Below are 208447 nucleotides of genomic sequence, written 5' to 3' on the forward strand. Positions count from 1 at the left end.
ATTCTCATATTGAAGGTTTACAATACTTTGGCATTGCCAAACATAAAAACATTCTGTGCCCATGGCACCCTTAAGTAAATGTACATGCTGTTCCAGAATGTCCAGATAAATTTGGTTCTGATTTGAACACTCAGATCTGTTCTTGAGCCCACTATGATTCCACCTCAAACAAGACGTCCTGCGATACCCTATGTGTCGTGCAATGATATTGTTTTTGTGGTAACTAGGTTTGGCGATCTCCATATGATAGTGCGACTTGAATCGAAGGACAAGTTAAACCTTTGCTCGTTGAAAAAAATCTCAAGCTTACCATGAAAACGTCCACATTGCATGTTCTCTACTGGTGATAGTGAAAGACCGTGAACGGAACAAATCTGCCAGGCCTGTGAGCATATATATAGACCAATACTTCCCAAACGTCTTTACGTGGTTGCAAATAACTGACGAGGCAGGTCGAATGCTGTGCTCAATCTGCTTTCAGCAATTACTGCAAAATACCTCTCTTCCTACTGCGTTGTAACTCGATTGGTGACCTGTACACCTACGTTTAATGACATTATATCAACTTGGAATCGTCAAAGCTTGGGCAATTCCAAGTTCCTCGTATACTTTTGAGTGCCTCCTAATTCCCGTCCACCTAAAATTCTACCACGTAAACGTTTAATCACATGCGTCCCCGGTGTCATAGCTATTCGGTTATGGCCCTGAGTGATTTGCAGAACTCGTGTGAACGATCTTACATCTTTGCAACCACATTCCTTGTATACTCCTCTCTTGCACTCTCGTCATTGTGATCAGCGTCGTCTGTTGGCTTCCTGCAATTTGTAAACTATTCTTGAAAAAGAGTGATAATTCTACAGGTGAAATCTTTACTTTAGAATTCCAATTTCAGCGTGATTCCGGTGTGTTTGGACATCAACTTATTTAATATACATTCATTTACACTGAGTGGCCAAATTATTATGACCACCCCTTCAGTCGCCTGCTTCCATACCCTATACGGCGCAATGTGCGTCGAACAGTACGTTGAGAGACGTTCACAGTTGCTCCTTGATTAAGATCACTTGCAATTTGTCGCACTGTTGCTCTCCTGTTGCGCTGCACATCCCTGGCCAGCCTTCTCTCTGATCGAGCATTCAGTACCCTGTGTGTACCTGAAAAGAAAAAAAATATCTGAGCAAGCAACACAGTATATAACTGATGACTCACTTATCCAGCATTCCCGTGTTATGATTATCTTGCCCTCTAGCGGCAACGCAGTGACGCAATAACACATTCGCATAAAACTCTGAGGTGGTCAAAATAATTTGGCCACTCAGTGTATATTACCTAATACGAGTACATATTCATTCACATTTTCTTTGAATCTAATTATAGAGCGAAATCAAATTGGTTTTATTAAATGTGGGGAATAATATTAAGTAGAGGAGAGTCGGGTAGCCCCGCCCACTTAAGGAGCATTGCTTATATTTCTGTATAATATTGAGTAATAATCAATATTTTTGTATGTTTCTATTGTTTTATCATCTAATTAAATAATGCAAAAAGAATAAACCAAAAAAAGAATAGTTTAATTTGAAAAAATAGAAATTTGACCACTGTATTCAACATATTTTCAAAACTATTGTTTACCATGATACCAGCTGCATAAATACTTGAAACTTTGAAAATAATCTTTTTTTAATATAACAATTAATGTCCGATGGCCCATTGACTTGAAAAAATATTCTATACATATGAAATTGACAGTGGGCGGGGGTTCCCGACACTCCCCTACTACTTTAAAAAAATTATTTCTGTTCAGAGTCTGTTACTGATGAGGTTATTTCATTTCGGTTCGCTCTTGTATTTTATTCATTCCCGATAATATGTATAATCTAAACCTCTACTAGATTAAGTTTTACATGCTACCGTGAAAAAGCTAACTTCGCAAAAAAAAAAATTTAGGGATATTATTTTATTTCAAACATTAATTCAGAAAATAACATTTGATTATAAGTTCACCCATAATTTAACAATGCAGAAAAAAAAAACTATGCGCGAACCTATAAATTACCTTGTGAAAGGGACAAGAGCAGAGATATTGTTAATCAATGTTATTTCCTCCCCTCTAGAATCTTATGAAACAAGCAAAAATAAAGGTCTTCGCCCTATCAGAATCGGAGAAAATTGAAAATTTCACGGTATTTTAAAAGTTCAATTGATTTTTTATGACAAAATTATTCCATATATATATATATATATATATATATATATATATATATATATATATATATATATATATATATATATATATATATATATATATATATATATATATATATATATATATATATATATATATATATATATATATATATATATATATATATATATATATATATATATAACATATATATATATAGCAAACACTTTTTCTTTAATCAAAATTTGGGTCTGGAATTATACTTCATTATCAAAATTTTATTAAAAGCAAAACGCATTGATAAAACAAGCCAAAAGTCTAATATGTCGAGGTACCAAAATAAAATCTAATATGTCGAGCCAAAAGTCTAATATACGATATACTTCGGTATTTTGTAGCCTGCATCTACATAATGTTAAGTTTTATAATTCCCATAAAACTTACGATAATTAAAATTTACAAGTTAATTGTTGGTTAAAATTAAATTATAAGATATTCCTTAATGAAGGATAAGCCTCAAAAAGTGGGAAATTTTATTTTAAAGACGCGAAGAAAGAAAAAAAAATTGAAATCTGAAAATGGGCTTAGTCTTACAAATATCAGTAAGGCAATCGTTTTATCATAAAATGTGTAATTAGACCTATTGAATAAGAAGTAGTCTTTATAAGATAGTTTAAAGCTGTGATAAATAGACATTTATTAAAAAGAAAAAAAAACATATTTATGCTTTTGGATGATATCTAATGATTTTAACTTAATAAATTTAGACTTTTTTCCACACAGAAAAGCTAGTTATAGCTGCCCTGCTGCTAAATTTAAATCATTAAATAATTTTTATTTTATTATAAAAAAAGTTTCTCTACATTGTCAAAGAAGAAAAAAATTAATCTTTTAAATGGTGAAAATACAAATAAGATTAGAAGTAAAATGTGCAATGCTACGAAAAATCATAAATAATTTTTTTTATCATTTCTATTTCTTCTTTTTAGATAATGCAGTCATGTCTTTTAAGTATGCTTCTTCTTTTTTCTTATTTGTGTTATAATTAAATAGATTTACTTCTGCCTTTATCTTTTAATAAATACAAGGAAAGAAAGGTGTGCGCATGCCCAGTTGTAAACAGACAGGTGTGCCAAGAATGAAAACTACTTTTTGATTCTCTCAGCATCGAGTTCACCAGCTAGTTCGGAGTTTAGTCATTCAGATGGTAACGATATTTTTGTTTGGTTCTATTTTCTATGCCTTAAGGGGGAGCAACATTGTGATTATCTAAAATATTATGTTATTTCCAATAACTTTTCTTATCGTTAATAAAATTAATTGAGTGTGTTCAATACGTTTATATGTACATGAGTAAGGCATTATTTTAATTTTAAAAATTACAACTTTTCTTATCATTAAGAAAATTAATTGAGTGGATTTAATACGTTTATATATACATGAGTAAGGCATTATTTCAATTTTAAAAATTACTTGAAATTTACTGTATTCCAGAAAACGTAGACATTTTCTTCGGAAAAATTAAGATTCAAGATTTTTTTTAAACATAAAGCTTTGTTATGTATTGATAAATGTTATTTGAAAACTTCTTAATTCTTCCCCTTATGTTCCCCCCCCCCTTTTATGAAGGAAATGGGGGAGGGTGAATTAAGGAAAAGAATTGTATTTCTTCCAGACAGGCAAGTGAGGCATTAGTTTATGATATATTTTTCCACAATGAATTGGACAAAATCAACTCTGAAACGATGAGATTAGTAGTTTAGAAGTTATAAGCGTTTAATGTACAAGATGTAGAATCTTGTATTAGCACATATTTACGCTTCTTACATTTCTTTACAAAAAGTATATCCTGTATTGTTTCCTGTGTATGAGAAGCAAGTAAAATTTCAATACTGACAAAATCAAAAGAAATACGTCTGTTGTATTTATTTATTCGAATACATTCTTAAGAAATGCTTGTAATAGAGTTTTCAAAACTTATCATTCCGTCATCAGAAAGTTCTAAATCTAATAAAGAGAAATTTATATTTGTTTTAACCAACATGCAGGCGAAGAAATTTGCTTTCCTGCAAAACTTATTCCTCAGTTATTATAGGGCTTACTATGTTATGGGGGCCACGAGCAGATATTTGCATCGCTTTTTAAAATTTAACAAACTTTCTAAAATTAAATAAATATCAAGTAGAATTTGTATAAGATTTTTTTTAGTTTATTTCACAAATTTAATATTAACGAAAAATAGTCATCTTTGCATTAATGGGTAACTGGTAATTAGAAAAAATTTTTCTTCTTTTTTTTTGGGGGGGGGAGGGTAATAAGTAATTACTATAACTAATTAGGAGGTTAATGGATGGTAAAAGAGCATATAATCCAGTTTTTATAAAAAAATTTATTTTATGGAAAAAATTAATACCCAAGTTTTTCTTACACTGAAGGCTTTGTTACGTTAAGCCTTCAGTGTAAGAAAAACTTGGAATAAATGATACCTGAGAACTCCCCTAATCTCTTCTGTACATTTCCTCCTTTTTTAAGAGAAATTAGGGTGATTTGAATTTCTTCTAGACAGGAAGGCATTGTTTCAATTCTTTTTTTTAATGCTAATTGAATGAAAACAATTCAGATGATCGGACTAATATTTTAAAAGTTATAAGGACATAAAGTACAAAATTGTACTTGTACCTATTTTACGCATCTGACATTGCTATCAATTTACGTTGAATCGAGTGAAACTATTCAAGAGTCAACCGAACCAATAGTTTAAAAGTGCAAGTATTTTCACATATAACAAGTATTACTTTTGACGTGCATTTATTATTTAGGTCAAAGAGATATTTAAACGCAAAAGGTACAATTTTAAATGTGATCTATCATGCAGAATGAAATGAAATAAAATTAAAATTTTTAGCATAATAGTAATAAGAGGTCTTTATAATAAGTACAATCCAAAATTAGTTCTTTTTTATACAAAAGAAGCTCATTGCAACTTTTTAGATTCTAGCTCTTTTGATTTGTGTTTAGTCTTAATCGGTTAAGCGAGAGAAAAAATAAATCTAACTTTATCAGTTTCCTAAAAACTAGTAATTTACAAATGCACATGCACTAATAACTCAAATAAATTAAAGATTTTTTCCCCTCCTACATAGCATTTTATTTTAAACAACATAACCTGATAAACATTCATTTTTGCTATGTAATAATTAAAAGTTTATTTTTGAAACTTAAAAATATTATTTTTACTTACATTATACGTGCTATCAGAAGGCTGGTGAACAGTGCGCAGTGAATTTTAAATGTATGACTTTTTTTAAATTAGATTTCCCAGGAACTATTTGAGCAATTTCGCTCAAATTTTGTAATTTGCCATGCAAAATTATATTCTTTAAAATGATGGAAAAAATTTTATACCTTACCATTCAAAAAATTTCAACTATTGTTAAACAAAATAGTAAATATTTACTTAAAGTTTTTTTTTTTTGCCGGAAATTATCTTTGGACAAATGAATTTTATAATTGTGTGCAAAAATTTCGCTAAAAAAGTTCTCGAGATATGGTGAAATACTCAAAAAAGTAAAATTAGCATTAATAGATCCAAATTTTGAATCGCTCTCCTTTACGGCTACCCCCTATATTTTGGAGGTCAGAAAGCGGAATCCGACCGTATGCTTATTCAGAGAAAGTACGCTTTTATGCCAGATTTCGTAACTTATAATATTGTCTCCACTGATTAATTAGAATATTGAGCTAATTAATTAACATTAGCATACTAATTAATTAGCATAATGATCAGATTTTAATATTTTTATTTTCGGAACTATAATATATATATGAAAATAATTGATGCACAAAATGAAATATGTAAAGTTTTTTTTTATTTATATTTTTTTATTTATTTTGTAAAAGGTGTTGTTTGATGTGTAATTTAATACAAAACAAACATCGAATTTGTTATCAAGTTTGTTATACTCATTTTGCACTTTAACACTATCGATGATTCCTGAAGTTGCAAAACTAAGTTCTTTAAGTTAAACTAAGACTAACTTTACTAAGAATAAGGATGCAACTGAAAAATACGAAGGTTTAAAAATTAATATAAAAATATGACTAATCATTACGAAGATCAATTAAAGTAAAGGCTGCATTAAAGGCCACGAAACTAGTTTGGTTGCCTGAAGGGCGTTTCGAATATTCACCTTTAACCCTTTGACACAGAATTTTTATTAAATATATCTTTCATACGTTTTCATTATTTCGTCTTAAAAATTCAAAATAAAGGAAAAGTATTACATCGAGCCTTTCAAAATTTATGGTTACGAAATGCCGGTATCTTTTTCTAAAAGTAAAATCTTCCTAACACGGCTCATTTCCAAGCAATATATATATATATTTTTTTAATTTGCACTTATTTACAGCTAATTAAATCTAAGTGAAACTTTCCTCATTGAAATTGCTTTAATTTACAAAATGAATTATTGATAAATTTTTGAATTTCAATGAAAGAAAAATTAAAACTATTTCTTATGGATTTTATATTTTCGTACCAATATAATTCCGATAATCTACCAGATTATTTATAGCTACTATTAAACTGTTTTTTATAATTCAAAAATAGTAAAATATATATTTGCTGGTAAATGGAGAGTTAGAAAAAATACTTTTCCTATACTTTTAATCTCTTCTACATTTTGCTTGACTTCAAGAATAATTTGATAGATTTTGATAATGTTTTTTGCCTCGCCTAAACATTAATTTTCAATTCGTAATGCTTGAATTTTTAAAAACTTCCTTCTTTTTGTAAAACTTTAGATTTGAAAACCACCATCTTATCTATCTTATTAATCGTTTTAATTTATACCTTTTTCAGGTTTTTCTATCTACAAGTATTCCACGTATTTTATAAAATTAATTTGTGAAGTATCACGATGAAAAAGCTTTCATACCTCCTTCAAAAGGGATTCCAGATTTGTGCGAAGAGATCGTTTGCTGCTTCGACTTTCAACACTCCATTATCTGGAAATGATATGCCTAGGGCTGGTGGAATAGCCACATTTATGAGGCTCCCTTTCCAACCTGCTGCCGAGGGTATTTATAACTTCATGTAATACATCTAAAATTGGCTATCCTTTGATATTTTTTATTTAAAGATTTAAAATTATTTTTGAAAACTTTCTTTTTAAAATAATAAAAGATGTTTTAAGTTTTTTTCGTTATTTTAATGTACGAGGCGCATCCAGAAAGTAAGTTTCCCTAATTTATTTAAAAAATAAAAAGAACTCACACTTTCTGGAACATATTTATTGGCAACAAGTACAGCAATGTTTCAGCTATTTTTCAACATAGTCACCACCAGAATTGAGACACTTGTCGTATCGTGGGATCAACTTTTGTATCCCTCTGTCATAGAAATCTGCCGCTTGTAAATAGAACCAGCGTGTGACAGACGTCTACCGTTACTGTGACCGTTACTGCAAAACACTGCGGAAATTGTGACTTGCTATTCAAAACAAGAATCGTGGAATGTTTACTGCAGGTGTTGCGCTCCTCCATGACAATGCTTGTCCACATACGGCATGACGCACAGCAACTGTTTTGACGGAATTTGGCCGGGAGTTGTTTGATCATCCACCGTACAGCCCTGATATTGCTCTCAGTGATTTTCACGTTTTCTGCACCTCAAGAAATTCCCGTCCTTCGGTGAGCGTTTTGGCAACGACGAAGAACTGAAGACGTCTGTCACACGTTGGATCCATTCACAGGCGGCAGCGTTATACAAAAGTTAATTCCACGATACGACAAGTGTCTCAATTCTGGTGGTGGCTATGTTGAAAAATAGCTGAAACATTGTTCGACTTGTTGCCAATAAATATGTTCTTTCAGGAACATATTTATTGCGAGTTCGTTTTTTTTTTTATAAATTAGGGAAACTTACTTTCTGAATGCGCCTCGTAACTGTGTAAATGGTTTATCGTAAATGGTTAATCACTTAAATACAGCTAGAGAGTTGGCTGTTTTTGATTTCTACAAAAGAAATCTGCTCTCATTTTTCCAAGTTTATTTTTTAAAGAAACTACTTTTGACACCTGAAAAACCACTGGTTTGTAATATACTTTGATTGTGAATGATAGTAAGTGCCTTTTCTTTTCCTTTTTATTATTTTAACCACCAGAAAAGAATATATATCTTGGGTTTCCTGATGATATACTCTTGAGCCGCGATGGCTCAGGGGATAGATCGTTTGTCTCCCACTCAGGTGGCTGGTTGAAACGAATTCGGCTCCCAGCTCGCACTTGCCACAGTGCTGACGCTAAATACTCTCTGTGGTATATGTATTATGAGTTAGAATCTCCTTGCGCACGGGCTCTCCATGTATCGCAAATGTGGACTAGTTCCGTCAAAAAGTCTTCCGCGAAGACTAGTTAGTCCCGATGCTTAATCCAGAAGTTCCCTTGTCTTCTAGGTTAGGTTCAAATTTGCAAGGCAACGGAGTTGAACATTGATAGCCGTACACTTGGAATTGAGTCGGTTGTTCAACGTCAGTTATAAAATAGTTACCCTTGCTAGTTAACAATAAGCAAGCGTATGAATGCAGTATGTATGGCGTACCTTAAAGCGCGACCTCCCCCTCCCCGCTGTTTACGTGTTTTTAAAACCGATTTTGTTTGAAATTTAAAATTTTGCACTTATATTCTTTCTTATTATTAGTTTTCATATGTTTTTAGGGAACTAGGATTTCGAAATGAAAATTGCTTAAAATTTTATTACGCTGATCAATATAATGTATTCATTTGCTAATTAATTTAATGAATTCATTAAACAATTTAATGTATTTATTTAAAAGAAAATGCATTCTCTATATTTCTGAGAAAGAGGTTCACGAGGAAGATGTTTCAAAGTCATGAATGAAGAAAATTTTTAAAATCTTAACCAATATTAATTATTTTATTATATTTCATATTTTAATCAGTAAATAATATGAAAAATTGAATTAATAAAAAGCAGTTTTTAGACAATATTTTTTTAAAAACTGCACAAATATTCTAAAAAAATACTTTTCAGGAGGTAAAATCAAAAAACGTTAAGGAAACGAGGCATATTTTACTTCAATATACTACCAGAAAGTCCCTTTTTTTGTATTTTCTATTCTTCTTTAAATTTTTTTAATAATACATTATTTTCCAGTTTTTGATTCTTTTCACAATAAAAAAGTGGTTTGAAATACCTCTTTTTGTAATTAGTTTTATTTCATACTTACGTCTAAGTTTGTAAATGAAGGAATCACATTTTTACAAACAAACTATAACTTAGGCTAATTTTTTTTTTTTTTTTCATTCTCTCTCTCTTTTTGTAATTTTCTTAGGTTTAGACGTTGGTATATTAGGCATACCAATGGACTGCGGTACATCTAATCGATCCGGTACTCGATTTGGACCTCGTCAAATACGAGCGGAATCATCACTTTTGAGACCTTGCAATTCTAGTACAGGTATATGAATAAAATTGACTGTTATTATTCCAATTCAATTAAAAAACAAAACAATTAAATGAGATATTTTTATTTAGTTAGTGAATGAATTGTAATAAGTTTTTAAAAAAAGTTGTTTTTTTTTTTAATATTTATCCTTTTTAACAACTACAGTGCATAAGAAAAAATCAAATGATCAAAAGAAGATTATGCTATGTGTTAAAACAGTGGTTCCAGCAGTGTACATGCTTCTAAAGGAATGGTAAATCATTCTGAATAATTTTTTAAGATAATAATCGGTTTTTTGTGTGAGCAGTTGTAATTCTTAGTTAGTTATAACTAAGTTATAACTCAATTTATTAAATACGTGAAAAAAAGTACTCAAAATAAAGTTTTTTTTTAATAATTTATTAGTCATCCAAAATAATAAAAGTAACCAATATTCCAAAAAATTCCATCAATAAAAAAAATATCGAAAATCCAATAATGCTTATTTTTTTGTTTTTAATGTTCTATTTTTTCACTATTTTTCGATAATTAAACATGTGAGTGTAAAAGCTTTGACTCATGATTATTAAACGTGTTAACTTCAAGTATTCTATAAAACAAAACCATTTTTTATGCTTTGATTAAATTACTATTTAATATATTTCAGCTCATAATTATTCAAATTTAACAAATAAGTTTTGCAAAATGTTAAGTCACAAAATATTCTTTTGCCAATATATAAAAATTAAAAAATTTTACAAATAATAACACATTAACCAACAAACATTATGAAAAACTTGTGAAATCGTTTCCAAATTTCGGGCTTTATTATAGAATAACTATGTAGACATTGACATGGCCCATGTATAAACTTGTACTACAATTGAGAAAATTTCCATTATTATTAAATTAGGTAAAAAAAAAAAAATTTAATAACTTAGCATTGAAAAGTTTCATTATTTTAATAGTTTTGTAAAAGTTGTAAAGATTTTGTTTGATTTTCTTCCGTTAGTTACAGCAATATGATCAAAAATGAAAATCCAAAGCATCTTACGATTTTTGGTTCTCCGAAAATCTTGCTTCCATATGAAGCAGGAAAGCAATATATATTTCTTTCGGGGGAGGAGGACCTCTCATTTCACACAAGATTTTTGAGCTTTTCTAAATTTTCAAGGAGCCTCAGGTCAAAATTTTTGGATTCTAGAAAAATATATCTGCTGATTTAATACCTAACTTTTGTTGTATTTTGAAAACTTCCCGAGTTATTTATTTATTCCCACATATTCTGAAGCACATAATTATGATAGTTTTACCATTCATCTCAAAGACAATATTTTTAACTTGCGTTCACAATTTCGCCAATTTTATTGTATCTGGCACCTAAAAAATAAGAGAGAACTAAATTTGTGGTTAATTTATCTGACTGAAAATTAAGTAATGTTAAAATTACAAAATGTTTCAAATTTGAAAATATCAAAATTTTTAATGATTTTTATAATAAATAATGAGTTATTTATTATAACTCATTGAGTTTACTTTGTTTAGGCAAGTGGATTTATGCTTAGCTATAGCAAATTTTTTAAACTCTTTTCTGAGTCATAAAACAAATATGTACCTATAGTAAAGTATAACTTTAAATTTTTAAGCAAAAATGAAGAAAAAATTAACATTTGAAGCACGTATTAAGTCAGAAATAAAAGTATTAACAAAACAAAAAAAATCCATGCTACATTTTAAAGAATTCGATCATACTGGGGAACAAATTTTTTTTCTTCTGTTGCATGACATTATTTAACAAATATTAGCTACTTTTGTATTTCTGATTTCAAATCAGCAAATGATTGCTTTCTCCAAGCTACAGTTTTTTTAACAATATTTTTAATCCATTTCTTCTCGAAATGTGCAAGTTTGAAAACGTTATATATAACAGGGGATCGCCTGTTGCGACAAACTTCTGAGGGAGTTAAGGAACGTCTTCAGGATTAAAACTGCATAGGAACCAGTGCCCGGAAATATCATCATACGTTGCTAAGCGAGCTTCCCAATTATAAACTGTTTCTTCGTGTGCTTCTGAATAGGTGTTAATAGGAAAGCGCCGCTAGCCGCGTATAACGACATCTTCGGATTTTATTTTCTATTCATTTCTATTAATTCCTCTAGAAGTTTGTCGCCCCATTTACACGACCCCTGTTATAACTTGTACAGTTCGATAAAAAATAGACAAAAATGTCATTTTAAAAAAAAAAAAATTGTAGCATTAAGAGTAAAGCTAATTTCATATTTGAAATCCCCACACCTGAAATAGGAAAGCTCCAGCATTAGTATAAATGCAACAAAAAATTTACTCCCTAGTGTTATCTATAAACTCATATACACAAAATATAAATCTATCAATAAACCCAACTGTATCGATGGAACGGGATTTCAAAATACTGTTTCTTGGTAAAGGTGATTAAAGTTTACAGTTTCAACTCCTCCAAAAATGAGAATTTCGAAAAATTCTATTTAAATCCTAACACTTGCAAACTTCTTATTTAATTCCTAACTTAATTCTAAACACTTAATCCTACTACATTTTACGTACTACAACATATAAGCTGTAACAAAAAGTAAAATAGAGAAAGAAGCTTTTTAAAAAAAAATGTTTAAGAACGTATTCGACATTAACGAAAGTTTTCGAATACATTCGATGCCTATTAATACCTATTCCTTCTTTTATATTTAAATAAAGCATTTAATACGTACGAAAAGTTGAGATTTTTAAATGCTGGTGCTTTTCCTAAAATATCTGCGAGTGATCAAGAGATCATATCAACTGCTAAAAGGTATAGAAAAAAAGCTATAATTGAATTTAAGTTATGTTTATTTAAAAATAATAACAAAAATACTTATTCATAACATTTTTCTAATGAATGCGAAAAAGTATCTGTTTCCTTCTCCCAAATTTCATAATGAAATTCCTTTCAATAGAAAATGGTAAAATGTTGCAAAATTAAATATATATCACAATCCGCATTGTGAAAAATCCCATAAAAATCAGCTTGATATCTTAGAGAAATATAGTGATATGGCCATTTTTATATCACTGAGATAAATATTTTTTATGTTCTCAAACCTTTGGCAGTATAACACACATAAACATATCAATGACTACTCGGAAATCGTGATGTAGTAAACCAAAAATGTTTTCCTGAACAATTTTAAAATGTGGCTTATCATTACATTGCCCCAAGCTCCTGTAATATGCAAGAAAATAGTTTTGATTTATTTTATTGAATGCTTTGGCAAATAGTTTTGTTTAGCGTTGAATTTCAACACTATTTGTATTGATCAAAAACTACATATGTTTCAAAAATATACAAACCGGAAATAACAGTCGACGTGTTTTAAGCGCTCAAAAACAGGGGCCCATTTTCAAGACTTATCAGGAATGAATGGGGCACCATAGATATGTCCGTTATCAAGAATTCGAAATATCATCAATTGCTAATCATTGTTGGAATCATTGGCGTAAATTTAATTTTGACAATAATAAAATAATTTTCACCGCAATCACGTCAGTTCAACTTGATGTCCCGGAAGCTTGTTTTATTCATATGAATGTTGATTCTATTGTAAAGGCATTAGTTCCTCGCCAATCTCCATAGAGCGTGGAAATGCGTTCTGCCCTGATTTGCCCCTCTCGGCCACTATGGTTTTTTCTTGTTCTGTTTTTCATCTTTCATCTCTTTCGGCTATTGTGGTTTTTCTAGTTTTGTTTCCCACTTTTATTTTTCCATTTTTTGTTAGAAACTTTAAGTTTTATATTTCAAATTACTTCTGCATTTTTCTTTCACGTCTGGCAAGTCTTGAAAATGGGAGCCTGTTTTTGAGCGCTTGAAATATGTCGACTATTATTTCAGATTTGTATATTTTTGAAGCAAATGAAGTTTTCAATCAAATGATACCTAATACCGCTACAGCTTCTTTGGATTATTTATTTAATGTTTGCAATTCTCAGTCATTTCAATAATATTTGAAAAAGCAGGTTTAGGATTTTTAACATTTCGATTTAAAAACATTTAGAATTTTTAATTAATATAACATAAAAAATTAATATCTAATTTTAAAATTATAACCTCTTTTAGGTGTAAATCCATTTTCTGTTTTGCAAATTGCTGACATTGGAGATGTCCCGGTCACCATTTATGATATCCAAAAAGCGATACAAGACATCAGAGCTTTCATTCTTAAAGTGCTGGCCAAAAATTGTACTCCAATAACTATGGGCGGAGACCACACTATTACGTACCCGATACTGCAAGCTATTAAGGTACTGCCAAATTTTAAACATATAAGTTTATCTTAAAAAAGCTGAGAATACCAATTATGATAAAAAGAGATTATATTTACTAAACATGAAATTTACTCCCAATATGTATTTCTCTATTCCCTGAAAATAATTGCTTGAATTGAAAATAACTTCATTCGCTTTAAAAATATATAAATAGAAAATTACAGTCGCCGTGTTTCAAGCGCTCTAAAACAGGCGCCTATATTCAAGACTTGCCGAACGGGAAGGAAAAGAAACAAAAGTGATTTGAAATATAAAAACGCTAAGTCGCTAACGAAAAATAAGGGGGGAAAACAAAATCCACAGTAGCTGAAAAAGGAAAAAAAATAAAAAAACAGAACAAGAAAAACCACAGTGGTCGAGAGGCGCAAATCAAGGTAAAATACATTTCCATGCGCTACGAAGACGTGGTGAAGAAGTAATATCGTTTACAAGGGAATTATTTAAAGAATTTCTGTAGTTAGTGTTGGTTAAATACGCAATTTTACTCAGTGTGATTTGTTTATTTATTTATTTATTTATTTATTTATTTTTTTTTGCAATATGTTAATTAAATTATATAAAGCTAAATTACGAGCCCCACAGGGCCGCTAAATATTAAAAACTAAATGGCAATTAAAAATTTGCTTGTAACTCGCCATCCTATCGTCAGTTTTTTCGCCAGAAATTCACCCCCATTTTCCTTTCCATTTCTCGCTTTTTTTTAAATTTATTTGACAAGAAAACTAATAATTCCAGAAACGTTCAGGTTATCTTACTCTAAGGGGACTAAATTTGGTTATCCAAAGGTTAATTAGGCTGATAATAATTAAAAGTTATCTAAGCAAAAACAAGTTTCTTTTCTTTTTTTTTTTTTTTTTTTTTTTGTTGAATGCGTTCCATACAGTACTTGAATTTTGCGTAGACCTACTTGGAAAGGTCAGAAAAGTATTTCTTTATTTTAGAAATTAACCCTGTAGTGTTTACCATATTTTGAGAAATGCTTCAAGAAAAATGCTTCAGAAATCAAATTTTAAAATAATTTTTAAAAAAAATTCGTATTTATATTTTTAGGAGAAGTACGGACCCGTTGGTTTGATTCATGTTGATGCGCATGCTGACGTGAACGAATCGATGATGGATTGCAAAATTGCTCATGGAACGCCTTTCCGGAGAGCTGTAGAAGAAGGCCTATTGGACAGAAAGAGGGTTGTGCAAATAGGACTAAGAGGAACCTCCTATACTCCACATGATTATCAGTATTGCATCGATCAGGTAAAATGATCGTCTTGCATAAGCAATACAAACTGACATTGTACGACATTGAGGAGAACTCCTCCAGACTGAAAATCTGGGGCTGTCTGCTGCTATGGTAACAAGCGAGAGCGCATTTCTAATGGGGGTGAAATGGTGGAAAGAAGGTGTCGATTGGTTTATTCACGAGAACTTAAGCTAAGATAAAGACAAAACTATTCACCCCACACCCCTATTCGAAGTGACCTTTCCTCGTAACCATAGTTCCGGCCACGACGCGAGACGGGTATCTGGAGGAGTTCTCCTGAAAGCCGCACTGTACATACAATGATATCTCTGTTTTATAAACATTTCATTTAATTTACATATATTATGATTTTGTTCCTACAAGATTATAAACTTAAGTGTTTGAAGAAGCAACATATTTCATATTCTAACATAATCTATCATCTAATTCTAACATCTTCATTCTATAACACGAAAAAAAGCTAAATTAAATGGATAGAAAATGGGGGGAAAAGCATAGCTCGCCGATCTTTGTTGGTAAAACGCATCTCTCTTGAGTGTCATTGAAACTAAAATGTAGCACTTAGTTATTATTGAACCTTCGTAAATTAATAAGTATAACTTAAACAAAAATATTGAACAGTTTATTTGTTTATGGAAACTATTCACCTTTAACCACCAGTTTTTAAACTTTCACTTCTGCCCACCCTATAGTTCAGCTTGTTTTTGCCTTCCGTAATCCATATGAGAAAAGAACTTTCAATCAGAAATGTGTAAGCATGTACATTTTAGTGTTCATGCTATGACTGCTCACTAGCTTGATATATCAGTCTTCATGTCTTTCAAGAGAGAAATGAATTTTATCTGTTTTTTTTAACAATTTTCGCATTAGTAATTTATATAAAATTGATATTTCTCAAACTAAGTTTATTTTTTCTTTTAAGAATTCTTATTTAGTAAATTCTGGAATATTGAATGTAGCATTATAAGACCTGCATAACCCACCATAAATAAAACGTGGATCATTCGAACTTGTTTAATTAAAAATTCTGGATAGTTCAAATTTTTTGCTCTGTCTCTAGAATTCCACATAAAAGTAATGCTAAAAAGTATAGTATCGTTCTAATTTTATTTTGGTTGATTCGAATTTTTTATTCGAAAGCAAAATATTTCCATAAAAATTTTACCTGAACCGATTTTTCTTGGAAAAACAAGGAAGTATACGCACTACCTACAATTGTCCGAGACGCGTTTGGCTGAATATGTAGAAACTATATGCTGCTGGCACATGCGTGAATCGTATTCACATGCGATAGCATTATGCAAATCACATGCAATGAAAATGCTCCATTAGAGACCCGTACGCTTTTTGCGAAAGATTTAAGATGGTTAAGGTTTAAAACTCAAAATGTTAAACATTTTGAGTTTGGAAAATGTATACATTTTGAGAATGCTATTTTTATGCTTTTCTGTCTTTTTTTATGCATCATCATTATTAGTAGTATTTTAAGATTTGAATTTTTTTTTCTTTGAATTTTCTAAAAATTGATTTGAAAAATTTGTACCCAATTAGCTTTCATAAATGAATTTTAAAAAATTATTACTATATCTAGTTCTTTCTATATCTAGTTCTTTCTATATCTAACTCTACTAGATTCTTCTAGATAGAAACTTTTACAGTTAAGAGGAATATTTTCAAACTGAACAAAATAAATTAATTATTCTATTTCCAGGGCTTTCGAATAGTCTTAGCAGATGAGTGCTGGTATACATCCTTAGCACCTCTTATGAATGATATAAAAAAACAGATGGGTAATGGACCAGTGTACGTGTCATTGGATATAGATGCATTAGATCCTTCTTTTGCTCCTGGAACCGGTAAATTAAACTTAATATACTTTACTATAGTTATGCTTTTTTCAACATCTACAATATGCATGTTATTATAAATGCGGACATTTTGACAGTTTTAGTACTTTTTCATATATATCTAGTACAGGGGTCCCCAACCCTATGCCCGCGGGCACCATGGCGCCCGTCGATCGATCTAGGTGCGCCCGCTGCTTGTGCCCAACGATAAAATATTACAGTTTTCCATTTTTCCAATAAATGCTATGCAAATACATACTGAAGTACGCTGGTTCAGTAAAGGCAAAGTACTTGAAAGATTTCTACATTTAATTGGAGAAATAAGAAATTATCTTGCAGACAAAAATCAAACATTTTTACAACTAAGAGGCTCTTTGGCTAGCAGATTTGTCTTTCATAACGGACATAATGGAAAAACAAAATAATTTAAACTTGGAGCTGCAGGGAAAGGACAAACATAAATCAAAAATGATAGAAGCTATAAACTTGTTCTGAGCTAAGCTTGTTTTGTGGATATCACATTTGAAAATGAGTCTTGTGCATTTTCTAAACATGAAAAAAATGATAGGTGACAGTGAAATTGACGTATTAACATTTGTCATCAACCTCCAATTGCTTAAAGATCAATTTAAAAAGCGCTTTCACCAATTTAATATCACCGAACCTTTGATAACTTTTTTGTTAATCCTTTTACCAACCAAATAAACGTAACCGTTATAACAACATACATTTCAGAATTTCTTCAAGTAAAGCGAGATGAATTGGAGATAGAAATTGTGGATCTTCAGAATGATATTATCCTCAAAACTTTTATATCACATGAGAAATTTTGGAATATAATTGAAGTAATAAATTCCATTTTTAAAAACAGCATCATATTCTCTCAATTATGTAGTGCTGGCCAGCGAAATGCCATGCCAAACAACACATTGACTGTATTTTATAAATAATTTTTATACTTCATATGTTTGGAAAGCAATTTAGTAATCCTTTATTTTACACAAGAATATTAATACTAATTATATTTTTAATATATTAGTACTAATTATATTTTTATTTAATTAATTTTGAAAATTAAATTTCTTGTACACTATATGTAGTGTGTATTATTACCTATGTCTACCAACTATAAATTTATCTTGAAAAAATAAATGGTGCCCGCCATTCGACCGATATTCTGGTATTTGCTCTTAGGTACAAAAAGGTTGGGGACCACTGATCTAGTATATTAATTTAGTTCTGTTTTAAATTAAGTTAATTAACTTCGTATTTCCTTTTTTGTTTTATTTCATTATCCTAAATATGCTTTGACTATCATATTGAATAATTATATAGATAAATAGACCAAAAAGTTTTCCGTTTAGAAGACATGCTCTATGCAGTACGTAGTACGTTGAAATGTCATGATTAATTTTTTTTTTGATATTTTAGTTAACACCTATTAAGCTTAAATTTAAAACTTTAGGAACGCCAGAAATTGGTGGCCTGACTACAATACAGATGTTGGAAATCATTAGAGGTCTAAATGGATTGAACATCATTGGAGGAGACTTGGTGGAAGTAAGAAAGCATGCAAAATTAAATATGGCACACTAAATTAAAATGTTGGATAAATGTAACGATTAAATATGGTATAGGGAGAAAGTATCTATATATACTTTCCCCCTATCCCATATTTAATTATTACATTAATCCAACATTTTTATGTATATACATATATTTATATTTATACTAGAGTTATTATTCTGACTTTACTGTACTACAAATAAAAGATAATATGCAACAATTTTGTGGGGGGTGAATTGTTATCGACAATGTCAACCTTCGTCTATGTAAAGGTACCCCAACATAGAATCGAGTTAACTTGTCTTATATACTAGTGAATTGGAATTTTATTTTGTAGTGGTAGACACACTACAGTACTCCCCCACCAGAATTTTATCTGTGATGGAATTCGATGAACGGATACCACTAGTTAATTCATTGCTGTTTTGAGAAAAGCCGGGAGAGCTGTATTAAGATCACCGTACTTTTGAGTGCTGATCGTGAGAGCTGTATTAAGTTCACGGTCGTGGTCGCTCCTGTGTTTGCCTTTAGCAGTCGAGTAATACGTTGTACGTTATGTGTGATCGAGACTGAGTAGCAACAGCACGAGGAATTGGGTAATGTCGCAGTCACAAGTCAACTGTTTAATGTGAACAATCCATCGAAGTAGTCGTGTTCAAATCGAAGTGGGAGTTTCTGTCAAGGTTAGGCGTGTTCAAATCGAAGGAGTTTCTGTCAAGATAGGCGTGTTCACATCACGTCCGAAGGTCACCAATGTGGGGACAGTAGTTATCGATCATGTCAACCTTCATCTATGGAAAGGTATCCTAACGTAGAATCGAGTTAACTTGTCTTATATACTAGTGAATTGGAATTGTATCTTTGTAGTAGTAGTTGCACTACAAATACTACTCTTATTGTATTTTGTAAATACATTTAATTTCAAATTTTAGTTGTGTACTAAAAAAAACATTTCTACTTTTGTATATTATTCATAACTTTTTGTTATATTTTTAAATGAAAGCAACTTGTTTCCTTACAGGTTTCACCTCCTTATGATCCAAGTGGAAACACAGCTTTGACAGCTGCAAATATGATATTTGAATTACTGTGCATTCTTTCTGTTAATAAATAAACATATTAAATTTTTTCAATACTTGTAACATTTTGTGTGATTTTCTGCATATTTTCATTTTAATAAAGAAATATTTTTCTAAACGCAATTTGTTTTATCACATACTAGGTTCTTTAATATTCGAAAAATGTATTTTATTATTTTTAATTTTTTAGGATTTTGATGGGAAAATATAACTTTAGAGAAAATTTAAGCGTCTTTTAACCTCCTCAATAACTAGAAATCTTAAAAATTCCCCTCTAATATTATAAACAAATAAAGAATGATGCATTATCAATTTAAATTTATTAAAGGTATAAATACAAGTTAAGAAATGGAAAAAAATTTATCATTTAACAAGTGGAAGAGATTTTTTATTTTTTAGCGTGTGTAGTTTTGAGAGTTATTGTAACTGTGTGTTTTAAATTCGTCCCCCTCAAAAAAGACTTACACGCCCATCGGGAATTACATAAAAGCGAACTAGATTTTTACATTTTCTAAAGGACCCAGTGGCGTGCGCAGAATTTTTTCAAGGGGGTGTTCATAATTTTCTGAAACTACTAAAAGAAATTCGAGTCTGTAATAAAGCACTATTATTTCCCTAATTTAGACAGCTAGACAATTTTGACTTTTTATTTAAACAACATTGTTTAGTTAAATTTTGATTTGATTTTTTAAGTTTAAGAACGTAATGTAATATCTTCTGAAAAAAGTCCAATGTCATATTGGTGGGAAGTAACACTTTGAGGGCCACTTTCACATTCATCAGATTTTGTTATGCTAGAAACGTTTTCTTCAACGGAAGTATCACATTTCTGTACAACAGAAAAACTTACATTGGTACTAGATGCTGTCACCTCACTAAGTTCAGGTCGTGATTTTTTCTCAAAGTAATTAAAAAGTGTTAAATTCTTGCCTTTTGACATCCTGAAGATCCAAGAGCAGCAAATATATATATATCACGTGATTTTGGTTTCAAAAGTACAACCCTATTATAGTAAATGTTTTTTCTGTATTCTGAGAAATACCATGAGAAAAAAAGTAGGCATAAGCCACATAAAAATATATAGTCTTAAAAAATAATAACTCGCATAATTTCTACTAAAATTTTTATTTTTGCCATTTTGTCTGAGCTCAAGGGGGGTGTTTAAACCCCTAAACCCCTCCCTTGCGTACGCCACTGAAAGGACCCAGGATCTTATGTGCTTCGTAGTTACTGCAAATTTCACGGAAATCAGCCACAAAAACCTTTCTTTTAATAAAAATGTAAGTTGGGTAAAAATGTAATGTTGGGTAAAAATCTATTTTAACCCAACGAATCTAATTTTTAACCATCAAATTTAGAATGGTGAGAAGCAAACTACCATTACGAAAATCTGGTTTTCTGATGTTCCACTTGCTTCCTCAGTGTGCGGTCAACTTTAGTGTAGTCTAATATTTTTTGCAACTTATTTAGAGCAGTGAACAATTTGTTATTTTTTCATTTTGTGATTTAGTGAAATTAACTGTTTACCGAGTTTGCGACATAATAATAAAAATTTGCCTCATTCTTGTCCTAAATCTGAACAAATTCCGGTTTATAGTCTACTTGTTCTGCAGGACTTATTGTGCCATTAATTTCTTTGATTTTTTTATCTACTTAGTTATTCATTTTTGCAACAAATTCATTATTTTACTATTCGCCACGCATTTAATATCAGGTAATTTCTTTTATTAACTGTCTCAAATGAAATTTAAAGTTGTAGAAATTTAATAGAATTGTTTTAATTTTATTATCGGGTGTTGACTCAGAAAGGAGGACTGAGTGACAATCATTGTCCCTTCATAATAAAATCTTACACATCCGAAGAAAATATTTTCCTTTATTTTCTCGTTTTTGCATTTACGTGCGTTGCATTACAAATTTCAAAAAATTTTGAACGATAAACTGAACCATAAAAAAATAGGATGAAAATAAGTTACTATGAAATAAATGAGTTTACTGTTTTACCTTCCTAAAACTACTACTGATTTTTTTCTTTCTTTTAAGCGGAGGAGCCATTCCTTCTGCAGAGAATCAAAATTGTGATTTCATGTCTTCGGATCAACCTCGGGGATATTTCCCAGACCATCGCCAATAACCCATTGTGCAGCTCTAGATCGACGTAAATCAAATACCTACCATAGACATAAAAGAGTACCTACCTTCTTTTTTTTCTTTGCTATGAACGCCATCTAAACGTAGTTTTAAATGATTAATTCCATGAGTGAGCAAAAAGCTACATAGAGATTGATTCAACTAAACCGTAAATTTCAGCTGACAGAAATAGACCGTTGAATACGTTGTTCTTTGAGAACATTGGATGTTTTTGTTTTGGTGTTCAGTTTGTGTTGATAATTTGTGATGATTTAACTTTCATCATGAAGCGTGACAAAACATTTCAAACCAAAGTAAGCCCATTTATTTACTCAATTAAAAAGTTTGCATTTTAATTTGAATCTATGTTTACTTGTTTTGAAATAATCTTTCAGGTTATTATCAGACGTCTTCCTCCAACTATGACTGAGGAGCAGTTTATAGAGCAAATATCCCCTCTTCCTGAACATGACTATATGTATTTTGTGAAAGCTGATATGAGGTGACTTGTTTTAATAGTTCCACTCTTAGTTTTCATACAAAATATATATAAAGACTTTTATATTTCAATAGACTTATTTCTTAGCTGTTGCCTCATTAATATTTGTAAAGTAGTTATAATCACTAATTATAGATCTTATTTAACTTATTTTTTAGAGAATGCCGTTCCAAAGTAAATAAGGTAGCGATATTATGCCAGAAATGCTCTGGAATATGCACATCTTATTTGATCATATCTAAATATTTTATACCCGTCGTTGAACATTCGACCCAATTTTTTGGGTTTACGACTACGAATATTCAACTCCGTAGTTTTGTAATTTAGAACCAATCCAGAAAACAAGGAAACTCCTGAATCAGTACCCCCAGAGGTATTGATTTGTTATGGGAACATGGAGGACTTTGCGACTGGAACAGATTTAACATGCATCAGTCACCATGATCTTGTCCAAGTGTAGTTATTTGGTTCTTGTAATTAGAATTAATTAAAAATGTGGGGATGTTTCCGCATCATGATCTGTCACGCCAACTACAATCGTTAAAGTGCCAAATAGATTTTACAGTTGCAAATTTTAGACCAATAAATAAATACATATAGATGTTTGCCTGGGGGTGGCTACAAGTTTTTCTTTTCGAATTGGGTCTCTTTCTGTGATGTTATTCTCCCCAAAATATATGTATAATGTCACCATATGTATAGTGTTAAATCTCCCCAAAAATATGTATAGTGTTTTACTTAGGGGTGGCTGCATATTTTTTCAAGCAATTTAGAGTTTGTAGCTTCTATGATATTTTGTTTCTTGTGTACTACTGCCCGTTAAATGACTTATCATGTTTTCAAATTGTACTATACACTATTAAAATCTTTGAATATAAACTTTTAGAAAGTAAGGTCTGTTAACAACCTTCCTGGTAGCAGAAACCCTCCAACACGGTAGCTGATGCTACAGATTATCGTGCCATCTGCAAATTATTTTTTTCTCATATTGTTAAAAATAAAATAAAAATGAAGTAAGTAAATCAGAAATCTGTTTAGAAGAAATTTGGGTCTATTAACGAACCCTTCACAAATTATCTTTTCATAAAAATGGACCCTTCACAAAATAATTTATCTTTTAATCGGACCCTTCACAAATTTGTTTATCTTCATTATTATTTTGATAATCAAATAAACCCTTCCCGTGGGGGGATAGAAAGATGGTGTAGTATTCTAAGAAAATATTTCTACTTTTACAAACATTGCGCATTTTTATTAATATTAAATCATAATTTATTTATTTTTTTGTAAGTAAATAATTGATCAATTTATATTTATTATAAAATTAATTGATAGAATATTATGTAAATAAAAATTTCTGGCAATTTTTTAAATGGAATATTAATAATTTAAGAATTGTCTAAGTTTACCTAATATGTAACACATTAAAAGTGATACATTACTAAGTTGTGTTATTTAAAATATGTCAATTGAAATTATTAAAAATGTGAGCGATTTTGTTTCCATTATTCGTTCGAAATGAATATTCTGTGTTGAGCAGTATAGGCTAAATATCAAATATTTGTATGTTGCATCTCTAATTTAGTAACAGCAATTGTTGAGCAGAATCTTCTATCTAATTACAATTTAAAAACTTCTTGAAAAGTTTGTTATCTATTTTTGCAGTAACAGGACCCCGTTTGCACAAATTCACAAAGGCAGGACCCTGATTGAAAGAATGTGACTTAATACTTATTTTATATTCACAAATTATGAGTTTTTTCACAATTTTACCAAAAGAGGACCTTTCACAAAATGTCTGGACAGACGCCTGAGTAAATATAATTAGTTGGTAGTCAGGAAAAAAAAATCTTCTTTGGTTCTTAAAATAGTTAAAATTATTAAATTGAATTGCAAAAGTAATGATTTTTCTTTTCTGTCCTCATTGATGAACAATAAGGAACTATCTCCTTTTTGAAATCTGACACCCAAAATTATTCAGCAGTAAGGTTTAACCTACATGCAGTGCATCTGCAAGGTGCGTAACATTATTAAAAAGTGTGCTTATTTTCTTTTTTTAAAAACCCTTAAAGATGATTTTTTCATTGGGTGTTTTTAAAAAGTGCTCAATTTTCCCTTTTCCAAAATGAAATATTTTTTCTATACTATGTTGATTTTCGCCACGAATTATGCAAAATGATATGGATCTATTCAACATTTTCACTAATTCAACCCCAATCTATTTCCACATGCACTGTCAGCTCGCAGAGTATGAAAACGCTAATAATTTTTCATGTTTGATGAAATACTTACGGGTCCTCATGCGCGTATACTGAGCTGGATTCAGTGGGAAGGATTTTTGTTCTCTCATGTGCAACTCTGCTGCATTTCGCTAGAGATTCTCAATTTCAGTTTTCATTTTCCGCCTTTTGAAATTGAACCGAAAAATCTCTCAAATTTCCGCTGATTACAGTGACTATTGTTAATTTTTTTCTCTAATAGCAATAGAAAATTTTATTTCTCTTGTTAATTTCATCGTTAGTGTTATTGACATGACATTGTCTTTGTCACTGGGAAGGTAATGGTCTACTCGAGATATTCTATTGATAGATCAGCACCATAATCTTTGAACTTGACTTCGGGATCATTCACTAATTACATATTTTCATGTGGGTCCTCAGAGCAGTTCAAGGAATGCTCAAATTTAATCACCTCGAAATTTCCATCTCCCTATTGTTCATTAAATTTAAGAATTAATTGAGAGTAATAAGCATTATATTTTTACTTAAGGGACCATCTACCAATTGCATAAAATTTTTGTAAACTTTTTTGTACTTTATTCCTTTTTTTTTTTTTTTTTGCTTATTACTTTTTATTAATTGTTATATTATTACTTTTTAAATTTTCAGTATTCTTAAGTTGTTTTATGAGATAACTCAATAATATTTAGAACTACGATTTTAAAAAAGTGAGAGGCTTTTAACATTTTAAATGCAGCAAAAAAATCTTATATTTAGTTGTGTAAAAAAAAGTTCAGACTTGTCATTCCAAAAAACTTTAATTCATCTCTTAATGATTTTATTTAAAAACAATTGAAATAAAAAATTCAATTATCTCAGATTTGTTAAATATTAAGATTGTAAGGTAAAAATGTTAGGCTTCAATACTCATTGTATTTACTTTTCATAATTGTTTAAATTTCTTTCAGCATTCTATTCATCAAGAAATTTAAATACAGAACCAAGTCACAAATAATGATAAACATTTTTCGGGACCATTCACTAATTTGTAATATGAATTTTTTTAAAGTTTTTTTTTTTTTTTTTTTGCTTAATTCTTTACATATCTTTATAAATCCGGTGTGATCAATAATATTAATCTCATAATGTTTTGTTGAATATATTTTTATAAATAACTTTTATTTAAATCTAAAAAATACACTCGATAAACTTTTTCAATAATCGTTAATAATTTTGAATTAAATTTTTTTTACATGATTAAATAAAGTAATTATTAATTAAAAAATATATTGAGGCACTTAATATTGAATGTCTTAAAAATTGTGTATAAATTTATGGTGGCTAATGTAATTAAGAAAAGAGTTCTTTGTCAGAAACTAGTTATTTTATCATGATATGACAGTTAAAACTGTCAATTGTCAAAAACTTGCCAACCTAGCCTAATTAGGATACTTTTTTTATGTGCTTAAAAATATTTATGAATGCTTGAAAAGTGCTTAAAAGGTGCTTATTTTTTGTTGTAAAATTACGCACCCTGAATTTTATTACAGTTTCAGAAAATGATTGTGTTATGGACACTGGTACAATTTTGTTTGCTAATATATTCATAATGAGAAAAAACACATTTAAAAAAATGAAGAAGAAAAATTTAACTATTTATTTTGTAATGAACAAAAAATTATTTAAAAAAAAGAAGGAAGAAAAAGGATTTTTGTGAAGATTTTTTTATTTATCCTATGTTTACCAGTTGTATTTATACTATGTTGTTTCAGTAAGCCAAACTTTGATAGTAATTGTCTGAAAAAGTTTTACATTTAATCTTAAAATTTGTCAGTTTTTTTTCTCTTTATTTATTTAGATGCTTTAAATGTGGTTTTGTTCCATCTTTCTTTTAAGCAATATTAATTAATTTCAACTGAAATTTAAATTATTATCCACTATTTTCAAATTTAAATTTTGCTTTAAGTTTTGGGAAACCTAATTGTTGCAGTACTAGTGCCTACTTGAATATATTTTGTACTGCAGAGAGACACAGAAAATTCTGGTATGATCCTATATATGAGGAAATATTGAGCTAATGCTCATCCTGTTTTAGGAGCAGGAAACTTTGATTTTTTCATTTGATAAATTCTTACTATTTTATTTAACAAATTCTTCAATTTCTATCAACAATACATACTATATTTAATTAGTTAATCAAACTAAAAGAAGTATTAGAGATTTTTTTTTCTAGTTGAATTTTGAATTTAATTTCTAGAAAGACAATTTAAGTAAGAAAATTCTTTCTTTCAGTAACTGTATTGTAATACTGATATTAATTATTTTAGGTTGGGATCCCATGCATTTTCTCGAGCTTATATAAATTTTGTTATCCCAGAAGACATATTTTTATTTAAAGATCAATTTGATGGTTATGTCTTCTTAGATAATAAAGGTAATTTTATTTTTAAATTATTTCATCTTTAAAACATGTTATTTTTAATAATTTTGTTATTGATTTTTTATGTATACTTTTTTACTATTCAAGGGCACTGTGAACTTGTATTTTTGAGAAGGGTGGAATTCCCATTTTGTCAAGTGAAATTTTGAATTTGACCAATTCATTATTAAATAATGTAATTTATTAGCTTAAAAAAATGTTGTTATTAACATTTTCACAATATTATAATTTTTTTCACCAAATATTACTGAATTTACGACTTTATATTTAATTATTCTAGTCAATGAACTGCTATTAGTCAATGAGGTAAGGTATTCAACTGTTGTTGGAAACTGGGACTCGATCCCAAGTCGTGCATCACCCAGCTTCAGATCAATGGGTAAAAGTTTGTCTGGGAAGTGCAGGCTGCCTGTGCATTATGCTGACCATATTGCCGCAATCAGCAATTGTCACATTATGGAACCTCCATGAACCCATAACGTAAAGAGCTGTTGTGGGAATGCTTTACTTTTGATCTAGTCAATAAATAAAAAAAAAAACGAACCATTTACTAAATAAATGTAGAAGAAAAAGAAATTAGTATTTGCAGGTAAGGTGAAAACATAATTTTTAACTAAATAACAAATAATTTTGTACTATGCGAATCTCGTCAGATACCAGATAGAAATAAACCAGGTAATCTGAAAATCGTGCTTTGAAATAAAAATATAGTTTCAGCAGTTAAAAATTGATTAAAATATATTTATTTGTTGAATTTAAAAAGGGAAATATAATAAAGTAGATATGAATGTAAATGTGACTTTAGGCATAATTTTTCCAGTTAATATACAAAATTAATTACTAATAATTAATTACTAATAATTAATTACTAATTAATTATTAATTACTAATAATTCAGTTAATGAAAGGAAATCAGCATATAAAGAGATAAAATAGAAATGATTATTTTAAAATTACTGTTGATAATTTGCAGTTTGAATTAATTTCTTCTCAATTTGTTTCCCTTTCCATTTTTTTCTTTTTTCAACTATAGCATGAAAGTGATTTTGCAAGAGCCTCTAAGTTTTATTTAATACTCCAATTTTTTATTCTTGATATTTTTTTTATATTTTATTTTAATCACATTAGAGGCTACACCCTCTGCTATTTATTGCCCCCAAAATCCTTGGAGATTTCCGATTCAATTACTCCAAATAAGTAAGAAATATATACAATGGAAGATGCTTTGTTCATAATTTCATTTGCATTTTCTAAATGAAATAACAGAAAATGATTTTTCATAAATATGCTGATTCGACTAGCAATACCGGATAGTGGAAAGATTGTTTAAAATTTGCCCGATAATGAAAATATTTTATTAGCGTTAAATAATGCTGAATGATGGAAATATATTATTTATTAATTACTTAATTATGTAATGCCAAATAATGAAAATATGTTCACAGCAATCTGCCATGACCTCCCCAATTCCCTGGTTACTTTTAATTTTTTTAAATTTATTGCCATTCATTGTTTATAACTGTATACTAGTATAATTGTTTACTGTTTTGCTTTAGGAAATGAGTACCCTGCAATTGTTGAATTTGCACCCTTTCAGAAAATACCAAAGAAGCGTAGCAAGAAAAGGGATGCAAAATGTGGAACTATAGCCAATGGTAAATGACAATGTAGTTTTCTTTAGATGTTTTTTGTTTTAAAACATTATTCATCGAATATTATATTTATTATTTTTTATGAATTTAAGTGAATCATCATTTTTAACTAAATTAAATCTAATTAAATTGTTCCTTTTATTAAAACTGGTTTTGTATTGGTGCCCGCACACCCCGATAGCAATACAAGATTCTTTAGGTTCATTTATGGGGCTCCTCAGTCTGTTAAACATTATTTTTTAATAAATATTTTTTTTATTTAACTTTGAATATTTAATACTAATTTTAATTACAATTATCATTGAATAATTTAAAGCAGAAGTCGGACCATAATTGGTATTAAACTGGTCATCTAAATACCCTAATTAGTACCTATTTAAACTACTTAGGATTGAATGTGTTAAAACATTTTCAATGATAAAACCATATATTAGTTATGATGTGTCTTTAATAATTCTTAACCTTAAAAAGATTTCTTCTGTCTTTATTGAATATTTTTGAGAAGAAAAAATTAAAATATTCTTCTTATTTTTTTTTTAATAGTTTGAAATGATATTAATACTTAAAATTAGAATAAATCTAAGTAATATTTTGTGAATTATATTGTAACTTAACATATTTTAACAAAACAGAGCTCAGAGCAGGTTTTCTTAAAAAATACCTCGCGCTTTTGTTAGATATCTTGATAGAGTTAGGCAAGATCTACGATGTTTTTTTTCTTTTCTGATTTTCTTTTTAAAAAGAGATAGTTCGGTTTTTGTTCCTTATTTAAAAATTTGTGGATTCATGTATTAAGTTTTTAAATAAATAATAGAACTCACATCATATTTTCTGTTAGTTGTGACACTACAATGTACATAACAAACTTCTATGAATTTCTTATTCAATAGCTTGATGAAATTATTTTATGTTACTATAGTAGTATCACTGTATTGTAACTTTTAGATGTGTGTTCATTGATCTTTTTAATTAATTTTTATTGGTGCAAGATTAGATTAGTAGTTGAGCTCATATTGCGTTTTATGGATATATTACAGGTTTTATATTTGAGTTCACATTATATTTAGTAAGCACATTAAAAAAAATTTTTTTTTTTTATTTTAATTCAGATCCTGATTATTTGAAGTTTCTGGAGAGCATGAAAAATCCTGATGATGTTTCTCTTCCCTCAGCTGAAGTTTATTTAGAAGAAATTGAAAGTAGAGAGAAAGAATTAAAAGGTATATTTTCGCTATTTTCCCCTCATTTTTTTTTAATACGATTTTCCTTTTTTATACAGTTAAAAATATTTTATGCTTTTTTTAAACAAAAAAAAAGTTTCATTTTCATCATTAACGAATTTTTTTTCTTGGAAAGAGCAATGAAAAAATTAACATAAAAACATTTCTAGTTATTTATTAGATTAAGTGCGTCTTTTCTTATGAGTTTAAGCGTTTATGTTTTAAACTTTATTTGCTTGAAAGTTTATTTTTGATTGCAGCAAACAATGGAGTCCCTAAATTGACAACACCATTGATAGAATACCTAAAGGCAAGGAAGATTGAACAGCAGGTAAAGTTTTCACATGAATAATTCTTAATGTAACTTTGGTTAAATTAAAGCAATTTTTTTTAGCTGTGAAGACAAATCAATCTTATTTTTTCGAAAATAATATTTTGTCTGTAATTATTGTATTTTACTTATAGGTTTTTGTTTATTACATTGAAAATGTAGATCACTAATATAGAAGTAGGAATGACTACTATATAAATAGGAATGATTAATATAAAGTACTATGCATATTTTTTAATAACAGCTTTTTAAAATAACTCTTTCTTACATGTATTCATTGAACTTAACTGTACAGTTAAGTTACTACATTTAATGATTTTGCTTGAATTTAAAAATTATGGATGCTTAAGTCACAGTACTGGGAGACTTTTTACATGTACGAGTCATGACCTATTTTCCGCATCCCCTCTACAATTTTTGGCGTATTTGATGCATTAAATCTCATAAGTGTAAGTGCTGTTGAATGTAGTTATTTAATATTGACTATGAATGTAGTTTAATATTGACTCTGGTTTATAATTTAAAAAAAGACATTTCATAAAATCTTATTTTCTTAAAGCTTTGATCTATTATCAGTTTTGTAAGAAAAAAAAATCTTTTTAGTTCTAAATACCTTATTTTGTACACTTGTAATTTATTTATTTATTCATTATGTAATACATATGAACTTTAATGCTCATAATCGACATTAAATGATCCTCCCACCCCCTATATAGTTAGAAAATACTATTTATAGGTTTGAATTTTCTTCTGCTAAAACCATTCAATACTGCTATTTATCTACTGGTTTTGACTTCTGGGAATCATTCTGTATTTTGAAAATTTTTGTTAATTAAGAGAATGATCTTTCTATCTTCCCACTCTTTCCTAACATCTGGACACCTATTCTAATTTCATTTCCACATTCTTGTGCCTTAAGATCCTCATTCAACCTCATTAGTCCTGTTTCTTATCACTGTACTTTTATCTTGTGCAAGCTTGTTCCTTTTCCCCTATTGGTTAAATCACTTTTTTTTCTGATTGCAACATATTTGTTTCTTTTATTTTTGACTCTCATGTTATGTTTCCACATTGAGGAAAATTCTTGGTTATGAAACAAAATTGTGGTATGTCCACATTTGTTCTCTATTTGAACAACATATTATTTTTGCTGAAATTTTCCCGATAATATATTAATTTTATCGTTTCTTAATTGGCTAAAATTTAACGATTAATAAAAGGAAGGTTTATATTTGTTGATCCTTTCTGAGGATATATTTAAAGAATTTATATTTTAAGAAGACTGTTGTTTATTGATTACTTTTTTCCAAAGGAACATGTTACAACCATAGTTCACCTTTATATATGTCTTCACAGTGATGGCTGCTTATGGTATTGGACCATACACCTTCTTTAGTGTTTTTTCAATCAGAATCAGATAATATGGATACACTTATTCATGCTGTGCACAAATATTACACCATAAAGTTTAAAATTTAAGAATACTTTTTTAAAAATGACAAGAGTGTCCACATGATTTAGAAAAATCAAATATTGCAATTCAAATGCCCATGTTTCAAAAATTACATATAGCGATTCAAATTCAAGTGATTTGAAAATCATAAGTCGTGATTGATATTCAACTGGTAAAATAATCATGATTCGTGTTCACAGGATCTAAAAATCTAATATCATGATTTCTATTGATGTGCTTTTAAAATTCAACAATGCGGTTATTATTCACATGATTTTAATATCGAGCATCGATTTACGTGATTTAAATGTTACATATTGTGATTCATATTCGCACATCTTAAAAATTTCATATCATGATTGATTTATATTCACACAATTTCAAAATTAAATATCACAATTCATGCTCACATGATTTATTCCAAGGAGTTTACAAAACTAATTTCAGCCACAAAAGGGTAATCATTTTATTACCAGTGTATAGGTCAATCCCCTGTTTTTTGTAAAATTTTGGGGGAATTCGAAAAATTCATCCCTTAATAACTTACTTTTTGCATGAAGACGAATTATTATTTTTTATTGCAAAAACGTCTTTTTATCACATACATTTTTATATTTGCTTAAAAGGAACTCGTTTTCTAAGCAAACAGATAATAATTTTAAACCGAAATTCTTGTTTGTATTTATAAAATTTGTTTTTATGTTCGGGGACAGTAATTATAAAAAAAAAGGACAGTAATTATAAAAAAAAGGACAGTAATTATAAACTGGAAAAACAAGCAAGATTTTCCTTCTTAACTACACCATATACTCTATAATAATTTAAAAACATGATAGATATTGTTTGTTCTGCATTTCAAAATTTAATTTGTATGCTTCATCTAAATTGTTTACAGTTTAGAAATTGTCTTTTTTTTTGTCATTTTTTTAATAACATATCTTATGCATATGACCAATGAAGCTTTTCATCCTAAAAGACAAGTAAAATTTTTGTTAACTTTTTGCTCAAGAAGACGTTTTATTCTTTATCCTTTTTTTCACTTATGGTTATTTAGTTTATCTCAAATTAAGAAATTTCGACGATTAATTAAAACTAAAATTACAAATTTCTATAATACTTATAAAAAAAAATTTTTTTATGTATCTGAATTCTTATTTTTACTTACAATTTTATTTAATGAAACTGACAAAAAAATATCAAAATTGCAAAATTCAGATTGTAATGTTTTTTAAAATTATAACTTAAAGCACAATTTCATTTGTGCAAACATTCTAAATTATTCAATTCCTAATACGAGTAAAAAGGGAGCACAAATATCCTTGTAAACTTTCAATTATGTATTTAAAAATTAATAAATAAAAATAAAGTAAAAATTAGAAGAAATTTTTTTTTAGCTATTGCCTTTTACTTCGCGAAGTTAATATTTTGATATTTAGATATTTTAGTTGTATTGGAACACAGAATATATCCGTAACTATCTAAATACTCCTCAATATATTATTATGAAAGCCGACCAGCCTGTGTAGGGGTTAGGGAACTGCCCTTGCATCAGAAAGGTTCTGGGTTCGAGTCCCGGGCAAGGCATGGATGTTCTTTCCTTCTCTGTACTATCTTTCCTTACTGTGGGAGCAACGTTGGCCCACCTAATATGATGCCCCTGAAAAAGAGGCCACAAATCTGCCCTGTAAATGCCTGAATTGACAAAAAAATTTAACACAGGTGGCCATTGGAAGAAAAAAAATATTATTATGAAAACCTTAGATAAACTATTGAGAACAATAAATTCATAACTGTTGTGTTCCTCTTATTTATAAATATAGAAATCTATTATTTATAAAGTATAGAAAGTATTTGAGAATAGAGTTTGTAAGTGTAACATTCTCCCTTTATTTAATTTGTGTAATTACCAATAATTTAAGGAGAATAAGTGCATAGGAGAAAATAATTGTTTTAGATGCTTAATTTATTATGAATTAATGTTTATGTACAAAAATTTCATTAATATATATAACTTTAAAAATCCTTTTAAATCTTTTTTTGAAAGATACAGAAGAGAAAATACTTTTCTTTGTATTTATAGAAAATTAGAGAAGAAAAACGAGAAGAAAGGAAGCGCAGGGAATTAGAGAAAAAAAGAATCAGAGAGGAAGAAAGACGAAGAAGAAAGGCTGAAAAAGATAAAGAAAGAGTTAAGGACAAATACAAGGATAAAGAAAGTTTATCAGAGAAAGAAGCTACTGATGAGCTTGAAGAATCTCCTGTATCAGAATCTGTTAACCAATCAGATCAAATTGTTCAGGTATTAATACTATTAATTGAATATTTTTTTAGGAACTAGCTAAGGCAACAATTGTATTTACTGTGATCTGTAAAGATGCAATTGTATTTACTTTTCTTAAAAAAGTGAATTTTAATTTTTTTAACTTCAGTGCTCTAAGGATATAAACGTAAAACATCAAACGAACATGGATTGTGGATGTTGCTTCAAATATTTGTTAAAATGGATGCATCAAGTATTTGTTAAAACTAAATCATGCATTTGTCAAAAAAAAAATTCTTTATTCATTTAAATTAGTCTGCTGCATAAAAAAAAATTAAAATCATAGTAGTACTTAATACTTAGATAAAATGAAAAACTTTCTGCAAACCGCTTTTTGCGAGCTATTTATTTACTCTTGTAACTAGTTTCAATTCTTTCCATTACCTCCTAATTCAGATGAAATTTGTTCGAAAATCACTGATTTGTTTTAAAAGTGTTAAATTTTTAAAAAAAACTATATTGATTAATCTGCAAAAGTCATGATGTTCCAAGCATGCAATCTTTGTGGCTGCTTTTTCCATGAAACACTTTTCTAGCATAAGAGTTTCGTTTTCACACATTTGGCTGGGAACTAAATTTCTACATTTGTAGCATGCAATGGTATTATGACTTAGAAAACTTTCAACTGGAAAAGGGTTATTGGTTGCTAAAATCTAGAACAGATAGAAGGATGGATGGACTTCAAATTTTTTATTTTTATATTTGATTAAGAAATTTATTGGGATAAATAATGTTTGATAATCTCTTATAAATTAATGTTTTTTTATTGTTTATTTGCTTAATCCTTTTTCACCTAGGCTTGTCAAATGAATTTTATTAAACATGTCAGGATTTCAATATTTAATTACACTTAATTAAACTTGTTATTTGTTAAGAATTTGCTGGAAGCAATGGGATTGCTGTTCCGCATGGAAATATTAATGCAATACTAATATACTGCTGTCGTTCCAGAATCTATTTTTAAGGCCCATTTTTGTGAAAAAATTTTCTTTTTTGAAAATTTTTTCATTCATGAAGAACATAAATTTTTAGCATTCACTTTTTTTTGTAAATCCACTTATTTTTCGATTGTTTTTCAGTAGCTTCCCTATTGTTTTTAAAATTCCCATATATTTAATGCATTATTACGATATGCAAATTTTGAGTTTGAGCCATAGATTTTTTTTCGGAACGTTAGATTCGCGACGATTCCATCGTAATTTTAGGTCGTTTGATGATAGTTTAGATAGTCCCTTTTTGACACAATTCATAATGTGTAAATTATAAATATTTTTTCTGTCTCACGGCATATTTTGACCTTTGCTTTGCCTGTATGTGCTATGATACTAAACTGGAATTTTTTTAAATACATCTGGAAACGTTGAGGAATTTTATTCTTCGATTAAACAAGCAACCCTTTTATTGTATCCTAATTTTCTAAAATTGACGGCAAAGTAGAATATGAAATTTCTGACCCTGTTTTTTTTAAATATATATATAATGAGTAGTATTATAATTTTTTCTGCAACTGTGACAAATTTTTTGCAAATAGCGCTTGTGTAAATTATCTGCTTAATACTACAATTTTTTAGTTTTGATGAATTAATCACTCTAAATCTTTCCAAATCTGTAGAAAAAACTTTTGTTTACCACTTAAAAACTGTTTTAAAATACCTTTTTGCAGTTTGCAGATGTTTTTTTTTCTTCTTTTTTTTTAGTTTTATACACATTTTTAAAAGAATATGTTTAATGCATGGGAATATTTGTTGTGAGTTTCGAATGCTCTTTTTATTTTAAAACTGACTCTTAATTTCAGGCTTTTCTTAACCTTCCTTAACTTAATTTTCTAGGTTTTAAAGAACCCTGAAAGAGAAAAAGAAACTAAAGAAGTTACAACACCTCTCAAAGGAAAAGAATATTTCCCTCCTTGGAAATCCAATAGAGATAGAGACAGAGGGAAAAAAGAGTGGGATCGAGATCGAACTCGCCTGAAAGATAAGCAAAAAGTACCTGTCAAAGGATATTATAATGAACGAGAACGAAGTCGTAGAGACAAAACAGATTATAAGTAACTTGCCATTTTTGTTTCAGTATATATACTTACCTTTTTGAATATGCTAATAATTTATATTCATGTACAACTTAAAAATGTTAATTTTTTTTTTCATTTCTTTCTTATTAGACTTTTCTTTCTTTGTTTTAAATTACAACAAAGATTAAGAAGTTCCAGAACTAAAGTGCAAAACATTATGCAATTTTTTCTTTGTTTTATTCTTTGTCCTTTTGGCAAACCTAGAAAAAATAATGCCAGGGTAGCAAATTTGCATTGTATTGTTTGCATATTTTTCACGACTAGAACCTATCTCAAATGTCACAAAGGTTTACAATTACTAAAGCAAATATTATTGAGATAAAAAAAAATTTAGTTATGCGGCACCCTAATGTATTAAAATGTTTCTGTCTCAAACAGTATTTCAATCATCGGCAAAAACCAGATTTTGCATTTTTTTTTTCTGTACTAAATAAAACCTGATAAAATTTATTAACAATACATAATATTATTTAAGAGCAGGATTGTGGCTCAAATAGTTAATATTATGTACTGAAATAGATAATATAATGAATACAAACAAACCAGCGAATAAATAAAATCAGTTATTAGCTTAAATTGCTTATAACAATACTTAATTGCTAAGCTTAAATTGCTAATCAATATTAAAGATTGGGACTAATTTGTCAATTATGTATCCAATGAAGAGTTAAACTTAGAAAACATTACTGAAATAAAAGATTATTTTAAATTACTTAAATTAAATTTTACTTAAAAAATTATTTTACTTTTTTGGGTTGAACAAATCTTTCTTAATTATTGATATGCACTAACTACATATTTGTTCAGTTTTGAAAGCTCTTGTATTTAACTAAACATGAAACTAAATAAGTCAAACTAAAATACGTTTATTGCCAGCAAATTATTTTCAAACCATTAATGAAAAATTATAGTCAAATTTTATATTAATGAAAAATTATAAAAGTTTCATATTAATGAAAAATTATATTTAAAAGTTTCATAAAAAGTCTGAAAGTTCCACTTTAAACCTTTTATTGGTCTATATTGAAATATAATAATTTACATACAGCTCTCTCTTACTATTGATTAGTAAAAAAAAGATAATAAAAAAATCATTGTCGATGAAAAAAAATCAAACCCTAAATAATGTATTTATCAATTTTTTTGTATAAAATATATTTTAGACTTAGATTGATAGATTTAATAAAAAACAGTTTGTTTAAATTAATAATTTTAAAAATCACAGTTGGTTTAAATGAATGATTTTTTTTTTTTTTGTTAAAAAATGAAATGATCATGCCAACTCTGATTTCAATATGTAGAAAAATTTTACTGATTTTAAAAAAATCAGTAGATTTTGCACCTTTTCCATAACATTTTGGAAGAAAAATACTTTCTGAACATGATCTTCAAAATCTTGATGATCCAGTAAATTAGGTATGAATTAACGAAATTGCTTGTATCAGTTGTAGTTTTAGGATTGACTGTAAAATGTCGATTTTGGTTGTATTGTAAAATCGATTACTCAAATATGAGTTAAATAAATCTTGTAACGAATCATAATGTTGCGTTCAGGACGAAAAGAATCTTACTAGTTACTAGTGTGATTTGTAAATTCCAAGTTGTACAAAGAATTGTCATATTAAGAATATCATGTGATAAATATATAAATTTTTTCATCGCTTTTTGCTGAGTAATAAATAAAATTCCTAAATCATTTAAAATTTTCTATTATGAACATTGGAGGAAATACATCCATCCCTAGTTTTAATGATGCATATTTTCCAAACAAAAATAGATTTTCACAGCCATATGATTATACACATATATTTTTTGATTAATAATAAGTTTTTACAAAATATGTAAACTACCTGAAATCTTTATCTAATTCATTAGGAACAGTTAGGTCATCAAGTGTAAGTTTTTACTATCAGAAAGAATTTTATATTATGGTAAAAACTAATTTATTATACCAAAAATATGATAAATATGAAAACATATTTGTGCAATACTACTTGTAGAATTAGAAAATATTTGTATCTAAAAAAAGGGAAGGCAAGGCGTGGGGTTGAGTGTGTGATTGCATCATATTAATTTGATGAGCAGATTTTAATTTTTAACCTATCATGTATGAAACATGTGTCAGAAATCCTGAATTATCCTTCTATTTTTCAGACATTTTACAGTTCTGTAAATATGAAATAAATAAAAAATAAGCTCTTCTAAACAAAATAATCTTTTACTTCAAACATTCTAAAAAAGAAAAAAATTGTATAGATGATAGTTCTGAAAAACCTGACTAGTATTTATCAATAGCATATTTTAATTTGTGAATGAGTTTTAGATATTGAGGAAACTTAATATTTGTGGAAACTTAATATTTGTTCTTAGATTATACAGTGGAAGAAAACAGAGTGATCATGAAACGGCTTCAAAGAAGTCTAAAGAAGAAGGTGTTAAATGTTTGGAACAACCTGAAGAAGAGTTATTAGAGTCCACCAAAGAGAAAAAAGTTGATAGCAAAAAGGACACATCGCCAGTTGCATCACACAGTCAGTGGCCTAAAGACAAGAGAGATAATAGTTGCCCTGGTAATGTGGAAACATTTGGTAGCCAAAAAGATAATGATGACCTTTCATCTCAACTAGGAGATTCTACAAAAAGTGTTTCACGGGAAGATGTCGATCGAAATGAAACATCTAAACAGTTAGATTTTCGAGAACAAGGGAAAGATCCGAGGGCTGAAAGACGAATAAGAAATAAGGTAATTGTGACTTCTAAGCTTTTAATACTATATAAACCTTTTTGTTGGCTTTTTCTTGTTTTGTTCCTGAATACATCTTCCCTTTGTTTTTATTTTGTATTTTTTGTATACACACATCACCTCACCTTACCATGGCAAAGCATCTAGCCCCATTTTTAGGATGACCAAGTTAGGAATGCTGCGTAATTTTGACCCTGGTCAGATGACATGAACAGCGCTTGATCCTTATCTCCTAACTTTCATACCACAACTAGAGAACTTTCAACTGAGACAGATTTAACGTGCACCTTGCAGTGCCTAAACATTACAAGCCGACTGTTTTGTCCACTTCTAGGATCGAACTTCCCGAGCTCTCCACCAACAGTGTGAGAAACGCCTTGCTATGTCACTAGAGCACAGTATTTTTTATACATGTAATTCTTCTTTCAATTCACTTAAAAATTGACTCTTATCTGACAAAATTAAAATTTTCCTCTAATATCCAACTTTCGGCAGTGACGCTTCAGCGACAGTGTGTTGTAACTTTCTTTACTCAGAACGAGCTTTCACTTCCATTAGTATGTGCACATGCGCAACTCATGATGCTCTTTCCTCCATTTCGATCTTTGGAAAATTAATTTTTTTATATTACCCTCTTTCGTTATACTTTTAGATACTAAAAAAATAGCTTTATTTTTTATACTTTTTCCTAACACTTTAAATAACTATTACTAAGCATATTAATATATTAACTCCTTTTCATTTATAAATGCTACACATTCCCAATAAATATAAACGAAATTTTAAGATTTCGTTTACTTTAATACAAATTTAAAAATGCTGCTAAAACTAAACATTCTTTAAAATAATCAGGTTTATTTTTTATTCTTTTATTATAGTAAGAAATTTAATTTGTTAAACTACTTAGTTTTAATTTCATTTCCTGATATCATTTAAGTTGGGTGGTGTCAATTCTAGCTCTTTTATAATTATTTTACACTATACATGCTTAATGTAATTACATATGTAGAGAAATATTTAAAATCAAAGAAAAGAAAAAGTACATTAATCTTTATATTGTTAAAACTGTTTGATTTCAGTTTACATTTAAAAAATACTTGCATTCTGGTTATTTTTAAACTTAAATTGAAAAAAAATATAAATTCTCCTAGACTTATGTCTTGTTAATTTTCATATTCTTCAGGATCGCCCATCTTTAGAAATTTACAGACCTGGTATGAGACGGTTCAGTACTCAAAGGAACAGCCCACAAAAAGAAGTTCCAACATCAACAAGCAATTCTTCGAGTCCTAGTCCCACTCCATCAACTACTAGTGTTACAAAAACACTAAAAGATGATGATAAAAATGACAAGAAAATTGATGAATAAGTTTTCTGACTTTAAATTCACTCGAGTTTTCTTTGTTAACAAGAATTGTATATACTGTGTGTAATTTAAAATTTAAGATAGTTAATCCTACAGGATTTTTCTTTTAGTATTTTACAGTACAAGTTCTATATAACGCAATTCAATAAACCGTAATTCTTCATATACTGCACTTACTTTACAATCTCTTAAGCAAAGAAAAATTGATAAACTTGTTGATTTCCAATATTCTTTATAATTAAGATTTCTTTTTGAAGTGCATATTTTTGTGTTATAAAGACAGACTTCCAGCTCTCAAATTTTTGAACCTCAGGCCAACTAAGTATTTTCTTACGCTTTTTTTAAAAAACTGTATGAGTTGGAGAACCCGAACATACAGCCCCAAAAATCTTTCCTCGAAAAAAGCAATTTTGCAGTTCACGTGTGTTTAGTTTATCGTTAATTACCTTTTAGAGAAAAAAAATTGAATGCTTGATAAACCTACAAAAAAGTATAATACCGTTTTTAGCAAAGTGTATACAGATGGTTTCTTTAAGAATAATATCTTCGTACATGCTAAAATAGCTAGCTTCAGAATATTTTTGTTCTTTTAATGTGATTGATACATAACAATGTAAAGTTAGTAGCTAGAAAAGTAATTCCTACAATTACTGACTCAGTTAATGCTCTTGGTATTAACCGTTCCTTGCAGCGATTCGACCTGTGAGATTAAACCCCATTACAAAAATCCAAACTTAATTCTATTCTTCTTTGTTAAAACTAACTTTGGTGAATTTGTTGGCTGCTAAATCAAACAAAAAGTTTCAGAAAGAATTTTATATAAAGTTCTTAAAAATAGCTATATTATGCTCAGTCTGAGTCACTAATTTTTATGGGTATAAGAATTTCTTAAACAAATTTAATTTCTAGAATGAGAATTTATTATTAGTTTTTATAGTTATGTTTATATTGCACTATGTCATAGTTGTGAAAAGTCTCAAAAGTCTTTTGAATTTCTAAAGAAGCAGGTGTGTAAAGTCTTTTTATTTAAAATTATTTTAAATCAGTTTCAAATTTTGTGTCATAAAGATCTTGTACTGTATTTAAATCTCGGGATATTAATTTAATAAAACTACATATGTTGAAAATTTGGCTTACTTTTTGTTTTAGAACAGGAACAAGAATATTTTTTAAATATTTTATTCATTCCATGAACATTTATGAGATTTTTTCTCACTAAGACAAGGTAATTATGTGTTAAGGTCTAATGCTGCTTTTAATTTTTTTTTGTTGTTAAAAATGGCACTTGTCTATATTGTCATAACATTCACTTGCTAATTACTTTATAATTTGTCTAGATTATAAAATTTTTTCTTATCAATTGGAAACATAGTTTTCATTCTTATTTTAAAATCCAATCTTATCAATTTGAAACATTTTTTTTCCTTATCGATTTGAAACATAGTTTTTATTCTTGTTTTAAAATCCAATCTTATCAATTTGAAACATTTTTTTTTCTTATCAATTTGAAACATAGTTTTCATTCTTGTTTTAAAATCCAATATTCAAGTTGTTCTTTAGAACAATTAAAATTGTTCCTTTTTTTTATCTCCGACTGAATACTGAATTTTAATTCAAATGTACCAAGATATTTGATGAGACAAAATAGTTAAAATATTCTATTACTTAATGTCTCCCCTAGATAGAATACAGTTTGATGTCCTAATGTGTAAACACTAAAAGATTAATAAAATGTCTTATGTTCTAGAAAATATGGTATCTAAAGCAGCGCCTTCTATTTTACGTTGCACAACTTTTATATCCGGTTTTATAAATCTATTGAGTCTTTTAAATTTGTATCATCTCAAATTTTACTTTTTCTCAATATACTTCTGAGAGTATTACAACTAATAATTAAATAATAGCAGAATACTATCATTATTATTTTACTGTAAGCTATATGAATTCATATTACCTCAGAGGTTATCCACACTCCTTAAATTTTGGTACAAGATTTTTAAGTCTTTTTTTTCCGATAAAGTGAGTCAATTCTTTCAATCGAAAGTATCGATAACATCTAATAATCTATAATAAGTCCTTATACCTCAAATAAAAAGTCTAACATTATTTTGTTAAACCCAAACTATAAAAATCAACATGTTATATTAGTGATAAGTCATACAAACTTAAATTTAATTTGGTAGCTAGTTCCAAAAGTAATAGAATATCTTTTTAAAATGTTTTACATGTTACTCGGCAGTTTAATGGGTGAATAACCTAATATAGAAAATTTTTACTCCATTGTTCATTAGCTCTTTTGCAATTAATTGTAATTGAATCATTTTTTTAATGTTAAGATGCTTCTTTTCATAGTAGGAATTTTGCTATTTTTTTAAAATCTATGTATATTTTAGTTTTGCCATTATTAAAAAGTGTTTAAAAAATGAAAATTTGTACTTGTATTCAAAGTTAAAGTATGAATTAGTAAGGCTTACCATCCTTATTATAGTATGCACTCAATTTTAAGGAGAAAAGCTCCAATCCCAGACATAAAAATTCTCCAAGCTTTATATGAATTTCTTTTTCTGCATAAGGTTTTATGGTGTTCATTATTTTCACTTTTTATGGGTGGTAAATGAATTGTAAAAATTATTAAAAGTTAATTGCAAAAATAACACAAATGCAATACTAACATTTTATTTTAAATTATTGCACATTCATTTTAATTTTAAAAACAAGCACAATTATATTTTTAGGTTTAAGTTTTACACCTTTGAGTCATATAAAAGCAGCAATATCACAATAAAATGAGCAATTCACCAAGAATAAAACAAAAGCAGTGTTTTCCCAGAGGGGGAGGGGGCACTTCATGTGTGTCATGATGTAGTTCAAAGTTTGTTATTAAACTAGTGACTAATAAAAAATTTTATTAATTATTTTAACCTTATTTGAATTAACAATTAAATCCAATTAGTGTTTTAAGTATGATAGAAAAAAATTTACTTGTGTGTATATTAAGCAGTTAGACCGAATGAATTTACTATACCAAATCTAACAGTACTTTGTCCACTTACATATTAAGTTATGAAATATACAGTTTATACTGTATGTTTAGTATTTATTTTGTAATTATAAATTAATCAGCCCTCTGTATTAATTTAAACCCTAGCGGATCATCTTTTTATTGCTGTCCATATAACTTTCATAAAATAAAACGATGATTTAAAAAAAAGCGTCAATAAATATTTTATGTTAGCAATTTTAATTAAATTTGCCACTCGTTGTACACAAAAACAATATTTTAGAATCTATGTTGTCACTGAGTATTAACCAACGCTTTCTCTTTGGAATTGCAAGTGACCAAATAAGGTGCATAGTAGATTGTAGCCTACAAACCAATTAAGACTGTCAAAATTTTGCATGATACATCTGCAATCAAATGATTTTAAAAACCGTTTGTTTGGTGCTGCATTATGTCCTTTTTGGACCTTGTGTTAAACTCTATATTCAATTCAATTCTACAAACATATAAAGCTACAACCACAATTTCCTTTCCAAAATTAAGTGATTTATTTATGTCTTAAGTTGTATTGGCACTCAACATCAGATTCCACTTTGACAAGCACACTCAATGGTAGCTGAAATTGAGGTTGTTTAAAATCTACTTGGTAGCTAATAACCTATTTAAATAAAAGTCTTTAAAAGTGGCTTAGGTGGAGCAATGAAAGAAAAAGCTGTAATAGACTGACATGTTTGTGTTCTTATTAAGCATAAAGAGAATGAAGTCAAAATGAAACTTAGTTATAATGACTGAAAAATAAAGTGATGTAACAACTTACGAACCAATATAAAATTTTATTAGGTAGCTAATAACCTATTTAAAAGTCTTTTAAGATGGCTTAGGTGGAGCAATAAAAGAAAGAGCTAAGCTACAATAGACGACAAATTTGTGTTCTTATTAAGCATAAAGAAAATGAAGTGAAATTAATGAAGACAAAATGAAACTTAGTTATAATGACTACAACATAAAGTGAAGTGACAACTTACTAACCAGCATAAAATCTTATTAGGTAGCTAATAACCTATTTAAAAAAAGTCTTTTAAGATGGCTTAGGTGGAGCAATAAAAGAAAGAGCTATAATAGACTGACAAGGTTGTGTTCTTATTAAGCATAAAGAGAATGAATTGAAATTAATGAAGACAAAATGAAACCTAGTAATAAAGACTACAATATAAAGTGAAGCAGCAACTTACTAACCAGCATAAAATCTAATGACTAACTAACAATTTTTATTTTTTCAAATGATTAACAAACATGCAGTTAGAACTTCGGCTTTAAAAATTTATTTCGAATTTAGTCTAAACATTTTGCTGACGAAAAAAGGAAACAATCACTTAAAATATTTATTTGGGGGTGGGGGATAGCTATAATTTAAAAGGTTGATTGAAAAAAAAATTAATTCGCCAGGGTGATTACAATCAAAAAGATATGCGAGATTTAATAGTGTAGATATTCTTTATATGGCCACATGACAGTCTTGAATTAAATTAAAAACTATTCCTCTAGGAGAACACTGACTTAAACTTTGATTTAAACATAACTTTGCACATTTCTCTTTATCCCATGCCTATTAAAATTATATATACATATATACAGAGCTTGGAACATTGAATTCCATTGAAGGTGATAATTTATCCACGCACAGCAGATGGTTGGCAAGTTACAGGATTATTGGGATCATTAGATGTTCCACCAGGTCCTTGTGAAGTCGGCCTATAGAAAAGTAGAGGTATGAGTTTCTCTCTTGTTAGTTATGCATTAAAAATCCCTGTTTAATTCTAACCAAATTTGTTGAACTTTTTATTAAAATCATCAAATAACTTAATGGATGCTAAATATACCGTGTTTAAAAGTAAGATAGAATTGATCCATAAGTTTACCTTCAAATGTTATTTTAATCATATAATTTTTAGTTTTGTCATAAACCCATTTAAGCGAATTATTTTCTTTTAATTCTACAGAATAATAAAAGCAGAGAATACTGCTGATTAATAAATAAAAGGTCTGTACATATAGCAGAGATAAATTCTGGCTCACTTTTTAAAGTTAGAGTTCACCCAAACCCAAAGACTTTAAATCCAAGATTTATTGCTGTATCTGCTGAAAATAATAAATAAGCGTACGATTCTGATTTCATAACCATAAAAATTTTAATGTAAAATTAAATTTTTAATTTTTTTTACAGAAAAGTTTGAAACAAAGAATCCTGCATGTAAGGCTAAATGCCAAAACCATATACATAATTTTCATCAAATTTTGCAGTCCTTAATATTATTGATTCAAATAAAAATAAAAATTTCAGATTGAAAATTCAAATCTTTCGTTTTAAATAGATTTAGTCAGCATTTATATTCATAGAAAATGTGATGTTCTAGAGAGGGATAAGGAATACCAAGACAAAAAGCTAAAAACGGTAACAAATAAGGGCAAAATATTTTATATCTGGAAAATCTTGCAAATCAGCCAAGTGCAGAATATTTTATAATGAAAATGAAGTAATAAATATTATGCTAGTATGAACAAAAAGCTGTTAAGAAAATATTTTCATTTCTAAGTTGACTTTGTCAAAGCATCTAAAAATGTGCTAAAGAAAGCATGATTTAGACAATGCACCATTTTATCTAAGAAAGCTGAAATAAATTTTTTTGACAACTTAGCATAAATTTCGTTGGGAAACTTCTATTTGGACATGTAGTGCATCAGACTATGATGTGGCAGAGAATTCTAACAGAATAAGTAAGCTTTCAACAAATTTGAGAGAAAAAAGGTAGCTTCAGTGTTATAGAATATTTTTAAAATAACTAATGTCAAAAGGTTTTATAAGTTATCTATGTCACTGCTAGAGCTCTTATTAAATATAAACTTGTGATGTTTTTGGCTAACTGCTCTGTGGTTTTGAAGTCGCTTCATAGTAAAGGATGACCTTTTTACAAATAGTGTATAGTTTTTAATTCCTAAGTTTATACAATCAACATTTCCTTTAATTTTAATACATTAACAAAGCTTATGATTATTATAATAATTATTTAATAATATTGTAGTGACCTAATTTGGACTGAGTATAAGAAAATAAGATAAGATATGTAGATTTTATTTGAAAAAGATGCACATTTTTAATAATTAACTTTGCCATAACATCTGCTTTTACTTCAATCTATGGAACAAACATTAAAAGTGTCTATTTAATTCCTTATAGTTTTTTCAAATTATTCTTAATAACTTAATTCTTATTGCAATAGTTCATAACAAATCTATGCTCAGTATCTTGTGGGAGAAAAACATTCTGAAAGATTTCTAGTTTAGTTTTAAAATAGAGGCTTATTTTTAAATATGTATTTTGTTTGATGCTTTACATCTTTAGCAGTAAGTGTTGATTGCATTGATAAGTGCAAGGAAAAAAATTTTTTAGCTTTAAAGTGTTTGTTTTTTTTCTCATAAGGAAGAAATAACTTCAATTGTATATTATCGAGTTTTCCATTAGAACTAAACTAAACAGAACTATTAAAACCAGAACTAAATGATTCGCTTTTAACAAATTATGCAGTTAAATGTTTTAAACTCGCGGAGGACGAAAAAACTGTGCATTTGTTTTTAATACATTTCTAACTAAGAGTACTAAATAACTAACATAAACTTTCAAAAAGTGGCAGAACTTTCACACCGTTTTTTTTTTTTTTTACTTTAAATTAAATGTATATTTTTACAAAATTTATTGTTCATAAAGATAAAAAATTTTTAAAACATGCTTTATTTATTCAATTTTTTGTATTATGGAATCCTCAAACTTGATAGCACGCAATTATTATTTTTCATTGTTATACTAGTGGAGTTATAAAACCTCATTTATATAAATCAAGTGAAACTAGCAGCTTAGCATGAATTGCTCTATTCATAAGCCACATTCAGCAAACACATGAGAGAATTGATTGAAAAATACTTCATAGATTTCTTTTATCTGTTATGCATAACAACCATTGCCAATTTACTAAATCTACAACTACCAAACGTAGATGAAATCATACTTGCATTCTGCAAAAACCAGCATCATTGTGCTTGTTTAAAAGACATGGGGAAAATTTACATTGCAGAGTTAAAGAACTGTGCCTGTTGTACACAAAGATCATGACACCAAGTGCGTAAATAATACTTTATTGTTCACAAATATGGCACAGATTGTTGAATCATGTATCACAGAACATTTGGAAAGAAAATGACTACAAACAAGCACCATGTTAAGGCTGTGTTGATGCAGATGAATTCTCTCTGCATGAATCAGGAACACACGACTTTCTATATTATCTACGGTGTGATGAATTACTATACATCACACCTCTTATATGGTCTAGATCATTTATAGAAGCTATATAGCCAACATTATTAGGTATATACCTAGAGTACAAAAATAGACTTTTAAAGTTTAAACAAATGAAAACATTGCCAAACTATTGCATTTAGAAGAATATTTCAGTTGTAAAATTGAGAAAGGAGAATTGAAAAACATTTTAGTGTGAATGAAATTTATTAGCATACAATATAAAAATATAACGTGCCTGTTTTATTAAATTCTTTTAGCCTTTCTCAATTTTCATAAAATAATTTTACATAGTTATTTATAAGCTCTTAACTTACAAAAGGATGTAAATTTTTTATAAGGTGTAAGAGATTCCCAATCTATCAGTAGAACCCACAAGATTTTAAAAAGCAACGAGAAACAGAAATTAGAATTTTTTTAATGTATTTAAGGTTTTAGTTATAGGTCAAAGCTTTCCCTATGCCAATTAGCATTTTTAAAGCAATGAGAAAAATCAACATATTAATGTTATGGAAATATCACATAACAAGTGTTTTCAATTAACCTCAATGAAGAAAAATGCCATTCCAGAAATCAGTGTGGAGACATAATGATGTGAAAGTTAAGATCAAACAATTTGCTCCATTTTTAAATTATTATATCCCTAAAAGTATTGATTCCTGATAACATATCATATAAAATGCTTAGCAAGTTCTGCAGAAATTTAATTAGTATGTTTCCTGGTGCTTCAAAACCCAATTATCTTAATACGGTTTTTTAAAAAAATTGGTCTTATCCTGACAAAAAAAAATTTTACTTATTGTAACAAATAAAATTTCTTATTATGCACAGATTTATGATATCAAGAAAAAGTACTTTCTGGGAGAAAAATTCATAAATTTATGATAAACATCCACTTTAAAGGCATTATTTTGACTGTTTAACGTATTTTCAAAACAGGCATGATATTTTTTCCTTTTTGATAGGAAGAAAAATAAAATTATATTATAGTATTATCCGTAAAAAAAAGTTGCAATGAGAAAACTAAAATGTTTCCCATTGCTTTGCAGTAAAGGAATATGTGGAAGAAAAAAAGATTTAACTAGAACAAATTTAACACACTTTATGCCTATAATAAATCATTGAAATCCTAAAATTTAAATTCCAAGCTGTCTTGAACATAATCATTTTTTAAAAAAACTTGTTTATTTCTAAATTTTTTTCTGTATACTATGCATGTAATCTTACTATAGTTAAACTCATTAAGAGATTCAAGTTATTAAAAATACCCTATTAAATAACAGTATACAAGAATTTTTTTTACAGAAGTTTTCATCATTGTTGACAAAAAAAGAATAAAAATTATTCTGTAAGTTCTGAAACTTGAATTCATCTAAGAAACTTAATTTTAAAAATTAATCAGCTCATCTATTTTCTCTGATCATTATGCTATTCCTACTTTTTAAAAATTTGAAGAAAACAAAATATTTCGAATTTTAAACCTTATTTTCAATTTTCAGCTAAAAGAAATAAGTTTACTATTTAACTGTTGAGCTCCTTTGGCAAGTTTGGTACAAGAAAGCAACCAAAATTAAGGATAGATTCAGTTCAATTAAACATATTGATAATAAAGATAAAATAATATCTTTTCCGATAAATTTTGTGCCTATGAAAAAAATATGAAGAAGCAGCAATGTTTCTATCTCATTTACATTCCTTATTTTTAAGGGCTATAAATAAAGGTTATTCTTTTAAAAAAATAAGTATCACAATATGGAACTTCCTTTACTGCAGAGGATATAAAGTATTACTCAACATTATATAACAGTTTGTAACAATTAAAAGTAGCCATAAAAATTTCCTGTCATACCTATTTCACTTCAGGTTTTGACATAAACTTAAAAATAATTTTTATCAACAATGAATATTTTCAATAAATATATTAGTTATAAATATAGTTTTATTTTGTCTCTTATGCTTATTAGTACAAGTGTGCTAAATTTGTTTTAAATTTCCAAAATAGGTAAGAGCTGATAAATGATTGGAAATCCCTGTGTAATTAATAAATTTAATATTGTGAAATAGTTGTTGCCACAACTTTTTACATAATGTATTTGCTACCTCAATGAATGAGCAGTTAAATATTTACACTGTCATATAATTGAAGGGGTAACAAACTTTTCATTATAATTTTTTTTTAATTAACATATTTATCAAAATAAAATGTAATGAAACATTTACTTCAGATACGCTCAGCTTATTATGGAGAAAGATAAGAAATACCTAGTAATTAATTTAAAACATTTTATGAAAATAAGAGCTTTAGAGACATTGTAAGTGTATTTAAAGAAAGAAATCGCACAATATGACAATTGATTCTAAACATAAAACAAATTGAAAATTTAGAATCAGTTTCAAAATTCAAGAGCAGGAATGCCTTATGAGTCATAGTAAATGTATCATAGTAAAGTATTATATTTGACATCCTGCAAAGCTTTAAGCTTAAATTTGTAGCCCACATCTTAAAAAAACTATGAATATGGTGAGCAGATTGAAGATTTGAATTAAATAATTCATTCTCATATCTGACATAACAGTCTATGTTAAACCATGGCCTTTAGCTAAAAATTTCACTCGGATGACCTTTTTTTTTTATCTGAACTGACAGTTCTTTTATATGTAGTGATTTAACACAAATGAAAGTTTTAGCTATTGTTATTTTTATAATGTAAGTATTATAACTGTCCAAATCATTTTTTTTTCCTATTGCAAAGTGCTGTTTACTTAATAAAATGGCTCACAAACTAAAATCGCACAAAATAAAAAATAAAGTTGACTAGAGTTTTATATGACTGTAATTAAGATAAAACTCCCTTTTAGCGCTTTCAAAAAAGTTCCTCAATGAATAAAAAAAATCATAAAAGAATCAAATGTATAAAGAAAATGAGTAAAAGGAATGTTAAGATACAATTTCGAAAGAAACATACATTGCAAAAAAAGAACATTTGTTAAATTTAACTATGTGGATTTACTGTCTATTTCTAGTTTTTACTTATTTACGCAAAGTATAAATTTCAATTTTGATTCATATATATATAATACAAAGTGGTGGAGAAAAGAAATGTGAAAATATAAAGATTTCAGTGAATACACAAGTTTAAAATGAATAAGATAACATTTTACATAACAAACTAACATATCACTCATGAATATAGGAGTGCAAGAACTATGGCATGTTGTATAACAGTGCTTCCCATTCAATAATATTAAAAATTTAACATAATTATATAGAACTAGTTCTAAAATATATAGATAATTTAATAGAACTAGCTCTAATTCTAAAGAAATATATATATATATATATATATATATATATATATATATATATATATATATATATATATATATATATATATATATATATATATATATATATATATATAAGTGTTGTTACTTATTGTTACTTATTTATTACAATTGTTACTTATTGTTTTTCTTTACTTTCTTAGTGTTTTCTTGTATTTATTTATTTATTATATATATATATATATATATATATATAAAAACTCTGGATTAGAAGATTATTATGATTAATCAGAGAAAGGAAATAATTTGATAAATTTTAGAAACCTATCAATTCAACAATTTTCTTCAAAAAGAATTTCTTTCATATATTGGTAATAGGTATACAGTAAATAAACTTCTCATTTTTTAGATACAACTTTTTTATGATTTTTTTTTATCTTTACCACAGGGATAAAGGGTATGTTATCTATATTTTTATTGCTAAAAACTTAACAAACTGAATCAACATTTATATTGTGATTTCTTTTCCCAATTAAAATTTAAAAAATAAATTTCTCTCCTAGTGAGTAGAACTGGGAGCATTTTGTTTACTTTTAGCTTCAAATGTCACTAGTTCAATAGCTTTCTTTATTTGAGAGTAGCACAACTGCTATGAACATCCTCTTTCATTAAAACTCATTTATAATGCTTCACCACCTTGAACAAAAAAAACTATTAAGGTACTTATTAAGTTCAACTTGCTCAGACCATGATAGCTTGGCAAATATTATGCTCACATCCCATCAAATCCTAGTGAAGGATAGTGGATTTTCTTCCCTTGTCATCAGACAAAGCATGGTAGGTTTTTGTGGTTTTCCTCTCCATTAAATGCATCATTAAAAAGTCTCCAGTTTGTCCCGATGATTGATCCAAGAGTTCCGTTTTTTATGAATTGGGTTCAAAATCATAACACGACCGAATTGTACTTTAATAGCTGCAAATCCAATCTGAATTGGCTGTTCATGCTGGTAACAATGAATAGAAATGGTCGCTAATGTCAGAATAATGCTAAAATAATGTTTGTGAAAATGGATATAGTATAGATAAAGTCTAGGCTCTTTAGTATGATCCTCATTTCAGCAATCATTTCTTTTTAACAACACACACCACTCAACCATGGCCTAACACCTAATCCCATTTTAAGGGCTCTTATCTTTTAACAATCATGGAAGGAACGCCACAAAATTTTTATCCCAATCAGACAACATGGCCTCCACCTAAGCTGCTACTCCTCTTTCCAAACTTCCACACCACAACCAACACAACAGATTAGCGTGCACTTTGCTGCTGTATACAAACTAGTTGTTTAGTCAGCTGCAAAGGTCAAATTCACTATCTCTAGCAGAGTTAGTGATGCCTTTACCCACTGTACTACCAGAGTACTTCTTTTATCACGACAGAAACCAGGGTGGCCACTCAAATCAGATTTCAAATTTCCCTGATTTTTCCAGGTTTTCCAGATAAAAATCTTAAAATTTCCAGGTTCTTGTTTCTTTTTTCTTATTAAGTGTAGGATGTGTACAAGAAAAGTGTCTATATTATAAAATATTTTATTCAAAATGTTATTTTGACAATTTGGCAAGATTTTTTATTTATTTTTCAAATGTTTTGGTACAAAATTTTGAATCAAAAATCATATATTGACCAACAAAAGAGTAAAATTAAATATTAATATATAGTTGGTTCTTAAAAAAACCATTCTTTAAAAATATGTTATAAAAGGTTAAAATGAAATAGAAAAAATTAGCATTAATGCAACAATTGTAACGATTTATCGACAAACATTGCTGTCAGCGATGGTAAAAAAATGTGTGATTGGTTGGCTTGCTGAAAAAAAATAATTCACAGATTTCCTTGAATGGGAGGAGAAAAAATTTCAGAAAAAGAGTGCAATATAAAATCTATTATCAAATTATAACCAACTAATTTTTGGAGAATTTTATAAAGTTAAAAATACAAAAACATTTTGTCAAAATAGAAAAAAAAATTACCACCAAAGCATCGGAACAAACTTGAGCCATAAATGGATTCAGCCCAAAGACAGTATTTAAAAATAGAAGCTAATATCCTAAATCTTTTTCCACCTACACCAGAATCTTTCCTAAATTGCACAGTCCCATAGCGGTCAAAGGTTTCTGCATTCGTTTAGCAACAGTAGGAGAATTTTATGTGGCATTCTAGTTTAACAGCTGTAATGGAGCAAATTTTGATGCAAGCAAAGTATAGCTAAATTGATGATATTTCAACTGTTTGGCGATACATTTCCGTTAAAAAAAGTGGATATAATGGATGAAATAATTTAAATTAAGAAAATTAGTAAATAATTTAAATTAGTGAAATTAAAAAAATTATCAAAGAAAAAATTTCCATCTTTTCTTTAAAATTCCCTGATTTTTCCAGGTTTTTATCCAAATTTCCCTGATATTTCCAGGTTTCTTCCAGTATAAAAAAATTCCCTGATAATTCCAGGTTTTCAAGGTTTTCCAGGTGGGTGGCCACCCTGGAAACGTCTATTAGTTCTATTCCTTATTCCACTGTTGCAATTTTACTTTGTCGCCCAATAGAACACTCATAGTAAGCTGTTCAGTAAAGAAACTCCAAGTTTCATTTTTGCACCTTTAATTTTGAAGAAAATCATTTTAATAACAACTGTTAAGCATTTTTGTACTTTTGCTGCACTATTGTAAACTAATAAAAGGAATATACTAACGATTAAATTATAAACTATTTTTTATTACTGTTTTAAGCAAAAAGTTATCAAATATTTATTTTAAAATTAAAATAATTCAGTAGTTTCAATAAATTCCTCGTACTAGTTCTACCGTAACTTGTATACAGGATATAAAAAAAAAGATAGAATAAAAGTCAATTCTCATGTAGCTAACAAACTTAAAATAGTTTCATAATTAAAAAACATGTTTTTAAAAATACTGAATATTTTTAAAATTAATGTTTAAATAATTCATCGGAAAAAAAAACCTATAATGAAGTTTCATCAGAAAAGCACTGTCATACAAACACTAAAATATATACTACCACTAAACATAAATCCAACGAAAGAAAAATTATTTCTATAGATTTTCAACACATTTGGCATTTCAAAAAACATTAATACCTGGTAACATTGGTAGGCTGTATCTTTGGTTTGGGAATTTTAGTAAGAAGAGCAGGTACTTCCTTCTTTTCATCAAACTGCTTCCACATATCATAAAGAGAAAGAATCTGTCTCGTAATTTCAAGAATCTGAAACGAAATCAAATTGTATAAAATAAAATTTATTCTTATCCATTATGCAAAATGGGAAATAAATGGGAATTAAATGTAAAAAATGCTTCATTATTTAGCTTTTTTATAATATAAAAATAAATTATTACATATTTATAAAGTCAGAGGTACTCATTGCACAATTTTTAAAGTTTGATTGCAATTTGTATATACAAGCTACATATATATGCGTGGAACATAATATATTTAATATTAAAAAACATAAAATTAATAAATGAACACTTAGATTATTAATATAAATATAGACAGCAAACAAAAAACTTAAATATGAAAGAAAAAGACACTTAAAATAGCAGTGGGTTCACCAAATAGTTCAAAAAGCAGATGATTGTTAGATTTAAAACCTTTTCAACAATTATTCTCATGGTCTCATATGATTAAGAAATGACCACAAACAAGATAATCTCATAAAATTAATTCAGCAACTGATTAAATTTTTCTAAAAAGTTTGGAGAAACCTTTTACGCAGAAGTGAATTGATAATTGTTGAAGATGATGATGATTAATAATATATTTTGTAAATTTTTAAGAAACGAAGAAAAAATACAAATTTATAAACTACAAATATTGAATTTTCTTAATATTTGTACACTTTTTAAAATACGGTAGAACCTTGATCGATTGTTTCTCTAGGAACCATCCATTGATAGATACAGAAAAACGACAAATACAAGTCAACTTAAAATAACAATTTTTAAGTAGTAAACTTACAATATATATAAACATTTTAATTAAAAGAATTATGCAGTTTCTGCAAAAATATTTACAATGCAAAAGAAATATTAATAAGTATATTAAGTTATTTAAAAAGCTTGGAACTTAGATACTGATTGCTTTTAATTTTTTTTTTTTTTTTTTTTTTTAAGTTCCTGTCAATGCAAGAAATCCCTCATTGTTTTAAAGCCTTCTGTTAATATTTGCTCTAATTGATTGCGTTAAATTCAGTCTTCGTGGATATCACTTTGCACTTCTTCAGCTTTTACAACCATTTCTTGAACCAACAAGAACACAAGTTTCAACATTTTCTTCAACTGATACAAAATCATCATAAAACCTGTTATTTTAGACTTTTTACACAACCTGTAACAAATCCACATTTTCATCATTAGCATCTGAAGTAACTGTTTTTTTTTTAAATACAGATTGTCTTTTAATATATAGTGGTATAATTTTTGAACAACAGACAAGGAAATCTGCTAGTTTCAAAAACGATCCAAATTGTTATTATTAATATTTAGAGGGACCATTAAAAAAGTATGATAGATATGATAAAAAAATTAAATGCAGGAACAATGGATCAAGGTTGGGCTGTAATAAAATTTGGTGTCCACACAACATTTGCTCAAACATAAAATAATACTAAAATAACTGCAATTTTAAATAAATTTATTTTATGAAAAAAAAAAAATTTTTTTTTTTTGATTGCTTGTTTGATAAATAAAAAACTAAATTTGTAACTTAGTAAGTTAACTAATATCTAATCATAAAATCAATTCAATTTACGAAGTCAATTTCGATACATAAGAGGTAAATAAACACATTGAAACAAATTGGAAAAGCGCACAAGGCAGCTGAAACCAAATTTGTTTTACATAAAATAGAAATAAGACATATATAAAATCTTTACAATTAAAATAAAAATGAAAATATAAAACACACATTTATACTTTCATTGTACAAACACACATTTATATTTTCATTGTGCAAACACACATTTATATTTTTATTTTAATTGTAAAGATTTTATATATGTCTTATTTCTAAGTTAATTAATAGTAAGTAAGAAAAATAATTTTAAAATGCTAACTGCATCTATTTTTATAGGAAATTTTTATACTGCATATTAAAAGGGTCAAGGAATGACTGAGGTATAAAAAAAACTCATAACATTATTTGCTAAGCTCTATTACCAAACCATGGTACCATAGTACTCAATAATCAAATATATATATATATATATATATATACATTCAATACCTTTTCCATGTCTACATTCAGTTCAGCAAACCATTGCTTACAATCCTTTCCAAGAATAACACAGGCCATATGTAAACAAGCTATAAAGTAAACAAAAATAATAGTCATTTCTGACTCCACAGTTTCAAGTATCAAAAATAGTAGTCATTTTATTTAACTCTAAGATCAAAGTTTCAAGCAACAACAAAAAATTCAACCACTGGATGAATTCAGCAAATTATGAAACCTGTTGCAATTGAGATGCTATATTTCCACTGCATTTTAGATAATTCTCTGTAGTAATATTCAGTGAACATTAATCAATATTCTATAAGCTACATTCTATTTAACAATAAGACTAATTCAATTATATTATAAGAAGATTAGTAATCAGAGCGAAAGTTAATTCAAGACTTTGCCTTTCAAATCAAAATAAGTTTATAATTGGGTGGAAAAATCAGGATTTGTCTCCATATTGCATTGATGTTACAAAAAATAAATAAATAAAGAGATCATGAATGAATGAAATGTACAGGGATATAATGAATTATTTTAAAAAATCAGGAATTTAGTTTTTACCATACATAAAAGAGAAATCTCACTTTAAAATATGGTAAACAAAGCTTGCATGGTAATATATTATCGATGGTAAATACATTTAGACGGTTAAAAAATTTAGATTTTTTTTTTAAATGTAAAATATATTTCAGTTTTTCTTTTGCAAACTATTTAGAAATAATTGAACTATTATTCTTGACACATCATTACTACTCATAAAAGTGGCCCTATAGGTCTTGAAAGAATGTATTACCTAACTTAGAACTCTGAACAGTCAAAAAAGTATTCTATAAATTTAAACACAATGCTAAAATACTAAAGAAAGATATAACAAATATATAAAATAAAGATATATACAAATACTAAAGAAATTAATAAATTTCAAAATAGAAAAGTAAATACTGTTCAAGATTTTCAATTTATATGCTACTAAAAACATTGAGAAAAAAAAATAAAATAAAATTATTTTATGAAATTCAAAATTGTAATTAGTTAAAAACAATTTTTTTAAAGTCTGTAAGTATAAAGTTGAAAAAAGTGCAAGAAAAAAACAACTAAACTATATTGATTACATAAAAATAGTCTTATACTTCATGTAACTTTTATATATACCTAATGCAATTTGATGAGGAGGATAAAGAAGACAAACATCAGTTCGTAAGCTGTCGTTTATCACTTTCCTAGAATTTAAACAAAAAAGAATCTTAGAAACCTATCATATCTGTAATGAACAAACTATTTTGATTATTATTATATACAATGACTTGTTAGATTAAAAATTCTACATTTTGAATGTTTAAAAATCTTTTTCATTCATATAAGGAAAGGTCTTCCATTTTCTGAATGAATTATATGCTACTGCTGCAACAGCTTTTCAACTTGCAACTAAAACATTTAATTCGTTATTTCTGTAATTTGCATGCAAATGTCATACTATAAACTTGACGAGTATGTATATACAATATTCTAGTCTCTTATAAGTGTTACAATATTTACCTCTCTTATGAGTGTTTCAATATATACCTCTTTAAATTGTTCTAAATTTCAAACAAATGTCTAGTTTTCATTTTTATACATAACTGTAACAATTTATTTAAAAGTTCATTGTTTAAAAAAACTATTTAACTATATTTTCTAACTGAATACAAAAATTCTATCACCTTATTGTTAGATTAAACTAAATATTAATGTAGTCATTTATAAAAATATTAAAGTGATTTAAAATTTAATTAACAGCAGAGTTTCATGGAACAAGAACCAAAACCAGCCAAATTACATCAAAACATAAATAAAAATAAAATTTTAGGTTTGTACAAGTTACCAAACAAAATGCACATATAATAAATATACATAATTAAAAATAGTAAAGTTTGAGATACATAGTATACGCTTTTTTTTATACATAAAAAACTATTTACTATTCATACTAAAATACTATTTTGATTATTATTATATACAATGACTTGTTAGATTAAAAATTCTACATTTTGAATGTTTAAAAATCTTTTTCATTCATATAAGGAAAGATCTTCCATTTTCTGAATGAATTATATGCTACTGCTGCAACAGCTTTTCAACTTGCAACTAAAACATTTAATTCGTTATTTCTGTAATTTGCATGCAAATGTCATACTATAAACTTGACGAGTATGTTTATACAATATTCCAGTCTCGTATAAGTGTTACAATATTTACCTCTCTTATGAGTGTTTCAATATATACCTCCTTAAATTGTTCTAAATTTCAAACAAATGTCTAGTTTTCATTTAATTAACAGCAGAGTTTCATGGAACAAGAACCAAAACCAGCCAAATTACATCAAAACATAAATAAAAATAAAATTTTAGGTTTGTACAAGTTACCAAACAAAATGCACATATAATAAATATACATAAATAAAAATAGTAAAGTTTGAGATACATAGTATAAGCTTTTTTTTATACATAAAAAATTTTTTATTTATAAAAAATAACTTAATATAAAACAAAATTAAACCATGTGATATTATTGCCGTAAAAAATGTGTTTGTTTTTGGTGTTAAATTTCTTAGAGTTAAAAAGATTAAATAGGATAGAAAAGAAAGAATAATGGTCATATTCTTACCATGCCATGGGTAAAAGAGCTTCTTCCTTTTTGATATCTTTTACATAATACACTAGAGGCCTGTATGGATGGTATAACACTAGACAGCAGTCCTAATAAAATTTCATACTGAAGTATTAATTTTACTCCCAATTAAAAAATGCAAAAAATTTACAAAATAATTTTTTAACAATATGTGAAAATTACAGCTTCAATAAACATAAAATGCTTGATAAAAAAAATAAAAAATATTAAATGAAATAATAAATTAAAAAATGATCTATTTTTTGGTCTCATACCATTTTAGATTTAGATTTCGTTTATTTATTTATTTTTTTTAAAAGCCACTAATCCCAAAAATAGTATTTATAAATGGTTATGGGGTGATGTCATTCCAGAGCTGAAAAATATAGATTCTTGGAAAACAGTTAAAATAAATTAATTATTTATTTATTTAATTTATTTTCCCATGAAAAGCATAAATAAATTATTTTCAAAAAAGACAACACTTCTTGATTTTATTTAATAAAGTATTGATGAAAATATTAGTTACAATGCTTAGGAAGAAAAAACAAATTATACAACAAAATAATCATATTAAAAAAAAATTTATAGCATTTAATATGAATTTTAAGTTTTTAATTTACTAGTACTGTTTCACTCACATAACTTCATTAAAATGTAACATCATACACATTTTTCAATTTCCAAAAATTTATAGTTCGTAATTTACTATATTTAAAATTCATTTGAAAAAAAAAATTTCAAACACAAAGCAACTGAAATTTCAAAAGGTTTTTAAGAAAAATTTTATTAAATATTAGTACAGTTAGAAATAAATGTTTAATAACCATAATTTGCAAGCTAAATCCATTGTGATTAACACTTCTTGATTAACACTTAATCCATCTTCATTAACACTTACATGAGAAAAAAAAACTTTAATTTTTGAAATAAAATTCCAAAATTAAGATTAAAATTTAATAACCAGAGATTTATCACATCACATGAAAAAGATGGCAATGACATTTTTCAAAGATGGCAAAACAGAATTTTTGAAGGAAAAACAATTTGGAATTACTTTTATTTAAATTTTAAAAAAATTTTACACTTTCCAATTTTCAAACTTTGATTTAAAATTAATTTTATAATTAAAGTATTTAATATTTTTAATTTAAAATGATTACAATTGTTAAATAATTATAACAAACTAATCAATGAATCCCTAAAATCATAATTTTTATTCAAACTCATCATCTTCAAGAATTTATAGACTAAGACCTGATTTCTCAGTTAAATTTTAAATGACGAATAAATTATTTAGATGAGGAAACAAAAAAAAAATAATTTATTCTGAATTATTCTTGACAGAACAAGTCCTCCTTCATGATTCATAGAACCTGAACTACAGATTTAAATAGTTTTAAAAGCTTATTTGTATTTAAATAAACTTTAAAATGGGTATAATTGGAATATGTTTATTGAATAGTAAATTACTTTATAAACAGCCAATGGAAATTTATAATTTAAAAGTAAGAATAAAGATAAATTTAATTAAACTTTTCTTTATTCTGAATGAAAATGCATCAATATTTGGCATTACATCAAAAAATGGTTTGAGTTTTTTCTGAGTTCTAGACTTATTTAGAGCATTGATGTCAGTGGTAACAATTGAAGTAGAAACATTAGAAGACTAATTTTATCTCATCCTTGCTTTTTCAATAGCAAAGTTTCTTTTTAGAGGGGCAAGACATTGATTTATGCCATCACGAATTAATTTAATCCATAATTCAATGAAAACTTTTTAACCCTATTCAAAATTCTAGAAAGAATGTCTTTCCAGAAACAGCAAAAATTAAAAGGTCACAGGGGGAAGCAAATTCAATAGGATCTAACAACATATATTTCTTTTTATCTTTAACAAGGATAGCTTATTTGCTTCATTTTTAATTTAAAACATATTTGTTTAAAAAAGAAAAAATATTTAAGGGATTAAAAAATTAAAATGTTAGCCTAAAATTTCGGCGCAAAATTGAAAAATTTATTTTTAGAGCGACACATAAACGAAGGATGTTTATCATTATTTTCCTATCTAATGTACTGGGACCTATAAAAATCGTCATATAAATGAAAAAGGTGCATAAAAGAGGTGATGCATAGGTGAGAGGTCACTGTACAATGAAACTGAAGAGAAAAAAAAGAAAAGAAAAAAAATATTTTATACAAGTTCGAAAAGGATAGCAAACATCGCAAAAAAAATAAACATAATCAAATGCGAAAATGTAAACTAAAATAAGCTTAAAGTTAATATGATGCTGTCAAAAAAAAAAATTTTTTTTCTTTATTTCCAATGGCTGGGGCATATGAGCAAAGTACAGGACAAATACAGGGTAAAAACAAATACAGGACAAAAACAGAGGAGAGAAAAACAAAAAGTTCCAAGAGATAGAAGGCTATTGCCCTAAAAATCTTCTAGCTTCTCAATATCTGGAAGTATCAGTGCACAGGCATGAAGGTGATGTTTCTCAATGGGCTCACTCTTGTCACACAGGTGACAGGCAGCCTCATTAAAAATAACAACGTGGTTCAGATAAGCAGCAAGACAATCATGTCCAGGGTCAAACATTGTTACAATATACAAATTGAAATATTTTTGATAGAAATATTTAAATTAAACAGAAAAAAAATTTAAAATGTACTTGATAGCAGCAACGTAAACAAACTTGATAGCTTTCAAAACTTCAAAAGGACCACGCCCTCTTTTTAGCAAAATAGCTTTAAAATTGTTGAGAAATTATCGTATCAAAAAAATTCAGACACCACATGATTAAAATTGATTTTCTTCATATTTCTAACAACAAAAAAATTTCATTTTCAAAAATTTTAAGATTTTGAAGTCTTGTGTCCCAATAACATGCTAACATCTGTTATTCTAGTACACCAATTATACTGGCCGAAAGAAAGAATGCAAAAAAGTGATAGTTAAATTGGCATAAAATTTATACTCACCATCATTTCAAGTAAATAAAATTCACACTCTAAAACATGAGTCATTCTATAAGGAAACTCTTGGGGATAAGCATAGGCAAATTTGTTCTTTACTAAAAAAAATGAAAAAATATTAATATAACAACAATCACAGAAAAAGAAACTTTTACAATAGCATGACAAAGACGGGATTGAAACTTATGTATCTCACCGAGAGTTTGGCAAGTAGAAATCAGACGACTATTTGAAATAACACCATATTCCTAAATTAAAACAAACATAAGGTAATATAAGCATTTTTTTTTAATGAAACTGAACTAGTTTTCATAACATAATGAATAATAAAGCATTTCAATATATTAAAATTATGCATACTTACTTCTACTTTAGAAGCTAAAAATATACAAGTAGGAGCCATGAGCAATGGATCAATACACTTCAAGCTATTTCTAAAAACATAAAAATATATATTTTAGTATATGATAACAGAAACAGGGTGCGTAGCCAAATCTTTGAATCAAAAATAAGCACTTTTTAAAAAATTTTCAAGCACTCAAAAAATTTATATTGAATCAATGATATTAATGAAAAACAAAAACTTTTTATGAATAGTTTTAGCATTAAAAAAAAAAAAACTCAAAAAGAAACGGACGTAAACCGAAACAATCAGTACTTTCCCACATCACCGAGTGAATTCAACTTGACTCTGAACTCAGAACAAAAGTACCCTTACCCCCTACATCAAAAAAGTGTTAGAAGTAAAATAAACAAGAATAAAATTATAAATTAAAAAGAAAAACATTTAATAAGGATGTGACTCTATCCGAATTGGAGCACTCGGGTTTCAGTTTCGAGTGTGCGCAAGTCATAACGTGGGTACGACATGAAGTCAGTGTGAATGATTACGTAGCAAACACCCCATTTTTCGTGAAATGCAGGGGATCCGACAGATATCACGGAAGGAAAAAAAAAATTGTGAAAAAAAAGCACTTTTTAAAAACGCCAGCTGAAAAAAGCACCTTTAAAAGCTTTTAAAAATGAAATCTTCCAAAAAGCACCTTTAAGTACTTTTTACAAGCGCTATGCACCCTGAGAAATATAGTAATTTAAGTATAACATAATCAGTGTTCTCTCTAAGCATTTTTTGAAGGGCAGCCTGCCTTGCTTATCCTTTGATCCCGATAAATGTACCCTCTTTTCCCTTTTTGTAAAAAGTAAGCTAACATCTCTTAAAAACACTGACTTTTTATTCATACTCCAATTGAAAAAAAAATTGATTCACTGATTAAATAATAACACATTGGATAAATTATCTGTTTAGGTGTAATTCTGATTACCATTACAAATGTTTAGTTTGAAAGGATTATTCTCAACTGTTTACATTTTTATAAGCATCTTTTTATGGGAGGAGAGGATATTTATAAACTTTTCAATTGATTTTAAAACTATTTTTCAAATAAATACCCTTTAAAAAAATGCACCTCTAAATATGCATTTTCTCATAATTTTTAGTTTAAATTATAGACAAAAGCTTCAAATTTATCAATTAATAAATTTTTTTTTGTTAGTTTATTTTTTTGAAAGAAAAAAAAATGAACAGAGATAGCTTTTTAGCATGCCTTTAATTGTTTTTATAAACTACAAATTTCCCTCATTTTTTGATAAAGAGAGAGAACATTTTGAAATACACTCATAAAATAGTATGAGAAGGTAATTTAAAAATTAAAAGTCATATATTACATAATATAACACATTTGGATAAATATTTACAATGTTACGTGAGTGCGCTTTCAAAACTCAAAGCACCCTTTTCAGGGAGAAAGCGCCCTGCCTTTTTTTATTCCTAGGGAGAACTCTGATGTAATCATACGTCTTACAGTAGGTTTTAATTTCAAAAAGCCCTCTAACTTAAGTATTTACACCTACTATAACAATAGGGACAAGATTTAGCCCAAGAAACAAATTTTATGACTTAACAAATTTTTCTTCAAATAGAATAAAGGCAAAATCCTCTATTTAATGAATAGTAAAATCCTATTTAACAAATTATTACAACAACCAAAAATATTGCTAGTTTGTGTTAGAAAAATATTAAAATGCTTTTTAAATGACAACAGTATTTACTTGTCAGAGACAGAAAAAAATAGGCAATAATGATTACATCACATTTGATGACAGGTTGTCTATCTGTAAGTAATGAAATTGTTGATTTATCTTAAACAATGAATAGTGATTTTGAGGCAAAAATTGATTCTCTTAAAACTGTTCCTTTTTCACAATATTTTTTTCCTTCCAAAAAAATCAAAAAGAGTTTTTTGATACAGGAATCAAGAAAATTCTCAAACATCACACAGTACACACTTTAAACTTTTAGCTTCCGAATAAAAATTCAAAAATTTCTAATGAAAGATATTTTTGAGATGCAGATTACTAGAATGAATGCAGAATTTTTTTTGCTAATTTTTATTATGGTCTGGGAAATTACAAATAACTGTAAAAAAAAACATTTTCCCAGGACTATTTTGAGTCAGGGGTATAATTATACAGAAAAGTGATTTAAATATCCGACTTTTTCGAAATTCAATTTCTCAGGAACTATTAACCAATTTTGCGCAAATTTTGCCATGAAAAATTACCATCTTTAAAATGAAGCAAAAAAATTTTATACCTCGCAATTCAAAATTTTTTCAACCATTATTAAATATAACAATAAAAAATAATACATAAAAGTTATTTTTTGCATGAAATTATCTATGGATAAATAAATTTTATAATAGTGTGCAAAATGTTTTTGATTTGCTTAAAAAGTTTTCAAAATATAACGAAATATGCAAAAAGTAAAATTAGCATTAAGAGGTTCAAACTTCGGTGCTCTTTGCTGTAAAAACTATTAAGACCATATTTTCCAGATTGCGACTACCCCTTATATTTTGGGGGTCAAAAATCTAAAGGGGTTGCAAAAAAACAGAAAGTACGTTTTTATGTCTGATTTCTCAGCTAAAAATTTCGTCGGCACTAATTAACACATTTGAGGTCACTCCCTCAAACCATTAAGATTGAGTCCTAGAACGTGAAGATCTAATCATTAGATCCAAAGTTATTCATGGTAGTCCTTTTGTTCACACTGTACACATACATGCAAATAAACATTTTATTTTTTTACCTGACATAAAATCTCTTAAAATAGACAGTAGCAGTTGCAATAACTTGTTGCTTAACTTTTAGTTGTTCTCCAATTGCTTGAATGACTAAAATAAAAGGCATATTTTGAAAGATACTTTATATAACTTAATTTTTTTAGAAACATTTTTGTAGAAAAATAATTTACAGCAAATAGAACTAAAGTTTTCAAAAGTAAATTCAATAACCTTTGCTTAAAAATAAATAATGTATTGTAATCCTTCTAGAAATGATTGAAGCATACTGCTAAAACATATTGCAGAAAAAAGCTTTTTAAACAATATCTTGGTGTGTGAGTAATTCAAAAAATATATTTTTACTTCCCACCATCGTTAATATAATTTACATATATTTGCTTCAAATGTTTGAATATTGGTCAGGACATTATTTGAGCTTCATTTCATTATGCAAATTTAAAGTACTATGTATATAAAGTTATTTATAAGAACTATGTGTTATACTCTTCCAACAAACCAGGGTTGGCAAGATTTTGCCGCAGGTGGAAAAAACCATGGTAAATACCGGTAAAAACCGTCCTGGCAAAAACAGGTTTTTGCCAAGCAAATTGGCAAAAAGTGGCAAAAACCTATATTTTCCAAGATGAGAGGACAAAAACACAATTTTGGTACAAAATTATTCCTAAAATTGAAATATATACTATAAATATAAATAATTACAAAAAAATTAACAAAATTATTATTCCATAATTAAATGTAATAATATATCATGTTAGTAGTTTAAAACATTATTGATTGGAAAATTTGCGATTATTCTCTTTTTTCCAGTGAAATGAACTTATTTTAAATTAATATAACTATAATTTAAAGCATAAAATATCTATCAAGATGCGTAGTTAATTACTGTACAAATAATAATTTTTTATAATATAATAATAATAATATTATACAAATAATATTATTTATTTGTAAAAAAACATTTATTTAAGGATTCTAAAATAAAAAGAGGTCAAAAACTTTCAATGTTTTAAAAATTATTGCCTTTACATTAATTATTAATATGTTAAAAATATTTTTTTCATGTAATGTATCAAAATTATTATTCCTTATGATTGATTTAAATTTGTTTCAAGTATTTTGTAATAATATTTAATCAGCAATTTAGATAATTTGGTTTTTGCCGGTTTTTACCAGGTTTTTGCCACTGTCCTGGCAAAAAACCCTTTTTGCCGGCAAAATCTCCATCAAACTTCATAGAAATTGGGAGAAATTAATTTCATTACTAATTTATTTAGTTAGTTAAATAAAATATCCCCAAAAAGTGAAGAGGTAAAATATAACTTAATTACAAACTTTAGTTGCTTCAAAAAATTAAAAATAACAATCGACATGTTTCAAACGCTCAAAAATAGGCTCTTATTTTCTGGGCGAATATTTAGAGCGTTATAAGAGCGTTCGAAACAAGTCAACTGTTATTTCCAATTTTTAATTTTTTGAGGTGAATGGAACTTTTAATCAAGAAGTTAGGTGTTTCACTTTGCAAAATTTTTATAATTTTTTTACTAAGAAAATAGTAAAACAAAACAGCGTGCAAAATATCAATCAGACCGAAACATAGTGTCGTTTTTGACATTTAATTCAAGAAAGAGTTAACAGGCTTTAATTTTGCATTATCCAAGTCATCAGAAACCTTTTGACATTTAGCATAGAAAATTTTAATGCTAAAATCTTAAAAACCAATTGTTTCGTGAGCAAAAGCCTTTTGAAAATAATCCACATTTTCAAACTTGGTCACGCAGAAAATATCGTATCGATCAGAATTATAATGATCTGATGGTGCAATGTCAGGCAAATATGGTGGGTGATTGGAGAACTCCAACACCAATTCATCATTGTTTTCACAGATTGTTTAGCATAATGTGGTCTTGCGTTATCAGGCAAAATTCAGTGTTAACTTTAAAGATGAATCTAAGAACAATTTTAATCTGCAATTGCTGATATACTTTTAAAATTTGAGAAATTAATAAAAATTTCGGATGTATGCTTTCGTAAAAAGCACAGTGCTGTAGGAAATTCAAGACATCTTTAAAGAAAAGGCACCTCTTATCACAAAACAAATATTTCTTAGAATACAGTGAGACTGAAAATTACTAAAGTCACGTCGATTTCCTCCCTCACCAAAGGATTTTCTCGATTTTTTTTTAAAAAATCAGTATTTGCAGATCGTAAATTATCACAGGGCCGGATATCATTAGCACAAATGAAAAAGAGATAAAACAAGGAATGGTACACTTTTTGTAGGGTTTTTTGGTTGCCAAAATATTATATATATTTCAACATTTCATTTCTGGAATATAAGTGTATTTTAACTGTTATTTTTAACAAGCAAATGAGAAAAAAAAAAGCTTTTAGAAAGGGAAAAAATAAGATCATAAAAAGCTTTTACTTTTAATCTAGCCTTATCACACTTTGGTACCCCATCTACTCGGCGCCCTAAACAGTCGCTTACCCGGCTTACTCCTCGGACCCGCACTGAATTAATCCTAACTCAAACTACAATAAATAAAATAATAATTTTCTCCATATAAATGAAAAAATATAACTCATATTTTAAACACTTACAATTAGCAAAGAAAATCATTAATTTTTGATATTCTTCTTCAGGAAAAATTTGAAGATCATGGTGGCGCTCTCGTAGCAAATCTTGCCGATCTAGCAGCCATTGTTGACTGAAAAGCAATAGGATAAAATTCTTCAATTATGATAATAATGCCAATTTTATTTTAAAATATATAAATAGTAATAAAGCATGAGTTAAACAATAAAATAAACATATATAATAAATAGTAATAAGCATAAAGTATGGTATATGTTCAACACCTCATAGAAAAGAGAATGCTTACATACAAATAAATGTAATAGTCAGACGTTTGCAAAAACTACGCAGTGTGGAAAATGTGAAAGACGCCACATTGTTCGGAGTATCGTAGGATCGGATTTCTCTGTTATAGAGACAGTCTATTTTCTTACAGATGTCGATCTTTTACAGTCTATATATTTACGTACCTAGCATCTGCTGAAGCCTTATGTACCTAACTTCAGCTCTTATAGATTGGTCTCATAAATGTTAGAAAATATTGGAGTAAATATAAATGACACCCAGAAAACTGGTAGGAGAGATTTCCGTACCATGATCTGTGGAAGAATAATCACAAACTCTTTGCAACTTCCATGCAGAGGCCTGCGAGAAAATTAAAAACAAAAACACAAAAAGGGACCAACTCGAAGGATATAACTCATAACCATCCCCGTGCAAATATCTACATGTTTTTTTTTAATTTTTTAAGTTCAAAATCTATTTAGCACCTTGATGAATGTAGTTGGCGCAACAGATCATGATACAAAAATATCCCCTGCAAGTCTACAATGCAAGAAATTAAATCTGTAACAACGGAATTGCCCATAAATAACTTAACTCATTTAAAGATTTTGTAGCTTGCAGTTTGGAATGATAAATATAAAAGAAAATAAACATAAATTTAATATATATATACATTTTTATTTACTTTATCGATTAATAGAAGTTTCTCTGGTTAAATATTTAAAGTAACTAGAGATGTCGTGATCTGTCCAATATTATAATTGGGTGACCTCTTATTTTTGCAATTTCTCATGTTTTTTGCAGAAAAGAGGGAAAATGACTTAAAAGTAAAATTTTTTAAAAGTAAGAAATAGAGATAGAAAAAATACAAGATTTTTGTTAGAATAAAAGCTCTTATATTCAGTGCCCAATCAAAGGGACATCCAATTCTACTCTCTAAAAAAAAAAAGATCGTTATAATTTTTACAAATTTATAAATTTGCGTCTCCATTCTAATAGAAATTTTTAAAATAACCCTCAATTAATTACATTGGGATTGCTTAATAAAACAACTTTGCTTGTAATGACTAATAAATTGAAAATTCAAGAATCAAACAAATGAAAAACTAAATAAATATAGGATTCAACACAAAATATATTAAATTTAAAAGTAATAAAACAATTAAAGGTTAAAAGTTTAGTAAAATTTAAATGTTTAAGTGGCTGCTTAATCATAGAATAATAATAAATAGAACTTACAAATGTGAACTCTGCCAGAAATTTCCAGCCATTTGTGACTAGCTAAAGCTTACACAAGTTTTTGTTTGTTTCATTATGCCATATTTGAGATACCTGTTATTTATATAACAGGTTTCATTTTTAAAAAGAACAAGTGCATATCGGAACAGCTACAAAATAACCGTTAAAATCCAGAGGTCTTTGCTAAAAAAAATAACTGCGATTGCATTTCTGACACGCCTCTCTGACAGTTCATTGGCCCAACATGTGGCCAATGAAAATTTTGGCATGCCTGAATAAATTTACGATCAAAATGGGATATAGATGGCAGTGATATCTTGGCGTACAAATGCTAAATACGCCTGGGGTGGCACACAGCAGAACTCTTTTTCCTAGGGCAACACTAAGCATGCTTTCATTTTACCATTATGGTGTGGTGACTAGATAGTACGTTAGTTTCTGTCGCGATTTTCAAACCGATTAAAACTTTTCAAGCTTGGATCAGGAACTCAAAGCTGCATTAAAATAATGCATCAAGTAAAAATTGTAAGCATTTTAAATTATATCTTTGAAGGTGAGGTCTCTAAGCATGGAGCCAATCTTATTGGCGATCGAAATGGGTTGCAGATGGCATAAAGCAGAACTCTCTACCTCTGGCAACACTTCACATGTTTTCCCCATTAGCGTGTGGAGGGTCATAGAGGAAGGAAGTATGACTGAAAACAACATTAAACATAGCTCTAAAAAAAGTATCACGGAAATTTTAAAAAATATTTCTATTAAATAAAAAGGGAAAATATCGTAGAACATTCCTATACAACTGAAAGGAGGAGGGAGAAGGGCCAAAGGCATGAAACCGGTCTCTCCCCACATGGCGTATTCGAGCGTTACTATCGCCAATCACGACATCGAAAATTTTAGCAAGTATTAAAAATATGATTTAAATTTAATCCTGCCCATTGTACAGCTCTAGTGCGACGTAAATGAACTGCTACAACTTATTAGAAAAGATAACTGATGAGGGGTTATTCTCCAAAACTCGAAAAAAGTAATGAAGTTTTCAGCAATCGGGAAAATATATGTATGCATACATAATTAATCTTTAACAAAAGACCAACTCTTAATTTAAGATGATTAAGCGAAGAGGTATGGCAAGAATGAGGAAATTGAAACGAATACAAAAAAAAATTATTCTCGATCGCAATGCTTGAATACTTCTGGGGAGAAGACCGGTTTCATATCTAGACCCTCTCCACAGTTGTATGGGAACGTACAACAGTATTTCCCCCTTTTATAATATTTTTTGTATTTAATTGGCAAAAATATTTTCTAAAATATCCACGGCGCTTTCTTTCAGAACTATGTTTAATCTTCCATACAGTTTCCTAACTTAAAAATTCTATATCTATTTGAAAATTAAGACGGAAACTAACGTACTTTCTTTTACAAAGTAATTTGAGAACTACATTAAACATATTTCTAAAAAAAAAAGTGTCACGGAAATTTAAAAAAAATATTTTTAAACATTTAAATATGAAAAATATCGTAGTGCACTCCTAACAACTGAAAACAGGAGAAGGAACCGGTTTTCCCCCCCAGATGGCGTATTCGTGCGTTGCGATCGCCTAATTTTATTATATTAAGGACTTATGTTATTCCCAAAAAGAACAATTTTAATGAACTCTAATGGGAAGTTCGTTTAGAATTGAAAGGATTACTAGTATCGCAGCCATTTTATGACAATTATGAAAAATAACTAACAAGGTTTTAAATTTTTATTGGGAACAGCCAGCAATAAGGAAAAAAGTCAGTAAAGCTCGATTTTTCTAAATATTTAATTAAGTAAAATAAATCAATTATGATCACCGGACAGTAGTTATAATCTGATATTTCTTTTAAAAGAAAAAGGTTATTAGGGCTATTCTGCCAAAATCAGCTGGAACAAAGGGAAAATAATAGTTCAGGGCAGAAATTTCTCACCCAATTAGCAATACTTTTTTGCGGGTTCCCCTCAAGATAATTCATATATGAGAATGAAAAATTATTATATAAGAGTATAACTTCCCCTCATTAAAAAAAAAAAAGTACAAGTTCAAAAATATACTACTGTCACGAAAAGAAAATAATTGTAAAACGTTTAATATTTTTTATAGACTCAACTCTAAACATTCTTTCAGAAATATGTTGGCAGATAAAAAAACAATCCGATTTTAGCAAATATTAATAAAACTCATAATGTAGGAAGATATTAAATTAAAACAGTAATTGCCATTGTCAACAAGAACGCCAACATAATAGGAAAATCCTAAGCTTCTTGTTATTAAGTTGTAGTGCGCACTTTTTTACAAACATTTTTATTTAAATAAAATTCTTTTTTTCAATAATAATTGTTAGATGAATTTTTTAAAATTCCGTTATACCTAAAAACACCTATTAACGAGTCACACTTTTTACATTTATGTTTGAATTAAATAATTTACACACTATTTGTAAAAATTATTTAAATCAAACTAAATTAAATTAAGAATGAAATATCAAATCAAAAATTTTGTAACCATTTTTAATATAAAATTTGCAAGAAACACAGAAGAGCTGAGTGACAGCTATATAGTTGGAGTTTCCATCAAGCGTTAATGAAAGTTTTTAATTTGTTTCTAATGCTGCAGATAAAATAGATTGTGCACAGGTTGTTGTGTTTCCATTACCTCAAGGAGTAAAAATTGCTAAAAATTATCAATTGTGATAATTGAATAAATTTTTCAAAAGAAATTCTTTGGAAAAAAAAAAGAGCTTGCAAATAAAGAACATTTAAAATTACTTCATAAGCATGTCTGGGAAACTCATTTAATTATGATCACCAGATAAAATAGATTGCGCACAGGTTGTTGTTTCCATTACCTCAAGGAGTAAAAATTGCTAAAAAATATCAATTGTTATAATTGAATAAATTTTTTCAAAAGAAATTCTTTGAAAAAAAAAAGGAGCTGGCAAATAAAGAACATTTAAAATTACTTCATAAGCATGTCTGGGAAGCTCATTTAATTACGATCACCGGACAGCTCCCCCCCTCACCATTATTAAAGAAAACAAGTCTTCTTGAATCTTCTGAATTCTGTACATTACTTTTCGATTGAATAATGCATGGTAGCTACAGAAATTGAGGGGAAAAAAATTCCTATACTCTGTTGATAGTTTTAACCAAAATTCTATTTTCATAACTACAAACATAAATTTAAAATTATTTAGATTTTTATAGTTCAATTTCATACAAAATTGCATAAAAGCAGATGTTAAATGGCTGTAAAAACAACACTTTTAAACATACTTAGATAGTGACTATAACAAATTGTTTAAGATATTTTTTATTGTAATTTCACATTATATTCATTAAAAACTCCAGCAAGACAATTTTAAGTCACTACTCTTTAATTCTTTTACGATGGAAGCAGAGGTAGTAAAAATAACTGAACTAAAAACAAGAAGGAAATTTTTTTTTATTCAGTTATGAAATTCACATACAGCTTCATTTAACGTGAGAAACAGCAACATTTGTTTGATCAATCGATTTATAATAGTAATTATTAATTTTAAACAAGCAGAACTATTTTCTTAAAAAAAACTGAACAGAAATTTTTACGTTTGCTTCTTTAACCTAAGCTACTAACACATTAAATTTAGATTTTCCATGACAAATATGAATTATCCTAATAATTGTACAAATTACACCTTCCAAAAAACTATATTTTCAGAAAAAGAATCATTGGAGAAAAAATTTAAAATTTTGCCATTAATAATCCTGTTTTATTTATATTTGAATTGGTTTAAGCGTATATTTTTACAAACTTAATGGAAAACAAATTTTTAAATTGCGTTTCCCTTTTTGCAGCTATTGCTTGAAAGTTGTATTGCAAATGAAGTATTTAAGCCGAGTTCTGAAGTTCTTTAGCAAAATAGCACAAAACTTAAACAAATGAGATTGTATACCATTCTAAAACCAGGATTTCCAATTTTTATTAGAATTTATTCTCTTAATAAGATTTATAGCAGGTATCAAAGTTTTATACTTCTTCAGGCTAATTCTATTATTTGTATGCGACACAGGATTTTCTTTTTCTCTAATTTAATCAGCTATTTCACATACTTATGTATGAAGAAACAATTCTATGAAAGATGTGGTAAATTAATTTTCTTCATGAATTATTTGGTCATGAATGAACTCTTCCCGTTATATTTGAGCTTTTTTTTATGATATTCTTTTAAATATCTAATTTGTAGACACACTAATAACATTAGTAAAAAGTAGACACATAAAAATTCAAATAATAGAGCTGAGAATCATGAAATATACTAATTTTAAATCACAAAGCATATTTAATCATTTTTATTATAATTCAACCAAGTTATATGCTTCAGTACAAATTGCTTTATTATGCTAGTTGGAAAAAAAAAATAGTAGGTAAAAAAATGTACGCATTTAACTTAGATATTCAATTTACAAAGAGTTAATAATGTAATTTAATGCAAAAATAATAATTTTAGAAATTTAGATATGGTCAAATAAAGATTTCAATAAAATAAAGTTTTTTTCCCTGAAAAAGTAAAAAACAAAAAGTCAGAATTATAGAACTTTATTATACAAGCTGATGACTATATCACACTGTAATAGAAAGAAATGGTGGCAAATTCAAGCATTGAAGCAGAGGAGTTCCATTAACAGGGATTTCATACTATTTGTCCATCACTTAACTATTATACACATTTATTTTTCTACATTTTAAGATGTGGCCCATCTCCTTTGCCCCAATGCAATTTAAATTTACATACTAATATACATAAGCCCTTTCAATTGTCAATTCTACAGAAAGCATGAGCTACATATGATACATCACAGTAAGAAATACTTGTGATTTAGGAACGGTAAAACTCATGATCACAATAGCACCTAACAGGTCAAGAAACACAAGTGCACCGAAAAAAAATATATATATACAGCACCAACGTAAGGAGTACGGAATGTTCTATTTTAAGTGACTTAGTATAAAACCATAGAAAAAAGGAGAAAGTGGTGGGAAAACTGAAAGAAAAAAAATGGGTATATTTTTATATTTAATACACTTATCACATTCTTTATGTGGGTTGCTGTTGAATTTCCCTTGGCATTTTAAGGTAACAATATACAATACCACAACCTCTACAGTAATTAATTTTATCACATTTTTTTTAACCTATAAGGCTTGTTTGAGAGAGAACTGTTTTTTGTTTTCTTCTCCACAGAAAAGGTGAGAAAAAGTTCCTCAGCAGATCATTTTTCAAAGAATTCAATAACACTCTGACAGGAGTGAATGAACTCCTTTAGTTCACATAGTGATTATTCCAAGAAATACAAAAAAATTTTTATTTTTCTGTACAGCTTGCATTGGTCCAACTGCAGCGACACTTCTTTTCAACACATACATTCTCTCACAGACATGACACAGACATAAATTGTGGCACATTGTTCGTTCACACTTAAGGAATGAATTTTTTTTTTCCCCTCTTATTCAAAAAAAATACCATGTGTAAGACCAGCATACACTATAAGCATATTTAACCCAACAATAATTAATACTGATTGAAATAAATATTACATTGAACAGCCTGCAATGAATAATGTACAACTATTTCTGAAAATTAAGAATGAGCTAATAGTAGAAGGAGAAATGCTTTTTTTATAACTAAAATGTTTAATGAAATCCCCTTAGAAATAAAGAAATTCTATAAATAATGAGAAAAAATTACTACATAATTTCTTTACACTAACATGTATTTTATAATAAAATATTATGATAAAAAAAATAGCCTCCAAAGCTTTGCATTTTTGTTGCAGACTATTGGAACCAATTTAAATTTGTTTCACCTAAATTCATGCTACAGAAAAAAAAAGCTTTAAATAAAAATAGGACAAAGTTGCATAGCTGTAGTAATGTCTAGATGGAAAGATAGAAGAATTTAAAATGATTACTAATGATAGTTTTTAGTTTATTTTATAAATTTGAATCAAACGGTTAAAAAGAAAAAGAAGCTAATTCGATTTCACAATCAATTTAAAATGAATGAAAGCATATACATGACATTAAAGCAATATGAAATTAAAAGCTTTAGAAGCAAATGATGTCTGGTTATTCAAACAAAGTAAAGCTACTGATATCTGAAACCAGAATTTCTTTTAAAATCCTACATATATTACAAAACAGAATATATATATATAGATATATATATATTAAATACGTATAACTAAGACCCTATATACAATACGTTAATTATTCTAAAAGCTGACCATAATGCAAAACTACCAAAAATAATTTTATATAATTGGAGCATTAATAAAGAAAGCTTTTGTTATGATGTTGGCTGTTGATCTTGAATATTTAATTGATGGGATTGCAGAGGCTGTTGAGATATCTGCGACACAGAGTTCAACGACACAGTAGAAGAAATATTTTGTTGTTGTTGTTGCTGCTGCTGTTGAAGAAGTTGAGAATGATTTAATTGCTCAAGAGTTTGTTGGCTAGCATTTGCTCTCAGGAATCCATTTTCATATTCTAATTGAGATATTCTATCCATTAATTCAGTAATCTTTTCCTTTAAGACATCTACCTCTTCTCTGACAGCAAACATCAAATGACTCTTCACCAAATCCTGCAAAATTAAAAACAATTGTAAGATAGTAAGAATGGCAAAAACACAATTGATCTCAATCAGACATTTTTCATATTAAAGACTGGAATCATATATATATTTTTCATTATTGAAGAGAGAATAACATGCAAAATTTAGCATTAACTAGGCTTATCTTCAGGCACCCCATCTAGTGCTAAAAATCGAAGCTCATGCCCAAACTTTAATAAAATTTAACCTGAAAAGAAAAAAACTAAAAATCTGAATATTTTAGAGAAAAAAATTTCTTTTCAACATTACATCCAACCAAAATATTGTAAAATTCAGTTTTTCAATCAACTTGGATGACTTTATATCTCAGCACTAAGTTCCATCTTTAGATAACGTAGATTTAATTTTATTGCATTCTGGTTATTTTTTATTATCCCCTTTATTTTCAGATTTTAAAAATAATATTATGCATTTATGCAATTTTATAAAAGCGAAAAGCAGTTACAAGGCTTCCCATTCGATAAAATGCCTGTTTCTAAATACTGAACCAGATTGGTGAATTTCTCTTTTTGGAACTTTTGTAGTTCCCTGCTTATTAAAGTAAAAGAACAATATAATTTTGTCCCAACCTATTACTTAAAGTTTAATTGCTTTCTTTTTTTTTTTTAATTGCAGCAGTAACACTTAATACATTCATTGAAATGCATGAGGAGGGCATACACCACACTAACCCATGAAGTAAGGAAACAGCATGAAATATCAGAATGCAAAATAAAAACAAGTTAAGATTTAATAAAAGTCTACCAGTCTAGACAGTGTTTTCACTACAGCGCGAGAACCTCACATATTTTTTCTTTTCTCGCATTAAAAAATGATTACCGCGAGAAATTCGCATAAATAAATTTTAAAATTCGCAAATTTCTCGCAATTTGGAAAAAGCTTCGAATTACGCCATTTAGAATAAAATCCATTTCACTTTTCTTCCTGGTTCTTTCATAATTTTCAACATCTGCCCCGTTATCTAGCTTCTCTATTTACCAGTATTGTTCAGAAACTTTTCGAACAATAGAACACAACCATGGAACCCCTTTCAGAACACATTTTTCTGCAACCACGTGTTTACCGTAGGTAAGGTTTCTTCATGTAAGACGTTCAAATTTTTTATGCACTTATGTAAGATGGGCAAATACCTTGTAAAGGCAAAATTTTCTATGATGATGCACCAAAAATATTCAATGCTTTAAAAAATAGAAGACGTTAAAAATGTATTATAATTAAAGAAATGATTTTTTTTCAAGAGTTTGTGTTTTTTTTAGAAATCTCACTTAACTTTTTGAAATCTCACCCTGTTTTTGAGAAACGGTGAGAAATTCTCACCCATTTTTTTTCTATGATGAAAACACTGCTAGAGATCTTGAAGTTTCTGTTTTGCCAGCCAGCTTTTGTTATATAAATGTCCAAGTATCACAGGACATTATTTAATATGAGATGCACTATCTAAATGTTAACTTTCAAATCTTACAATTGATAATTATTAACCAGTTTTGTTAAAAATATTTGTTGAAAATGTTAATGATTATATGACCATGTAAATAAATGCTACATAGGCACAAATGTCAATTTCTAATGATTTTGAACATGGTTTTCTAAAATGTGACAATAAGGACAAATTACCATTAATACAAAAGCTTAATTCCACAGCCAAAATGACATGCTTCTGAAAATACTGCTAAGAGGTAATTGGAATAAATAAGGTAACAGGAAGTACAGTCAGAGCTCGATATAAGGTCACCCTAATGGACATCGCAAAAGTGACCTTATAAGCAGGGTGACCTTTTAACCGATTTATTAGTAGTTCGTAACTAAGCACATAAATAGTACACATTATGTTTTTTTTTAAAATAATAATACAAACGAAAACAATTGGTCATAAATTAAATATTTGAGTCAATAAATTTTAACAGAATTAATAAAGAATTAAAGAAGGTTAGATTTTTAAAAAAAATCTTAATTTAAAATAAAGCTGTTTACATATTTCCTCAAAATGTATGTACATACATACATTACATCTTACCTAATTTAAAATAATAATTTATGCACGTGTGTCTCGCTTTTGATTTCATTTCTCGAACTATGTTTTCTAGATTTTGTAACTTCTCAAAATGTTCCCCAGTGGTTTGTAAAAAAAATTTCGTATGACATTTATTTCATTGAAGGCTTCCACTTGGGTTACAGCTACAGTCTCAGGATCACTGTCACTGTCCTCAACTTGTGAAACAATTTCAGAAATTGTAGCTTGTTCGTTGGCTGCGACATTTTCCTAGAACTCGATAGGGGCAATAGCCTTGTAAGGAAGTTAAATAGGTTTTGTTAGAAAAGAGTTCCCCTCGCCTCAGATAAAAATGACCTTATAAGAGATACTGATTTTTAAAACTTGACCATATATCCGATAATCCGTAACAAAGAATTCCTATTCAGTGAGTCGAGACTTTGGAAAAGTGACCTTATATGCGGGGTGACCTTATATCGAGGTCTGACTGTATTAGAAACACTACATATAGGCAATGAAATTCTAGAGCCCGATTGAATTATCTTATTCAGGTTGAAACAATAGTTCACTAAAAAAATATTGAAAACAGAAGAATGAAAATTATTTCAGATATTTGGTAGAGCAAAATGTGTGGCTGATGGTAATAAAAGGATGAATTAATTAGACCATTTTAGTGCTTTATTTAGACCAAGTAATAAAACATTAAAAGAGTAATTTGGTTAATACAAAATTGAAAACAAAAGCATGCGTGTCAGATCAACATTTGAGGGATACTTTAAAATTCTAACTTCCTTTGTATCTTTACTTAATTTTATTTATTTATAATTGCTTTTTTTTTTGCACTCCATTACTATGGATTTATTTGATATTTTAGTACAATAATATGTCTATTTCAAGCAATAACAAAAATGAAAACACATAAAATAAAATACTAACGCGCTAAAAATCGAAACTTAACTTACTCTGAACCTATTATCTCCTTTATGAATTTCTCCTTTGAATATTTATTAAATTATCTAGCAAATATAGTACCTGAGGGACCTCTGGAATTAATTAATGTGAACCTCTTTGGCAAAAAGCATAAGACCCATCTCTATTTTAACTGTCATCAATAGCTGAATGTATTTAGTTAATAATGTAGTTTTCATTTGATAATAAAGTTTTTTTTTTTTTTTTTTTTTTTAAATGTAACTTGGAGATAGTTATGTGTAATATGAAAAAGAAAATGTTATTTTTGTTTCATATTTCATCAATTAACTTATTTGCTACTTAATACTTTTTTTTACAATTTCTTATTTTATTATTTTTCTACAGTATTTTTCAGGACAGTTCAATATTTAATAAATTTTTCACTTTTTCATCCAAAAACAAGAAGTTTTCAGACAGAACTAATTTTCAGTTGATTTTTATGAAATTCAAACATCAGTGTTCAAAACATAAGAAAAAAAAATCAAAAATATTGACCTGGACATTAATGTGTTCAATTAGAACAAGTTCAAATCAGAATTAAAATATTTAAGTACTCAATATAAAATAAAAGTGTTTAGGGGTGCACAACCTGTGGCCCACTAATCTTTGATGTGTGTCCTGCGGACGCAATCTGACGCAAATGAAAAAAAAATTTCAATTTTCTTTTTGAAAAATAAAAAAAATCCGTAAATTTGAAATTTTCGCATTTAAGTTTTTGATGCACCCAATTTCAATCAATGTAGTTTTTTTAATCTCTTTTTTCGATGCTTAACGCTACAGACTTAAGCATAGTTTTGAAAATTCCAATATTTTCAATACAACATTATTACAATAGGCGAATTTCGAATTTAGTTATCACTTTTAACACTCTTCGTGTGTGCTGATTTCATCGTAAATCCAGTGACTTTTTGGTAGTTATTAATATTCATTTTTATGTAGTTTATGAAATCACAATTTTTGGAAGTTATGAAAAGGTTTTTTTGTGCTAACTTTATGGAAAATCTAAATGACATTTGATCATTTTTTCGGCAGTTATAGCTATGTATTTCCACATGGTATTTAAAATTTCAATATTTTAGCACGATATTATTACAAATTGTGAGTAAAGAATCACTCATTAATATAAACAATTTTTGACGTGGTTTATTTGTATCAATTTTATCGCAAATTAAATTATTTTTTCGTTATTTTTTTAACTATTGCTACACATTTCCAAAAGGTTTTGAAAGTCCTAATATTTTATATACGCTATTGCTATACTTTAACTTCGGATCCAGCATTTAAATATATAAAATTTTGATGCGCTTTCTGTAAACGAATTTATCGTAAATATGAAGGGATTTTGATAATTTTTTTGGTAGTTATTACTACTCTTTCCCCTGTGATTTAAAAAAAATCTAATATTTTTAATACTATAATTTGAACGCACGCAAGTTTTGAATCACGCACTAAAATAATTAACCTTTACATGTTTTATTTGGCCGATTTGAACATAAATATAATAGTTTTTTCGAACATGTTTCTCCCCACCGTCATTGCGCCATGTGATTTAGAATATCCCGATAATTTAACACAATATTACAACTCGTGAAATTTGATTCTGTTTGAAAAAAATTTTGTAACTTAAAAAATAATTACTTATCTTAGCAAAATCGACACCTTCCTGAAGAGAATGGAAAAAAAAAAAAAAAAAAAAAAACGGGGGGGGGGGGGAACTCGAGATGTGTACATCTATATTAAACTCATCCCTTTTGCAAAAAAAATAATTCAAAACACGTGCATATTTCTTTAGTCCCATGAACATGTGCAAGTTATACAGCACACACCCAACCTATTCTTTTTGTTATCACATGATTCAAAAAATCACATGTTGGGATTCGTATTTACGGATTTTAAAATTTTTATGTTTTAATTCCTCTCGTAATTTAAAATTCAAACATCGTAATTCCTATTTACGTGATCGTAAAATTGCGCATCACATTTCGTACTAACATAATCGGGATTTAAGAATCACCCATCGCGATTCGGATTCAAGAGGTTTTAAATCACATATCGCGATTCGGATTCTGACACTTAAAATATCGAACGTTACTCTTCTCACGATTCATATTCATACATTTGAAAAATCATGCGTTGTGAGTAGTTTCGCAATTTAAAGATCACACATCTCGAATTGTATTCACGATATTTGAAAACCATGCATCGCGTTTTTTATTTACGTAATTTAAAAATCACACATAGCAATTCGTATTCAAGCCAATTCAAAAATTACACATTGCTATTTGTATTCATGTGATTTAAAAATCCGGAAAGGAAGAAGACCATCTAGGACAAATTCCAAAGCTGCTTATGTTATTGCCCTAAGTTTAATACTACCCACAACAACAGCTTGTCAGAAGACTATTTTCCAGAATGAGTTTTGCAGATTCAATATTACAGATCAGTATTTAAACAAAATCATTCGATTTTAATTTAATGGCTCGAAAAAGTTATCTCATGATCAAGTGCATAAAACTATCACAATATTTAAAACTTTTGCAAATTACAGGAAAACCATTAGGAATTAAATTAAAATAAATGTCATAGAGTTAATGTAAATTTTATTGATTGTTAATATATGAATATGTGTGTATTAATTGTAAATAGCATGTGTCATGTTAAAAAAATATTCCTCACAAAAATTGTAAACAAGTATCTTAATAGTTTTTTATTATAAAGGAAAATAGTTCCTTCAAAATTAATGCTTTCTTTCTTTTTAATTTTTTTTTAAGTAATCAGTTTTGAAGTTTCTAATTTTAAACATTTAAAAGTATTTAATTTTATGCAAGATATTACAAAGTTAAGTGACAAAAATAATTTAGTGCCTAGAACAATTACTACCTACAATTACTGTCAATATGTCTAAATACTCTAGCATGCAGCCCTTCATTGGTCAATCTCCTGTGCATGTTGCCCTTCACTCAAAAAGGTTGTGCACCCCTATCTTCATGTTTTATTTATTGAAATAAAAATAGCACATAATAAACATTTGTTGTTGAATTGTTAACTACAATATGGCCTGTTTGTTAAAAATTTAAAATAAGACAGGTTATTTTCTTAATTAAATATAACCTGAGATTAGATTCATATGGGAATAAACGATAAATTTTTATGTTAAAATGTTATAACGATAAATTTAGAAGATAAAAATAGGACTTTGATAAAGTTTTATTAGAAGAGTGGTCATATCCTTGCATAAAGTAAAACATCATAAATAAATGACGTAGGACAATAATAAATTAGATTTAAGCATGATTTATTATATAAATTTAAAAAAAAAAAAAAACTGATTAAGAATTTACTATTAATATTTTTAACAATTTTCTATTCATTTTAAACTGTGGCAGTGTGAGTAGAAAATAATCCAACCTTTAAAAAATTTAACCAACTTTAGTTTTAAAGACTCAATGAAAATACAAAATATAAATTATAGACGTTTTAATGAAAATTCAAATAATGTTTTGATATTGAACTTAATCCAAAATTTTTTTAGACTCTTAGTTAAATCTGCTTAACTATTCCTTGAGATAGTTTTACAAGTCTTAGTTATACCAATTTTTAAACATTGGTTTATAACAGAAACCAAAAATACAGTTAGTTTTTCTAAAAAAATTGATAACATAACAACAAGATAAGCAGCACTTATACTTCAAAATAGTAGCTAATATAAAAATATGGGACTCACCATTGCTTGCTCTATTTTGTTGTCAATAGCAACAGTACTGGTTCCACTGGGTACACTGAAAAATATATAATAATTAATAAATTTATTTATAACATTAAAAAACTTAATTATGACTAACAAAATAAATTAACACCGTTGATAAACTTTTCCATGAGAAGCAGCCATTGTTGATTTACTAAGCTTCACTTAAGACTGTTCAAAGTCTACTGATTACCAAATAGAGATATGATCGTAAACAAAGATTTCTTACAATCCAATTTAAGATACTAGTCAGAAACTACAGTATTAAAATTTTTTTTTAAAAATATTAATGTTTCTTAAAATCATTTTTACTTTTATCATTGAATATTTATTTATTATTAAGAATTTTTTTCTGTAGACAAATTGAACCTAAAATTAAATATTTTGATTTCAGTTATGGAGTTGATCCTGAAACTTACACAAACATATAATTAATGATAAATGTAGAGTTCTCACTAGGAATAAAAAAGAGCAGGGTGCTTCCTCATGGAAAAGGATAGTTAAAGAGTTTTGCAAGGTCACTCACTTAACACCATAAAAATGCATCAAAACTTCTAATATTATGTAATAAATTAATTTGCAGAGCTCATTCTAGGCAGAAAAAAGGGCTGGGTGCAAAAGTTTGAAAAAGGGGCATTATTATTCTAAAAAGGCAATAATTTCTTTCTAAGGGGCTTTACACGTTCTATTAAAAAACATTGTCAATTAGTAAAAGAAATTTTCTATTTTTTTTTTATTTTACTGAAAGTAGTAGAGCAATCATATTAATTACTAATTTTGAGTAATAAATTAACATATAAATTGAGTTTATGAGCTAATTAGCTTAGTAATTTATTTAAAATGCATGCATATATTAATAAAATAATAAATGTATGTTTTTAGTCTCTGTAGTTATGATTTAATAATTAATAATAATTATGATTTAATGATAGTGGAAGTAACTGCAAACTTTCAAAGACAAGTGCAACAAGGGGGTGTGATGGCTATTTTTCCTTTCCTATATAAATCTATGTATTGACAGTAATGACAAACTAAATAAAAAAAGTTGAAAATCCATTGTAGAGTTTGGGGAAAAAATAAAGAAGGGTTGAGGAAAGAAAGAGTATGGAGTCTATTACATCAGGGCACTAATTTACTTCAGGGGCAACAGGGTGGATTCTTTTGACTAAAAGGGCAGCAGGGTGCTGCGACCTGCCCTGTTTACTCTGCCTAGAATGAGCTCTGTAATTTGATCCTCAACCATTTTTAAATTACCCTCTCATATTATCTCATGTGCAGATTTCAAAATGTAATTCTCACTCATTACCAAAATAAGAGAAGAATTTGTTGTTTAAAAAAAAAAATTTTAAAGGCAAAAATTGTATCATCAGAATTAATTATTAAATTAACAAATACTAAGCATAACTGTAAATCAAATACTGAATTGACATGTGAATAACTTGAAAATAGGTTGTACCGTGATGGATAAAAAACCCTTCCTGTCCGTAGGCAAGAGATTCCAACTACTACAGATTCTATGTAGTTTTGAATTATTTTTCTTAGTGGTAGTGAACTAAAGCAGAATTTTTTGAAAGAGATATTTTAAAAACATAATTATTAAAACTTAAGAACTAAAGATTCTTCTATCCGAAAATAAGCTTTTTTAAAAAAAATGCTACAAAATATTTTATTCTTAATCTCCTACCAACTTACTATCTAAAAAGAAAAGGAATATTTTTCATTATTTTAAATCTAACACAAATAACTTTATATGACAGTTTGAAGTCCCTTTCTATACTAATCACTTTAACTTTAATTCACTTAAGTGAAAACATATATAATATAAAATTATTGAATCATAAAATTTTATTTCAAAAATTATATTGCTATTTTAATAATATATGTGTTTTTTGATTTCTATTACTTTCAACACATCAAGTTAGTTCAGTTAATGTTTAGTTTTAATTAATGTTAAAGAAATATTATTAGAAACTTTAACAAAATACAGATTTTACTTTCGAAAAATATTTTGAAAAATTATTGTAACTAAAAAGAAAGGGTTATAATTTATCGGGGAAATTTTAAAGTGACAAACCTATGTGTTGGGGAAAAATTAGGCTCTGAAAATTTTTTGCACCTCTCTCTGCTTGCTACCACTAGGAAAAAATGCTTCTGAAGCTGAAATCTCTGAATTTGTATTTTCTCTGAATCAGCATTCATGAATATACCGTTCTTCCCCTCTGGTATTCAAATAAAAAACAAATTTTAATAATCAATTATGTTAAAATGAAGAATACTCAAAACCAGTGATTAGTTTAGAAGGGGAGAGGGCAAAAGGGCAACAGAACTAAGCATCAAACCAAAAGTAATAATCTAATTTACAAATTCAGACATAAAAACTTAAAATCTATTATTATTAAAGATAATGAAATTAAGTTTTTTAAGAGGTAAAAATTTGACAAGAAAAATGTTTTATAAAGAATATAAAGTTTTAGAATGGTGACATAAAGAGAATAACCACCTAAAAAATTTAAATATTATTAAAAATATAAAAATATTTTATTTAAAATAATTCATTTTTACTAAACCAAAGATTAATTTCAGCTCAAGCTTTAATAAAATTTTGGTTTAGATTTTTGGATCAATTACATATTTTTCCAATGTTTTTTCAGCGAAATAGGATATTTATATCCTTGTATTTTTCACTAGAAATTCCGAACAGTATCATAGAACAAAAATGTTTAGTTAACTTATCCACTGCTTACTATCTTAGTATGAACAAAAAAAAAAAAAAAAAAAAAGGAAAAATAAGCAATTTGTTTTCTTTTCTTTCTGAAATAAATTGTGTTCTCCAGATTCTTTATGATATTCCTACAAATTTCATAATAATTATATGCACAATAATTTTGTGAACATTCTTTTTTTATGAGGATGAGGTTAAATATCTCAGATGAACCCTAAATAGATTGCTTAATTAGAAAATTTGCAAGAAAGTCTCATAATTGTAACGTAATAAATATAGAAAAATGACATTTAATGCATACTTTATGGCAGGTAGTTACTTTATTTACATTGCACTAGAGCTGCACATTGGGCTATTGATGACAGTCAGGGAGACGTCCCATCACAATTTTGATATCTTGCTTTGGTAACTTGACGACCTGCGTGCGAAGTTGAGCACTTTATGACATAACAATTTAATGGGGACTGATACCGCACACCCTCGTCTTTAGCCAGGCTGATCAAAGTGGTCAATCACTCGCTTACTGACTGCAGCCAGTGATGCTTGACCTCGGTGTTCTATTGTTTGGAGACATATTTGTGGACTATTGATAATCTTAGCGACCTATTTTTGCATCAAAATAATAGTTCTTGAAAATTCTGAGTTTCAAAGAGATAATTATAGAGTTCTACATCTACAAGAATTGTCTAAAATCATGTCAAAAGTTTCTAGGTTTCCTCGCCAAACCTATATAGACAGGAATGCTACATAGGTTTATAGGATAGCCTATGTTATGCTGTTTACTAGACTTATTTCAGCCATAATTGAGTGCTAGGAAATAGCTGCATTTTCTAGAAGTTTCTGGTAGTAAATTTTTGAAGTCGTAAGGATTGTTTTGTTCATCTCCAATTGAAACAAATCCTTGTGCTCAGTACTATATGAATAGTTTCTGGGTACAGTTCTTCATTGTCATTACTGTGAACAAAAATCTAAATGTCACAACAATTGTCAAATAACGTTTTTATGCTAAAGTAACTATCAAATTTGGTAACTTCTTTTCCAACATCATCTACTAACTCATCTTCAACAAAGTTCTTATTGTAGTGTTTCTTAAATAGTTAAAAACAGCTTATTTTTATAAATATTAACAAAATAATAAAATATGATACGTTCACTTGAAGGGGATATTTCCGTAATGTGATCTGTTACGCCAACTACAATCACCAAGGCGCCAAATTGATTTTAAACTGAAAATTGCTTTTAAAAAGAAATATGTACAGGTTTGCCAAGGATTGACTTAAGTTATACCCTTCAAGTTGGTCTCTTTGTGTGATTTTTTGTTAGTTACTCATGATCCGCTGCCCGGAATTTGCCAAGACTTGGCAATTATCCTGCCCTATATCATGATACGGAAATCTTCTCCATTTGAAATCATAGGAATTAACAGGTGACAAGTGAAAAAAATTACTTAAAGATACATTGATAAATAAAATTCACAAGAGAAACTGATGGTCGTTGTCCAGAAATCATAGTTCAGAGGTTCATCCTAACATAAATCCTATTGAAAATTTCAGATTCCATTACAGAATGGGAGTGCTTCAAAGGTTGAAGTAGTCACTTCAAAATGTTTAACTGTATTATTTTTTAGTCTAAAATAAATATTTCCATACCTCTAATTGTTTGATCCAACTGAAACTGAGTTTTTGTACTTGCAATAAAATTTTATAAAAGTATAATAGCTTGCCGAAAGCTATTTGTCAAATATTTTGGACCATGTACTGGCATAATTATAGTCTAAAAAAAACCGGACCATATAATCGAACATTACCATGGGAGAAAAAAAAAACATCACGGAAAAGGACTAACTTGAACGCCATAATTCATGGTATTCCTGGGCAAACCGTTACATATATTTATAAATATATATTTCTGCAAATTGAAAAATCCTTTGGAACTTCAGCAAAAGTAGTTAGCATGAACAGTTACAAAAAAAAATAAATCACCCTCACAAATATAACTTAATATAAATATAATTACCAGCTTTTTTAATTTTTTAGGAAATAGAGGAATCTTTTCCTGCTTTTTCCTATAAACAGAAAAACCCAATTGGGTTGAGTTTGACAAAGAAACCACTTTTTTATAACCCTGGTAGCATCCTTTGATTAAATTAAATATCAATCAAATAAATAACATTCAACTCAATTTATTGTGTAAACAATATTCAAAAATAAAATTAGAAAAAAAAAGCTTAACAAAAAAACTTAGTGCTTAAAATAGTTTTACGACAAGAAATGGTACTGAAAGAATATAAATATTAGAAGATTTTATTTACACAAAAAATTCTGTTTAATTTTATTAAATAAATAAAAATTAGTGAAATAATTCAAAAAAATACCTTTCTGTTTCTTCACCATTTACATCACTTTTTGCTGATTGAGTTTCTTGTGAAATATCTTGCAAAATTTGAACATTCGTAGAAGGTGGTGTTCCGAGCTCTTTTGCCTCAACGTGATTTTGAATAATTTGACTAGGAACAACTATTTCTTGAGGTTTAGAATTTGAAACTAACATTACTTCTGGAGTGGTAGCAGTAGGTAGTGCCTGACTTCCAATAGTTGAAGTAGTCAATGTTAACTGAACTGAGGGCTGTACAACAGACTCTTGAGTTAACACTACTTGTGAAATGTCATTAACTTGAATAGAGGAAGTAACTACTGGTTGTGTTACAGTTTCAATATTAACTTGTATAGTTGGTGCTGCTGACATAGTTTGACTTTGTGAGGAGCCTAAAATTTGCATCTGTGGTTGCATAGATGGTTGAGATTCTTGCGTCTGTAAAATAGATACTGGCTTTACGAGTGGAATAGATTCACTAGTTACTGTTTGTTGTTGTCCCGCAACATTTTGTACAACTTGTACAGGTGACTGAGATTGAGGAGGAGAACTAGAGTGTCCAAGTAAAACAGACTGAGAAGACATATCCTGAATTTGATTTGAAATATTTTGCGCTCCAATATTTGCTTGACCAGTTGGTTTAATATATTCAACTGATGTAGCTTGCGTGTTTGATATTGACTGCTGTTGAATACCTTGACTTGATACAGGAACACTGGAGGTCTGGTGAATTCCTTGAGCTACTGTCGACTGAATACTGGAAACATTTTGATGTTGAGACGAAACAGAAGTATGCATAACATTAACATTTTGCTGATGTTGAATTCCTTGAGAAAGAACTGTTTGCTGTATACTCGGAACATTTTGAATCTGAGTTGTTGGTGTTTGAGAAACAGGCAAATTTGGTTGAATTCCTAAAGCAGAATTTGAAGACTGAACTACTGATGCATTTTGTTGAACTCCTTGGTTAGAAACAACAGACTGAGTACCAGACACATTTTGTTGAACTCCTGGAGTAGCAGACTGAATATTAGAAGTAGATGGAATTCCTTGACTTGAAATAACAGTTTGTGCATTATTATAAGGGTGCTGTATTACTTGAGTAGAAGACTGAGAACTAGATGTAAGCTGATTACATTGAGTTGATACTGTAGACTGCGTATTTGAGATAGTTTGTTGCATTCCTTGCGATGTAACTGGAGACTGAGTACTAGAAACAGGTTGAATAATTCCTAGATTAGATACTGGCGTTTGAACACCAGGCAAACTTTGTTGATGTTGAATTCCTTGACTGGAAACAGCAGACTGAGTATTAGAAACATTTTGCTGATGCTGAAATCCTAGAGTTGATACAGTAGACTGGGTGCTAATATTTTGTTGATGTTGACCTCCTTGAGTAGGAATTGCATTTGGAATACTTAAGTTTTGTTGTTGGACAACTTGAGGAGAAATTGATGTTTGCGTTGGAGGTATATTTTGTTGATGTTGGATACCTTGTGCAGGAGTCAAAGATTGGGAAGACTCGTGAGTTTTAGTTTCGGCATGAAGTGGAGAAGCAACAGGTTTTGAATTGACACCTGTCATAAATGGATATTGACCATTACTAATTGGCCAAAATATACCATACATTGGCTGCAACCTTTCATCCGGACGAACAGCCATAGACAATGTGCCAGGATAAGCATCTCCAGGTGGTATTTCATACACATGAGCCACTCTATCAGTTGGAATAGATTCTCCAGGTAAGATACTAGAGCCAATCGAGACATCAATAGATTCAGGTTTCGCCTCTACAGCAGGAACTGGAGGATCCATGAAATCCATACATAACCATCGACCCCTTTTGAATGGAACACTGCTGACAATTTTAACAACACGAAATCTATGTTGCCACTGGTCTGGAAGTGTAGGAGGTTTAACATCTGGAGTATTATCAGATGTTATATCCAATTTGTCAATTTGGGGTGGTTCGGATGGAAATAAAGTATTATCTTGTGCACATTTTTTTATAGGCAAGTTTTTCTTACTTTCTATAGGAATGGATGGAGCTTGTGTTGACAGATCGTCGTTGTGGATAGTGTTACTGTTATCTTGTGAAAATTGATCATTATCTAAATCAGTCGTTCTTGAGCTGTCCAAAATATCTGAACTTGTATCTTCTGTATGACTCTCATCTAAATCATCTGCACTATCTTCACCACCATCAGTACTTAGACGAGAGCCTTTAACAGTAACACTAGTTATTTGAAAAGAAGTTTGTTTTCTTTTTAACGTTGATGGTTCACTGACAGCAGTATTCGGCATTGTGTTTTTTTCATTATGTACAGTTCCCGATGTAATGGGTATAATATTAGGTGCACTAGATTTCCGATTATCATTACTAAAATTAATATCTTTTTTTAACGTTTTGTCACTTTCAGCCATGACAAAAAAATATTTAAAGTAAAGTATGTTATTGATACACTTCACTATACAGTGGAATTCCACCACCGCTTTTAGTTTGACACGGCAAAATATATAATTATCGTGAAGCAACATATGTAGTTGATCATAGTGAGATCACTGAAATTTAAAAAAAATGTTAGGTCTGTAATTATCCACCGACTTATTAAAAGTATCAACAAACACAAGCACCACTATTCAGCACGAAAATGGCGACCATGTGTGTGTGTGAGAAGCCCAATCTCAATATAATACGCAACTCCATTACGACAGCAGGAAGCCAGATGACAGTCGAAGAACAAATACGGTACCAGATGTCACTGCCGAATACTTTTGAAAATGAAAAAATAATGAACTAAATATTAAAATCTCTAAAATATAATATTATTATAGTGTTCCAAATAGCCAATCATTAACTAACATTATTAACTGATGAGTAATACTCAATTTGAATTCTCTTATTTATTTTCTCAATTCCTAATTATTGGAAACTGGCAATATCAAAATCAGATAAAAGAGAAAGAAATAAAAAAGACCTCCATGACAAAAGAGAGTTGCCCTTTCGCCTAACGATATGCAGTATAAGAACAATGGGTTAAATTCCAAAAACAACTCTGGAACCGTTTTTACTGTATGCAATACGCACGCCTCGTAACGCCATTGAGTAAGAGAATCCGATTGGTGAGTTTTTTATGCCAGAATATATTACACCAATTAGGTTCTCATCTTTCCCTGATAGCGATTGGGGAGAGACTGGTTTCAAGCCTTTAGCCCTTCTCCCTTCCCTCTCCTCCTCTTTTCAGTTACATGGGAATGTACTACGATATTTTCCCTTTTCTTAATATTTTTCCTTTTTATTTAAAAAAAATATTTTTTTAAATTTCCGTGATACTTTTCTTTAGAGCTATGCTTAATGTAGATTTCAGTTCCGTATAGTTTTCCAACTTAAAAGATTTTAATCTATATGAAAATCAAGAGAGAAACTAGCATACTTCCTTCCTCTGGGACTTTCCACACGCTAATGGGGAACGCATTAGAAGTGTTGCATAGGTACAGAGTTCTGCTCTACGCCATCTGCTGCCCATTTCAATCGCCTATAGCTCCTCTTGATTACAAAAATGACCTCACACCTTTTATTGTTATAGCTGTAGTTCATTTACGTCGCACTAGAGCTGTACAATGGGCTATTGGCGACGGTCTGGGAAACATCCCTGAGGATGATCCGAAGACATGCCATCTCAATTTTTATCCTCTGCAGAGGGGATGGCACCCCCACTTCGGTAGCCCAATGACCTGCACGGGAAGTCGAGCAATTTACTGTAGAACAGTTTAACGAGGACCAATACCGCACACCTTCGGTCCCTACGCACACTGACCAGTAGCTAGTGATGTTTGATTTCTGTGATCTGCTGGGAACCGTGTCTCAACGATCAGTCCACTGCGGGACACTCGATAATTGGGTACTTGCACTTGAAGAAGATCACAATACCCACACATGGGACCTATGACGTCATGTTGAAGTTGAGCTAAGTTTCTCTAAGGATCCTATAATATGTTCTAATTCAGGGGCTCTAAGACCTAAGTTTCTCCATATAAGTTAGAAAGTTAATTATGGTGAAATTAAATAAAGTGCCGTATCGCACATCGAATTTATTGAAATGTAATTCTTTCTTGTCTACGTATTTTACTTAACTTAGTGTTATTATTTGTTCATGTAACAGTAACATATTTTTGTTTTGTGTATTACATGACAACTTGATCAAGTTGTATATTATTCGAATTTATTACTTAGTTTATTGCTTAGAAAATTATTTTATTGCTTAGATTTTCAAAACGTTAATTTCTTTCCACCAATGTATTGCTGATTTAATTATATACTTAATTATTTAAGTCAATAAATAATGAACCATTTGAGAAATATTCGCGATCGCAACACTCGAATACGCCATCTGGGGAGAGACCGGTTTCATGCCTTTAGCCCTTCTCCCTTCCCTCTCCTCCTCTTTTCAGTTATATAGGAATGTACTACGATAATTTCCCTTTTTACTTAATAAAAATATTTTTAAAAATTTCCGTGATACTTTTCTTTAGAACTATGTTTAATGTAGTTTTCAGTTCCATATAGTTTTTCAAGTTAAAAGATTTTAATCTATATGAAAATCAAGAGAGAAACTAACGTACTTCCTTCCTCTATGACTTTCCACACGCTAATGGGGAAAGCATGTGAAGTGTTGCCATAGGAAAAGAGTTCTGCTCTACTCCACCTGCAGCCCATTTCGATCGCCAATAACAATTACGATTACGAGGGTTGCTATTTATATTTCTGGCCTTGGCAACAGTAAGTGTTGCTAGGCGACCGCAGACGATTTTAATCGAAAGTTTGAGGGGCCTCCCTGGCCGAGCGGTATTGCCGGTCCAAACGCTCTGTTAAGCGTGGAGGTAGCGGGTTCGAATCCCGCCGCAACCCTGGATGTATTCTTTGTGATGTCTTTCTCTGAATTGTTCCATCTGTATTTTCTACTTGACAATGACTTATAAGCCTATATTGAGCACACAAGTCAGCAAATGTATGTAATTTCAATAAATCAATCAAAATCAATCGAAAGTTTGATATTTTTAAACATAAATTCAGCAGAAGATTTACCATTATAGCTTCATTTGTGTTGTTGACAGTAAATTGAAAAGTTCTTCTCTTTCAAAAAATGGAATTGAAGCGTGAACATTTTCGCACCATTATTTTTCATAACTTTCGACGTGGATTCTCAAGACAAGAGTGCTTCGATGAACTTAATTCTTTATTCAGCGATAAAGCGCCATCCTACAGCACTGTAAAAAATTGGTTTAACGAATTTAATCGTGGTCGATGTTCGATCCAGGACGAATCCCGTGCAGGTCGTCCAAAATCCGTTGTTGTGCCAGAAAAGATCGATGCTGTGCGTGAACTGATAAAGCAAGATCGTCATGTGACATATCGTGAGATAAAGGCGTCTTTGGACATTATAATGTCCAAAGACGCCTCCATACTATAGTATGACTAGCATCAATAAAATATTACATGAACATTTGAGCGTAAAAAAAATTTGTTCACGTTGGATCCCGCATAATCTGACAAACGCTCAAAAAAAGGCTCGTGTCGATTGGTGCAAGGAAATGTTGGAAAAATACGTTCAAGGTACATCAAAGGCTGTGTATAACATCTACACAGGTGACGAATCATGGATCTATCTATGCATATGAGCCGGAAACAAAACAGCAATCAACTGTATGGGTCTTTCAAGACGAGGCAAAACCAACAAAAGTTGTTCGAGGAAGAAGCACATCGAAACAAATGATTGGCTGTTTCTTCGGCATTAACGGTCATGTGGCAACAGTGGCGTTAGAGCAACGCAGGGCGGTCAATTCTGAATGGTACACGACCATTTGTTTGCCAGAAGTCATCGGAGAAATTCGAAAAAAGCAGAGGAACAGGCGAATCATTCTTCATCATGACAATGCGAGCTCTCACACATCGACTCAAACAAAGGCATTTCTGACGGAGCGAAAGATCGAACTGATGGGTCATCCGCCGTACAGTCCTGATTTGGCACCCAATGACTTCTTATTCCGACACATCAAAAATAAATTACGTGGACAACGATTTTCGACCACCGAAGAAGCGGTTGATGCATTCAAAACGCATGTTTTGGAGTTACCTCAATCGGACTGGAAAAAGTGCTTTGAAAATTGGTTCAAACGCATGCAAAAGTGTATTGATCATCATGGAGAATATTTTGAAAAACAACAAAACAAATTTCGATCCTACATATTTGTTTTTTCATTATTAGGCCAGAAATATAAATAGCAACCCTCGTAGAAATAGAATATTCAGGAATCGATCGTTCCGAATTAAAATAAACAAATTTTTTTCTTAACCTTTCAGGATTCTGTAAAAAAAAAACACACACCATAATTTTTAAAATTTATTTAATTGAGCGGAAACTAATTTTTGATTAGGAGAGAGTAATTTTTTTGAAGCATATATTATACTTTTATTGTGATTAATTTTTCTAAAATCCGATAAACCGTCAATAAAAACTATTTTGTTACTTCTAAACAGATTCGAAAGCATCGAGCTATCCATTTAAAGACATAAAAACGAGTTTCTTCTTAAAAAAAAAAATCTTTAAATGTGATGTAAAATATTCGTATCATTAACATTTTGGTATCAGATTTATTTCTCTAGAAATAAGCAAAATCTTATACTGTTTCATCGATTAGTTTTCGAGTTATGAGTCTTCAGCGAATATTTTCTGAAATAGTAGCGATTGCAGCAACAACTTTCTTTTAATATGAGATAATAATAATAAAAAAAATACTTGCATAAATTGAACATTCAACTTGGTCCTTTATCGTCTTTTAATCGCAAAAATTATGTATTTAAAAATTAAAATAAATTTCTGCAGAATGTAATTAACTCAATATATATTTTTTTTTATCTTCGTGCAACATTCGCCTACATTTCTAACCTACTTACACTTTTTGAATTTTTCTTATTCATAAATAAAAAATGAGGGAGCTTTTAAAGATGAGCTATTATTCCTCTTAGCTCTCTTTCTGATGAAACTGGCTCGTTTGTACTCGAAAATAGAAGCTTCATGACGATTGTTTGAAAAATGAACTTGTTAATGGCAAGAACGGGATTGGATTTGTTAAGGAAAATATGAGAAATGTGAAATGAATATATGATAAATGATACTAATGAATTATTTTTTTTCATCCCTATTTAAAATTTTTAATAAAGATGCAATATTGACTAATCTTATTTGTGTTTTTCAGAAATACGTGAGAAGATGAAATTTCGTCAATATGCCGATTAGTGAAATTCTTTGAGAGGTAATAATGACACCCCAGCGCCCCTGTGCACACACTTGAAAACGTTACTACTATAGATAGTAGTAGTTCATTTTTAAGTTCTTTTCTTCCAATGCTCACCTGGAGAATGACCTTTCGCCATACAGTCTCCTGAAGGCCAGATTGTTGGCCTCTCTTTCAAGGGTACCATATTAGGTGGCCCAACGTTGCCCCCACAGTAAGGACAGATAGTACAGAGAATGAAAGAACATCCATGCCTTGCCCGAGATTCGAATCCAGAACCTTTCCGATGTAAGGCCGATACGTGCTCATTCTTAAGTACGTTTTATTATTTTTCGTTTGCGATGAATTGCCATAAGGGTATCTAGGTGAAACAGTACCCATGGCAGATCTCGAACTGGCGTCTTTTAAGGAATATTATATTTCCTATGCAAAATAAAAGCACTATTGAAGAATGTAATTATCTTTTCCATACAGTAAAAGATTGTATTATATATAATCAAAATTTTGCAAAAAAAAAAAACAAGTCTAATTTTAATAATTTTGCATTTATGCATATTTAAAATCATCGTTGATTCAAAATTACAAAATATTTATGCCATTCACTATTATATAAGATAAAATGAAACAAAAGTAAAGAATAACTGATTTAATGAAGCACAGTTCAATTTTGAAAAAATATTAGTCTGGGTTTCTTTTGAAAAGGACAATAACACAATTTCGAAATAAATATCCCTCATTATTAGAAATTAAACTAAAGGAAGCTATTATTTGGAAAAATATTCATTTTTATTAACAGCCAAATTATAAAAATTTAAGAAGTTTCTGGTTATACATATTCTGATCAAGTCGAATAAAATTCTCACAATTCTAAACAAATTACAACTGATTACGACAATTGCTTATGAAAGTATAATAATTTTTAGAACTATTAAAGCTCTCAACGCTTTTGTTTAAATTTTATTGCGAAGAACAACAGAAAAAAATGGACCTGGTGATTAAAAATTCACAAATTGCTATATTATATTTGTTTGTTTTTACTATTTTCCTAAATCTGTACAACGCTCAAAATAAAAAAGTGAACACCCTGAAGAACTTTTGATCTAATGACCAGATTTTTTTCTTCCGATTTTTATGACTCAATCTTAATGGTACCTAGCTACTTTCTTGAAATATACATACCTTTTTTTGGATTTCTGAAATCCAAAATATGGGTTAGCAGAAATCAGGAAGATATGATCCCAATAGTTTAAGCTGGAAAAATATCACAAGTTTGGAATCCTTAATATTAATTTAAATTTCTGTACATTTAAAAATACCTCGAGAACTAGCAAAGCAAAAGTTTTGCTTACAGTCATAAAATTTAATAATCCAAATATAAGTTGAGTAAAATATAATGTTTAAGAAATATTTATTATTTAATAAGGTGATTGTTGAAAAAGCCTTGATTTATGCGGCAAAAATAATTCTTACATCATTTTAAAGTATCCAATTTTAGATGATAAAATACGAAATTCAAACATTATAGGTCGAATAGTTCTCGTGCAATCAAATTTTGAACATATGACCTTAAAGTATTACTTTTAAGTGATTTTGAAATTATTTCTGTGACCAATATCAAAGTTTGTAATGTAAGGATAACCAATATCAAATCTTGATGATGAGTTCTTAAACTTTCTCTCTTTTCTTTAAAAAAAAAAACTTTGGACTAGTGATAAAGTTTGAAATCTATATTTTTATAAATAACGAAAACTTCTTTTTAGCACTATTAACGGGACAATGCTATGCAATAATCACTAAACTACTTATTTTCACAAAAATTTCACTACTTAGACTAAAACATTAGTTGTTGTAATGTACTAGCAACCAAGGATATCGACAGAAAATTTTTCAGGGAGAGTTGGAAATAGAAAAAAATTCATCAAAATATTTCAATAAACATGTAATTATTTTTTAATTTAAAGAAAGAGACTTTTATTTGAGTTCATATACTATTTCAAAAATTTGTTCATAACTACTAAACCAAAGGTATGAATTTCAGTTTTTTTGATATTTCAACTTAGTGGCAAAAAATAAATAAAAATTATAATACTTTAAACTGCATAAAAAATAAAGTAAAAAATAATTTTTACGCAAAAAAAATAAATAAAGTTCTATTGTTGTGTTAATATTTTGTGAAATGCAAACCTATAAGTTGTTTATAGTAATATATTTATTTTTTTTTGTCATGAAATAAACTTTAAAAATTATTATCAGAAAGAAAAAATTTTGTCTATTAAAACTAAAAAAAAGTGACACTTAAAAATTTCAAATATGATTTTTAATTTATTAGATATTAAGGGAGGAAGGACAGATGCGTGTGCTTCTTTTTAATCCCTCTGCCTCCATATCATAGATAGTAGTAACAAATCTTGCATACAAATCGGGTATGACTCAATACATTTACTTAAATAGTTAGAAAATTATTTACAGTCATTATTGCTTTTCATGATAAAATAGAAAATAAAAGTTCCATTTCTTTTTATTTTCAAAATTAAAAGACAGAAAATGCATACTTCTTTAAATGCACATGAAACTTTTGGACTTAGGATTTCCAGATCATAATTGGCGAAAAATATGGATTTTTTCCAGAACACAATCATCTCTGTTTAAGTCAATAACAAAAGCAATAATACTTTTGCGATATTAATTTTTTTCATATTGTTTATTTGAAACGAATTTATCATTATAAATTTTAATTTAAAATTAGTTTTAGACAATAAAAATTAAAATGATCAAAATAACTAAATTTGCTAACTCACTAGCCATGATAGGTACTATAATATTGAATTTTTTTAAAATACTCGATCAGTCATTATAACATTTTAAACTGATAAATTAAAATATTCTTTAAGGTATTAAAAATAATATTAAATAAATTATATCACATAAGAATAGGTATAAAAAAATTTAATAAGCAATCAAACAAAGTTTTTATTAACATTTCTTCAGTATTAGGTAAAAAAAAATGATAAAGCATGGTTTGAAAAATATTTATTTCTAAGAAATATTTTTTATTTTTCTTTTAAATATGAAAATTGGAAATAACCAAAATAGTCACCAGGATAAATATTTCTACATTAAAAATGTACTCTATTTTATTGCAATAAAGAATACATCATAGTAAAAGTTGATAATTAGTTAAAAGAAAAAAAATGTCCTAGAATATCGGTCGAAAATTTACATATGTTTAATTGACAATATACAAGGATGAATTTATACAAACATAAGAAATCTCAACTATCAGCCAGTTGAGATGATTCACTTAAAACTAGATCAGCACACATTTCATCAAATGTGGGTGTAATTGGCCTAGATTCTCCTGCTTGGTGACATGAATTCTAAAAAAAAAAAATTAAAAACATATGAAATTTATAAGAACACAAGGTAATAATATTAATCGATGATTTGAAACAGTAACAATAATTTAAAGTTGCAAAATAAATTATTATTACAATTACTTCAGAACTTTAAAACTATATAGTATCAGAAAATAATACTGACCAACAAAAATTATAGATGTAACAAATATTAAAAATAGTAGGCTAATACAATCCTCCTTTATTTGAAAAAAAAAAATATGTCAGAAATTTTTCAAACTAATTTCAAATAGTTAATACAGACAATAAGACATTACAAAATGTCGAATATTTATAAAAAAACATTTTGTAAATATTATGTATACTTTGCTAATTTTAATTTTTAAAACAAATTAATATCGTTTTTATTACTTTAAGGATAAATTAAGATATATCCCCATTGAAATCAATTGATTAAAAACTTAATTTACTGAAGCCACCAGAAAGCAGGGTTGGCAAGTTATTCTGACAAGATGGTTTTGAACAGTTTTAACCATGTTTTTATTCGACATCTCGAACAAGATTTCGGTGTAAGGATAATTATTAGCTATTATAAATAGGAAGTATTTATAAATAAATATACATGTAAAATTACAAATGAAGCAGAGTGGCATAGATTAAAATGTAGATCAACTAAAGCTATTATAACATAATAAAATTTATTCCAATAACTATACTAAATATTGATAGTAATGCAATTAAATTCTTAAATTGATAAAAAAATTATTATCTCATTTAAACAAACATTTACATTTTTGTAAATTATAATTAGTTCAAAAATCAGCGAATATATTATAGAATGAATAATTTATTGGAAATATTCATGTACAGTGTGCCAAAAAAAAGACCACTCTGAATATCTTTTGATTTAATAATTGGATCTTCATGTTTTGGGAATCTTTCTTAATGCCTTGAGGGGGTTAACTCAAATAGGCTAATCACTTAATGCAGACAATATTTCAAATTACGAAATCAGGCACAAAAACGTACTATCCAGAATAAACAATACCCTTTTTTCAACAGATTCAGATTTCTGACTCCCAAAATATAGGTGGTAGTCGCAATCTAAGAAATATGGTGCTCTTTTCTTAATATTGAGTATATATATATATACTCAATATTATAATTAATTTATATATATTTAATATTAATCAATATGCATTGTAAACCACTCATTTATACATTAAAGGATGGCGTAAAATTTTTTTGCTCATTTAATTACTTTTATATCAATCAAATTATTACTGTTCTATCTTTATTGTTAAAGTGCTTTATAACCTTTTTTCTAATAAATTCAGTCACCTGGGATATTTACTTATTAATCAGAATGAAGCATTCCTGAATCATCCTGTTTACAAACATTTTTGTTTTATAATGATCTCTTTAATAAAATTTGAATGCCACATTTTAGATTAGCTAACTATAATTCTCTGTTCTACCTCAGAATTCTTTTTAAAGAATTTTTTTTTTTTAGCAGTGATTATAATAATTTTAGAAATAACAAAAAAATTCCGTTTAGACAACCAGAGACTTGTAATCTAGAACATAAATAATTACAGAAGAAAATAATAACCGTAGGTGTCCAAGATTAATATAAAAATACGGTTATTTAAATTACATTACTGAAAATCAGTTACACTGCGAAAATTAAAATAAAGATTGTAAAAAGAAGATTTTGTTGTTAATAGTTAATTGACGTAAACATCAGAATTAAAAGCGCACCTTTCATTTCTGGTTATTATTGTAGTAAAATTACTAAAAACATAAAATTAAAAATCATAATACATGGTTGTAAAACTTAACAATTACAATTTAAGTAATGTTTGACAGTTAAAAAAAAAATTATTTTTACCTGGTTTATTTCTTTTTCCACTAAGTTTAAGTCATCTGTTTTTGTGGCGTCATTTAAATTTTCACTTTCTGTGACTTCTACCACTGCATTCTTGATTATTGTACCATTGGATTCTTGATTATTTTCATCAACAGTTACATGTTCCATAATACTTTCATTTTCTGAATCAGATCGACTAGAGTTCAGGGATGTATCAAATTTAGAAGGACTACTGTATTCTCCTTCAGGGACAAATTTGTTTTGAATTTCTTCATCTTCAACGCTATTATGAGTTTCTGGTGAAAGGCTTGCATTATTTTCAGCAATATCAATTTGAGAGTCAGCAACATTATTTTCTTGATTAGCGTGATTCGTATTATAAACAACCTCATTCTCCCACCCACTGCCAATATCCTCTTCCATAGGGGATTCCATAGGAGTACCATTGGATTCATGATTATTTTCATCAACTGTTACTTGTTCCATAATGCTTTCATTTTCTGAATCGGATCGACTAGAGTTCAGAGATGAAGTACTACTGTATTCTCTTTCAGGGACAAATTTGCTTTGAATTTCTTCTTCCTCAACACTATTATGAGTTTCCGGGGAAAGGCTTGCATTATTTTCAGCAATATCAATTTGAGAGTCTGCACCCTTATTTTCTGGATTAGCATGATTATTCCAAACAACCACATTCTCCCATCCACTGCCAGCATCCTCTTCCATAGGAGATTCGAAAATATTTTTTCTGTTTGTAACTGCTTCAGGGAATTTCTTTTTGGGCTGCAGCAAATGCCTAGCTATACCCTTAGCTCGTTGGCTTAGCAAATTTATCTAAAACAAAAAAGCTTTCATAAATAAAATAGATTGTCGATAATAAAAAAGAATGTATATGCATTAAAAGTTTGACTATGCGACACACTTGGATCTGGTGTTGAGAAGCTAATTGATTGTGTTAATCAATAAATATCTCAGACATATTGAATATAGTGATCTGACAGTATAAAAATCTTTCCATATAAGGTTAGGGTTTTAGATAAACTAAATTAATTTAAATGTCAAAGATCAGGATTAACAATCTAAAACTGACCAAAGGTGTATAAAAGTGTACAAAACCTATGTATTAATAAAATACTTAACACATTCTTAAAATAGTTAAAATGCTCTTTTAAATAAAATTTGCATAGAAAATTGGCCCCCTAGAGTTGGATTTTTCATATTATTAAGACAATGCCTCTGTTTATGTTACAAAATCTTTACAGTAATTGTTTTTTTGCTTTACAGTAATGCATGCAGTGAAATGGCTGCCTGCACATATTTCTTTAGTAGTTTCAGTAGTTTGCATTGACACATAATCAAGATGCTTAGCATAAAGTTGAAAGTTCAATATCAATTGGAACCATAGAATTCATTGCATTTTTTGAAATCTGCAGGTTTAATAAATAAAAGTAGAGAAAAGAATTTATGCAAACATTATGGACTGTGTTTTCAGAAATGCATTATAAGCTTAAAATAAACAGAATTGTAGGACAGTAACTAAATACATTTATAATAAAATATAGATAATACACAACATTTAACATTATAAAAAACAGAAAATTCAGTGTTCATTCTAGACTTTAAAAAGGGCAGGGCACTAAAAGCTGAAAAGGAAACTACTTCCCTCTAAAAAAAATGCACCTATCACAAAAAAGAGCATGGTTCACAAATATTTGCATAACTTTTAACATCCAAAATATACAAAGTTTTTAATTTTAACATTAAAAATCTTATTGTTTTTAAATTCATATATTCTATAAATCAAATTTAAAATGAGTGTAATTTTCTAATTTTGAAAATGGTGTATATTAATAACTTATTAAACATATCAGGATTTTAAAAACAATGTCAAAATTAAAGGGAAAAAATATAAGCGATTGTAATACTGCCGAGAAAGCAATCGAAAATTAACGTAGACTTACAATGAATATAATATGAAATTAGTAAGCCATAACATTATATTAATTACATCGGAAGCGAAAAATCCATGAGGAAATAGTCATGAAACGACAAACAGCTGCTGAAAAAACTATCCATAAACGATGTGGATTTACAGTAGAATTAATCTAAAATGAAAATGTGACTCCTTAAATCGAAAAACTCGCTTGTTGTAATAACATATAAAAATGATCAGAATAAGAAAATACAAGTTAAAATTGCCATCAATTGGGATGGAATAGTCACAAATGAAACACTTTAAAAAGTGATAATTCAAATTCGGAATTCAAACGTTGTATTAAAACTTAAAAAATTACAAAAAAATTATGAAAACAACATGCGAAAGGCCGAAAAAATTATAAATAACTGCCGATACAAGTATTGAGTTAATTATAAAGTTCGGGCCGATTAGAATAGACATGGACTTTCCGAACGTTGTAATAGCATCGTATTAAAATTAATTAAATTTCAAAAATCATGTGAAAGTGGCCAATAAATGACAAATAACTGTATAAAACCTACAAAAAATGGAGTGGAATCGTGATAGAAATGTCTTGAATCTAATGCATCAAATAGCGATAATGCAAATTTGAAATGCGGACGTTGTAACAGCATTGTATTTAAAATATCCAATTTGAAAATTCACGTGGAAAAAAAATGACAGCTTTCGAAAAAAATATCATCATAAATATCACATGATATTACGATGGAATCGTCACTCATCAAGCACATAAAATAGTTGAATATCCAGGCAAAAAAATGACAGTCTTCGAAACAATTAAAATGTAACGTAAAATTATGATGGAATCGTAACATATTGTGCTCATTGAATATTTATAACTGAAATTCGAAATGTCGTAATAATATAATAAATACATAGGAATTTGAAAATACATACAGAAATGGTCGAAAAAAGAGATTAATTACGGCTGAAACAAGATTTATTTCTGACAAAAAAAGATCAGAAAACAAAATGGATTTATCAAAAAATCAGCACGAATTAGCACCCTTTTAATCTTTTGGGCCCCTATTCAGATTCATAGGACATGTGGAATTATATCTAATATCGGATTAAGAAAAAATAAATAAATAAATAAAATAAACATAGAAAATAACATATTATTTGTTACAGATGTGGGTGTTTTTAGTAGTCGAGTAATACATATTTATTTAAAATTTTTATACCCATTAAAAATGGAATGCTTTAAAAATGTCGGATGTTTAAAAAAAGCTTAATTAAAATAACGCCCAGATCACCCAGTCTCCGTTTGTTTACTCACTGATAGGACTGGGCTATAAATCGATATATCGATTCAACGCCTGATACATCGATTTTCGTTCCAGGCAATGCACCAGAAATCTGATTTAAGCCGTCGAGTAAAGAAGACGAACAATATCGCGACACAAGACATGCAAGGATCTCTTACGTTTCGATGTCAACTCGCGCTGGGGAAGACGATGTTCGTATTGTTATATATCGCTTTGATTGATGAGCGATAGAATCAGTTTTGAGAACATATATCGTGATCTCGCATGCTCGTTACTGCATATCTTAGTTTTTTTCCCTACTTTGTCGCGACTTGATATCGTTTCTTGTAGATTATTTTCAGTGGGACTGACTTTGTAATCGCCGTCGTTACCTTGTTCTGAACGTAATCTATTATTGAAAAGTATATATAAAGAAGTGTTTCTTAATTAATTAGTAAATTTTTTTTTGAAACAAAACTTTCTTTTTTATTTTTAAATGTGAAAATTAATTTTGATATTATATGTTTAAGTATTATTTTACATTATTGAATTTATTACAAACTGAAATCCAATTTAAGGTGCCCATAAAGAATTAAATTAAAAAGTAATTAAATTTGTTAGGCTATTTTTTACTTAATTTCAATTTATTAAAAACTTTTTGGATAAAATAATAATTTAATGGGGTTTTAGTACTGATTTTAAATTTATAAATCTTTCGTTGTTTTCATTTTTATAAATAAAATTATAACAAAACTTATTTTTCCTCTTTTGGATTTGGACATAAGTCAATCAACTTTGTTTATTCAAAAAATTAGTTATGTTTGCGATTGCGACTTCTTTTTTTAAAATCACTTAGCACTTTGTTTTATTAAAGAGTATAATCGTGTTTTTTAATTTTCTTTCAATATTGTCAGTTGAATATATTATCGAATATCATAATTCTTTTGTTTTTACTTTTAAGAAATTAAACCTTACTTTGTTTTTTTGTTCAGAATTCGGTAATTATTCAATTTAACTTTATTATTTATGTGATATAATAATGATAAAAAATAGTGTTTTTTTTCTTTTTGTTTAATTTATTTAGTACATAGTTTTAAGCATACAAATAATTTTTAACGAACTTATTTTTTTAAATTTTCTTTCTATATTGTTAGGTAAATATATTTATAAATTTCAATTATATTTATTTTTTTATTATTCATTTTTAAACTAAGAAATCTTTCGTTATTTGCGCGATCATTTTTAGAAAATATAACATTAATATCTTTCTTAAGCAAAACATATACATCAAATTCATAAATTGATTTATATCAATCTGAGTGTGATAATAGAAATCTGACTTTCTGCGCCTTACACGTAAATGAATGAAAATATGGCATTAATTTCATACTAAATGAATAGGGAATGTATATGAATTGAACTTTTATAAAATTTAACTATCAGTAAATTTCATGTGGTAAGAAAATTACACTAATCCAAATATAGTGTCATAGTATCATAAAAATCATTTAAGCAATAAAAATAAAGCTATTTTTAATTTTATAACCGATTCGTAATTCACAGGCAAAAGTTGCAGCTAAATGAAAAGTTACTGTCACAATGTAACTTCAAAAATATAAGTTTTACTTACTTTACTTTTTCTGTAAAGAAATTAATGAAACATAATTTTATAAAATATTTAATAATACTATTATCAGGTATGCTAATTTTTACTTTTTTTAATATATATCAAGTTACCATAAATAAATACTTTTCTTTCGTCCTTTTTAAATTGCAATATAGAGTTTCAGATATTTTATAAAATCTAGTGATCACCTTCATCAGTTGCAACATTAAAATAAACCAATTTCGCTTAGTAGAGGGGTTCACCAAAGAAAACTTTCTCATTCAGAGAATTTTCAGAAATTTTATGTAAGCTAGGGCATTTATTTAAAAGTGATATTTAGTCACTTCTTGAATGAAATGACTTACAGGGAAAATTGTGGTGAGGACTCACATATTTTTTACTTTCCAAACAAGAGTAAAAGCAAAGCTTTTTTTTTTGTTCAAACCAGGGTTGGCAAGGTTTAGGACAGAATGGATTAATCCACGGTTTAAACAGTCCTGTCCAAAACCCTTTTACTCAAATTATGTCACAATTTTATCTGAACAATAATTAAGAGATAAAATAAACATAGAACTAATAGCATATTGATAATTAAATATACTAGAGAATATTTGTTTTTAAAAGTATAATGTTTTATTAATATTGTTTGACTCTTCAATTTAAACAAAGGAAGATTGATCAGTAATCAAGTTCAATTGGTCCTCTCATTCAATAGTACATAACTAAGTTTGGACTTGCCATACAGGTTAAAATATTAGGGACTAAGTGCTTGGTTCGTCATAAACAGGTTTATTTATCTATAGTACTATTCAAGAATACTTTTATTTCATTCATGTTCAATTCTTTAAGCATAGTGGTGATACATCACCAGTGTCAGTAACTGAAACTGATGTTATGCCTTTCAAAACTGTCAATACATTTTTCAGTTATTTTGTTATTTCCAATTCAAACTAATATACTTATATTTAAAAAAAATATTATTATAATTTTTTTTTTTTTGGAATAGATGTCTTTTTTACCATCCTATAATGTAGAAATTATAAAAATTTTTTTAGAAAAATATTGTGAAAAATAAAAGGTTAATTTTTAAACAAATTTAGTATTTTTTTTAAAAAAATATTATTTTTTAATATTGCATTGTTTATCCTTGTGCAAAAACATTATTTATCAGTATTAAAAGCATATTTATATTGAAAGGATTAGGTATTCACTTTTGTTGTTCAATGAATTGTGGAGCTTCAAAAATTATAAACCTTTTCCTATTATATTATATTATTTTCTTTTAATAAGTTAAAGTAAATTGTATAAAAAATATCAAATATTTATTGATACATGTAATTATTATGTGTACAATGGTTACACCTATAGAACTTTTACCTTTTACCAAAGTTCAAGGTTCTGGACACTTTAAGACAGTTTAGGACAGTCCAAAACCAGTTTAGGACGTCCAAAACCCCAACCCTGGTTTAAACTGAAATTTGTAAAGTTAATTTTCTTGGTAAAAACCACCATAAAAATATATAACAAGACAAATTTTGAAACTACATTTTAATGTTATCAATTATAATTCTCAATGTTATTGTTAAAAATTAAACAAATAAAAATTAATAAATAAAATAAAATTACTTACTTTGCAACATTTGTCTCTTTCAGCTATTTTCAAAATAGCAAATGCTTGCTGTAGTACTTTGATATTAAAATCGGATGAAGAGCCTAACGATACAACAATCTTATACAAATTTTTACGACACTTATCGTTCATGTATGGAAAAGGAAGCCTTCTTTTTGGATGACCAGACATTTGTATTTTATGACATACAGCAAAGATCTGGTTAGCTATATCCTGAAAGAAATTTTTAAAAAATTTATAGCCACTAATTTATGTATAAAATGTAACTAAAGTTACAGAAGAACAACTTACTGCTTTAAATTTTTCTTCCAGAAAAGAACTTGCTGAACTGACGAATTCATGTAACACTGAAAAAGATAAGTATATAACGGACAAGAACTTAAAATATTGCATCAAGAAAGACAGAAATCTAAAAGAGTTTGTAATAAAAGACTATTAATTTACTAATTACAATTTACATCAACTAGGGAAGAGAGAGGGGTACGATCAGATACTACCTCGATTGCTTGAAAATTAGTTGTCTTTTAGTGGAAAATTACACTCAAGAAGACTTACCATATTGGCATGTTGTTAATTTGTAGCACCTATGCAGATAAGTTTAATTTTACTACATCAACTATCTAATGTTTTCCTGTTTTTAAATTAACCTTAATTAATGGCCATTACAGTTATATAAATTAAATTCAGTTCAGCTTATTATACATTTACTAAAGATTCATACACTAACAAACAATTAGGTTTTAGTACAAAAGTAGCACCAGTCTGTTTTGTTTCGAAAACCTTTGCTCTTGGAATAGTCCCCCTCTTGTAGTGTGTCTATTGCAAGGACCTACAAAAGTTGCAGTGTAGCAGAAGAAAATAACTACAACCAAGGCTGAACAAAGGTTTTACAGGTCCCAGGGAAAAATTTATTGCAGGCTACTTTCTCAAAGCACAAAAAGCTAATTTTTATTAGTAGAATGTTCTGACAGTTCTGCATGTAAAAAGTCGTAATTTAATTGTATTGGGGAAAAACATTCTCCCAATTTTGCCCATTTGCTAAACCGCCAGTGTACATTATTACATTTTAATGAAAACTATTTATATACATCATGATAAATTTATAAAAATATTAGTATTAATTCAACTGAATTAAAAAAGATTTGCTGTAAATAATGCAGAAAATAAAACAAATAAAATCACATTACAAATATAAACAAATGAATGCTCCCTTTAAAAAATGTTTTAAAAAACAGATCAGGATTATTTTGCAAACTAAAAATTGCAAAAAGAAATGTCTTTTAATTAGTTCAATATCAAATCATGCATAAATATTTACATAACGAAACAATTATTGATGTTTACAGGTCAAATAAATTTAATCGTAAATTGAACGTAAAATGTTCTGATTGCTTCTGTGATAGGTCACAGTTTTGAGCATTGTCTATTTTTAGGAAGTGAATCCTTCAGTTCATCAAGAAAATAGTCAATATCGGGGATTGGGCTCTAAGTTGGCTCACACTCAAGTAAAATTAACGATTTTAGAAGGAGATGCTCTGACAGGTATAAAAATTCAGCAATACTCAAATATTCAATTTTTTAAGTGCCTTACAAGTTTGAAACAACAATACGCAAAAATACCATAGAATTAAAATTATTACCTTTCAGAGCTTCATTACAAGTACTGATTTGATTCCTTTTGAAGCCACAATTTTGATCTGGTTCCGGAAAGGCTGGAGGTTGATTTTTTTTCTTAGCTGATGTTTGATGTCTTTTATTAGTCTATGCAAAACAAATGAGAATTTCAAAATTGAAATTCAGCATAAAACATATTAAAATAACAATTTTACCAACAATATAAATTTTAAGTACAGAGTATTTGTTTAATTTTTTTTTATGATAAAAAATCATTTTTGTAATGTTTTTGAAATGCATTAAAGAGCATTTTATTTAAAAATCCCTGATAGAGAAGACACATTTTAGCACTTATGATTATTGTTTATTTTCAGAAATTTCTGATGAAAAAAATTTTTTTTGCATTCAACTATTTCTCCATATTAGGGAGTTATTACACTTAATCACTTTCTCAAATATGTTAAAAATAATAACTGTGGCAAGCAACATATACCACAATTTATTTACACACTCGTCTTCAAATTCTCTCCTCAATAGGATTAAGTTGGGGAAACACTAAGTTTAAAATAAGATAACAATGATTTGCATCAACATTAAAGTGAGGAAAATATTATATTATTTCTTAAGAAGTAGACTTAGACTTTCATTATCAAAAACTAAAATTTGTTAAGCAATAAGGCACATTATGAAATGAATTAAAGCTATTATTTAATCTATGAGTGGTTCTAAATTGCCCTTTTAACCAATACAAAGCAGCAATTTATATCATATCTGCATCACATAGAGATATGATAAATTAATAATATTCTTTACTACAAAATATCAAACATTTATAACTAAGACAAAGTGTTTATAATATACTACTAACCACTGATGGAGTCTCATCAATATTTTCTGGAGTGATATCCATTAAAAGTTCTCGCAACAGATCTTTATTGTTTCCAGCCTCAACAGAAATCTGAGTTCCATTCCTTTTTAACCAAATATTCAAAATTCTCCAGGTTGTGTTACGCATTTGGCTAAAAATATGAATTTGCTTTAGTTGAGAAATTAAACAGCTTAATAACACATTTGAAATCAGAACAACCTGAAGGAGTTTTAAGGTCTAAGTGAATGTAAATTTTATATACAAGGAAGCAAACTAAGCTTTCTTGATTTCGAAAAATATTTTATAAAGTAGTAGACTATTTAAAACTAAAATTTGCAGATTTCTGTTTAATACAGAAAACTTTTTTCAAACCTCAAGGAGAGAAAACTGGAACTGAGCGACATTTTATATATTGATTTACATTATTTAGTAGTAAGCAAAATTTTCCAAACCAAAAAAGAAATATAAAAGCATGAATGATATAAAAATATTACTCCTTTTTGTAATTATATTGCCAAAATTGACTTATCTTTTTTTTTTTATTAGTTTATTTAGGAACTTAAGAAATGCCCTAATTTCAGAGAATTTTTAAAAATAAAAACATATTAAAAACATAAAATATTAAAAAGAATATCTCAGGTTGTGTTTTGTTCAAATGTTTGTGCTCAATAAAAGTGATTTGGAAGGATTTTGACCTCTAGCATCTATAAATTAATAAAATAAATAAGTTGATTATATCAAGGATGTTTATAAATAGTGGCCAAAACAAATGAATTTCAGCTTCATTGAAGACATTTAGTTGTGCAAACACTATAGGAAAAATCTATCAGGGAAGAAAAAAAAATTAAGTATAATACTTTATTTGTTTGTGAGGACATTAATTTAAACCTTTTCTGAACATAATTTATAAATTTTAAGGATAGATAAAATGATTGATTTTACAGATAAATGAGAAACATAAATAGAGGAGACTTTTGTATTAGATATATTTTCATATAGTTTTATATAAAATTTACAATATAAATTGATTACACCACTCAATTAGATATTCAAATTATGTTATTTAAAAGAAATTATGTATGAATTTCACTCATTAATAATACAGAATGCTCCCATTTAAAAAGTGGTTTTAAGTTTACATTAAGTTAACACGATTTGCTTTCCCAAAATAAACGTGAATGAAATCGTATTAATGTCACTATTTACATTTAACAAAAAAACCTTTAGCTTAAAAAGATGACTAGACTGTAATAATTAAATAGAAAGGGGAATTATTTTTTTTCTTTACATAATAGCTTATTAAAGATCAAGTTCACATTGCAATTATACAAGATACAAAGTTTGATTATGAAAGGACTGTATTTACATGTATATTAAGGAAACATTCATTATGTTTATTATAATTTCGTTTTTAAAAATTTATTAGAAACTAAGTATTTCTATTCTATCACCTTAATCAGGGGTCCCCAACCTTTTTGTACCTAAGAGCAAATACCAGAATATCGGTTAAACGGCGGGCGCCATTTATTTTTGTAAGACAATGTTATAGTTGGTAGACATGGGTAATAATACACACACTACATATAGCGCACACAAAATTTAATTTTAGAAATTAATTTAACATATGAATATAATTAGTATTAATATTCTTGTGTAAAATAAATGATTACTGAATCGCTTGCAAAACATACGAAGTATAAAAATTATTTATAAAATACAGTCAATGTGATCTTTGTCATTGCATTTCACTGGCCATCGCTTCATAATTGGGAGAACATGATGAAATTCCTACTTGCAAGCAATCGTCAAGGTGTTCATCTGTAAATCGGGATCTATATTTTGAATTCATTGTCGAAAACAATGATTCCCACAAGTATGTGAAACCACAAAACTACTTTATTTTATATGTTGCTCTTTTTAAGAATGGAAAATTATTTATGTCAACTGTATTCCAGAATTTCTCATCTAATATAATCGTTTTGAGGATAATGTCATTCTGAAGATCCAAAATTTCTATCTCCACTTCTTCTCGCCTAACTTGAAGACATACTGAAATGCATGTTGCTATTTCGTTTACGTTTATTTGATAGTAAAAGGATTTACAGAAAAAGTGGCCATAGGCTCGATAATTAAATTGTTAAAAGCGATTTTCAAATTGATCTTGAAGCAATTGGAGGTTGATGACAAATGTAAGACAATTTCACTGTCACCTATCCTTTTTTCCAAGTTTGGAAAATGCAAAAGAGACTTTATTTTCAAATGTGATATCCAGAAAACTAACTTTGATCTGAACGATTGTTTTGCCCTTCTCATTTTTGCTATAAGTTTGTCTTTTCCCTGCAGTTCCAAGTTTAAATTATTTAGTTTTTCAATTATGTCTGTTACGAAAGACAAATCTCCTAGTCAAAGAGGATCTGTTAGTTCTAAAAATATTTGATTTTTGGCTGCAAGATAATTTTTTATTTCTTCGATTATATGTATAAATCTCTCAAGTACTTTGCCTTTACTGAGCCAGCGTGCTTCAGTTTGCAAAATGAAGTCAGCATCATCAGGATTTTGTAACAGGGCCTTGAAAAGTCGAAGTTGCAAAGGAGCTGCTAGAATTAAGTTAACTATTTCGGAAATAATTTTCGTTACGTGTAACAATTGTAGTAATTTACCGCATTAATTTTTGCATATCATTTTACGGGAAAATTAAAAACTGAAATATTGTATTTTATCGTTGGGCACAAAGCAGCGGGCGCACCTAGACCGATCGATGGGCGCCATGGTGCCCGCGGGCATAGGGTTGGGGATCACGGACCTTAATCATTGCTTTGACCAGATAAAAGTTAATTATGAAATTCTAGTATAGTTTTTATCATTATAAATAATAGAGATAAATTGTATCTAACCCGGGAGAAAACATGCTAAATTTCATTTGTTTTCAAAAGCATACTTTTATCAAAGTTTTACAAGCTATTTTTTTAAATGTCTAAAAAAATAACTACAAATTTTAAGTTTGCACAATGAATAACTTAAAAGCAGCCCAACCTGGCACAATTTCCTTATACTGCCTTAGGTAAAATTGTGTCTACCAATTCTAAATATTAGCGTCATTAAAGTTCTCATGAAAAATGCTTAATAGTTCCTGCAGACTCCCTAATTAGTATAATATTTTGAAATTCAGTCACCTTTTTCTGCATACAAATTGAAATTTTTTTTTTTTAAAAATAATGTTTCTTTTGAAAAAGTATGTTTTGGGGTTAATACACCCAGTCACTATTACAGTAATCTGTTAATACATATTTTAAAACATCCCTTCAAGATATTGCCATAAAACTTTATTGAATGAAAATTCTCGTAGGTTAAAACTTGTAAATGAGATCAGATTTTTTTTCTTTTCTTTTTGCTAACCATGTATTCAATGCAAAACTTTTAATCACCAAAAGTTTATGTTTTGCTTTCATTATAATAATGACAATGATAAAAAATATGATAGTTAAAAGGAAAATAATTATAGTACCAATTAGTTCCACCAGTAAAAGTAGCTATATATGAGGCTTTAATAGAACTCTTTAGAAGAGAAATAAAACTTCCAGTATGTTGAACCAATCCAAAGCTGCAATGAAAAAAAATTTATGATTTTAAAGAACACAAAAAACAAATTAAAAAAACATTTTAAAGCTTAAGGTTAACATGTTTTCAATGCACTTCAAAAACTTTTAGTTAAGGAGGATCAATTAATAAAACAAAGTAGAAAAAAATACTGAGAAAGGTTTAACATCTTTGTTATATACAATTAAAAAAGTATTTGAAAATTATTATTATTTTTATAGAATCACAAATGAACAAAAATCTTATAATTAAAATAAGCTACATTGTATTAACATAAGAAGGCTTTCTTTATAACAATGATAAGATATAAAAAAAATAAATGAATTATAAAAATAAATATTAAAAAAGCAGTAAATTTTTAGTGCAGAGGTAGGGCTGATGGAGGGAGAAAAAGAAAAAAAAAAGCACATTACGAGCCTAATATTTTTTAAACAAATTTTCTAGTCATCAAATTCCCAATATTAAAGAGGAAAAAAAATTGTATGTTACAGTGCCCGCCGTTTATTAAATCACTTTCGTTTTATGCTCTTTTGATTTTATTAAGCGCCTGATTTTATTAAGAGGCGATTCAACATTTGGAAAAAAAAAAATTTTTTTTTGTATTCTAAATGCACACACTTTAAAAGCTGAAATAATGAATAATGACAACATTAATGTTTTATTTTAACTAATTTAATTATTTTAATAAAGTAAAACCCTACATAAGATTAAATTTACAAAATTTTTGCAAATAACCGATCAATGGTTGCTTGAGTTTCAGTATTTAAAATTAACTTTTCAACATCATTTGAGAGTTTATAGAAGTTTTTATAGTTTTCGATATTTCCTCCTCTTTGTTCTGAAGCTTGCCGCACTACATTAAGTGCTTTTCTGACTTCCATTGAAGATGGCACTGATGAGTTCATTTCATCTTCTGAGTCTGATTCCTCCATTTCTTGATTGAAAATAACTTTGCAATTTTTGATGTTTGTAACAATTTCAAAATCAGATTTTTCTCCTGATGTTTGCAGTTTATCGTCAATAGCTACGGAACATGCGCACAGTTTTTGGAAATCCATTCATGTTCTCTGTTAAGATAGATAACAAAAGAAACTTCTCTCCCTTCTATGGTTCATTCAATAAAAAGTAAGATAAGAATTCGACCCCCTGTTGAGTGATATAGGTTTCTCCAAACTTCATTCAAGTCAAGGAATTGACATTGATTTCTATGAACTCGCCGCTTACCACCCACATTTTTCCTTAACTCTTACACTATGAATATCGCAGGAAAATGCTAGCCACGCCAGCTTCACAGGCTTGTGAGTAACTGTTGCTTCTTCTAAAAAAATCTTTAAACTTCGAAAAAATAACATTTTAATAATAAGAACAAAAGAAGCTGAAATATTGCACGTTTGATTCATTATGTAGTCAAAATTTTGATTTTAAAAAGCGGCGGCATTGATTTTATTAAAGGATGCTTTTAACATGCATTAATATTGTAAAGATTCGGTTCTTGCCGATTTGATTTTATAAAGCGGCTGATTTTATTAGCGGCGGGCACTGTACTAGCTTTAATAAAAAATTACTAGCCTTCCTCTCATTATGACAGATTATTTTTCGTACATAACATTTCGTTATTTATTTATTAGTACATTTTTCTGATCTTTAAAAGTGCATATTTAAAAAGGTTTAATTAGAAGATTTCTTTATTTCTAGAATCAATAAAAAAGAGTGGGAAAGAAAAATATCGTTTCTTTTCTAAATATTTTTATGAAGCAATATGTGAGCGACTACCAGTTAAGTTATCTTCTTTTAGGGAGGAAACTGCTGTGCATTTCAAAACAAGTTATCTCTCATGCACACTTAATTCCCTGTTTCCAATGATGTTAAGATATTGCAATTCATTCATTTTCTCCTTTTAATAAATTTTGTACAACTTTTTTACATTTCAGTAGTTTAAAATTTCCCCTTTTATAAAGGAGATATATATAATTCACTCTAATCAGTAGAAAAATATGTATTTAAAATAGAAATAGTTATTTAAATCAACGATCATGAATAACGGTTAGCCCTGAAAATATTCAAAAATAGATAAACAATTTAATGAATATGAAGAAAAAAAAATCCCTCTTAAGGTGTTACACTTATCCTTACATTCATGCTTAAACTAAAATTTAATAAATTTGTGACGAAAATTTTTTTTTAAACAAATAGAAATTTCAAAGCTACTTTATAAAATGAACAGTATATACTTGCTTACTTCTGTACTAAAGATTCTAAGATTGTGAATGCTCCTTTTTGGACAATGGGATATGCCAGTATGATTAATTCTCTGCGTTCAATTGAATCACACATCTAAAAAATAATATATTGAAATTTGGAATCATATTGTGAGAGAATTGATTTGCAAACATTAGCCTCTTCATTACCTCTGTCAGCATATGTTACATTACAAATAAATTAGTGATAGTAACAAGACCTGTCCTTATGTTACCTGATAAAAGAGAAGTTAATTTTACCTGAAATATTAGAATTATCAGCCCAGTTGCGTTTTCTTCGTTTAAAATACATCTTATGCAATTTCAATATCAATTTAATTCAAATTGTTTTGTAGTGCTATAGAAAAGCAATAACTTCAAACTTACAAAAGTTGGCTTGCTGCTAACCTTTCAAGGTAGTTAATTAAAATTGCTTTAATATTGAGAGGCAACATATTTCTATGGTGAGAATTCACTTTCTTAAGCACAAGAGGTATTTCACAAATACAAATCTAAACAAAAATTATTGATTGCGAAGTCATCTCCTTTTTTCCCTTTGCACAATGATTTATTGTGCCAATACCACAAAGCAGTGCTTCCCAACCTTTTTATCACCGCGAACCTGTCAATCTATGATATTTTTTTAACCGCGGCCTGCTGTGTGTGTGTGTGTGGGGGGGGAGAGGTGTTGATTGCTTTTATTTAGATTATATTGATTTATTAATTTAAATTTAATTGCATTTAAACATGCCTTCAAAATAAAATATAGTTACACCAAAAAGTAAATATAAAGAGATTTAACATTTTAACTTACTAGAACATTAAATCAATGAGAACCCTGAGCTTGTTTCTTTGCAATGAGACGGTTCCACCTGGGGGTAATCAGAGACTATGATACATTACTAACATTAATAAATTTATGTCACTTCTTTCGGGCACCCCCCTTTTTTTAAATAAATAAAATTTCAATGGAACACAGTTATTTTTAATTTAGGGTATAAACCTAGGAATTTAAATTTAGTGTCAATGAAATTTGCGGCCTGGTACCATTAGATCCACGGACCAGGGAACACTGTCATAAAGGAATAAGGCGTTTTAATTACAAGAATGGAGAAATTATAAGCAATGTTTTATTAAGACATAAAAGTTCTTTCTTTCTTTTTTTTTCGTAAAAATTCCCTGAAAATATGATTAAGCATTATTTTTGCTTATTAGGAGGTTTAAATAACCAATCAAATCTTATCTGGTTATCTTTTAATTATTTCAATGATAACCAGAAGCATTTCACGGTTATGAGAATATTGAATTTGTACTAGTAGAAATCTTCTTAGAGAGAAAAGAAGCCTTTCTGAATATAATAAAACAAAGAAATATCCTAATACACTTTTTAGCAATTGCTTTTAAAGACAAAAAATGAAATATTAAGATTTAAATGAACTGAATTATAAACAGTATTATGTAAAATAAATATTTTTGATAAATTTTTTTAAAATTCTTTTACCTGAGCAGAGTCTGTCAAAGTAAACACTCTATCAATAAGTTTTAAAATCCATAATACAGGAACTTCAAACATAGTGTTTTCTTGACTAAAAAAAGAAAAAAATTATTAAAATAAACCTGCACAAATGGGTAAATATATATTAATTACAAACATAAAATGAATAGTCATGCTATGGCCAATTTCTCTGACAACGAAATTTTAAATTGGAACATTCAAAGATTCTCCATACAATCCATTTAACAAATGTGTGATAACTCGTCTATATTTGTAAATACGTTAATTTAGTTGTGTCACTATACTATTTCAGTATATATTTTGTTTGTTCCAATTGGATTACATGCCTGTTATACTGGTTTTTTTCCTACCATTTCCCCTCCCCTTATAATGTAAAAATTTGTATTCCAGTATTAAAACTACTATATAAGGTTATAAAGAAATAAGTAACAGGGTTCGCACACTTATATCAAAGTAAAAGTTATGGACTTTAAAAATGGTCATTTATCGTAATGTATAGATGTACCCTCAAGTAACAGTCATTTACTTTTGATCCTAAGGAAATCGATGACCAGAAGGGGCATGTCGCCTCTGGAAAGTCCCATATAGTCCAGGATGTGTTCGGGAGAAGCCTGCTCAGTTTGACATTTGGAGCATACCTCAAAAATTCTCCTGCCTTTTAAAAACAAGAAACTTTTTGTGTGACCACTTGCTAATCTAGAAATTGCGGTTTTAGAAGCTCTGTCACAATTGACGGCGAATGAAGAACCTGGCTCTTCGTCCGCATACCAGTGTTGGCTGGGAAGAATCTTTCACCCCCTTTAAAATTTCAGAATTAACTATGGATTGATGTTCTAAAAAGGGAAGTGTTGAAGAGGAAGGATTAGCATGGTAACAGTCCTCCTTAGCCAGTCCATTAGCCTGCTCATTGCCGTATATGTCAACATGAGATGGAATCCACTGAAAATAAACATCGTGGAATTTTGAAACGAGCTTGAGAAGGATAGAAATACCAGTTTGATCTCCAATCACAATCCAGTTGTGGAGGTGTTAAAGAGAGCTGCGACTGTCAAAAAGGAACCAGAGGTCCCCGAAGTCATTTTCATTAAGAACAGTTTCAAGGCCTTGTTCAATTGCTATTAACTCACTCTTGAAGACCGATGAGAAATCAGGGTTCCTGAGGCAGATAGACAGTCCATCCCCTGGTTTCTCAATGTAGATACCACTGCCAGCGTGGTCGTCTAGTTTACTGCCGCCCGTATGATTTCTAAGGCCAACTGTCTGAGATGAGGTGGGATCAAGTTTTTCTTGGTTAATGGGGTAGTAAAATCGAAGTGAAAATGAACTCTTGGGAGTCCCTCTGAGGGACTCAGACAAGATTTTAAGGAGAGGGGCTCAATTTCATTATAAGACAAACACAGAAGTTTAACCTGACTGAAGAGACTAAATTTACTGACATAATTATATGAACTCTTCCATACTCAATTATTTATTTCAGAATGCTCAACTCTCCACATGGGGTCTTATTCCAGGAGAAAGGAAGAATATTATAAAGAGAGAACAGCAAGGACCCTTCTTCTCCTTGTATGCAGTCCCCCCTCACACGCATCCTTTTCCTATCTCCCAAAAAGTCTGCATCCTCGTAGAGTTTTCAAGGAATGTAAATGTATTAAAATAAAAAGTAGTTTTAACAAAATGCCTAATGAAAGAAAGATGCTTAAACTGAAGTAATTAAACAATAAAGTTGTTTTTCAATAAAGAACAACAAATGTGTAAACAATTTAAAGAATAAAAAGAAAATTTATTTTAAAGTCATTAACTCATTTTATGATGGGAGACTTTTTTTTTTTCCAATGATTTTTGCAATTGGTATTTGCTTTTATTTACAAAACATATATTTGCTTTCTGATAGTAAATGAAAAACTGGAACTAAAAACATTTTTAGAATTCCACTTCTGAAATGTGTGAAAAAGTTTATGCTCTATTTTAATTACTCCGTCTGCAAGTTTTTGATTGACAAAATTATAATTTATATTCAATTGATGTCAGGGTTTCTACTTAATTTTAAAAATCAATTTCACTGACGTTTCCAAGTTTTCCAGAAAATTTCAACAGCAATAATTCATCAGAAATATATGTAAATATTTTGATTAAATAAGCAATGAGTTTCACTTTTTGATAATAAATTTTTTTTAAAAATATTATATTTCGTAATAACAAATTTTCACAAAGCAAAGGCTTTATAAATTTTATAATGAACAAGTATACAATTTATTGATAAAAGCATTGTTAAAAAAAGAGAGAAAGACAACAATTAAAACCAATTAAAATAATTTATTATTAAAATAATTTCATTCATATAGCCAGAAATCATATCCTACTTGTAATAAAAAACCAAAAATTTTTTATAAATAGCTTAATTTCAAAAAGCATATTATTGAACAGCAAACATGTATTGAAGAAAGAAAAAAAAATTGAATCGACATTGTTGAACAAAGTATTTTTCTGAAATTACTATTAATTTTAATAAATCTAAAAAATATTTAACCATGTGCTTGTTTGACCTGAATATAATAAAAACAGATACAGAATTTATTTTCTTGAACAACCTCATTGGCTACTGAATGTGAATCTTGAAATTGGTTATTTTTCAGATTTATTGGAAGATTTTTCAGGTTTCGTCCAAAAAAAAACTGCAATATTCCACGACTTTATTCATCAAAATGAAATTCACTAACAATAACATGTTTTCCAGAACCCATGGGAGCTTTAAGAACCAACTTTAAAAACACTAAAAGACTATCATTCATCACCTTCACACCCACTAGGATTTGCAAAATTTTAAGATAATGCAAAAGTAACTAATGGTGTTTAGTTTAATATAATCTTATCCCTAGAAATCTCATTTCCCCCTTTTCAAAAATGTTATTAATAAAATTTTTCTTTGAATAAATCAAAGCTTTTCAGATTGTCTAAGTTTCCATGATAAAAATATTAAGTAAGAAATGATGACAGCACATAAATAACTAAGTAATTCATGCAGGTGGCAAAGTTCTAAAGCATTGATAGCATGTGCAGAGATAAATATGTAAATCTGTTAAAGAAATATCTTACCATAAAAATTTAGCAGCACAGATTGACAAAGAAGAAAAAATTCTAGCCAACATCATAACTACACTAAACTCTGTGTCAGGCATTTCAGGAAGTTTAAATATTTCAGGTTTCTCACAAGAGTCTTCATCCATGAAATTATCTTAAAAAATATAGATAAACAAACCATAAGCACAAAATTGTAATTATTTAAATCACAAACGGGTGAGTCTACAAAAATGAGAAAATTTACGGTCAGAGTACAAATTTTCTAATAAGCTGAATCTTTAGTCTCAAAACTTTATATAATTAATGCAATACTTACATCTTTTATATCTTTTAATTATAATATTTTTTTTTTCACTTTTTATTAAAAAAAGTCCTTTTTTCTTCTTTTAGTGATAAGTCATCCACAAGCTCTATTCTACAATTGTATTCAGAGTTTGTAACAAAAACTTATTTCCCCTTCAATTATTCCGCACCATTCATTAAGAATGAGGAAATTAGAATTCGGTCCTCTGTGACCGTTCCACTTGTAACAAGGTATATGGTGGAAGATATTCAGTGTGTCAATTTAAGTGGTGATGGATATTCAGGTGGTTAGGAGTAGTTGGAGATATTGACCAATTGAAGATTGTGATGAAAACAGAAGTGATGAAAATAATACTTGAACCGGATCAGAATTTAATAAAAAGCTTTTATTTAATATATTTGCAGAGTTCGAGATACAAAATATAAATATTATGCATAAGACTTAGTAAAATAAATTTTTGCATAGTAATATTAATAAGGACAGGCCATGGGAAACAAATCCCCCCACGACCTTCCTAATCAAAAGCCAAATTAAAAAGTACATGTAATTTGTTCCCAACGGACACAGAAGCATTGGTTAGGAGATCCAAAATTGGCGAATTTTCAAAATATAACACAGCCAAAACAAAGTCAACCAGCATATTAATATTGGGTTTAAAAGAATACCTTGGTGATCACGAGTCGCCAACAAATTTATGAGAATTATTACAAACATGCAACTGAAACATATTTTCGGTTAGAAAATTAGAATAAAAAGCTATAAATAGATTTTTGTTTTCGATTAGAGGCGACAGTGAATTAAAAAGTCTGCATTAGTAATGAAATAAAAAGTATCCGTTACATTGATCTATAAGAGAAGAAAAAATATTTTATATTCGTTTCAAAAGATTAAGTCTTTGATTCATTTTAAAAGTAATTCTATTAATAAAAATCAGCTTAAGTAATAAGAGATATTTAAAAGGATAGGAATTAAATATGTAATGCCAATTGTGGCATCACAACCTATATTGGGTGCCTGGACATATGGGTATTCTTGGAAATGAGCTGGCTGCAGTGCAATTTTTTGGGGGTCCTGAATCAGCTTTGGGAGTCTCTCCCACATAATTCAATGCATCTATATTCAAGCTCTAGGGCATAATGAGTAATAGCACAACTCAAATGGTCAGAGACAAGCTAAATCAGGACCAGGGTGGCCACTCAAATCAGATTTCAAATTTCCCTGATTTTTCCAGGTTTTCCAGATAAAAATCGTAAAATTTCCAGGTTTTTGTTTCTTTTTCCTTATAAAGTGTAGGATGTGTACAAGAAAAGTGCCTATATTATAAAATATTTTATTCAAAATGTTATTTTTTTAACATATCATCTTGAGAAAAATAATTTATTTCGGCAATTTGGCAAGATTTTTTATTTATTTTTCAAATGTTTTGGTGGAAAATTTTGAATTAAAAATCATATATTGACCAACAAAAGAGTAAAATTAAATATTAATATATAGTTGGTTCTTTAAAAAAAAAAAAAAAAAAAAAAAAAAAAAAAAAAAAAAAAAAAAAAAAACATTTTTTTAAAATATGTTTAAAAGGTTAAAATGAAATAGAAAAAAAATTAGCTTAATGCAACAATTGTAACGATTTATCGACAAACATTGCTGTTAGCGATTGTAAAAAAATGTGTGATTGGTTGGTTTGCTGAGAAAAAATAATTTACAGATTTCTTTGAATGGGAGTAGAAAAGCTTTCAGAAAAAGAGTGCAAGATAAAATCTATTATTATTAAATTATAACCAACAATTTTTGGAGAATTTTATAAAGTTAAAAATACAAAAACATTTTGTCAAAATAGAAAAAAAAAATTACCACCAAAGTATCGGAACAAACTTGAGCCATAAATGGATTCAGCCCAAGGACAGAATTTAAAAACAGAAGCTAATATCCTAATCCTCTTTTCCATCTCCACCAGAATCTTTCCTAAATTGCAGTCCCATAGCGGTCAAAGGTTTCTGCATTCGTTTAGCAAACCGTGGGAGAATTTTATGTGGTATTCTAGTTTGACAGAGCTGTAATGGAGCAAATTTTGATGCAGACAAAGTATTGTTAAGTTAATGATATTTCAACTGTTTAGCGATACATTTCCGTCTAAAAAAGTGGGTATAATGGATGAAATAATTTAAATTAAGAAAGTTAGTAAATAATTTAAATTAGTGAAATTAAAAAAATTATCAAAGTAAAAATTTCCAGCTTTTCTTTAAAATTCCCTGATTTTTCCAGGTTTTTATCCAAATTTCCCTGATATTTCCAGGTTTTTTCCAGTATAAAAAAATTCCCTGATAATTCCAGGTTTTCAAGATTTTCCAGGTGGGTGGCCACCCTGAGGACTGTTCCAGTGTGCATCAAAAAGAGCTTCTTCAGCAAATCAGGAAGAGTTTGAGAAAGATCATTGGTCTTTTCACTGGATACTGCACTCTCAGGAGACACCTATACATAATAGATATTGAAACTGATTCTCTTTGTCGAGGTTGTTATCTTGAGAAGGAGACATAACGACATATAGTTTGTGATTGTGAGGTCAACGATTTGAGCATTTAGGGCAACATTGCATTAAGACCCGGGAATTACAATATATGCCTTTCAGGTGTTTGCTGAACTCTGTTTCAACTAAAAAACTTTCTGTTAGTCACGATTTAGGGTTTTTGTACAATAGACCTCTCCAGCTAGTTGATGTGCCCTGGTCTTTGGAGCTACTCCACCTCTATGTCTGAGTCTAAAAACTAGGAATATCGGGACAAAAAGTTAAAAATCAACTTAAATAAAAACTCTGAACTACAAAGAAAATTAAGTTTGTTTTGCAAATTAAAATGATTACATTTTTGAATAGGCAGAAATAACGTGGAATATTTACTTTTCATAAATAAAATGTTTTTTTAAGCATTTTGCTAATTTATAGCCTGGTAAATTCTTTTGAACACTTCAGTTTTAGTTATGTGCTAAGTAAATAAGTTTACAAATCTTAAAGATACAACAGTGTCTATCAAGAATAGTGAAATTTGTAATTTATTTTAATTTTTTGATTCTAGCTCATTTTATACACACAAAAAGATCATTTTTCCTTAAATATACCAGAAATAAAATCATATGTTTCATTTATTAACTAAGTGAAAAATATTAAATTTACAGCTTACCCTTATCGTCATCAACATTGAGAAGGCTATCGAGAATATCTTGCAAAGTACATAACACTTTTTGAAATATGCTAGCAACTGATTTGCGAACTTTTTTACTATTATTTGATTCAACCAAGCATTGTGGTAAAACAGTCATACAATCAGCAACAGCCTAAAAGTGGAAGGAAACATTTTTATACATGCATGAAAAAATTATATTTGCAGAAAATGTTTTAATGCTATTAAAAATAAAGTTTTTCAAACATGTAGTTACCTCACTAAATTGTGCAGAATTTGTGTCCATTTGCTTAATAAGAAATGACTCAAGTTCGTTCTAAAAATATATAACATTTTAAAATCTCAAACAGATTAACATTAGTGCACAGCAAGAAAGTTAATATAATTCAGTATAGTAAAATGGAAATTATTAGTGACATTTTAAGAAATCAAAACAACTGATATTTTAAATAAATATCTACACCACAAAAATACAGCTTTGTGTCATCATAGTAAGTCACTTTCATTGTTATATAGTGGTCCAATTTTTTTTTTTTTTTTTTTTGTAGGAACAAATTTTATTCAATTTTTAAAAATGTTTCAACAGCCATTGTGGGAAAAACAGAAACTGTTGAATCTTTCAAAACATACATATTTTCCCATCATTCTTAATGAGGCAGAAAACAAAGCTTACTGCTTATTAAACAATTCCTACTTAAACTTTATAAAGGGCAATACTAGGAACTTCTAGAGACCGACAAATTTAGTTAAATAATTATTTTCGTGAATTCCTATTAATTTCACAAAAGATTAAATATAGAAATGTGAAAAACAGGGAACAGCAATACTGTGTTATCAGGGTTGCCACAGAAAAAAAATGAACAAAATAGTTGCTTTTAGTAGCCTAAAGCATGATAATAGTCGCCTTAAATTATGAAAATAGTTGCTTAAATAAGAACAAAAATTTTTCAATAATTTTATTAAATGACTTCATTGTAATATACCATGATCCATTTAGTCAAGTTGACAGCCAAAATGATAATTTTTAAATAAACGATAGTGTTCAAGTATAAAAGTTTTACATAAAAAAAATTCGTGTATTTGCAGAACATTAAATACTTTTAAATGCTAGAATTAATGCAGAAAAATAAATTTTTGTTAAAAAAAACATTCTTTCTATTAATTTTCCCTTTTATCAATAATTGACTTAGTAAATATATATTACCGAAAAAGTGATTACTCAAATTCAAAATTCACGCATCATAGTATCATATTAAAAATTGGGTTCTTTAAAATCATGCAGAGTTCCGTAGCATTAACTGTTGAAAAGGCGATTGAGAAACAAAATAGATTCACAATGGAATCTGGGCAAATTGAGTGCATGACTCAAATTTGCTATTCAATATTTTTTTATTTTTTAGGAAAAAAAATTTCTTTATGTTTAGAAGCTACAGCGGGCTACAGGTTGTCAACCTAATTCATGCTAAAAAAAAAAACATTGCTAGGAGCACAGAAATGTTTCCCAATAGTCTCCTTTTCCTGAAAATAGTTGCTTTTATGGCCTTTTCAGGCAAAAAAAGTAGCCATAGTTCCCTTAGGACAAAAATAGTTGCATTTTAGCAACTGTGGTAACCCTGTGTTATGGAACAGCTATACTAAATTATATTCCAGATAAAATTAAATAGTAAAGACTAAGTAAAATGGTCTGTTCATGTTACTTTTTCAATCCCCTCCTAAGGAACATTCAAATATAGGATTGTACAATTCGAAAAAGAAAAAAAAAATGATTAACCTGAAAAACATTTGATCTAATGATCAGATTTTCACATACTAAAAAACTATCTCAATAGCTTGAGGATGTCACCTTAAATATCAAAATTAATTAAAGCATAAGATATATTAAACTATGAAATAAAATACAACACTAAATCAGAATGCAAAAATTATTAGATCAAAAGTCATTCATGATATTCCTTTTTTCAGAAAAAAATACAAAAGTGTTACTTTATGAGATGAAAAATAAGAATTAGTACATTAGATAAAGAAATGACTGCATTCAAAATAAAATAAATAAAAATTACCTTGAATCTAGACATAACATCAGGATATAATTTCATACACTGACATAAGCAATCAACAGCTGCCAAACTAGTCTATAAAACAAATGAAATGTAAATGTTTTTAGTGCAGGTTCTTATTCTTACACTATATATCAAATGCTTTAATATTTACTATAAACTTTATTGAAACTTGAAGATAAAAATTTTAACATTTTTCAGTTCAAATCAAAGGTACTATTTTTAAAGATCTTTTTAAAAAACAACTTATGATTTTTAAATTGTTACCTTAGAGATATTTAATAATGTATTTAAATAATGCAAACTCTAGCAAGTTAGGAGAAACAAAAACTCAAACATTCATTGATAAAATCTTTTCAATCGAATTAAAATGGTTCTTTTTTAAAAAATTCTAATCATAAGATAAGATTCTAAAAACACGACCTTTTAAATCATTATATTCCAGAAATCACACAACAAGTTCTGCTCAAACTTCAGCTTTTAAATTTATATTAAGAGGGATTTGGATTTTAAATTTACAGTGTTTCTCCTTAAGACTTCCAGATCAAAAAATTGCTCATCATTGTTTAAAAAATTTTGTAACATTAAAATAAGAGGGTTGCTACTCAAACAGTAAAATTCCCTGTTTTTGATGGGGTAAAGAAAAGCAATTTGTCGGAAAGAATATAGAAATTAAGGTTCCACATTTTCAAAGAACATTTGCATAATGATGGCAATGAGGTCAGCCATCTTTATTTCTTAACAAGTTGATACCCATTGATCATAAGTTGTCTGGGCTACATGCTCATTGAGGATGGATTTGATGGTTAAAAAGTGCTCTAGTAAACAGACATACTGATGAGGAACTTTGTACCGTATATACATATACTGTCATTCATGGTACTCTTCAAAAATCAAAAGAACGAACAGATTTTTAAAGTTTTTTACTATTTAATGTAGTCTAGTGATAATGATTGAAATTTTAAGATTATTACACACTGAATTGCTAAAGAAAGGTATATTAAGAGTAGCAAAAAAAAAATTAGTGAATGACTCCTCTGTATATTATTTTAAGATTGCATAAGTAATTTATTTGTTTAATACAGCGGTTCCAAATTTTCTTCGGCTATGGAATCTCAAATGATCAATTTTCCTTCGGCAGAACTCCAACTTCGTAAATAAAGACAGCTATGAATGTATTAACCAATAAAAAACTACTTTATTTTGAAAAAATGTAATAAATTACAAGTTAGTACAGTTCAATTGAAGAACATGCTAGGTAAAATTTATTATTGTCTTAATTTTCAAGTGTACAATCAAATATAGCCTTTATATAAGATTCCTTTTTTACAATCAAAGTCCTTTATTAAACATTGTCTTGGCGTTTTTCAGATTTTAAATGTCTTTTAAAAAAAGAGCCTGCTACATAAAGTTTTCTAAAGGCTGAATTTTGCCATTAAAGAACAAGTTATGTCATGATCAACATAAAACATTAATTTATAATGTAAAGTATTTAAAAAAAAAAGATAGCTTTAGATGTATTATTACATAAATAGCTATCCATTATTTTTATCCATTTTCTAAGGCTAAAGTTTACAAATTCCCTTTATTGGTGATGTTTCTGCTTGAGCTGTGACAGCTCTATGGAAAGTGTTATGCCCTAATGAGGTGATCCAGGTTTGAATTCCAGTGATGGTAGGTCAATACGAATTCAGCTCCCATCTTGCACCAACCACTGTGTGAGGATGGTTAATTAGACAAAGTAATTATTTCATCAATAACAAGCTTAAATTATGTTTTGTGTCTGACAATTAAATTTGCAGCCCTTTACATAAACTGAATATAAATAAAATAAGACTAATTATGTTTCATTTAGTGAAAATTAAATGCTAAAAATGACTATTAAGGAAAGTTTTTTTTTTGCTGTCATTACATGTTTTTGTTGATGAATTTAGTTATTTTATTTTGACTGGAAAAGCACAATGGAAAAAACTGATGATTTTTTTAAATGCATGTTTTTTTCATAAGATACCAGTAAAATTATGTGCTTTTTAAAAAGAATTTTTTTATTTTTCATAGTCATTTAACTTTAAATAATTTCATAAAAGCGCACAAGATATTATAGAAACAATTGATTATTGATTGGATTTGAAATATTTAACGTTTAAAAATATCACATTTAATTTCCCCTTCAATGGAACACGTTTGGAGAACCGCTGATTTTATGCAGTCTGAAAATTTTCATTTTGTTAAGAATTGTAAAGTCAAAGGGAACATTATCAAATAATATTTAAGGAATTAGGATCAAACTTCAATGCGAATCTCTTACTACCATGAAATTTTAGATTACAGTAGACACTGACCCCTGAAATAAGCAAAAGCAGCATATTTTCAGAAGCAAAAGCCCTGCTATCAGATGTTTTGATGTCACTTGGTATGGAATGAAAGAATTCCATTTTGTGACAGTGATAGAGTACAAATTTTTATTATAAAAGAGAATAGATGTAATGAAACAAAATTGTAGGAATTGTGTAAGTAATAATAAATAGGTAAAAGTATTGTTGTAAAAATATTATTTGTTATATAATGATAATTTATTAGGTCAGTTGTGTTTCATTGAATTGTGACAAACCAATCATTACAAAAAACGATGAAATAGCTAATTTCTATAGTAATTTGTCTGATAATGGCATTTTTCTTATAAATGCATGGTAATGGCTTCTATTTTTGATAATCGCTGCTGTTTCATATTTAACAAACTGTCTGATCTTATGAGTTAAAATTGTTACTTTGTTCTCAATATGAGGAAGTTTACTTTGTATGTAAAAATTAAAACTTACCAAATTATTTGATATTAATAGTTGAATAATGGGTACTACTTGAGTTTCAACATTGTGTATGTAAGGAGCGCCTGATGGCTTCTTCATAATTAGTTTAAGAATCCTGTAAGTAACTTCTTGACACAAATTGCTAGCATGCTAGATAAAATGAAAAACAAATGAGATAATTTAAGATTTCATCAAAAAAATATATATATATATTTTTTTTTAAATAGAGTTTACAACAGTAAAAAATTGATGAAAAGAAATTTAATCAGAGCTGTGTTTAATGCATGTCAGATAAATTGCTATAGTAGACTTGACATAAATATATGCAGGCATGAAAGTGGTCGAAAATAAACAAAGCAGAACTTTTACAACTTTACTTTTTGTTGTATATAATACAGCGATATCAAGGAGATATTTATAAAAGCAACTTTCAACTCTACCGGGAGATTTTTATTTAGTATTTAAAGTGACAAAAGCATTTAAGCAGTGAAATTTGAATTTTTTTTTAAAAATGTAATTTTAAAATTTTGATCACCACTAAATTAAAGAAAATTAAGCAAATATAGGAAGTTGTAGCTTAATCATCATTTTAAATTAATTACTGGTCAATCATTTTAAATTAAAATGCCAACTTTCACCTTAATATCTTCTGATAGATAGTTACTAACAATTTTAGTCACTTTGACTATTTGACCAATCAAACTTGAATTTTTTTTCGGTAGCATCGAATGCACACACTTTTAAATTGACTATCATTGTTAAAATACATTCATATTACTCATAGCCGCTAACTTGCTTTAAAAATCGCGTGAATATAAATCGCGATATTGGATTTTAAAATCGCGGGAATATGAATCGTGATATTGAATTTTAAAATCGTAAATATGAATCGAGATGTTGGATTTTAAAATCGTTTGAATAAGAATTGAGATGTTGAAATTTAACATCGAGTGAATATGAATCAATATATTGGATTTTAAAAGCATGGAAATACTAATTGCAATATTGAGTTTTTAAATTGCTTAAATAAGAATCAAGATGCATAATTTTTAGATCTCATGAATACTTATCGCAACGAGTAATTTTTAAATCGCGCGTAAATACGAAAATCTATGTTTGATATCACAACCGCATGATAACGAATCGCAATAATGAATTTTAAAAATATGTGAATACAAATCGCGTTATTGGATTTTAAACTCGCGGAAATAAGAATCGCGATATTGGGCTTTAAAAATGGCTAAATACAAATAGCGATATTGGATTTTTAAATTGTGTGAATGGAAATTGCGAGTACCGTTTTTAAATCTCGTAAAAACGCATCTCAACATGTAAATCAGTTAAATACGAAAATCGATTATTTACATAAAAATCGCCTGAAGAAGAATCACAATTTTAGCATATTCTGGAGCAGTTCCTAATATTTAAAATTCTGAAAATCAGTCGAACAAAAGAAATTAAATATCAGCTGCCGAAACTACTTATAACTCTCTTTCCAATCTATTGCAGAAGCCGCAGTTGTCAAGGCATTGGCGTACCTGCCGAAATTCCACTCATTTTCTTTTGAAGATCATTTTCTCAGGGAGCTACTGCTGGGGGGGGGGGGAGTTTGTCTCAAATCCGATTATCATTCAGGCTGCTTGAGTTTCTCTTATTGGACTCCCCAAAAATGTAAGTTTTTGGAACATGATATCATGAATTTTAAAAATTGGGAGAAAAAAGCGGATTCCCAATTTTTTTTGCGGAAGTCTTTCATCCCAGTATATGCAAAAGGAGTTGGGTTTTGGATGTTAAAAACTGGTTTTTGACATGACTCATCAAAAATCTGTTGAAATGCACCAACGACCTGGAGCAAGTTTCTTTTTTTTTTTTTTGATACTGGTAACATTTTATTAGATAATAAATCAGACACAATACTTGCATTATACACCATTATAATTATGATTTATATTATATATCCATAGCTGCCAACATGGATAGGTAAAAATCCAGTAGATTTTATGCAACATAAATTTCATGATAATTGTTGGATAATCAGGAGTCTGTCTAGGTTTTTCTGTGAGGTACCTATTTTGTGAAAATTTAGACATAATTTGAGAAAATTAAAAATTATTTTAAAAATTCAACACAAAAATAGGGTAAAAATATGGTTTATCGTTTCTTATAGGATAAAAAAATAAAATTTTAAGAAACCGTCTACCGTTTTTCCGGAAGTTGAATTTGTGAAGGTATCGCTAAATGAAAGTAAATTTGATCCGAACAGACCCCTGATATTGTACTTAATATTTTAAACAGGGAGTTTTATAGTCATCAAAATAGAAAAACTGCAATATTTTCCAGTTATGATTGACATTAAATATACTTGAAACGTTATATATAACAGTTTACTCATAATTTTGAATATTAATAGTAGCATTTAATATAGTTAAAAGACTTTTTAAATTAATTTAAGAAGAGAGTTCTGAATAAAAAAAAATTGAACATTTTGAACAAAAAAAGTATTGAACTGATTTCTATAAATGAACTTTGCTTTATTATATCTGTACGAAAATTTTATTTCAATAGGTAATTAATTTATTTAGGAAACTAACTCAATTTTAGCGAATTTTCTAAAATGTACAAAAACAAAGAGAATTTTAATTAAACCAGTAGACCAGGAGAAACTGGCAAAATCCAGTAGTCTATTGGAAAATGCAGTAAAGTTGGCAGCTATCATATTTGAAAAATGCAGCAGCGCAAGAATCTCGCATATGTTTTTTTTCTTCTCGTATTAAAAATAAAATTTGCACATTCTATAAATCAATTTCAAAATTCGCGAAGTTCCAGCATTTTGAAAAAAATTTCTCATTGCGCCATTTAGAATAAAATCTGTTTCACTTTTCTTCCTGGATCTTTCATTATTTTCAACATCTGCCCCATTATCTAGCTTCCCTATTTACCAGTATTGTTCAGAACCTTTAAGAACAACAGAACACCATCCCTCCGAACCTCTTTCAGAACGCATTTCTCTGCAACCATGTGTTTACCGTAGGTAAGGTTTCTCCCTGTAAGAAGTTCAAATTTTTTGCGTATTAATGTATGATGGATAAATACCTTGTAAAGGCAATATCTTCTACTCCGAAACGGACATATGAAAATGAAACAAATGTGGGTAGAAAAAATCAAAACGAAACAAACAAGCATTTGAGCAACCTAATGAGAATAGCTGATGATGTAGTAAATGTAGAACATTTTCCATATGATGATGCAACAAAAATATTCAATGCTTTAAAAATTAGAAGATGTTAAAAATGTATTATAATTAAAGAAATGATTTTTTTTCAAGTCTCTTTGTTTTTGTTTTCTTTAATTTTTTGAAATCTCACTTAACTTTTTGAAATCTCACCCTGTTTTTGAGAAAGGGTGAGAAATTCTCAATCATTTTTTTTTCTGCAATGAAAACACTGTGAATAGCACGATTTTCCTCTGGAAGTGTAGTTTTTAATTGCTCTTTTAATAATTTTGATTTCTCTTCTTATTAATGCTTAGAAGAAAGACAAGGAAATTCAGAAATCTGAAGCAGAAAACTAACTTAATTATAATATAAGTAAAATAAATATAAAATTAGAATGAAGGAATTATATTGATAAAAAATTACAATGAAAAGAATTGAAAGAGAAAATTTGATATGTGTGTATTACTCTCATACTAAATTGACCTTCAGGAAAGAATTAAATAAAATAAAATGTTTTTATTATTTGGGTAAATTTTGTAGCATTTCGGTTATTTAAAAATTGCAAAGAAACACTATGAAAGCATTTTAGATTTCAGCATTCAGAGGATTAAATTCTAACATCTAAAAACAAAACAAAATTTTGGTTCCAAAGAATTAATTATAAAAGTTTTTACGTTTAAATTAGCAATAATAATTCTCTGCCAATTTTCATAGTAAAAAGGAGTGTGCTGCAGAAGAACAGCTTCAAATAGAAGAAGGCCATCACATCTGAAAAAATATGTTAACAAGAATCAGAAATTATATAAAAGCATAAATTGCGATACAGTCAAACACATTCATACAAGCTTTGATTTAGCAAGATTCATTAGGAATATCTTTAAAATGGTTGGTTTTAATGCTAAAAAAACCTATATAACACACTGTTGTTAAACACATAGCTTGGAGACAACAAGAAATATTTTACATATTTTTTAAAATTTATTTCATTAAAGATATCAGATTAAAGATCCGACTATTTGCTGAAATTTAAATATTTTCAAAATAGTTCAAATATCACTTTAGTTAAAATAATGTATGTAAATAAATAAGCTACATAAAGGAAAGATGTGAGTTTTTTTACTTTTGCATTAAATTACCTAACCATTTAAAGTCAAAGCACTAATGAAGCAACTATTCATAAGGTATAATGGGTGGTAATTGCAATAATTTTTAGATATTCAAGAACTCTGGAAACAATTTAGCTTTATAAAATCATTTGATTAAAATTAATGAATCTTGCTAAAAAAAACACAAAATATTAAATACATGCAGAGCAACTCACCTTGATAGTGGGGAATCAAGTAATTCATTTATCTTTGCTTTTACAACCTTAAGTTGCTTTTCCTAAAAAAAAAATCAAATAAAATATACATACAAAGAACAATTCTTTCCTGTCTATAAAACAATTTTTTCTCTAGCTAAACCAGAATTCAAATCAACAACTTTTATTAGAATATATTTTCTGGAGAGAAAATCAAACTAGGTAAATTGATTTGGAAAACAATTCATTTAATTTAAGAAAAAAATCAATCAATCTATCTATTCTTTATTATTACTAAAAAAAAGAAGAAAAATGTCTTTTTTCCACTTTTCTTCATCAATGCAAAAGCAATTTAAAATTACATTCTCATGATTTATAATTACATATTGCACACCGTGTTTCATAGTGATTTAGAAGACGGGTGATTCCACACTATTTGTAGTCGGTTTACATAAAAAAAAAAATTTCAATAAATTCAATAAACCATCTATCAAATTAAAGGTCAGAAAATATATTTTATGAATATCAAATTATTATTTTTTTTAAAAATATTCAAATTTCCTAAATTACTTAAAATGTGAAAAAAATTTAGTTAAAAAGTTGCAGACATGTCAAAGAGAATTTTTTTTTTTTTTTTTTTGCAATTGCAACGCTTAATATTTGTAATTAAACATGACATTGTAAAATATATATTGTGTTTGCATAATCTGATAAATATCATCTGTTTTACTTTTAGTATTTAAATATGGGAGCTGATAGCAGCGCATGTTTGCTTTTTAATGTTTTTTTCTTCAAGTTTTATTACAACAAAGCATAAAAAAGATTTATTTTCTTAAAAATTGGATTTCTTTCAACTATTTGCTTAGCTGTATCGTTCTGATTTTTAAAAAAATTATTGTTCATTCTTTAAAATATAAGCCATTTAACTTTAATACAAATATTAGTAAAGAACTGAAAACTATCCAGTAGTGATGTAACGAATAGTTATGGGGCCGAATATTCGGCCAAATTTTAGGCCGAATACCGAATATTCGGTGGCCGAATACTTACTTTTTAAAAATTTCTCTTTTGATTGTAGCTAAAGTAATTCTAAAATTTTAAATTAAAAATGAAATAAATATTAACAAAATTGCTTTTTTAATCTTTATATATTTAAAAAAGCTTTAACAACTTGATTTATTTTTTGTAATAATTTAAATATCTTGATGCCAACAAGGCAATACGGTTTTTATAAATCTAAATAATTAATAATAGCATATTTTAGGCATAGTTATACTTGTAATTTATATGCTATTTTATTTAAGATAAGAACTCATTACTTACTACTGTTAAATGTATTCTTAACTTTCTTTTTTGTCAGAAAAATTATTATAACTCAGAAAATTAAGAACTTTTTAAAAAGTTTCACTTTTGAAATTTTAATTTTGTAATTAAATAATTTTCAAATTTTAAATTAAAAATGAAATAAGTATTAAAAAATTTGCTTTTTTAAACTTTCTATATTTTAAAAAAAATTTAACAACTGATGTATTTTTTGTAATATTTTAAATATCTTGATGCCAACAATAAGGCTTTCACAAATCTAAATAATTAATAATAGCAGCATAATTAATAATAGCATATACTTCATTATTCGGCAAAAGGGTCGAATACCGAATAGTGGCCGAATATTCGTTAAATCCCTACTATCCAGACAAAGGCCTCTGATGGCTGAGGCAATCATTATGCTATTTATTATTCTTTGTACTTAAAAGAAAGATAAATCTTTATAAGTAAATAAATTGAGAAAGGAAAGAAAAAATATCACAGAAGAGGTTTAACTCATAGTCATCCCCTAGCTAACGAATGCATGTCTTCTTTAAAAAATTTTTAAACTTTAAAATCTATTTGGCACCCTGCGAGACAGATGTTACAAATATCCCCAAGAGAAACTACTTAGTATGCAGATTGATTAAAGGTACAAAAAGAGACTAATTAAATTATCGTTTAGAATATTTAAAATAAAAAAAAAAAGATTCTGTTTTAAAACCTCTTGCAACTGACACTTTAAATTTCATTTGGGGATATTTCAGTATCATGATTTAAATCATTTCTAAATTTATTATCAGATTTTGCGAAAATTGTCTACAGTATAATATATAAGACCATAGTATATAAAAAAAAAAAAAAAAACATGCAAACAACAACTTCCCAGTGTGTAGCTATTAATTATGCCTTTTGAGCTGGTACCCTTCTGTAATGATTATTTTTAAGACATGATGATAATTCTGCCACAGATTAAGCATATTAATATACACAGATTAAGTAAATTAATATATTAAGTATATCCTCCATTTAGTGATATGCTGACTATTTAATAAGGCATTAAGACAAACACATTAATTTCTATTTAACTGGTTGTGGAATTTTTGGTTAGTTAGAAATTTCGGGGAGATTTCTACATCATGATCTGCAACAGAATAATTGTCAACAGAATTCTTGTCAACTTCCGGGTAGCGCTTACTAGAAACTAAAAAAAACAGCACAAAAAGGGACCAACTCTAAAGGTTTAGCTCGCATCGAGGATAATTCAGTTTAGTGATCCATCGCGCCAACTACAATCGCAGAGTGGTTCTTAAATATGCAAAAAAAAATTTAAGAAAATATGTATATGCTTGCCAGAGGCAGTTACGAGTTATACGCTATGAATTGGTCCCTTATGTTTCTCGCAGGCTGTTGCCCGTAAGCTGCCAAGACTCTACCTCCTCATACTACATTTTTTTTAAGAATTTTTTTTACAAGTTTAAAATTTATTTGGCAACTTGGCAATTGTAGTTAGCGCGACAGATTTCGAAATTTCTGCACTAAAATTTTGATCGTAAACTAAATTGTTTTAAAAGAAAAAAAAAGAAAGAATGAATGAAAATTTGTTAGGCCCATTTTGGTCAAGCTAGCTGGGTTTAAATAAACAGATTTCCGCAGAATTCCAAAATAAAACTTATTCATAAATCATTCCAGCCTAGACTATTTTTAGTACAAAAAATTAAAATAATTAGTTACTTTAACTTGCGTCCAAAATGTTAAAACTAATTAATAACCAGGTAATTGCACAGTATATTTCGGTCTTTATTCGAATCAGAATAAAGCGAATGCTGATGCAAAATTGAAAGTAGAATTTGATGGGTGAAAAAGTTTAATTTAATGACTCGCACATAGTTACAAACACAACAAGATACACGTTTTTTTTTAAAAAATAAGATTTATTGTTCTATATTAAGCAGCAGGCCGGAGGGTTCTGGAGTCACTTCAATGCAGTATACTGAATATATATAGTAACAGCGTGAGAAAAACTGCAGCACTTATACATTTTGGTTGTGGAATAGAACAGATAAAATACCAGCAACTCTTTTGAAACTTACGTCAATGTTGGCGCCATGAAAAAGATTTACACTGGCAAAGTAGGTAACTTTATCCTTTAAAGGGATTTCAGGACAGGTTACTAAATCCAACTGTGGAAACATAATCGCGGGCTGCACAGCAGTTTTTATAAGTACTTATAGTATTTTTCGGTACTTTAATACTGCACTGGACGCTTGACCAAAACACCAAAATAATTCTTTTTCAGAAGAAGTCAGTTGCAGTTACAAAAAGTAAAAATAATAATATGTTCAAAGGACTAGCACATATATTTTGAAGCCTACTATTTTTGTGACGTCATTGATCACATGGTAAAGATTTCAAACAAGGGATAACAGTCAAAGCATGGCAAACATCACATTATTTATACTGTGATTTTAATTATCTTCAATCTGTCTTAGGCTCACAACCAATTAGAATTTATAAATTACAGGACACTACTCTTATGAATGCTAAAATTACGCTTAAATTTAAATAAAAATAACATTAACAAAACTTTCTAGAATATTAAGCTTGTTGACAGGTCAACTCGTATGCATATTTGGTGGGATACACCGGAAGTTTTCTAAATTTCTTTCAGTTTTAAGAATCTCAAGCCTGTTATTGCTTACATTCAGTCAACTATCCATTCTCAGAATGGCACAAATATTAAAATGATGGCTGAGTTTAGGCAAGCCACTGCCTATGACTGTCTCCCAAAACATTTGTCTCTTTTCTGTATAGTTTCAAGTCCTACCTGCAGTCTCCGTATCCTGGGGATGTGTCACGTAGGGTGACCATCTCATTAAATTCAAATCAAGTTACTCTTAATTTTAAAAAAATCTAAAAGAAAAAGCTTTTTGAACTTTTTTTAAAAATCTAATTGCATAAACATTAAAATAAATAGAAATGTTTATGTCGCAAAAACATCATCTATATGAAGTTGTGAATGTTAAGAAGTAATAAGAATTATCCAACATGCAAATTTTAAAAAGCGAAAGAGACAAATTAGAATTTTTCTTTATAAACTTATTTTTTGTCAACCAAACACAGCTAGGAAATTTCCAATATTTTGTTTGCGAATTGTGACAGAATATTAATTAGAAAAATCAAGCACTTATTGTGGCTTGAAGCAAAAGAAAATAACATTTAAAATTAGGGATTTAGGTGAGGGGTATTGAAGACAATATCATAAAAAAAGTATTTTTATTTTAATTTTCGAATTTTGCACTAAATATATAATATATTTTTAAATATTCGAAATGAAGTTTGTAAAATATATCGCTTGCAAATATCTAATACTTTTTTAAAAAGTTTCACAAATCAATTTTAACTTTAAACTCAAGAGGCTCTTCCTGTGGTTCCCTGAAAAGAATTTGGGGCCTGAAGTTAAAAAGTAGCTACCCTCTTAAACCAAATGTTTTCTTGTGGATCGCTACTGAGAGTTCAGGGGCCTTTGGATTTATAGACTATCTCTTCAGTTGCTTCTTTTATTCTTTTTCTCTCTACGGTTGTTTTCTGCATTTATTGTTGTATTTTACTTTTAATCTTGCCATTTCTATTAAAGTTACTCTATTTTTATAATATTCTATAAGAATTTCTTTTATAGTCTTCTAAAATACTAGCAGCTATTAAATGAAATTCTGGTTAAAATCTTATCAGATTTTTACTGGTTCTATAATTAGATCAATTCTTCTTTATAATTAAATAATCACAAACACTTAACGTGATCAAAACCCTCGTTTAATGAAAACTATATTTTTTAAATACGTTACGACTTCACCTCTGTTCGCCAACCCCCGATTTGCTCAACTTCAAATTATACTGTTTGTAATTTTAGAATTACTTTCTTTAGATCAGAAAGCGTTAAAAATTTCCATTATTTTATTAATGGAGCAATGAACAACTTTTAATAGTTCGAGATCAACATACAGAAATTTTTTAAAGCCCTGTCGCACTGAAAATATTAACTAGTATTAATTAGTTAATATTCTCTCGCACTAATATTTAATTAAAATTCGTAATAAAGCTCAAGATTTTTTTTAATGAATAATTTTAAATCAGGATTTTAAGTGTCGGAGCAGAAAAAAAACAAACAGTAAGTATGTGGGTTAGCACAATATTAATTTTTCCTCAAGTCACCATAAAAAAAATATATATATGCTATGACTACTGTATAGTTGATTAGAATTTAATATATTTAAAACGAGGTAAAAGGTCTGAGGGAATCAATTGCGAAACTACGAAACTCGATCTTAAAAGATTTGTTACTGAAAAATAGCTTTCTTTCCTTCATAAAATGACTGAATTCCCCAAAATTGTGAAACAATAAATTCTGAGGGTTAGGCTACATACCTGAACCATGTATATAATTAATGGACGGTATTTAAGCTTGAACAATCGAATTTCGTGATTTTTATTAGCATTCTAAAAATAAAACGATGTATTTAAAATTTAAGTCTCGTAATTCTTCAAATCTATTATTTTAATAATAGATTATATAATTTACATTTGTAGAGAACTGGATGTTCTGAACACACGCAAAAATCGGGAAAATATTTATCAAAGATATCAGGAAAACTATAAACCCTATATTATACAATAAAATTTTTTCTGTCGGCTGAAAATTTTTCATATCCATTTCTATTCTTTTTCACGACTTTTTTTGTAATTAAAATATATCTTTTAAATTTCGTTATGTTAGCTAATTTCTTTAATCTACTTCCAAATCCTACTCCTTTCAATCTACTACTTTTTAGAAGACAAAAATTCGGCCCTAGCTTCGCCTTTTTGGGGTTAGAATCAAATTTCTGCAAGGTTAGCATAATGCAGATTTGAGTTCATTTTATCCTTCAGAACAAGCTTGCTTGATGCAGCTTTTTTTATTTTCGTCATTTATATCCTTCAGTTTTTTTTTTTTAATTTTATGCCATAATTTTCATAATTACAAATTTTCTGTTCACACAACGGTGTAATAGCTTTTTATTCATTTACTTTTTTTTTTTACCAAATTTGGTTTCATTCCAACTGACAGATGAAGTTATTTTAATGACAACTAGTTTCAGTTTTAAATCATTTTTTATGACAATAAGCATGACAAGAAAAAGTTTACTCAAAAAATATTTATTTTTATAACCAAGATATAAAATCTGTAGGCATGATGGTTATACAAGAACAAAAACATAGTTACAAAACTTTTAGAACATAAATGTCCTTGAAAAAAAAAATCAACTTTAAAAGTGTACTAATCAACAAGTGATTTCTTGATCAAAGAAAAAAGTTATCAATGAAAATGTACAGAGATTCACAGTCAGATAGAAGAAATGTTTTATCATTGCACAATGAGCAGTTAACTATTTGAATCAAGTAAAAAGATTTATGTATACAGAATATAATTTAGTAATAATTCGACTTACATTAAGATTAATAAGCTAAAATAAATATTTTTTTTTGTTTTAAGTTTAAAAAAAAGTAATATATAAACACAGTAAGATTTTAAAACTTCAAGATTAATTACTTGTAAACTTTTTTTTATAAAACCAATTAAGTACATTTAAATTAAATAAAAAAAGGAAATAATTTAAAAATGCATAAAATACAAATACATTCTTAAATGTATACATTTGAAATTGCTTAATAAAATGACAAACACAACCGTGCCAGTCAACACATACAAGGAAAAAAAAATGCAGAGAAACAGATTAGAGATATTTACAAAATGGTATCACAAATTCATCTTATTTACCCACCTTAAAATAGAGAAGCATCTTTATTTAACAGCTATATAAAAATACACCACTCCTTCAAACTATTTAATTTTGGAGACATTTTAAAGCGTGAATATAAAAAGGAGAAGAAAGAAAATTAAATTATTGTCTTTAAAAGTATAAAAATAAAGTGCTAAATTTACCACTCAAAAATACTCATTAATAAAGTCATGTTTTATGTAACATATTTTCCAGGTGTATAAGTTGTTTTATGTACTTATTCTTGATAGTAAACAAGGGTCGATTGGCAATAGAGTATAAAAGGATGATGCTCAGGTGGGTCAGTGATTAAATAAGGTTGAGACATTAAAACATTTTTGTATTGGAAGTCTGCTGAATTTTAGTTGAATTTTTATATTTAAATCTGAGAAAGAATACACTCTTTAAAAAAAATTGAATTTAAATGGTCAAATGCAAATTTATTGGTTACAACACAAAATATAGAACCTTATTTTTCTTTTTTAAAAAAGTTTTAAAGTAAGTTTTTGAATGGAAAGAAACTAAAATTAATTTTTGATGAAATAAAATATTTTTAACTTATTTAGCACTCTTCAAACCTGATAGTGAGATACAGGAAGTACAAGAACTTATTTGTGATTCAATTTAATATGTTGCAATTTAGCAGCAGATGGGGTGCCCATCAAAGTACCCAGATGATTGCAACGGTGTGGAATCTCCTGGTATTTTATTCATAAAGATGTACATAACTGAATAGAAGATAGAGCTTATGGCCCAAAGTATAAGCAGAACACACAACCCACAAGTGAGATATAGGTAAAGTTAAATATACAATATCTTCCAAAGAAAAAAACCCCAATGCATTTGCTCCTAAAATAAAGGATACAAATAAAAAAAGATTGACCACATAATTAAGGAGGGTTAGACAAGATTTTGAATTGCTGGTGGATAAGCAGAAATGTAGTGAAATAAAGGTAAAAAAACAAAGATTGGAAAAGGGTGCTTTAGCTGGGTTGCACAAAACTAACACTGTGAAAACCCAATATATAGAAATATGAATATAGTTCAATTAAATAGTTCAACATAAATATCATGAATTGTAACTCTGCAGCCGCAAACGGTACAGGCCTTATGAGAAAATTATTTTGCAGTGTAGCAAAAATCAGATATTTAAAAAAAAAAATAAACACTCAAAATTCATAAAAATTTTTGAAATTACACAAGTTTATTAAACGTGAGAGAATTTTTTTGGTAAACGTGAATGTGACATTGATGAGTAAGAGATCAATCCAACTTAATATAGCGAATTGAAATGAAAACAAATGGGTTTAGCAAAATATAGCTTTGTTAAACCAGACTAAAGGGAACGTATTTTATGCACATCTTGTGAATTGAACTGATGAAGATCACCTTAGATAAAGAATGATGAAATAAGTATTTGGAAAGATTAAAAGCATCTTACATCGAGATTCATATACTCAGCATAAAACAAACTAAAAAGACTAATAACTGAAGGATCAACGTCAATATGGAAATTTTCAGCAGCATCTTTTAGGTATATTATTTAGTTACAATTATTTTAGATGGCCAGATGTTCTGTAATGCAAGGTATGTAAATTATATCACTCAATTTTATTAAGGGGTTGAAAAAGTCAACTTAGACACTTGAAAATATGATACTTAATTTTCAAAGGAAATGAAAAAAATTACGAAGTCTTATAATTTTGCTGTATACAGTCAAACTTTGGTATCAGATTTTTTGGATATTTCAAACGGGAAAAAAATACTTCCATGACTTTTGTATCAACTCAGTGTTCGACAAATTGTCCTCCATTTTCAAAATATATAATTCCAGGCACTGAATATATTTATTATTGAAGTTAAAAAACAATTTATCAAAGTACTGGGAAGAGGTTTGAAAAAGAGATCTTAAAAGAGCTCAGCAGAACAAGTAAACTATGTCAGAGGATATATTTAAAACTGTTGACCTATGAGTAATAGATAAAATATGGCTTATAAACAATTAAGTCCTTTTTTTTCCAACTAAAATTTTACATCAGAACGATGTTTACTTAAAAAATTAAACAAGAGTTTTGAAAAAATTGTTTTTTCTTTATTTTATTGTTGATAATATTTAATTTTGATAATTTGAACTTTCTAGTTTCTCTTGGAGAGTTCAAGATATCAAGGTTCAATTGTATTTATCTAAATTTTTAAATAGTAATAACACCATTTTTCTTAAAAAAATCATTAAAGGGAAAAAAAAAAACATCAATAAGCAAAAAAAATTCATAAAAGCACAACAGATTATTAAAAATAAATGGTATATGACAAATGTCAGAAACAGGGAAAATTTTGATAAGGGGATAAGAAGAATCCATCTATTGTAAATGCATTCAAAATTTTTTACAATATGCCTTAAAAACCAATATTCAATAAAATAATGACTTTACAACTAAACAAATAGAAAGAGTAATTAATATCGCCGTTCATGATCAACTATAACACCTCCAGCTATATATATATATAAGCTATGAATTTGTCGGCAATATACAGTGAATAAAAACAGCTAATATCTATTTAAAACTTACACCTCAGAATAAAAGACCTTCAACAAGTTTTGATCAATCGATAATACAGAATGCAACACTTTTGAAGCTATGATAACAGATCAGGTATAACATGAATGTAAAATAAAAACAAATTTAAATATACATAAATAAGCTAACAAAATACATTAAAGTCTGACATTAATTACATAAATGTATCACTCGAAATGACACTATATTTATGGCACACAAAATGTAAAGCACTTCACAGTACCCAGCACAAAATTTCAGTTATTTTAGTATATACCTACACAAGACCGACATAAAATTTTAAACTTTAACAGCTTGAAGTTGTTCAATTTCATATAACATTAAAATATAGCATTCATAACAATTGCAACTGATGGTTTCTTTTTCCAATTTATTTGCACAATGTAAGATTTATTTTAAAATGACATTTAAGCAAATTCAACTTCTTCATTTTTTAAATAATGTGTTTAAAAATATATTTGGCATTTATACAAATACGCATGCCCCCTTTTTTCCAAACAATATTAGGTAAATAATGCATAAAAAATATTTTACGCATATTTTTTACAAAGTAAAAGCAGTAAAACAAAATAAATAGGCAGGATTGTGATTCTGATCTCTTCTCTTTTGTAATCAAGTAACTATAACACTGAATAGTCTAACTTCTTCATACCGAGCTTGGTCAATCAACAACCCACTATTAAAAATTTTGCAGTACTCAGCATTATTCTTGAAGTTAATGTTTATTCTTTTTTAAAATAAATAAAATATTAGACAAAGAGAAATAGTAAAAAAAACTTGGAAAAAGTAAGTGGAAAACAAATATATCTACAAGAGGTAGACAATTTATAATCAATGTATTAATCCAGATAAAAGCAAAAACTATTATATTCATAACTGCCATTTTTTCACTGATGCATAAAATGAGGGAACAATTCAAGAGCATTGACTACTCAAAAGACAATTCTCAATTGCTTAAAATATGCTTTTGAATTTTTTTTTTGCTTTAATTCAATTAGCAATTGCAATTCAAGTTACATTTTTTTGAATTTTAATAATTTAAAATGATGGTTTTAAAAAGAATGGTACACACAATTATTTAATTATTACAAACATTTAAAACTGAGTTAATTTAACATAAAAAAAATTTAATCACACATATCTCAACAAGTTTTTCCTCCAAGACCTATATCATGTAATTTTTTTTGAGATCTAAATGTTAAAAAAAATACACACAATTAACACTTTTCAACTGTATTTAAAAACAGTTGTGTCTAATACGTAAATTATAGGAAAAAATAATTACCCTTGAATTAGAAAGTTATAATTTTTTATAGGAAACTAACTTTCTTTTTTACATAACATTATTCTTAAGATTCTAGAGACTTTGAAATAGTTATTATAATAACATCATTTGATCCATAACAAGACAAAATAACCAAGATGATTTTCTATGTTGTTCAAATTATTTTCACGCAATATTATGAAATAACATTTTACGATGACAGTAAAAAAATGGTGCATTAAAATTTTTTAGTTTAATAAATGTTTTTAAGAAGGAGATATTACACACCACAATCATTCACTAAACCATATTACAAACAAAAAATAAATTTTTTTTTTTTCCTAAAGGAGAAAATTGATTGTTTAAAAAAATAAATAAGGAATGAAATAAATATCCAAAGCTGTTAACTATTTAAAATTTTCTAGTTAAAAAACTAAAATTTTAGTTTTAAAAAATCTTAAAAATCACAATAAACCATCAAATGTTTTTCAATATTTTTCATTTCAATTTCCAAGAGAAAAAAAAATAGATAATCAAAACTTGGAGGTGAACAAAAGTAAATCAAGCAATGTTCAAAAATATCAATTCCTTGAAGAAAGAAATTGATTTACTGGCCAAAATTAATAGCTTTGATTAATGTGAAATGATATAATCAATAAACAATGGTACTCATTTCAATTTGCAAGTTGGTAAAAGTTTTAGCATATCATATATAAGTCACAAAAATGTGTTTAACTATACATTGAGTTTATTATACATTAGTCCTTTTATGTTTGGCTAGCTGCAATAATTTTAAGATTAAAAACAGTATTCAAGCTCTTTTTTATAATTTAAAATCAAGTAGTATGAATACAAAAGAAATTACTACTCAATAACAAACTCTTATCCAATTTCCAGATTCATCTTTTTGATAAAAATGTGGACGATTATCAGGAAAAACAGTGATACCAGGAAAAGGATTCTGTTGAATATACTTTAAGGTGGCCCGTACTTGAGGCACGAAACTGGGAGGTTCTACTTCTGGAGACGTAGACAAGTGCTAAAAAATATAATTATAAGCATCTTGTTAATTTGATCGTTGATCTACACTAATTATGATAGATATAAACAATGATAAATAATGCTTTCAAATAAATATTTATAAACCAATAAATATTTGCAAATTTTAATGCTAACTTAAGGTACAACAGAATAAGAACTTTTTAACACAATGACATAGGTAAAAATCACATTATAAATTCTTAGTTATTTTCAGTTACTATTACATTTATGGTAATTGAGAAATTATAAAATCATAGACTAACTTTGTGAAAAAAATTAAATTTAGCTTTGTTTTATTTATATGCCACTTGCAAAAGACAGCATGTTCAGTAAACTCACAGATTGATGAGTTCATATTGATACTGCTGACTTGAGCACCATCAATTTGACTTGCCATTCTGCAGCCCACCCCCACTGATTAACCTCACACAATGGAATAAAATTAAAAACTTCATTTAAAGTGTAAAATAAAAGGGAAGAAATTGTACTGACTAACAGTGCAACTATTATACAGTCATACTTTTATGTTTGGCAGCATTGTCTCATACTAACTCAGCTGGGACTTTCAGGTGCTTTTAAAGAGTGGATTGAAAAAAGTAGCACTACACATTTAGTTTGAATAAAGCGACTGTTATGTAATTATAACAGTTTAAAAAACTTTAAAATATGCTGATTTTAAAGTTATAATTATAACTGTTGATGGAATATGTTTATTTACAAAGGATGTACAGCATATGGTTTGTGAACAAGGTTTTATTAATGAGTTAAAACTGTTCCTTTATTATAACCCATTTTGCACAAACACAATTAAAGCTTTTTGATTTTTTTTTTGCATTATGTAGCTAATCTTATAAAGATGCCAAATACATAAAAATCTCAATTTTTGTCGCTTAAAGTGATTTTTTAATTGTACAGCAGTATACACGCAATCAATATCACAGCCAATGTTGCTGTGTGCCAGTTTACTGCTAACAGGCAAGTCTCTAAGAAAATTATCTAAAAGTATGGTTTTACCAATTACAAATATATAAAAATCTTAATTTTGTATTTTTTTGTCGCTAATAGTGATTTTTCAATTGCACGGCAGTATATACACAATCAATATTACAGGCAATATCGTTGTTTGCCAGTTTACTAATAACAGACAAGTCTTTAAGAAAATTATCAACTGAAAGTTTGGTTATACCAATTACAAAAATGATAAACAAATTGAGTTATAGCATATCAATCACCTGAAATTACCAAAATAAAATAAAAAGTGAAGCACTTATTCTCCACATTCAGGAGAATTTCATCAAAATTTTACAAATCCCCAATCTAATGATTCTTAAAATTTTTTTTTAGCAAGTAGAATTGTGCTTAACATTGATGAAATTTATTTTTATCACATCATTACAACCAACATACTATTAGTTTGGCTAATCTAAATTAGAATTTAGTTTAGAAACAGGTTAGAAAAATTCAAATTGATTATACAAAAGGAAGTAGATTATAAAATATGCACTCCTTTTGAGGTAGTTGAAATTTTGGGGTTATAATGCATATACTATATATAATGCAAGAGAGATAAAGAAATTTTTTTTATTTTATATTATAATAATTTTATACAAACCCTTAATATAAAATCATCACTCTGTGCAAGCCACAAGTCAACACCTCTTAAAGGTTCATAATTGTAAGGTCCAATTCTCAACATGCCCAAATGGCAGTCATATATATCAAGCATCTAAAATACATGAATTATTTTTACAAAATACATTTTAATAAATCCAAAATAAAATTCTAAACTTTTAAATATACAGTGTAACAATTAGTGAAATCAAAGAACCTAGAATGCACTTTTTTTTAAAAATAAAGCTTATTACAGTCATATATCTAGAGCATAAACACTATTTTACAAATGCATAGTAATGGTATAAAAACAAAATGCAGCAAAAACTTTTCACATACATCATAACACCCTGTAAAATATCTGGCAGAACGAAGAGCTAAATCTGGACCTTTATCAGGAAATGTTGCAGGGAATATTTCACCACTTTTCGTATTTAAACCTATAGTATTAAAATAAATTATAATACAAATACTATATAAAACATAGATTTTATATCTCTACAGTTTTGAGACTTGTTATATGTTTTGCTTAAAATATACTTTTATATGCATTTTAAAGAAAAAAAGCCAGTTCATATCCTCATTTAAAATATTTATGGAAAAGAGATTAAGCTATTTTGTTTTAGGATAATAAGATCAGCAGTGCTATAATGAGTAAAATAGGAATTTTTAACACTATTTTAATTCCCATTTAATAAAATTGCAAATAAATCAAAAGACAGCAAAAAAAATTAGATTTTTTTTAAATATTACAACACATTGATTAAAAGAATATACAATCAACACTCATTATAAGAAACCCAGTTGTTCAAACAGAAATGGGCATTAAAATGTAAGATTGCTATATTGTGAGAGCAAAAAAGAAAAAGAATATAGTCATTTAATAACAGTCAATAAATATTGGGCTAATTTTGACAAAATGCAGCTATATTCTAAAAAGAAGCACAAAAAAACAAAAAATTATAAAAAAAAACAAACATTAATGTAAATATAGATATGCAAGTATAATTTATATTACAAAAAATAAGTTATGAACCGCTAAGTACAGAAGGTGGGAATATGAACTGTTTATAATTAAAAGGCATTGAAGTGGATAAACATTTTACAAAGAGAATAAAACTGTCAAACATGAAAAGTATGAGTGACAAGATAATAGATGTACCAAGATAAGAAATGATAGAAAGTGTTATCTATATATAGTAACTGATATTTAAAATCATGTCTTACCTATTCCATAAATCACAGGCCAGTTAATATTTCCACGTAAAGAATTATTAAGTTCTGAAAAGAAAGAAATTTTAAAATTAAATATTTATACATTAATCTAAACATTAACAAATACACAACCTTAACGAATACATAACATAACATTTATAAATTAAACATTACATAAACAGTTGCATTTTTTCTACTATTTCAGATTTAAATCACTTTATCATTGGTTTCAGCCCCTTATTTGTGGTTAGGTTTAACTTGTAATTAAAGGAAAAAACCTAGAACATCTCCAAGTCATCTATTTAAAATAACTTTTTATCACGTAACTCCCGCCTAAGTATTTGTAAGCAATCAGTTGATGGATGAAACCAACTGAAGAATTGTTTCACTTATAGAAAGGCAAAAAATTGGTGATGTAACAATTTTTATACAAAGATTTAACTGATTTTAGATATTTTAGACCAACAGTCAGATTTAAAGCCAATAAAATATATTCAACGTTAAATCCTTATCTAACTTTACCATATTCAATCAATATCCTTTTACATTGCAAGTTGTTAGGCAACCGTCACTTTAATTGTGATAAAAAATCTAAACTAAAATCCAGTTAATAGTAACATTAAAAAAAAAAAAAAAAAAAAAAAAAACGAAATAAATTCAAAATAACTGCTAAAGATATCTTTTGAGAAGTCTAACTTCAGATATCTATATTGAAGTTAAACTGAAACTTTTAAACTTTTCCCATTATTATTCTCATATTCAACAAGCTAGAAACTGCTTAGGTACAATTGTTACAGAGCTGGTACATACATTACAACATTTTTTGCTACAGGGAGCATACTTTTAAGAAAGGAACTTACCACAAATACAAGCTGTGACAAGGTGAATATTTACTGGTTGTTTGTGAAAGGCATCTAATAATAATAATAATTAAAATTAGTATTTTTTTAAAAATATAGAAGCATCTGTTCTAGGTAGATTTAAAATAAAACTTACATAATAATTGAACAGCAAGTTCTTCAGAGTAATGCCTCGGATCTAAGAAACCACCAATCATATGAAGTTCCAGTCTAAAAAAACACAAATAAGCATTTTGATTAGAACTTTTAACAAAGAGGGATAGAGAAACCTAAGTTTAGGTCTTACAATTTCATAGAATTTTATGCTACAGACACGACTATCACATATCGTTTTCCTCGCAGCACAATAAGCATAATTTGTTTTTAGATTACAACAGAATTACAAAAGAAATTTAAGGAGGTCCATGTCACAAATTTTTGTCATAATTGTATTGTTATAAATTGGAATTGATAGCTAAATTGCACAATGCAGAAAAGGTAAGTATTTAAAATCAATGAATATTTCAGTTTTCCAAGATCAAATAACTGTTTCCATCTTATTTAGGTTCAACATATATAGTTTGATAGCTGATAAAATTTTTAAAGCAGATTTGACAAAGTTAAGTTTTCGAGTAATAAAGACTCTTAACAACTGAGGAAATTTAAAATCAGGTAAATAATTTATACAAATATTTAGTAACTGATTATCAGGTCAATATTATTTAGTGGAATACATACAGGACTACAAGTCAGGATTGTTAAGGCACAGAAAAAAATTTAAATTAGAAATTTATTTTTACTATCCTTAATATTAAATGCTTACACAGAATTTTAGATGGATTGATGTACAAGTAAATCCTAACCAATTAAAATAATTATCTGTCTTAAGAAACATTAGATTACATGTTCAACTTTATCAGTTTTTCTGTATAATGTAATAGCAAGAGAAATATTGAATTTTTTTTTTATGTAGGATAGCATGCAGGTAAAAGATGGTTTGATATTCTCAGTATTATTAGAGGGTTAAAAATGGCTATTTTTCAAGTTAAGAATTAAATGCGTTAAAGGTGAATGTACAAGAGAAATTCCATCATCTAATGTCTGAGAACTTCAATAAATGATTTTAAAATATCAATTGTAATTATTAAAAATATAATTACAGATATAACATTTTAAATGCTTTCAGAGGACATGAAACATACACCAGTGAAATTTCCTAATAAGTATCAAAACGTAAATAAGCTGTACCTTCCTTCTAATACATTCATTGAAAGGTCTTGTGCATGTCTGACAATATTTATAACACCTTGTTCCAGACCAGATCCATCAAAGTGAGCAAGACAAGAGATACCAGAGCCTTAAAAAGCATAAAAAATAAATAAAATTAATAAAAAACTGAATTCTGATACTTTAAGTACAAAGTCTATTGAATGTAGAAATATCATTTGTCAGGGTTCCCACTCTTTTATCAAAGCAAAAATTAAGCACTTTTAAGGACTTTTATCAAAAAAATTAAGGACTTTTTTTTCTAGAAATTAAGGATCTTAAAAATGGCATAATGATTATTTATCATCAAATAAAACCTCATAGATTAATAATAATAGATTTAAAAAATGGAATAGCTTTTCTTCAACTCAATAATCCTTTAAAAAATTAAAAAAAAAAAAAAAACTAAATAAAGAAATGTTTAATACAAATAATCTGTATTTAATTAAAATTAAATTGCATTTAATCACCTCACGTAAGCTTTTAAGAATATAAAGAAAAAAAGAAAAACTCAAAGAATGCAGATTAAACAGATTTTCTATTTTAAAAATAGAAAAAAACTGTGTAAACAGATAGAAATATATAAACTAAGATGGTAAATTCATTAAATTAATAAAAATATTATTTTGAGTGACTAATACTAAACCAAGACAAAAAGAAACTAACAAATATAAGTTTATTGAGGTTAAGACAATTATTTGAAACTAAGTAAAGCCTAATTATAATAAGCTAAAGATTTATTAAAATCACAAAATATAAAAAATTTAATGATTAAAATCAGAATGTATATTTAGTACCTAACAATCAGGAAATAAGAAAGAAATAAACTATAGTCTGTTCAACGAGAACTGATAGCGAAAGTAAACAAAGCGGCGTGCTATTTGGCGCAATACAGCTGTCTACTTGGCGCCGGAATGATGACAAATAGCGCCTATCAGACAAGCAAAAACCCTTATTTTTAGAGGGTTGTTTGTTTCGCCGTGGTGTCTTTTTGTAAGTGTTTCATGAGTAATATGGAAAATAAAGCGATGGATTTAAGTCCTCCTTAAAAACGACAGAAGAAATCTTACATAAGTAAAGCTGAGAAAGAAATAATATTGAACATTTACAAAACGGAAGTGCATTCAAAATAAATATCAATTCAAACGAGGAGGATTCATTTTTACTTTTTAATGATATAATTATTCCTTATTATCCATGATTAATTGATCCTTAATACAGTAATTCTTAAAATTTTGTTCTTTTCTGAGTAGTTTAATATAATTATTTTCGTTATCGGTACAGTTGTTAATTAAGTACAGAAATTCAAATGCTACGTAAAATTAAATAATTTTGACACTTGATTCTATTTTTTCAAAAACCTATTGAATTCAAGGTTTACAAACTGCTTTTTTTTATAGGTTAAGTGGGTATATTTTTCTTAACAAAAGATTTTGTGAGACATATAAAAAAGTTCCAAGTTTCTTTTAGTGTAATTATTTTCGTAATACTTCCCTTAGAAAAATAAAGATAATTAACAATTTAAAAATACAAATAAATGCAGTTCCTTCTAATATATTTTTAAATCAATCGGTGAAACATAAAACTATTTTAAATATTATTTAACTTCTAATAAATTTTTAAAAAAATTTTAATTATGAAAATAAAAGAGTTTTTTTTAACATAACTTTCAATTCTATACGACTTTTACGATGGAATTATAAAAGTTATGTTTTTCATAGATATTTATACAAAATATATTAAAACTAATTTAATCAAAACTTAAAGAAATATAAATATATATTAAAACTATTCTTAAAATAAAATTATGTGTTTACTGAAACACTTAGAAACGTATTTTCATGAAAATATTTTAATTCTGCACTTTCTTATTTAATTTTAAGGTATCAAAAACCAAATATCGTTTTCGTTTTTCTATAAAAGCGAAAGCTCTGTCGATTCAAATGAAATCGCCCATTGAGCGAAGAAACCGTCGTTAAAGTGGCAAACGTTGGCGATCAAACAGCAACCCTTTTGTTTACTTTCACTCTCAGTTCTCGTTGAACGGACTATACAAGGAAAACTTATTAATTAAAATTAAGAACTGAGAAACAGAAATGATAGTTAAAATAACTGCTAACATAAATATTGAAACACAGGACAAGGCAGGATGTAATGATTAATTGAAATAAAAATGAAAAAATTCCATATCTAACAACTGAAAATGAAATGAATAATTCATTAAGTACAATATTTATTGTGAATGAAGGGAAAAAAACAACAAAATGTAGTGGAATCAGAAACATCATTTATAAAAGGAGATAAAAATCTTGATGAAATAGTCTGCTTTTAGTTATAAAAAATTTTATGCTTGCACTGATAAGCAATACTGCACCTCTAAGGAATTAGAATTTATTCAATTAAAAAGTATTGTGTCTTGTATAGATATTAAAGAAACTAAAATAATCGACGATACAAAAATTTTCTTCGTAATAATTAAAGTATTGTCTGAAATTATAAAAAATAATTTGTCAAATAAATGTAATGAAAGGTAATGAAAATTGGATGCAAATATGGGTTATATATATTACTATTATTATAAAATAGGGAATAATGAATAGTGATTTGGTCGAATAGTCAAATATCCGGCCAAATAAATCGGCCGTGTACCCAATGATCAAACAACATTTTAAAAAAAATCCTCAAGAATTATTATTCTTTATGTAAAAATAGGCCTGGGAGTTGTAATAAATTTTACATCGTGATAGATCGTCAGTCAGACATTGCGATGTATCGCGATTTAACATGTTTTAAATTTATCAATCAGAAATCTTTAAATCAATCAAAAATAAATAAAAGAAATAAATCTATAACAACAGAAAATGTTAATTCTAAAAAAAAAATTGCTTCTATAACATCAATAGCACTGCTTAATTTCTTCAATTAAAATAAAAATGGATTGACTTAAGACTGTCTTAAAGTAAAAACAAACACAAGCTTTATTTTAATTTTTTTAAAATTAAAAATGACTTAGATTTTTTTAAAATAATAATAAAACTGTTACAAAATATTTTACATACATTACAAGATAATAAAAAAAAAAAGAAATGTCCACTTAAATAAAACATTTTTTAAATTATTTGTTGAAAAAAAAAATGTGCTTTTGAAACATCATTAGGCTTTTGTTACTTATTTAAAATAATAAAGTTGTATTGACTAATGGTGAAATGGTTTTAATGAAAAAATAAATGCAAGTTTTTATTTATTTATTTATTATTATTTTCCTTTTTGAAAATGAAATAGACTAAAGATTTAAATGTTTAAAAATAATACTGACTATCTAACAAATTATTAAACGAACACGTATAGAAGGAATTTTTGAAAAAAATAAAAAAAATATTCTATATTTAAGAGCACTATTGTTAAATTATTGAAAAGCGTTAGACATTGCCTAACTTTCCATTTAATTTTAAAAGATCCAGTCATTTTAACTAACAGCCAAATTAAAAAAAAAAAAAAACACAAACTCAAATAAAAGAAAAATTTCAATTTCCTCAAAAATAAAAGCAAATTAATTAAATGTAGGCTTTGCTTTAATATTTTCAAAATTAAATCGACTGAAGATTTATTGGTTTAAAAACTAATAAAAAAAACTAACTTTTCATGACAAAGTATAAATTACTTAAACGCAAAATATATAAAATATTAAATTGTATCACTTTCAAAAAAATCAATAACGAATCTTTTTTAATTCATGATTACTTTTCATTAATATATTAAGTTCAGAACGAAAATTTAAGATAACAGCGATTGCGCAACGATCACCAAGTAACAGTAGGTCTGCTGAAAATAATTGACAACGTTAAATCCAGACAGAAAAAAAAAAGTGATGAAATAATGCGCAATGGTCGCTAAGCAGAAAAAATTTCAATGAAAATAATTTACATGAAACGTTATATCCCGTCGAAATAAAACGCACAGCGATCGCAAAATAAGTCCCGCTGAAAATAATCTTCAAGAAACGTAAAATCCCAAGGTCAAAAATGGCGCATAAAGAAACTATGCATCGCATATGCTGACCCTCTCTCTTCGTTATACAATATAAATAACGAAACAAACATTTTCGTAGCTAAAAATGTAATAAACATCTTCGCAGCTAGACGAAATCAAAATAGTCTTCGTCAGCGCTGTGATAGCGTTAGCATAGGCAAAAATCCTCGCACGTTAAACCACGAGCGTCGCTTTAAATCAGATTCCTGATGCATCGCCTAAAATAAAAGTAATTATATCGAACTGCCGATATGTGCGTTAAGTCGATAATTCGCGATACATCGATTTAAAAATGTCTAAGAGTAGTGCTCGTTAAAATTGCCGCATCATAACAAAAACAGGAGTTTTTTTTTTTAAATGGGAAAGCCAAACAGAAATAATAAAAAAAAAACACTCAATTCCTATAAGAAAAATTTAACGTTGAAAATTACACTTTAAGCGTTTCCCATCGCCGGATTTTTAGAAAAAATGACGAAAAAGAAGCTCTTTAAAACATGCTATCAAAATAAATAAAAAAAACAAAACACAGTTAATCAAAAAAGCAAAAGAGAAACAGAAAATTTTCCTAAATTCTTAAAACAAAACTTGCAACGTAGAAAATCAATTTTCTTTATCACTGGTAATCTAATTATCTGTATAACTTTAAAAGAAAAAGTGGAGATAAAATCTATCAGAAACGCTGTTAAAATGCCGCGGTATAAATTTTTTTTTTTTTTTTAAAAAATAACATAAGTGAAAAAAGGAAACAAACATTTCAATCTTTTTAAAACAAAAAGTGTCGATGATAAAATGACTTCCTGATTAAAATTATACTTCGCCGAATATTCGTCATGTCCCTAATATTAAAAAATTGAGTCATTTATAAAATTCAATTTCAGAAGAAAATATGATACAATGAAAAAATCCACTTTGATTTGTGACGATCACTAGATGCTGTTAGCCATTCCTTATATTTTTCATCAAGTGTCCATAAATTATTAAAAGCACACTTTCCTGGCATTTTTAACAATTTCACATTTGAATGAAGCATCAAAGCTACCATGTGTGCTATAAGAAGAATTGAATTTCTTGAATCCTATGGATGTAGAACAGTATATCCCAAAGTGTGGTACGCGTACCCGAAGGGTTACAGGAACAGTTTAGTGGGGGTACGTGTTCTTATACGAAATATCTTACAACAAACAGAAATTTCATAAAATTTTATTTACAAAGCAAGTCATAAAAATTTACTATTACGTATTTTTCGATTGGCTATGTTTTGCAGAGTTAACTGTTAATAATTAGTAGTGTCAACAGCTAGTTGTGATTTTTAACTTTTGTGCCATTTTTTTTTATAGAAAAAAGCTTTTTTTATTAGTGGTACACAGCACTACGAAAAATTTAGAAAGGGTACGCAAAAGTAATAAGTTTGGGAAACACTGATGTAGAAGGTCTACTGTCTAAAAATAAGTCAAGACCACTACCCACCTGCAGTATCACGCTCCCTTCTCCCCACACTAAATTTTTTTCCTTCAGAACGATCCAGAAAGAAAGAATATTTTAATGAAAAAAATTAATAAAATAAAATAAACAATAAGGGCGTGTTTTTTTTCACTTGCTTGTAACCCCTACACTCACACGCATTCAAAATGTTCTACCCTCGATGCAGGGTCTCATTCTTGGCGAAAGACGTACTTTTTAATTGTGGATATTTTCCTAAGATAAAAAAATTGTTCCAACCAACTAGTGATACTAGAAATTAAGGACTTTTAAGAACAATCAAAATTAAGTACTTTTAAGGGCCCTTAATTTTTAAAATAAAAGCTAAGCAGTTTTTAAGGACTTTTAAGGACCGTGGGAACCCTGATTTGCTTTAAAATCATTAAATATTAAAACATAAAAAAATCTTTTAGAATCTTACTTGTTAATACCCCCCTCCCCATTATTTACAACAGCTTTTATCTCTATAATACTAACCATCCTCAGTTACCTGCTGGGACTGATTTTAGAATTTTTATAACTTCAAAAATCTCACTACTTCACACAAAACCACTTTCGGCAAACAATTAGCACATCTTACATTAGAGGAAAAAACAATTTACCTTCTAGTTATTGAAGGAATAAATAAAAATGGGAAAGAGAAGGATTAAAGAGCTAACTGCACAGTTAAAAATTTCAAAAAATAAATCTAATCCTCAAAACTAAATTACATTTTTTGTAAAAATTTTATTAAATTCTGAGCAATTAAAATATTTTCAAACATGGGGCCACATTTTCTTTTTAAATCTAAGATATCTAGATTTTTCTAAAGTGGAAACATATTAATATAAAAAATATTTAACAATAGTTAAATATTAATTTTCAAGCTGTCACAGATAACATTTTTAAATAATTAAATGATAAAAAAATTAAATAAACATTTCAATACAATTTTTTTCATACATATTTATGAAAAAATTCAGTTTAAGAAATAATCCTAAGAATAGAAATTTCAATTTCAAATTTTTTTTTTCTCCATTATAATCACTTCTTTTTTTTCTTTCTCATTAATATTTTGGAAAAGAAAACTATTACAGTAATAACGTTTTATGTGTGTGTAATTTCTAAATATGTATTAGTTTAAAAAAAAAACAAAACAGAATGTGCAGTAAACTAAAAACAATTGTACATAATTTATATAAGCAGATACCTGAAGCAATCACTGAAAAGCACCATAAGCAATCACTGAAAAACAATCTCACTCAAAAATAAGTTTATACTTTGAGCAGGTTGAAATTCGCTATCATAAAGACTATTATGTTTTTATATATGTGTTATAATTATAATTCAGAAAGTTTAATGGAGTGAGTTTTGCTACCACTTTGAAAATGAAAATTCGAAAAACCAAAAGACTTAGGTAGCTATGTAGGTGTATTGATTTATTTAGAAAAATAAGGACAACATAAATCTATTTTAAATACAAATTATTTTAATACATTACAGAGATTAAAAATCCCTATGCAGGTAAAACAACATGAAAATATTTCTTTTTAAAAAGTAAATAGAAACAATTTTGGCATTACATTAAATTTTATTTGTTGCTTATCATTAAAAAATTGTATTTCTAATTTCTTCTAGTTTTTCCTTTGAAGAAATAAGTTTCGTATAATAAAATGGAACTAAACTTTTTAACTTTAATCTTAATAGGTAATGTAGGAAAAGCACATTGTTGTTTGTCAGCTTACATTATTATATTAACTTTGAATACCTGAAGAATTTCTTCTTCATTAACAAAATTTTTTTTAAAAATTCATTTTAGTCATACTATGCACAAATTTTTGTTTTTACATGTAGTTCTCTGAAATTAAAAATGAAACTAGTAATAGAATTTGCATTTCAAATCCCCAGAACTATTAGATTTATTTTTTTGAAAAAAATAAAACTGAAATGTTATGAAAATATAGAATTTTTATATCTGACCAATTTTTATACAAAAGACTTAAGTTTGATGATTTTACCAAAGAACTTTTAACTGAGAATCTTAACATCAAATCATAAGTTGTCTTTCTGAAAACTGTACACTTTAGACAGTCGCGTAAAATAATTATACAGCAAACATAAAATAATTGAATTAATAATAAAATTATGAAATTAAATTTCCTTTATTTATATATACATATAAAAAAAAAACTGAAACATTGGGGAAGAAAAGAAAAGCTAAAAATATACCAGTATGCTTCAAAACCACCATGCTGCATGTTGTTGTATCATCTGTACCAACTACAGTAATATTTTCTGTAAATAAAGTAAAATTAAGATTTAATAAAAGCATTAAAAAATCCAACAAAGAATTTTTAAACATGTGTTATTTAACTTCAATTTACAAATGGGTAAACAATCCTCCATAGCAAGTTCCTTATAACAAACCCAGTTGGTTAAACATGAAGGCCTCACCACAACAATCCTGCCTTCGTCAGCAGCAATGTAAATTTTTTTTGGAGTTGGGATTGCTATGCTATATTTTCATTTCTTAATGAATTGTAAAATTATTCAATTCGAAGATTTTATTGCATTAACATAGATTTACTTTTAGAGCCTATTGGGAAAAAATTTCAACTTCATTTTGCTCAAAACTATCATTGTAACTTAATTTTGTTTGTATGATTCCTATTGAACTTTTGGTTACCATAAAGTAAATTAAATTTTTCAAACAGATTGTTTAGTAATATTTGATTAAGTTAATTCCCAATAAAAAGTTTGTATTCATTATTTTAACTGCCTATTTTTCTGGAAAAAGAGATTATAAAAACAAATTTTTTTTTACCATTTAATAATTACAAAACTGTTTAGTAACATATAGTTTTCTCAATATATTTTTCATAAAAATGTTACATTTAGAGGTTTGCTTTATAATGAAAGAATGGCATTAGTTTCAAAGCTTTATTAATTAATTTGTAATAATAAATAAAAATCATATAAAAAAATAGAGAAAATAAGAGGAAAAATGGCTTTTAAGATGTCATACACCAAATGTCAGATATCATGTTAATGGAGAGTAACATCTCTCTTGAACATGCACAGACTTAGAAAATATAAAAAAACTTTCTGCAAACACAAAATATCAATTAAGAAACTTCCTGCAAGTAATTATGACGAACTCTTGAATATCATAATATTTGTTAGCATTTATTCGAAATTTGTTTGAAAATTGCCGATTTTTTGAAAAATGGTTTCATTTTTTTAAAAAAACTCTACATTGATTATCATACATACCAGTATACCTGAAAGTCATGCAATGATGTCATTGCGAGAAAAAAGCAAAACAGAGAAAGAAAATCCTCACATCAATCTCTGCAAGAGTGATATCTGGGTTATGATTGGGAAATATTGCAATTTTTTTTAAAAATGAGTAATACTAAAAAAGTCTTTACTTTGAAAAAAATTTACTGCAGGGTAAAATAGGGCAATTTCTCCCGTTTTTTGTTAATAAAAATATTTTTGCAATGTAAAGAAATGGTGACTGAATAAAATAAGGAAATCTTGAGTTTTTCTTTATAATAAGTGATACAAATTTCTTTTATCCACGAATGGCGTTTGTGTACATTATAGGTGAAATCATTTCTTAAAATTTAAATGCAAAATTACCAAACTTACTATCATGAGATGATGTGACTGCATATTCTCTTTGATGAACATATAACAAGCCGACAGGTCCAATAACTTTAGGAACTTGAGCAATAAGTGCTGCAGCAACATCCTAAAATAAATTATTAATTAAAAACTAATCAAAAATAATCTTGCTTATATTTATCTATAATTATAGTATTTACTTTCAAGTGAGGATAAGATTCGAATAAGGATCTTGTATCTGGAGGCAATTCTTCTAAAAGTATTCCATTAATTATCAAAGGCATGCTAAAAAAAAAAAAAAAAGTAAAATAAAATGAAGGAACAAAAACATGAATTTTTAAATGAAATGCAAAATGTACCTCACATATAACCACGAATGTTTTATGCAGATTTGGGAGCTATTTAATCTTATTTCTCTTATAATAATATGCATATAAATAAATATAAGACAGTAACCAGAGCCGGATTATACCTTTCGTAGGCCCTAGGCACAGAGCCGGATTATACCTTTCGTGGGCCCTAGGCATACCCGTTTTTGGGCCCTCCCCTCCTTCCCACCATCCCCTCTTTTCAAAATATATGCTAAAATTATCTTCCATATTTTTTTTGAATTTTTATTAATATGGATTTTAATTTGCAAATTTGTTTATCGAACTTTATCTGCAATACCGACATACTGCCGATATCGATAATACCATTATGATTAGTTCGATCGATAACTATGTTAAAGATAAACTAGTGAATACTTTTCCTAACGTTCATATTGCATTAAGAATATATTTGTCGAGTCTTGGATCAAATGCAGAAGGAGAAAGATCTTTCTCTAGGATAAAATTGATAACAATTATTTGCGTTCAACAATGAATCAAGATCGTTTGGTATCGCTCGCACTTATGTCTATTGAATACGATATTTTGCGTAGTTTGGAATTCGACAGCATAATACAAGATTTCGTTGAATCTAAAAATCGCAAAAAAGTAATATATTAGATCATAAGATTCTGCAAAATAATTTATTACCGAAAAATATTATATTTTTATTTGTATCTTCATAATTTTGTGCAAAATACACTTGTTGTTTTTAAAGCTAAATTATTTTTGTCAACAAATTTTTTTCTCCCAAGTTTTTCGTAGGCCCCTGAATTTCGTAGGCCCTAGGCACGTGCCTAGTGTGCCTATAGGTTAATCCGGCCATGACAGTAACCATACACAAATGAATAAACTATATTGTTAAAAACAAATTCATAGGGTCAGAAAATGGGTATAAAATCAAACTTTTTTTAATGAAGGCTGGCTCTAAATCCAAACCATTAAATTTATTTTACTAAAACTTTTGAGGCATTTTACATACATTGGATCTATATAGATTAAATATGAGGCATAACTTATCTATTTTGATCGATTGTTTTCTTAAAGTAATGCATTCAAAAGAATGTTTTGACATACCCACTTTATCCCAGAGTGTGGTAAAGTGGGTTCAGTTCTAAAATTAGTATATATTTCGTGAAAAAACATTTGCAAACATTGTTTGAGAAATAAAAATGCTCTTAAAATAAATGTATAATGATTATTTAAAAAAAAATTATAGAAAAAGAAAGTTTTTTCGTATCATCAAATTAAAGAGTTAATGCTCATAGCCATCAAAATAAGATTCCGCTTCGGATGCAATATATTTTGCTGAGCTCTACACAATTTCATCAAAGAGTAAGAAAAGTGTAATAATTTTCGGTTTACTTGAAATATAAACAAGGGTGTAAAAATTAATATCTATAGAAGTAATTTAAAGTGTTTTTATAATAACAGGCATGCATTTTTATTTAATTTAGTTACCTTAAATAAATCATTTTGTTTTCTATGAAAAACTGCCATATGAAGGCAGAAACTTAATCAAAAACTCATCTATATCGTTAAATATGATCATTAAGTTTTTTTAATTGCCTATTTTTAATATGTTGGTGATATTATTCTCCAATCAATCTTTTCTTTAAATGATAAAATTTAAAATAAATTTTGTTGTCAGTGTTAAAATTGCTATGTAGGGCTATAATCAAACAAGTAAATTAACTTTTTCACATATATAGAGCATTAGATACTTACTAAAGCTAACACAGAAATAAAAAAATATCCCTATCAAACAAAACTTAGCTAAGCCTAACTATATAGATCCACCCTCAGAAAACAATTCATAGTAAATTGAATTTTCAAATTCATACTTAAAGGTCAATCTAGATCTGTTCTTTAGATCTCTATTTACCAGTTTGAACTTAAATTAATAGTTTTTGACAGTTTTAATGATATTAGAAGAAAGTTTATCAACAGCTTAAACTAAAATACTTTTTAAGATGATCATAAAGATAGTTTGAAAACATAATTTTTTTTTATCAGTTCCTAAAAGTGAAATAAAAATGCATGTCACAATTCCAGTAAATGTATTTAAAATATTACATTATCTTGAATTAAAAGGAGAAAATAGATGTCTTTAGCATATACCCACTTTATCCCATCTGACCCTCTACAATAATATGTTAAAAAGGTTACAAAACAGTAAGTTAATACAGATCATATGCTCCAAAGATACTTTCATAATATTACCTGATTACCCCAACTAATTATGCCAAAATACTAAATGAAATTGAAGTTTATCTAGGAGCAAATGAAAGAAAATTAGATAGCATGCTGGTAAAGGTTGCATTATGTGATCTCTGAGACATTAATATAGTTCTAGGTTATCTTTCTTCAAACATGCATGCGTGTATATTTTTAATTAAAATTGCTTTATCATAAATCAAACAACTTGTTGGCATATTTTATGGGTGTGAAGGGATTAAGTTATTATGATCTGAACTAGCATAAGTTTGAAAGAAATCAAGTTCTAAGAAATTTTTTTAAAATTAGATTGAGCAAAATACACGAAAAAATAGGTATATCATAAACCTAATTGTATTATAAGACAAACGAAATGAGAAAAATAAATTAGAAATTTGTGGGAAGTTTTCTATGAATATTTGAGAATTCTTCTTCTAAATCAATAACTTTTTCATTAACTTATCTATACCAATGATTTCCAAACAAAACTTTCAGACAATAGCGATTTAATCTTTCATGAATTATAATTCCTAATTCTTTAACAGACAAAATTTGTCGTAGTAAATAATACTGCATATTTAGTGTACGGTAGTTATAATCAAGAAAGCAGTATATAGTTTCAAAACACAATTTAAAATAAATATTAATTTTGTATCGAATATATAAAATTCTGATTAATTATAAATAATATCAATAAAAATCATAAAAAGGAGTTAAAAAGTTCCAGAAAATTGAGTAAGAAATCAATAACCCCTACTACTATGAATACTCCTGTGGTCAAGAAAAATTTTGCATTTATTATACCTAATTGTTTAAAATTTAATTAAATATTAAATAAAAGTTTCAAAAGTCTTTATAAAGAGCTTACTTGTAATTGGCATGACTCACAAGATATATTCGAAAAGAAAATTCAGTACAGACACGATAGCATAAACATTACCAAAATTGTGACATTTAACTCAAGTTTAGTTTACATATCGTGCTATAGTTTACATGTCAGACATTTCGCACCTCCGCATCAAATAAACTTAAAAAACGAGTTCATGTTTCAGATTTTGAAATAAAATCTATCTTCGTAAAAAATTAAAATAAAATTTAATAAAATTGCAATAAGTTTACAAGGTGTTATTTCTCTGTAATTAATATTTATTTTCTCATTTTCTGCTGTACTAGTTGTTTCAGCAGCCTATTGCCAAATAAAAAATTATTAAGTTGAAAAAACAGAATTTTGTTTACTTTTATTCAATTTTAGAATTAGCTACATTTAATTAAATTTTTTATTTTCTAATAGTTTTTTTTAAACTTTATAAATTTGTTTATTGTGTAATAGACATATGAAACAAAAATATATTATTGAACTAAATTTAACTGTCACCATGTTTATGAATGTATTTTGTTTTGTGTTTATGTTTATAAATAATTTTCGATATCTCACAAATCTTACTATTTAAATCTCAATAATTATAGCAATTGTTTAAAAATGTCTATTGTATCAAATAACTCAACATCTAGTTAGATTCTAATAGCAAATCCAAAGTAAAAAAATTTTTTTTTTTTGCTATCGTCTGCTTGCCTGCCAATATGATTTAACTAAACTTTTACATGTAATTTTGACATTTCATTGTATTTCTAATGGCACAACCACCTCCTCCTCCTCTTGAGGAAGTCGAAACACCGGGATGTGTTGTGAAAGAGATCGAAAAACAATTGTACAAAACTTTAAAAGATGTCTTCAAATATGACAGCTATAAAACTCTAACTCAAAAGCGAGCTGTTGAAGCTGTAGCAAATAGTACTCAAGATGTGTTTGTTTCAATGCCGACAGGTGCAGGAAAATCTTTATGTTTCCAGTTGCCTGCGATTGTAAGTGAAAGAAAGGGTCTTACTGTTGTTGTATCACCATTAATAGCCCTCATGCTGAATCAAATGACCCAAATGAAGGCATTAGGTATTCGTACTGAAACTATTAACTCCAAAATGTCAGCTAAAGAAAGAGAAAGAGTGAAAAAAGATTTAACAAGTAATTCACCTAAAACAAAATTGCTTTATATCACTCCAGAATTAGCTAGTACTCCAGGTTTTCATTATTTGTTAGATCATCTACACAAAACTAATAATATTGCTAGAGTTGTTGTAGATGAAGCACATTGTGTTTCTCAATGGGGACACAGTTTTCGACCAGATTATTTGCTTTTAGGAAAACTGCGAGAAAAGTATATGATGATTCCCTGGGTTGCTATGACGGCTACTGCTTCAAGTAAAGTTATGGATGATATCTTAGATCTATTAAAGTTGTCAAAACCTGTTGCAATATTTAAAACTGCTTGTTTCCGTCCAAATCTTTTCTACGATGTAGCATTTAAAGAGTCTCTTGATGATCCTGTCACAGATTTAAAGGAATTTGCACTATCTGCTTTAGGTGATCACTGGGAGATGAATCCGCCCAACGTGCGTGGCTGTGGAATTGTTTATTGTCGAACGCGTGATGGATGTGAAGAACTTTCCTCTAAACTTACTAAACTGGGTTTGCGTACAGAGCCATATCACGCAGGTATTAAACCTGCCATCAGAACGGAAACTCAGGCAGGATGGATGGAAGGCAAAATACCTGTTATAGCAGCAACTGTTAGTTTTGGAATGGGTATTGATAAACCATCTGTGCGTTTTGTTGCACATTGGTGTGTGTCTCAATCTGTTGCTGGTTATTACCAAGAATCTGGTCGAGCTGGACGAGATGGCAAGCAGTCTAAATGCCGAATATATTACTCTAGAAAAGATAGAGATACAATACTATTTCTACTTAAAAAAGACGAAACTTCTGCAAAATCTACAACTTCAAAACTAAAAATATCTACAACTATTAAGAGTTTTAATACCATGATTAAATATTGTGAAGAATCTGTATGTCGTCATTATGTTTTAGCCAGGGAATTCGGTGATGATATACCAGATTGTCGCAAACACTGTGATGTGTGTGTCTACCCCAAAGTAGTGGAACAAAAAATTTCAAAATTTAAAGGAATGTTGCTTGGCTCTAAAATAAAATATCAGAGGAAAGGTGGTGATTTTGGTGAGTTGTATGGCGGAGGACGAGAAGGTGCTCGTCAGGACTATGAAGATTATGATGCAGAAGGAGATGGACCATCACGAGATAAGCAAGCAGCTTCAGAATTATCTAATCTCATCAGTGATGAGTTTAGCAAACGGAGAGGTTCTAAAGATAAGTCAGATAAACATGCTGTTAAACATAGTTCTAAAGTTCTACAACCATCTTTAAGAAAAATACCTGAAGTCAATGTATCTATTAGAGAAAGGTATTTTGATAAATTAGTGGAAGAAATTCAATTGCATATGGATACTTTATCTTCGAATAAAAATTGTCCAGTTTTGAAAGGAAAAGATCTTAATCAGTGTGTTGCAGACCTCGAATGGAATGCCTTCAGTTCTAAAGGTAATATTCACATGTATCGGAAAGAGATGGTCAATTTAACTAAATCTCTGAGAGAAGCTTCTCGTCAAGCAGAAATACATCCAGTTCTTGCAAACTTTGTTCCTAATAAAAACTCAAAATGTGACAGTAAGGAACGATTGCACACTATCATAAACTATTTTCAAAAAAGTACTGCTAATAATGAGAAAATCTCCATTCAGGAGCCTGTTTCGAAGAATAGTCCTGTGAAACAAAAGAAAAGAATGCATTCTATATCTTCTGAAAGTGATGACCAGTCTGATAAATTTAAAATGACTAAAAGTTTCCTGGACAATGGTACTGTTAATCATGAAGTGTATAATAGTCCTAATAAATCTATAAAAATTAAAAAGAGCTCTGAAAGTTCTAGGTCTATAGAAGAAGAAAAACCAATAATGAAATATTTTTTTGAAAGTGTATCTAATTCTATTACTGAACCAGTTCATCATTTGTCCCCCGAGGAATCAAAATCAATTACGATATTTTCCGCCTCCCCTACCAGCAGAGGCTCTATGAAATCAGTTCCAACGGATCACGAGCGACGGACGTCTTCAGGTTCTCCTCCCAGGAAAAAGCGACACAAATCTAGTAATGCACATGGTAATAAGTCTGAAAAAAATAAATATGCAGAAACTAAAACTACAACCCAAACTCGCAATGACCTTCTAAAGAAGGCAGCGGATTTGGTACGAAAACATTTAAACCCTGAATATAAATCTAAAAGAATAAGTAAAGACTTTTTTAAAATTGTATGTCGTAGTATATCTCATAGATTAGTTGAAGCAGATGCAGTAAATGATGCAGCCGCTAAATTTGAAGTTGAAAAACTATTGCAATCACAAGCATCAGTTTCTTCTGATCATTAAATTTGTATAATAATAACTGTTACTAAATGCATTGTCCTTTTTGGTTTGAAAAAATGAGGGAAAATTTATTATTGCTCAGTTGTTTAATGCTTAAAGATTTTTATTCACATAGATTTGTTTATTTTTCTCATATTGAATTTAAATATAAATTAATTTTGTTATGATGTTTAAAATAACACTTGTTATTAATATTATCAATATGATGTAAAATCATGTTACAATGTCTTTCTTTCATAAAAATATTTACTATTATTATATAATTAAAATTTGTATGTAAATTTTCAAGGGTTAAACTTTTGTCTTTAAAAAAAACACTTAAATAATAATTGAACTGAAATAGTTTTATTAACAAGTCAAATATTTTGTCTTATTAATGACAAATACGACAAAATATTTGACTAGTTAATAAAACTAAAAAATCTATATATTTATTCAGTTTTTTAATTAACAAAATGAAATCTTGAAAGTTTTTTAAATTGTTAAAAATCAATTACGTTAATTTATTTTTTAAAATTTTATATTATAATAAAATATATTTTTAATTGCAGATTTCTTTGTATAAATTTAAAGGAATTTTGTGAAACATCAATTTAAAATAGTTGAAGAGAAAAGATGATTATGTTTGTAATTAGAAAAAAAAAAGAAAATGTGATAATCTAGAAATTGTGCAACAAATGTTGAAGGAGTTTTTGTTTTTATCAAATGTAAATAAAAGCATTAAATTTGACTTCAAAATATTGTTTTGTCTTTTTATCATTCAAATTTTTTGTGATGTGTTTAGATTTACAAGATATCATAAATTCTAGAATTAAGTTAGATTTTAAATATTAGTGATTTAATACATTTACTAAAGGTGTATGTTTGGGGGGGGGGGCTAAAAATCTTTAAAACTTTAAATTCTGTATCATGTTTGCTGTTTGAAAGAGTACTATAAATGTGATGTTTTCTTATATTTACAACGGTGTCTTGATTCTTTTATATGAAAAAAAAAATGATTTAATGTTAAAACTTGATATTATATTGTAGAACAGGTATTTGATTAGTTTAAGAAACAATGATCAATCAAATATAAATAAGAGGTTTTTCGTCTATGAAAATGATTTTTAGTTTTAAAAGTTGAATATACAATCAAGAAAAACTGTTGCAAAATAATCAAGTAAAAAAAAAATCTTTTATCATTAAAACATCATCAAAGCTAATCATATAAGAAAAGAATCTGAAACTTTTTTTTCCAGTTTTTCAGTAAAGATTTGGGAAATACATATTTTGTTTACATATTTTTAATGATTTCTGATGGGTGCAATAGACTTTTTTTTTTGTAGGATATATTATGACAGTCCTTTATTTTATTTAATATCATCCTATATTTTAGTAATAAAGAAAACATTTTTAAAAATTTCAAATCTTTTTCTTGGCTTTCGAATAGTTTTTTATGACAAATATATATATTAAAAGAGTTGAACAGCCAACCCATTTTTGGGTTTACGCCCAACGATGTTCAACTCCATAGACTTATAATTTTGAACCCAATCCAGAAGAAAGAAAACTTCTGGATCAGGCATTGAAACAAACCAGCCTTTGTGGAGAACGTTTTGAAACCACTTGAACCTCCCACACTTAGACAATGGCTCATGATTTTTCTACCACTGAAAATATTTTACTTCACTGTGGTCGTTGTGAGTAGAATTTATAAAGACCAAGCATCGCAAGGATTCCTTTGCCACTTCATTTGATTCAATCACCTGAGCCACCACAACTTTTATTTATATATATAAGATAAACAAAACTTAATTTTTGTTTGTAATTTTCAGCTATCTGGAAAGCGTGAGATCAAAATACTTTTGGGGTAAATAAGATTTTATAAAATTTTTTGGATTACAAGAATCAATTTGCACTTGAAGAATTGTGAAGTCAAATATGTTCTCCTAAAAGTATCTCATTAATTAAAAAAAGAATTAAAAAGCAAAAGAGAATATTTTGTAATGATAAGCAAGCTCTCATATTTGATTGGTGCATTTTAAGTAAGTGTTATGCCTTTCCTTCATAGATAGTTTAAAACATAGGTTCCCAGTCTTTTTTCGATTGCCGCTCACTTCGCAAAGCATAATTTTTTCAATGCCCCTTGCAGAAAAAAAAAAAAAGATCACCCCTCTTTTCAAGATGTTTTATATTTTCGGCATGGTACATTATTAAAAATTCGTTGTAACCAATAAATTCATAATTAAAACTTTTTTGTTTTGTTTTATAAATCAAAATCCAATGTATCACGTAGTTGAAATTAAATAATCAATTAAATATTATATTGAAGCTTTTAAAGCTCCTATGTATATAAAAATTTTTTTTAGATCTGTACCAATATATTGTTTATTCTGTACCACGGTTATGTCTTTAAAAAAAAAAAGTGATTTGTTTGGGAATTTGATCAGCCTTAAGTATTCATCAGTGTTTTCCAGTACAGCTAGTGTAGTAAGTGAAACCTTTAAATTAAATGTGAAGCCTTTAAATTTAAAGTGGATATAGCAAAATTCTAGAAAAAAATGCTAATTAATTGCTAAAATAATAAATTACTACTATAATGAAGAAAGTTATGAGTAGCTAAGAGTCACGATTGCTATGTGGTTTAGGCACTTGGCTCTTCTTGTGAAAAGCTAGGGTTATATCCCTAATGCAGACTTGAAACCCATTCAGATTCAGATTATCAACTTACATCAGGTGCCAACTTGTCTGAGAAATAAAGTCCCGCAGTGGATTGATCGTTAAGACCAGTAGATCATCGAAGTCAAGCATCACTGACTGCGGTCAGTGTGCGGGTGGGTGACCACTTGGATCAGTCTGCATATGGACCGAGGGTGTGCGGTATTGGTTCTCGTTAAACTGTTCTACCGTAAAGTGCTCGACTTCGAGTGCAGGTCGTCGGGCTACCGAAGCGGGGTGCCATCCCCTCTGCAGAGGATCAAAATTGTGATGGCATGTCTTCGGATCATCCTCAGGGATGTTTCCCAGACCGTCGCCAATAGCCCATTGTGCAGCTCTAGTGCGACGTAAATGAACAAATCAGTCTGAGAAATAAAGAATACTTGTACACAATGCTGACTATTATGTCACAATAAATTTAATTGCCATTATTTCATTGCCACTTATTTTTTTTTAATTAGGAATAATTTCTTTAAAAGGCAACACAAGGAAAAATAAACATTTCTAAATTGCAAGGCTAAAAAACATTTTCTAATGATTCCATGATATAATATTAAAAGGCTTTTTATTTCATTGTAATTAGAAAGAAAAGTATTATTCTTTTTTATAAAGACAAAGAATAATATTTAAACACAACAAGCAAAGGGATTTAATTTTCCTATAAAATGGGTTTCAAATCTTTGACTTAATAAATTGCTACTATAATAACTTTTTAAATAACAAAATGAAAATAATTTTTCGATACAAATTATGAAATTGGCAATTTTAAAATGTACTAAATTTTTTCATTAAAAATTCTTTTGTTAGTTACTGATCTTTTAGAAGTTCCAAATGCCCCCTCAGAAGTCTTCGGTGCCTGCTAGGGCTGGGGTATTGCTCACATTGGGAACCTATGGTATAAAAGCAGATAAGAGTTTTTTTTATTCTTGTGCTACTCAAGTTCAGTGCTGCTCAAAAAATTATAATCAGATTAATCATTGCGGTGAGACAGGTGCCAAGTTTGAATAGTGAAAAAGAGAAAATGTTCATTTATGTTGTGCAGATATTATATCAGTTTTGTGATGGCACAGAAGTTAGGGCACTGAACTGTTATTGTGAACGACTGGGGTTCTGTCCCAGATGGTAGCTTGAATCCCACTGTACTTTAGACTAATAAATTGCTAGCTTGCCTGGGAATTAAGGATGACGGGTGAGGAATGCTGATTACAATGCAGTTGGTCACAAAATTGTAAAGCTATGACTTCCATGAGCCACTTAGGTGACAACTGGATGTTGCTAAAGTGCTTTATTTTTATTTTTTACTTATATACTTATATTTTTAGTTGGTAAGCAAAGATAAAAACCTTTTATGCAAGCTAGTTTTAAGACATTTGGTATTCAGCTAACTAGGATCTTATTGCAGTTCAAATAATCATAATGGAAATAAACATACAGTCTCATAATAACCATCTTATAGTAAGTTGCAATGAGGGAAATTTTTTTTTTTTAATCAAATTTTGTCAAGTTATTTCAATAGTTTAGTGCAAGAACAATCAATATAATACTTTAAAAATGATGAAAATTATGCAAAATGATAAAAATTATCGAAATATATACTTCGTGTCAATATGAACAGTTCTGGTTTAAACCATTATTTATTCTTTTAAAGGTAGACTTTATTTTTGATGACAACATTTGAAACTTTTCATTACCAATAAATTTTTTCCCCATTAATTTTAACTTTCTTGCATTAATTTTAGGTAAGTTAAATGCATTAATTACAGAAAATAATCTAAAATTATATTCGAATAAGAACTTGGCCTTTTCCTTTCAAAAATTTATTATATTAATATAAAAATAAACTAATCTAAATTTAAATTTTATTTATAAAATGCAAACATTAAAATTTTATCTCACAAGAACAACAAGACCCTAAGTATGAAAAAGATATTATTTGTTGTGTCAGGCTAAAACATTCTAAAGCACATTTTTACAGACATCATAACTATAGGCTATAACATTTTAACCATCCAAGCAAAAATAGTAAGTTATTTATCTTATAGAATATGCTGTGGTAAATGTTTTATTAGTGTGTAACAGATGCAACAGACACTGAGTAAGAATTAGATTACAATTTTGCAAATACAAAAAAAAAATGTGAAGTAGTTTCTTCCTGTGTACTGTAAAATTGTTAATTTTCTTTCATAAAAAGACCTATTTAAATGTTAAAGATTTAGACGTTACAAAAATGAAGAACTATTTATCATAGGCATATATTTACAAAAATATTACTACAACAAACATCATTGAAGTTTCTTAATTTATTTTCTGTTCTCAATCAATGCATAAAAAGAGAGCAATTCTATCAACTATCATCTTTTTGCAAGGCAGTTCATTAAATACAAATGTCTCAACTTTTTTTAAAAAATTATTTAATTACTTTTTAATTTTAGAAAGAGGCAGGATGCACTTTGTATTAGATTGGCGTTAGTTTTACTCATTTAAATTTTAAATAAGTTAAAAATATTTTTTTACAATTTCATTAACAAAATATTTTCTTCCACTACTTAAAGTTCTAATAAACTTTTTTTTAAAAAGTTTTATTTTTGATTGTTATTTCCTATTCTTTTTTGCTTTAAATTTTTAATTTAGAGCATATATGTAGTTCGTGATTAAAGTTGACATTTTTACTGTATTATGTACTAATAGCTAATTATGAGGAAAATTAATTCATTCTGAAACTGTATTTTAAGGGTTTTACATTAAGGCGCAATGATAAGATACAAACTAAAAATACAGCTTGTGCCAGGCAAGGTCTAAGAAAGGTTGAGGTATATTTTCGTTTAGTTTACACACGTCTTTCAAAAGCAATTAAGGTTGTTTACTGTCCAGCTGTCACGAGAAATCCCCAACTGCACCTAACTCGTGCTCTGGCATTTTCTGTGGTTATGAGTAATTTTGAATTGAGGTATGGTGTCAGTTGTTTCATATTGTTGAAAGTTGAAAAAATTGTGTCATTTCTTAAATTCTCTAGTAAAAATAGTTTTGTTCTTGTTTTAATAACAGCAGAAAGGTTTAGATTTTCACTCAGGAAGTGTGCTCACGATAACTGCCAAGCACCTCAATGTCATGACGTATATTAAATAAAAATACACTAATTCAAAAGATCATCAATACAAAATTTTCCTAAACCTTTTAAACTGAACGTATTTAGGTTATAGTTTAATGATCTAAACGAAATTACCAATCAACAACTATAAGTTACCTTCAGCTATAATAATTGCCATAATGATAAATAAATACTTTGTAAATTAATAATGTTTATATTTTTATATTTCTGAAATAGCTTATGTTTGAAAAATTTAAACTTTAAAACAATTATAATAAAAGGGACATATATTTTGGTAAAAGGAAATTTTCATAACTTAATAATTTAACTATTAATAGTTGTGTAAACATATAGTTTTCTATTGCCTAAAATTAGCCTCAGAAACTTGTAGTAAAATTGATTTCAGAGAGAGTAATACAAATCATAATTTTTTTTAATATCTTCTTCACATATTTTGATAATTGATGTTGTATTTATAGATGTTATAAATCTTCTAAAATTGAAATTAAAGACAATAAATAAAAAATATGATTTTTAAATATCAAACATGATGAATATATATATATATATATATAAGTCAATAAATGCACTTATTATCCTTAATATTTATGTAAATTTTAAACTATTAGCAATAATCACTTGAATTTGATCATATTTTTGTGGAAGAAATACTTAGTAAATAATAACTTGTCTAAATAGCAATGGCTGATGCATAAATAGATATAACACAATAAGTACAGCAAAATAATTAAGTAAATTATGTTTTGTTTCTAAAAAAAAAAAAAAAAAACCGAATAAAAATAACTCCAATTGTTTTTCAGTCTTAAATTTAAATGTCATAGTATAATATTTTTTAAACATTACTATATTTATACTTATAGAATTAACATTGTAGGAAAAACACAGTTCATTGTGGATAATTCAAATTTTTTTACTCTAGAAATCTGATTAAAAATGTTAAAAAATATATAATATTTCCCTATGTATTTTTAAGTGATAAAAATAACTGATTAATTTGAGTTGTAACATATGTTTATAGAAGTTTTCAGCTTTAATGTTATGCACACAGAAATTTAAGTAATATTTTTTTTTCTTTTCATCTGTCATCATTTATAGTAAAAAATATTCACAGTTTTCTTAGTGGTGGAACACTTTAGATCTGAAGATGCTCATTCTTTTTTTTAAAAAAAAAATATTATGGTAGATTCTAGATTTGCCACTGTAGCAAATATATATCAAAGAATATGAAACTAGATAAAACATAAAACAAATTCTTAAACCATAATGATAAATACATCACTTTACAGGGAATTCCATCATATGTAGGAATTTCTTGGTAAAAAAGGAGACAAAAAGAAATTCACAGACAGTGTTCTATCCTACTTGACCTTTTTAGGAGGACAAAATTATGTCATTACATATTAGTGAAACGTAACTTCAAGGGAAAAATCTGGAAGTCTATCAGAGATGGCCAAAAAAAATTCGTGAGAGTGTGAGCTTTAATCTATGTATTTTAAGTAAGTTAGAAAATTGAATAAAGCTCATCTATTTGTTTGTTCCAGACTGACTACTTAAGTGAACTGAACTTTTAACTTACACTTGAAAGGAAATTTGAGTACTTTTCATTGGACAGCCAGAGAAATTATTTCCTGCTACACAGACTTTTATTGTTCTGCTTATAGATTTTTAATTGTTTTTTTTAAATCTTTTTAAAATGTTTTAAGGTCTTTTAGGTATTATTGTTTTAAGAATGCCTGATTTCTTCACTTTGTAATTTTGTTGCATTTACATTTTCTTTTTATTTCTATCTTAAGTGTCCAACTTTGCATGGATTTTGTTTATTTAGTGACAACAGTTTTTCAGATTTTATGCATGATTAACTGAGAACCATTAGTTTTTTAATTTAATTTTGCATTATTTATTTTATGTTTCTAATTATTATTTTAATTTCAAAAATGATTGTATTAAGTGAAAAATGATATAAGCATTTTTGTTTTCGGTTATGAACTATTGTACAGCATGGGGAAAAAATATTCTGTCAAGTTTTTTTCTCACCTGATACTACAGGTTGGAAAACAAAATTTCACCAGTCTCTTTTAAATTTTAGATGAGGTTCATTGGAAGAAAAAGGTTGGGAAACACTTGTTCTCAACCCTTTAATCAATAAAAATTTTTATTTACGAAAAATGAAATAAAGAATTGGTTAAAAATTTTGTTTCGTGAATAGTTTTAAAGGTTATGGATTTTTTGAAATCAATTCACAAAATCAATAACTAAAAATTTAATTTCTTAAAATGAATTTAAATGCAAACTAGTATAGTTTTTCCAATTTATTTATTATTATCTCCAATTTATTTATTAGTTTTTCCAATTTATTATGTATTAAACTCAACAACAAAAATCTTTTAAAAATTCAACATACATAAATTTTTACAAAATATGAATCATCAGATAAATATATATATTTATATTAATTAAAATATTTAAAAATTTCTCACAAATTTAAATAATTGAAATTACTTTTTATTAGGTATACAAGCTAATAGGTGAAATATTTTTAAAAAATATCACCTTAAACAAATATATATTATACATAAATACATTTTATCTAAAAAGTATAAAAATAAATTAAAACAAATAACTGTTATTTTTAACATTTCAACTATTAGATTATATACATTTGTTAAACTTGATTCCTGTTACAAAAGAAATCTTACAGTTTTGAATAATATTCCTGTCTTACAACCATAGATGGCTTTAGATCATTCACATTGGTGCAACCTATAAAATTTTAAATAAAGTTAAAACTTGATATTCATATACAAAGAAACTTTAAAGTAATTTAAGATAAGTATTGTAATTAGATAGTATTTCTTTTAATGAGAAAACAATTAACAGGGAGTATAAATAAAATCAAAAGGCATGTTGAATACAAATATTAGCATTCAAATAGACAAATAATTGTTCTACAACTTCACAATTACCATAATCAGTGTGTCAACACTGAAAAAAAAATTTTTTATACAGAAATCTGAGAAGCTTCAACAACATATTTGGAAAATTACCAAGCTTAGAATTGTTGGTAACAGAAATCAATGACAATTATTTACTGTAAAAAATTAGAAGAGTTTTTATAAAATTTCTTATTATAAAGATTTTGTTTTCTTGGTGAAAAACTATATGCAATAAAAATATCATTATAAAATAAAAAAAATCTTGTTTTCCTGTTGAAAAGTTACAGTATTTATCTAAAATATGATTTGGAACTATATTGAAATTTTTGTGAAATGCCCGGAAAAGTCAGGAAATTTAATTTCTGAAATTAAGTGTAAAAGCCATATCACACGTGCAGAAATTCGCCCAACACAACACACAACTTTCGTTCAACACAACAGTATGCAAAACTTTTAGCGCAACTTGGAAGTAGAACCATCGTGTGATATGCCAAACGAAGTTGAAGCAACTTTTTTCCTCCTCTTCGAAAAAGTTTACCCAACATTTCGCAGAACAACGCTTTTGACCAATCAGGTGAGAGAAGTCCACAACATTTCTTTCAAGAGAAAACAAGATGGCCAACTTGTGATGGTCTTCGGTGTTGATGTCAGATATTTGTTATTTCAGGTGAGTGTCAATACTTTATGTTTAATGTTTTTTTGCACAAAATATGATTCAATTCTAAAGAACTTATTAAAATACTTTTGAGTAATAATGTTATTGCATAGCTTATTTTTCAAAACGGCGATAGATTTTCTACGCCAAATTTGCCAATCTGAAGGAATATAAACAGGCGATGAATTTTAAGAGTTTAAATAATTTTTATTAGTTTCTGTAATTAATATTATTAGTTTCTGTTATAAATTTTATATTAAATAATGTGTTATCACTAAAATTTTCTGTTAACAGTGATTGTTTTTAATATGCTTTAATAGTATGGTTTTTCTGTGGAAGTTATATCATTTACGGAATTTTTATTATTGATTCCTCTTATTTGAAATATAGTTAGGAAATATATTTTAAGTTATAGTTACGAAATAGTTTTTTTAATTTAAAATAAAGTTTGATTTGGGATCGATGTAAATAATACCTTTTATATGAATTCTAATTTGTATTTGAAAAAATTTGCATGTTAATATTCTCAATATTATTCTTGTATGTATCGATTTATTTATACTTAATAAATCTCAGATGCTTTTGGATATTAGATAGTAGGACTCTATTTTGAATATTAGCTAACGTTACATCCTATTAAAATTGAATTAAATTTTTATTTAACCTAAAACTATTTTAATGTATACTTGATTTTCTTTTATTTTAAGATGGTTTGTTTAGATTTAATAACTAAAGAAAATTTTATTCTCATATTTGAATTGTTCTGAACAACGTTTCATTATTTTATCACTATCAGTAATGTTTTTGTGTATTACAGAAATATGGCAACTTCCAAAATAGATTAAAAAAGAAAGGTAAAGAATACTGATTTTCACCTATGAAGAATCATAGATCGACTGTATGGGCGCTAAATTGCCGGGATAGAAGGAAGGTATCGGCATGTTTACATAACATTAACATTACATAAACATTTTCATGAACTTTGGCAACCCTAGAACAACTTTTTCCGACTGAATGTTGGATGAAAAGTTTATCTTGCTGTTGCGTTGTGTGTTGTGTAGGGTGAATTTCTGCACGTGTGATATGGCTTTTAATCTTGTAACAAGTACATCCTCAAAAAAAGGAAGAAAAAAAAACATTTAACATGTCAGATTAAAATATTGCTAGTAAATAATATATGGTATAATGCATACAGAAAAAAAATTAGAAGTTAAAAAAAATATATAAAACAATGATGACAAAACCATTAAAATATTTTTCATTTCAAATAAACAGAAAAATGCAATTGTCTAGCTTATACATACCAAGCAAAGCCATAGAAAGGTCTAATTCTTTCTTTAAAATCTGAAGAACTTTTATTACTCCTTTTTCACCCTAACAAAAGTTAAAAAAAAAAATAAATAAACAAGACAATAAAATGCAATTGTCTAGCTTATATTTACATACCAGAACTGCATAAAAATTTTAGAAGTTTCTGACAGTGGAAAGTTACTCTAGAAAACCCGTATTTAACGTGATAAGTTTTCTTACCTAAATAATTGAAGCATCTGTTTAAAAATTGCCTTCATGTCATATAATCTTAGACCAAGACACACCTATTTAAACTACTTTCCTTAAGATTTTTTTATCTTCAAAAATAGCTAGTTTTATGGGCAAACAGTTTAAGCAAGTATGTATTTTGTCATTTTGACATAACATGGTCATTCAAATGAGGATCTAAAGGTATTTTTTAAACACATATTGTAATATCTCATAGGTTTAAAATTATTTTTCACAAATTTATTTTATAACAGAATAGGATGCTGAAAATTTTTTCTCAAATTTTTTTTTTATGACAGATAGAATGTTGAAAATTGAATTGAAAAAAAGAATGAAAATTTAATTTAAAAATAGTGAATTTAGGTAACATGAAATTATGTTAAAAGCTGAGAATTCACTTTATATATATTTTTTAATTGAAAATGTGTAGCTCCTACTTTAAATTTATATAAAAGTTTTTTATGATTTGGATTTTAAAATAAAATATTATTTATAGATCATGAATTTAAAAGAACACAAAATATGAATATTTCCAGCTACAAAATATTTTGGAAATACTACAAAATACTTGGAACAGTTGGTTTATTCATGATTTACGACAGTTGGAACTCGATAATTTTATTTTTTAAAAATTTAGACTGAATTTCCATTCTACTTCAAATTGTACAAGAATATAATGCTTTTAAGTACTAAATACTTATAAAAAAGTATTCAAATTTTTTGTTTCTAAAAGTATGATTGATTAAATGGATTTGAAATAGAATTGAACTTACACTATGAGCAAGACCCCATAAAATTGGCCTTCCAATAAACACTGCCTTTGCCCCCAAAATTAAAGCTTTGAGAACATCTGTTCCAGTACGCACACCACCATCCATATACACTTCACAGCGTCCAGCAACAGCTCTAACAACTTCAGGTAATGCTTCAATCTAAATAGATCAGGGATACTTGAGTTTTGGACAAGACTGGTATGCAGAAATTTATGTTCAGAAATAAATAATATTTTTAATGTATATATTTAGTTGCATGTACATCTTACAGATACTAATAGACAATATAAATACTATTACGTAATAAAAAAATGAGTATATAAGACTGCTAATTGAAATATAGTAAGACCTTGCCCATTAGAAATTCTTGGAACTCAATGATTTCAAGGTAGAGGAAAATTCTACAAAGGTGCTAACTTTCTAAACTAGCTATTAATAATCAGAGATACAATAACACAGAAATATATACAGTTAGCATTTAAAAAAATTAAATTAGCACAATAAGGTGTATATACTACTTAATTCTATATAGATATGTAATATTAATAAAATTATATCTACTAATAAATAAAAGACATAGCACTTAGGTAAAGATACTATTTAAAAATCATACAGCACTAAAATTTTATACTCCATTATAAAATAATGAACTAAATTGAAAATTTGGAATCAATGTTCTAGTTTTTGGTTAAACTTTGGTGTTTTTGGTTAACTTTTTTATCATCCTGCACATGAACCACTAAATATTTTTACTCAAAGCATTTCAGATTTGAGTATTTGTTCATTTTTTGCTTTTTTATAACGAAAAAAGTTTAAGAAGGGGGAAATGAGATTTATTTGCTTTTTTTAATTTCTTTTTTCTATCGAATCATTTTTGTTTTCAGAATTGCTTAAGGAGTAGAAAAAAATTATCAAAGTTAATAAAAATTATTAAATTACATTAGTTGCAAACAACAAAATTTCATAACTCGTAACACATAAATTCTCAAAAACTGTAATTTTTATTACTCAACCATAATCCCGATTATGAAATTGCTATAATTGCGGATAAACCGCAAAAGTTGGCACCCTTAATTTTAAGTAAAAAGCTGAAAAAAAGCATTTTTTTTAAAAAAAATGTAATTTAAACATTATAGGATAGATTGATTGTTGGCAACATCTAATTTAATTCAATATCTTCTACTGTATGAAAAATAAAATACAGTTTTTGAAAATAGAAACAAATTAAACTTATCTTGTACAAACCTAATGACATACAGATTGATTGGTTATAAGCCAAAACTTACTGATTGGAAACAAAACAAACATTTCCTCATGAACTTAATAGGATGAAATCAACTTGCATAGAATCTTTATTTTACTGAATCTCAAAACTATAGGTATATATTCATTTTTCTTGCCTTAAAAATTATTCTTCCCTTTTTGAAATATATGTTATATACAAAAATAATGAAAAATAACCATATATTTTACGAAATAACAAGCTTTTAAAAACGTTGATAGCTATATATGGCAATTTTATCATGCTACTAACTGAATACCCCTTCTTTGTATAGTGTGAAAAAAAGAAATATTGAATAAATTAATGTAACACTCATGCGCAAAGCTAAAAAATATATTTAAAAAGAATTAATGCAGCTGAAATAATTGAAATTTTTATTTATCTATTTATGTGTTGCTTTTTGATGTATATTATGTTTCTAATGTGTTGCCTTTTTCAGAGGCTATATTTAAAAATTTTCAGATAGTTTTGAAGCTGCTTGTAATAACTTTTTAACTATGTTCCATACAAAAATTCTAGCAGAAACAAAGCTTGAACTGTCAGTCATTACTAAAGAGATGAGTTGAGAGAGGTTTATATAAAAAGCAGATATTGCATTAGAGTGCAATAATTATAAAAGTCATGAAAAAAGTTTTTTAGTTAAACAAAATTAAAAGATAACAATTAAAAATTACAGTTGCAGGAACACCATCTAGCTGCCTTCCACCATGATTTGATACAATAATTCCAGATACACCATATTTAACAGCTGAAATGGCATCTTCAGCTAAAGTGAATAAAAAACAGTATCATGAGAATGTTATTCACATGCAATTCCCTTTCAGAATATGATAATATATGCATGTGCATTACCTGTCAGAACTCCTTTTACAATGATTGGTAAAGATGTGATAGATTTCAACCAAAGAATATCTTCCCAAGTTAAGGAGGGATCAAACAAAGAATTCACATATTTATTTAAATTAGATTCTTCAGTTGATGATGGTAATGATGACAAGTCTGTATCAAAATTTGCAAGCCTAGAAAGATTTAAAAAAATTGTAAGATGTGAATAAATATAATAATAATAATGAATAAATCATTAAAACAATACATAGAAGAAAATTTTGTTCAAACACTTTAATAAAAATGTTCTTAGATTTGTAAACTGTCCTAATCAAGTACTCAGGTAAGCGGAAAAGTTTCATATGTTCATAACTCTAACAAGTGAGAAAATATTTATGATTAAATATTATGTACAATCTAGATATTAAAACTGAAATTGATTTTAGAATGGTACAGAAGAGTGTTGGCTATATATCATCATCTATGAATATTCTACATTTACATGGCGTGTAAACAGCTTTACACAAAAATTGCCAAGGTCTTAAAAAACAGGAGAGTAAAATCTAAATATTTTTCAAAGTTATAAGAACGATATCCAAAAAATCCTAATTCATTTTAGTATAGAAAATTTTCTTTATGTGTCATACATATTTTTTAATTCCTTGCTTGCAGAGTTATGGTTATACTGCCTCTATAACCACAGAAATATTCTTTACAAAAGTTTATTTTTAATAACTTTTTCTTTCACTACACTTTGAAATTGTTAAGGTATAAACTATAAATAAATGTTGGTGGAGAAAGACAATTTATAATAAAAAGGATATTTAACTGGAATTGAATTACACTTGATTTAAAGATTTTAGCTTACAGCAGAATTACATACCATCATTGTTAAAAAGAAGCTTTGTGTTATAGGGAAGATTATAAGAATTTGAAGATTAGTTAAAAAAGAACCTAAATTTTTAGCCTTATTTGCTTCATACTGCATATAAAAAGATAAATGCTATTTTTTTTTCAGAATTTAGACAACTTCACTGTTGTCTTTATTTTATCTAGTATTAAATATAGTTATTTCTACTTTTTGAAATCACAATTATGATATAATAATTATCAGCAAAATTGTGTTAGATTTGATTGTCAAATAATTTTTATAGCTATTGAATGGGATATAATGTAATAGGTTAAATGATTTCCATGATTCTTTGGATTTTTATATTCTAATTATTTGGTTCTAACTATGAATCAAGATACTAAATGACGAACACAGAAATTTTTTCCATTTTTTTATGTGTTTGGATTCCTAATTCACAATCTGAAAAAAGTTTTTTTTTTAATGCACCAATTTAAAACTTTTTTTAACGCAAGTGCCTAGGCCTCAACTTCTATGAGGTCCCAAATTACAATTAACTATTTATTTTTAAACTTTTTGTCACATTTTTTAGAATTAAAAAATTTTTTTAAATTAGTTGAAATTGTTAAAAAAAATAATTCTCAGTTTTTATAAAATGTATACCAGGAAAGGTTCCCAACCAATTAAATTAAAATCTTCTAAAAATATGATTAAACATTATAGAGGTCAAGTTACACTAAAGGTGGAATTAAAATCAAAAAAACATTTTATTTAACCTATACAATTCAAATGATGCTCCTAGTTATTTATTTCAGGAAGAGTAAGTACATCAGAATTTTTTTTATTTTTAATTTAGACAAATGAGTACCAATGAATAAATTGGTTTTGCTGAATTCTAGTTCATCTTTATTACTAAATTATAATTGACTTTGATGATAATTTTAAGATTTTGGCCCTTTTAATTATTGATTTGAAATTTTTAATAAGTAAATTCTAATTACTTCTATCTAGACAAGAATACAAATATAAATATCAAGGACTGAGTTTGTGGCATCACAATTTGAAGAGTTTAACATGATTAACCAGATCTGACTCATCCTTATAAAAAATATCTGCACATGCTTATAGAATTGCCAAAAAAATTCAATATTCCTGAATTGATATAAAAATGACACCAGCAAAATTTTGTCTATAACACTTCAAAATGAAAAAGTCAAAGAAATTGTGGTAAGGAGGAAATTCAATTTCTAGCATTAAAATGAAATATTTCTTGGAGTAAAGAAATCTTAGGTTAGAGTTCCATTTATAGAGGAGAAACTGCAGAAACTACTACTAGTCTTCCTCTCATGAAACAATTTTAAAAATGTTGTCTTTAAAAAAGTAAAAATATCACAAAGACGACATCAAAAAATGTAACAGCATTCAGCTATTTCAAAATGGTACTCTGAATCCAGAATGAATCTAAAATGTATGATGTAAAACATAAAAAAAAGGGTAATTTAGAAATAAGTATTATCATATGTTTCATGAGCTCTAAGAATATTGTAATTTTCAATTAGACTTGCATAAAGACTAACACATTAGTCATAACTTATGATTCAGCTAATAACATAAACTAAGCAACAACTGCAGATAAGTAAAATTTGTTATTTTTCTCCATACTGGACAATACAGTATGCACAATCATTTGGAAAGATGCTGATTTAAAGAAATGTGTTTATTTTTTAATGGCTATAAATTTTAGGACTTATAGTATTACTAAACTGTTAAAAGGAAATTGCAAGTACAATAAACTTGATTTTGACATTTCTCAGAATGTATTAGCAAAAATAAAGTTTTTACTGAATAAAAACAAAATAATTGATAACTTATAATATCCAGGGGTGATTGTAAGCCCAACTCAAATATCCTGAAAATTTCCTGAGTACAATCATTAATGACGGATATCAAATAATTAAAGTCTTTATAAATTTAAATCATTGATATTTCCACAACATGAAATTCTAATTAAATTAAACACACCATACTTTAAATTAATAATTATTCATAAGCTTACTTTTATTTCAAATAACATTTATTATTCTACCAGAAAAAAATATTGACAAATGAATGAGATGCCAACTGCAAATTCTAGTTCTAATATTTTTAAATAAAATATGTAAGAATTTTTATACATAAATGTGATCGATGATTTCTTGAAACTTCTGGACTTTGGATTTGGCGGTTAACGGAAAATCTGCAAATTGCTGCTGATTTTTTCCGGTGCACAATCATCTCTGAATATCACAAATTATAAATTAACCATCATAAGGGAAACATAAGTATTTATTGAATCACCAATTTTAGTGCATTTACAACACAAAAAATAATCTTTGATATATACCTGGCATACATTCAAGAAAGTAAAATTCTTAAAAAAATGAAAACTATTAATATTTTATAATATAGAGCAATTTCACATTGAAAACATAAAAAATAATAATAATTAAATAAATTATTTAACCTCAAGTGAGGAGGAAGAGCAAATCTATTTCTTGAATCAGCAATTCTATGACCAAAAACTGGAGTATCAACAGTGACAACTAATGCAGAGAAGCCAGCCTTTTCTGCTCGAGCAACCAGATTTTCAGTAACCTTTCTTTCATTGTAAATATATAATTGAAACCATCTCTTTGAGTTAGGAGCTGCTTTGGCTACATCTTCCATTGAAGTTGTTGATAAAGTACTGAGTATCATAATGACATTTTCATGATTTGCTCCTTAATTTAAAGAATAAATCTTGTTAAATAAACAAATTATTTAAAAAAACTTTTTTTCAATAAAATTGATATAAAAGAATTCAATTATTTTTCTTTCAATATTTATCAGCATTAATAAACAAATGTTATTGAGTAATTATTTTTGACAAGCTGAACTAAATTACACTTTTAAATTTTCATTTTGTTATGACTCAAATATCAATTTTATTAATATAATTTAAATTCTACATTCCCCTCTGCAATTTTGTCAATATTTTTGCTGCTTTTGCTTATCCACCTGTATATTTATTTTTTCCGTCTCATATATTCCAATATAAGACTATCGCCGGCCAGGTGGCCGAGTGGTTAGCGTGTCTGACTGCGGAGCCAATGGCCGCGGGTTCGAATCCCGCTCTGGGCATGGATGTTTCTCTCTCTGTGTTGTCTTCTGTTGTGTGAATGAGTGAATGTGGCCCACCCTATGAACGGGTTTGTGGCAGTATGGCGTAGGTAACGTTGCTCGCCTCCGTGACTTTGGTTCACAGGTGCCCACTGGGTAACGCTAAATGAGTAACAATTCCGGCATCTTCTATGGCGAAGAACGAAAAGTTCAGTGCCTGCCGTTATTAAAAAAAAAAAAAAAATATATATAAGACTATCAATGCAATGCGATTTTGTTGTCATACAAAAATTTTAGCTTTGTCAGTAAATTTTCTCTGAAAAATAAAGGCGATCTTGATATCACTGGGTCATATTCTACAGATAGGCTATTTTTTGGTAGTGACAAAAAGAAAAGAAAAAATGCAACAGAAATTTCTAAATTTTCGAAAAAAATTCAAAATTTCTTAATTTATTTTTATGCGATTGAGCTAATTTTTTAAAGTGTTTACAGTTAGGGATTTAAAGTTTCTTTAAAAACTAATTTTTTTCCCCGTAGCTAATGACACAATTCATTTAACAAACTTCTTTATTTTTCTTCTAGGCAAGGTGTTAATTGATTATACATTCTTAAGAATGTTTCTACCTCCATTGTGTAAGACTTTGACTTATATTTACAGGCAATTTTTTCTGCATATGTATTTGTTATATTAATGATTGTATTTTCCATATCATTTGTAAAAAAAAAAAAAAATTTCTTAGTTTCTTTACAATTTTGATCTAGATATACTTTAAATAAATGATGGCATATTTATTTTTTACAGTTTGCCCAATTGATATACCCAAGAATTACCCAACTGATATCAGAGGTCTATCAAGACCATTCGTAAAAGGTCTTATCGCTGAAAAAAATCACAAAAAATTTAGTGGATTTATAACTAGCATTAAATTGGGTTCTTTTTGCCAGGGTTCCATTTTGTGACTTTGTGACATTTATTTTCAAACAGGCAGTTTTTTTCATAACAAATAACTATAAAACTATATCTCACAATAAAATGATAGTAAAACACGGAAATAAAAAACCTCATTTAATATTTCCAAAAACAAATCTCAATGATCTTGTTACTAGATTTAAAAACACCAGTAAACAATACAGAAATTAATACTCTAATTCAATTTAAAGATGTAATTTCATATTTTCCTCCTCACACAAACATTATGACTATTTAATTGCAGTTGCAATACATTAAATAGAAACATTTCTTTTCACATTGATTTTGTGCATTCACATTATATACACAGATTCATTAAATTGAAAAAAATTAAATTCAAGACAGACTGTCTGAATTACATTAGAATTTATTTAATTTCTCAAATAGGATAAATCGGTAATATTGAATAATAGGATGTAAGTATAATTAATTTTGAAAAAAAAAAAAAAAAAAAAAAAACACAAAATAAGGATAAATTTTTCAAAAATTTTGAGAAGAGACCATTTTTAAAATCAAAAATATTGAAAAGGGTCCGCTTTTAGGATATAATGTTAAGTGAAGAATTTGTTAATGGATCCAAATTTATCTGATAAAACCTCTGATTAAGCATAATATTCAATGAAAATTAAGAGAAACATCAAATATCAGTCATAACTAAAATTGCATAGTCAGAACACAGCACAGTCATAACTAAAATTGCATTATGAAACAACTATAACATGCCTGGTTATTCTGATATTTAATAAAGAGAAAACCTTTGGGCAATTATAACATAGAATAATTATTATTACATATAAATTCAAAATTATCATACCCTTTATCGTGGCTATTTCTCCATCAGGATGAGCCATCCTTTGCATAGCAGTAGGAGCAATTCCAATAGGGAAGGAAACATCTTTCCCTGCAAGAGTAACAGCCAAATGCCGTTTTGAAACATTTTGAAGACTTCTAGTTCTAAAACGTAACCTGTAATATCTCAATCAATAAGACTTCGATAGGTAATTTAAATGCATTTTAATTTAAGCAGAAATATAAAAATTTGTTTGAAAGATAAATTTTGCTGCAGATAAACAAAACAAATAATAATAATAAAAAATATGCATAATAAACTTACAGGATAGATAAATTACTATAGCTTTAACATGTCAAAAAAAGAATTTTACGTTAAACCATGGCAAAACACGATTTAATATAAAAAATGATACACAATAGTTTATATACATACATACACACATACCTACCAATCTATCCATCTATATCTATCAATAGAATAAATATAGTTTAAAAATATATTAACTATTTGATTTTTACTATTGCAATTCTGGAATTATTATTTAACGTGTGAGAATTTATTCAGTTTTCTCTGGCTCAGTCATAGCAAAAACATTGCTAAAACTATTTCTATTGTTTTATTTTTATTATCTGTTGTTTATTTTACAATATATGAATATAACAGATCTTAACCTTGATATCAACGTAATATTTTATTGTATAACATTTTTTGCAGCTTAAAAGTCTTTGAAAGCTCAAAAAATAAGTCTCTTTATAATTTATGAAGGAAAAGATGACATGTGCTCCTGTTTAACAAAATATTTTGGGTTAAAATGTCATTTATCCTCTTGAAATATTTTCTGGCACTTAAGAGTATGTATGACATTTACTCAGTTAAGCCTAAGTCAAGGATGCCAGAAGTGGAATTCAGCTGGTATGTCTCCAAACTCGATAAATAAGTTATCCGAGATTAAAATTTTACAAATTTTAAAATTAGAGCTTTGTAAAAACACACAAATTATTTCAAAATTAAAATTGCATTGTGTTAAAAACTGGAAAAATTAATCTATTAAAATTTACAATAATAGCAGCTTTTATTTCATGCGGAAAAATTTTGTGATAACTATGTTAAAAATCCTTATTTCTTAGTTAAATTGATCTACATATTTTATGGTATGAAATTTTGAGATTTTATAAATTCATTTCAACAAAAGACAATAAGTCACAGAATTACACGTGAAATATCACAGGTAAGATGTAAACATTTATTAATTGAAAAAAGAAAATTTTTTTCATTTTCGTTTTGTAATTCAATAATATCATATCATGTGCAGTAAGACTAGAGAGGTAGTTTTCTGATAATATATTAAAGTGTCAATTAAAAATAATAAACCAACACAGCAGTTTTCCCCCGCCATAGTTGCCATTTACTACCTGTTTGATCTTAACCTCTTCAAATAGTATATAAATGGGTTCACATGATTGGAGTTTTATTGTAAGTTTTTAATCTTCCTATTAACAGGTATTACTTGGTCAAAAAACTTCATTGGCTTCAATAAATATGATAATGGAAATGGTTTTATTTATTTAAAAAAATAATATGTTCATGTGTTCAATAAATAGTTTATCACTTGGAAAATACCGATTATATTACATTAATTAAATATAATATCTAAAGATAATCATCATTATTTGTAAAAAATAAAAAATTCTATTTATAATTTCAGAAAAAAATATGAATGACAAAAATGCAAATTTATTTATAATAATACATAGAGTAGAATAAAATCATAGTATCTCAATTTTAAGAAAAAGGATTAAGGATCCAGATATTGCAATTAACTAAGATGATTGAAGCAAGTAGTTAAAGATAAAACTAGAAAAAAAAAGACAAAACTGAAAATAATAAGTTGTTTTTAAACTGGATTCAAAATTAAATACACATTTCATTAAAACAGCACAATTCTGAAAAAACAAGTTATTAACTATCTTTGATGAAACAAGAATAAACCTTTTAAAAGCTTCTTTATTTTCAATTAAAGTCTGTTCATTGTTTGCACCACTTTTATAATAATCACCAATTTTTTTACTTAAACTTTTAAGGGCAAACTTTTCAAAATCATCAATACAGAAAAAGTCATCGATTGAATTACTAGTCGCCATTATACACTCCTATCTTTAAAAAGAAATGAGGAAAGCATAGAGAAAACTTACGGTTAGATTTTATCTTATTTTGATATATTTCAGACATAAAAGCATGTGAGTAAGTGATAAACTTATCGATTTGCATTCCAGCGACAGTTATTTTTTTTATTTAATCACCTGTTTTAAGCAAAACAAAACAATGTTGATTATTTGATATATAAAGTCTCTGACTGCTTACTTTTGCTAACATAAAGGCTTTTGCTAACATATTTTGCTCATTACGCCCTTGGATGTTGATTGTGGATGTGCCATAGATAGGCTCCATGATTACGCCTCAGTTTAAACCTTTAAAAGCTAATAAGAACTTTAAAGGTTAACTTGTCCGGCAGTGGACTGATCGTTAAGACACGGTTCCTATCAGATCACCGAAGTCAAGCATCACTGACCGCGGTCAGTGTGAGGGTGGGTGACGTGACCACTTGGATCAGTCTGCGTAGGGACCGAGGGTGTGCGGTATTGGTCCTCGTTAAACTGTTCTACCGTAAAGTGCTCGACTTCGCTTGCAGGTCGTCGGGCTACCGAAGTGAGGGTGCCATCCCCTCTGCAGAGGATCAAAATTGTGATGGCATGTCTTCGACTCATCCTCAGAGCTGTTTCCCAGGCAGTCGCCAATAACCCATTGTGCAGCTCTAGTGTGACGTAAATGAACTACTACTACTCAAAGGTTAACTTTTGCTGTTATACTAAAATATCGTTTAGACTTTATTTTAATTATTTTTAAAGGATACCCGTCAGCTCTTTATTGTTCTCCAACTTGATTGTTGTTGTTTACGTCGACTAGAGCTGCACAATTTGCTATTGGCGACGATCTAGGAAGCATCCCTGAGGATGATCCGAAGACATGCCATCACAATTTTGATCCTTTGCAGAGGGGATAGCATCCTTGCTTCGGTTGTCCGACGACCTACACGCTAAGTCGAGCACTTTACGGTAGAACAGTTTAACGAGGACCAATACCGCTCACCCTTGCTCTCTACGCAGACTAATCCAAGTGGTCAGTCACCCGCACACTGACCGCAGCCAGTGATGTTTGACTTCGGTGATCTGCTGGGAACAGTGTCTTAACCATCAGTCCACTGCGGGACTTCTCCAACTTGAAAAATTGCTAGGATTATTATTTTCAGATTGCTGAGCACACTCATTTTATCTATCCGAATCACAATGGGATAGAATCACTTGTAAAGCGGCTAAGACACTGAAAATTAGGATATTGGTGTAGATTGATACTTGCTCCTTCTGTTTGAATTTAAAACTTGTAAACAGAAGAGTCTCATGAATTTAATTATTATAATAGTAGCTAAACATTTCAGATTTGTTGTGATACTGAATTTTCTTTTGTGATATGAATTAAAACCTCTGAATTTTTTTTCTTTCTCATAAGCGGAAAAATGGGTATTTTGCCAAACACAGATTCCTTTAAAAACACACCGAAAAGAAAAACATCAGAAGAAAAAGTTTAAAATTCCTTCTAGATTTATTCATCAACATTGAGTCCTCTATTAACTGATAACTATATAAAAAAAGAAGGACAAACAAAAGAAGGAAACTTTCTTTAGAAAAAGCCCGAAAACAAACCTTAAAACTAAATTACTTCAAAATTAATTGGAAATTAAGAAAAAATATACCCAAGATCTTTTTTATCTTGATTGGAGAAAACTATAATTTTATTGAAATTAGTCTTTGATTTACTTCAGGAAAAATTTATTGAGCCCAAAATGAATTAGAAATTTAAACAAAATTTGACGTTTTTCATACCAACAGCCATAAGAATATACGACTGCAGAAAATCATTATTTTGCTGTTAATACTTTTTGTTAAAGTGAAATGCAATATGAAAAATAAGTAATAAATTAATGAAAAATCAAATAAAGAGAAAAGAATTCAAATTCATTTGACTAATTTTAAATTATTACACTATATATATATATATATATATATATATATATATATATATATATATATATATATATATATATATATATATATATATATATATATATATATATATATATATATGTATATATATGTCTCCTATAATTTTCTTTAATGTGTGGGTATGGAAAAAAAGTCCTTTAATTTTTACATTTACCTCAGATCCTTTTAATTATTAAAAAAGTTCAAAGTGTAAAATTTTTTCTTTTTTAGGTTTTATCACAGATTTGTTTAAAATTAGTGGCCATAATCTGGAAAGAGGTCCAAAACCTCCGCTACGACATGACCTTTTCTTTTCTATTCTATTTAAAATAAATTCAATTGAAAGAATTACCTATATTTAAAATAAAAAAATAATAAAAATCCGAGGAAGAATGGCTTTTAAAATTTTTCCTAAACTAATGGTAAACGCGATTCTTATCTGTAAAGAGTAAGAGTTTGGGACTCATAATTCCACAAGCCTGTTTTTCGTTGATTAAAAAAAAAAAAAATATATATATATATATATATATATATATATATATATATATATATATATATATATATATATATATATATATATATATATATATATATATATATATATATATATATATATATATATATATATATATATATATATATATATATATATATATATATGCGAAAAAAAATTAAATATTAAAATAATAGCGACCTTTATGATTTTTGTAAGAAATCGTAAGTATAATGAATCTCTCATTGTTTTTCTTAGATAAATTTAAAACTGGCGGTCCTTACCTGGAAATATTGTGCTTTTGCTACTCTTCAACACACCTTTATGTGTCGGCCCAGCCGATAATATGGTGGCAAAATTTCTCTGCAGCGGTTAAGAAATCAGTCAAATTTTCAGTCTCATCAGACTTAGAACTCCAACAGATATTTGATTACTTTAGCTAATTGAAATTTCTATCAGCGAAAATCTACATTTGGCGATAAAAATGACTGTTTGTGGTGAGCATAGTTCGTAAATAATTGTTCTGTAATAAAGCAAAAGATGCAGTTATATTTTGAATTCTTTAAATGGTCAGAAAAAGGTCGGAATTTTAGTTGACGAATAGATCATTTCATTCATTCATTCATTTCATAGATCAATAGATCCTTTCATAGATCAATCATTTGAAGATAAATTGTGTTTGTAGTGATCTGTAATTTGCTTGCTTTGTCTTCAGGTATGGAACACCATCAGTCAAAATTTAGTCACTTTAGCTAGTCGAAAAGTAGTTAAAATTTTTATTAACGAAAATATCTCTTTAGAAATAATATGATGATAAATTATACTTTTCGTGGTTAAAAAACAATTGGAACTTGTATTGTCATCCAACACAAAGCTCCAGTTACAATTCGAGAGCTCTAGTTAGTTTTAAATTAAAGTGGTCAGAATTTTGATCGACGGTGAATTCCTTTTGGCAGTTTTATCTTGATAAATATATATATTGCTTAGGAAACCTTTGCTGTCATCGGGTACCATATTCTGATAAAGATTTGGGTATCTGATCAGTCGAAAAGTGGCCACAATTTTAGTTGTGAGTTTCCTTCGTTACAAAGGCGAAATCGTGTAGACAAAAACGCAGTATTAATTAAAATACATTAAACAAGGAAAGTAATCATTATAAATAAAATAAAGAAACAGTTTTTTTTTCAATTTTGTAGCTTTGTGGTGTTAAACTAAATTTATCAGGAAAAAAAACTTTTGGGTTAAGTTGAAGAAAAAGTAGCTTGTTTGACAGCTACTTTTTCTAGCTTGTTGAAAAGTAGCTTGCCTTCCTAGTAGTAGCTTGTTTGAAGGAAGCTTTAGAGGAGAGTTCAAATCACGTCCAGGTGACCAATGTGGAAGAGACAGTGTAAGGGAGATGTTTTTTGACTATCAGCAGGATTCGAACTCAGGACCTTTGGGGTCGTTGTCAGATGTTCTAACTATTACAAAAAAAGGGTGCACACCCCAGTTCAGGATGACTTAGGAAGCGTTATAGTATATAGTGGCAGAAGCTAATATGATAAGTGGCGAAGCTTGTGTTACACGGAGGAGAAAACGGCGGTAACATATCATAGTTAACCTGACGGTAACAAGGAAACTCATTGGCTTGTTTTGTCGGCTGCCAGGATCGAACTCACTACATAGCTCTTCAGCCAGTAGTGTAAGTGATGCTTTAATTGACTGCACTGCCGGAGCACTCTCTAGTGATTTATAATAACATTAAAGTTTGATCACCCAATTACTCTAAGGAGAACAAAACGATTCGTTTCACGATAGTAATTAGTGTCTGTACAAAGAGTCTCGGTTTTTGAGGGAATAGAGCTCTCACCTGTCAATGAGGTGAGGTTCGAATCCCAGCAGTGGCTGGTTGATATGAATTCTGCTTCCGACTAGCATTGATCGCAGTATTGACTTAAAATATCCTTTGTCTTAGACGGATCATGGGTTAGAATCCCCTTGCCGTCTGGAAACCATGAAAAACCATGGAAGGTTTTCGTGGTTTTCCTCCCCACGAAACTCAAATGCTGATGAGATAGATCTACCAAAAAAGTCCTGCACGAAGGTTAGTTTGTTCAAAAGCTTAATTTAAGAGTTTTCTTGTCTTCTTGCCTGGGTTCAAAATTACAAGACTACGGAATCGAACACTGATAGTCGTAAACTCAGAATCGGGTCAGCTGTTCAACACTGCTTATAAAATAAAATAATGATTGTTCAAATCAAATACTACTTGATTTGTCAGTTGCATGGAAGGAAAAGAAAATGTTCAAAACATTGATTTTATTAATTCCTAATTCAGTACTTCTCATCTATTGTGTTTTTTAGTTACTTTAATTCCTAGGGTGGAGGTTTACTGTACTATTTTCCCATTATGATAGTAGCTCCTTTTTTTCTTTTAATATTTGCACATAATATTTAATACTTTTTAAATTCGTATATAAAACATTCATAATTTCATTTAGGAAGCGATTACGATTTTGCGGCATATCTTTGGCCCGTTGAGTATCGGATAATCGAGTGTCTATATTCCGGTAGATTTAGTTTCCTCCCATTTGAGAAACAGTTTTCCTACGTTGCTCTGCTTTGCGAACTGAAGGCGAATCCATTAAAAAGAAGGGCGTCATCCCCTTGTGGGGAGATCACCAGTCCAAATATGGTTCGTAGATGATGATGGTGATGCGGAGGAACGTGGTATGTCAGCAGGGGGAAAGCAGCGTTGACTTTACTCTATTTTTTGCGTTGTCAGAACTGGGAGAAGGAAGACATAGATCTTGAGAAGAACATTTTCTTTCCGGAAGAGAGATGAAACTGCATATTTTTTCTCTCTTTTGCTTCATTCCTGTTGAAGGAATAGGAAAATTATGTCAAGGGTAGCATATATCTCAGAGACAGGTGGAAAATCGTATCTGGGAAGAGCAATTTTCCATTTAATCCTGATTTTAAAATATTAAGACAGCATTCATTAACATTCGAAATTATTTTTAGCTATAAAATCTAATTCAGGGTTGTAATAAATGAACGAGGTCAATTTTGTAATCGATTCTCGAAATCCAAATTATTTAATATTTTTTCTAGGTGTGTATATATATATATATATATATATATATATATATATATATATATCGCTTCTGTAATATTAATATATCGCAGCATTATGCATGTATGATAACATTATGCTATATAAGATAAGATTATACAGTGTGTTCCGTAATGACCATTTTTAATATACATTTTTTATTTCTTGTGAAATGAGTAATCTCAAAAGCTTGCAACATTAGGATAATAATCATATAATTGCTTTTCAAACCAATCTGTTTTCGTGAACAGTCAAACAGATTTCGATATTCTTAGTTTCGCTTTCTTCACCAATGTTTCGTCAGATTTCAATCTCGTTATTTATTTTTCTACGCTTAACTATTAATTTGCAATCCTTAATGAGTATATTTTCTTGACTTTATATTTGACTAGGTATTTTAAAAATAAATGAAAGTCACTACAGAACTGTTCTGCTTAATGTCCAAGTCTTCCACAGAATGGTAGATGAATTTTCAGCCAAGTTTAAGATGACAGTATTGAAGAAAGTTTTATTGAAAAACATTTGTTATGTATAATGACAAAGAGTGTAGTGATTTAACAAGCGCGAAACTAATTTAGAATTAAATATGGTTCTATGAGACGGGTATTTTGATACATAGATAATATGGAAAGGGTTCTAGAATGTAACGCGATATAATGATTGCACGAATCATATGGTTCTTTTAAAAATCATGATGAAGGTATGATTGAACACGTGCTCAATGTAAAAAAAAAAAAAAAGAAAAAAAAAGAACTCTCAAATTTTTAAAGTCGTTGGATGAATCATTATGCTGAAGACGACGCCTTGATTCATGACAATCGCAACTGTTATGTGTTAACCCAACTCCTTGTTAAAAAACGAGCGCACGGTGAGTGACTTGGTCACAAAGATGAATAAGTAAAAACTTTTGAAAATTTTTAAACTAACTTTACTGTTCTCGAAGCAGTAATTAGGAAAATTCATTTATCAGCAAGTTTCAATTATCAGCTTACGCAATGGAAATGTGATGCAACTACAGAGATTTGTAAATTCTTGCAGAATCTTGGAAGACGTATAACAAATATACACGAATAAAAGTATGCAACTGTCATAATTTTTTTAAAACTTTATTTGCAATTTGAACTTCATAATTACATTTACATAAAGAACGCAGTGATACAAAACCTGAGAGTGAAATAGTTTGCATTAAAATTTATATTTCATATACTACACTAAAACTATAACCTATAATTGGAATAAAGTACCATCCTCACACATCTGTCACAAGAGCCTAATTTGTTATTAGACTATGATGCTTTTTTGTTTCGATTTAGATTTGTTATTCAAAATTAAGGTTGCAGTCATAAAAAAATGTGATTTTCGAATAAAGTAGGTTTGATTTTATAAAATTTTGAAAAGTTAACTTTATACTCTGAAATAATAGTAACAAAATGAATGGAATCTGGTTTGAATCTAAGTTGATATAAGAATGTCCGCCATATAGGTCAGAACAGGATATATTTTTATTCTTGACTGTTCACTATTGTATTCACCTTGTCCAGTTATACAAGTGTGGGCTAATGATGTTGCATTTTAGTAACTGTGGCACCAATCTCAAATTTTCTGGAAGTTTCATTTTCGTGGATTAAAAAGAACCAATGGAATATATAGAATCGATAATAAAATGTCGTCGTTCATCGGTGCACAATGACTCTTCTCGTCTTGCTCGTCTAGTACCAGACAAACCACTGGCGATTTCACTGGCTGCATCGGCTGAGTAATATCTTTTTCTTATATAAATATATCTTTATCCTATATAAATATGTCTTTATCCTATATTTATCTATAGATAAATGTCGATAAAGGCGGTTCTAAGTAGGTACATAAAAATTCGAGCTTACATAAAAATTCGATTATGGAAACAGTTATGAAAACCGGCTAACCAAACAGGTTGTAAACCCATATTCTGATATAGAATAGAATGAGTTTGATTTTAAAATAGACAGGAAATGTATGTTTATTCTAGACAGGACTCATTTTCTTAGATTTGAAAGGCTTGCAGCTTAGATTTTTACATCACAATAATTGTATTCTACGGTTTTCACAGTAGGTTTCAAACTTTTATATTTATCTCAGATAATGAATAACAAACAACCACTATTGATTCAAGGTATTATTAGATTGATATGAATCATATAAGCTGCTAAAATAAGAAGCGATTAAAAACAAACTGAAAAATTAGCATAAAATTATTGTTTTGAAAATTAAGCATTATTCCACGTGCCTTTTTCGCACGTGGACGTGTTTATCTAGAGGTGACAGTTTTTACACTTTTTAAAGCGTTCCATCACCCTTTTCTTTCTATTATAAGTAGCATTATTTTGGTATTATCTAAACCTTCTTGAAAAGAAAATTTAAAGAAACTTCGCGAAACCCCTTAAGCTCTACACTATTAATATTGTCACAGCCTTATGAGTCACACAAGTTTTAATTTTAAACTCACACGATAAACCTGAATACAAATTTTATTTTTATTTTTTATGAATATCTTATAGCTTTTGAGCGTGAAACCATTATGTCGCGTGAAACTTTAACATTTAAAAAGTTTATGAGTAAAACTGAGGTTTGAAATTTAATGAATATTTCATGTGTGAAATTATTGAAATATAAATGCTTCAAACCAGGATAATTTGTCACCCAACACAACTTTGTTTAGCTTTTAAAAGATGCATTCTGTTTCCAATACCAGTTTCTGAATCAAATAATAATTAACACGATTGTTTCCTCAATTAAAAGACAATATATTCTCTATCGTTTTACTGAATGATTTATGAAAGCATCACAATATCATATTTTTAAAAATCTGATGAAAATATTAAATGAATATCTCAGCAAAGTTACCCTTCAAAATGTTTGGTCATCTAATGCCAGTTTAAGTGTGCTAATTTCCCAAATTTACTCTGTGAAACCTATATTCGCAAAAGATCAATAACTTTTCACGAGTATCCACCTTAAATTGATGCCACACTCCTTGCAATTGGGCGGTAACTTTTTTCTACAAATACAGCAGAATATCAGGTCTTATAAAGGAAAAAGTGGCAAAATTTTAATATTAATAGCAATATTAAGTTAATTTTATTAAACTGCGTAACAGGTTTTAAGACATAAATATATTCTAAAATTGTTGCTAGTTGCTATATATACTTTGTATTTAAGATGCAACTTTTTTTTTTACAAATGGCTGTAGAATGTCAAATTTGTAAGGAGAATTATGTATAAATATTTAATGTTGCCAAATATACTTTAAAAAATCGCTTCACAAATTTGTGCAAAGCGGCTAAATATTTTTCACGATTTATCAAAATTTACAACAGCACCATATACTTTGTATTTGAGTTGTAACTTTTTTTACAAATGTCGATGTTGCGTTTTAATGGAGAGAATTGTGACTAATAAAAGAAGTTTGCACCGTGGAACCTATCCTTTTTTAAACTTTTCTTTTGAGTGTCAGAAGTTTTCGTTTCTTTCGAGTGTTTACATACACTTAGCATTTGGATTTGGGTTTTTTTTTTACAAATGGCATTAAAAAAAAAAAAAATAGAGAATACCGCAAAGATCCAGGGGGTCATGTAGGTTAAGGCTCCACAATTTCGTGATCATCGGCATAATCATGGCAATGTGGTGAACATAGCGTACAAGCCACCTTTACTTCCCAGACAAGCAGGTATTCATCGATCTTAAGCTATGTGGGTTTTAAGCTGGCCACCGAGGACATAACTTTCAGTCGTACCCATATTTTAAAATTTAATTATTTTCTACGTGTGAGAACCTTTGATATAACGCTTTTCAAAATGTCAGTAAAAAATCGAGTTTACAGAAGAAAACTAAATTAATTTCACACTGGACTCTTAAAAAAAATTCTTTCTCGAAATCGCACCGGGAAATTTATGGTTTTAGAACATAACTATTTAATACGCTTGGAAAGCTTTCGAATTATGGAATACGTTTTGCATATAAACTGCAGCTTGTTTTACAAATGGCTGTGGACTTATTTCACAGATTGAATTTCATACGAGGAAACATGGCTAGATTTTTAACTTTACATGACTTTATAAAAATTTATGTTGCAAGTATGTGGAAGTTAAACCTAAAGTTTTAAAATTTAAGTATTTCCAAAAATTACGAATATTTAAAAAGGCGCCATGCACTTTGCTTTTTTCACAAATGTCAGTGGAATGTTGAGTTTTACGTAGGGAAACATGGCTGAACTTTCAATTTTACTAGGAACGCTTTGAAGTGTAATTTCATTAATTCACACAGCGAAACGTAGATTTTTAAGACATAAATAATTTTTACGAAAGTCAATATTTGAAATTCTGTCATATATTTAGTAAAGCTATAATTTTTTTTCTCCTAAATGGCAGTATGTCGAGTTATGTCAAGAAATACCATTACAGGGATATTTCAAAAATTAATTTTACTACTTTGAACCGCGAAATGTTTTTCGTCTTATTTCTTTCAATTTTCTTTCTATTTTCTAATCTATTTTCTTTCAATGTCTTTTGAAATAAAGCAATAAACGTTGCAAGTATGCAGAAATTTTCCCCAAATATCAGTAAAATGAAATTCTTAAAATATAAATATCAATTTACTTTCAGTGAATGTTAATGATAACATAATTTCATTTCATATTATGAATACAAATTTGTTATTCAGGTAACCTTTTAAAGCTTTCTTTGAAATAAATGTATATTTTGGTTTTTACACTTTGAACATTATTAATTTTTCTGTTACACGTAGTGATGGAATTTAGATGAACAAATTTTATTGGAGCAAGGGTTTAAACTATCACCTACCTCAGAAACAAAATCATTGTTATAAATTAGTTTGTGTTAATTAAAAAGTAGGTTGTATTAATGATGATATCTTAGAGTTACTTTGAATAGTATAAATACTGCTTAATAATAAATATCAGACGATAAATTTGCACTAATCAATAATTTGTTATTTGTCTAATTTTCACTGTCACAATGTAGCAAACTAAATTCCATTTCTCATTTCTCATTCCATTTCTCATCTCTCATATAGATTCCATGAAATACATATTTCATGTTTTAGGTACATTTTAAGTGCTGATTTAAACTACATAAATTGTGTGTGTTTTGACGATAATACTACAGTAATAACAAGGTAAATTTATTGAGAGAGAGTGAGTTGTTTTCACTGCAACCCTCATATTATAAATTCATTTCAAATCAAGCAGCTTTTCCAAGTTTTGATCGAGTAATTGAGTTTTGTTTCGTAGTATATTATTTTGCCCTTCATCTATATGTACCACTGAAGTTTAACTCATTCATATAGCTTATCTTAGAAATCTTTTAAATGATAAACCAAATTGAAAAAATGTTCTTGTCCCTTTGTTCTTTATTAAGAGAACCAGTACAAAGAACCAGGTAAGTTCAAATTTTTTACAATTTTTATTAATTTTTTACTGTGAATAATGCATCTGTTTTGATTAGTACCGAAACTGGGCACAAAAATAATGTAGGTTCTCTTCTGTGTAGTGAATAATATGAGAGGAATTCAATTGAGAGAAATTCAATTGAGAGAAATATGAAAGAAATTCAACTGATTAATATGAGAGAAATTCAACTGATTCAATTTCCTTTGATTCTTATTAACAATTTGGGAACTTGAACCTACCATGCTCGCCCACCTGTTCCACAATTATTTAAATTTGTTTACGTTCTATTTAAAAAAAAGTTTGTACATTGAGACAAAATGATAACGATTTTAGAGTAGCATAGCAAACTGTGTCTGTAGTTAGAATCTACAACAGAATTAACTACAGGCATAGCAAACTGTGTCTGTAGTTAGAAACACGTTTTGTAATTTTTTATTTGTAAAACATGTTAATATAAACATTTTAAGAACTACATTTGGATTAAAAAAAATATATTTCTATACTTGTTACACATAAAACGAAAAATGTATGGCACGTACGTGATGGAAATTTGCGGTGGTCGTAGATGTATAATTGCAAAAATGACGTTCATTATATTATTAGTTTTAGGTATAGTCAGTCCATTTGAAAATTAAATTTTTAAAATTCTTATTTTATTATTTTATTCCTTTTAGTTTCGTGTTTGCTAACTTGTTTATGTTAGAGAACGTTTAAAATCTTCATTAGCGAAAAAATAAATATGCAGTTTTGATTGCAACATTTAAGACACATTTGTAATTTGTATTGTCATCAGACATAGAATTACAATTGAATTCAAGCAGTCTATTTTGTCAAAAAGGCAATCCAAATTGCAACTTAAGATAAATTTTAGTAGAAGATGTATTTTTATGGTAGTGGTCAGACTATCGAAATTTGTATTGCCATCAGATACAAAGCAACAGCTAAGATCTAACTAATCGGAATGCCTTTAATCGGAATGAGTTCAATATCCTTTGGGCGATAATTTTACGATATATTCTACATGAAGCGAACAGGATATGATTGAAACTTTTATTGTTATTTTGCACCAAAAGCCAATAAAATGTGAGTACTCAAAATAATCATAAAATGTTTAAAGTTTTGATTGGCAAATAATTATTTTTGGCTTTAAAAGAGTAATAAATTCTAATTGTAGCTGTTAGAAAATAATTAAAACTTGCATTTTCACTAGCTATTTTGAAGTTTGATTCGCTGTAAATTCCTTTTTGCGACAGTACGCGTTGAATTGTAGCTACAGGAAAACGATTATAACTTGCACATTGTCACTAGGCACACAGTTTTTTGAATGCTTTAGAAAAGATTTAAGGTTTTAGCTAGTCGGAAATTAGTCGAAATTTCGATTATAGTGTTTCACCTTTAAATACAAGAAAGCTTGTTAATTTACGAGTAAAATGGTTTATTTGCTTAAGACGTTTAAAAAAAGTAATATAAAAGGTTTTAATTGGCTATTCGTTTTCGTTTTTAGGTGTTATCCCCAAGAAAGAGCAACTAAGAGGAATTAGTGTAATTTTAGCTAGAAGTCAATGTTTTGATAGATTATAATCAACAATTGAGACATGTCATGAGATTCACTTTAGGTTCATTGTTCTCAACTTAAGTATTATGCCCAGGCAACTTGGAAGATTGCCGGGCCCGTTCTGGCTTCCCTCTTCTTTGCCTTCCGCTGACACGGCACTTAAGGTACAATTACCTTCTACTCTTTTGTAGACTTTTATGTTTTGTTTCAGTTTTTTATAATGTTGTGACCCCTTTTTGTCTGTTTCGAGTTTAAGTATTAATTTAAAGGTGAAGGTGAAGCAGTTTTTGTGTGTTGTGATAAAATAAAGGGTGAGCGCCAAGTTCCTTTCGTTTGTAAAGGTTGCCCATTGACTGCAGTTTTTTAAAGTTATTTTTCTTTTAAATTCTTTGTTCGTATATTGAGTCACTTTTAATGCTTTAAGTTTTAATTTATTTTAATTTTAATTCCATTTTCTGTTATTTCAAAATATTATAAAATGATCAACTTATATTAGTAATAATCAAAAAGTCACATATTTTTATATTGTTGTTTCTAAATATACTATTTTGACTGAAAGTAACTATTTTAGTTACTTTTAGCCGAATTTCATTGATTCAACATAGCATTGACATGCATGCACCAATTTTTCAGCAAGGTTTATTTTCATTTTGAGAAATTTTTTTTCTTTTTAGATTTAAAAGGGCAATTTTTTTCTCTGAAAAAATATATTTATAACTATTTTAAGTATAAATTCAAGAAAACCATAACTTTAAAAAAAAAGAAATTCATATATTGTGCGTTTAAATACTAGATTTTTATCTGGAACTTCAGTCAAGTTGAAATATCTGCCAAAATGTTATTTTAGAATATATATTTAAACAAAGACGTTCTCCAATAAAAGCGTTACTGGTCATTATTTAAAAATTCCATAATGTATCTATGTAAATTGATTATTTAGGATATTTTTTCCTTTAAAATAATGTTTTATTATTTCATCTTCATCTCGTTCCTTTTTTATAGAGATAATTTAGTTTTAGTCTGAATCATAGCACTAAAAGTTAGGTGTGAGTGGGTACGCAGAGAATGCTAGGCTCTAAATTTAGAATTTTGACGCAATTCCAGTTTTTTCGTCAGAAAATCGAGATCATAAACAGTTTCCTTGCCTGCATAATAAGCGCAATGAGCCACCATGTGTTCTCTTTTCCTGGCTCTGGAAATAAAACGAATTCTTTTACATTTGACATCGACAGAATTCTAAACTTCATGACTACTGTCCCATATTTTTAGATTTTAAACACGAGTTGCGAATTCTTTTCTACGGTTACAAAACAAACTGGACTGGTTTGAGAAAATCGTTAGGAATCCGTTCCTTCTTTTCGTTTAAATAAAACGAAGGGAAATATGTAGTAATTTAAAATAAATTATTTAACAGAATTTTGAAATGGACGTTTTTTATATTTTATGAACTCTTCTTAAAATTGATTTAAAAAAAAATACGTCTTTTTCATAGGCACTTTTATCTTGTGGAGTGTAAATGAGAGAGAACCTCTCCAATATTTTTATCACCTGGAAATTACAGTCTTATGTTTCAGCTAAATAAAGAGATAATATATATATATATATATATATATATATATATATATATATATATATATATATATATATATATATATATATATATATATATATATATATATATATATATATATATATATATATATATATATATATATATATATATATATATATATATATATATATATATATATATATATATATATATATATATATATATATATATATATATATGTATATATAGATTAATATAAAAGATTAATATATATACATAAGGGAGAGATAATAAAAAAATGAAAAAAAAATAGAAAAGAGAGAGCCTGATTCGGAAACATAATTTTATCAAGCAAAAATGTCACAAAAATTCAAGAGAAAATTAGAAATAAAATATGAATAGGAATATATAAAGCGAGAAGGGAGAAAGATGGCATAATACTTGTAAATAACTTGTAAAAATGATTTAAAAATATTTTCGTAAGAAAGTTGTCAGACAATAAAATAAGAAATTAAATAATTATTATAGTGGGATATATCTTTAAAAAACGTTCATACAGAAGTTAAGAACTGCATTTGATTTGAACGTTATATACCTTGTATCAGCTCTAAAACTTGATCTGCCCAAAAACTGGATAAAATTTTGGGTTGATTATGAAATATTGAGATTGTACATTATTGATTTTAGTTTTTAACCTTTTATAGAAAGCTAAGCTTTTTTAATGATAATACTTTTATTTAAATTGATAATTATTGAGATTTTAACGATTTATTAATTCCTTATTTAATAGTTCAACTTAATTTATTTTTACAGAAGATATCATAAATGTTGTTAGCTTTGTCTATGAGGGTCACTACAAAATTCTTTTGAAGTTGCTTAATAGTAGCATTAAAAAAATTCAGTTGAATTGTGACAATTATAAATATTTCCCTTATAATTAAGTTATCCCCTTTATTATAAGTTTTTGAGGCAAGAAACCATTCCATTTTGTAATCAGATAATGGTAAAGAGAATTTATTGGAAGTATTTAGATTTAAACTATTGAGATAATTCAGAATTTTACGAATAAATACAGGATAGATGGATCTAAATTTTGTGCCTTTAACATTAAATTCTGCTCTCTGTTCTTTAGAAATAGCAAACAATACTCACAAATTATATAATTCATTTAGGAGATTAAAAAATAATGTATATATATATATATATATATATATATATATATATATATATATATATATATATATATATATATATATATATATATATATATATATATATATATATATATATATATATATATATATATATATATATATATATATATATATATATATATATATATATATATATATATATATATATATATATATATATATATATATATATATATATATATATATACATTATTTTTTAATCTCCTAAATGAATTATATAATTTGTGAGTATTGTTTGCTATTTCTAAAGAACAGAGAGCAGACACATTATACTCTACGGGTTTATTGTGGTATCGTTTATGTTCTAAATTGTGTAGATATGTTTTGAGGCACAATGAACTTTTTCAAAAAACTTCTGGAATTTTATATCTAAGGTAAAAATAACATTCTGTAAATGTCTCTTAAGTTTTGAAGTGATACTTAAGTAACATTAATTGGTAATTATAGTTATGGAGGATTATAAAAATTTTCGATTTGAGAATGTAAATGTGATACACTTTTTAAAAGAGTGTTTTTTAGAAAAAATATGATATAAGCTGAAAAATCTTTAAAAATGCAACTAATTGACAATTGAAAGCTGTGAAATGAACAAGTAACAAATCAATTTTTAAAGCTGCTGATTAAGAAATAAAGTTTTTCTTTCATTATCACAATTTTGTAGTAGGTAGCACGGTAGTATTTTAGTGATGATTTCGATATTACATTTAATGGTGAAACTGAATTAGTATTTTCTAATTGGAAGTTTAAATTAAAAAACATTTTGACAAAGAATAACTTCTCATTAGAATGTGTAATCTGAAAAGCAATTTTCCGCAAGATAAGGCACATAATCACACTTGAAATTTACAAGCCTGTGGTTTCAAACAAAAATATTTAATTTTTTAGTTGCAAAAAAAACTTCTAACTTAAGCTTTTACTAAGAATGTGTGAGAACATTTAGTCTGAAAAGCTTTACAAAATAAGACATTGTATTTACCACTTAAAATATTAAAGAACTTCAGTCACAAAATTCTTAAATACATTTAAAATAAATTGTTTTAGGGAAACTAGAGTGTATGAAAGTAAAATATTGAAAGAGAAGTTATGTTGATATTTTATATTTTGGTTTATATTTTAGGAATTAATTTTTTATGCCTGTTCTGTACATTATCTATATTTTTATAATTGTACATTTATGCATTTTAATTTACTTCAAGTAATTATATAATATGTTTTTTAACAATAGTTAAATGTTTAGTATGCAAATAGGAGACAATGTAAAGATTATTTACTGTATCAATAATACAATAATTTTATGTATCAATAATACAATAATTTTATGTATCAATAATACAATAATTTTATGTATCAATAATACAATAATTTTATGTATCAATAATACAATAATTTTATGTATCAATAATACAATAAATTTGCTAAGAAAATTTTTTAGTAAAACATAGTTGCCCGATTCAGACTAACAAAAAAATAAAGAAAATTATTCAGTATCAAATATAAAAACTATTCATCCAAAATTTCACAAAAATTTAATGTTATTAGCTTCTTCTTCTTCTTCAGCACGACAGCCCCTTACAGGCCTTGGCTGCCTCAACCACGCGCAGCCTCCAACGCCTCCTATCCATGGCGACTTTTTTCCAATTGTTAATCTTTATTACTTTGAGATCTTTCGTAGTGTCATCGAGCCATCTGGTTGGAGGTCTTCCTCTGGCACGAGATCCAGAAGGATTTTTAAAGGTGGCGATTCGTACTGCATTGTTTTCTGAACCTCTCCAGATATGGCCAAGCCATCTTAATCTAATGCTTCGGATGACCTGCACTATCTGTGGCTGTCCACAGAGTCTATATAATTCAAAGTTGCATCTGATTCGCCAACAGCCTCTTTCCTGTACTGGGCTAAAAATATTTCTAAGGATTTTCCTTTCAAAAACACCAAGAGTACGCTGAGTGTCTGCGTTTAGTGTCCATGTTTCACTTGCATAGAGCAATACAGGTAGAATAAGAGTCTTATAAATTTTAATTTTGGTTTTTCGACTGATTAGGCTTGATCTTAATTGCTTTCTTAGTCCAAAGAAACACTTGTTTGCCATTTTAATTCGGTTGTCTACTTCTGTTTTTATGCTGTTTTGGTCATTGATCATTGTTCAAAGGTATTTAAATTCATTAACCTTTTCAAAGGTGTAACCATTTATGAATAAAGGTTATTAGCATTCAATGATAATTTTTTATGGGAAAAAAAACTCTTAAAATGAAAGAGTCAAAAGTTATGTAAAATCTTTCTTCACAAATTTCCAAAAAATGAAAAAAGCAAATAATTTTTTGTTAAGTCTTAGATGTGAAGAGAAGGTTCTTTGGTAAAAGAAAAGCTGAAAAAAGAAATCTAGAAAAGTTGAAAAAAAAAGAATCTTTTAAGGCGTTCACGCAGCATCGTTTCAAAAAGAGAGAGTTGTTTATTTTTAGGCGTGTTGTGGCCCCACATTATCGTCTCTGATATTCCAGAAGAATCTCTATTTTTAAGGAAACAGGGGGTCTTTCATGCAATAAAAATATCTTTTTCCCTGTCTTAATAAGAGTACTTAAAATGTAAAGAGGATGGAAGATTCAAAAGTCGAAACTCGAAAAGTGCTTGATAAGCTTTTTTTAGTCAATGCACATTCAACTGTAGAAAACTTTTTCTAAACTCTAATTAAAAAATCATTTTATTGAAATGAGAGTGACACTTGTAAATAGAAATTTAGTTTTGCTCAGAATCGAGAAATGGCGTTGACAGAATTCAACAGACTGAAAAATCAAAGCGCTATTACACGAGCTATTTTAGTTTAGATTAATAATTAAATATATATGTTCGTTTCGAATTAATATTGATATTTCGTTAACTGATATTAATAGTCTTAAAATCATATTAATTGAATTAATATTTTAATTGAACATAAAATAGTTTTTGCTCCGTTAAAAAGTTTAAAGGTCTTAGCCGATGTTATGCTGAACCACACTTCCAAATTGTTCAGCAAGCACTTTTTAAGAGCACTTTTAGTAAAAAAGCACCACAATTTCTATGTGGCAATCAGATGTTTCAGTGTATTGTGTTGTTAGCTGGAAAAAATTCCTGAAATTTGTAAAGTGCCTATCTCCTTTTATTTTATATCCGACGTTGAACAGCCATCTAAAATCCGTGTTCACGACAACTCCGTAGCCTTGTAACTTTAAACCAAACCCAGAAGACAAGAGAACTTCTGGATCAAGCATTGGGACAAACTAGCCTTTATGAAGGACTCTTTGATGGAACTGATCTGCGTTTACGTTGCATGGTGAGAGAAATCTGTCATGGTTAGCTCAACGGCAAGGGGACTCTAACCTATGACCTGTTTACCACTACTTTATGTATGAAATATTTAGTATAGATAAATTCTTTTTTTGCAATTTGTTTTTTTTTCTTACGGTAAAGCCCAAGTAAGCAAAATTTGTGAATAATAACAAAATAACTATTCCATGCTTATTAAAATATAACACCTTTAGTAAAAATCATATTCACGGAATGATTAACCCAGATGCCAACTAGGCTTAAACTTATAAGGCAACATAGGAAAATTTTGTTACCGACTAGAGGCCAGCACACTGTTATCGTAATTTTTCAGTAATAATTGTTATAAAATCATTGAATCATTGTAATTAAATATATATTAATGTAAAAATTACGGTATAATATTTTACTGCAAAAATGGATTTGACTGTAAAAATGAATTTTACGGATGATGCACCCTAAGTACCGGTACTTTATACCGTAATTCGATCCAGTATTTTTTACAGAGTAATATGTAAAATTTTTTAATGTGGCCACGTTTTACAAAATTAAAAATTCTTAATAATTAAAAAAACTGATGTTATTAATTGGATATTATTAATTGCTTTGGAGAATATTTTCTGTTAGTCAAGACTAAATTACGTTCTCATTATAGTGGGTAGTGCTTCGTGATTTTCTTCTTATGTCTCACAGTTGCAGGTTCTCTTTCTATCACTTAAGAAATTACGATTGTCTTGATGTTTGACTTTATCTTGGCTTGTTCAAAATACCAAGAATACACTGTAAAAAATTCCGGATCAAATTACTGTAAAAAGCACAGGCACTCAGGTGCTGGTACTTCTTACAGTAAGATCCATTTTTGCCGAAACTTGCTACGAAACAAAAAAAATGATATACCGTAGTTTTCACAGTAATAATTACCGTAAAATCATTTTAATTAAAGAAATATTACTGTAAAAATTAATGGATAGTATTTTCCGGTGAAAATGGATTTTACGGTATACTGGATATTACGGATGATGTACCCAAACTGCCAGTACTTTATACTGTAATTTGATACAGAATATTTTACAGTGTACATAGTTAAACAGTTATAACTCGTACATCAGTTTCATGGATCAGTTATTCTTTGTTGATGATAAAATGAAATATAAATACAATATAAATTAAAGCAGTGCATCTTGTATTTAAAAACTTAATCAATATTTTACAGTAAGACATGAAAGTAAATTCCTTCGGATCTGAATTTTCTATTTCATTTTAACATAATAAAGTGGTTTACAAAGTAATATTTTAAGTTAACAACTATTTTTTATCACTATTTGCTAAATGAAATTTAAAACTTGTATTTTCTTTTTTACGTCACACAACAACCGATAAGGCGAGGAAAACGACAAAGGGACTTAGAAGAAATACAATACTTTAATTGTAACACACAATGTAATGAATGTTTCCGGCTTCTCGGCGGCTGTCAAATTCATGCATGAAAAGACTATACGGACGCAATCTAAATTTATCCAAATAACGGTAGCGTTGATGGATTTGAATAAAAACCTGAGACATGTTTGTAGAGTTCCTTTGTTTAGAGTCTTACTCCGAAATCAAGAAATCTTTGTAGTTAAATTTTTTTCCCCTTACTAAAAAGCTTTCGTTCAACATAAGTTTTATAAGAAAAAGTTCTTTCTAATTACAGATGAGTCTTTACATTACAATTGAAATGAAAAAAGTATTTAAGCAATATGTGTTACATTCAAATACAGTTTGTCTAGAAAGTCTCCGCCCTTCGGTTTTATATTTTAATGGAAACAGCATATTCTCTTTTTTTAAATGATTGTTTGGAACAATATAATGATATACCACATTTTTATAAGTTCAAAATAGCACTTTTAGTAAAAAAAATGCTACTTATTTCTTAGTAATCAGGAAGATGTTTCTATGTATGAAGTTGTTACAAAGTGAGAAGTCGCGGATTTTTTTCATTATGTATTTGGAAACAATACTAAAGTACAGTTTAACGAATAATTAAATACTTTAAGAATACTTAAAAATGTCACTTTTAGAAAAAATGTGTGGCTCATCACAATAATGATCAACGTCCTTCAATTATAGCAATCTTACATTAAACTTTTGCCTTTTACTTTGTATGTCTTGATTCTGTATCGTCCAGAATCACATTCTCAAAGACACTCAAGTCTTAGTTTTTAGAATTTCTACTATTTTGTGTTTGTAAGAAATTTAGATATCCTTAGCCAGAAGATTGGTTGTAATCCTTGTACCTATTTAAGTAACGATACAGATGTATCCAATCGCCAAAAATCTGCTAAGAATGAGTTTAGAGCTAATTTTTTAAAAAAAAATCTTTTCTAGAATGTCAAGGTTAATTTTTTGAAAATTTTATATGGTAACAGTTTTGGCAATTAGAGTAAATATATTTCGGTAGAACTTGATTATTAAGTAATAAATGAGAGTGTATAACCGGTTTTCGTGTATCTTAAACAAATATTGTAACACCAGTTTTCATTTCTAAAGGAAAATTTAAAATGATAACCATTAGGCAAAAATAGCGCAAACTATAGATACATTTCAAGTGTATTTATTATACTTCGAAAAGAAAAAAAGAACACCGACGTGATGCAGAAAAACACAAAGATGCAAATAATAATAATTATAATATTAAAAGTATTGCACATGAATTGGCGATGGTGCTTACAGAGTTTTTGATTTGTTTCAAATGAGCGCAATAACTATAGAAACTCATTTTAGATTTTGTACCAACTATTAAACCATAACATTTAAGTGTCTTTCCTGAATAAGAAACAAATAAAAAACTGTAAAACAACTGATAGTTTTCGAGTTAAGAAATATCGAAACATTTAGGTTGAAAGTGTTACAAAAACTTGAGTACGAACTAGGCATTGAGTTACAAGTTTATTTTTCACATTATTTCCTACCTTTTTCGATTTCGATGT

At 28.0% G+C, this 208447-nt stretch overlaps 8 protein-coding genes across 13 annotated transcripts; 3 read left to right on the forward strand and 5 right to left on the reverse strand.

The window, feature by feature from the left end:
• Positions 1 to 3173: 3173 nt before the first annotated feature.
• Positions 3174 to 19772, forward strand: LOC107447665 (agmatinase, mitochondrial). Of its 2 annotated transcripts, none has more exons than XM_043044383.3 (8): positions 3174 to 3392; positions 7047 to 7264; positions 9540 to 9665; positions 13760 to 13944; positions 15019 to 15219; positions 16938 to 17082; positions 18539 to 18633; positions 19661 to 19772. In XM_043044383.3, exons 2-8 carry the CDS (start codon positions 7105 to 7107, stop codon positions 19751 to 19753), a joined length of 1005 nt encoding a protein of 334 aa, XP_042900317.2. In that variant the 5' UTR covers positions 3174 to 3392; positions 7047 to 7104; the 3' UTR covers positions 19754 to 19772. The 2 variants fall into 2 exon arrangements, with proteins under 2 accessions (XP_042900317.2, XP_087006275.1); XM_087150149.1 differs by having other exon boundaries at positions 3368 to 3538.
• A 2240-nt stretch (positions 19773 to 22012) lies between these two features.
• Positions 22013 to 42591, forward strand: Upf3 (UPF3 regulator of nonsense mediated mRNA decay). Of its 2 annotated transcripts, XR_015428714.1 has the most exons (11): positions 22013 to 22162; positions 22244 to 22350; positions 26894 to 27000; positions 28563 to 28661; positions 29768 to 29878; positions 30139 to 30209; positions 33743 to 33961; positions 35812 to 36029; positions 38424 to 38796; positions 39980 to 41533; positions 41679 to 42591. XR_015428714.1 is itself a non-coding variant. In XM_016062637.3 (10 exons), exons 1-10 carry the CDS (start codon positions 22133 to 22135, stop codon positions 40163 to 40165), a joined length of 1521 nt encoding a protein of 506 aa, XP_015918123.1. In that variant the 5' UTR covers positions 22013 to 22132; the 3' UTR covers positions 40166 to 42591. The 2 variants fall into 2 exon arrangements, 1 of the variants encoding a protein (XP_015918123.1); XM_016062637.3 differs by having other exon boundaries at positions 39980 to 42591.
• A 231-nt stretch (positions 42592 to 42822) lies between these two features.
• On the reverse strand, positions 42823 to 69180 carry CycC (cyclin C). Of its 2 annotated transcripts, none has more exons than XM_016062639.4 (11): positions 68965 to 69124; positions 67467 to 67573; positions 64871 to 64955; positions 62087 to 62156; positions 61919 to 61970; positions 61729 to 61820; positions 58741 to 58832; positions 57250 to 57317; positions 56101 to 56180; positions 53954 to 54081; positions 42823 to 44915 (listed from the first exon to the last, which is right to left on the reverse strand). In XM_016062639.4, the coding sequence occupies exons 1-11, from the start codon at positions 68994 to 68996 to the stop codon at positions 44834 to 44836; spliced, it is 888 nt and encodes a 295-aa protein (XP_015918125.1). In that variant the 5' UTR covers positions 68997 to 69124; the 3' UTR covers positions 42823 to 44833. The 2 variants fall into 2 exon arrangements, with proteins under 2 accessions (XP_015918125.1, XP_015918124.1); XM_016062638.4 differs by lacking the exon at positions 42823 to 44915 and adding an exon at positions 47336 to 47591 and having other exon boundaries at positions 68965 to 69180.
• A 4375-nt stretch (positions 69181 to 73555) lies between these two features.
• LOC107447668 (uncharacterized) lies at positions 73556 to 90443 on the reverse strand. Its single transcript, XM_016062640.5, has 3 exons — positions 87452 to 90443; positions 82335 to 82389; positions 73556 to 75621 (listed from the first exon to the last, which is right to left on the reverse strand). The coding sequence occupies exons 1-3, from the start codon at positions 89986 to 89988 to the stop codon at positions 75322 to 75324; spliced, it is 2892 nt and encodes a 963-aa protein (XP_015918126.3). The 5' UTR covers positions 89989 to 90443; the 3' UTR covers positions 73556 to 75321.
• Positions 90444 to 97862: 7419 nt separating this feature from the next.
• On the reverse strand, positions 97863 to 135844 carry LOC107457168 (uncharacterized). Its single transcript, XM_016075269.4, has 17 exons — positions 135597 to 135844; positions 132220 to 132281; positions 131573 to 131666; positions 127697 to 127834; positions 124881 to 124952; positions 123077 to 123136; positions 122821 to 122974; positions 119359 to 119497; positions 116251 to 116335; positions 114752 to 114846; positions 112421 to 112516; positions 108916 to 109066; positions 108074 to 108194; positions 106725 to 106780; positions 106434 to 106646; positions 99994 to 100806; positions 97863 to 98123 (listed from the first exon to the last, which is right to left on the reverse strand). Exons 1-17 carry the CDS (start codon positions 135696 to 135698, stop codon positions 98019 to 98021), a joined length of 2556 nt encoding a protein of 851 aa, XP_015930755.3. The 5' UTR covers positions 135699 to 135844; the 3' UTR covers positions 97863 to 98018.
• Positions 135845 to 139810: 3966 nt separating this feature from the next.
• On the reverse strand, positions 139811 to 162388 carry Ntan1 (N-terminal amidohydrolase 1). Of its 2 annotated transcripts, none has more exons than XM_016075248.4 (11): positions 161705 to 162388; positions 158452 to 158536; positions 158276 to 158378; positions 156851 to 156916; positions 149117 to 149225; positions 148026 to 148099; positions 147890 to 147943; positions 147042 to 147095; positions 146154 to 146254; positions 145816 to 145929; positions 139811 to 144201 (listed from the first exon to the last, which is right to left on the reverse strand). In XM_016075248.4, exons 2-11 carry the CDS (start codon positions 158533 to 158535, stop codon positions 144031 to 144033), a joined length of 930 nt encoding a protein of 309 aa, XP_015930734.2. In that variant the 5' UTR covers position 158536; positions 161705 to 162388; the 3' UTR covers positions 139811 to 144030. The 2 variants fall into 2 exon arrangements, with proteins under 2 accessions (XP_015930734.2, XP_015930743.2); XM_016075257.4 differs by having other exon boundaries at positions 142737 to 144201; positions 161725 to 161865.
• Positions 162389 to 162468: 80 nt separating this feature from the next.
• Positions 162469 to 165906, forward strand: RecQ5 (RecQ5 helicase). Its single transcript, XM_016075235.4, has one exon. The coding sequence runs from the start codon at positions 162469 to 162471 to the stop codon at positions 165169 to 165171; it is 2703 nt and encodes a 900-aa protein (XP_015930721.2). The 3' UTR covers positions 165172 to 165906.
• A 7548-nt stretch (positions 165907 to 173454) lies between these two features.
• On the reverse strand, positions 173455 to 187087 carry LOC107457136 (2-Hydroxyacid oxidase 1). 2 transcript variants are annotated; one of them, XM_016075223.5, is made up of 8 exons: positions 186925 to 187087; positions 184754 to 184905; positions 182335 to 182590; positions 179009 to 179175; positions 178831 to 178922; positions 176875 to 177033; positions 175867 to 175936; positions 173455 to 173734 (listed from the first exon to the last, which is right to left on the reverse strand). In XM_016075223.5, exons 2-8 carry the CDS (start codon positions 184797 to 184799, stop codon positions 173667 to 173669), a joined length of 858 nt encoding a protein of 285 aa, XP_015930709.3. In that variant the 5' UTR covers positions 184800 to 184905; positions 186925 to 187087; the 3' UTR covers positions 173455 to 173666. The 2 variants fall into 2 exon arrangements, with proteins under 2 accessions (XP_015930709.3, XP_015930701.3); XM_016075215.4 differs by lacking the exon at positions 186925 to 187087 and adding an exon at positions 186722 to 186912.
• Between the last annotated feature and the right edge of the window lie 21360 nt (positions 187088 to 208447).

This window comes from Parasteatoda tepidariorum, chromosome 8 (genome assembly GCF_982258835.1).
Source record: "Parasteatoda tepidariorum strain Cologne lab strain chromosome 8, Ptep-v5.0, whole genome shotgun sequence".
Taxonomy (NCBI): Eukaryota; Metazoa; Arthropoda; class Arachnida; order Araneae; family Theridiidae; genus Parasteatoda; species Parasteatoda tepidariorum.

What these genes read in the sequence shown, in the direction of transcription:
- Ntan1 (XM_016075248.4), bottom strand. Translation starts at nt 158,535, where the DNA reads ATGCCTTTGATAATTAATGGAATACTTTTAGAAGAATTGCCTCCAGAT. An exon ending in AATCTTATCCTCACTTGAAA is followed by an intron (nt 158,379 to 158,451) that starts GTAAATACTATA and finishes AATTTATTTTAG; the next exon opens with GATGTTGCTGCAGCACTTAT. An exon ending in GCCTGTGATTTATGGAATAG is followed by an intron (nt 146,255 to 147,041) that starts GTAAGACATGAT and finishes TTAATACTATAG; the next exon opens with GTTTAAATACGAAAAGTGGT.
- CycC (XM_016062638.4), bottom strand. Translation starts at nt 68,996, where the DNA reads ATGGCTGGAAATTTCTGGCAGAGTTCACATTT. An exon ending in TGAATGTAGACATGGAAAAG is followed by an intron (nt 54,082 to 56,100) that starts GTATTGAATGTA and finishes ATTTCGTTTCAG; the next exon opens with ATTCTTGAAATTACGAGACA. An exon ending in CAGCCTACCAATGTTACCAG is followed by an intron (nt 47,592 to 53,953) that starts GTATTAATGTTT and finishes TTTGTACTCTAG; the next exon opens with GTATATACCTAATAATGTTG.
- LOC107447668 (XM_016062640.5), bottom strand. Translation starts at nt 89,988, where the DNA reads ATGTTGCTTCACGATAATTATATATTTTGCCGTGTCAAACTAAAAGCG. An exon ending in AATGGTGAAGAAACAGAAAG is followed by an intron (nt 82,390 to 87,451) that starts GTATTTTTTTGA and finishes TATATTTTTCAG; the next exon opens with TGTACCCAGTGGAACCAGTA. An exon ending in ACAAAATAGAGCAAGCAATG is followed by an intron (nt 75,622 to 82,334) that starts GTGAGTCCCATA and finishes TTAATTTTGCAG; the next exon opens with GATTTGGTGAAGAGTCATTT.
- RecQ5 (XM_016075235.4), top strand. Translation starts at nt 162,469, where the DNA reads ATGGCACAACCACCTCCTCCTCCTCTTGAGGAAGTCGAAACACCGGGA.
- LOC107447665 (XM_043044383.3), top strand. Translation starts at nt 7,105, where the DNA reads ATGAAAAAGCTTTCATACCTCCTTCAAAAGGGATTCCAGATTTGTGCG. An exon ending in ATCAGTATTGCATCGATCAG is followed by an intron (nt 15,220 to 16,937) that starts GTAAAATGATCG and finishes TTCTATTTCCAG; the next exon opens with GGCTTTCGAATAGTCTTAGC. An exon ending in TTCTTTTGCTCCTGGAACCG is followed by an intron (nt 17,083 to 18,538) that starts GTAAATTAAACT and finishes TTAAAACTTTAG; the next exon opens with GAACGCCAGAAATTGGTGGC.
- Upf3 (XM_016062637.3), top strand. Translation starts at nt 22,133, where the DNA reads ATGAAGCGTGACAAAACATTTCAAACCAAA. An exon ending in ATGTGGAACTATAGCCAATG is followed by an intron (nt 28,662 to 29,767) that starts GTAAATGACAAT and finishes ATTTTAATTCAG; the next exon opens with ATCCTGATTATTTGAAGTTT. An exon ending in TAGAGAGAAAGAATTAAAAG is followed by an intron (nt 29,879 to 30,138) that starts GTATATTTTCGC and finishes TTTTGATTGCAG; the next exon opens with CAAACAATGGAGTCCCTAAA.
- LOC107457136 (XM_016075215.4), bottom strand. Translation starts at nt 186,873, where the DNA reads ATGGCGACTAGTAATTCAATCGATGACTTTTTCTGTATTGATGATTTT. An exon ending in AGAAATAGCCACGATAAAGG is followed by an intron (nt 182,591 to 184,753) that starts GTATGATAATTT and finishes CTTTAAATTAAG; the next exon opens with GAGCAAATCATGAAAATGTC. An exon ending in TGTAAAAGGAGTTCTGACAG is followed by an intron (nt 178,923 to 179,008) that starts GTAATGCACATG and finishes TATTCACTTTAG; the next exon opens with CTGAAGATGCCATTTCAGCT.
- LOC107457168 (XM_016075269.4), bottom strand. Translation starts at nt 135,698, where the DNA reads ATGTTTCCACAGTTGGATTTAGTAACCTGTCCTGAAATCCCTTTAAAG. An exon ending in TGGAAGAAAAATTTAAAGCA is followed by an intron (nt 106,647 to 106,724) that starts GTAAGTTGTTCT and finishes AATTTCTTTCAG; the next exon opens with GATATAGCTAACCAGATCTT. An exon ending in TGGAAAAAGAAATAAACCAG is followed by an intron (nt 98,124 to 99,993) that starts GTAAAAATAATT and finishes TTTTTTTTTTAG; the next exon opens with AATTCATGTCACCAAGCAGG.